The 288,358-nt window shown below is 45.6% G+C and overlaps 4 protein-coding genes and 2 long non-coding RNA genes across 12 annotated transcripts in view; 2 read left to right on the plus strand and 4 right to left on the minus strand.

Annotated features, from left to right (window-relative positions):
• Positions 1-419: 419 nt before the first annotated feature.
• Positions 420-71,089, plus strand: Ogg1 (8-oxoguanine DNA glycosylase). Of its 5 annotated transcripts, XM_055063603.2 has the most exons (10): positions 420-668; positions 1,082-1,471; positions 1,820-1,907; positions 4,285-4,476; positions 5,832-5,976; positions 6,367-6,416; positions 6,486-6,628; positions 64,786-64,896; positions 69,685-69,869; positions 70,815-71,089. In XM_055063603.2, exons 1-7 carry the CDS (start codon positions 589-591, stop codon positions 6,564-6,566), a joined length of 1,026 nt encoding a protein of 341 aa, XP_054919578.1. In that variant the 5' UTR covers positions 420-588; the 3' UTR covers positions 6,567-6,628; positions 64,786-64,896; positions 69,685-69,869; positions 70,815-71,089. The 5 variants fall into 5 exon arrangements, with proteins under 5 accessions (XP_054919578.1, XP_054919579.1, XP_050052047.1 ...); XM_055063604.2 differs by lacking the exon at positions 69,685-69,869; XM_050196090.3 differs by lacking the exons at positions 64,786-64,896; positions 69,685-69,869; positions 70,815-71,089 and adding an exon at positions 18,147-21,961.
• On the minus strand, positions 28,876-114,298 carry LOC126548015 (N(G),N(G)-dimethylarginine dimethylaminohydrolase 1). The gene is made up of 5 exons (XM_050196094.3): positions 114,011-114,298; positions 83,975-84,077; positions 83,543-83,736; positions 36,086-36,208; positions 28,876-34,308 (listed from the first exon to the last, which is right to left on the minus strand). The coding sequence occupies exons 1-5, from the start codon at positions 114,281-114,283 to the stop codon at positions 34,192-34,194; spliced, it is 810 nt and encodes a 269-aa protein (XP_050052051.1). The 5' UTR covers positions 114,284-114,298; the 3' UTR covers positions 28,876-34,191.
• Positions 114,299-114,496: 198 nt separating this feature from the next.
• On the plus strand, positions 114,497-139,078 carry Pfdn6 (prefoldin 6). The gene is made up of 4 exons (XM_050196101.2): positions 114,497-114,605; positions 117,240-117,310; positions 128,570-128,694; positions 138,896-139,078. The coding sequence occupies exons 1-4, from the start codon at positions 114,545-114,547 to the stop codon at positions 139,014-139,016; spliced, it is 378 nt and encodes a 125-aa protein (XP_050052058.1). The 5' UTR covers positions 114,497-114,544; the 3' UTR covers positions 139,017-139,078.
• A 12,834-nt stretch (positions 139,079-151,912) lies between these two features.
• Positions 151,913-165,902, minus strand: LOC129381081 (uncharacterized). The gene is made up of 2 exons (XR_008609308.2): positions 165,699-165,902; positions 151,913-152,508 (listed from the first exon to the last, which is right to left on the minus strand). It is a non-coding gene; the product is annotated as an uncharacterized lncRNA (long non-coding RNA).
• Positions 165,903-168,414: 2,512 nt separating this feature from the next.
• Positions 168,415-174,565, minus strand: LOC126548024 (uncharacterized). The gene is made up of 2 exons (XR_008609310.1): positions 172,819-174,565; positions 168,415-171,512 (listed from the first exon to the last, which is right to left on the minus strand). It is a non-coding gene; the product is annotated as an uncharacterized lncRNA (long non-coding RNA).
• Positions 174,566-208,579: 34,014 nt separating this feature from the next.
• The window catches only part of stumps (DBB domain-containing protein stumps), an 85,783-nt gene continuing 6,004 nt past the window's right edge, over positions 208,580-288,358 (minus strand). Inside the window, exons 1-15 of one of the 3 annotated variants that reach the window (XM_055063610.2) lie at positions 278,782-279,683; positions 252,214-252,413; positions 238,070-238,399; positions 235,833-235,971; positions 235,016-235,294; positions 232,918-233,108; positions 230,949-231,051; positions 223,861-224,049; positions 222,845-222,925; positions 221,688-221,833; positions 220,774-220,938; positions 218,241-218,313; positions 216,446-216,654; positions 212,060-212,162; positions 208,580-210,339 (exon numbers count right to left, since the gene is read on the minus strand). In XM_055063610.2, the coding sequence (XP_054919585.1) occupies positions 210,047-210,339; positions 212,060-212,162; positions 216,446-216,654; positions 218,241-218,313; positions 220,774-220,938; positions 221,688-221,833; positions 222,845-222,925; positions 223,861-224,049; positions 230,949-231,051; positions 232,918-233,108; positions 235,016-235,294; positions 235,833-235,971; positions 238,070-238,399; positions 252,214-252,413; positions 278,782-278,851 (2,571 nt within the window). In that variant the 5' untranslated portion in view covers positions 278,852-279,683 and the 3' untranslated portion in view covers positions 208,580-210,046. Of the gene's footprint in view, positions 210,340-212,059; positions 212,163-216,445; positions 216,655-218,240; positions 218,314-220,773; positions 220,939-221,687; positions 221,834-222,844; positions 222,926-223,860; positions 224,050-230,948; positions 231,052-232,917; positions 233,109-235,015; positions 235,295-235,832; positions 235,972-238,069; positions 238,400-252,213; positions 252,414-269,224; positions 270,488-278,781; positions 279,684-288,358 lie in introns of those variants that run through there. The other 2 variants (XM_055063608.2, XM_055063609.2) reach the window with 2 other exon arrangements.

The raw sequence follows: 288,358 nt of genomic DNA on the forward strand, positions 1-288,358 counted from the left end.
ATCGACGCACACTTGAACGTATGACTTTGCTACACAAGATTGTACACGGCCAAAGTTGCATTGATGCCCCGATTTCCTTCAGTCATCCCACTGGGCGTGCCACGCGCCGTTCACACCCACTTAATATTGTTCCTTTCCAGTCTTTTGTAAATTGTTTTAAGTATTCGTTTTTTCCAAGCACTGTTGAAATTTGGAACAACCTAGCTGGTTCCTTGCGGGAAAAACCCAATGAAGAGTTTTTGAAAGAATTGTCTAACCACATTTTGTAATTACGTTTCAAATTCATTGTATGTTGTTTTGATCTAATCTCTGGTGTATCCACTCCTGCTATGTCTCATGTATTGAGACAGCAGTATTTGTAAATAATAAATAAAACGCGCCACTTCTCGATGTCGCCTCAAGAATCACAATCGTCATCAGCTGGATATTCTCCCGCGCGTCTGCTCGCGCCATATTCCAAAGTGCCGGCGAGTGTGGCTTACATGTTCAAACACGTCTGACACGAACTTTTTACCTCGTGATCGAAGGCAAAAAATATCTATTTGTGCAAAAGCTAAGAGTGCACTAGAATTTACCTTAAACGTTAACATGGTGTCATCAGGAGTCATTAAGTGCAGCGCTCGACAACTCAATCTGGATGTGACACTGACGTGTGGGCAAGCTTTTAGGTAAGTTTTGAATCGAGCGTGCGTGCAGGTTCTGCATGCCGCTCCTGAAGCTGGCGCAACAGTACATTTGTCAAGGTTCTCACTGGTATTGTAGAAGTCGCGGGGCGCTTTTTTTGGTTGCTGGATGTACGTCGAACAAACTTTGTCGCGGCTGCGGCGCTTGTGCCGAGTCAGTCACGCCGTACTGTATAATAACTTTGGTACTGCGATTTCTAAAACTCCCCGTTCACATGTGCTGGGCTGCAGAAAAAAACGTCCCGCGGCTTCTGCAACACCAGTCAGAACCTTGCCCAGAACAGTATGATAGAAACAACAATGCTTATGGCCATTGTCTTACCGGCTAGAGTAAAAATGCAAACGAGCTCGTCACTTCGAAGAGGCGCTGATCGCTTTTTTTTTATTTTTACGTGCAGGTGGAAGAAGAATAACCACTCTGAATGGATTAGTACTTTTGCAGGCAGGGTATGGTGCCTGAGGCAGGATGACGACGGAAACATCCACTACCGGGTGCTCAATGTTGTTAACAATGGATTGTGCTCTCCAAATATTGATAATTCACCCGCAGTATCCCGCAGCAGAAAGCGGAAACGCTTGGAGAGTCTGTCATCAGGAGAAAATGAAGACCTCTTGAGAGACTACTTTCAGCTGGGAGTGGACTTAGAGAGCCTCTACACTGAATGGTGTCGTGTAGACCCTACCTTCAAGGCAACTGCGAACTACCTCCCAGGAATCAGAGTACTGCGACAAGAGCCCTTAGAGGCTCTGATGGCCTTCATTTGCTCATCCAACAATAACATCACTCGGTCAGTCCCAAATAATTTCTACATGTCATGCCTTCATCCAAATGCCTGTTTTTTCTGGATGCATTAATTTATTTATAACATCTACTCAAGTGCTCAGTAATTTTGCCCCTGTGCATATTGAAGACAAATACTTTCTAAATAATTTTTATTTTTAAGCAAGCAACAATAACCGTTTCTTTGTACAAGCTTGCAAAAGCATAACAGAGGAAAGTCTTCATGGTGGGCTGTAATAGCAAGCAGATTTCTGTGCTGTTGTCTGCTCTAACATTGTTGAAACTGCATTTTACCGTACACTTTTACGATAACTGTGACAGCAACAATTTCCTTTCTTCACTTCTTTTATTTCAGCATCAGCTCTATGGTTGAAAAGCTGTGCACCATGTATGGAACTAAGCTTCTTGAGGGCAAAGAAGGGTCCTTTTATGCCTTTCCTACGGTATGTAATTCTTGCAACACTTTATCAAAATGTATATATAGCCGATCACGATCTCTAATGGTCAAAACATATAGCTTATATGTCTTATAGTGCAAGGTGAAAACTAGGTTTCTTAATACACAACTTAGGTGGCTACACCTCTGAGTTAAAACTAAAAGTATACAAATTTATAAATGGACACTTTCTTGAATACGCCAGCGTCATCTGGGACCACTGCACAGCAGTCGATAAAAATAGTCTAGGAAAAAAAATTAAGGCAGGTCCTACGCATCATGGGATTCGATGTTTGTGAAGCATTTTCCAGGTGGATGCTATCCAGCATTGTTTGAGGATCTGTAAGGTGTCACCAGGTGGACCAATGTGTTTGTATAAGGCAAGTAGTTGTGTGTGTGTGTGATGCGAGAGTGTGTGCGACAACAGCAGCAAGACGTCGGTGCCAGTAACAACGATCATATGTGGGCTACGGCATGATATGTACTCTGGCTGTTCATGGCGAGTTTATGACATGCCGATTGTTGGGTTCTACATAAGTACTGGATAAGCGTAACTGAGAGAAACGCTGATTGTGACATCTGCAACTACAATCATATGTACAGGTGCGGCCACTGCTAGTGGTAACACAAGAGACCGTGGCAGCGCTCTACGGAGCGTTACCTCCAACGCCTCGTGAAGTCTTGGCAGATGACTTGCTATAGCAGATGACTCTCCAGGCTTTTTGCCAATTGCTTTAATTATGCCTTCACTGCAAGACTTCATGAGGGGCCAGTGGTGGGGCACTCCCACAGCGATGCCATGAGCTTCGTGAAGTTCCCACTAGCAGTGTTCCCACTAGCCTGTACCTATGTCTATGTAATGAGCAAAACAAAAATAAGGTGAAAGCTGGAGCTGGCTTTCACCATGTTCTTGTTGCTCATAGTCTTGAATTTCCATCTCCCGCCTTCCCCGTGTTTTTCCCATGCCTATGTTAAAACGACAATGGCAATTGTACTCGGGCAAAGAAACATTAAAACCTGTTCAACCTGGACCAATCCTGAAGGTGGTACAATGTCATGCAGCATCTGCGTAGTGTTACGAGGAAAGGACTGGGGAATCTGGGCCAGTCCCAATGGTGGCACAGTCTAACACAGTATCTCAAAGTGCTAGCTGCCACGAGGAAATTACGCAAGAAACTGGCACACGACGCACGTACCAAACATCTGAAAGAGCTAGTTGGCTTTGTGTACACTCGTATGCGATCACGGCCCAATGGCTAAAGCATTGGGCTGCTGTTCCAGAAGACAGATTCGATCCCATCATCAGTTGCACATTTCTATTTATGAGACAGGAACCTACCTACTTGCCTACCACAAAGTGCTGGAATGGGACAAAGAATGCTTCACATTAAATGTCAACAACCAGTTGCCCAGTTTACATTGCAAAATTAGGGTTAAGACCAGAAGAGCTTATAAAGGAAAGGTCAGAGCCTCTCATCATAAGTGCAACAAGAGCATGAAACTGAATTTTGCCTGCACAAATTGTTAGATACATATTTTTTTCTTTCCGAGGACACTAAATGATTGGAATTCCCTTTCTCAGAATTTGGTGTTGCTTGGTTCAGTGGAATAGTTTGTGTTTATTATTTCGATAGCCTTGATGCATTTTACTTTTTCCTTAACATGTGAAGTATTCTTGTATTCACTTATTTTATTTACATATTTTTGTAACAGTAGCTGTTCTTATATATATTTTTGCCCACTCCTGCTTTGACTCGTGGTTTGCAGTATCAAATAAATAAAATAAGTAGCAATCAATATTATAGCTGTGGGTCAGAATTGCATGCCCATACCTGAAAATGGAAACTTTTTGAAATAGCAAATTCAAGGTTTCAGCATACTCAAAGAATGACATCAGTTACACCGTGCATGTGCAGAACCCACACACAACTTAGGTTATTTTGTGTGCAGAGTAAATGTCTGAGACCTCCTTTGCATCTATCGTTTGCTAAAATCCCTTAGTGACACCCACAATAGCTTGCGCTTTTAACCTAATCTGTGTGTAGTGATGTACAGTACAGCCTAAACCTTGTGTGGAGGAAGGTCATGACAAAACTCAATTTTGCACGTATTTATATAATAGGTGTTAAAGTGTGAATACTTGCATGCAGTAATGCTCGATATTATCAACTATGAAAGCTTTATTGACCTTATTAAGCACAAAACATAATAAAAATAAAAACTTTATAGCTTCCTGGAAAATAGTCAGCCCTATGTCATGTATATAACCAAAAGCCCTACAAGGCACTGATGGTGATTTGTGACTTTGTGCAAGCAGAAGCAGTATACTTGCAATACACATTACTCATTGTGAAATGAAGCCGTGTTGTGGCATGTCCTTCAAGGCTGCGCAGATGGACCGAGGAGGGGTTGAGGCAGAGCTGAGGGCTGCTGGCTTTGGATACAGAGCAAAGTATGTGCATGGCACGGCCAAGGCACTTGCCACACGGGATCCTATGTGGTTGCAATCACTTAGGGGTGCCTCTTATGCTGAGGCGCACCGCCAACTCGTTGAACTTCCTGGTGTCGGTGCAAAGGTATGACTTCCAGTAATGATTATTTGGCTTTAGCCAACTTAATTTTCACACTTCCACTTCAGCTCAGTTCGTAAGTGACTGTAGCACTAGCACTAGAAAACATGCAGACACGTGCATGAACTAGACAAACATAGGCTCCTAATGAAAGGAAAAAGCCATGCTTGTACCAAATGTTCATTATAAGTACTATAAAAACCAAAGCAGCGGTAGATTTACTAGCACAAGTGTGTTAATGGCAAGTTGAGTGCAACCATTTGGGTGTTTAATAAGTTCATTAAAGGTGAGCAAATATCCAAAACTTTTGCATTTAATGAATTGAATATTCAATTTGTGTCCTCAAATCGAATGCTCCAAAGAGCCCTCAACATGAGAACAAACTGTACTTGTTCTGCTCCATACTGCCAAGCAAAACACTCATTGCCCTGACAAAGGTGTGTGCCCTTGTTGAAATGTTGGCTCCAGGCTGAGGCTTCCCTTGACCACCTACACTGCTGATCACTTCAAGCCTCTCTCTTCCTGTGACCCCTTTTTTCATTTGTAATGATTTTTTGCGCTTTCAATAAACCATGCTTCATAACGTGCAGTGCAATGACAGAAATTGCTCCAATAGCACTAGAGGTTGTTAGTGTAGTGCATGTGATAGAGGCATCCTGAAGGTGCGTGACCTTTTGTGGTTAGCTCTTGCTGTGGGTTGTCTTAGGAAGAACTCTGGAAGAATTACTCATCCTCCAATAAGCGCTGGCCAGTGCAGCAGCCCAGAGGACACCACAGCATTTACCTAGCTTTGATCAACACAGTGCACTGTTGTGGCGCCATGTGCTAGGTGCAATTCAACACTCTTTCCTGTCTCAGCAGAACCTTTTCAATACTAGCGGAGTTGAAACAGACAGCTGATCTCTATAATAATGACAGAACATCCTTTGTCCTTGGCTTGAGGTGAGACTAAGCGATGACTGATTTTACCATTTATTTCCTGCTGTAATGACAGAGAGCAAGTAGCATGAGAGCGAATTAGGATTGAAGTGTGCAGCCTGGGAACTGCCATGTTGTTATGCAATCACTGCAACTGGCGAGCGCCATCCCAATAAGCTCCACACATGCAAAGTCATGGTAGCAGCTATTGGTAGTGTGTAAGACAGTAATGCATGCTAAAGGTCTGTAATATGCGAATAGGTAATATGGCAATGAGGAGAGTGTTACTGGCACCGCCCGTTTAAATTCATTTCTGTGTAGGGAAGCAGTAATACGTTATACTCTTTTAATGTGGCATGAAGTGTGTGTGTGTCCTCAGAATATACTTTCTTTACGATGTAGCTTTGTTCTTTAAATGTTCATTATGTGTAACTGGGTGCCAGGTGGCTGACTGCGTGTGCCTAATGGCACTGGACAAGGCTGAGGCAGTGCCAATTGATGTGCATGTCTGGCGCATGGCAACTCGGCACTACCTGCCCCATCTTAGGTCCCTGAAGAATCTTTCAGCAGTTGCCTATAAAGAAATTGGTGAGTCTAGTTTGCATTTAATTGAAGGGAATATGTATTTAGTAATTTGTCGTCAAAAGTTGTGTTGACAAAGAATTGTGCATGAAGAAAGGGTCTCAGAAAATGTCTTGTGGGAAATTTTGGCTACCTTGCTGAGGTATGTTAGTCCAAGCTAACGAATTGAAGGCATTCAGAAGAGAAAGGGTAACCTTATTTGCAGCACCACAGTTTACTATGCTTTGCTTCATTGAGGTACTTTATCATGCTGTACTGTTCTGTGTGAATTGTATTATTTTATTGTTATGCCGTGTAATGACCAGTTCGGTTATTTTTTAAGATACTTAGCTGATAATGGTGCAACAGGTATAAAAAGGAATCTCTTTAAACAAGTTTTCTTGTTACCTGTTTTAGGTGACCACTTCAGGGAACGCTTTGGCCCCTATGCTGGCTGGGCACAGTCTGTAAGTGTTAATTGATGCCATTTGTCATTTGTTCAGCATTTTTAATGCTAATAATGACTTAATATGCAGGTGCTGTTCACCTCCGATTTGAAGAAGCACACCAAGTCCAGTCCATCAGAATCTGAAGATATAAAAGAGAGTGCCACTTAATAGATCAGACCAGCAGACAATATTTTCTTCCGTGATGTCATCCAGCATAGGTGTATGCATAGGTAAGCATAGTCCTCCATTTTTCAGTGTCCACAATTCTCCACTTGTGGATAGACACACTGTTGACTACAAGTGTTATTACTCCTTTCTGTAGTGATCAGTAAGTATGGAAACTACGAAGCTTTATAGCATAACTTACTAAGAACATCTAGTAGGAAAAAGAACCCTTGAAGACTGCTGTATTCCTAGTATAAGTGTAAACAAACTTTTGGTGCTGCTGTTGGCATGTTGGGGATGTGTTAACCCCCTTCAGACGCTGCATGCAGACAATTGTGCATGCCAAGGTTGCATCAAATAGAAAAGCTCTGATTAAAGTAATTATATTTAAAATGTGTTGCATACATGTTGAAACACCTCTGATTGGACCTATGCTGCAAATTTAAATTTATATGTATTTGTAAAGTGTTTTAGCAAAAAAAGGTAGACAGCTGGCTGTTTTATGTCAGTGTCTGTATGTCGTTATGTAGTGCATCCACTTCTTTCTTAATTTTTCACAATATCTCATATCAGGCATATTTTTCAAGTGCTGGAAATGTGCTTTCCAAGTATGCTAGACATGAATTGTTGATGTTCTCATATCTGATATTCCTGTTGAGAGTTCTGGCATAGAGTCCACATTCTGTGAGAAAACTCACTGAAGAATTTAAAAGTCTGATTCTTTCTGCTGCTGTGCATAGTTAATTCTGAATGGACAGAATTAATTGGCACCTGAAAGGGTTAGGAAGTCCCAGAAGTTATTTTTGTCAGACAAAAAGCAATGACTTAGACAGAGGGTATTTCTCAAATTAATGTTTTCACAGAGATTTCAGAAGAAATAATGCCATTTCACAAAATGTGGCAAATGCATTTGGGGAATAGATCTGCCTTGCACTAGACATTGCTGAACCGTAGTCCCAATTCGTTCCTGGACTAAACCACCAAGTAGAATGTGGTCTCCAGTGATGGTACGTAGTTGGCTTTGCCAATAATTGCGCCAAACTGCACCAAGAGGTGAAACCTGCTGCATCCTGCTACATTTGGGTAAAAGTCTCAACTTGCGCCAAACCTGCATCAAGACATCAATTTTGTGGTTTTTCAGAGAAAGAAATGACGGCAATGCTCGAAATTCATCATTCAGCCTCCCACGACTATGGTGCCATTTTGAGCTGTCATGAGAGCTGACAGGCGAGTGCTCTGTACTTTAAAAAAGATGAGGTCGTGATAATGCAGGGCCACAAAATCTCGAAAGGTCACTACACATACTGAACAGATGGCAATATTGGGTTAGGCTTATGGTGATGGCTAGCAGACTGGACACAGTCATAGAACAGCTGTGCCAATTGCACCAAATTGCGCCAAGAGTGTTCATTTGCACCATCTTGCTCTGAATGGCATTTTAGCGAGAAATTGCCTCAAGCGTGCACCAAATGAAGCATGAGGAGAGCCTCCTTCCGTCAGTGCTACCTCAGTAGTAAAACTAAAGCTAAAACAAAGCTCGTCATCATTATCCTGGAAGTCAACACGATCGAAAAGGAAGATTCCATGGTTGTAATTTAGTCTGCTTTCACATGTTTTACGGCACAGTTATGCAGGACAGATAGCGCACATTAGAAGCAAGTTGTGGACATCTTCACGGTAGCTTTGGTTTAGCTGCGCACATTCTAGGGCGTGAACTTGCTGATATGCTCTATATTTTGCAGAACATCTTAAAGACAATATCTCTCTTAGGTAGTTGCTCCCACTTTTCTGTATCAGCTATGTGTGTTTCCAGCCTCTTTTGTGGGCCATTCCCGTGGGTATGTGCAGTCTAAAAATCTGGGCCGTTGCCATGGAAATGTGCGGCTGAAAGTGTGGGCTGATGCCGAAGGCGAGTTTGAATCCCAGTGACGCTGTTGAGCAAAGTATCGTTTTTATTTGCCCTATAACGAGAGTGTAGCTGATGATGAGCTAGCGGCCCAACGACAGCACTCGCTGTGTTAGTGTGTGCATAGCAATTGAGGGACACAGCAGCAAAAACGTGGGCCGATTTCAAAGGTAGTGCAATCTAAAGATATGGCCACTTCTCGTGGGTATGTGCAGTCTGCAAATGAGTGCCGATCTCAACGATAGTGCAAGAAAAAAATTGACCACTCTTCCACTACTGTGAAGAGGGATGCAAGCGAAGCTTGGGATCCGCAGCTCTTCGTTGTCGTAACGCCTCAGCTTTGCGCACCCTCATGGCAAGGTTGGCACGTCGACAACGAGCCCTTTCTCGAGTGAGTTCACAAAGTGTGGCCCTCTCCCACTGCCGTTCCTTCAACGCAGCCTGCTCTTCGGCAGAACGAACCAAACGCAGCCTCTTCATCTGACTGCCGGGCATGAACTGGTGGGAAATGGCGGGCATGAGGCAAACAAACACACCCTTTCCCTCCTACGGAGGGAGGAGACACCTGTGATTGGCCCGTGCCTTGCACTGCATCTACTTATTCATGCATATAAAACCCCACTTTAAAGAGCGCATATGATGATGGTTAGTGTGGTGGTCTCGCAACCTTGAGGTTGGTGGTTCGAATCTGCAGCTGGACAAGCAATTTTTATTTTCACCCAGCTTGGGCTTTTCGTACAGCAACAGCAACACTGATGCTGACACGAATGAGGCAATGCAAGCTTCGCTTGAAAAAATGATTGGGCATTGCAACGCTACTGCTATATCACTCTCGCAATGGTTTATGCAATTGAGTGCTGTGCAGTGACTTCACCCCATTCTCACCCCCTACTGGCTCAGGGGGACATTATCTTTGATCGACTGACTTGTACCCTTCTTATTGCAAAATTGAATTCAGTACATTCGTTTATGCCACGAAGTATATTTTATTCCATTTATGTTGATGACGTGCACATGGGATATAAATCCTGTAACTTCGCCATCTGTGAGCGACAGGTTCAACTTGGCCTAAACAAGATGTCAAGATGGGCACAGGAAGATGGATTTAGGATAAATCTTTTAAAAATCTCCTGTGTTCTTTCTTCAAGAAATAGAGGCATGGTCGCAGACCATGCCTCTATTTGCATGGTCAACCCTTACCTGTAAGCAGACAAAACATTTTAGGCATCATTTTAGACACGAAGCTAATGTTTATTCCACACCTGAAGTACCTTAAGAACAAATGCCTAGAAAACACTGAACATTCTTAAAATCCTTTCAGACACAATGTGGGGTAGCGACAGGAAGTGCCTCATGAACCTTTACAAAAGCCTCATATGAACATGTTTTGATTACGGGGCTATTGTGTATCAATCGGCTATTTTTAATGCCTTGAAGGTGCTGGATCCTGTCCATCACCTAGGTGTTTGCCTGGCGACCGGTGCCTTCAGGACAAGTCCTGTAGAGAGTCTCAACGTTGAATCTAACGAGTGGTTGCTCCATCTTTGAAGGATGTACTACTCTAGTTTTATATATTTTCTGAAAGTGAACGCAAACCACTTGCATCCCTCTTACATAACCGTAAACGACAACACATCTGCAGTGCTGTTTAATAATCAACCTGCAGCTAGAGTACTATACTCTCTGCACGTAAGAAAACTTTGTGAGGAAGTGGGTGTCCCAATCCTTAAGCATAGCCTGATGGCCCCAGCGAAGCCATTACCGCCGTGGCAGTGGCAGCTTATAGAATGTGATAGTTAATTCGTAGAGGTGACAAGACGCTCCTGGGGCACATGTTCGGATGTATTTTCTAGAAATTCACTCAAAGTACTCATGCACAGAATTTTACACAGACACTTCTAAGTCACATGCCAGTGTGTTTTATGCAGCAAGTCGGTCCATCCTTCTCGAAATCCAATGTCCTGCACCTGGAAACAAGTATCTTTACGGGTGAAGCCTTTGCGCTATCTTCCATTGTGAAACATGAAAAAAAAAAAAGAACAATTATATTCACAGACTCTCTAAGGGTCGTAAAAGCCTTAATGTCACTGCGTAAGCACAGAAACCCGGTAGTTAGTGAGCTCTATTCCGATCTTTGCCCTATGTATATACAGTATCTCACCAGCATGTCACTATGCTGGGTGCTTGGCCATACAGGCATCAAGGGCAATATGCAAATTGCCACATCAGTTGCATCACAAGCTATTATTCCTACTGTAGCTGTCCCTGCCACAGATCTGTAGCTTTGGTTACGAAAGAAGCTGCGAAGCCACTGGCAAATTAACAATAAACTTCACATAATTAGGCCACAGTTAGGTTTTCAGGCCTCCACAACAAAGACGCGAGGAACTGAAGTCCTATTCTGTTGACTCATTGTAGGACACACGTATGGCACCCACAACTTTCTGCTGACTGGTAATGGACCTCTGACCTGTGGTAGATGTAGTGAGAGGCTGACTGCCCTCCACATCCTCTTAGGAGTGTCGAGAAGCAGAAGCTGAGAGAAAGAAACACTTTTGTCTAGCATACTGCCAGCACATCCCACTCCATCTGTGAATGTTTCTTGGAGCAGAACCGTTGTTTGACACCAAAGCAGTTCTAGGTTTCTTGAGTAATGTTGTATGACATGTTATTAGCTCAAGCAAAAAATTCATAGTGCATCCTCTCACGAGAAGATGCTGCTGCAATAGTAATGTTCTGTATAGCACGTGTCTCCAGGCCCTTAGGTTGCAAGGGCTCTGTCAAGGCAGTAGTGCTTCGTGCAAGCTTTTACCTCTGACATATTTAGTATATGTATTACCCACCTAGAATGTATTTTTCGTGTTCATAGTATTGTCTAACCTCGATATATCGAACACTCTCTATAATATCTTGAAAATCGCATGCATTTTTTATTCTTATTTCGAATGGGGTTGGCCGTAAAATGGATATATCGAACTCCGCCATCCCAGCCCACGTGCACTCTGCTGATAGGCGGCGAGCTTCGAAGATAGCGATGGTGTGATGGGCGTTCCTGACTGCACTACAGCAGCTCGCATCGAAATCACCGAGGGCACCATTTGAATGTAGCAGCGTACGCACGCGGCAGCTTGGCTAGTTCGACAACATCAACGCATTACATTTGCCGCACTGACTCCTCGGTGCCACGCTCTGTGTCTGCCGCACCTCGCGAGGAATGGCGGTTTACATCTACAAAGACACGTGACAGCGCGCCATAGAATAATGAATGCGCGCTCACCGGGCTCATTCATAGACGCCTTAGCAGACGCCACTTCATAATTTGTTATTGACAGTGTTTTAATATGCTTCGGTTGACGGACGTGGAGATCGCAGCGGAAGTAGCAGCCAAACTTGAAGATGCTGCCGAGGTTGCATGATCTCGCAAGCGTTGATGATGTCCCGCTCCCGACTTCAACTGAGGCCGTAGCTGCTTTGGCCCTTCTTTGCTGCTACTGCGGCGCAATAGAAGGCACTGGCCTATCGCTTGTGGATTGTTTAGATTATGTTGAGGACGTTGTGGTGAAGCATGTGGCTGCCAATAAGGAGCAGGCTACACTACTGCAGTACTTTCAGCCAAAGAAATAAATACTTTGTGGGAAGCTTCAAATGAGTATTTACTGCGCCACGATTTGGGCGTGGTTGGGGATCGTTATTCAGAGGAAATTTGTGTGGCTCACGAAGTCGGCACGGCCTAGGCCAATGGCACGTGGCGCAACCAAACGCGCGCTCCGAACAACGATCCCCGATTGCACCCTTGGTTCATTGATTGACTTGTACATGTTTTTGATTAATTTTTTTTACGTGATTTTATATATCAAGTTCTGGTTATCTTGAACTATTTCATGATCACCGTGCTGTTTGATATATCGAGGTTCGACTGTATACATCATTAGTCATTACCCTATTCTTATACACATACATTTTATGCGCTTTACAATGACTGTTTTAAGGCCCCTTTACAGCCACCTCGCATCTACCTCTCATTATTCACTGCTATACTGTCAACTCATTTAACACTAGCCTGGTCCTCTTCGGCCATAATTGGCCCTTGCGCTATGAAACACCAATTCATCATCATTGATTGATGTCAACTTGAGGTTGACTCACCTTCCAACTTCTTGTTCTTATTTGTTTTAAGTGCAACGAATGCGCTACGCTTGTTGCAAACTTAAATCCTACATAAGCATCTTTCAATCTCGTATACACACATGGAAAGCCATTTTCTTAAATATGAATGCAACTATAATTTCGTATTTTTTAACCAGAACACCTCAGTGATGCTTACAAAGTCGACTCCACTATATTTATTGACTATTTCAATTGAAATTGGGATTATTGTATACATTTGTAGAAGGGCCACACTTCTTTTTCGCAGTGAGGTGCGGCCCTTACATGGGACCAAACCTTTTGGTCATAATGTTGTCGGCGCAGCTGGCAACTACTGCACGCCCTGTATCCCCGAATGTACCATTGCATCAGAGGTCAACGTGCAGCTCTCACCATCTAGTAGGGGCACGCAGAAGTGCGTAGTGTGCGAAAATTCGCTGATGCACGTGTGCGGCATCAGGGCACTGAATGCGATTGTTTTTCCGATGGAAATTTTCTTTCCAAATTTCGGGCTGCCAAGTTAGGGGTGCAGCACTTACATGAGTCTATACCGTATATGTAGCTGGTATGTATAGGTATGTGGGACACTGTACCAAAAGTGCTTGTCACTGTACAAAATAAAATTTGTTTCCTGTGCCAAGATCTGCTTCAAAAGGCTGGCCCACCACTGCGAACACAATTGTGCAAAAAGGCACTGGATTGTGATGTCAGTGAAAATCACAGTTGTCGCTACTTGACGAATGCAGCTTACAATAGTCCTTAGTATAATTACCATTTGCACCTCAGTTGAAAGATACCATTTCTCATCGCAACCATCTAAATCACACTGATACCTCAGCTGTGAAGATGGTGTGCCTCAACACTACGTATTGCAAATGGTGATCCCAGCAGGAGGACACGTGTCCTGGCACGAACTGCATCACCGTTGACCTCGCAGAACGAAAGCTCTGGTGGAACAATTGGTCATGTACAAATGGTTGGTGGTACATGAAAATGTGCAAGCTTGTATGAAAGCTTCATGTGCTGACACCGTTGCACGTGAATCATCATTGAAAGAAAACTATAAATTTGATTAATTGTTGTCAGACCAGGGCAATTATTGTATCCGACATACAAGCCTAAGACAAAGGACATACATTCTGTATATAAACGTGTTTTTATTTCATGAAGGAATCCGTTTGTATTCTGTGCAAGATCCCCGCAACAATTGCAGTTTCGTTCAACTCTTGCAAATGATAAACGCTCGTGACTGTGTTGGATGAACTTGCACAAAGCTGCACGTAAACAAAGAAGGCTATGAGACTGTGGTGTTGGCGCGACATGCACTCACCAAACTAAGGGTGATTTTCTCAAGTGAGCACATCTATAACTGGCAACGTAGTCGAGTACTGTGATAATGAGCGAGTTTGGCACTAGCATGTGTATAAAAATCAAAGCACTGCTCACTGTGTTTGCAAACGGCTTCCATGGTGTCTGTCCACATCGGATTGAATCAAAACGAAACTATAGCAGCCCGCTCTCTCGCATGAGTACTTCATGGATGGGGCCCCGTGCATGCTGCAAAATAAGATTGGAATCGAAAGAACCTCCAAAGCTATGACTCAACGTTTCTCTCTTTTTTTTTTTTTTCCCAAATGATAAGCTGAGTTTCAGCAGGATCATAGGTGTGCTTTTGAGTTGCACTTTTACAATTTGCAGTGATCCCCAATCACAGGGCTTGGCTTGATTAAGAGGTGCACAACCAATTATCTTCAAATCAACAAATGTTTATGCCATGGGATAATGGGGATGGGAAAATACTGGGAGGCTAAATTATTCTTTTTGCTCTATCAGTGTTGCAGCTTGTGCACTCTGCGAATATGCATTCTAGAAGTGAATTTTTCATGTAAAAAAATGTAAAAATAAACCTTACTAGAAGATTACCCTACGAAGTCAAGGAAAAAGTAGTCTTTTAAATATTATTGAAATAGAGAAAAAGAGAAAATTTGTTACAATTACAGGTTCTGTAAGACGGAAGTCATAAACTTGAGGTTTAATTGCATTTTGTTTAAAGTGGTAAAGTTATGTACTCGAATATACTATATTTCTTGCTTTTTGTTTTCAGAACAAATGCATGTCAGTATTTGTTCAAAATAATGCTTGGAGCAGTACATGTAGTATGTTCTAGTTTAATATATTAAACAGAAGGCAGAATTCTTCAAGAATTCAACCTGCCAGAGTGCAATGCAAAGTACCCGTGTAGTTCTACTCCTGAGGAGAGCAGGAGGATACGGTATCAAATCTCGGCCATGGCAGCCAGATGCTAGCTGGTGCAGAACACAATCCCTCGTGTACTTATTGTCAAAATTATGCGGAGCCTTCCATCACCACAATCCTCATACTCCACGGAGTATGCCTCATCACTTATTTAGCCCTGCATTTTAAGAACTGCAAGGAACCATAAGTGTAGCTTATCGTTCCTTGCATACACCTATCGTACACCTAGCTTGTACTCAAAGCATGAACATCATCAGAAGGGTTCTTTTCCATAGTAAGAAAAATGGCTAGAAAATTCATGCAAGTGTGCACTCCCAGTATAAAAGTTTCTTCAGCTTGCTTCTTGTCTCTACACCACAACATTGAAGAAAGCCTCCTGGATAGACATACTAATGTGAATTGTTTAGAAAAAGTACACATACGGGAGGAGGCGTGGAATTGAAAAACTTAGCGCTCTCCGTGCAGAAGAGTGCCTAGAAAATTTATGCCAGCATGCGCTCCCAGTGCTGAAGCTTCTTTTTCAGCGTGCTTCTTGTCTCTGCACCACAACTAAAGTGTAGTGGTGCAACTATCGCCTCCAGAGCCAGTGAAAAAGAAGCCAGCTCACGTGCATGTAGTGCAAGAATAGAACACGCTAGCACGCTGGACCAGAGTGGCCGTGCTATCGGCTGCTCCTGAGATTTCACGGCACTATAACTGGCCAGCCTAAACAATGTGTGGCTACGGCAGCTACCTTTTCACACCACCTCCCACAAAAGCATTGTGGAAAGCCTCCTTGAGAAACACACTAATATGAATTGTGTAGAGAAAGTACAAATAAGGGAGGAGGTGTGGGGTGAATTTCGTGAAGAGGTGAATTTCATTTTCTGGGATATGCTTGACAAACATATACATGTGTGTGTGCATATACATATTCTTGTTAGAGAACATGGCTGTACTGGCAGAAAGAGCTAATTAAGATCTGTTTGAGTAGCAACCACTGAATTTGCTACAGTTCCAAGTCCACATCACCAACAAAGCTTAGAATTTGTCACACAACCTCGCATCATAATGTGCACGCTTAGCTTTTGGCTTCTCTGAAGTAGAGGCTACCTCTGACATTGTGAATCTGGGGCAAATTAACAAAGCAGGCATTGTTAATGCTGGTTGGCATAATTAAGACTTGGTTCAAAAAGTGTGACAGAAAAAGTCGAGTGGAAGCAATCTGAGGCATCTTAAGAGCCAGTGGAAAATTTAAATTGAGGAAACAGTGAACACAGTGAACAGCAAAATAACACAAAGTACACCAAATAAGTGTTAAATGTCACTTATTTTTCTGCTTTTCTCTTCTTCTGTCCCAAGAAATCAAAAGCACTGTTAAAGAGGCCCTGAAACACTTTTTCAACATTGTAAAAAAATGTTGCCGATCTGTTAACAAGGCTCCTATGAACATGCAAGCCAAATATTGCGCTGCATGCACCAGGGAACTTACAATCTTGTGTCAAAAGTAGTGGACAGTCGTTTGCTCTCGCATCCACAATGTCGTCATCGAAAGCAATTTGCCCAGCAACGCTATTTGGCTGATCTCGTGATCACGGGAACATTCTCAATACATAATAGCTAATTTTTAATTAAATAAATGAAAAATATATATGTCTGCGACCTCAAAAAGACAGAAAAATAATTTCATCTTTGTGCTGCACTTGGCCTCCAAGGTGGCCGCCACAGGGTGCCGCGACGGGCCCTTTCATCGCCGCGGCACTCAACTTTTGGCCGGGGCTTTGCTGTCTTGGCTTTTCTGCTGTGTAGCTTCCAGCATTCTAGCGGAGACGAAGTTGAGGGAGAAAGCTGGGTATTGGTGTGAAAACTCCACTTATAGTTGGAGGATTCAAAAAATTTTTTCGACACGAGATTTGTGGGATGACATACATTATAGTGAGGCCATTCTATGATTAATTAGAAAAGTGTTTCAGGCATAGGCTTTCTCACTATATTACCTAGAAGGAAATCTGGTGCTGCTGTGCTGTGATATGCATGCGAATGCCTGTGTATTGTGACTTCGGATTGGCATCATTCTCGAAGAGCCAGGACACCTTGAAGACATGCCTGGCAAGCACCGTTCCGTCTGTCACAATTATTCATTTTCTACTAAATCAGCACGTAAAAAGCTGTTTTAGCTTTATTATGACACAAAAATATGTTTTGTTTAATTATGAGAGCTTGTTATTGCATGTCCAATTATATGAAACATAAGAAGTTTCAGCGGGCCACTAAAGTTGGAGGACAGATAACAAGATTCGCGCTCGCTTTGGAACAGTTTGTCGTCTGTTCTTGCTTTTCTTCACTTGGTTATGCATTGTAGGTGAGTAAACTTCATTGGAAGATGCAATGTGGGTGAATAAAAACCTTTTATGAAGATATTATGAAGAACGCGTTATTTGTGTAGCCATATCACGTTTTAGACGAAGCCTTTTACAACACCAGCCAACACGAGCCTCGGAGATACATATGTTGTCATTCCCATGATGGCACAGCGTCCCTTAGGAAACTCCCATAGACAGTGGCGCCAGATTTCCCTCTAGGTGTTATAGTAAGAAACTGTATGGTTTCAGGGCCCCTTTAAACTCTGCCCGACTACTTGGCACAGTAACACATTTGCAGAAGCTCCACCCTTGTGGCTTTCCCTTCATTGCCACAGAAAGTCCGCAAGTATAGCTAGGCTTCCTAAGCACGTCTTGCTTCACTTACCACGAAGCTATGCTTTGAGTGGGCAGTTGTAAGTAGGCTCAACTGTATTTTCTTTTTCTCTGTTGCATTCAAAGAACAGCGACTTAAAATGGTAAACCAATGAAAACACTCATGTGACTTTTGATGGTCACACAAGCAAAAATATGCAGAACAGTTTAGCTGTGACTGGAAGATTCGCTAGCTTTGTAATCTGTGTATAAATTAGTGGGTTAATATGTACACACAGAAGTTCACATGAAAATGGAGTCTTGAAATGATCAACAGCGGTTGAACAAGAGATGTTGCTGGAGCCAACATTTTGATGCTTTGAACAAGCACATAGATTGTTTCTAGGTTCATTTAAACTATATGTGATGACACTGTAGATTGTGCATCAACTTCTGTGCCAACCTGGCATGTAGCTGCACACAGTGTAGCTTGTAAAACCGCATAAGTATGTTTGTATTTCTGTGTAATACACATTTCATTTTAACAAGTGCCTTTTATTCTTAGTACAATATCACCCTCCTTCTCCATTCCCCCTTCATGAAATTGTACTGCTTTTACAGGGAAACAAAGACAAGGAGGAAGTAGGCCCACACATGGAAAATAAATATTTTATTCCAAGCAAACGTAAAAAAAAAACATTTTTTTCTTCTCGTTTTCATTGACAGTCACTTCAAAGAGCAAATAGGAATATATTAATTTTCAATGTGCCCCAGTGAAATACATTGGCATTCCAGTTAATTGTGTGTTTCAATGCATAAAACAGCCTTTTCTTTAAAAAAGAAATGTAAGAGGGACAACAGTGCATTCTTACTGCAAGTTTGATGGCACGTATCTCGAAACTACCTGCCGTGGTGGCATAGTGGCTATGGCATTGCGCTACTAAGCCTAGGCGTGCGGGACTGAATCTTGGCCATGGCAGCTGCATTTTGATGGGGGTGAAATGCAAAAGCACCCGTGTGCTGTGCACAGGTGCACATTAAAGAGCCCCAGGTGGTCAGAATTAACCCGGGGTCCCCCACTATGGTGTGCCTCATAGTCAAATTGTGGTTTTGGCACGTAAAAGCCTAGAATCTTATTTTAATTTTTTTAATATCTCGAAACCGGTGCCATCCTCAGAATTCGTTCCAAGTCTGATAAGCCTTGCATACTTGCTAGCTACAATTTGTAGATTGAAATATGTGCCATAAAGTAACTAATAGTTAATCTGTGTAATTATGTTAATTACTCCGTTAAACATTTTTATTTCTCATAGAAGTAATGGCCACCTCATTGAGTAATGTAGATGATGGGTTAGAATTGTGCAATCTGCCACAGGCAACTTTTTCAAATGTGTAGCTAAAAAGAGACACCCTGTATACCGCTCTGAAATATACGACGGATTTGTCAGGAATTTTGCAAAACCCTTGTAAACTTGACAATTTCACATAGGCTGTAAATTTATATATTAAGTTGGCCCCCGCTTGAGATGCTCTAGGACATGCAGTTTACAGAACTGTTATAGCTATTTGTGGTGCAGAGTTGCGTATTTGCAATGTTCGTGCTTTTCGAAAAAATTGAGTTCTGGACATTTTTGCAATTAATTCGAGGTCCTAAATCAAAATTATGCTTCCTAGAGTTGATAAAGTTTAATTGTATCTCTCAAATGCAACAAATTTCATTTAAATCAGTCCAGCTATTGTCTTAAATGCATTTTGTATGTATCTGAATGGGGAAATCAGAGTTGGCCTGAAGCTAAAGCTTCCTCTTTAAGGAAACCTGCAATCTCCAATTCTCCAATAAGCAAGTCCACCCAGCAACTAGATAACTTTCAAGAAAATTTGAGCCAAATGTGAACACATGCAGAAAATAACCTACACTTTTGTTCAAAAAGCTGCAGCGGCTATCTGAAATTAAGTGCTCATAAGACATTACAGATGACAGCTTATTGGGCAGATGAGCTGGATACCTTCAATGGCCACAACCGATCAGTGGCAGCTTATGGACTGCAGGAGTCATGAAAAGTGGGCAAAAAACGAAAAATGAAAGCAAACTACAGCAACTCAAAGTGTGCAGCAGCATCAATACAAGACATGCTCAGGCAAGGGTTGTTGCCCGTCTGTTTTTCTATAGGCACAGCCAACTAATATACATGTGTCACTGTTTTGCACTTCAGCACATCCACACTGGGATGCGCAAACCTTTTTTTTTTTTTTTTAATTCTGCATTCAAAGTATTGTAGAGCTCTGGCATCACAAGCAACCACAAGATTCATTCCTTTCAAAGCCATAGTGGGGGGAAAATAAACTCCCTTTTCTCTTTACTTTTACTTTGTCTGCATTTTCCCAATACTCTTTGCTTTTCTTAACATGGAACCCTCTTCTCTTAAAGCAACCACTGTTTCACCATCTCTTTCCAACCGGTCCATGAGGAGGAGCACTATCCCTCTTGATTGTAACCTACCAGGAAATCGCACCTGTCCCGTTACCCGGTAGACGAGCCTGACGACGCCGACAGTAGTACCGCCAACGGCATTTTCTCTGTGTCTGCCTTCGCTAACATCGCCGATGAGCAGTACCGAGACCTACCGCTGCGAGCACTCATCGAGCGTCTGCGCTCTACACCTACCGACGCGTCCGTTCGCCGCTATGTTCTTCAGGGCGGCATTCTGTACCGAAGGAACTTCCTCCCTGACGGATCTGATCTTCTTCTTGTCGTGCCAAAACATCTACGACAGACTGTGCTCTTTGAGATGCATGACGCACCTACTGCAGGACATTTTGGCGTAACCCGCACGTACGACCGCGTCCGCCGCCGCTTCTATTGGCCTGGTCTCGCTCGCTCCGTCCGACGCTATGTTGCTGCCTGTGATACCTGCCAGCGTCGGAAAACACCTCAGGTGCTACCTGCCGGTCATCTCCAGCCGATCACTGTCCCTGTGGAACCGTTCTTTCGTGTTGGATTAGACCTCCTCGGTCCCTTTCCCACGTCATCCTCTGGGAACAAATGGGTAGCCGTCGCAACTGATTACGCCACCCGATACGCTATCACGCGGGCTCTCCCTACCAGTTGCGCCACTGACGTCGCGGACTTTCTCTTGCGTGACATTATCTTACTTCATGGCTCCCCGCAACAGCTGCTCACTGACCGTGGTCGTAACTTCCTCTCGAAAGTTATCGCCGACATTGTACGTTCCTGATCCACTCAGCACACGCTGACTACCTCATACCATCCTCAAACCAATGGCCTGACAGAGCGGTTAAACCGTACTCTTACCGATATGCTGTCCAAGTACGTTTCCAAGGACCACCACGACTGGGACATTGCCCTTCCTTACGTCACATTTGCTTATAATTCTTCCCGGCACGACACCGCCGGATTTTCTCCCTTTTATCTACTCTACGGTCGCGAACCGACCTTGCCCCTTGACACGGCACTTCCTCCTGCTTCGATCTCAACAAACGAGTATGCGCGCGATGCCATCGCCCTCGCCGACCATGCATGCCAGCTTGCCCGTGCTCGACTGACGGACTCTCAAACCACTCAGCAGCGTCAGTACAACGCCCGCCACCGTGACGTACAGTTTTCGCCTGGTGCGCTCGTGCTCTTGTGGTCGCCCTCTCGTCACGTCGGACTTTCACAAAAGCTCCTTTCGCGATACACAGGGCCGTACCGCGTGCTGCGCCAGGTGCTGCCTGTGACGTACGAAATTGCCCCTGTGAACTCAACCTCGTCATCTACTGTGGCATCTAGTGATGTCGTGCACGTCGGTAGGCTCAAGGCCTACTACACTGCTTCCGAGTCCGGCCTTTAGTCGCTCCGGGACGGCGCTTTTGTCGCCGGGGGTAGTGCTACGGAATAGTATTACCGATGACGAAGAGGCGAGCAGTAAGAAGACGACGACGACGACGATTGGAGGCTAGCGCGGGCTGTTGCCTCTTGGCCAAGTGCGGCGTATTACGTTGTAAATATACTTGTATATAGCTTTTCATCTGCGTCTTCTTACGTAACAATATTTAGACTAGGTAGGAGTACTTCCCCCTTACCCAACCCGATGTGTCCATACAACAGGAAAACACATTAGGAAAGTGTCAAACTGACATGTTTACTCACCCCCTACAATTAAATCTACTCTTCCCTACACAATACTACCCTGAGTGTAGGTTCTGTGGTAAATCGGGTACACTCTACCACATCCTATCCTACCATCCTATGTGATCAGAACCCCGACCTATCCCCCATCTCCAATACTTTCTGTGAGCAGTGGGATAGTGTGTTGTCCAGTGCACGCCTCGTTGACCGGCAGCCTGTGCCATATCCACCAATCGACTACCAGACTAGGAAGCCACCCCACAATTCATTTTCATTATTTTGCTCAATAAACGCCTTTCTCTCTCTCTCTCATTTCTGTCATGATTATTCAACAAGATGCCCTCTTCTCTAATCACTAGACCCGCTGTGGTCGCTCAGTGGTTGGGGTATTCTGCTGCTGCATGAGGCTGCGAGTTTGATTCCCAGCTGCCATGACTGCATTCTGATGAAGGCAGAATGCAATAATGTTTGTGTACCATGCTTTGAGTGCATGTTAAAGAACCCTAAGTGTTAAAATTCAGTCCACAGCCTTCCAATACAGACATGTTGGAACGCTCTCCTAGCCCCTGTGTTGCTTTGGGATGTCAAATCTTGTAAGTCAAATCAAATCATTCCTAATCACCAGAACATCCATACCTCTGAATTTCAGTCAAGATAAATTGGAACCCTGGAACATGGCACAGTGGTACAGTACCTATGCAATATGGCTTAATGTTCACCCAAATATAGATTCATTTCTGTGCCCCTTTAATTACTTAATTGAAAATGTTAGAAGCACTCTTTAAGAGCTTTTTTCATCACCTTCCATTTTTAAAAGTGATGTTGGTTTATTCTACTGATACACAGAAGGTGTGGTCAAGAATGTTTACGTATGCTGCAGTTCTGTCGTACATGCTACCTGTTCGATTCCACTACAGTAAGCTGAAGGTTCCATAATATGTGTAGTTTTGATTAGACTGCCAGCAGAAGCATAGAGCAATGAAAAAAAAATTATCTCGGCAAGCACATAAATTAGCTTATCAGTAAATATCAAGGGAGTACAGTATGGTGACATGCAACTGGGTAGAGCACGGCCCTTGCTGGAAAATATTGCACTTTCCGCAATAGCTAAGAAAAAAAAATGCAAGAGAAGGAAAGCTTACTCATCCTCTTTTTAACATAAAACACTCCTGAAAAATAAGTTCCCCAAAGCAAAGCCATTTTCTGTGCAAAGAATCTGGAACTTTGTGAAAAAGTGTGGACCCATTTAAATTATCAAAATTCAATGGGAATATACTGCATAAAATCTTCATGTGGCATAAAGCAGAGGGCATCTCAACAACATTTTTCTGAGTAAAGATTTTATTTGGCCTATGGTATCTGTGGAGGACTTTGGTCGCAATTCTTAGATTTCCCCTATTACCTTGTAAAGATAGCATCTGCAGGCAGTAACAGATCATGTTCTCAAGGTATTAATGCAAATGTGCCTCTAAAATTGATGTTAAAGGCCGGAAATAACATATTCCGATGTTATTTCCCTCCAGTTATAATTAATTTATACTTTTGCAGTTATAATTTGAGAAAACAATTGCATTTCATTTGTAGTTTTTCTTTTGTCTATGTATTATAGCTGGGTGCAGGAATCACCTTTACCTGGAACCCAAGTTAAACATTGCAGTAGTTACTTGAAGCTGCTCTTAGCTCTAAACACAAGCTGCTTTGAGTTCATTTACAACCATTGACATTCTTTCTGAATGATGGTGCCCAATTCCAAATGAATGTCAGTGTCACTTTTAATAAGGATTCCTCTCATTCTGCAAAGAAAAATTGCCAAGCACATGGGACCAAATGTATATGAGGTTTAAGGTATTTAATACAAGTTTAAATGAGGTACTATAATGTGCAGGGTGTTTTCCATTCCCTTTTCAGTAACCTGTTTATGGTATATGTAAAAGAAAGAACCTGCAAAAATATGTACTTCTGTACTGCAAACCACAAGAAATAGGCAAAATGCACATTTCAAGTGGTATACATAATTATTCTGACATTCATGAGAGTTTATATACTGCAGATGGGGAAGCACATCAATTGGGGTTGCATGAACACAAGAATAAGGTAACTGAAATATTGTCACTTGGCAATTCCTTGTACTCTACCTTTCAGTGCAACGAAAATTCTTGTGTAGGAGTCGCAATAAACCTGTAAGATTCTTGAAGTGAACTGGTCTTGCGAGGCATGACTTCAGAAAAAATGACAGAAAGGTGGATGCAAAATATTAATGACACGTACATAGCTCTGAATTAGGCCTACCTATTTGGACTGTCCACTCTCGTTGAAAAAAAAAAAAGTGTACAATCATTGGATTCTACCAGTGATAACATACGGGGCAGAAACTTAGAGGTTAACAAAGAAGCTATGGAGCAAGGACGATGCAAAGAGCGATGGAACAAAAAATCAACACAATATATGTTGTGTTAAGCTTGAGGACAGGGGCTACAGAAGTGTACTTTAAGTGCGGGGGCAGGAGTGAGGGCTCATTTCACCAACACAAACTTTTTTTGTTATTGCGAAACCAAGGCTTAATTGGAAGCAGGTTAGCCCTTAGGTCTGGGGGGGGGGGGGTGCAGTTCCCCCCTGCAACGAAACCTTCTATCTTCAGCCCCTGCCTTTCTTTTTTTTCTTGTTCACATGTTGGCTCAACAGAAATGTCATGCTACATAGAAGCTGGTTCTTCATTGTAACTTTCTTATGGTTCAGATTTGATCAGCAGTTCATAAATCCCTTCATCTGTCAAAGTATGGACAGACCTGCCATACTAGTTTGCCATGGCTGCTCTGCCGAGTCAGAGCGCTGAGGCATTTGCTCCGCCTGCTGTCAGAAATTTAACCTGGTTTAGATCACGTTTTTATTGATGCCACAACAGGTACGCAATGTTCTTTTTTGCTTGAGTTGCTTCTGGAGAGGCAGGGAGTGCAGTGAAAACGCAAAACGAGTATACTTGAGAATGGCAGGGGTTGTGCAAGGTTGGGCAGCTTAGTTAGGATTGGCAGTGTAAGGGTTAATTATTGAAAAATATCAATTGCAAAATGTTACAATGAAGAAGAATGAGAGTGCCCAGTCTAGGGTCACAACACTCGCTTTTAAGTTTCCATGGCAAGGTCAAACTTGATGACTAGCTTGACCATTGATGTTGTCAGGGGAAGGCCCAGTACTAGCCGATGTCACATGTCTGGGTGGCTTAAGGTGCCCAAACACTGCTACACAGCCGCATGGCTCCTCAGGCACTTTCACTGTATGTGGCATTATGTAGAAAGCCCCCTCGGCATCCCTGCATGTAGTGCGCGCATGAAGTAGACGGAGGGTGTCTACCAACCGGGAATTCGCGGGGATTTTGAAGTTTGGAAATACTCAGGAAATTTGTGCTCCAATCGGGCAAATTAGCTGTAATTTTATTGAAATGCAACGAAAGTCGCACTAATGCTGGCTCGAGTAACATAAAGGAATCGTAACGAATCGTCTTTTACGCCGTGCCATCGGTTGGAGGAGTTGCCAGTGTACAGTCAACGACCGATTTTCGGGACGCCCGATTTTTGGGACATATGCCTGATAATTCGAACGGCTTCGCGGCACTACCGCGTACCCCATAGAGTCAACCCTTCGCCGTCCATTTTCCGGACTTTTTCCCGTGACCGCTGGTCCGAAACGACATAATCAAAGCCACCACCGCCGCCACTTTGATTATCTCGCGCCTGGAACCGGCGCTCTCGCACGCAGATCCGCTAGCAACCCTAGCCACCACCAACGTTCTTAGATTCATTTCAGTACAAAAGCTGTGGCGCGCGGAGTGTCGCTCTTCTGGTACCTGTCGCGCGGTGACGCTCGTTACACTGTTTGCCCCCAACGTTTTTAGATTCCTTTGATGAAAGGAATCTAGAAACGTTGGCCACCACCGCGGCAACGCTAGGCCTAGCTGCTTCGACGTTCGCTATTAAGCTTCTTGCCATTAGGTGCCTTGTTTTTGCATTGAAAGAATTCGCCGCTGTCAGCAATGTCACCGACACCGCCTTTATAATCTTCGCGATTGACTTCGAAGCTCGAAAAGCACGGCGCGTTCCATAATGCCTCCCGAAAGTCAGCTTCGCCTCAATACAGTAATGTTACGCTGTGACTCATACGCGCAAGTATTGCGGTGAAACATGCCAAGTGTGGGAAGGGTCAATAATCTAGTAACGTTGGGAAGGGTGAATTGTCACGGGACACGGCATGTATTGCGTAATTATACACGCGTGCTTCCGCCATCTCTTGTCACAGTATGAGCACCGATATGCCTTAAAAGTGTACTGGCAGGCCTTCAGAGCTTTTTCGAACGTGCCTGTGGCGAATTGAGCCCTTAGGCCAGTAAAATACATGCATTCATTTTTTCGGACTGCGGGATTTTTGGACGTTTTCGCGGCCCCTAGGGAGTCCGAAAAATCGGACATTGACTGCACAACTCACCAAGAGGATGCATCAAATGGTCCGTTGGGCGAGCGCGCGGAGGAAGGAGGACGAGAACAGAAAGGACCGACGCATTGAGGAATGAACGGGGAAGGAAATGTGTCGCCGCTTCTTTAAAGAAGCTTGAACAAAAAAAAAAAAAAAAGTGTTGTCTTACGCCAAGATGCAGGTGTCTCTCATCCAAACCAAAATAAACTCTGTAAAGCAGTGAAACGCAACACTGAGGCGGTGTGCGCGGGCTGAAAGTATGTCAGGACAGTTGAGGTTGAGTTTCCAGCTGCTGAGAGAGAATCTCACTTGTGACAAAGTTAGGGCCTCATACCAATAAGCTTGCTATCAGTTAATAGAAATAGCTCATACTCGAAAATATTTGCTTCTGTATGCATCTCTTTTTATTTGTATTTGAAAATGTTCAACTCAATGTGCAATGGGCTTTACCATTTTTTTAAAATATATTTTATTCGTGGTGCATTTTTACTAACTCCTCCCTCCTACTTTCTTTTTGAATAAAATAAACACTACTCTTTACTATTCAAACTAGATTACGTCATATTATTTTTTAACATGCTCACTAGAGAGTGACAGCATCAGGCGACGTGGTGTCGGCCCGTTTTGACATAAAGCAAAGTTCTGTGTCACTCAGGGAATTTCGCAAAGGCACCTCGAGAAAACCTGGAAAACTCAGGGAATTTGGAAAAGTCAACTTGGTAGACACCGTGGAAGGGGACTTCCGTGCAACACCCAAATACAACTAGCTAGGGGCTTGTTTTAAATTTTCATAATTATTGGGTTATACCTTCAAGGCTGCAGAGAATTCAGAGCAGCATAGGCATGGAAAGAAATGCAGTAACTGTGTTTTCTTAAAAACTACTATAGAGGTTTGACAGTCCTTATACTTTCTGCATTATTCTTAGCTTTGATGCAAATCTGTGCAACCTTAAGACATGTGCTCACACGATACTTGTAAGGAATGATGTGCTAAACAAAAATATCTTAGCACTCATGAAAATTTTGTGATTGTAGTTCCTATGCAGCATTTTTTATATTAAAGGGCCTCTAAACCACCCTGAGCTTGAAGGCTAGCAAGTTGTTTCTCTCATGCCTTTGCTATCCTTCCCACAGACACTCTCTCCTCCTCGCTGCATACTTCTCTAGAAGATGCATAGACACTCTGTTAGTACCAAATGTCACGTTAGCGCTCTTTTCTTATTTGAAAACACCATAAACTTCTGTTTATAAGGACTCCGTGCTTTTCGACTACACACAACTGCTACTGCGAGCACAGTAAAAAAACGTCACACAAGATGGTATCAGTAGATTGTGCATGACAAACGAGACGATGAGGAAGAGCTGGTGTTCTACTGCATGTTAAAGGCGTGCTGGCAGAAGGATGGTAACTACTGTCCCTTGTATATGGACCAATTGACAGCTTATACTCTGTTGATATGAAGTCTCCTGATATCATGTGCGTTACTCTGTTGGCATTGCAACGTGTGAAGAAGAGATCAGAAAAGCTCAGAGAGGAGCATTTGATTGCTTTTTTAATTATCAGAGATGGTTTGGGGGTCTTCTAAGGCAAAAGCAGCAGGTGCAGTGTTTATGTCATGTTCAGACAAAAAAAAAAAAGAAAGTGTGTTGAACTTTGAGCTTTGGTTACTTCTCAGAGTCCTGGTAAAGTGGACACACCGAATGCACATTACCAAGAGTCACATGGCTGCAAAGTAATTTTTTCTATTGCGCTGCAATATGCAACACTATTTCAATTTTTTTTTATGAATGTGAAGTGTAATTTATCATTTGCATCTTCTCTTCATAGACTTCATCAAATCAGGCCAAATGGGAGAACCCTCGATTAATAATACTCTGAGCAAATGCCAGTGCTGTGTTGCATATACTATAGTGCAAGCGAATACACAACTGAGTACACCTCCAGGCTTATTTCGCACTTTAATGAGTCACACACATTATTTAACACTGTGACAAATTGCCAATAGCATTTTCATGCTATCGAACCAAAAGGCGAGGCTTGCTGCATTTAAAATTTGATGCATTTTAGTCTTTATTACATGAGTGTGGATGCTCAAGGTATTTCTCAGCTATGACAATATCTTATTGTAATTTCATACAGCCAAGAAAATCAATCTGAACAAACTCCAAAGCAAAGGACTACATTCTCTGCCAAACATATTTGTTCTGGTAGCATTTCAATTACCTGTTGCAATCATCTCAACATCTGCCATGTTGTACTGCTGTCATGCTGCCCATAGGCTGTGAAAGTTGTGGATATAGAACACCAGTGTTGACAAAAATTCCAAAAACAGTCAGGCAGTGTGAGGCCTCTTGATTTTTCTTTTCCTGGATCAGCATGTATCCACATACTATATACAGAACTGAACATCACAGAAAAAAGTATATATGCTTAAATCATTGACCTGAGAGTAGCATATGCATGTTTATGTGCATTTCAGATTAGCAGTAACAAATTACCAGACATGGTGGCTCACCAAGCTTGCTCCACCTCCCACAATAGTTATATTTATGCAATTGCTTATAAAGCTATGCAGAACTTTCAGGCACTTTTGCCTGTGAACAGATATATAAGCCAAATCTGACCAGTCATCCCAAGTGTAAGCTAGAGTACACTTTGCAGGGACATCATTCTCTAATGATTTTTATTGTGCTTTCCATTTGGTTGTGACACAGGCAACATGTCAGCCTCCAAGATGATTTATGCTCACCCATCTGTACTGAAAATAACATCATTTATTTTGGAAGCTGCTACCACTGCTTACATCAGAACGATATGATGAAAACAAGTGCACATTTTTTTTACAAAACCTACGCCCAGGAAACAAAAGCTGTATTATAGGCACATTTAGAGCATCCATGGCAAGCAGTGCATCCATTTAATTTTGACTGTTGCCAGACATCACAATAATATAATCCACATAACAAACAAGCTGCACACATATATGCATGGGCAGATGGTGAATACACAAAATGAATAAGCCTCAAATGTAAAAACAGGTAATGAGGACACTAAGACTTAGTAAAGTGGACCCTGTTTCAAAGTTATGTTAGTGTGACCCAACTTGGTCTGACTGATTTGGAGAGAATTACATTTTAAGATTATTTTTGGAGTAGTGTAAACTGTGTAGCTGCACAGAGTGTGTTAGCACTTTTTCTTTTTCATACTTAGGTGGCCACATGTTGCACTTCGTTCATAAGCTGCTTAGAAAATCAGGAATAGGAGTAGTATGTTAATAGGTGCTCCTGTTTTTTCTTTTGTTCCTGTTGTTCCTCTCTGCGTCTGTTTTTTTTTTTTTTTTGCACCAGTATTCTTTTTAACAATTGTGCACCAACCAGCCGTGCAAGAAGTTCTCAGTATGTTAACAGGCGACAAGTATTGTTTGCAGAACACTGCGCTACAACTTGCACAACAGTAATGATTATACCATTTATACATTATACTTTTCTTGAATCTATAATGATGCAAACTCTTATGTAGTACTTCAATGTCATACAATGTTTATGTCTACGGTCACATTTAAGTGAATGCTTTCAGCTTTTCTGCTTTTCACGCTGGTGGAAAAAGTTCTGTGGTACTGTAGACAGTAAACACTTGAGTTGCTACAAGGCCTTGTGCAGAAAAAGCTGCATTACAATAAGGAGCCACAGTTGTAAATCCTATGAACACATACATGACATTCTGTCAAGTAATGAAAAAATAAAAGGAAAGAATGTGCATTTGGAGCAGTGGAATTGCATAACATAGTAACACGAACACAACAAATATTGTAGTGACACACTAGAGGTAACATGAAAAACAGCTGCAAGAAAGCACTGCTTGACAATGCTAGCATTTCAATGTCAGCAAGACGTCTGACTAGCTGGACCACAGAACCATAAAGATTATAGGCCTCAGGTTTATAATCACAATAAAGCAAGGAACATTACTATCCACAACCTTTCCTTGAATAGAGAAACAAAAACAAACTAGTAGAGGGATTTACAAAGCAGAATGAGTGGAATGTACGTGTGGCAACTACAGCCAAAATGAACCAAGCAGTACAGCAACTACATTATTACACAGCAAACATCAACTATTAAATTCAACAAAATCACCTTACAAGAATCAAAGCAGATCATCTTTAAAACTATTTGAACACCATGGCATTGTTTGACAGCCCTGTACCAAACTTTGCTCTCTCCTTTGATATATTTTTCTTTTATAGAATTTTTGTGAATGGGGGTATCCTATTTGCTCTAATACTGTACACTTCTGTGCTAGCTACAGCACTGGACTCGTCACACTAATGGCAAATGAACTTGTCCTTGCGAGTCACTTGCTCTTGACTGAGTACATTGTTTCATATGCAATAATCATTTCTCATTAATATCTAGGCTCTGCAGCACAAATTCTTACATGTGGTGACTGCACAGATGCACAGTTCACTGATGTATATAATATGCTTTCTTAATACATATGTGAAAGCACTGTATGCAAGCTTGTTCTTTTTTTTTTCTTGAAACACAAATGTATAAACCTGTGATAACGACCATTGGAAACACTACAGTCCCAACCAGGCATACACCTATAACAGCTCTACTGCTGCTAACCAATATGCAATGCAACATCTTTACACAACAGCAAGTGACAAATCGTGACACACATGACAAAATAATTAACTGTGGCAGAAAAACTGAAAACCATCCAATAAGAACTACCATTTGTCTAGCAACAGATGTAATTCTCCTTTGTCATCTACTGCAGTTCCTACACAACTACAGTTAAACCTTGGTATAATGAACCCCAATTCAACAATATTTTTTTTTACTTTTCCAATCTTAGCTCCATCAAAGGCCATGCATCATTTATCATGACTTAATTAACTAATTTTGCATCACAGTTTCAACATAACAAAGACATCACGCATTGCGTTGCATGCACTAGGGGCCTTCATGTAACAAAAACAAAAGAAAGCTCAGATGAACTACTGTTTGCTGGCATCTTTACATCTACAGGTGCTGCCAGCAAGTATAGGCAAGCAGCTATCAAGCAAAATGCACCACTGTGTCATCTGCCATCCCAATACAATGCCCACACCCTGCATTCCATTCCAAGGCACTGCAGCACTTGCTCCAAGCTCTTCTGCCCTCTATGTTGCAGGGAAATCACGGAGGATGGAAAAGCTAGCAGAGAGCTTCACTTCACAATCCTGAGGCATAGTCATAAAAATTTAAAGGAGCCAATGCACTAAAATTCCTGCTGTACGGCACACAGAAAAAAAAAAAAGCTTTTCTTTTTTTCTTCTTTTTTTCACTGCACGCAGCAGTAAACATTCTGAACATACAAAATGATGACCAGAGTGTGTATTGCAAAATGTTTGCCCAGGTTTCTTGCGCTATTTTATTCAGACATGTTTACTGACACCGTTCTAGCCGGCTTATACGTTCTAGGATCCTATCTGTGTAGCATTTTGGACTACAAAAACATAAAAACTTCCTTTAACAATTTTTTTTTTACTTAACAAGGCCTTTGACAGGAAGTGCTGCTTGTTACATTTGGGTTAGACTATAACCACCCTAATAAACCATAGCAACTGTTAAGCGCATAAAAAAAATTCAGGTCAGTTAACATTACCTGATAAATAATGTCCACCATGAACCTTGACAAGTGCTTAAATCACTTTGCTAGCTGCTGCATTCTGAAGGACACACATTCCCACAGCATCTCAAGACATGCTTATCTGCATATCATACATAGGGCAAACCTAATGTTTGCAAAGCAAGTTAGCTAAGCAAAAAGAAATTTATATAAACAAAGCTTAAAAACAGTCACTGTGTCAAAATGGGCCTGTCTGGGATGGCTCTAATGAAGATAGCTGTGTATGCTACATACAGATATGACTGCATTCAGCACACTGCAACATAGTGCAATGCACACAATCCTACAGACCTTTTGCTGCTTTCTTGGCACTTAATTTGTAGTGATTGGGCATCCACAAGGCTGTGAACCCACACGCAGCACAGCAGTCCAAAACACAGTTTAGCTTTTACTTCCGCGTGGTGCTCTACAAGGCACTAGGCAGAGCAGAATGCAAGCACATAAAATCAGCATATTTTTGGCGCAGTGAGGATATTGGCAGCAAGATCATAGAAAAAGAAGCTAATTCCAGTTATTTACTACTAGTACAATTTTTTGGAGACCTGCTTAACTACACATTTCAGACAGTGCACTGTCAACACAAGGAATAGCAGCCATCCAAAATAGTATCAACTTTCATTTGAAACCTAAAACTGACTACAGAAATAAGGCAAGCATGCTGGAGAAGAAAAAAGCAGCCCATGACAACCAATTTAAGGTGAAATTGATGTACTTGTCTATGTTCACTGCACTAAAGAATGCTCCCTAGCTGGTTTAAAAATTTATTTGCGAACTTTTGAAATATTAAGCATTTCTAGCCCTTATGAGTGCCCACCAATGTACTCAAGGTTATTCCAAACTATAAATTGCTCAGTACTGCTACACACAGTCAGTGCAGCTATGCCAGTAATGCAATTTCCAGCAATTTGTTATGTGCAAAGTTTTTCGTCTCTTTCATGCACATAACACATGACACACCTCATAACTATTCATGTCAAAATGAATAAGCAGGAGTAAACTTCTTAACCAGTGCGCACAAATTATCATCACAATTTTACAAGCTCTTTCGCACCTCAAACTGTTGAATGCAATAATAAAAGCTTTCTTTTTTCACACATCTTTGTTTGTGCGTAGCTGCAATGCTTTTAACAATGGAACACAATGCTTGATGTACAATAAAACTTTCACAATGCATAATGATGGTACTTCCTTGTGCTTAGTATAAACAAGCTGCTGAAAGCATAGTGCTACGACAATGAATTATAATGATACATGAGCACACGTATAGCTTCCAAGGCACACATTTCGTAAGGGAATGCTTCTCAGTGCAGAACTTCCTTGCATTATGCAAGGCAACGGAAATCTACATCAGCATTAAATCAGCCTAACGCTATCTGTTGTCACCTGATATTAATGGACAATGAGTGAACAAAACTTAAGAAAGGCACAGGAAATCCACTCTGACATTCAGTAAGCGCAATGTTATTTGTTCTTGTAAGCTGATGGAATTAAGATTGATTTGAAAGAAGAAAATGTAAACACCAATTAATGAAAATAGCTATAGAAGCCAATGAGAATGTATGACTGATATCATTTTTCGTCTGGTGCTAGTACCCACACATTTGGACATTTGAACAGTTAAACATTTTTTGCAAACAATAATGAAAGCCATGGCACATTATCACAAATCAAGAAGTTTGCCTCAAGGCATAATAAGCAATCTTTTGTTTTAGTTTAACATAATTTTCAATGTGCACACAGTTGAGCATGAAGCAGTATAAAAATAATGCTCACTGAAGGGAAAAAAATGCCACATGTGACCATCAATAAGAGCTAAAACATCTGCAACCCACCAATGAGTTGGTTATAAGAGATAAACAATGCAGCAACCAATGTGATGTCTGTGTGGGCAAGTCTATGAGCCAAAATGAAACATCATGTGAAACATCATGAACACACAAGCAGAAATCATACTTCTGTGTACTTTGCTGCCCACAACGTAACTGCAATGTATTGATGCTTTAAGAAGAGTTGTTGAAGGCAAAAGCCAGAGCTTTAACCTAAAATAAAGGCTGGATGGGACTAAAAGACTGGCACTGTCATGCTCATTTATGGCTCTGCTCAATAAGCAACAAGCATGTGTGCACTTATGTAGGTAAAAAAAGTTGGGCTGCATGAGACCTCTATGCACCAATCAGTTGTTAGACAACAGATACTTTGACACGAAGCTTGACAAAATGCTTGGGGACAAACAAATATTCTTTCTTTCCAACACTACAGCAAGCTGTCATTTATCTTGTGCATTGGCAACACATGACCTGCACATAATACTTGTTTGAACAGTACCTAACCAGAGTCGGCAAAGTGGAATGGTGGGGCATGCAAATGCATAAAAGCTGGATGTGTTCCTGGCTTCAATGGTGCCTGCTCTTTCGCACCAAAAGGGCCAGGCTGGGAAGACCCGTGCTGCCTTTGCTCAGCTCCGTTACCGCAAGTGTGACACGGCCATAGTCAATCTTTTGGGCAAACTCCTGGCCAAAAGAAATCCATAAGTTGGTTTTGACAAAAGGTCATAACAGCTTTTACACACACACACACGAAAAAAAAAGCACAATCAAGAGTAAACTAAACTCCATGCTGCAAGCACATTGTTTTACTAGCTTTGAGCTAGTTTGAAGGGGATGCCAGCTTTGCGTTTTCCACTTAACCTGCCACACATTGGGTGCCCTGTGCTTGTATGCTTGGAGAATTAAATATGTTCCACCATGCGTCTATGCCTCAAGGCAGAACACAGCAAAGGTTGTCACATGCTTAAACAACATTGCATTTCATTAATTTATTGAGTATTACATATTTATGTTTGAGACACCAGACAAGTAACTGGAAATAATGAGGTGAAATATATGCATAAGATATCAAGGACAAAAATCTTAAATTTGGCATTTTGCCATCTTTTCACTTGGATAAAGATCAGTAGCAATCTTTTGAAAACAGTAAGAGCATGTAAGATAATCAATAGTGATAATTTAATTCACAAATATCACACACATTCATCTGAAAGGGATACTGCAACAAAATTTACCAAAAGCTGAGAGAACACTAGAATGACGTTCCTAGAATATGATTATATTTCCACACTGAGTGTTCATTTCCCTCATTATTTTGGTGGAAGACTCTATTCAAGGTAGGAGTGTAGCATCACTTGTGGATCAAGTAGATGGCATCTAGTTACCGTGCAGGCTAGTTTACTGCTGCTAGTTGCAGCTGCTGGCCCAATATTCTACAACCAGGACAAACAATGATGTGGCAGTTGTGCATCCATTAGTCTGGCATATGCCATTTGTGTGTATAGCTTTATTTATTGGCATAAATCCATGTCAGGTTGGCACTTAGTCAGATGGGCCTAAGGGTGTCTCAGCTATCATGCACGAAGCTTTCAAAGAAAAAAGATGGATCAATCTATGTGGATAAGACCAAGCAGAAGATGTTGTCTGGAGTCCAGTTGAGAAACTGCCAGTAATCCCATTATTTTTAAAAGTGATTACCTAACATTTTAATTGTTGTTCTAGTCAATATGTCAAATAAGGAGTTGTAGAGAATCATTAAAAAAAATATACAACAGGCTAATGGAGTGTGGGCAGCATGCTCACTAGGCAAGAACTCACAGATATAATATACATATCAAATTCCACCAGGTGCACCAATTAAAGAAAAAATAGCCAGAAAAGATGCTTTGCATTTATTTGCTTCTGAAAGTGATGGAGTTCCACTTTACATCAGAACAGTAGGTCTTACTTCAATTCATTAAATTCAGTGATAAATTTTACTGGAATATCCCTCAACCTCACAAATTATTCCATGTATGCAACACAATTACCAATTATTTTGTAGATCATCATTTTCACTTGGTTTTATTCCCAGCAACATTAGGCTTCTGATAGCCAACAGTTTAAAGAAGTTTTTTTATGCAGCTCTCTTTGTTACTGATGGCACACTCACAAAGTACCATTATAATTTGTCTTGCAACAATATGCGTTCAAGTACTGTGTGGGATAAGGCTGTCCCAACACTAGAATAAATCTTGAGGCACGCAGCTCCCACATAGCACTACATTATGCACCATGCTACATTTTTCACCAGCTGGTCCTGCATACCATACAGACCAGCTGCCAAAGTACATTCGCAAGCATCTGACTGCTATCTACTGCCTTTGAGCATACACAATTCATTCAATAAAGAATCGCAATGAAACATCAGAGTTATAAACAAATGCTAGGTGCATTGAACATCATGCAACTACATCCTTACCTGGTTTGCATTTGGGAACTCGTGCCTGTGCAGCAAACGCCCATTAATGTATAAACAGCCTGCTGCCCTCTCTTCAGGCAAAGTTACTGTCTGGTACTGGAATGTTGCTTCTCTTTCCACTTGCTGCATCAATAACCAGAGAAACAGTGGTATGTCAGCTAATTGCAAACAATGAACAATGCATCAAAAGACACACAGGCAACTCTGTGCAACAAGTTATTTACACATGCATGGTATTTCAATGCAAGAACCTAGCAGCCCCTGCAGTTGTGTGCAATAATGAATAGCCTACAACATCAAAATTAAAAACTGTACAAATATATTGTAACAATATTCTTGTAATTATTTTAATGCCATACCATAAAAACTTGCTGATGTGCTCCTGTTACATTTTCCCAGCTCTTATGTTTTGAAAAATTGGTCCCATTTAGTTCACATAGGATCATGTGTATTAGCTTCCAATTTGTTACGCTTTTCTTCCGAGTTGTTTCATCCAAAAATTCTTAAGGCACTTCGGCAACATGTCATCTTCTGTCTGTGGTGCTTACGTTGACCACCGCATGTCGCCACTGAAAACAGTCACTTCGCAGCACCTGCCAAGCAGTGCAATAGGACTGCCATCACTTTGTTTAGATTGTCACCAGTTGCGAATATCAACATAGCCCATAAAGTCGAATGTGAAGAGCAAGAAGACAAAGGAGCAATCGGTCACCCCACACTCACATTCACAGATGTTGTTGTGGCCTTCAATACCTTGCATGATTATTTCTACTATATATGCGGCTGCACGGAACCATAAAAGAGCTGAGTGCGCTTGAAAAATAGGCTCTTAATTAGCAGAGAGACTTGCCCTTGTTTTTTTGTCCACCTGCCCTGATCTTTACATGCTGCTTTTTCTTCTGCTCAATGCAGTGAAATGAATACATTACTTTAAGCTTGCGCAACACCCCTTTGTCTCTGCCAAGTTTCACACAATTCTGTTTCACCATTCTTGTGTAATGTGTGTAAAAAATGTATGTAATGCATATGTGTATGTCTAGAATGAATATGTAATGTAGAAAAAGTCCTGGAGGCATTTTTGTATCCACAGTATGTAATACAGAAAAGGTTTTAGTACATTTAAAATTCCACACACTGTACAGAAAAGGACCCCCCTTGTTCTATATATGCAGATTTATTACTACTACATTTCTGAAATAGTTCTCTTTCCTCACATTAATCACAGCAAACTTGCTCTAGTCTAGTTTCTTGTGCATACCTTTTAAAGAATGTCTACTGGTCAAGTCCTTGACATTAAAGCCTCCACCTTTAGATTATTATGCTGTGACAGTAATAACCCACCGTAGTTGCTTAGTGGTTAAGCACGAGGTCCCGGGAACAAATCCCAGCCACGGCGGCCACATTTCGATGGGGGCAAAATGCGAGAACACTTGTGTACTTAGATTTAGGTGCACGTTAAAGAACCCCAGGTGGTCCAAATTTCCAGTCAGTTATAAGTCACTGCAGCATGCCTCATAAGAAGATCATGGTTTTAGCATGTAAAACCCCATAATTGTTTTTTTTTTGTGTTTGTGACAATAATGCTATTAGAAGTGATTTTCTTTTTCTGATTAAGGGGGGCGCTGCTTTTGCCTCACAAGAAATGACAAAAAGAAAAGTAATATTTTCAGTTTCTATAAGTCTTTTTCTATCTGATTAGAAGTGCTATAAAAATTTTGGGACACTTAAGCTTCGCCTTTAAAAGTAGAACGCGATAGCATTCAAAGATCTCCGACTGCTTCTCACGCTTTCCGGCAACTGCAGCTTATGTAATCTTAATGTTTACCGGGCGAGCTTTCTTGCAGAAACATGGCCTCTTGCATGGACCAATCCCGGAAGTGTGCACAGCCGCGCCAAGAAAATTGCATCATTTTCAGGTTTCTGTTATTGTCTTGCACTGTTAATATATAAGTATGAGAAGATTTAACTAAAAGGCGTGCGTTGCCAGCGTTTTCTTTCAAGACATTTTTTTTGTGGACTGTCATTCTCAAAATTCTTTGTCAAACTTTGTCAAGAATGTAAGACAAGGTATGAGCAACTTTAGCGATAGAATGGTGTGGCAATATAACCCGCGTATACATATACCTAAATATATGCGGAAATTTTCGCACACGGTTCGCTGTCACCAGATTTTCTGCGCCACGAGGCCCTTAATGCTCTCGCGTTAAAAAATTTGTTGTGCCAGCCAAAGTAGCAAAAACTTTTTGTGTAAATCATGAAAAAATTGTGTTTTTCAAGCCACAATATATCCGAAACGGCGTAAGCGAGCACTGCCATCTCGGTCTCGTCATAAAGCGCATTTCGCCATCTGCAAATTTGCTGCTTTAGCTATCCCCTCCATACAGGAACAAGCGCATGAAAAGCGAATGATTGAAGGTCGTTGCAGAGTCTCCTTTAAAACTGATGGTAGCGCTAAAAGGGACGAACACATGGTGAAAAGACATGACGATGAGGGAATGCTAACGTCGTGTCGAGGGAACGTCGTGTCTTTTCACCGTGTGTTCATCCCTTCTAGTGCTGCCATCAGTTTTAAAGAATGCATCACCAACTAGCCCAGCACCAAGTTTTATTGCAGAATTTCCGATTGGCCACGCCTGCCATATAACTCCAGTGCACTTTGCCACTGGTCCGGTGCTCGCTCCATAGAGGTATGGACCATAGTAGAGGCGTAGTCTGCTCTTTGCACCTCATGAGCTTTCGACGTCTCAACCACCATGATCTCGACACTTGTCGACATCATGTCGGGCTTTTAGTTTATTTATTTATTTATTTACTAGTGGCACAAGCATCAGTGATACTGTTGTTTCTTGCACAGCACTTCCGGTTCACCTCCCGAGACGACCAGGGACGAAATTCAAAATAAATCGGGGAAAATAAAATATATAGTACAAGATTCATGGGTTTCATTATAGATATGATATCAGAGCATAAGTTTGGTTACAAGTTGAGTTACTGAAGTGTCTGGAATAATTAGAATTAGAAATTACTGATTACCGCACACCAAAGCACAGCATCGTAGACTTTAGAGACCCGCCACATGAGCACTACTTTGGCGAAATTCCTGGAAACCCTGAAGTTGAAAGCGGAAGTAATGGCGTCACTAATGATGTCACACAGAAGAAGGTGGCATGATATTTAATCAGCTAATTAATGGAAAACAGTTGCCTGGCACAGACTGAACATCTGCCTAGCAGAGGGGAGGTGACGTCACTCCTCCCTCTCTCGCTTCTCTCCCGGCGCTCACCTGCTCGCTTGCTTGCTCGCAACAGCTTCGCAAGCGCATCTCAGGCGTGTAAGGTGCGCTTCGTGCGCCACTTGCTAGGGGGCTACACCCTGCCAGGCGGCGCGCACTGTGCTTCCGCCTCGCCCTCCCTCGCCACTCACCCGCATATCGTGCCAGGGGAAGGACGTTCACTCGCTTCACCTAAAGAACACCAATGCTGAGGTGTGAGTGCCACTAAGAGACACCTAAGTCAAAGGTTAAGGTTGCCTACTATTTATTAATTATTTATCTTGGTCATGATTTCTTGAGCTACAGTGCAGACATTCTTGCTTTTTGGCTTTATTATTTCAATTTGCTCACACCCAAAGTGTGTGTATGGTGTGAAGGTGCCAAGAAAAATGAAAAGTGCGACAGGGGGTGACCAAGAATGTCACATTTTGCTATGCTCACAATATTGAACAAACCTTCCACTGCATTCCGTAAGCTCTTCAGCCCCTTACAAGGTTCAAAGGAGAAAAAGTTGTACAATACAATGTTCTCAAAATATGGTAGCTGGCGCAAACATTAAGCCGCAGAAGCACAGGGTAAACTTCCACATAAGTCCTGGCTTGCAAGGCATGTATGTTTCAGTTGCATTGCTGCCCATGTACCACTGCCTTTAAGATGTGCCGCTCCTCAGCCATTATCTAGGAGGGAAAAAATCAAAATGCTGCTGAAAGTCTTCATTTTGTCATATGGTCATTGCTACAAAAAGACGAAGATGTGCCATTGAATGCGACAGACATTATGTGAGTGATGCTAAAGGGTAAGCCTCCCCGCTCCACTAGAAACAGCCGTCAACAAGGCAGCATGCAAATACATTCTGGGACCTACTGTGCTCTTGTTGGATATTGTGCAACATTTAGTCTGCAACCTGACAACATTCTCTTCACAGAACAGCAGAGAAAAAATGGAAAGCAAAGCACTTCAGACTAGAGGCAAAACACATCCAGAAGCCCCTCATTCGATAGGACATGAATGACTACAACCCTGGAGCTTTTGGATAAAGTAAAATGTCAGATGCAACATTGAAAACTTTTTTCTCAAAACTGTTTTTCTTGCCTCCCACTCACCCTGTCTCGCTGATTTCTTCGCGACTGCTAGGTCTATTTCAATTCTTTTTTGTTTAGCTGTATGAAGTGCAGTTCAGTATGTGACATTCTTGCTTTTCCAGTGTGGCTTTTTCTGAATTAATGATTCGACTAGTTGTTCACAGTCTAGATGCCTATTGTATAATCACCTCATAAAAAATGAGAACTTAAAAAATTATGTAGTAAATAAAATATTCTAAAAATGACACGCCTTCAACCATTCATGTTGGAATGCACTGTGCTTAGACTGAATCTTCTATCACATTTTGTAAGTTGTTCAGGCTTGGGAAAAGCCCAAAGGGAGAAAGAATTTGTTAATAAAAAAGTTCTTGATATATAAATTTGAAATCACTATAACAACATCACAGAAACATTACCACTACCTCTGCAAATTTTCATCAATATCCATAAAGAAATAAGGAAGTTGATTTCAAAAACCACATCCCCCATTAAACATCAATGAGGCAAAAAGTGGTAAATATTCAAAGTAAGTTCGCATGATGAACTGAATATCATCTAATCAAACTTTTGAATAGTCTTTTCTAATGAAACAAGTCACATTAACTTGCGAATGATTGAAAATTTAATTTGAAACAAAAGCACTAAACCTGAGCTAAATCACAATAGAAGTGCACCAGAAAGCACATGCAGATAGCATGGTGTGCAGCTACACAGGTCCTTGCCATCATTTTGACTATTCAGTTCCAGGACAAATGTGTAGAATAAAAGAATGTGATGGCAATCACTTGGCTGTTAGTCCATTGAGAAGCTCCACCAAAATGTTATATTAAGAACTTGACACTTCAGAGCTGGTTTAGATGCTTCTTCAAGCACTGTGAAATGCTGAAAAAGCATTGCTGTGTTTCTATATCAGCCATGAGGAAGGATCCAGACCGGATATGAAACATTGAGTTCTTACTAAAGTTTGGTTGCAATTTGTCAGGTTTTTTGTTGCTGTTTACATTCTAAAGCACACTTCATTCGACAAAGGCAAGTACTCTGCCTGCAAGTGCACCAGTGCAAACTCATGTGCCCATGAAGTAGAAATTACGGGCGCACGAATACCCAAATAATACGAACTGAATGGTGAATTCTCGAATAATCCAAGTCCCAAATTGAGTGCCTGTTATTCGGTACACTGCTCTGTGCAGCCTCAATTAACACAGTGCATGCGCGGTCGTTGTGGGTAAGTACATGGTTCCTCAGGCTCGGCAGGACCAATCAAAACAACCGATATGCGACACAGAAAAGGGAAACGGTGACAAGAGCATCGCATTTACGGAGGGAGTGAAAGCTTGGAGTCGTGGAGCATGTGGGAATAGCGAGGCTGAGCAGCCATGCACTGGAAGCCATGCAGATCGTACTTGATACGCAGATTTAGCTCACTGTACTTACGCACACAAATTTTATTTAGACAATAAACACAATCAGCAACGGATTTTTTCGAGACTGAGGGGGCCACAGAAATATCAAAATACATTAGTCCGAAAAAACAAATTTCAGGAGAAAAAAATTATTTTCATTCTTTTTACAATGCCGGCAGTATTAAAAATTCATTTACAGACATTTCCTTAGTGTGAGCCCATGTAGCTCATACGTTGGCAGCTTTGCTTGCTTAGCATGAATTCAATTTGAAGCTTTCTTCCTACACGTGAGCTTATAATACTATTCTGTACATTAAGCGCACACACGATTGAATTTGGAAGGTGCATTCGGGGTATTTGTCGGCAGGCCACCTGCAGACCCGAACGCCGCTTGAACGGTCGGTCGGTCTGACCTATGTGCGTGCTCACAGGCCCAGTCAGGCCCCAGACCACGGAGTAAGATAAACCGCCATGTAAAGCATACGATAGGGGCAAATCGTGAAACACTGACGCCGGCCGTTTTGGTCATTTATTTGCTTTCTCCTTCCACTCCTCTTCCGTCGCATTTGCACATGCATTCCGCCGCTTCCACGACACAGATGTTGATGTTGATGTGATGTTAGTGTGGCTTCACCCATTAGAATGGGCGGGCGCAAGTGCTGTGCAATAGCCGTGATACCAAAAATTAAAACAATGAGATAACAGTGTCAGAAAAGAAAGAGAAAGAACAGAAAAAACATAGAGAAAGCCTAAATTGCCACTATCGACTGCACAGTCTAACTTAGTTCATGGACGGACGTCGTTGTGGGACAAAATGGTTCTATCTGTTGTATGTTCTCACCGAAGCTTGTGTAATCTAATTGAATGTGCGACGGGAATGGTGTAGCACTTTCTGGAAGACATGCGGGCGCCAGCGATTACTCTGGAACCTTCGATGGCCCATGCATAAAAGCCAACGCGCTTGACCAGCAGAACAGATTTTGCCGATCATCGACCGTGTTCGCCGCTATCGCTGTGCTTTGAGTGTAGCCTGGTTTTGTGGGCACGAATTCGCCCAATAAAAGTTAGTTTCGTCATTGAGAAATTGGCTGCTGTATTGTTTGTCACTCCTACGTGACATCTGGTGGAAGTGCGGGGTAGTGCGTTCATGTACCGAACGTCCCCGCAAAGCCGTGAGCCAAGCCCGAGCCACCAAGGCAACACCAATGTCACCAAGAACCAGCGAGCTAGCCGCAGGCTGCAAGGGCTGGCCCCGGAGCATGGACTTTTGCCTAAGACCAGGAAGTGCACGGCCACAACAGCAGCTACAATGACAGCCCCAGTGTCGCCAACAGCGATCGTGCTGCAGCAGCCCAGGGAGCCACCGACGTTCCGTGGTTCAACATTCAAGCAGCCAGAAAGCTGGCTGGAGACTTATCAGAGGGTCGCTACATTTAACAGTTGGGACAGCAATGAGAAGCAGCGCCATGTCTTTTTCTCATTGGAAGACGCCGCTAGGACGTGGTTCGAGAATTGAGAATCCACCTTAACATCGTGGGACCTGTTCCGGAGCGGCTTCCTGCAGACATTCGCAAACGTCATACGCAAAGAGCGAGCCCAGGCTCTACTAGAGACCCGAGTGCAGCTGCCCAATGAGACCATCGTGATCTTCACGGAGATGGCCAGTCTCTTCCGGCCTGCCGACCCAGAAATGTGAGGAGAAAAAAGTTCGCTTCTTGACGAGAGATGTCAAGCAAGAGGTCTTCGCCGGATTGATACGCAACCCACCCAAGACTATTGCTGGATTTGTCTCCGAAGCCACAACCATTGAGAAGACGCTTGATATGCGGACAAGGCAATATAACCGCCGAAACTACACCGATGCTCAAGTACTTGGCAGCGACGACATGCGAGAGACCATCAGAGCGGTCGTTCGCGAGGAACTGCAGAAGCTCTTTCCAAGGCCGTAGCCTCAAGTGGCCTCAATCGCCGACATCGTTAAAGAAGAGGTTCAGTGATGACTTGCGATTACTGAAGTGCAACCACCATCGTCACAGCTCCAGCCGGAAGCGATGACATACGCCGCCGTCAGATTTCCCTTCCGCGTCCGCCCCAGGACCTCGTGACGCCGCGATTCCGTCGCCAGACGCCGCCACCGCCGATAGCCCATCCACCTGTCGGCCAGCGAAACGTCCCGAGGAAGACAGACATTTGGCGCGCTCTCGACCACCGCCCGCTTTGCTACCATTGCGAAGAAGCTGGCCGTGTGTAACGCCGATGCCCATACTGCGACTTGGGACTACGAGGCCCTGCGAGGCTTCGCCGACAACGCGCCGTGTCCACAGCTTGGGGAGCGCCCCTCGTGACATCGCCGACTACCTCAGTTTCAGTTCATTATCATTTCAAGATACATAGTTGGTTGTTAATAGTATACAGGCGCCACTCAGTGGAGTTCTCGACAACCGTGCCGTTCGCCGTCACCAGGCCGCTACTTCTCACCTCACCGCAGCGCCGGACATACATTGGTCCAGCCCGGGACCAGTCCGCAAGTCCATATTCGGAAAACTAAAAGCAGCAACCGATGGATTTGGAACGATGGAACCGATGCGGTGGCGTAGAGGTAGAACACCCGCCTCGCGTGCAAGAGGTCCGTGGTTCGAATCCCGGTGCCGCGCAATTTTCCACCGGATTAAAAAAAAAAAAAAAAAAAATCCGCGTGTTGATAAAATTGCATAAACAGGCCTGGAGTGTGGCCTGATGCCGGTGACCAGAACCGGTAACACACTCCCTCACCAGAGCAGGATTGGCCACCCTGGTGCAGTACTTGGCCACAACCTCCTATATGAACACAACAATCAAACCCCGGCCCTCAGTCCCCAGCAGCTGCGAAGCAACTGACCACGGCGGCGGTCAGACCTGCGACGCTGCAGAGGGTGCTAAGAATCCCTGGCTCCGGACAGGCCGCCATTGGAATATGAACCTGGCAACGTTTAACGCAAGAACATTATCTAGTGAGGCGAGTCTAGCAGTGCTATTGGAAGAATTAGAGGGCAGTAAATGGGATATAATAGGGCTCAGTGAAGTTAGGAGGCCAAAAGAAGCATATACAGTGTTAAGGAGCGGGCACGTCCTGTGCTACCGGGGCTTAGCGGAGAGACGAGAACTAGGAGTCGGATTCCTGATTAATAAGAATATAGCTGGTAACATACAGGAATTCTATAGCATTAACGAGAGGGTGGCATGTCTTGTTGTGAAACTTAATAAGAGGTACAAAATGAAGGTTGTACAGGTCTACACCCCTACATCCAGTCATGATGACCAGGAAGTCGAAAGCTTCTACGAAGACGTGGAATCGGCGATGGGTAGAGTGAAAACAAAATACACTATACTGATGGGCGATTTCAATGCCAAGGTAGGCAAGAAGCATGCTGGAGACAAGGCAGTAGGGGAATATGGCATAGGCACTAGGAATAGCAGGGGGGAGGTATTAGTAGAGTTTGCAGAACAGAATAATATGAGGATAATGAATACGTTCTTCCGCAAGCGGAATAACCGAAAGTGGACATGGAGGAGACCGAACGGCGAGACTAGAAATGAAATAGATTTCATACTCTGCGCTAACCCTGGCATCATACAAGATGTGGACGTGCTCGGTAAGGTGCGCTGCAGTGACCACAGGATGGTAAGAACTCGAATTAGCCTAGACCTGAGGAGGGAACGGAGGAAACTGGTACATAAGAAGCCGATCAATGAGTTAGCGCTAAGAGGGAAAATAGAGGAATTCCAGATCAAGCTACAGAACAGGTATTCGGCCTTAAGCCACGAAAAGGATCTTAGTGTTGAAGCAATGAACGACAATCTTGTGGGCATCATTAAGGAGTGTGCAATAGAAGTCGGTGGTAACTCCGTTAGACAGGATACCAGTAAGCTATCGCAGGAGACGAAAGATCTGATCAAGAAACGCCAATGTATGAAAGCCTCTAACCCTACAGCTAGAATAGAACTGGCAGAACTTTCGAAGTTAATCAACAAGCGTAAGACAGCTGGCATAAGGAAGTATAACATGGATAGAATTGAACAAGCTCTCAGGAACGGAGGAAGCCTAAAAGCAGTGAAGAAGAAACTAGGAATTGGCAAGAATCAGATGTATGCGCTAAGAGACAAAGCCGGCAATATCATTACTAATATGGATGAGATAGTTCAAGTGGCTGAGGAGTTCTATAGAGATTTATACAGTACGAGTGGCACCCACGATGATAATGGAAGAGAGAATAATCTAGAGGAATTCGATATCCCAGCAATAACGCCGGAAGAAGTAAAGAAAGCCTTGGGAGCTATGCAAAGGGGGAAGGCAGCTGGGGAGGATCAGGTAACAGCAGATTTGCTGAAGGATGGTGGGCAGATTGTTCTAGAAAAACTGGCCAGCCTCTATACGCAATGCCTCAAGACCTCGAGCGTACCGGAATCTTGGAAGAACGCTAACATAATCCTAATCCATAAGAAAGGCGACGCCAAAGACTTGAAAAATTATAGACCGATCAGCTTACTGTCCGTTGCCTACAAAGTATTTACTAAGGTAATTGCAAATAGAATCCGGAACACCTTAGACTTCCGTCAACCAAAGGACCAGGCAGGATTCCGTAAAGGCTACTCAACAATAGATCATATTCACACTATCAATCAGGTGATAGAGAAATGTGCGGAATATAACCAACCATTATATATAGCTTTCATTGATTACGAGAAAGCGTTTGATTCAGTCGAAACCTCAGCAGTCATGGAGGCATTGCGTAATCAGGGTGTAGACGAGCCGTATGTAAAAATACTGAAAGATATCTATAGCGGCTCCACAGCCACTGTACTCCTCCATAAAGAAAGCAACAAAATCCCAATAAAGAAAGGCGTCAGGCAGGGAGATACGATCTCTCCAATGCTATTCACAGCGTGTTTACAGGAGGTATTCAGAGACCTGGATTGGGAAGAATTGGGGATAAGAGTAAATGGAGAATACCTTAGTAACTTGCGCTTCGCTGATGATATTGCCTTGCTTAGTAACTCAGGGGACCAACTGCAATGCATGCTCACTGATCTGGAGAGGCAGAGCAGAAGGGTGGGACTAAAAATGAATCTGCAGAAAACTAAAGTAATGTTTAACAGTCTCGGAAGGGAACAACAGTTTACGATAGGTAGCGAGGCACTGGAAGTGGTAAGAGAATACATCTACTTAGGACAGGTAGTGACTGCTGATCCAGATCATGAGAGTGAAATAATCAGAAGAATAAGAATGGGCTGGGGTGCGTTTGGCAGGCATTCGCAGATCATGAACAGCAGGTTGCCATTATCCCTCAAGAGAAAAGTGTATAACAGCTGTGTCTTACCAGTACTCACGTACGGGGCAGAAACCTGGAGGCTTACGAAAAGGGTTCTACTTAAATTGAGGACGACGCAACGAGCTATGGAAAGAAAAATGATAGGTGTAACGTTAAGGGATAAGAAAAGAGCAGATTGGGTGAGGGAACAAACGCGCGTTAATGACATCTTAGTTGAAATCAAGAAAAAGAAATGGGCATGGGCAGGACATGTAATGAGGAGGGAAGATAACCGATGGTCATTAAGGGTTACGGACTGGATTCCGAGGGAAGGGAAGCGTAGCAGGGGGCGACAGAAAGTTAGGTGGGCAGATGAGATTAGGAAGTTTGGAGGGTCAACATGGCCACAATTAGTACATGACCGGGGTAGTTGGAGAAGTATGGGAGAGGCCTTTGCCCTGCAGTGGGCGTAATCAGGCTGATGATGATGATGATGATGGATTTAGCTCGACAACGTATCAACGTGAGGACGCCATCCCGTCGAAGCCTGAAAGTTAAGAATACGCCGACGAAAGACGACCTGATGACGCGACGTTCCAGCTTCAGGTCAACACGACGCAGTCGTGATCCGACGCCAAGACCTAACTGCAAGAATGTGACATCACTGTAATCTAAAAGCCTGGACGAAAACACTCGAATGCCGACTGCCTATCACGCGCCCCCACTGACCCGCCGCCTCAAGACGACGAGGATTACGACGCCTTCCTTGGAATAATAAGCGTGGAAGATTTCGCTGAACAGCAACGAGCAGACCCATCGCTAAAAGGCCTCGTCGAGTATTTGGAAGGGAACACCGACGTTGTTCCTAGAGCATTTAAGCGATGATTATCTTCGTTTTCGCTTCTCACCAGTCTGCGCCAACTACCTCCTTATTCCCTCAGCACTGCGTCCAAATGTACTGCACGCCCTAAATGACGATTCAACCGCTGGGCACCTCGGATTGAAAATGCAAAATGAAAAAAAAAAAGAAAGAAAGAAGCCACGTGACAGCGGTTGCGCAGTGGTATCGTGTTGAACAACGTAGGCTCTCGTCAGATGACGGCGCCAATGCATGCTGCTGGCCGAGAGCTGCCGAGAAGATAACGAACGCCCTGCCGCTTTCCCGTCGCCAGTCACGATTCAGCCGACCTTGTTCACCGAACGCACGCTTAAAGGGACACTAAAGTTTACTATGAAGTTAAAGTGATAAAGCAATGCTCTAGAATGTATAAGGCGTCAATATAATCGCGAACAGAGCTTTAGTAACCGAGAAATTGAGGTAAATGCATGACACGATTTGAGACCCCCCAGATGCCCCCAGCGACATTCCGGTACTAGCCCGACGACGAAGGCACTCCTCATCATAATTTGTCACTAGTACTCAACTATTCGTATTAAAAAGAACATTTCATTAGGTTATATGACGGAAGAAAATGTTACTTGTCTACTTCTGTTCGATTCTAAGAAAAAATAACATTTTGACGTTACCCTTCAGTAGTATGGGTGGTCGAAAGGTTTCGCTTTCGCTCGACTCTGCGCCGCGCGCGCTTTGGAGTTTCAGTTGTTTCGTTATATATCGCGTCGTGCTGCGCTGGTTCTGCTGCACGGAGGAAGGAAACTAAGGAGAGGCCCTGACGTCACTCTTTGTGAAGCAAAAGTGAAGCCGGAATTTGGCGTTGCTCATGGCGATGCTCCGCCTTTTGGGCCACCCTCCTCTCTTGTTTACATCTTTCGCGAAACCACGCCGCGCTGCGCGTGGTGTCGCGCGCTCGCGCAACATCTGCCAGAGCACGGTGCAGGTAACACAGCGCAACAAGACACGGTGACTAACGCAAACCCGCCCACTCAGCGCCTTTGCCACGGCCCGAAACCTACCAGAGCAACACGTGTGAGCGCTCAAAACCATAACAACGCCGCCATTGTGGCCCAAAAGGCGTGGCCATACAACAAAAAATAAAATAAAAAAGCAGCAAAAAAATGAGAACCTACTACGTCATTTCCGCCACACTTTTCTCCTAGCGCGCGGAGGGGGTAGGGCCTCTCCTTAGTTTCCTTCCTCCGTGTTCTGCTGGCTCACGACACTTGCATTTGGAACAAGCAGCGAGAATGCCACGTCCATGTGATGTCGTGGGATGCGCGAACGGTCCGCGGAACTTGGCCAAGGGCAGTTGCTGCAGCGGTGAATCCAACGTCACTTATCACTGTGTGCCAACGAGTGAACCTCTCCGTTCGAAGTGGTTAAGTGACGTACCTCTGCCACGGCGCGTTGGCAAAGAGCTGAAAAATCACATAGTGCGCTCGCTGCACTTTCGTCCAGAGGATTACGAGTTCAACGCCGACTTACTGAAGTCGTGTGGAGTGCCTTTCAAAGCAATGCTTTCCCGTAGCGCTGTTCCGTCGGTCTTGCCTGCATTCTCCGAAGCGCAAGAACTGCAGGTCGATTCCGGGGCGGTGAGTGTGGCATTTGGTTTTCACGAAGGAAAAGCTACAAATGTGCGAATATGTACAGCCATGACATACAGCTGCCGTCGTAGTAGTACGCAACGACGCTGGCAGCGCGAGCCCTCAGCAGCAGGTCACGTTCATCAGTGCTTAAATCGCTGAAATCGAGCCCAGCATCGCGAGCCAATGTGTCGTTGTCAGGGTCGTCCATTGCAACGAGCGTCAAAGTTGGCGTCATAAAATAAAGCTTATCGTCGCGCGCTTTCCCTTCCGCTAGCCACCATAGTTCCGCTGTCACACTGCTCCGTCTGCGGGCGCCGTTTTCCTCATCGGCGGCGCAACGTCACTATGAGACCATGACGTCCCCACTCCTCGATCGGAGGGCGGGCGATTTGAACTGCGCTAGAGGTACGCGGACGCTTCAGAACGCATTTTTTCTTAAAATAAGTCTCTTCTTCGCATGAAACAAGCGTTTCGAGGTTTCTGGGATAGTATTTCAGCAGTCCACGTTGACTTAATATTAACCTTTAGTGTCCCTTTAAGAGCAGCACGATACCACTGCGCAACCGCTCCGTCACGTGGCTTTTTTTTTTTTTTTTCATATTTCGCGGGCTTTCTTTGCAACCCGGGAAAAAGGACTCACTGGATCGGTAGTTTCTGAAGGTGCTCTACAAATATGCATATCATACTTGGGGTTCTCGGCCAATCATTAAAAAGGTGGGTAATTAAATTTAATTAGTGAGTATGGGGAAAACAAAAAGATTGCCTGAGTTACTATAGGCCAGTGCGAATAGTATGCGTTCGGTTCAATTCGCTTCCGACGCGCCTTTCATTTTTAAAATCTTGGATCAAGTTACACAGGACATCCTGTATATACCGACGGTTCGACCTTACCTACCAGTTCAACTGCCGCATCCGTGATTCCAGCTAAGGAGGTTACAGTTAAGTTCAAATTGTCACACATGACTACATCTACGTCGGCAGAACTTGCAGCCCTCCATGCCGCGATGACTTACGTCACCTAAGAGCCGGCACAGAAATGGGTCATATTTTGTGACTCTAAGGCAGCTCTTCACAGTATCAAGTATGCCTTACATCACAGAACTTACGAGCAGATGATATCTGACATCAGGGAAGTACACCACCATGCTCTGGAAACAGGGCACAATATAATCTTTCAGTGGGTTCCTGCTCAATGTGGTATCGTCAGCAACGACTTCGCTGACAAGGCTACCCGGTCTGTCCATGAAGGCACCCAGACGCGTGCAATAGCTTTGGCGAAGACAGGCACTGCCAAGGAAATTCGCCTACTTGCATGTAAAAAGTCACAAGCTTTCTGGAATTCAAGTGCCTTCAACTGCCGGCTGCATAAGCTGGACCCCTTGCGACGGCTACAACTGCCATCTAGCATTTCCCGCGGCGAAACAACCTTGCTGTGCCGTTTGTGGCTGGGAGTGGCGTTCACGAACGCTTACTCCTATCATAGGAATGGCCGAGATCCCGATGTGCGACTCCTGTAGGTGCGAGGAAACCATCGAGCACCTACTGTGTACCTGTACTCGCTACGACGTACAATGACTCTCTCTCAGGACAATTTCAAACCGACTGGACTCGAGACCGTTCTCCGAGTCAAAAATACTCGGACCGTGGCTACACCCGTCATTGGCACAAAAGGCGACTCGTGCACTAGAATACTAATTTCATTTCTGAAAGTGTTCTTTGCCACCGGTCTGCCAATATGTGAGGGGGCCAGGGACCACTCAAGCTGCCAATAAGCAGCTCTTACCTTGGCCCTCTCCATTTGCTTGTAAATGAGCCCAAATAAAGCACCGGTTTAAGAGACCGCTTATAGTGTCCCTGTGGATCATCCCACGTGCACTCAGTGCTCACCCTCTCCCTCTTTTCCTATTTCTTTCACCCACCCCCAGTGTAGGGTAGCAAACTGGGCGCTCGTCTGCTGACCTTCATGTCTTTGCTCTCATTTCTCTCTCTCTCTGTTCGCGCAGGCAATGCAGAGCCCGTTTATTGTAATGCTCGATTTCATGTTCCATTGTTTTTATGACGCGACGCGCGCCGAGAGGCAGATCGCAGCGATAACAGCAACGCGGCGGCGTGCGATTAATGTCCGAGCCGATGACGAAGTGAAGAAAAAAAGAAAGGAATATTGATATGGAACGTTAGTGAAGGTGGCCCCAGTTCGTGGTTCTCTTGCACTCGCTACGTAGCAAGTGCTGGCAGTGCATTCCTGATGCGTGCATCGTGCAAGCTCCTGGTAGCACACGGCATGGCACTGGGCTTTGCCAACGCATTTACGCTTGCGACGCTACCTGTCGGCTGAGAATGAAAAAGAATGATATTAGTAAATTACTTCAAGAATTGTGCATCCGCACGTTTATACTTTAAAACTTGCAAAATAATATTTAATTGATATTTTACATTTATTGAGCAAGTAAAAAGACCGTGCAGTTCTTCGACTAGCGCGCAATATAACGCGCACTTCAGAGGCGGCACCTTCTTTCTATTGGTTGCGTCCTCCCTTCCTTCCACATCCGGCTTGGGAACAGCCCATATGGTGACGGAAACGGCGAGGTGAACTGTTCGCTTTCCGAAGCGTTATAAGATTCCGCCCCTAGTGCAGTTGCACGCGACCTCTGCGCCATCTACAAGTGAAACTGGAGCGGCCAGCGCTTTTCAGTGTTGACAGCAGCGCAGTGGAAGCAGTGGAAGAGACGCTGTTTACATTAGCCATGTCACTTTCGATCGCTTATCACGAGACAAGTCTGTCCGAGTTGTGACAATGTCGAAGTGCCCATGCTCCGCATATGACTGCACACGTTCGCGATCGATATCAGTTGCACGAAAATTGTGAGCTCGATCTCGTCAAAGCGCAGGGCATAACAGTCAGACGAGCGACGAAAAGTGAGCCACTATCGTTTGGAATGGCGTATGATTTTCATGCCTCTCTAGCGGCCGGTGTCCGAGATATCGAGGTGAAAAATGAAAACGTCATAGTGCCATCTGAACAGTGCACGGTGCCTATCCTTGTCGGCTCACCCTCGCAGGCTTTCTCTCACACTTACAGCATAGAGAAAGGGATTTCTTTCTTATGCATACGGCGCGCGGCCGCGATGTTATCGCACTTGGACTTTATACAGCAACGGCGACGCCGCCGGTCGAGATTCGCCTGGAATGTTCATATAATTACGATCGCTATAAAAAAAAAAATCAAACGAAGGTTTGTGTTTCGTTTCCAGTCTATGGCACGCTGCATGTGTAACACGCAGAAGCCAGCGCTCCGCGTAGCAACACTCGAGCAGTGAGGCTGAACGGTCGCACCGGCTAGCTGAGCGACGGACAGCCGTCAGGGGAGAGGAGGGCGAAAGGAGAGCGCGTCACGTCACTATCACTTTTGTTTGTGATTTACTTTCTGGTCGTCCGTAGGCATTGACGTTGACTGTATGCCTGACGTAATTGTGACGCGATTTGACACGGTCAATGGGAGGCATACGGAGTTCTCGCCTCCTGGTGTAGATCGGTTGCCTGCTGTATTCCGCCGCGTGCAGCCGCAGTTGTCTTTCGCATAGCCGTTAAGCAAGCCCAACCGCTTTGTTGCCTTAGCTGCGAGATTCTGTCTTGCCGGGTGCTCCGCTTACCGTCTGTTAAAGCCATGGCCACAGAAGACAGCCAAGTCGCAGGATGTTCTGCGGATGTCGAAATCACCGGCAATAATGAACAGGTGGGAGCGTCGCTTTTAGGCTTATCCTAAATGACGGTTCCTCTAGAACCTTACTTGTTGTTTTATAAGGGGACCTTGGCTTTCACGCTGCTGACGCGCGTCACTCTCCACACTCAATATTGCTGGCCTTCTTTCACGCAGTGCAGAGATTTGTTCCGAAGTATATAGCTGTTGACTGTTAACGGACCCTTGAAGCCGATATGAGACTCGTTAAAATGGACGTTTGGGCGAGTTGGTAAGCCATATTTGAAACAGAACAGCGCGGTTTTGACGGAGACAGCAGGGAGAACGACAGGGACGAGCGCTGACTTGCAACTGAAGTTTATTGCTTGGAACGAAGATATTCTTCGTTCCAAGCAATAAGCTTCAGTTGCAAGTCAGCGCTTCGTTCCAAGCAATAAACTTCAGTTGCAAGTCAGCGCTCGTCCGTGTCGTTCTCCCTGCTGTCCCCGTCAAAACCGCGATGTTCTGTTTAAAAAAATTCAGATATGAGACGGAACGCGTAGTTGCGATGCTGAGTTCAGTGTGGGTTAAGCCGCTGTCGCCTCGTATACCTTGCTGTGCTGATATTCCCACCGACTGCTTGATATACTTTTGTCAGTAAAAGTTTTTGACTATTTCGTTACTTATCAGCTGTAGTGCTTTTAAAGTCGCTTGCGTGTCATTTCCGAAGTCCTTTTTTTTACGGCAGGCAAGGGCGTAGCGCGCGCGGTGGTATTTGCCGCTCCGGTCGGCCGCGTCCCTCTGCACCACGCGTTCACTATACCGCTGCGGGAACTTTGCCCTATTGGTTGCTTAGTGGCTACGGTGTTGGGCTGCTAAGCACGATGTCGCGGGATCGAATGCTGGCCACGGCGGCCGCATTTCGATGGGGGCGAAATGCGAAAACACCCGTGTACTTAGATTTAAGTGCACGTGAAGAACCCCAGGTGGTCGAAATTTCCGGAGTCCCCCACTACGGCGTGCCTCATAATCAGAAAGTGGTTTTGGCACGTAAAACCCCATAATTTACTTTTTTTTAGATCTTGTGGGAGGGGGGCTGCCTGGAATAAAAAAAAAAAGGTGCAGTGTGTATACTGTCGAAAGCCAAAGCAACGTGGCCAAAGTCTAAGATCGCAGGCACGGTGGCCAAACTGCATACCTTCCGTGGTGGTGTAGAGGCTATGACGTTGCGCAGCTAGCACGAAGGTGCGGGATCAAATCGCGGCGGTCGGCATTTCGACAGGGCGAAATAACACCCGTGTACCATCCACTGCGGGTGCACGTTAAACAGCCCCATGCAAGTGGTAAAAATTAAGTAGTAGTCTCCCACTACGGCGCGCCTCATAATTGGATCTGGCTTTTGGCACGTGAAACCACAGAATCTAATTTGTTTGCCCATAGCCCCAAGAAAGGAAATAGGTGCTGGTTTCTACTACCCTCATGGGAGCGCGGCTCAGCTCGCTGCATCCTGACCTGTACAATCTAGCGCGATTGCAAGGTTATCGCGCGAGCGTCGACCCAAGAACAGCGCCACGGCCCAGAATCCTCTTTCGAGGAGAGGGAGATATCAGGCGAGCTTCCCTCACACGGAGAAAGGAAAATACTAGGAGGGAGTGTCAAGTGACAATTTTGAAGCCTATATAGTTATAAAAAAATTAGAGGAATGCGATGATGGGAAACAGGCCCTCACGTGATAGACAAGCGGGAGCTTTAGTCAGCTCGCTTTGGCTGCGTCTGCTGCGGGGGTTTTGGAATATGCGCACGTAGTCGGCGTTGCAAACGAACGCCGAGGTTGAGTGAAGGAAGTGTGTGAAGCAGTCGGGTCTGTGGTTTGTCGGTCAGGTAAAGCACTGAACCACTACGCGGCTCGCCGCTTAATCAAGCAGCAGACAGGCGCCAATGCAGCAGCGAACGATCGGGCGTCGGGATTATGCCCAACAACCCGCGACGACCACGTAACAGACGACTGGTCGCGTTTCGGGGCGATTTCAGGGAAGCGACGAAACCTTTCGCCCTGCAAACGTGTGATGGCAACCAAGCCGCCCTCCCGACGGCGATTCGTCGCGTTTGGGGCAATATTCTGGGAAACAATGTTGTGTATTTCGCCTCTGCGAACATGCGCAGGAGCTCAAGTGAGCGTCCAGGGTCCGCAGCGACTGCTTTTCCGTGTGAAAAAAATTCATCTTGTGCCTAACGATGGACTGGCGAGCCGGGGACCCCGACCATACTTGAGGCCGTGCCGGCCCACTGTTATGGCAGACGGTTCCAGTCGATGCTGCCGTTCTACAATGCCTTCTGCCTCTCAAAAGACCGGCGAGAAGTCAATAGGCACGTCTCCAACAATGTAAGGACGTCGCAACACACAATCTTACAAAACAGTGCACGTAAACCTCAAGGAAAGGTGACGACTTCGGCATTGTGTAGGGTAATGCTATTCATTTCCTTCACAACGAAAGACGCACAGCAGAACCTTTCACTAAGCAAACACGCGACAAATAACTATCCTGCGAAAGATCTTGTATCATCCTATATAGGTGCTAGACAGCGGAACAAAAATTAGCAATACGCACCGGAGTTTCCGGTACACAACAGCTGATTTGACGAAACAATAGACCACGCTCGGGCCGGCATATTCTGGACGTTTCGAGGTGAGAACGCCGACTAATTGCGGTGGTAAGTGCAAGTGATGCTTTGAAAATTATGTCGCTATGGGTCTGGCTCCCCAGTCCACCTCCACGTTTCAAGGCAACACATTTGAAGCGAAGAACGCGACGCCCGCGGTAGCAGGCACCCACGCGTTGTACTTCTTACGTGCCTCGAACCATAGAGTTTCTTACAAAATTACTAGAGGGAACTCTGGCGCTGCAGTCGTTGTCCTACCATGGGAATGATGGGAAGTACATGGATTTGTCTGATCTTCGTGCTTGTGGATTCAGACGTTCTTGTGGCTTTGTATATTACGCTATATAAATATTATTGTCGTATATTTCGGCGCAATCTATATTCTTCGAAGTGCAGAAGAGGCCGGGAACGCGTACAGTGTCTATTAATTGCAACGATTGAGCTTGTCCAGGTGGCCAAATCCAAACGCGCCAAGCGTCTCAAGGCACTGGCATGCCCGCGATAAATTCATAAGGGCGTTTCATTCGCTTGTCGATACGTGCGTCCGTGGCTTAATGGTTTCATTATCAGGCTTCTGTGCTAGAGTCCCTGTGTTCGAATCCTGCCGTCGGGCAATTTTAATGATGTTTATTTAATTATTCCGCAATATACTGTTGAAAATGACGAGTTAACAAAGTCACAATGCCGTTTGAAGCCAAAAGGACGAAGTTTAGGCAAATCCATGTACTTCCCATAATTCCCATGCTGGGACAACCGCTCCCATTGCAGCTCCCGTAGACACTAGCGCCAGAGTTCCCTCTAGTAATTCCTGTAGGAAACTCTGCCTCGAACGGCAGGCGCCACTAAGCCACTAATCGTTACCACGTACCAAACAAACACGAATGGTCCGGCAACAATGTGGGCCTATTCCTACCCAAAAGGCACCGCGCACAAGGCCCCGGCTAGGGTGCCTTCTAGCCACCCTACCCCGGCGAATGGGGGCGGCGGCTTCAGAGGAGGTTGGCTTGCCTAAAGCCCCTCAATTTTTCAGAAGTAGCGCCATTCTTAGATCTTTAAGCCACCCCGCTCACCCTGTCGCCCCAGCCTCCTCCGCTCCCCCATTGGTGAATATGTGTCACGTGGAAGCAGGCGCCGCGCTTTTGTATATTTTTTTCTTTCCACCGCGCGCCGACCGCCATTGTTGGGCCTGCGCGACGAAAGTACGGCAAGCGGACTGACAGAGTACGTTAGCGTAATAGAATGTGTAGGTCTGAGAACTTAATTGCGATGCCATGCTGCTGCGCCTTCGGTTGCTGCAACAGACACAGCGAGGGCAAAAAGCTTTTTGCTTTGCCGTCCGGCGGGCGCAACGCAAAAAGAAGTGTGGATTCGCAGGATCGGGCGGCCTGACTTCGAGGAAGTGGCGAAGAACGCACGGCTTAGTGAAGTAAGGGCCACGGCTACTCACAACCTCTTATTTTGAGCCTAGTTCACGCCTTCCGCTTCGAAAAAGTGTGTGTTCATGCTCTGCGTGATTTTTAGCGCGTTGTCTTGACTTCTTCTTTTTTTCGAATGTGCTCTCTTTGTTTCATGTAGTTTCGTCTTACGGTGAAATGCACGCATCTGCAGCTGGCCTGTGACATAAAAGAGACTTTATTCAGGGTGTGTTTTGAGCTCCACCAGAAGTTAGCACATTCTCGACGCCTTTGCAAGGCTCAATATGACTTACGATGCAGTCTTTTAGCTTCGAATGTACGCCCGCATGTATTGATTTGGTTTGTGGTGACTAACGTTTTTAACGTTCCGAAGCGACTAAAGCTAGGATGCAGGTCGTAGTGGATGGCTCCGGATAACTTTATCTAGCTCGCCTGGGGATGACTAACGTGCACTTTGATCGTAGAGTCGTACGTGGGCCGGTAAATTCCTCGTTGGCGTTTCATAATACTCGCGCGGCGCGCTAGCGCTGCTTTAGAAGTTGGCGCCTCGGCGTGATTGTATTTCTTCAATAAATTTTAATTACTAGTTGTAACACCTTGTCATTATTTCGTATTATTGACGGCGCCTCCAGGGCACCAAAGCGGCAACGGGAACACCAAAGCTAGAACCAGGGCTGGATGGGGCTCGCCGAAGCCTGTGCATGCCAAGGGGGTATAAGATCGCGGACAGCCAATTTTGTATGCGAACACTCCCTGCGACGCCTGCATTATTGTAATGTCACGTGCTCTTCAGAGGCCTCCGTTGGCCATTACATGTGCCCTCCTGGAGCAGTACTTGTAAAAAAAAAAAAACAATATATCGTCACGATTACCAAAGCACCCCGCAATGAAAAAAACGGCCCTGTTGCCAGGCATTGCTGACTGCACACAGCCGTTCCAGCTGTGTGCGGTCAGCAATCTCTCACGCGCCGGCCGAACAAAAGTATCCTGCAGGTACGTAAATGAACCTACGAAACCACGTACACATACTTTCACGCTGTCAACACCTGAAACTTTGGTAATTACACGCGTGTTTGAGTACACCGCGTGCTTGCGTCGTGTTTCAGCAACACGAACTCTCAACGTCGCGCGCTTTACGCCTTAAATACGCCTTGAATAATGGTCCTTTTCTCTATTTCTTCCGCAATTCCAACACGAAATTCTAAAGGCCAGTTACCGACTGACGAAGAAAGATCTTGATTGAGAAAACTGTTTCGCAGGGCTCGAACGAACTTTTCTGCGGATTTCCTCCCGTAGCGTGTTAGCCGTCGTCTGCTACGGCAGGCCCACCACCGGCGGCGCTACCGTCGAGGCCGCGCCGAGCGGAGGAGGAGGGAAGTGAATGGCGCTACTTTGGGCGATTGAGGGGCTTTATAGAAAAAGGCGCAGCAGCGCCACCGGCCGCGGCTACTGGCATTTGCTTCAACCGGCTGATTGCCTCTCCGTCTTGCTCGCGCCACTAGGACATTATTCTAATACACTATAGATTAAGAACTAGAGCAGTCGGTGCAGTGCTGCGGTCGTCTTGCTCAGTGGCATGTTGTTTCGCGTCGTCATGTTCAAATGTCTCTTCAGTTTACACGCCCGCTGTCGTTAGCCTGCGTAATGGCTCACATTGGGCGAGCAGAACGCAGGATTCGAAGCCTGCTTGAAGGCGAGGAAGTCCTAAACGCTGGTCATCTTGTGTGCTGGGGCATAAAAGCGTGCACGTCGACGTCAGTGACTGTTGAAGGCCTTTGCATACAAACTTCGCTGCTTCGAAGCAAACCACACGAGCTGTGGTTTCAGTTTTACCGCGACGGTGTTGAGAGAAGTGACCGTGCTTTCTAATTGCTATTCTATTAATATGACCTCTTTGAAGGGTACCATGAGCTTTTATACGGTGTGGTGCTCTCTGCAATTTGTTACTTAGACCGCTTGAATAAGCCGCCGTGTCGAGAAAAAAAAACCTTCCTGGTGTTGCGCGACCGAAGTCCTTTACATAGACGTCGTGAAAAGCAGCCCTAAAGCAGCGTTTTGTGTGCAAAAATTTGTCTAGTTAGCCTGTGTTCACAAAGCTGGATGTTGAACACGAAAAGTAAACAAAAAACCATATCTGACCGCTTTTGCAAGCTAATACGATGACCATTCACCCTTGTAATTTAGTTATTGCGCTTTATGCGTGCTGTGCAAGCTGCAGTCTTGCGGTAGTTTTACAGCCTGCGCGAGTCCTACCGCGTCTTGCCCATAGACAGATCAAGCGATACATAGCCGATATTTACCGGTCCGCGGCAATGCTCGCTTCATTCTTCCAGTTATCTTTATAAAATAATATACACGCAGATCAGCTGAGGGTTCGCTACGCGAACACTGCACATCAGTTTAACGTTTGTTGGACTAGGATTTGTTACCTTACGAGTGCAGTCATGCACGCCTGTGCACACGTTGCAGCCGCGCATCGAAGTGGCAGACGAGGTACGAATTCCAGGTCCCTCTACGCCTGCGTCACTTTGCTTCGGTGCACAAATGAGAAACTCATCTCTCTGTTCGAAAATGGTGGAATGTCAAGCCAGCGTTGCAGAGCACGAACGCATGAGCGAGAGCAAGAAATTTTGAAGCAGGTACAAGGCTTTACGGAGAATATTTGCGCTCTAACGTAGCCGCAAAGGCATGAGTGGCAAGAACGCAAGCATCAATCATCCTACAACACATTTGAGTTAACATTGCGCATTATTTCTTTCCCTGCACGTAATATAGTGTTATGCCTACGTCTTTATGGAGGTGCGTCTATCCGCGATTTCAAGTGTTCGGAATCGTCACTCATTTGTCGTATTCAAAAAAAAAAAAAAAGTCATCCGGCGTGAAGTGCGCACTGCAAACCTTCATCGCTTCTGTGACAGCTTTGCCGATCCGCATCTTAATAATCAATTTCTTCCTCATGGACGCAGCCGATGGGAATGAGTGAAGGCTCACATCACCTACCGCATAACTACCGCTCGGCACCCATTGCGGCACGCAGCAAATACGGTTACTTCTATGTTTGCTCATTCTGAGAATGTTAAGTGTCCTTCAGGATCCCATGGGAGCTTTGAACGCGTTAAAAAATCAACCAAAAGTGAAGGAAAAGCGTAGACAACACCAATACGCTACGCGAACGGGCGGCAGCCAGAGGCGAGTATAATCTTTCGATTCTTTCCGGCTGCCGCCGCACGACGGCGCCACCGTACGTGAAAGTTGCGAATTGCGTACGCAGCAGTCGTTGGGTAGAGGACTCGGAAACGTACAGATCCTTGCTCCCGCATGCCTACTGGCAGCCTCTGCCGCAGGCATGAACGCTAGTCCATCAGTTTGTTCAAGACGAGCCAGAATCGGAGCCAATGCCCGATTACCGCACCTGGCGAACTGCGCGTCCGTGCTAGCTTGTGCTGCCTTCTCGGCCTAGTAGCTTGCAGAGCCCGTCACGTACTACGCGGGGCACTCAACACAAAGGCGCAGATTTCACGTGCGTGCGTGAGACGCGACGGGGCTCCCTACGTTCGGCACAGGCGCATTTTGATCCCGCAAGATCTTCACATATACGTAGCGCTTCTACGTACGTGAAACTAAAACCATTTTTATAGCAGTCGAGAAATGCATTTGAAGTTGCAAATGCATTTGAATGTCATCGTGGCGCGCAGTTCAAATATCATTTTGGATGTTCACGTGGACGCCACTATTTCCGATTTTGGGGCCTACGACGCGCAAACGCGGCTCTTCTCAGCGAGCCGCAGTGCGCTATGCCAGCGGACTCGTTGCGGCAACCCGCGGCGGCCGCGGTATCTGCGCCACGTGGCAGACCACAGCTACGTGCAACTGCGGCGTTTGGTTGGTGCATGAACGGGCTAGAGTGCGCGCTCGCGCTCATATGCTCCTGGCTGGCTGTGCTACGTGGTGTGCACCGGCTCTGTTCTGTACCAGCTTGACCGACGGATAGTGGCTATATCTAACTTGATCATTCTGAAGCGCTATCAATAGAGTTTTAGAATAGGGGCCCCAAAGAGCTTCGCGGGTGTTAGCGTTGGGGCACGCAGGAGTGAAAGTTGCGAATAGGGCTTTGCGTTTGCAGATAGCGTCTTGCGCTGACAGCGCCACTACGGCGTCAAAGAAAAGCTACTAGAAATAATTAAATAAAATATACCATCTTATGATATGAATAGTAATTTTGACTTGCGTGTATTCGCGTTTAATTACAATTTAGAGGTTATTCTTCAAGCAGCAAACAATTAGTTGTGCTTAGTTTGGAGCAACAAAACCAACTTTACGTGCCTTCACCAGCCAAGCTTAGCCGTGTTAGGCCTACGAGCCATAAAATCCACGCTCGAATTCGGAATCAGCGGCGTCTAATGAATCAATCTTCATAACACACGCTAGTTGAGAGAAAGCGATAACTGCAGTCACTTCTCCTAGCTTGCGAACTTCACGCATTACCGCGAATCGAACCCAGTTTGGTGCTAGGTTAGAACCGTCGCTTCGATGGGTGCCGCCATGTTTGTTGACGCAAAGCTTTTGGGAACGCTATTTGAGCTCCCGCTAAATCGGCGAAATAGCGTTCCCAACGCAAGACCCAAACGCAGTTTGCGTCTCGCGCATGCGCAGTGGCTTCGACGCTATTTCTTTGGCGCCCCAAAACGTTTGGGGCCCCTATTCCAAAACTCTCTAATAGCTCACTACAAAATAGTCTGCCAAGATGTCTCACCAGGAGCAGCCAGGAGTGAGCGCGCGCTGGCAAATACGCGAGTGGTCTGACCTTAAAGGGACTGACAACCAATTTTTATGGTACCCGTATTTTTTTTTTTTTTTTTTTTTTAGCGCAACTGAAAGCTTATTTGTCTGAGTGTCTGATCATACAGTGGTAATGCGCAAAGCGCTGTGGAACACTTTCTCGCAGAATTTTCCGATCTGCTTTAGGTATGTAGTTGTACTCAAAAAACATGCTGGGAACAGTGATAGGTTACCGACATTGGTTGGAAGCAGACAAGTGCGGCTCTAGCTGTACGAAGGTAATATTTTGTTTATCAAGCCCATGTTATTGTGGTTCATGTTTTATGAAGCGTTAAATTATTTTTCCAAAAGTAGGTGGTGTCCGATTCTACGCCCCAGCGACGGCTCCCGCCAAGTAACGAACCGATCTCGAAGGCCGTGCTTTTGCTGGCTGAATGCGCCAGGCTTTTTTAGCCAAGTGGTAGGATATGCCAGTAGTATACGCCAGGAGCTAAAGCTTCCTCTTAAGAGGAAGCTTTAGCTTCCTCTTAAGCTTTAGCTTCCTCTAGCTTTAGCTTCCTCTCTTTAGCTTCCTAGAGGAAGCTAAAGCTTCCTCTAGGAAGCTTTAGCTTCCTCTAAAGCTTCCTCTTAAGAGGAAGCTTTAGCTCGGGCGCTCCTATCCAAATACATGTAAAAGGAGAACTCGTTTTTCTCGGCAGCCACTGCAACAAATTTGACGAGGTATGTTGCATTTAAAAGAAAAACTTAATATCTAGTGACTGTTGGTTTCGAATTTTTGAGTTAGGTTGTAAATTTTTGTTAAAATTGGCAAAAATCGAAAATAAAAAGAAACGAAACTATCAAGTTTACAACTCTGTAACTCAACAACTAAAAATGATACAATTCTGGGAAATGCATCTAATAGCACATCTAAAGCGAACAAAATTTATATGTAACACATGAATATAAAAAAAAATGTAGTAATATGGAAATACAGCTTTTGCAGAACCCTTGTAACCAACGTAAGATTCATGTAAGATGTAAAATGATATATCGAATTTGTCCGCTTTGAAAAATCTAATGGATGCCGTTTTCAGAATCGCGATATCTGTTCTTGATGCAGAGCTATGAACTTGTAAACTTCGTGCTTCTATTCTTTTTTTTTTCAAACGGTCGAATATTTAAAAATCTTTTTCACAAAATTCAAGCGCTAAATAGAAATTCCGCTTCCAACAGTCGCTAGAAATTAGGGTTCTCTCTCAAATACAACAAATTTCATTAAAATCAGTCCAGGGGTTCTCAGAAAAATGTTTTTGCATTTTACATGTATTTGAATAGGCCGCGTCGGAGTTTGGGCCGGAGCTAAAGCTTCCTCTTAAGGCACGGTCGACCGCGGTGCGCCGTGGGTTGACGTCTGCTACGATTTAGTCGAAGCGCCATTTGTTTCGGTTCCTAAGCTGAGCACTCCAGTTATGTTTTTGCGATTGAGTGAAGAGATCGCGTCCATGGCCGTGACGGCGGTGGTTTTATGGAAGGCACTTAAAACATGTCTTTTTGCCTCATAACACTGACAAAAAATCAACGCTCGAATAGAACTTGCACAGCGAGAGCGGCAGCAAACTAAATAAAATTAGGGTATTGAACCGAAACTGAACCTAAAATTAAATAAAAATAAAAATAGAGGTGCTTGGTTCAGGTTGGCCACCTTCTCTGAAACTTTTTACCCATGCACTACTTGCACTTATGGCTCAACCATGCCACCTGCATGCAAACGCAAACAAACTTGATGTCATTTTATAAGTAGCAGCACCATTATTATGTTGTCACCAACTCACCTCAGGAAGGCATACATGTTAGTAAATACTCTGAGCGTTTGAAATTGGTAACCGCCAAACAGTTCTCCGGAGGGCGGAGAAAATGAAGCGCTTCCTACCTGGACGGTTGTTCTCGATCACATTGGTATGTAAATTAAAGTGCTATACAAATCAAGAGTTGCTTCCGAGGCGTGCTTCCACACTGGTGTGCGTGTGTGTGTGTGCACGCGTGTGTGTAACTGTTGGGGGCCTGAAGAAGCATGCGTAACTTTTTTTTCTTTCTGTTTTAAATCTTTAGTGGAGCGCAGGACCGCTGTCTAGTTTTCGTACAGAATAAAGTTACGCTGCTTTCCTGCAATTAAATTCAGATTGTGCAAACGAACGCAAACTTGTTCAAACCTTGATTTTTCACTCTGGAGTTGAACAGAAACAAAGAACCGGAACGAAAAAAAGTTTCAGCTCTACCTTCTGAAGTTTAAAATAAAGTTCTACGAGCCGAAAAGCAGCAGACTAAAAGGCAGATAATGTCACCGGAGTGTCGTTTGCAGCACCGCCATTGGCCGTGTGCATGAAGCCATGTCAGACCGGAAATGTCAACCTACGCGATGTCATTCGTATATCAGTGCTATTTGATTAGCGCGGGGAATTCGGTAATGTCCAGTGGAATCGATCAAGGATTGTGCGCCCTGTACCTGAGTAGTAATGTTTTCGTCATTTTATTCCAGCGTCGGTAAATGAACAATCGACTCAAGCTAGCGCCGCAGTATTTTTCTTCCGCGGAGCGCATCATTGCATAGGTGTGCATCTATTTCGCGCAAGTCAACTGGTATGCTCTTGTCCTTTGGCAGCAAACGGAGCGACAAGCCCAACTGGTGGAAGAATCAAAGTTCATGTCTAAGTACCCGGGGAGAACAGTGCCCGGAGGAGCTCTGGTTTTCCAGAAACGACAGAAGAAAGGGGTGAGACTTGCAGCACAGTATCAGAAAGTCAGGCTGATGGGAGAAGTTCGCACATGAGTGAACTGCTGGAAGTATACGAACTGGCTCATACATTTTCACACGTAAAATGTCGCCAAATTGTCTTGTCGCTGCACTACGTACCCGCAGAGAGTTTGTAGAGCTGGCGTTAAAATAGCCACACAGCAGGAGAAAGAAAAAAACTAAGAAATGCATTCCGTTTGCTTTGCAGAGTTCATTGTGTGCTACTTTGTTTCATCCCGTCCTAAAATATGGTCAAATCTCAAGTAAAGGCTTTTCATATTTTGTAAATCGACAGAGGTGTGCAAACAAGCTGAATTACATTAAAGGGACACTAAAGGAAAATATTAAGTAAAGCTAAAGTGATTAGCGCTCGAGAATCTCTAAGGCATCAATATTATCGTGAACAGAACCTTAATAATCGAGAAATTGAGGTAAATGCAGGACATAATTAGCGACTCCCCCTGGATACTTGCCCGATGACGAAAACACTTCTCAGTTAAATTCTGTCACAAAACGAAATAACATGCTACTTGTCCTGTTCTATTTCATCTTTAGAAAAAATAATTCATTGAGATTACACTTGACAACGTCGAAAGGTGTCGTTTTCACTCGACTCTGCGCTGCCCACACTTTCGCGTTTCAGTAGTTTCACTATCGCGCAGTATTGCGCTGGTTTTGCTGGCTCTTGAAACTTGCACAAACTGAAAGCAGTAGAGAATTCAACTTCCATGTGATGTCGCGGGATGCCCGAACGGTCCACGAAATTTGACCAAAAAGCAGCTGCAACGGCGAATCTACTGCTGTCTTGGCTCGGTTTCTCCATGGCCACGCGTTTGCGCTTTGGGCAATAGACCATACCGCTGTCTGTCGTGCACCGTTTTACTGCCAGACGGTAGCAAAGGGCGGTGACGGTGTATACGGCGTCACCCCTCCCCCCGGTTGGGTGACTGGAAATATGAATTTCGAAAAAGGTATTAGGACCCTCCAGATGCAATTTTCTCGTAAACCTAGTATTCGCACAAAACAAGCGTTGCGAGGTTTCTGGAATGGTATTTAAACAGTCCACGTTGACTTAGTATTTGCCTTGCCTTTAGAGTCCCTTTAAGCCAAAGCTTCATGTTATATAGTGTCGGCAGATGTCTGGCACCAGATGCATCAGACGGTTTGTAAGTAACGTACGTAATGGCAAGCTCATTTTGCCAGCTTTTAGTGGCTGTCATTTGCTGAATGGGAAGATGTACTAAGATAAGATATGGAATGGAGTCTGTCTCAAGAAATGCATTGTAATTTTTCAAGGTCATGACTCGTAAGACAATCTCAATTAAGTGCCAAAGATGGAGTAATTGAAGGTCAGGTGAATACAAAGCTCGTGCAGAAGCTGAAACAATTAGCATGGGACAGCGTTTGAGTGTTTTTTAAGTGACAGTATGAAAACAGTCCATGCGGAAACAGTAAGAGAAGCAGAGCGAGCGAGAATAACGTCAGGTTGACTGTCTATTATAACAGATTACTCAAGGTTGAAAGAAATCAGAGTGCATCAATTTCATTTATAATGTCGTCTTTGGGGATAAGATGTCCAGCAGAGATAATTTAAAGGCCAACTGCAACGAAATTTTGAAGAGCGTAGAAAGGCTAGTTTTAGATAGTGTAGATAAAATTTTGCACGGAGGCTTCTCTTAGACTCAAATACGAGTGAATGCGTCACGTGAACATGTCAGACGACTGGTTTCGAACACAGTTCATTTATCGCAGCAGTCCGATTTGACCATGGACTGCCCAGTGAACCATGCTGGAGTGAGAGGTTAGGTACAGGCAGACAAACAATACCGCAAAGTGGGTGAAGTTCCCAAAGAATGCTACTCGCATATAAAAGACGCCGTACCGTTATCGGTCGCAGGCATTCTCGGCATTACATCTGGGACTGGGCATGCAGCACCCAGGGTGCGCTGAAAATCTCTGAAGACTGCGGTCTGGGATCCGCGTCATATCCGCTAACCACCAGGTGCACACATTGTCTGCTTAGGTGTTTATATTTAAGAGCTCTTGAGAAACACATGCAATTATCCGGACTGAAAAGGTTGCTGCAATAGTATACAGGGTGTCCAAGCTAACTTTAGCCAGAGTTTAAAAGATATGCCAATGCTTTCTAAGACGACGCGACTAAATGCATGTTGCTGACTATCATATGAAGTAAAACTAATTTTTTATTCTGCTTACCTGCATAATGAGTCAATATTAATTAACCAAGTTCTGAAACAACGAAGTTGGGCAAAACATTCCAATTAGAAAGTTGTAGAGCGGTTTACAAAACGTCTGATTAAACAGTTTGTAATTTCCTATGTTTTTTTTTCGATTACTGCAGATGTCCGCGAAAAAACAAACACATGTGACATGCCTGCTTGCACGCCGTGATTGCAGTGTTTCCAAACATTCCGCGTACAAATGAACATAGCATTCAACAGGGTGCGCTGCCGCGACAGGGCAACGACGTAGGCGTTGGCTGTGCGATTGACACCAGCAACCGTTATCGCTTTCACCGCGATAACGTTGCCCTGTCGCCTTTTAACTCTCTCCGTACTGCACCCATTGTGCATCGTTAGCCTGCTAACGATGATTTGAAACGCCACTTTCGAGAGCTTTCGTGCCACTCACGAACACACTGCGCTATCGGACGTGAAGAACTATATTTTTATTTTACAAGCAGTTTACTTTTTTTTCTGCCACGCGGTGATTTTTGAACGCGTTTTGAAGATTTCCAATCGTCAAAGCAGAAAGAAAAAATGGCCGCCCGCTATCGAATGCCTGAAATGCCGCTTTCGAGAACATCCGCGTCGCTCATGGACACACTTCACCATCGGACGTGAAGGAGAAGCTATATTTTTGTTTTCTAAAGCAGTTAGATTTTTTCCAAGAGGCGGTAATTTATGAACGTGCTCCGAAGTTTCGCGATCGTCAAAGTAGGAAGCAAAAATGGCTGCCTCCGGGAGCAGCGCTCGCGCACCGAATGATCGCAGATCTCGTGATTTCGCTGCGTCTGCGGCTCATTCTATCGATGGATCGAGCAGCAGTGAGTCTGAAGATGCTGCCTTTTCGTCGGACTTGGACTCTGAGAGGGACTACCGATGCAAACCAGCCCGGGACATCGGCGGCCACAGCCCGGCACGCCCAACTGTAGTGCTCGCAGTTAAAAATTTTTCGTTGAAGAGGTATTCCACCACAAAAATGTATTTTTTTCGGAGATAGTGCCTATTAGACGGCAATATATTTTGTGTCTCAATTTTTTTTACATAATTTTCCTAGTAGATACAAGCGTGTCTTTAGAAACTTTGTTCAGTGTTATCTCACAATCTTGATTCTGGCAATCTATATCTTTTTTTATGACATATATCTCGTTAATAAAACTTTTATGCGTGAAAAGTGCATTCATTCTGCTTTTTGTTTATTTATTACATAAAATATTCAGTGTAGTAGTTCCTTCAGAAAAGAATCTGGCGTAATCTACAAAAACACCTATTTTTCCCATGGTAAGGAAAGAGTAAGCGGCAGCACACTCGGCTACATGCTATGTTCGTTTGTACGCGGAACGTTTGGGAGCATTGCAATCATGGCGCGCAAGTGGGCATGTCACGTGGTGTTTTTCTTTTGTATTTTGCGGGCATCTGGCAGTAAGCGGAAAAAAACTAATACGTAATAGATCGAAAATTATAAACGGTATAATCGGACGTTTTGCAAACCGCTCTACAACTTTCTAAATGGAATGTTTTGCCTAACTTCGTTGCTTCAGGAGTTGGTTAATTAATTCAATAATTACGCAATTAAGCATAATACAAAAAATAGTGACTTACTACATACACTAGTCAGCAACATGCATTTGGTCGCATCGCCTTAGAGTGCATCGGCATATTTTTAAACTCTGGCTAAATTTACCTGGGACACCCTGTATACTACATATTTATATCTAATTTAGCCTAAGTGATATTTCGTTGCATTTGGCCATTAGTGGAAAGACACCTCACAACAGTAAATTGCTATGCGAAAGATCCATGTACCAAGTTACAACATATATACCTGATATATCATAATGCCGATTCATTGCCATAAATGATTAGCCAATTTAGCAAAATTAATTTTTTCATTAACTATATGCAAAAGTGTATATAATGTGGTTATTCCTCTTCAGATACAGCAGTAAAATTGTGGCTCTGAAAAAAATATTGCAGGTAAATTGAATGGATGAAACCGTGAAACCTCGCTAAGTGCACATGAAACACATTTGGGCAGGAACAATTTCAAACAGTACCTGCTCTGCACTTTAGTGGGAAATCTAAAGGGTTGCCACATTGCGAGTGAAACAATGGTGATAGACTATGAAATTGTATAGCCATACCTGCCTGGGCAGACCTAATTACCTTGCTTAACAGATTTTACAGTTCTTTAAATGCTAAAATCGGGACCGGTTCCTTTTCAGCTTGGCTACATGGTTTCTTCTAGGCTGGTATCTGCACATATTTGTGAAACAAAAAATATTGTCAACTAAACTGGTTTGGCAAATTACACCTCTGGAATACTGGAAATGTCATTCACCATGAGCGAAGTGTTTCTTAACCAGAAAGTATGCACATATGAAAAACAGGCTTTAAGTTCCCGTGCTAGCTCCTCGTAATGTAATGAGACTTGAGCAGTGCCTGCACAAGCACTAAATGGCTCAAAAAATGCAAAAAATAAAACCTGCGATATTGTTTTTTTTTTCTTATTACATGTGTGCAGCAAGTTTATTTCGACTCGGGAGACTACTACATGGCCAAGGAAAGAGGCCAGAAAGTGGTTCTGCGGGGGCTCCCCACCATTCCCCAAAACCTCACGGGAATGGTCATCACCAAAACAGAGTCACTGCTACCGCGCAAGCCTTCGCCGGTGCAAAGCAAGCTGGCCTCGGAGCCTTTTCCTAGAAGGTTCAAAGTGGGGGCTGCCCACTCTATACGGGGCTCTACGTGACATGTCATGAAACTCTCTTGCTGTTGCTGCCCCCAGAGGTTGGACACAACACTTGGGGGCACTCGGATGATATTTTTTGCTCGCAGCTGGAAGCAACAGGGGCCATTGAACCTAAACTGGTCAGATGCTTATGAGGACAACCGGTCCACTTTTTGCTTGCCTTGGTGAGACTGGACAAACCATTAAGACCAAGCCATTGATCTGGTGTTTCAAGTTCAAAAGTACATGCACTAGTGCCCGTTTCATTCATTTCAGTCAATTTTTTTCATGGCATATCATGCTTGGGCCTAATTCACAAATCTCTCATATAGTTGATCATAGTAATGTCTGTAAAAGTTGCAGTATGAGAGGCTCACCTCGTTCAACAGCTGGGGTGGGAGCAATATTGAGCAAGCTATTCTGGAAGAGGCAACTGTCTACCCTATGGCCATATGGGCCCATTGTGCAGCTTCAGTGTTGACAGACTTCATCAAAATTCATGCATCTTAAAGCTCTTCGGATGCCCGTCTTCAAATTAGGCCAATTTACACTTGCAACATTCAAACAGCATTTCTGTAGAGAGATTGAGGCACTCACACATTTAACTATTGTGATATATTGGTAAATAGTATACAGGTGCAATATATTACCAGTGCCAGTTGAACTGTAACTTTTCAGATGATCCTCCCTTGCCATTTGACCTCTAGCAAAGTAAAGTTTTTGACAGGGTGTTGCAAATGAGTTGCATTTTCTGCACGACAAGCTCAGGCATATGTCAGGATTTACTTTTTTAGCCACACTTACATAAAAAACATTCTTGCAGAAACACTTCATTGGTAAAACAGACTAAAAGCAGAACAAGACCAAATGCTGGGCTTTCCTGCAAGATGTGCAAATGATCATGTTGGCCTGCTTTCTTGCAGCAAAAGTGTCCGAAAGGAGCACTCTCCATGCAGTGGCACAGACTCACTTCTGGACAAAGAAGACAAGGAAGATGCAGTTCCTGTTGTGAACCCATAGTTTGCCTGGTGCCCCTAGTTCCTTTTTTCAGTCAGTTTTACATAGACTGTTTTGGCACCTTCTTAAATGCCATTTTTCCCATTGAATAGTTGTTGGACTTGCAGTTTGTAGGCCTGAACCTGCCCTTTATTTTTAATTAAAATAAAAATGAGCTTGGTGAGAGCTCAGTGACATTTTACCTATCAGTATCGCTGGCTGTTTTACACTGTGTTGCCGATCTACAATTGGGTTCCACTTACCAGTACATTAAAGCTATACTGACTGCATACACTACAAAAAAATATTGCAGGTAATTATCTAAAATATTTCAGCACGAGAAAAAAAGCCATAGTGAGCACGGATAGTCGCCAAGTCTAATCCCCGAGTGTTGTTTTTATAATTTTAACTTTTCTGGAGTAATATTAGTGGTAAGTATAAGCAAGCAAATATCATTTCTATGGAGCATTTATCACCTATGCATCACAATTGCATACCTTATAATGTGATCTTCCACAGAGCATATTTTCCTGTGATCCATGCCATTGGTGCAGTAAATAAACAATATCCAGATTATTTTTTTTTCCATATCAACGCCCATTTGCCATCTCTTCTTGAATCAACAACAGTGAACACACTGCAGAACGAACCACTGTTTTGATAAGCTGATGAAGAAACAATGCTGGGAATTACAAACACAATAAGTATGATCTCAGCTTTAATACCAATAAGAAATCAGCACATTAAACTTATGGCTGCCTTGCATACAGACTTTCCTGAAGAGAAAAAAAAAATATAGAGACAGAGGTACATGCATACTTGCAGCCACTGCACCATAATAGCTAACACAGGGGTCTTGTGGCTTTTACACCGATAAGCGAGCCTGTATGCCAAATCTGTGAAAGGGTGCAAGTCATTCTGCATCGCAACATAGTGTGACATAGTTTGATTGAAAAGTTCATGAATCCATATTTCTGGACTTCGCATATGCAGCAACTTGTGCATGTCCTGTTGTGTCAGTGTGGTGTGCAATTGTTACTGACATGCTAACTCTGAGTGTCTTGCATGGCAATGTAAGCAGGTATCCACCAGCAACGCTGTTTATATTGACAGAGCTTGAAGTTGATTTGACTGTCGCAATTTTAAACAGCGCAAGATGAGTACACATACACTACCTTATTAATTTTAACTTTCCTTTAGTGAAAGCTTGCTTCCCGATAGCCTTGGAATAAGAAACAAAGCACGGTGGGTAGACTACACAGCAAATGGTATTTTGTAGCAGACATGAAGATTATGTAACCTCGACAAGGATGTCAAAAAAATTTAATTCTGGGGTTTTATGTGCCAAAACCACAATGATTATGAGGCATGCTGTAGTGATTCACTTCGGATTAATTTTGACCACCTGGGGTTCCTAAACATGCACCCAATGCATGGTACACAAACTTTTTTGCAATTTCTCACACATTGTCTTATTAAGTGGTATTTTTGAAAACATCTGCAGGCTTGCCTTTATCGTTGGGGGGGGGGGGGGGGGGGGTGAGGAAAGGCCCACAGAAGACCTCAGTTGCCTTAAACTGTTATAGGTCATTTTTCAGCACACTGTGATGGTTGAAGTCGGGCATGAAATAGATGGTAACTGGCCCATGCCGTCGTCCAACTTATCCACGCTGATGACGTTGTTTAAAGGAGGGACTTGTTCTCATAGAGAACGAGGAATATGGGATTTATTTACAGTATCTACATGAGAATGTTACAGTTCATCAGTCTAACATGACTGAAAGAGGAATGCACACTGAGGAACTGCCAACGGCTCCTTAAATACACTCTGTCCTCCGTAGATCCCTCCCTAGGTGAGGGAAAACGGCAGTTCGCCGACCAATTCAGAGCGTCCAAAGTCATCGTAGCCAACCCGCCTTTGAGGGAGAGGGTTTACGCACTCACTTCCGCACAGCTTGCACTGACCACGCCGCGGTGAGTGGGTTCTGGCAGATACGGTGCCAGACCTGAGCAGGTGCCTTTTTATCCCAGAGTTGACCTTGCAGTCAGTGGCAGCCGCGTCTGTCCATTGACTGATGATTTCTAAGCTGCGTGAGACGGCACCCCAAAATACCTTCCAGGAGCTCCCCTGCTTCAAACAGACCTTGATGGTGGTGCTGTACACACTAACAATACTTGCTCCGCCGACTGCGTCTAGCCATCTCGGCGCCTAGCCATCTCGGCGCCGTCCCTCGGTTGACGCGGCGCATTCTTGTCTTCACAAAGCCAGTTGTTGCTGCAGCAGACATCCAGGCGCCGAATGGCTGGGGAAGCAGTGCATTGTCCTCCCTACAAAACGAGTCGCCACTGCAGCCATGGTGGCGCCGATGGGCTGCGGACTGACATCTGGTCGTCCTTTCAAAGCGAGTAGTCGCAGCAGACCGGGTGGCGCCTTTCCGTTCGTCGCTTCCCGGAAGATCGCCAGCCCCCGCCGGTGATACGTAACAACACTCTACTTTAGTAGTGACACCTCATCTATAGGTAAGTTAATTAAAAGTTAACTAATTAAAGGTAACTAACTTGTGTAAAATGAGAAACATCTACAGCATGAACAACCATTAACATGCATTGATTCCCATTTGTGTAATCTTGTCTGTGCTTAATTCTTCATGACATTTAGTTTCTATAGTGAAGCTTCTATAGGAGTCCATATGTTCAAAACATGAGGGTTCATTAGAGGTTCGCGGGATCTAGCAACATGTGTGCATGGAGGGAGGGGACACTTTCGGTGGAACAAATTAATTTTATGGGTCCGCCATTAGGCAAGTACTGATGTCCCACAACTCAATGAGAGTCTGCATTCAACCAGGCTTTGGCAATTGCCAACTCCACTTGATTGGCGCGTCGAGTTGAGGTTAACTTATGGGTGGGGAAAGAAGTGCAGCGAAACACCAGCCGCACGAGTGTGGTGTCGCTATAGCTAAAGCCCCTCCATACACATTTCTGCTGGCAGCAGTGCACGGGTAGAGGGGCTTTAGCTATCGCATCCTTGCACAGAACATTGTTTCTCTGCATACCGAAGGACGCTGAGCCCGTCGGCCATATGAAGGCAGCTACAATGGGCACTTGTCCTGTATTTGTAACTTGCTACACTTCTGGCCGAACACATTAACTTTCGTAATAACGTAAAACACAGTGGTCATTGTACACCACACCTTAAGAAAATTCATCATCATCATCATCCGCCTGGCTACACCCACTGCAGGGCAAAGGCCTCTCCCATACTTCTCCAACTACCCCGGTCATGTGCTAATTCTGGCCATGTTGTCCCTGCAAACTCCTTAATCTCATCCGCCCACCTAACTTTCTGCCGCCCCCTGCTACGCTTCCCGTCCCTTGGAATCCAGTCCGTAACCCTTAATGACCATCGGTTATCCTCCCTCCTCATTACATGTCTTGCTCATGCCCATTTCTTTTTCTTGATTTCAACTAAGATGTCACTAACATGCGTTTGTTCCCTCACCCAATCTGCTCTTTTCTTATCCCTTAACGTTACACCCATCATTCTTCTTTCCATAGCCCGTTGCGTCATCCTCAATTTAAGTAGAACCCTTTTCGTAAGCCTCCAGGTTACTGCCCCGTACGTGAGTACTGGTAAGACACAGCTGTTATACACTTTTCTTTTGAGGGATAATGGCAACCTGCTGTTCATGATCTGAGAATGCCTGCCAAACGCACCCCAGCCCATTCTTATTCTTCTGATTATTTCAGTCTCATGATCCGGATCCACGGTCACTACCTGCCCTAAGTAGATATATTCCCTTACCACTTCCAGTGCCTCGCTACCTATCTTAAACTGCTGTTCTCTTGCGAGACTGTTAAGAAAATTCACTAGGAAATAAATATTTTAAAAATAAGATAAAAACTGCTATGTTCTTAATTATAAGATACGCTGGGCTGCTAAGCATGAGGTCACGGGATAAAATCCCGGCCACGGCGGCCACATTTCGACGGGGGCAAAATGCGAAAACACCTGTGTACTTGGATTTAGGTGCACGTTAAAGAACTCCAGGTGGTCCAAATTTCCGGCGTGCCTCATAATCAGACCGTGGTTTTGACATTTAAAACCACATAATTTAACTCCTTATCAGTGTTTGCCATTTTCTCACCCATCTAGTCGCTCTTCAATCGCAACTCCCACGACTTCCCTTGTTGATGTCACTGACAATAGGTTCTGGCCCGGTTTTCACCCAAACTTTCGCGGCCCGTATGGACGGACCTAAGGTCGTGTCTGAGCGGAGCGGACTAAACATTGAGTTAAAACAAGACATACAAAGCACTCAAAGTATCTGAGATAAAATACTAAATACCAGGTAAAAATTTTACTCAGTAGAGTAAGATTCCAAAAGCATCTGAGTAGGAAATATTAAGAAAAAGTAAGTCCGAGACTCCCTAATGGAAATTATCGCAAATGTGCGCAGCTTACGGTTGTCGCTAAGACTAGCGCACTTCCATTTGTTGCGCGCCGCTTTAATAAGCTTCTTCAGTGCAATGCTCTATCTGCATGCTTTCCCTCTCTTGCTGCAGGGACGAGGAAGACAGCATTCAGGCACCCCCTACCTTTACACACAGCACAGCATAGCACATATCGCGTCACACCACTTGCCCATGCATTGCATCACCACCTGCTGCCTTCGTGACTGTCGCGCTGGCAGAGCCTAGGGCACAGGCCCCTTAACTATGGCATCTAGAAGGGGCAGTGTGATGGGTGGGAGTGAGGAACTGCACGAAATGGCAATGAAACATGGCGCCCTTCTTAAAGGGTACTGTATGTGCCGGGAGGTGCATACGTATAGGCCACTTTTTTCTTGGGACTGCCATATTGTGTAGGCAGTGGTGCCATCTATGGCCAGTCAGCATGCTGGCTTGAGTGAACTGTGGCTACTACTGCACCATAGCTGTATGCTATGGCACCAGCTCGGTGGCAGTTTCTGGCGGGTTTCTTCGTGCTCATGTGGTCTGTTTAGCATGAAATGGAGTCTTCTACGTGGGGAACACTTCTGTGAGGCATACTCAGGTGATTTAAGTCGGCATGGCTGGAGTTTCTGCTGGTGTTAAGGAGGACAGAGCACCAAGTTCAGTGGGTGCGCATTTGAGCCTACAATCTGCCTCAGACCCGCCGTGGTTGCTCAGTGGCTATGGTGTTGGGCTGCTGAGCACGAGGTCGCGGGATCGAATACTGGCCATGGCGGCCGCATTTCGATGGGGGCAAATTGCGAAAACACCCGTGTACTTAGATTTATCTGCACGTTAAAGAACCCCAGGTGGTCGAAATTTTCGGAGTCTTCCACTACGGTGTGCCTCATAATCAGAAAGTGGTTTTGGCACGTAAAAACCCAGAATTAAATTTTTTTACAATCGGCCTCAGAGATCAGTTAGGTATTGCCGAAAATTCGTTTCGCGAACATGACCTTACTTCTGTGTTCTCACAGTAACTCTAAGCTATGGTTTAGCAGCAATGAGTAGTTACAAAACACATGATTCTAACAGCATGGGTACCGTTCTGCTGCATGAGGTTTCCGTGCACGAATAAAATAGTCTTGGTTAATAACTGCATACAGTACAATGTGAATCACACTTGTCGGGTGGTCGAAAGACCAAATGCAGACTACGCAAGCTTATTGTTGTCTTATTGTTGCGTTATCCCACATTCTATGCTTCTGTTTTTCCGGACAAGAAAAAAATTTTTTTTTGTTAGTCCATTCATCCACAAAGCACTCTCCCATCTTACGGATATTGTGTCCTTACAAACTGCCGCTCAAATCTTTTTATGCGATCCCTTTTGGATATTATGCCTTAGATGGCAAAAAGGCAATGCTGATCGAAGCACAAAGCTTGTATGAATTGTGATGGTTTACCAACCGCAGTGCTTGCTGTGTTGAACAAGACCTTTGGCTTCATACAGGAGGCTAACATAGACATGGCAATTTGAAGTTTACTAGACTTTAAATGCATGAGAACAATGCCGGTGGCTGATGCAAATGTTTTATAACACTTGGCGCTTGGATGTTTTGGGGTTGCATTGGCTTGGCTGTGCATGAGCACTCTTATGTTTTAGTTCCCACGTCAAGTGATCAAACAGGGAGAAGATTTTCCAATTCACGCTGGCAACTCACAGATGCCGATTCTCTTCGTCGAGTGAAAACCGATACAATCAATATAGTTCACAACACATACATACACCGTGGCTGATGACGTGCATCACATTTTTGCACAGCCAAAGAAATTTCCAGATACTGTGGCTACTACTGCACCTGAAGGCTACACAGTGGTTGTTTGATGACCTCGTATAAACGGACATCACGTAAATTACGCTCGGAACTAGCTAAAACACCTCAAAATTGTTCCACAGCGCACGACCAGAAACACATTTAAGCAGTGCCGCACCAGCTCGCACAAGCCAGAGAGGAGGAAAGCCTCGCTGCACACCATTTCCACCTCGCCCAATGAAAAGGTCTACAGCTACAGCTGAATGCAGGCCACCTTTCCGCCTTTTCTTTGCGAGTTTAATTTTCGCATACATTGTGCACATGTTTTTATCCATTTGCCATGCCTTAAATGTGCAAAAAGAGCGAGAAGCGGTGACTGACGTCAGGAATGTCTGACACGCGGTGCGCCTTTCTTTTTCTTAGTCGCTGCACACATCAGATAGAGTAAAGCTGAGTAGTAAACAAAACACTGGTATTCCTGTTTTAGTTGAAGCCTACAGTGCAATCGCGTCATCCACAACTAAAGAATTACGTAACTGCAATCTTGCATTTGACAATCCTCTGTGGCAAAAATTGTTTTGCGCCACCCAGACCAACTGATGAGCGAAATATGCATATCATCTAATAAAAAAAAAGGGGGGGGGGGGGGAACAAGCTCAAGCTGTCTCAATCGGCCCTGAATAGCTCTCCCCAGGCAGCAAGAGTTATCATCCATAGATTATGTGATTAAGTGATAGCTGCGTGGTGCAGTGATTTCGTTTGACCTTTTCACAATTTTTTTTTTCTCGTGTTAACTGATCTGGTGTTCTGTTATAGTGCCCAATACATTTCATTTGTCATGCAGGTGTGTGATATATACAGCAAAACCTTCTCCGGAATGAACAGTGTCGGTGCATCCACACTGTTGGTTGCCTTCAGCGTACTCTTAATTTTTGCACGAACAGCAGCTGTGATATGGAATGTTGCAATTTAAAATTATGTTCTTTTAGGCGCCGAAACTAAGATCTAATTATGTCAGGCATACCGTACCGGGGGCTCCATATTAATTAGACCACATGGGCTTCTTTAATGTGCACGCAATGCACAAGCGCTTTTTGCATTCAGTCTCCACTGGAATGTGGTCGCTGTGCCGGGATCGAACCCACGACACAGAGCTCAGCAGTGCAACGCCGTAGCAAATACATAGGCTACTGTGGCGGGTAACATGGAATAATCTCTGAAAGTGAGCAGCACCAGTGTACACAAGTTTCTTTTTCACAATGTTTTCATTCCCTTCAGCATGATATTTCGGCGCATACAGAAACACTGAACGGCATCCTGTGTCAGGTGCGGCTGACTGATTGCACAGTATTTTCACAACTTTGCTATTGATTACATGGCAATAAGTGCTTTGTCGGTGAATGCTGGCTACATTGAAGAGATGCTTACAAATGACGGTCATGAGTCCTTTGTATCTCCATTTTATATTATGGGCCTACTTGTTCCATCGCAAAGTCACAAAGCATCCTTTGGAGCTCAAAAATGACACCTTTTTCTGCCGTGCACGATTTGTGCCAATTCTTCAGCCACATAAAAACACATGCCTGCTTTCGTAGGCATGGTGCTGCTACATCCTCCTTCTGCGAAGCTCGCACCACGAAATAATGCGTTTAGCAAATGGTGCACTTCTAGAATACTGTTAACACATTGCACGCTGGCTCAATGCATGTACGGCCACCATGCTGGGGACGCTATGCACTCCTGACGACGACAATACCCCGGAGAAGCCCTAGCGGCGGTCAAAATTTTGATCACATTTTGTGCGCTCCTCTCCCACGGTGCACATATGACACCTGCTGCACTGCCCTTTCTAGCCACCATACACTTAGCGACACCGCGACCCCAAATCGCTGCTAAATGTACTTTGGTACACTACGGACACTTATAGCATGTTCTTGTGCCCATATCTAACTCCCAGGTTGCACACTCCTCACCTAAAGCCTGTTTTCCGCTGTAATGAGTTTAATTTTGTCCTCGAAGATTCACGAGAGCACTTTCAAACGGGAAACTTTCATACTGCGTTCCTAATGACTTATGTCATATGTTAGGCCCTTTTTACCAATTGTTGGGCACGACTAAAGTGGTCATTTTGAGGCTGACTGAAAAACCACCTCCGTACTCATACTTCGCATTAAAAAGTACTTCGCTATATTAAAATTTTAATTCAATTCTAGGGTTTTACGTGCCAAAACTACCATAGTTATAAGGAATGCTGTGGTATGAGGAACTCCAGATTAATTCTGACCACCTGGGGTCCTTTAATGTGCACCTACGTGCCAAATGTGCACAAACATACTTGCATTTTGCCCCAATCGACATGCGGCTGCCTCGGCCGGAATTGAACCCGCTACCTCGAGCTCGCAACGCCATAGCCACCGGGCTACGGCTGTGGGTACTACAAAATGCACTGCACAAAATATCTGCGCTATCGCACTTCCTTATTTCGTGAAACAAAGCAAAGGGCCCAAATAGCAAAAATTTTCTTTTGCCTACGGAAAGAGCTGCGGAATTTGCGCTAGATAGCCTGCCCCTCTTGATTTTGAACATGCAACCAGGGTTGAAACAAGCTATGCAGAAGTGCTGAACGGCATGACAACGTGGTGCTTCAGAAAAACTTCGGAAAGGCAGGGGCACTTCGATTCGGTTCTCACTCTTACTCAACGTTAGGCGCGTATATAGTTATTGTGCAGCTGCATTTTGATTGCTGTCTGCCGGTGAGTTGTGGAAAGAAAGGTGGTTGTATGGTGCCGGACCTTGTTACTACATTTTATTCAGTGTGAAGCAAGTTATATTTGCGGACAAATTTCTGTGGCAATGAAGGGACAGCTACAAAGACAAAACGCATGCAAGTAAGAGTGCTCTTGAAAAAATAAGTCCTAAACTCTTGTGCGCTTTGGTTTATGATGGGGAAGAGAACACAATACAATGCTATTTAAAACAGCAAACTAAGACAAAATACACCACCAACTGTTAGATTTGACTTATTTTTCTATTTTTCTCTTCTGCGTTTGGGCAAATGCAAAGTTATTGCATGTGGAAGTTATATGTTGATTCAGTGTCTGCTCCAAGAAATCAAAAGCGCTGCCAAACACTGCCGTACTACTAATTGGCACGTTAACACAGTACACTAGCTGCACCCCTCTAACTTGCCCTTCATTACCAAAGAAAGTTAAAAAAAATATGGGGTATTACATACCAAAACCACAATCTGATTATGAGGCATGTCGTAGTGGGGGACTTCGGAAATTTCGACCACCTGGGGTTCTCTAACGTGCACCTAAATCTAAGTACACAGGTGTTTTCGCATTTCGTTTATAATCTTTTCATAAGTCTGTTTCGTGCCGACAGAAAACTCGGCCCAGCTGTGCATTGCTGAACTATGCAACCTCCTCGCATCACACATGTGCGTAGGGCGCAGTCTCGCCGTGGCATGCGTGCACTTCGCCTTCCCTCTCCCCAGCCGAGTAGAAGCAAGTGCTTGCTTAGCTGTGACATCACAGATATGCTAGAAAGCTCTGAGCAGCTGGTGCGCTGACAGACATGTCGCCTCTCTCGTCTAGTGAACATGCGTGCACAGCTACCACGGGGCGACCGAAGAAAGGCAAGACTCCCGAGGAAGAAGCAGCCTGCAAGGAAGCTCGGCGCGCGGCTCAGCAGGACTATGATCGATGAAGGAGAGCTGATCCTGCCCATCGCGCCGAGGCCGCCGCCGACAAACACCGTCGCCGAGCCGATGAGCCTGAGTAGCCGAGCCATGCAATAACATAGAAAAACTTAGCAAAACCTAACAACACTTAGTATGAACCTACGCGAGCCATGTATAACCTCGCAAAACTTAGCAAAACCTAGCAAAAGCCGGAACTAGCTCCACTGTGACCCAGCCTTGCACCATTAGTGCAAACTGCTCACATATTTTTCAAATCGGCTCATTATTAGCCGAGATAGAAATATTTTATTGTCGCGAATCCATGATTTCAGGAGGCGAGCTTCGCCGCAAATATACACGCTCTCTCGACTTGCCCCGTCTAGCCTGCGCAAGCGAAATTCCTTCCCTGCGTTCTCCCATACCAGACCTCAAGGATCGCGTGATGCATAAGTCATGGCCCCGCCTTCATTTTTTTTCTTCTCACTTTTCTGCGGCGCGGCGCACTTCCGCTGATGGCGTCGCATGCAAGCTGTTGCGATTGTCTCGTTTCGCGCAGCACACGATTTTGGGCGTTGTGCACACGGACGCCTGACTAGCGGTATAAGTCTGCGCTACAAGAACACTGAGGTAGACACAAGCGGTTCACAGAGCAAGATCCTGCGCTGGAATATGGTAGAAAATGACAGTTTCGTTTTCTGGTTGCGTGACTGCACGACGTGGGAACAAGCAGACGAAATGGAAGTGAATCTCTCTTACTGTGGTGCGAAGTAAAACAAAAACATGCAGACATTCGGTGTGTGTGTTTTCGTATTTCCCTAAGCTTTAATTCGTCTATCAAGGCAATATATTACACAAATAACAGATGTTGCCTTGAATAATTCTTGAAATCGCGTGCCACCACAAGCGACGTCGCAGAGCGAACATGTGTAGGTAGGCACACTAGCTGCATTAACACGTGTACGTCACCTTCCGGCTTGGAGCGCGGCGGCCGCGAGGAGAATGGAAAACTGCGTTCTATTTGAAATTTTGAAATTTCAGATCTTTCCGCGGTGCGTAGCGATGTAATACTTTGCAGACACGATCGTTATCACGCAATTTATGCACTCCGCTTGTCAGGTCAAGATGGCCAGACCTGGTGAGGGGCCCTTTAAGGGAAAGCCATACGTCACGTTCGCAGGAGCCAAGCTCGTCGCGACATGAACGATCGTGATAGAGCTGCACTATCCCTGTGGTCTACCCATTTTATCTACCACAATTGATGATCACTTTTACGAAATTGCATATATGAGCTATGGTAGATGTTCGATTTCTTCTGAACGAATCCCGTTGTATGTCTGAGATGTCACCTAGCACTGGATATTTTGTTACAAACAGCTTAGTGGAGCAATCTGTCAAAACACATGCAAAACAGCAGCCATGAACCATCATCTGGCGCGCGCTTTTGGCCATGCCTGAATGAGTTCAGAATACGAAGAAAGAAAGTTGTTTACCATGCGATTATAGCACTTAAAAAAGAAAAGCATGACAAATTTCAGAAGTAGTCGTCTGGATGTTGGTCATCGAAGAAAGCGACAAACTGTGCTGAAGCAGTGGCACTGCCATCGTCAACTTTGTTTATCTGCGGCTTCTCCATACAACCATGCAACGCGGCTTCTCCGCATTGCAGTGTTTGCCGCATTGCAGTGTTTGTCGTATCTTGCCACACAACGATAAACGTCGCCTGGCTCACCCGCATTTCCTTTCTGCAACGCTGCGAGCCTGGTACTTCCAAGTCATGAACGGCATGCGCGCTATCAGCATGACAGAGCATTCTCGACAGGAAAGTAGAGATCGCAGCGTTTTCAGGAAACGCAAGCAATACAGATGACGATTACTGTTGTGTGGCAAATAGACACCCCAAAGGGGTGTACATTTGTTTAACAGTGTGTCAAATTCACTCCAAAAGCAGTTGCACCCTTTGTGGTGTATATTTGCCACACAACGATAATCGTCATCTGTCTTGTCCGCATTTCCTTTTTTTAATGCTGCGAGCCCGGTACTTCGAAGTCGCGAATGTTATAAGCATGACAGAGCATTCTCGACAGGAAAGTAATGAGCGCAGCATTTTCAAGAAAGGAAATACAAGCAAGACAGATGACGATTATTGTTGTGTGGCAAATATACACCCCAAAGGGTGCAACTGTTCTTAGAGTGTTGTCTATCAGATCAGGTGAAACCACAGCTTCGCTGGCCAACCAGCTTCACAGCGTGGATTGGAGCCGCACGGTGATGGTTCTTCAAATGAGGGCTAACGATGTGACGCATTTGCAGCGAGTCAACTCCCGTTGAACAAATTAACGAGAGTACAAAATGCCACCTAACGATATTTAAATTCCAGTACTAAATACTGTTTAGCAAAATATTTGTGAACTACCAAATACTCGCAAAAGTATATAAAATACAATAAGGCATTGACTCAAGCTATTAAAGTTGGTATGACACCGGTCTGTTCACTGTGCTATACTGTCGCACAAAGGACAAATAAAAGAAACTGACACACATGTGCGCAATTATGAAGAGTGCTGAGACCAGAATAGTAAACCGAATGATGTCGTATCAACTTGTCCTAGTTGAAGCCTTATTGGGCATAAGTTTGCGCTAATTTGCTACCTGGCACTGCACAATACAAGAAATGATTTGTTGTTATGGTTGTCACCGCGGAATATACTATATCGAACAGTACCCTTTTCACAGCCTGTGCCTCCGGGCTGTCTGACAGGCAGATGACATCGGGGCCAGCCATGGACAAAAGGGCCTTGAGATGGTTTCGCTTGGGCAGTTTTACAGGTGTCACAGGATATTCGGGGAATGCAGCAGCCAGTGCCCGTGCTCCTGCCTCATTTGTCCAAGCTGATATACCCACAAAGAACTCACGACCTGCAATGCACACCCATGATCTACTGTATGTAGGGAAGCGAAGCTTTCAGGAAGGATATCTTTTATGGCATACAACACAGAATTAATGAGAAAAGCAAATATAAACTTCATTTACACTTAGGAATAGGTAATGTAAAAGTCACAAATTTAATTTGGAGGCAGAAACTGTGATGTTTAGTTCAATGTAATGCTTCTTCCCATATTTAAGAGAAATGTCTTACTGTGGCTGTGGGCATACCTGTGAAAAGCACGTTTCCACCTTGAATAATTGCCATTGGATCCCGGATTTCCATTACTGCAATGCCCAGTTCTTTCTTGATGGTAGCCCGTATTATGTCCAGCTGCAATGTAAAAAAAAAGCTTTCACTTATGTTTCATCAATTTGGTTTGCACTGGCGACTCTGCTGAAACACACACGAACGAGAAGGTTAACCGAGAAGCTTGATTAACTATTGGCTTCATATGGCTGAACCACACATCACAGACAGCCCCAGAAATGTATTTATTGACTGGTCGTGTAAAAAGAAAAAAAAAAGGGCAGCTCTAACGCACTTGGAATCTACATTACACGAAGCGTTCTTGAAACCTTTCAATTAAATGCTATGCAAAGAATCGTACAATGCGTGTAATTTTATTTCCAACTACGCGCAGAAATCACCCACATTCTCCCATCACATTTTTCTTTTGGCTTTGTGGCAACGCGCGTGCAACTGTTCGTGTTCTGCACAGTGTTTTACAGCATATCGAATATCTGCTTTGGCCGGCAAGATGCTCCATCTTGGCTTTGAGAATGCGCTTCAGTTCCATGACGCAGGTGCAAATGCCACACCTACTTTCACAGCGCAAGTTTTTGTGTGCTCAGCCTTTGGCACGCGACCATGGATTACAGCAGTATCCGGGATCGGCCCAGTCCACTCAGTGACAAACCAACCGAGCAGCCACGGAACACCTTAGGGAGGCAGGCAAAAACGTTTTGCTTTAAAAGTAAATAGTTATGGGTGCTACATGTACTATCGTCTTCTTTATGAATGGAAATACGTGAGTGCGTGACAAATAGTGAAATGTGAAAATAAGAGTGGTGCCATTCCTTTTATTGCCCACACTTCTCGCACTAAAGAGGATGGAAGACTGGGCGAGTTGGTATTGATTCATGGCAAATAAGCAACAGTGCACTGAAAACATCTTCGTTTTCAGTGTGCTGTTGCTTATTTGCCATGAATTTTCTTGCACGTTACCTTCTTTCTGCATTGACACAGCATGCGAGCGACGAAGAACGGAAGACCGTACTGATAGGGTGATCATGTCATGCTCCCCGTTTACAGCGATACAGTGCGTCCAAAGGAGTATAAAGAAAAACTGCTGGAGTGGAGGGAGTGCCCGTCAAGTGAAGCCGCGGCGGCATCATCTTGCGGGGGGCAAAAGCATGCTGGTCGCCGCAGCTTATGTATTTCGGGTCGTCGTATCTTGCCATGAGCGGTGCTGTGCGGATACCAAAATATGCTGCGCGCTCGGGTGTTTTTAGGAAAGGTGACGTACAAATCGTTGACATGTTAGCATTGTCCTCATTTAGATAAAGCTGCAGATCTGCACTGCCTTGCGCTAAAATAAAGGGAAATTTTATATTTCAGGCTAAAAGGAAACAGCCGCTACCAATGTTCCGAGACTCTCCATGCAATGAGCATGCTAAAGCACCGGCAACACTTGATGATAATGAAGATAATAATGAGTACTTATGTTTGTTGCATGTAATGCTATTTCTCATGCTACATTATTAGTTTTTAATTTTTCTTGTTCCGACAGCTTTCATGATTGCTGAATTTCTACATTAAAGAAGGTGAACAAACGCTAATTATTGCGCTAATTTTTCTTCTACTTGGCGGCAGCTGCATATTGATGCCGATAAAATGGGAAAATGCCCGAGTACTCGGATATCTATGATCCGGAGACCTCCAATATGGCTCGCCTCATAGCTCACAGTGCTGCATTTGAACTTTAAAATCCCTGAAGCAATTAAAAACCACCGGAAAGGTCGGCGAACAGCGCTGCGAAGGTCTTGGCAAGCCACTTCTTGCCCCTCCCCCCCCCACAGGATGGCCGGCGGCGGCTTCACCCGAGCCCATAGGCCAGTATAGGCAACTTCCACTCCAGCAGTTTTTCTTTAACCTCCTTGGTGCGTCCTTATCAAATTCTAATGAAACGGTTGCTGCTCCCAGGCGTGTCACAAGGCAGGCTAAGAATAAAAACATATGTTCGGTACAAAGGTGCAAGCAGAAGGAATGGCGTCCTTCTCTACTTTTATTTTTGCCTCTCGCCGCGGCGCCGCGATTGTGTGTTCCCTTTCATAAAAATTGCCACAGTACTTGAAAATAAATGTGCGGCCAGCAGATACTGCATGCAAACCATACTTGATAGCACCGTGCATCATGCCCCTACATAACATCATGCTTTAATATTTAAGCACTAACTTCATCATAAACATAATTATCTGTAGACAGGTAAAGCTACAAGGATTGTACAAGTGTAACACCTAAGGAGGAGGAGGAAAAACTTTATTTGCTCTAATTGCTTAGAAATTAGCGGTGGCAGAGGTGGTCGGCCGTCTTCATGGTCTTCTTCCCTATCTGCGCATGGTCGACGCCCCTATTCCAGGGCACCACTGAGGGTGGCTACTCGGTGAGCGTGCCTTACTAGTCCATGCTGGACTTTCGGGTCACGGCTGGAGAGCACCCTCTCCCACTGCTCCGCACTTGGGTCTTTTATTTGAAGGAATTGTTGATTGTGAACGCATCCCCATGTAATGTGATATAAGGTGGGCTTGGCGCCACACCAGGGGCAAATGTCTCTATACTGGGTGGGAAACATCTTGCTTAGTGTGTTTAGTTTTGGGTATGTTCTTGTTTGCAGCCTCCTCCAAGAGGTCGCTTCATGCTGATTTAAGCTGTTGTGGGGCGGAGGGTATTTGTAACAGTAAACATGAAGAAATTACTGCAGAACAGCGATTCAACAGGACTGAGTCTCATACTTCCTGCTAACTTTCAGTCACCTGTGAGGCTGTTTCCCACAACAGTGACCATATGTTAGTCAACATAGTGAGCTCCAGCAGTGATGACCGTGCTGCTAATCCTGTCAAGTACAAGAATCCTGGACACTGATTACTGCGGCAAAGCCGACCTTGGGGCCACGCGGTCGGCGTAACTCTAAGGGAGGCATTTTTTTTTATCAATTGCTGAGCAATGCCTCATTTTGCGCAAGTTGCACTTTAGGCACTCAATCCTGACAAAGATCTCGCACTATATGTCACGCCTAGTTCCGCTGGCTGGATTGTTTTCCTGTGACACTGTTGTAGACCCCTTTAAAACACGTGGGTGATTTTTAAAATGCTGATTGCAGCCAAGCGATAATTCATCAACAAATTGCACTTTAGTGGTATATACTCTACACACTCGTAAAATGGTTGCACTCTTTGGGGTGTATATTTGTCCCACAACGATAATCGTCTGTCTTGCTTGCGTTTCCATTCTTGAAAACTAGGCGCTTGCAACTTTCCTGTCAAGAATGCTATGTCACGCTGATAACGCGCAAGCCGTTCCTGACTTGGGAGTACCGGGCTTGCAGCGTTAAAGTAAATGCGGGCAAGACAGATGACGATTATCGTTGTGGGAAAAGTCGCGAACAGGTTGCGCATTATCAACGTGACACAGCATTCTCGACAGGAAAGTAGCGAGCGCTGAGTTTTCAAGAAACACAAGCAAAGCAGATGATGATGATTATTGTTGTGGGACAAGATAGGCTCCAAAGGGTGTAAACTTTTTTAAGAGTGCACTCTGGTGCACTCTGAAAAACGTTTCACGCTCAGAAAAACACTTTTATGTAGCACGTGTTGAGCAGGAGAAAGCTGCATCGGGTGTTTTTCATGTTGCTCTACAATTTTTTCATTGACACTTTTCACCTAATTATACTATTTGAGAAGTTAATTAAGACTAATTGCCTAATTAGCCTGAATGCAAAAAATAATCTGAATATCTCCAAGTGACGGCAAGCAACATTACCTTGGTTCTGTCCAGCTACGTGGCATTTGGATATTTTTAATGGTTGGCTCAAGTTGCGTGGGACACCCTGTATAGACGCTCTGAACCACCCCCGACGTGGCGTGCAAGACAGCAACAGCAGCAGCACAGGAAAGTCGAAAGAAGAGGCAAACAAAACTTGCCTTTAAAATCCTTCAAACGTTGTCGTTAGTCACATTGGAGGAAAGCTATTGGTCTTCCATCTTGCTCTTTTATTTTGAACAAAGGGTTCCAACTCCTAACATTTGCACAAAATTTTGCTTGCCTCGCAGTTCCAAGGTTCTTGGAGGTCCAGCTTGGATTAAAGTCGCAAGTGCTGGGAACAAATCATCTGGCATTTGGATTCATTTCTATGTCGCTTGGATTAAATTGTGTGGAGAAATAATTAAATCGACTGGCGCTTGGACTAAATAAATAACCCATCGTTTGGAATAATTGGAGTGGAAAAACCTGTAATTTGCATAAGCGAAACCAAGTGCCGCTGCAAAGTCTCCCTCAGTAGTGCATCTGTATATGCTTCACAGAGTTGCGCAAAGGCCTGCCATTTCATTCGAAGCGTTACGGTGAAGGCACTCGTATTACTATACTTGCGGGCAACTTTCTGTGGCTACACTCTTGCTCTAAAAAACTGTTGCACCCTTTGAGGTGTATATTTGCCACACAACGATAATCATTATCTGTCTTGCTTGCATTTCCTTTCATGAAAACACTGCGCTCGTTACTTCCTTGTCGAGAATGCACTGTCATGCTGATAATGCGCATGCTGTTCGTGACTTGGAAGTACCATAGAGAAAGGAACTAAACAAGAGGGGACACTCGGCGAAAACTGGCAACAGGAAACATGTCACGCCTAGTGTCAACTCCATCCGTTAGTTGATGTGAGCATCGGAAAAAAGAATGTGAAATGAACTTACAGGCAATGTTTTATTTTTTTTTATTCCCTGCTAAAACTGAAAAGTGTTGCGTATAAATGAACTTATACTTCGCGACCTATTCTTCTTGCGTTACCTAGTATCAAGATAGTGGCACGCCAGACGCACCATATGATGCGTCAAGCACCAGACGTGGCACCCTGCCACCGAAGCGAGCGAGGCAGGCTGCGCATGTGAACTTCGCCTGTTCGGCGACACGTCTCTTCTGGATGTAGCCCGTTTATGGGGCTCCCAGCGTTTTCTTGCGTTCCTTCTGTATTTCGACATGGCACCACTGCACTATTGGACTGCGACAGTCTGCGACGCATTTCAAGCAGATTTAGGCTTATGGCACGAAACCCAGACTATAGTGACACAGTTAGCAAAAAATTGCTCGGCCTTTCTGGCGCAGTTAATTTGAGTTAATGACTCATACTGAGAGATTTTGCGATGCTTTCTATGAGCCCCAACGTTATTGTAACTTCTTTCGGTAGTTTTTGGCCATGGTTTCCGCACCCGCCTTTGTGACTCAGCGAAAAGCAGCTCGACTGTGGTGACGACTTCGCATGTACTGAATCTTACAGGGACAAGTTCGTGACGCTTTCCCTGACCCCCAACATTATTGTATTTAGCTACTTTATGGGATACTTCTGAGGTACGCCTGCCGCGCCTGCCGTTGTGCCGCAGTTAGCGAAAAACAGTTTAGCTGTGTGCTGCAGTTTCGCGTTTACTGAATCTTACTGGGAGAAGATCGTGACGCATTTCCTGACCCCCAAAATTATTGTAATTAATTTCGTAACCTTTTGGAATACTTTCAAGGCATGCTGGTTACGCATGGAGTCGTGAAGCAGTTAGCAAAAAAGCAAGCCGGCTGTCATGACAGTTTGGCGTGTACTGAATTTTAGTGGAACAAGGGAACAAGAGTTCAAGATCACAAGTCAGCCTCTAGAGTCTGTGGAGGAGTACGTTTACCTAGGTCAACCAATCACGGGGAACCCTGACCATGAGAAGGAAATTCACTCAAGAATAAAAATGGGTTGGATCGTATACGGCAGACATCATGAGCTCCTGACTGGGAGCTTACCATTATCATTGAAAGGGAAAGTATACAATCGGTGCATTTTACCGGTGCTTACATACGGCGCAGAGACTTAGAGACTGACAAAGAAGCTTGAGAACAAGTTAAAGACCGTGCAAAGAGCGATGGAACGATGAATGCTAGGCATAACTTTAAGAGACAGAAAGAGAGTGGTTTGGATCAGAGAGCAAAGGGGTATAGACGATATTCTAATAGACATTAAGAGAAAAAAGATGGCGCTGGGCAGGTCATGTAGTGCGCAGACTAGATAACCGTTGGACCATCAGGGTGACAGAATGGGTACCAAGAGAAGGGAAGCGCAGTAGAGGACGGCTGAAGACTAGATGGTGCGACGAAATTAGGAAATTTGCGGGGGGTGCTAGTTGGAATCGGTTGGCACAGCACAGGGGTAATTGGAGATCGCAGGGAGAGGCCTTCGTCCTGCAGTCGACATGAATAGGCAGATGATGATAACTTTTAGTGGGGCAAGTTTGCGAAGTTTTTTTATGGCCCTGCAACAACATAACCTTCTTTCGGTAATTACGCTTATCGAAAACATGATGAGCGACTGCCAAGAGTAATAACACAGGAGTGTGTTGCTTGCGCCGGCAGGACGCACAAAAAATAACGCCAAGGAGCTCCAAAACCAAGAACTTGAAAATTTGGTCTTCTGAGCGACTGAAAAGAGGCTTTGCACCCACGAATTTGTCTCGAGTGCAACTAGAAGGCATTCTGCGAGCGTCTAGCGTGGTCTGGTTGAGAGCATGTGTAGTGGCCGCTTTTTGTATACGCAGCGTACTATCACGTCGGTTGAAGCCAAGTTCTTTTGGAAACACGCAGTCGCCCGTGTATTTGTGCTCTTAAAGGGCCCCTGAAACGGTTCGGACAAATTTTATAGACGCGTGGGGTACAGCTAAAGTTAATCATTAGCACCACAATTTGTGTGAAACGTATCAAATTAAGAGAGCTACGGAGGATTACAAGTTACCCTCCTCCATAGCCATGCACTGTCTCCTCAACTCGTTTGCCGAGTGATCGGGGCTAAGCTCCGCCTTCACTGGCTCTGCATCATGATGGCATGTCGTGTCGTCGACTTCCGGTTCTCTAGGAGCGAGCGCGCGAAGCCTCTCCAAACTCTCTGCGGGCTGCTTGGCAGTCGACCCCAAGCAAGAGCTATCGAAACAGCGTGCGCTGCGAGCATTCTGTCGCAGCGCCGAACATGTCTGGTATTCCGGTAACCACAGGCGAGCTGGGCATTTCGACGGAATGGTGGAGGCATAAACCCAAGCTCATGAAGGAACTTTAGTGTAGATGTACGTGAGCTGCCTGATCGGTCTCCACGGTCCAGCCACCTGTTGGCGCAGAGCTTAACCAGCCAAACAAAGAGCTAGTATTGCCCTAACCAAGTGTAAAACATTTTAAACATTTACAAAAACAACATTTAACGATTACACTCCTGCAAAAAATTTGCACCAGCAGCAAAGAATACATTTCGTTACTGCTACTGTGTGTAGTTGAGCTCTGTGCCACCAGATGGCTGCACCGTGCAGACCATTCATATTTGCGCTTTTGCTCATCCTGTGAAAAGACAGTCAAACGGCCAGGCCCTGTCCCCAGTGATGCCATGGCTGCTGATTTATCAGTAGATCTACTGATTTTTAAAGTTTTCTGCTGATTCAGTGATAAAGCGCTTGAATCTGCTGATTCAGTGATAAAGCGCTTGAATCTGCTGATTTTCTTGCTTTTCTACTGAAACGAAAGTGAAATCTGCAACTTTTTCAGTACAGAGGATGGATGGATGGATGGATGGTCACAGAGGTTACAGAGGTTATATTAATGTAATGCCACCTAGCGAGAGAAAAAACGTGGTTGGCTCCGAGGTTAACATACATTCTTGCGTTTCCAGACTCTCAAACGTGGCGCTACCTCTGTCTTTGAGCAAAGTGGGGAAAAGGCATAGAGTTTCTATGCTCTATGGGAAAAGGTGAGGCGATGAATTTGTGGAAGTGGCTGCACTACCGAATCCCACAACTATGAAACCACCATTATCATCATCATCATGACAACCTATCTTTATGTGCACTGCAGCACGGAGGCCTATGGAGGCCTCTCCCAGCGATCTCCAATTACCCCTGTCTGAAGATACTATACCATAAAAAAATTAAATTATAGGGTTTTACGTGCCAAAACCACTTTCTGATTATGAGGCACGCCGTAGTGGAGGACTCCGGAAATTTCGACCACCTGGGGATCTTTAACGTGCACCTAAATCTAAGTGCACGGGTGTTTTCGCATTTCGCCTCCATCGAAATGCGGCCGCCATGGCCAGGATTCGATCCCGCGACTTCGTGCTCAGCAGCCAAACACCATAGCCACTGAGCAACCACGGCGGGTCCTAACTACCATCTGACGCCTTTGAATAGGCCATCGGAGGGCTTCACTGTTTCTAAATTCGTGCTTAACAATGGCTCTCTAGATCCCGGGGTTTTTCAAAAGTATCGCTAAGAATCTCGGGGTCAATTTTTGTACTATTTCCTGGAAGTTACAAATACTTCAACAGAGTACTAATATAAGCGCTGAATTTGTGGGCTCATAAACTGAGTGCAAAAATTGAAATTAAAAATCTACTGATTTCTACTGATTATTCGCGAAAAAATCTATCTTTTAATGTGCCGTGGCAACACTGCCTGTCCCCTTGCGTTTGCGCTTACCCTAATACCGGACTCGCGAAATGCTACTGCGATAGTAATGTTCCGGTGTAAAGTGACGGCTGAAAACGCGCAAATCCTGGCGCCAACCGGATGGCGGCAGTCCGATGCAGCCAGTCCGCTCGTCTGCTGCCTTGCAGAGGGACACGATGTCGCAGCTTGACATATTGCCAGTCGCTACGTTTGCAGTCCGCAACGCAACAAAGTCTAATCATAGTGCTCGCGAAAAGACAGACTGACTGATTGCGGAGCTCACGTCAAAATAGAGCACATTGTAATACACGCAGACGACGCTTGTTGTGTGCCGGAAGTGCTCAAGTGTAGTGAGAAATTGTTCTTGTGTATTCTATTTCTTTTTATAGACCGTTTTTTCGTAGACGCCGCCATATTGTGAACGCAGTGGCGCCGCCTATGAGCAGCGCCATACTGGCTTGGGTGAAAGCGGTCTTTTGCATGGCAGGTATACGCTCCGCGGTAGGTTCTGGCGTTTGTTTTCGCGGTCGTGCGGTCTGTTTAGTACGATGCGCGTATTCTACGTGGTAAACGGTTCTGTGAGACGAGCTGAAGTGGTTTAAGGCGTCATGGCCGGAATTTCTGCTGGCGTTGAGGTGGACGGAACACGCAGCGCGATGTGTGCGCGCATATTTGAGCCTACAATCAGCCTCAGAGACCAATTGTGTATTTCTGAATGTTCCAATCACTAATGTGACCTATTGCAGTATTATCCTCTATTTCTAAGCTGAGATTTAGGAGCCATGAAACATACGCGACGATCGTAACAGCGTGGGTACCGTTCTGCTACGATAGGAGCTGTGATGTTATACTTTGACAAGCGTTCAAACTGTTCGCTGCAGGTTACATTGCGTGACTACTTGGTTCGATGGATGAGGTTTCCGCCCCTGAATAAAATAGTTTTGGCAAGTAATAGCAGCATACCTTACAGTCTGAATTAAGCTTTTCCAGCAAATGGACTGTTTAGGAACTGCGCGAGCGTCCTAAGCAGTGGTAGGTGCTGGATTACATATATCTTTGTTCTATATACCGCACGGTCCAAGCATACGGCATCAGCGGTTATATATTTATAAACGTTGTGCGGCATGACTATGCGAGGTCCTATTGCGGCGTTACCCCGTTTTCTCTTGCTTTTTCGAGAAAGATGATAACCGAATTTTTTTTTTCGGTTGTGTTCGTTCCGTTCTCTACGACGCACTCACACGTATTACGGAAATTTTGTCCTCAGAAATAGGCATCGCATTCTTTTTATGCGATCCCTCTCATATATTATGGCTGTATACAGGCCAAAAAGGCAATGCCGAAGCGCACAGCTTACATATGTATCGTGCTGGTTCACCAACCGCAGTGATCGCTGTGTTGAGCAGCGCCATCGGCCTCATGCAGGAAGGCTAGCGTAGACATATGGTAATTTGAAGCCTACTAGACTTGAAATGCGCGAGAACGATGCCGGTGCATCACAAATATTTGATAGTGCCTGCCGCTTAGATGTTTCGTGGTTGCCTTAGGTTGGTCGTGCACGAGCATGCGCTCTTATGCTTTGTTTTACTCCCTACGCCAAGCGATTCGATAGTGAGCAGATTTACCATTTCATGCTGCTAATACAGAGACACCGGTTTTCTTTGTTGAATTAAAATCGATATAAGCAAAATAGTAAACAACACATACACGCACCGCGACTGATAATGTGCGTACACCGCGGCTGATAAAACGCGTCACATTTTTGCGCCCCCAAGAGATATTTCCGCCTACTGTAGTTACCGATGCACCGAAAGGCTTCCCTGACGACCTTATATGAACGGACATGGCGTAAATTTCGCAAAGTACGATCTAAAATATTCCGAAATCGTTCCGCAGCACGCGACAGCAATACTTTCAAGCAGCGCCGCGCCGGATCGCCCAAGCCAGAGAGGAGGAAAGGCTCTCCGCGCACCCTATCCTCCCCGCCCGATTAAACGGTCTAGAGAAACAAATTAACTAACATTCCAAATATTACGAACATAATTTGTTCACCATAAAGGAGGAAAAATTATCGATGACTTGCCCTACGGAGCCCATTGGATAGCTCGCCCTAAAAGAGCGATTTATGTCACATGGGTAGGGGCGGCTGAAAATTCTGCCGAGCAGCGTGCTGCGATCGGCAGCAATGTACATTTTTAAAACCTTATAATAAATTACACGCTTTACGCAGAGCACCTGGATGCGTCAATTAATGGTCAGAAAGACCTAATCTAACGACTCAGTATGTTTGTACAAAGTCGTCAAAATCGTTTCAGGGTCCCTTTAAAGGGCAGGAAATAAGGCCCGGGAATGAAGAATGCTTGAAAATCAGCTTTCTTCATATTTTATGGCATTGTTTGGGAGGAGTCTATTTGCTACGAAATGTATGTAAAAGTGAATTTCTTTGTAATCCAACCCATTCACACCTTACGCACGTTTCGCCCCTACACGCATTATTCCTGTTAGGTCTGTATATCAATATGATACATGCTTGTAATTTACTCTTTTTCAGCTGATGGCGTCCGGTGGAGCTTTGTATGGAAACTACTGTTGCTTACCTCGGGCCACAACTTTGGATGAATGCACAAAAAGCCAGGAATGAGCACTTATATAGAGCAAAATAAACATTTCATAATTTCAGAAGACATCTTGAGTTTACTTTATTTAATTGCATGTGGCACAGATTGATTGGAGGTTTGTAAAGATCGTTCGCAATCATTTTTAGTAAATAAACAGACTCCGCGCAAAGGCCGCGCGTAATTCAGTAGTAGAAGCGAAAAAAAAAAAAAATTGTCGCGCCGATCAGCGGAGCCGGCGTGGCGTGTACCAGCTGGCGTTCAAGACGCACGCGCCCAGAACCGAAACCGGAAGGTGTTGATCCCATCCGCTTGGTGCGCTACAGTCAATTCGGCCGCTGGGCTCTTGGGAGTGTCCGCTCTTGTTGTATTTCTTTCTTTATGGAAGTCCAGGGGGAGTATCCTGTAAGGGTCCACCTAGTGGACTGTCCATTTTGTCCGCTGCTGATTGGATGCAGCTGTACGGGAGAGGAGGAGACGAGCGGCCCGAGCCAATCACCAGCGACCGAAATGGACAGTCCACTAGGTGGACTCTTACAGAATACCCCCCGGGCTTGCAGCGTTAAAGAAAGGAAATGCGGCCAAGACAGATGACGATTATTGTTCATTTGTCTCGTCCGCATTTTCTTTCTTTAACGCTGCGAGCACGGTACTTCCAAGTCACGAACGAAATGTGCATTATATCAGCATGACAGAGCATTCTCGACAGGAAAGTAGCGAGCGCAGCGTTTTCAAGGAGGAAACGCAGGCGAGACAGATGACGATTATCGTTGTGCGGCAAGGTACGACCCAAAGGGTGTACTGTCGTGAGCAATATGAGAGGGAACACGCGAACGTGTGGCAAATAGCCTCGAGCCCGACGTGGGATGATTCGCGGCGGCCACTGTCGGAAACAAAGTGGGAATAGCGCCGCGGTTCCACTAACTGTTTGCACTCCCGCCTCGCTACTGCTACGAAACGGCAGCTGATTGCGTGTCACCAGCCGCTAGCGATGATATGAGTTCATATGAGCGCGCGTAGCCACATCCAATGATCCGTCAGGCTACGTAACTCTGAGGGATCGGCCGTGACGCAGCCTGCCGTGATACACAGGATTTGCTCGCATTTAGGTAGTGTTGGATTAGCATTGATACGCCTGTGTTATCTTTTCTTTTGTGGAATGTGCTTATAAAGTAGACCACGGCTGTCCGTGCCTAGCAGTCATATGTGTTTCAGCGCCTAACGATGTCGCGAGTGCCTTTGCATAAGCGTGATGAAGTCGTCGAATTGTCAAAGAAAGGTTACACGCACCGCAATGTTGCTGCCTTGACAGGCTGCCAGTTGAAGACGGTCAACAGGATAGTCTAAGCATACTGAGATGAAGGAAGCATTAAGTGTGCGCCGCACAAGAGGCAACCCCGCGCCACGTCGATGTACCAATACGTACGAGAGAGAGAGAGAGTGAAGAGGAAAGGCAGGGAGGTCAACCAGATATGAGTCTCCGGTTCAATACGTACAAATTTTTGCTGCAGTCAATGAGAAGCCATTTCAAATTGCGAAGGACGTGCGCAGTACTCTTGACTTGGCAAATGTAAGTGACAGCACAGTACGGCAAAGGTTAAGGGAAGCCGCAGTCCGTAGTCGCATCGCCGCTCAGAAGCCTCTTCTCACAGCTGCCAACACAACTGCTCGCCTGAAGTTCGCTGTCAATCACCGCAGCATGGAAGATGGCGGATTGGAAATACGTAATCTTCTCCGTCGAATATACTTTCTCGGGCCGCTGGGACCAGCACAAATGAGTGTGGCGCATGGAGAACACACGCTTCTATCCGCAGAACAACAAGGAGGTGGCCGCAAGCGGACGCACGTCAGTAAACGTGTGGGCGGCTACTTCGCCAGACGGCCTAAGTTCCCTTGTAAGAATCTCCGGGAGAGTTACGAGTGCTGCTTATTGCACATTGCTGGAGCACGAGATGGTCACATATACATTGCATGGTCCACTGCCGGATGGGTACTATATATTGCAACAGGACTTGTCTCCTGTGCATACAGCAAAGGTCGTGACACGTCTTTTAGATGAATGAGGGGTAATGCGCCTTGATTGGTGCGGGAAGGGTGTGGACGTGAACATAATAGAGCATGTTTGGGCACGTATGAATGATAACATTTCCACGTTCTCCTTGGACTTGGCGACCGCTGATGAACTGCATGGGAAGCTATACAAGAAGAGTGGAAACGTCTTCAAGGTGACACAGCTTTCGTCGATGCTCTCTACGGGTTTCTACCAAAGAGAATGGAGGCCGTCATTAAAGCCGGCGGAACCATTACCCGTTATTAGCCCACCAAAGACGCAAGAAAAGGGCAAGCTATAGTAATGCTGATATATTGGGGTACTTTTTTATGTGCATTCAAAGTTTGTTACCGCGTCGCAAAAGCCCAATAAACACTTTTCAACCAACTGCTGCGTGCAAATCTCCGTTCACGAGAACCAGGATACAGCAAAATAGGTGTAAAAAAAAACAATACTGTTTTTTCCTGCGCGTGAACGCTATTACAGGCGCTATAGTATCAAGCCGGTATCACTGCCAGACGTTCCGTGCGTGTCATCGAGCAAGAGGGAGATAATTATTTGCCCAGGACTATAAGCAACACATTGCCACGCCCTGCATGCTATTGGCGGCGAGCTCGACCACTGGAAAAGCTAGCGCCACCGTCGGCGTGACGTGGCATGAGGGATCACGTGGACACAGCGGCCGCGTCGGCTGCTTCGGAAGCGCCGAAGCGAGCTGAAAACGAAAGTTTAAAGTCCCACCTGCGCCGCGGTTCTGTTTAAGTGGTGAGGCTTTACCGCCTTGGGTGTCTGCTTGACAACATTTGAAAGTACTATAATAGGTAGTGGCTGCCTTTGGAGGCGTGCAGCATGGTAGGCTACTGCTCGGTGCCGCAGTGCCGGACGCACGCAACGGAGCCCGGTGTCAGCCTTATTCACACGTAGCCACTGGGCAAGGAGCTGCGTGAAGCTTGGCTGGCGAAACTTATAACCGGCAGACAGCCATCGGCTACAACTCGGGTATGCAGCAAGCACAGACGCGAGGAACATTTCTGCTACGGCGCCGGGACTGCGCGATGTTCGGTGAGTAGCATAAATCGCGCACAGAGGCGCTCGCCCGCGCCCGCTGCCCGGCTAATGTCATGACGGTTTGGTCTATGAACTTGTTGATGCTAGATACTGGCAAGTTTACTGGAACGGAAACGGAGCGGTAAGACGCACGTTATAAAAAGGCACGGCATATGGTCATGTTTGTGTTATGTATTAATGCACTTGATTACGAAAATCAAGCAGAGGGAAATCGCACGCTGAGAAGACCGATAAACGTACAGTGCGACGCAACTTGAGAAATACTATTGAAATGTCCAAGAATTTAGAAGACAAAAAAAGACTGAATCGTCGCGACGGCACATCACAGTCGCCGTAGCTAGGCGTCGAAGTCTCTAAAACGGAATTATTTTTGAACAGTTCTGATAGCGTCCACGCAACAATGGTTGCTAGTGTACTGTCAAATGCTCATATGCTGCGGCCTAAAGCTCACGGCATGGTGCGAAAACGCGCTCACAGCGAAAGCAAAACATTGTGCGCGGACATGCATGCAGACGCGCAGTCGGTCGATGCGAACCCGTGCGATCGCTGGATTGAGGCTCCATTCTGTTATGCCCCATTTGGTTATACAGACAGCCCACTATAAGAACATATTTCACATAGTTTACTCTCAGCGTTTGCCTACCTTTCACGCAAGAAGCCAGTTCGGGATACTCCATCGCGGCGACCGCGCGCAGTGGCGTTCACGTACTGTACGTATTCGGTAAAGAGATAGCGACTGTAAACGATTCTGTGCTTTCAGTTTGCCCAAGATTATTATATCGACAGTCAAAAACTTCCCTCCTTTTGAGAGTACCTGCATAAATGTCCAGGAGGGCTGCCGCATGGTGTTTTTATTGAGCGCCGTAAGCGAAACCTATGAGGAGCGCGCCGCGTGATCCCTCATACTACGCAAGTGAGGCGCTTCCGACAGATGGCGACTCCGTAACTACTCGCTACTAATAACCACCTTATCATTGCTAGCGGCCGGTGAAAATCAGCTGCCGTTTCGTAGCAACGCTAGCGAGGCGGGAGTTCAAACAGTTAGCGGAAGAGCGCGCCCTTCGCCTCTGTTTTCGACAGCGCCATCCGCGTATCGCGCTAACTCGGTTTCGAGGCTATTTGCCACGCGTTCGCGTGTTCCTGCTCATATTGCTCACGATAGTACATTTGTTTAAGAGTGTATGAAGGGAAAGCTACGGGCGCGTGGCTGTTGCACATGTGTTACCACGCCAAGTAGTCCGGCAGCGTTTGACAGTGCTTTTGGTAGCTCGTAACAGACACTGAATCGACGCAGCTTCCACGTGCGACGGTTTCGCGTTTCCCCATACGCGGAAGGGAAAAGCCGCAAAGTACGTAAAACTTTACACTCAGTGGTGTACTCTGTCTTTTTTAACTGTTGCTAATAAGGTGTTTATGTTTTGTCTTCCCCAGCCTAAACTAACCTGGATTAAAACGCGGGAGTCTTTTCAGAAGCGCTCTCACTTGTGCGCGCTTTGCATCCGTAGCTTTCCCTTCATAGCCACAGAAAGTTGTCCGCGAGTATACTAACAACACCACCACCTAGATATTGCTAACCACAGGGGCTAAGTGGAAAGGAAAAAGGCACTCCTAGCGCGCGCAAGAACTACGCCGGTTTCTGGCAATGGGGAAAAACTTGCGCCGTGACGCAGCAGGTGCACTCTAAGAAGAGATTACACCCTTTGGCGTGCCCCTTCTGCCACACAACGATAATCGTCATCTGCCTTGATGCGTTTCCTTTCGTTATCGCTGCGAGCCCGGAACTTTCCGGTAACGAACGGCACGCGCGTTATCAGAAGGGGCACTCCAAAGGGTGTAAACTGTTCTATGCTGATAACGCGCGTGCCGTTCGTTACCGGAAAGTTCCGGGCTCGCAGCGATAACGAAAGGAAACGCATCAAGGCAGATGACGATTATTGTTGTGTGGCAGAAGGGGCACGCCAAAGGGTGTAATCTCTTCTTACACTCTTAGGCAAAGTTACACCCTATGGCTTGCCCCTTCTGCCACACAACAATAATCGTTATCTGCCTTGATGCGTTTCCTTTCTTTAACGCTGCGAGCCAGGGACTTTCCAGTAACGAACGGCACGCGCGTTATCAGAAGCGGCACTCCAAAGGGTGTAAACTGTTCTATGCTGATAACGCGCGTGCCGTTCGTTACTGGAAAGTACCGGGCTCGCAGCGTTAAAGAAAGGAAACGCATGAAGGCAGATAACGATTATTGTTGTGTGGCAGAAGGGGCAAGCCAAAGGGTGTAACTTTGCCTAAGAGTGTAGAGTGTGCTTCAAGCAATGACAGCTGACTCCCAAACGAACGCAGTGCGGCTGAACTTGATGTGCGCGCCTGTCAGTGGTGATGAATGGACGGCGCGCACTAACTATACTTTCACTTAAGCCCATCACACGTACGCTTGCAGACGCGCGCAAACTCGCGTTCGCGCGCCCACGCATGCGCAGACGGTGCAGCATGGCTCGAACGCGTCGAAACGCGGCGCGATCTCAGGGAACAGCTCCTCCACGGAGGAAGGAAACTAAGGAGAGGCCCTACCCCCTCCGCGCGCTAGGAGAAAAGTGTGGCGGAAATGACGTAGTAGGTTCTCATTTTTTTGCTGCTTTTTTATTTTTTCTGTTGTATGGCCACGCCTTTTGGGCCACAATGGCGGCGTTGTTATGGTTTATGAGCGCTCACACGTGTTGCTCTGGTAGGTTTCGGGCCGTGTTTCGGTCCGTGGCAAAGGCGCTGAGTGGGCGGGTTTGCGTTAGTCACCGTGTCTTGTTGCGCTGTGTTACCTGCACCGTGCTCTGCCAGATGTTGCGCGAGCGCGCGCGCTCCGCGCGCGACACCACGCGCAGCGCGGCGTGGTTTCGCGAAAGATGTAAACAAGAGAGGAGGGTGGCCCAAAAGGCGGAGCATCGCCATGAGCAACGCCAAATTCCGGCTTCACTTTTGCTTCACAAAGAGTGACGTCAGGGCCTCTCCTTAGTTTCCTTCCTCCGTGAGCTCCTCCCTCTTATCGCGCGAATGGGTTGCCTCGCGTCGGAGCCTGGCTACGCAGCTACGGCGCGGAACGTTCAACTCTTAGTGAAACAAATTTATATAATGCAAGAAAGTGCTTCTTCCTTACTTTTTGTGCTGATCTAACAGCTATAAAGATATAACAATTACGTTTATAGATATCGAAGCACTTTGAAACACTGTCGATAACAAAGTACGAAGTGGCGTCTGCCAAGTCACCTGTGAGTGAGCCCAGTGTGCGCGCTGTCGCGCGGACGCGAGCTTGCGCGCGTCTGCAAGCGTACGTGTGGTCTCGGCTTTATGCCTGAGCTGCGCACTCCGCTGTTCACGTTTCATTTGACGCTGACAGTATGGTTAATTTGAAAACGATAGCTGTCCCCTATGATGTAGCCAAACTCGGCGTGTTTGAACGTTGGATTGTGAACGCTACTAATTATAGCGAAGGTTTATTCCAAAGATTAATGTGGCGGGTATGTACATGCACGGTGGTTTTATAAGCGATAGCCCTACCCGCCGTGGTTGCTTATATAGTGGCTATGGTGTTGGGCTGCTCAGCACGAGGTTGCGGGATCGAATCCCGGCCACGGCGGCCGCATTTCGATGGGGGCGAAATGCGAAAAGACCCGTGTACTTAAATTTAGGTGCACGTTAAAGAATCCCAGGTGGTCCAAATTTCCGGAGTCCCCCACTACGGCGTGCCTCATAACCAGATCACGGATTTGGCACGTCAAACCCCACAATTCAATTTTTAAAAGCGATAGCCCTGTCGCCGCCCATCTAGGCAATTATACTGTTGTAGACGACAACGGACCGGTCCGTACGCCACGGCATGGAATAAAAATCTTTCCCGCTTCCAGTGCGATTCGTGCGCCCCGATGCGCGGCACCCCATCATGCTCAAGAGATGCTACAGATAAGTTATTGCGTGTCACTGAGAGTGAGCGTATATGCTGCTCTAGTTCAGACGATAAAGTGGGACCGCCGCTATAGCCGAAGCGGTGGAAAGTGCTTAGTAAGCATGCGCTACTGCTGCCGTAGTGGGAACGCGCCTTTGCCGATACCGATGGCACAGGAGCTGAAGCAAGTGGTATGCCGGCGTGGGTTCCGTCAGAGTGGCTTCTTCGTATCGAGTAGAACGACTGATATCGCTTTTCGACGACCTGATCACGCTCGACCAGTGGCGGCTGGTGCAGCGCGAAAAAAAAAAAAACATCCATATACGGGAACACTACCCCTAATTGTATACGTAAGCCCAGAGTCCACTCAAGTTCGTCTCGAAGATTTGAGATTTGGTTTATCGTAAATTTAAAAAAAAAATGTAATCCCGATAAATAAGTCACATAGTGTCGATTTCACCGTCAATCTGCATCAAATCGAGAGTCATGCCACATATTTAACATATAAAAAACGTTTCTATAAACGCACAGGAAGATTTGCATCACTTAGGATCAGTGCGTTGGATCTGACATAAAGTCTACCCTGTTGTTGTTATTCTTCTTACTATTATTATGATCATTATTGGAAGTAGTAATAGTAGTAGTAATAGTGATTCTTATCATTACCTTCGTTCTTACACGGAAGCGGTCAGTAGTTCTGGCTCAGCAAAAAAAAAAAAAAAAAAATATACACCAGAGGCGACATGGATGACGCGGAAGAAGCGAAACGGACGCAGCCTTTTAGACGGAAACACTATAGCGCCTAAACCGATAGCTGATAACTTCGCTCTTTATTGATTTAAAGGCTCCTATGGCGCCGCGGCTTCTGTTATAGATGACTGGCAGAACAGCAATGCAGTTTTGGGAGTGCAACGTTATTGCGTTACAAATGTTTATGGTTCCTTCATTGTTAGCAGATGGAACACGAAATCAGAGGGCGGCAGCGCAGCTATGTTGTAGAAGTCACATAGATATAACGCTCAGCGAGCGTGTTAATTACCGCTTACTACTTACATCAAGAGTAGCAAATGCGTTTTACAAACTCGAAAAGTAAATTCGCCGTCAGATCTCGCAGATCAGTGAGTTTATTCCTATGCATCAGGTTTCCGAAAACGCAAGGAGCTCTTGTCTCGGTCGTAGTACTTGTGGGGGCATTTACAAAGGTGAAAAATGCCACAGATATGTAGATCCTCTGCAAAACACCGTGAAACGCTTGCGGATGTGTGGCGCTGTTTAGTGTATCTAGACACTAATTATTATAGCGGATAGGTAGTTCGCAGCAAACGAAAAGAATGTGTCGGATAACTTTACATAAGCAAAGCACAACTGCGCTGAGAAAGAAAATCTTGCGTGTATATCTGAAAGTTTGGCTGAGCTGCGCTAGGCTGTTTTGCATCCATACTGTTGTTGACGCTAACAGAGGCGTCTCCTTCACTTCTAGATACAGGGCTAAGTACAGAGGGATGAACTGCGTGCCTTAGCTAATTGAATGACAATTTACCTGGATTTGACATAGCCTAGCCTTCCAGACCGTAAGAGCAGGTAAAGTTAGCCGAACCAGTTCAAACGGTCTATTGTGTAATTGCCAACGCGTGTAGCTGGTATTCTGACGGTTCATTATGAATTTTATTGGTGGGGTGGGGGTGGGCTTTTCATTCAAGCTGGTTGAATATTTTCACACCGGTACGCTGGTGTAAGCGACATCAGCCACGCCCGTTTTAAGTACCTAATCATTATGTGGTGTTCCCAGGCTGTGAGATGGCTGAAAAAGACACCACGAGAAACAAATGTTTGACTTGTATTAGTCGGAGTGAAACATCGGTAGTGTTTGTTAACTGATTTTAACTACCTGAATCTGCACAAGAGGACATGAGTGATGCCGTAGTCAAGGACACGGAGTAATTTTGATCATCTGGGGTCTCTTATAACGTTCATTACAACCTAGATATACGTTCCTGTAGTTTGTCTTAAAAAAGAACGACCGCAATAGCCGGGTTTCATCCCACGACCTCATACAAAACAGCAGACCATCACAGCATCGTCAATGCGTCGGGTTTCGCGAGTTTTAAATTGGTCGTGTACATCAGTCTATGTTCAGTTTCATCACGGTTTCACCAGTCCTTATAGCAAAGAGGCAAGGGTGCGTTGTATGGCGTGCCATGTGCATAAGGACATAAATGACTTCGGACTTCTACTGTAATATGACCTCGCGAAAAAAAAAAAAAAAAAAACGGAACTATTTCAGATTATTTAAACTAATGTGCCTTACCTGAAGCTCTTCAGTGAAGCTGGTCTTTGAATATCGAACAGTTAACGATGAAATTCTGCCTTTACTCCCGTCCTTACCAAGCCCTCAGAAAAGGTACTCGGTGTTGCTAGTTGCGAAACGCGGCATTCGCTCGCTAGCTGAAAGAGCCTAGGGCCACCAGGTCGCCAAACAACCCCCTCAGCGCAAAGAGCAGCGCTGCGGTTAACGAAATAACGCCCATGTAGGGTTTCCCTACTATTTTCTTAAAGGGGCTCTGAACGACTCTTTGTAGAAGTGGAGAATGGCATTTGAAGTGGAAATAGGCTATTTCAGAAATACTTTGCCGCATAAAGCACTTCAATGCGTTCAGCAGAAGCGGAGTTATTGGCAATCAAACACGGCCTCCGCTGTGCTCCCGTTCCTTCTGGAATGTCTTGCACTGCGAAGGCTACAGCGCAGTGGGGCGTGCCCACAACGCTCCGACTCCCAAGTGGCGCGCAGTTCAAATTTCATTATGGATGTTAACGTAGACGCCACGACTTCCGCCGTTGGTGCCTACGACGCGCTAAACATAAGCCAAACGCGGTTGTCCTCAGCAAGCCGCAGTGCGCTGAGCCAGTTAGAGCCAGTGGATTCGTGGCGATACACCGCGGCGGCCGCGGTACCTAGGCCATGTAGCCGACCGCAACTTGATGCCAGCTACCGGCCAATCTAAGCGAATGACGAAATAGTGCGTCTATAGAAGAGAGTGAGAACAGGGTTTTCTGTTGAAAAGCGAGCGTTTGAGAAAGGTGACTTCGCGATCCACTTGCGAGCTCCACGCACCGCGTACGACAGCAAAACTTAGCTGAGATGTTCGCAGCAGCGTATGCTACCCGTGGACTATGTTATTTCACCAAGCCCGGGGGGTGGTTCAGGGCCCCTTTAACAATGTATAACAATGACATGCGCCATGAACATGGCTATGATGGCTAACCATGACCATGAACTTCCAACTGGATTGGGTTGGATTTTTTTTTCCTTGCCAATGTGGTCAAACACTGCGCTGGGCGAGTATAGAAACAGAGCTCAGCAGCAATTTCCGGGAGATTTTACTGTCAACCCTACAACCGGAAGAAATAGTCGGGAGGCTTGGCAGGTATGATTTTGCGTCTCGTCTTCGTCATTGCTGTAACAATGTTTCGCGCTAACACTGCTTCCACGTAGGGATGTCGCGCGCACGGTAACCGCAGCGGTTAATGACACGCGATATCTGCTTTTGCTTCGAGCCATGCCTGAAGGCGTGCGTGGCACCTCCAAGACGAGCACATAGCTGGTAGAGTGGTACAAGACATTCACGAGGCACACTGCGCGCGCTTTGGCAATACTCAACTCAACATACAAATGCGTGAGAAGAGACTTTCGCACCAGTGTTCATCGTTCAGAAGCCTCAATGCCCGCACGTGCTTACATTACCAAAAGTACAGCGAGCGAACTATTAAATGATCGCTTCCCCCTTTACTACAGACTTCGATCGCAATCTATACGACCACAGATCACATACTGCAGTTATCTCACCAACAATAAACATCTAATGCAAAAGGGGAATTAATCGTACATGCTGCTATCAAGGTGACGATAACGCTGACCCGAAGAGAAACGGAAACAGCAAATAGAGACGTTTAGCGTGTCCGGTATTCGGGCAAGCGCGGGCGGTTTTCCGGTTTAGCGGGGGCGCCAACGTGAGCGGCCATATTGGTGGCGCCAGCTGGTGGCGCAAAGCTCAACCACACAAACACAGAGCTAATTACTATATTCTGCTTAGCTGCCGGCGTAAATTTTCGACAGTGGCGTAATCGTGTTAACAATTACGCCGCTGCCAAAAATTTGCACGGGTGGCGAAGCAGGATATGGTGAGTTACTGCAGTTTTAGCCATGCGTTTGTCTGGTTGAGCTCTACAACACCAGGCGGCTTCACCGCTCACGTTTACGCCCCGACCATCCGGTAATCCGCCCAAACCGCTCCCGTTTACCGGAATAGCGTACAAGCTAAAAGTCTCTAATTATCTTCCGTTAACGCTAACCTAAAACATGAATAAAAATGGCCACATGTGTGCGCAATTTTCTCGCAACCAGCATACCATGAGAAAAACTTCGCTCATTCCTACCACCATGGTTATGCTTTCTTCAATGTCCTATTTATTTGTTTTTTAATTGTGAAATTCGAAGGCAATTTGAGATGCACGTACGTGCGTGTGTGCGCGAATTCACACTGGGGACTTCACTCCGGACTCCTTCATTCCCGGCGAGTATACCATCGCTTTCCTTTTATATATTCTATACATGTTGCGGGCGTTTCCAATCACGGAGTGTACTTTGTTCAGGCAGGCGCTTTAATAAATGAGTGATGCACGCTTAAGCTTCATTTTGTTTCGTTCGTTTATAGTTTTCTGCCCCAGTATTAGTGTTACCAATGCCTTAAGCAGCAGGAATATTCTAACTAACGAACTTTTGTGCGCAGGCACCGGTAGCAGGAACGATAACTAGCTCGGAAAGTCTGAAGTCATCATGACACGTGTTATGCCGCGAGGCGACAAATCGTTTTGATAACATGCTTTAGTTTAGCGGTGTAAGCAGAAAATGCTGTTTTCTCACTCAGCGCGGTGAGTTGTCAGTTTATTCGCTCGCAAGAAATTTAGAAGCAACTGCAAACAGCACTCGTTCCAGATTTGGAGCATTCGGCCTGGCCACAGCGACGCTAGATTGCTTTGCGACACTGTGCACACAGCCAAATGTCATTACAACTGGTTCGATACGTTTCTAAGTCACGCCTTTACACTAATACAAGTGACACTGCTTAAAAGTAAATCCTCGCTAAATTTCGGAAACCTATCGGAAGAAAAGCAACTTGGTCCGATTGGGTGTTATTTACTTCTCACGTTTCACCGGGGCTTGACAATTCCTATACGGGCGGCGGGTGTCTGCTGTGTTCCCTAGCTCTAACGCTGCACACTGTGAGCTCGAACAAGCGCAACTTATCAGACGCAGACTACCTTATCAGACTATCAGTTAAATGTAAAGAAAAAGGTGCATCCCGACTCATTTATTTTTATCCGAAGACGCACTGACCAGGTAACTTAACAGTTTTTGGCCTCTTTCTATCAGGGCCCAATATCCGTGTTTACCTACTGAAAGCACGACAGACATTACTGCCTATATATTGTGGGATGATATGTGACATAATGCAACACGAGTCGCAGTGCGGAGTTGCCTACGAAGGTCAAAAATAGTCAAGTATAGTACTTGTGGCAGTGAAGCAGCGCCGCGAACAAATGTTTGCACCTTTCGTAGGCCCTCTACGCACAAACACTTCCCTTTCTTAGCCTCCGGCTCACTTGAAAGGCTGTTTGTCTTTAAAAATGACCGATGCGGCACAATAGAGGCAGGCCGGACGTTTGCAGGCACAATTGCGATTTCCGCGGTTTCGTCACGTCACTGAAATACTAGAGATCGATCAAAATAAGGCAATCGGCAGCAAGAACACTTCGACTTCGACGAAACACTTCGATTCTACGCCACAAATAATAAACTTGAGCCCAGCACCAAGAGAAACAGCCGCCGTGAACCTGGAATTACCACTGCTTCACCGCGCGGACAGTTGGCAACGGAGCGTAAACAAACTCGACCTCACTCCGCAATGCCGGCACGCCTAGGGACAAACGCATACAAAAAGCAAAGAAACTTCTCCGTGGTACCTAGGCAAAGCGATATCATAAGAAGCCAACAAACACTGACAGCAAGGACAACATGGGGAAATTACTTGTGCTTAATAAATAAAATAAAGAAAACGATAAATCAATGGAAATGAAAGTGGATGAAAAAACAACTTGCCGCAGGTGGGGAACGATCCCACCACCATACGTGAAATTACTTGAGCTTAACAAATGAAACAAAGAAACGATAAATTAATGTAAATGAAAGTGGATGAAAAAACAACTTGCCGCAGGTGGGGAACGATCCCACAACCATTTTTTTTATCCACTTTCATTTCCATTAATGGTTGTAGGATCCTTCCCCACCTACGGCGAGTCGTTTTTTCATCCAATTTCATTTCCATTAATGGTTGTGGGATCGTTGCCCACCTGCGGCAAGTTGTTTTTCCATCCACTTTCATTTCCATTAATTTATCGTTTCTTTATTTCATTTATTAAGCACAAGTAATTTCCCCTATGTTGTCCTTGGTGTCTGTGTTTGTTGGCTTCTTATATGACTAATAAAAATCAGGCCCCTCGGTTAACCCCCCTTTTCTTTTCGTCTAGGCTAAGTGAGGCATTCAAGGCGCAAAAGCCCCCAGATTTTCTCTCTGGCACCCGTTTTTACTCGCGCCTGCGAACAAACGGCTGGCGATCTCACCGCGCGAGCAACCAGCGTCGGAGCGTAAACTCGACCTACAGTGTACTAGGAAACTTCTATTTGTGACTAGAATACGGTTGCCTGTGGTTAAGTGGGCCGAGACGAGATAGAGTGTACGAGAATAGTCTCGTGAACTTGGAGGCCGTAGCCATCTTCGTTTACTTGGAGATTGTTGCCAGCACAAATAACGGATTCCGGGGTTGCCGATTACATGTTTGTTCGTTCAGCCTCGTTTTATTTTGACCTAGTTCATAAACATGAAACCTACTTTGTGTAATATCCTCATATCTTATTGCTATTGCTGTCTCAATAGTTTGCCTTTCGGATAAAACTGTTTTTCCTCTTTTATACATGATGGCTGTTTCACATGCTGCGACAATCATACGGATCCGACCAACACACCAACCTTATTCGACAACTCGGTGGAAATTATTAAAATACGAAATCGGCGCCGATCAGCCCCAGTGGAAGGACGCGCAGCACGGCGCGGCTTCCACGGTACCGTGGGAACTGCGAGCCGTACGTGTTCCCAACGAATCAGATGTCGCAGGCCCAAGTATCGTCGACTAGATGCGGCTACCGGACACCGATTTTATTCCCAACCTCAATATGATCAATGCCACAAGCACTGTCGGCGCGAGTTGACAGCAAGCTCCGGAGACTGAAAGCATCATTTATCGTCTATTTGCCAGAGGAAACATGGTGGGACAACGAAAACTTTCGCGCAGGTGACATCGGCTACTGACGACAGCCTCCCCCCCCCCCCCCTCCCTGTAAACTGCAAAGCATGTGATTTCTGCGTATGATTGTTCGCTATGTTCACGCCTATCGCAGCGCGTAAGCGAGAAGACTTCGTAGACCTAGAGGCGCTCGTGTTAACCAGCAGCCAAGCATGCTGCGATATAGAGCTTCCTGCGACCTCCATTTTTTTTTTGTTGCGTATCACCGCTCCGATTCAACTCACCTGGTGCCCCGACGGGAACAGCGCAAGAGTCTCTACACTGTCCAAGTCGTGGCCTAGACGCGCCAGCAATAAACAATGAGGGCGGCCGCGGGCTAGGTGATTGCACAGGTGCGCGGTGAGCAAATGGACATTGATCAGCTGTTTTTGGATTCGTGCTACTATCTAAGCTTGCAAAACTCCGATGCTGCACAGTGATGAAGACAACAGTGAAAGGCCCTGGACTTATTCGTACCACCTGGAGTTGTAGTCCAGAGTTCGACGAAAATTCCTGTCGTCAGGTAACATGGTGAATTTCTTTTTTTTTTTTTTTTGATGTTCACACTAGGGCAGACAAGAGCCGTTTTCTGGGCGGAAACCGCTCTTGCCTGCCCTATGTGAACAAGGAACCCGCACGGACTCTGAAGTACCTCTGTGTTTCTTCACCTTGACTTTATCAGTGACCAAAACTGCTTCTTTACGCGAGTTCCCTATTGCCCACGGAACCCGCGAATGCAAAGGCTTTTTTTTTTTTTTTGCATTCCACCGTTGCATCTGCATTCCACAGAGCACGGCCGCTGCAGCAGCTGGGATTCGACGCTACCGCCTCGTGTTCAGCAGAACGTCGAAGACACTCGCGTCGTTGAACTGGATTACGAGGGCGCGTATGCGTACTCCACTCAGGCACAGGTGCTGCTGACAACTCAAAAGACGAAAGCGACGCTAAACGCTAGACGCGAACAACTGGGGCACTCCCCTATAGGCTACTTCCATGTAGTCGGCGCCAAGTATCCGCTTCTTGCGCTACCGCGCAGCCCTACGAGCACTTGGACTCTTGAACGTGACTGGTGATGTTTCCGCCGAACGCAGCCTCCTCCCATATCCAGGGCCACAGGCCGTTTATCGACAAGCTGCCGCGTTGTCGACGGGCGCAACGAGCCCTGATGAGCGCGCAAGGCCGCACGGCGGATGCCATACCGCGGGCGCTCTCCCCGCGGCCCGCCGAACGGGGACCCCCCGCACGACCATCGGCAGGGACGAGCCGTCTTTTCGGCGGGGCCAGAGGGCTGTGCGACACTGCCTTTCGCTCTCGACCGCATGCGGCGAGGCAATCGGCCCCGCGGCGTAGCCAATTTCTGCAAGGTGGTGAAGCTTGCAGCTCATGGCATCTTCTCGGACACTTCAAAGTGGAGCGCACTATTTTAAAAGACGTTTCACTTCGTTTTCGCATAAATTTAGCCCCAAGGTAGCATTTCCTTATTTTTTGGCTCGTATCGTTCAATATGTCATATGGCATATTTGCTTGCCTGGTTTATCGGAAAGAAAGAAAGAAAGAAAGAAAGAAAAGTGACGTCGCATCACATCTCGCCTCCGGAGAAGTGAGCTGATGCAGAGACGTGGCCTAGCTTAAAGTTGCCTGATGGCAACGAAAATTTAGGATGCAAACAACAATATCAAACGTACCAAAGGAAAATGCAACCTTGCTGCGGTATTTGAGTGAAAGCAGCAGTATGCGCTAAATCGAAGGTTAGAACAAAAACGCAAGTCCCTACTTAATTAGTACTGTAGCCTTGAAGTAACGAGGTACTGCGACATTGAGTCCATGCATTCTGTATTCAATTCGACACATCCTGCATCATCGGAACAATTAACTTCGCAACTTGGATATAACCGTTACGTTTGACAAACTGCAATACGGGAATTCGGTAACACTGAAGAGGGCCAGCAAGTGCAGCATCTAACTGAAACCACAACTTGCAACTGCTAATCTCTTCCGAGCTTTTTTGCAGCCAAGCACGCAGCTGCCCAGTATTAAAACAACGCTGGTAATCCCGCCGCCCATATGTTTCTCGCAAATCGGATTCAAACACGGACACGGAAAACAGTGTAGGTATCCTCTTGTTCTTGCAGTGCTGAACTCGGGAAACGTATCGTGCCGTAGCAGCACCGATCACAGAAACCAATGCGTTTAATAAAGAATGTTCGTTTTCTTTCTTTTTGCCTGCTATGTCAATAGCGAAACCACAACTTTACGGGCGTCATGGTGCCATTCACGGTATTGGAATAAAATCGCCGCATTTTGGTCCAGAAATGATACGATGAATGTGCTGAAACCACACCCAAACTACGTACCGAGCCTTTTTTATGGTTCCAGATCAGCGCTCCGTCTACGTTAACTCCAGCCTCAGCCAATCGCTGTGGCGGCTCACATCTGACCGGTACATCTGGTTGCACGTGCCGAATTGGCAAAAGCTTTAAAGTGTTTGCCACTGGCCCGCCATCCTCGCTAATAATATGTCTGACATCACGATTCGCTGGTATCTGCTCTTACGAACAATGTCAGCACGTAAGAACATTTCCGGCCCAAACCAGATATTCACGAAAGTTATCTCACGTAAATGCGGTACGCGATTGGCCATCCCTGCGGCGATACTCTTGCTATCACGCCGATCGAGGGTGACCGAACGCCGGCCAATGAGCAAGCGTTCTTACGTCAAAGAAGTTTTATGAATAAGGACGCATATTCAGAAAACTTCTCTTACACAAATGCGTTTTGCGAATCGCTAGCGCTTGTACGCCGGCCAATATATAACGTGCGAGGCGAGAACGAGAGGACAGGTAGCCCGCTGACGAGTGATGAACAAGCATAGGTAAGACATTTTTGCGAAGCAATGGCCGCGTTCACAAAGGTTTCTCTCGTAAGAACATTTTGTCATACAATAATCACTGTCGCAACTCAATAGCGCCTTTTCTAAGAGTTCTGTGAACACGGTCCTATAGGAGCCGAGTTCACAAAACTCTCCGTTCGTAAGATTTTGTCGTCATGGGACAGCCGTCTTCGCCGATGTGTCCGCTACCACGACTGGTAGGCGCATGTTCTTGCGAACCGCTCTAACGTACGAACGTATTTGTGCCAGAAGGTTTAGCTTCCAGTCCAAGGGCTGAATGAACAAAGGCTTCTATCCGTAAGTTACTTGGGATCAGTCGGCCACATTCACTGATATTTTATTCACCAATAAACACAGGCACCTGTCCTTACAAAGCGTAGTGATTATGAAGCCGAATTCACACGATTTTTCGTTCGTAAAAATCTATTGTAATAGGCCGGCACCTGCAACACACTAGTGGTGCAGGCGTGGCAGAGTTTTTTTTCGTAAACGAGTCATTCGAGCGCACGAATTGTTTTGTGAATGCGAGCAATGCACCTCTATTTTCTACTTGTGACAACATGACAATTTTCGCTCAGTGCACTTACAATACTCAATGAATAAAAGACAATATCTCATTGTTCCTTATGCAGTAGTCTTTCGTAAAAATCTCGCCACAGGGCTGTGCGCTGTTCCGCGACAGCCTTTATTTGTGTGTGTGTGTGTGTGTGTCGCGCAATACTTTAGGCTGTTATGGCGCGTAAAACATTCGGCATCAAAATAGCTGTCGCACAGAGTTAAACACCGTGCACACAAGTTTGACTTTCAGGTTTTGTCTAAGCAGTCAACAATCCAGCGAGTAATCTGCATTCATCTACGACGTTTTACTGGCTGGTAGTCTGATTTAATTTCATTTTTCAGCGAGATATACATCAGGGCACTGTTTCTAGTTCTCTACTGGACAAAACAAATAATAAAGAAAGATAACTGTCCTGCTTTCTCTAACGCCTGTATGAAGCACCGTCAGGTCGCTGACAGACATTCAGCGATAACAGCCACGATAGCATCCCACGCCAGGAGAGATAAAGTGGCATTCCAACCTACGAAATAACACTAGCGCGAGCGTGCAACAGCCACCGGCGTAGCGTCGAAGTCTTCAAATAGCATGCAAGTACGCAACGGCCGTGACAGTACAGCTGCCGCGATAACATCACGACCTATAGCGTCAGCATATATGGAAAACAGGGAGTCGTGCAAGCGTGATTCGCCACACCCAAGTAAACACGATGGGAATGTAGATGCACGCGACTTTCGAGATGTATGAATGGGTGTGTCACCTGGATACATCATAAGCTCTCTCATTATCTAGAATAACAGCATCGCGTATCACTGTTGTCAATTTTACCGCAGTTTGCACTAAATAGCCAAGAAAAACATCATAATGAAGTTAATTATACGCGAGTGACTACAATCTAAACAGCATTAGCGCATGCATTCGGTGACATACAGCAGGAGCCAAGTGACGCGACAACTTTGAAGCACCACGGTAATCGGCACGCCTCATATTTAACAACTACTGCATGCATATACAATAATCCGGCTTTCTTACTTCCTTCTGGCGCTCTCCGTTAGCTGGCCTGCAGATTAAGGCAGCACCGTTGCAAATGATCGCCGTGTCATCAACGAATGCGCAGTCCGGTGTTGACTCGTCGGCCTGCAGTTCGATGACATCAAGATCAAGGCTACGAAGAGTTTTACAAAATTCTTCGTGTTCTTTTCTCGCCAATTCAACGTTTATGTCGCCTATAAGACCCGACGAACATTCCTTGATGCTGTTGGGAACTCGACAGACGACCGCATGCGTATACCGCCCGAACGCCATTTTGAAAGTGCTTGTGTTGGCAAAACAAAACTCGTCTAGTGGGACGCAAACTAGTTAAGAAAGATTGGTGTATTTTCTATAAAGAGATGCAAGTTATAAGCAAGAATATAAGTTGTACAATAGGTTAAACAAGGACTTATTTATAAATATGAGCAAGACGTAAACAATAATGCGTAAAACAGAAAATAGACCGCTAGTTGACTTGAGGCAGAAAAGAGAGAAAGGCCATCGCTATCAGCATCAATCATAGAGAGAGTCAAAATGGAAGCGCTTCACAAAGCTTTAGTGCAAGAAGTCGAAAAATACAAGGCTGTTCAGAAAGGTAAGCGCCTTTAGAACCCTTACTTTAGCTGGTTACCTGACCAAATACTGCAGTGTTAATTCATTTGCTTGTTAACTAAATTCGGCCTTCTGTAGTGTGTTGCTCGTTTACGGCTGTCTAGTCCCGCACACGCCTGCCTCAGCGTTGCACTGAAAGCAAAACGTGCCTAAAAATTGCAGAAGGCATAACTTTTTAAATGCGATTCCGAAATAAACTTTCCAGACTCAAGCATAACATGTTTGTTCTCGATCATATTCTCATGCCTTATAACCCGACGACAATTGTAGTTATTCCCCCTCTTGTCGGGGCGTGGTAGTCGACAGCTAACAAAAATAGCTCCTTAAGACAGGCAGATTTGAATTGTGTTGATCGTGCTGCCTGGAAAATAGTGCAATGCCCTGCATCCGAGGGCTGCATACTTGCGGACGGCTTTCTGGTTCATTAGATTTCACAGAGCACGCGCCCCAACCACCCACGCACTTGCGATATTTAATTGCCGGTCACGTGGGCTGTAGTTACGCTTTTAACTTGGCGATTTTGTTGCCTTGCGTTGTGAGAAGTGCTTTCCTGCCTGGAACTGCGCACGCTGAATTCAATTTACTGTAAAAGAATGTACGCAGTCACATGTCTTGCGTGGTTTCGTCGTGAAAAGTGAAATCATATTAGATGCACTTTGACTGCTTTGGTGAAGTCGGTGTGCCATTCGTTGGTATTACTCGCTGCGCCGGACGTAGAGGTGTGTGGAAAGTAGCCTCTAAGTATAATAGGCTGCATTATTTTTTCTTCTTTTTGGCACGTTAAAAACTTGCTCACAGGTTCACTACTCTCAGCAGATGGCTTGACTTGTGCTTCCTGCTTGGGGCAGTTATCTGTGTTACTGATCTTGTGAAGGACTTTTCCCATGCTTTGTGCATATATTGTAGAGAATGAATTTTTTTTCTGTCGTATTGTTGCCTAGTGACTCACAGATGTGAAAAGAAAGTGGACTAGTCTGCTAAAAATCATGTAAGCAGCTACACCTGCCATGGAGTTTAGCAGCAGAAAAAACTGCCAGCAGTAGTTCTGCTAAATAATTCTGCGTATTACATCAAAAACAGCTCCATTTTCTTGCAGGTATAAGGCATTGGGAAGGCACCTCACAAGAGTAGGCATAGCTCATTTAGATTCTATCTGGTATAAGTTTGTTTGCTTCGAGCCGCACCGTGTGCAACAGTTTTGTACAGTTTGCTACCCCATGTAAGAGAAGGGGGTTAAGAGTTGAAAGGGGAATCCCAAAGTGAAGTACCAGCAGTGCCAACACTTGGGGCTACCCATCATGCCTGCTATTGGTTACTGAGGCCAGTGAATTTCATAAATTGTAGCATGCCCCTGTTGCTCTGTAAGCCTGTATCACATAGCACTGTGGTCTATGAATCTTTGTCTCTAAAAATGTCTGCAGTCAAGTCATTTTAAAAGTCTGAAGAATGTCACGTTCCATGTCATAACAATGACTAAAAACATGGTATGTGTTCATTATACCATCCAGCAACAGCCTATAGACTAAGCAAAGGTTAGTTGGGCTAGTACATCACTCAAAAACACAGTTCATTCTCTGTAGTGTACTGACTGGGTTGTTTTTGCTTTTTAATTTGTATGTAGAAATTATGCATATCACAGTGCAGATGCAATGGCTGATGCATCTCTTTAATGTCCCACAAAATTTTGCAGCCTGTTTCAAATAGTTTTCCTTAATTATGGAAAACATTACCTAAATGTTCTGTAATAACTTCAAAACCTAGCGTAATGTCTTCTTTTGGGGAAGTTAGTAAATATTCTGACATCACTGCATGAAATTTTGGCCATAATTAAGCAAGTATTTGTTTCTTGCTACCTGTATCAGCAATGAAACGGGCTGGGATAAGGCAACTATTATAGTCCAATGTTCTTCCTTTTCGTGTTTCATCAGTGGTCCGAGTGGCACTCCACCTATGTCATCATTGAGATTGAGATGTTATCACCGAGTTAAGCGAAAGGAATGCTTACATTGAACTGGTGTAGAGTAGATTTTTTTGAATGGCCACATTTCATCAGTGGACAGAAAAGGCAGCAAAATAGTTTTGGTAGTGTTGCATGATATTCTCAAAGTGAGTACTGCCAACCTGCTCTCCCAATTTGTGGCACTCCATTAGAATTTTCATGATATGTAGCCTGTCATTTACACTAAATAAGTTGTAAAGTGTTTTTGTGAAGTACAACACTTCTTTTTTTTTTTAATTTAAGCAGTCTTGAAAAATCTTGATGGAACTGGTAGCTGATATTGCAAATGAAGAGAAAGCCATCCTTCATGTTAGAGATGGTTTGTTTGTTATGATTTGTGACATTGTTTATGCTCTAAATATTGTCACAGGACTGTGAGCAATTTGACGGAGACAAGGTTGGTAATTGTGTGGAAGAAAACGATGATTGTGAAGGTGGGCTATCTGGCCATCTTGGCTGTGTTGCATTTTAGTGGAGGTGCTAGAAGTTAATGTGCAAAAAAAAAAAAAAAAAAATTAGCCAGGGTAATATTCTTTATACTTCACGGGATATCATCAGTTCTGTGTATGTTCCGAGGGACGAAAATTTTCATATTTAATAGTAATCTATTATCTGCAGACTTCCAGAAGACATACAGCTTGCGGCAAAAGCTGGACTCCCAGTTGAATGAGAACACTGTTGTCAAAGAGGTAACGTTATTGCTTATTTCTCTGAATGGTGAATTTTCTGCAGGGCTTTCTTTTTATTGTAATTTATTATTTGTGTGCAAGTGGGTGCATGTGAAGCAACAGCATTCCACTCATTTGCTTTACGTTATACATTGTGTTGCTGTCTACTGCCTCATTTGCAGGTGGTGAGGATATTGTGCCAAGCTATGGCATCTTTTTACGCTGCTTTAGTGTGATTTCTTACTGAAATTGCATGAATGTTGCCTCACAGTACAACTTTAGAAATGAAAGAAAGTCGCAGCCAACCACAACAGCACAAGATGTGGAGCATTCCATGCCAAATTATAAGCCTGCTTGTCTTCCTTTAGTAGTAAATTCTTACAAGATTGAAAATCAAATATATAAGTTAGAGCAACTCGGAGAATGTTGGGTTGCTATGGGTACCTGCCATGAAGCACATTGACGTGTTAGCCAGGGTTACTTTGCATAACATGCACATGTGTCATTCATGGTGGATCTCTGAGTCAGACCACAAAGTGAACTGTCCAGGACAAGGCAATGCATACAAACGTGTACTGTTAGCTACTTAATTGACACAAATAGGCTCATGGCAAGAAAAGCATGCAAATCCAAGGTAAATCGAGAAGGAAAACAAATTAATTCTAGGGTATTACATTAAAAGCTATGATATGATTATAAAGCATGCTGTAGTGGGAGACTCCAGGTTAACTTTGGCCACCTGGGGTTCTTTAACACGCACCCACTGCACAGTAGGCTGGTGTTTTTATTTCGCCCCCATCGAAATGCAGTCCCTGCGGCCAGAATTTGATCCCACACTCTCTGGCTTGGCAGCACAGTGCCAAAGCCACAACGCCACAATAACCCGCCGTGGTTGCTCGGTGGCTATGGTGTTGGGCTGCTGAGCACGAGGTCGCGAGATCAAATCCCGGCCACGGCGGCCGCATTTCGATGGGGGCGAAATGCGAAAAGACCCGTGTACAAGAACCCCAGGTGGGCGAAACTTCCGGAGTCCTCCACTACGGCGTGCCTCATAATCAGAAAGTGGTTTTGGCACGTAAAATCCATAATTTTTTATGCCAGCATGGTGAGTGTAGGGGAGGAAAAAAGGAAAAAACAAAGAAATGTTACGTGACTCAAACTGATAACGGCGCTTCTCATTTGTTAAAAAAAAGGAAGAATTTAGTGTGAACAGCAGAATAAATTGTGTCATAAAGCTTTGCTCTAATTTTTGGGACACACCCACAGCCACGACGGTGCTCTTCTGTGCCTCCTCATCCTCTCTGTGTTCTATTGTATGTGCACTGGAAACAAATGCTAACCCACTACTTCAGCTGAATACTATATTGCTGCCAGACAAGCAGCATAGTGGTGTGGCACTTGGCATTCACTGGAAGTTACATTCACTGGAAGTTAAAGAAAAATGTGTGACAATGAGTCTTGGCAGGGATTGTACACTGGGAAACTGTGTAGCAGCACTTGTCAGTGGGTGCTGCCTCTACAGAAAAATTTTCCTGTCAGCAACTATACCTTTGTTGCTGGCATCTGATGATGTAAGTAAAAACACAGGTGTTAATGCCTGTATTTTTTTTGCTGATGAAAGAATATTAAATCGCATGTCAAAGTTCTTGTATGTGGGGTTAGGAAGTGCAACAATAGTTTCACAACATTTACTACCATAGGGTGACATTTGTAGGGTTATTTCAGAACACTGAAACACCATCTAGAACTAAAGAATAAACGATGATGATGAGGCATGCCATAGTGGCGGGCTCTGGATTAATTTTGGCCGCCTGGGGTTCTTTAACGTGTACTTAAATTTAAGTATACGCGAGCGTTTTCGCACTTCACCCCCATCAAAATGCGGCCGCCACTGCCAGTGTTGAATCGTGACCTCGAACTTAGCAGCACTGTGCCACAGCCACTGGTCTACCACGTCGCATGGTAACATGGAAGAAATCACCACCCAAGCACTCCATACAGATGGTTAACCAGCGAAGCTGAAACGTGTGGTGCCGGTGTTTATCACTGGGTTAATCCCGACCGTTCATTGAACGACGGCTTGGTAGGCTGCCGGATCCTCGATACAGAGTTGCTGCTTCCAATTGGCTGCACGAGCCTATTCTTGTGCCCAGGCTGCAGCATTGGCACAGTGTAGACGAGCTTGTTTTCGGTTCTCGCTGCATTGAAAGCTGCCTGCTTCTTAAGAGTACGTATGATGCGTGGCCTACCCATTTCAGAGCCGGAGAGAAACTGCTGCGCGCGTGCTTGGCTGTGACGGTGAACAACGGTGTCACCACTGGTGCAGCTAATCCAACACCACCTAGATAGCACAAGGCCTTTTCACTGCAATCCATGACGTCATGTTACCTGGCCTACTGCCACAGAATCTAATGGGGATGCTCCCGAGTAGGCAACAGTGATTTTGACTTCACCGCTTTCATCGCGCCAGCCTTGTCAATAGAAATTTCAGGCCAGGTAGCGTGATGTCATGGATCGGAGTAAACAGGCCTTGTGCTATCTATAGTCGGGTACAGAAGTGGTTCTTGAGGGGAAGGAGAAAAGGCTAGCGCTATTTTCTGCAACCCATGCGGGAGCACAGCTCAGCGCCAGCAGGGTGGAGGGGATGGGGTTAAAAGAGAGAGAGGGTAGGAGGGAGAAAGGTAGAGCGTCGTAGAGATGGAAGCGAAGTAGTGGCCGATCAGGAAGCCCGAGGTGGTGGGATGGCCGCTAGGCCATCCGTCTTTGTAGAAATGTCTTATAGTCTCGCCGAGAGCCCCGACGAGTCAAGGTACTCGACGACACTTAGGAAGGCTGGTAGCTGATTACGACAGGGGAAGAGGATATCTTCCTGTCGTGAACATGGGAGCCCCAGGCGGTGGAACTCTTGCAGAAGTCGACCGCGGTGCTGCAGGTGAGCAGGGCAGGCCAGCAGGAGGTGTTCCAGAGTTTCTGGTTCACCACAGGAGGCACAGGCTGGCGAGGTGGCTTTCCCAAGGCGGTGCCGGCGGGCTGCCGTCCAGTAGCAGCGAACTCGCAGTCGGAGCAGCAATGAGGCATCCCTTCGTAGGAGGCCGTGCTGTGGAAGAGGCCGTGGAGGCCGGCCCAGGGATACCCGTTTGTCTGGGTGGCAGGCGATGATGTGCCGGCGCAGCCTGTGCCTCAAGAAGTCTGCAGCCGTTACAGCAGGGCTGAGGGGGACGCTTGAGTGGTGGGTACTTTTTGCCAGAGTGTCCGCCTCTTCATTGCCCGGGATCCCCACGTGTGCCGGTAGCCAATGCAAAGATACTGAGCATCCTGCATCCTGAAGGGCCGTCAGTCTTGAAGAGAGTAGCGCTACCCCAAGGCTAGCCCTGTCAGGGTTCTGCAGGCAGAACATCGCCGCCTTGGAGTCGCAGAAGATGGCTGCCGAGGTCGCTGGTGGCTCCTCTGCAAGTAGGTCCACAGCAAGGTGGAGTCCTGCTAACTCTGCTGCGGTAGAACTTGCGTGCCCCGGGAGACGGCACAGCTTGCTCTTTCGTAGGGCCGGTGCAACGCAGGCTGCTGTGGATGAGCCAGTCTCCGGTATCACGGATCCATCGATGAAGATGTGAAGGTGGTCCCCAAGTCTCTCTTGAAGGAGAGAGGCTGCCGTCTGCTGTAGGGCACATGTTGGGGTACAACTTTAGAAAGAAGGGGCGTTTCCTCCTCCAAGGCGGATGCAGACAAGCCTCCACCAATGAGCGCGCACTCTAGATAGACGTCACGACCCGACGGCCGGTGACCCCGCCGATAAAGAAGAGGGCCGCCCGCACTTAGAACGGGGCCGAATCATGTCAGTCGTGTGCGTCTGCCCCTCGTCAGAGTGAATCCCCAAACTGTTTGTGGTGGTCTGTCATGCCGGAAATATTATTGCGAGCTTAAGATGCACCATTTGAGCCATGTGCATTCTGAACTGTGATCCGGCAACGAAAGATTGCAGCGAGCATCGCTGACACTGCGCTATGTGAACTGGTGAGAGTGCAGGCTTGAAAAAAAAGAAAAGGTAAACGTGAAATGGAACGAGAAAACAAGGCTATCACATTCTTGAAAATTAGTTTGTGGGAACACAGAACTAACAAAATATAAATGATATGCTATTTAAACCAAGACTTTATCTAAAACGATGAATGAAGCATTTTTGTATCTTTTGTGCCTCGATCGTCATCTTGCCCCAGGTTTGTAATGGTTTTGATAAATCCATTGTTTTTTTTTTAACCCTTCCAGGGTCTATTCTTTTTATTGCAGATTCCAATTCTTCTGAGGGACTTATTTCGAAAAAAATTTACTGTAATTTTTCTAGGGTGACCGTAAAGTGAGAAAAATATTTTGCGTTGTTATGTGTGCACTGTTTATTCATGAGTAACAGCAATAAAAAAAAGGAAATAAACTTATAACAATTAAAATTTTGATGCATTGTTATAGTTCAAGGCACACGAGAATATTTCACAAGTGTCAAATGTTCCTGCTCTTACACTAATATTTGCGTCCATAGCCTAATCGAACTGCGTAGGTGGGCGCACCCAAGAAAACTATGTGGTTCTGTGCCCATCAGAAAGGCAGAATGTGTGACATACTTCCGCTAATCTTCATCTTATCGCCAACGCGAATCTCCCCCCCCCCCCCCCCCCCCCAAAAAAAAGAAAGAAAACGCATGCACGGCGGCAACCTTCCTATGCTCGCCCCTGTGAGCACTAAACGAGCGAGAAACAGGTGGCTGCCCTTTGAGTGATTAGTAAAGAGATAGCCATCAGTTTTGCGAGCACAAGAAGCCGAAACCGCCCGTGGAACAAAACCCAAACCGCCGCCCGCTCGCCCACGCGCCACTGCACGAGCGGTAGTATATAGACGCGCCGGAGCAAACTAGCTCTAAAACAAACCATGCAACGAAAACCGAGAGAGAGAGGTGCAAAAAAAAAAAAAATTCCCTGTATTCCCACATAGTGGCAGCACATGCCAGGAAAGAAAAAAATAGGAAACTGGTGCGCTTTTTAAATGTACAGACAGCGCCGTAAATATACGGCATCGACCATTTTGGACTTGTTTGCGGCACCGTATATTTACGTCATTGACCCTTAAGGGTTAAATACTTGTTGGGCAAATTTAGTGACAATCCTGGTCACATTCCGATGGGGTGGAATGCAAAAATGCTCATGTACTTATATTTTCACACTAAAGCATGCTTTTTAATCAGATCATGGTTCTAACACTTAAAATTCCAGAGTGTGCGTGCGTGTGTGTGTGTGTGTATGTTTATAAATTTAGTGACACTTTGATGGTGTGCTGCTAGGCGGGAAAGGAAAGTGTAATTTGGAATTGATGCCTATGTTGATCAGTAAATCAGCTGACACATTATACATTTGTCATTTTAGGCAGCATTTAAAAATAAACACAAGCAATCGTCATGAGTGAAGACAAGACGGCATTGTATCCAACACCTGAGTGACAGGCTGCACATTTGGAAGTACAGAGAATCGCAGAGCATTCAATCTAAAAGATGCCTTTCATTGGCAGAGGGAAAATGGTGATTTCCCTAATCAGAGATGTTAACATTTTAAACACGAAAATTTTTGTTTTTAGAATTAGTGCCGACCTTGCATTAAGCATTTTTTTTTAAGAGCTGCTATCAAGTCTATACACTTCGACGAATGCAATCGCACGCAAGTGGTTCATCAGCGAGTGTCGCTAAACCTTTCTGTGTGACAGCCTGTGATTGATACAGTGAAGTGCCCTAACTTATAACATTAAACTTACCCATCTGACAGGTGTTATAAAGATTGTGACTTCAGTTCACGCACCTGAGTGGAAGCAGTCGTATAAGTTTCATGGAAGTTTCAGCCTCATTGAAAACACTGTGTCCAGTGCATTGTTTTCTGAGGGAAGAACAGCGTTGTGCAGATATCTCTTTGATGGACAACTACACATGACATCACAGTCAGGCTTTCTATTGCTGCCAGCTAGAAAAGATTGAAAGAATGTGCATATGAAAAATCTTAAGTACCTGCCCCCCCCCCCTTTCCCACTACGGCATGCCTCATAATCATATTGTAGATTTGGCACATAAAACCTCAGAATTAAAATAATTGACCATGTCAGTGAAAGCTAGCAGTGCACTGTCAAATTGACCCTTGCATCCTTTTTTATTCTGCGCTTCACTGCACTCTTGTCTTGTTGAGTACTCAGTGCACTGAACTTTTGACTGCACAGTCATGGTGCGTGTGTGCGTGTCAGTGATGTGCGGTACCGCATGGCGGCCACCTCCAATTTCTATGATGTATAAATATAAAGCCTCTTGATTAGCTCCTGAAACAGCACTGCATTTGGCACGCATTTTGAACTGGCTACAATAAAAGGCAACGTAATTATTTATTGCACGCTTGAGGAATTGACCCTCATAATTACTGTGGCGATATTCATTAAAAAACTTAAATTGGAAAAAAATTGTTTCAGTACTTCTTTAATTACATGTATTTTAGGGGTGCGTAATTATTGAAAAATCTCAAATAATGAATCAAATAATGTGCTATTTGATTTGGTCTTCAAATGAAGTAGTCAGTACGTATACGGATTTATATATTATATATATTATTATTATTATTGCTATTATTATTTTATTATAATTATAATAATAATTATTATTATATTGCTTAAGTGGATTGAATGTTTCTTGCAGAATAGAACACAGTACGTTTCTGTTAATGATCATGACTCTAAATCATGCAATGTAACATCCGGTGTTCCTCAGGGGTCAGTCCTAGGGCCTCTTCTTTTTCTAATTTATATTAATGACCTGCCTGATTCTGTTACTTCTGACATAAGGCTCTTTGCAAACGACTGCGTTCTGTACCGCGTAATTTCTAATGAGTCTGACTTCTCCGTTCTTCAATCTGACTTAAATAAAATTTCTTCTTGGTGTGATGCATGGCTTATGAAACTAAACATTAACAAATGTAAAGCAATGAGGGTGTCTCGAAAGATTAACCAGTCCATTTCTCAGGGCTATGATCTTAACGGTTGCCCTCTTCAGTTCGTCGATAGCTACAAGTATCTAGGCACCCATATCACTAATAATCTGTCATGGCAGAAGCATATTCACCATGTTATTAACAAAGCTAACAGTTCCCTTGGTTTTCTTAGGCGGAATTTCTGCCTCGCTCCCGTTCCGCTGAAACTACTATTATATATAAAACACTCATGCGTTCTAAACTCGAGTACGCTTCATCGATATGGGACCCGTACACTAGCTCGTTAACACAGTCCATAGAATCGGTTCAGAACCGCTCAGTTAGGTTTATCCTCTCTAACTACTATCGCTTAGCCAGCGTTTCTCTCGTGAAGCAAATGCTTGAACTACCTCTCCTTTCTACTAGACGTCGAATTTCCCACTTATGCCTGTTTCACAAAATATACTACACTAATAATGAGCTAAAAATGACACTTTTTTCACACCGAGCCATTTGTCATTCCGTATTGATCATCGAATGAAGGCTGGGGTGCCTCAGTGTAAAAGCAATGTATACCTCGAAGCCTTCATCCCGAAAACAAGTCAAGACTGGAATCGCCTTCCTGCATCCATCGTTACTATCACAGACCATGATGAACATATGTTCAAGTTGGCTGTCTGTGACCATGTGCTGCCTCATTAGCTATTTTTTTTTCTTTTTCTATTGCCACTCCTCTCTGTAATGCCTGTTTCATTTCAATAAATGAAATGAAATAACTATTACTAATGTTACTATTATATGTAGTCAGTATGTTAATACGGATATATTCCAAATAGTTGTCAAGTAGTTACAATCCTCATGTGTGCATGATCAAACATAAAATTTGAGTAAAAATGCAATAAATTTCGTCCCAGCAGCCATAGTTAATCAAAAACGTGAGAAGTTTCGTAGTGGAGCACACTATACTTTGCTCAAGGAGCCAGACGTTTCCTTCTAAACTGCAATTATCTGCGCTCTCCGAATGTCCTGGGCATGTGGAAAATGACTGGTATAATGTAGTGATGCCTTCTGCTCAATTCTATGCCGCTCTTATCACCACTGTTCATGGCTGGATGATCCTATTGATAATGCGGGTGGGGTGCCATTCTGACCACTGATGAAGTGCGGAAAGGAATGACATTGGCATAGAATCATTACATTATCCCAGCCTTGTGTGTTTGTTTTGAAGGCTTCAGTTGAATGTCTAATAGCAAACTCATCATAATATGCTGTGTTATGATAAAAACTCCCCTTTCCACTTATAGGACATGGGCTAACTGTTCAATAAACATCTATTCAATCCATGACAGAAACTTGCTAACATTGTGAATACTTTAGGGTATGACAATAATTTTATATTAATAGTGAAAGATGGCCATTTTTTTATTCAAGAAGTATTCATTGTTTGAATCGCTGCTGTAACTATTCCAAAAGTATCCAATTAAATCTCGAAAATTATTATTTACATAGCATATTTCCGTTTTCTCAAGGGCCCAGACAAGCAAGAGCTGCGTTGCCTTTGCCCAACCCTTGTGCCCATGTGTGAGTTGTGAGTGAGAAATCTGGGGACTTTTGCTTCTACGGAGGAGAGCACTCTCCACTCAATTTAACCCTAGTCGATGGCAACGTGCACTGTGCGAGATCCCCCGTTTAACTTTCATCCAAATGGGCCTGCAGGGGCCTATACAAAGTCTATAATGGTAAAGCATACAACCAATTCACAGTAACAGCGTTAACAGTGCACTGTGTCCCCCACCCCCGTTGCGCAGTGCGAGGTGGGTTTAGGTAGATTCCGCTTTAGCGCCGGCAGACCAGTGAATAATCACACATTGTTACTGCGAATTTGTTGTATGCTTAGCCATTACGGACTCTGTATCGGCCACTGTGACCCCATTTGGATGAAAATTAAACCACGGTTCTTGCTTATTGCCATTGGCTATAAACACAGTGAAGCATGGCCTCCAGGGAAAATGGTTTATTAATGCAAAATTTCACAATAAAGAAGAAAAATTTTTAGGCTTGTAGCGCCACTCAGAATGAGCAAAAAAGGAAGGTGGAAGGGGTAATGAATAGGAACGGAGCGCTTACCCTCGCTCAGTTCCTATTCATTACCACTTCCACCTTCCTTTTTTGCTCGTTCTGAGCTGCGCTACAAGCCTAAAAAAGTCATGACATACCAACTCACCCAAACTGCCACGCTTTTGAAGAAAGAAAAATATTGATTGAACCCACAACTTGAACCAAGGACCTCACAGTCATGATCTCAATGCTTTTAGGTGCACCATGAAAACACAAATGGAAAACGAGTCTATTAAGCATTATATTTATCACATAGCAGCTCAGCTAGGGACAAGCGGAGCAAAGTATGACCTTCACTATAGTACCTAGGTGCGGTCCCCAGATTTTTCTCTTGCAACTCACACATGCGCTCAAGGGTCAGGCAAACAAGGTGTGGCTGTCGCGTGTCTGGACCCTTAAGAAAACAGAAATGTGCTTCACGTATGCCTAGTATATTTTCCTTGCTTTTCTATTGGAAAAGAAGCATCACATCTGCATTGTTGCTTAGATAATGCAGAGACATTGACAGTATATTGGTGATTGGAGTATCTTTGTTTCATTTATTGTACGCATTGTACTTGTCATGTTGGGCCTTTTGTGGCACAGCACAGACACTTCAAAATCATATTAATGCTAAAGAAATAGCAGGAGCTGAGAAAGCACATTGTACATTAAGTTGTAGTTTTATTCGACACTCGATAATTACCACCAAGTTTAGAACAGTACATAGGAGCACTGAGAAAAATTGACATTTATTTACTTTGCCTGACAGGCCTACCAGGTAAACTCTATCGCACACAGCATGCAAAAAATAAAGGTGATATTGGGCACGGCCTTCTAGATTGGCATCCAGCTGTCTAATGTGCTTACCACTATGCACCAAAAAGTGAACAGGGGTCAAGCGCAATTTAAATCTAAGGGACTTGGAGTCTCACTTTTGCATGCAGAAAGAAGGTTTTTTGATAGCCGGCTGTGATTAGGGTGTTGTGCAGTTGAAGCTGTTCTGTACGTTGCGCATTTGCCTGTGTATATACTGGGTGTTTTAGCGAACATTTTCAAAAATCTTGAAAAGTTGCCTGAGACAGATATCACAATTCTAGTTCATGAGCTCTACTCGAAACGGCGGACAATACTTGCAAAAAAATTTAGATGCAAAATTGACTGATTAAGTTTTTAACTAATTACATTGTGGCCCATATTGCAATTTACAAATTGTAGCAGTGGAGTTCGCAAGGCAGATCCACTTGGAACGAGTTTTCAAGATGACACCAATTTCGAGATATAAATTCCCGAACTTTGCAGAGAAATGCATTGGTGTTCCAGTTAATTTCTTAAGAAAATGTCGTTTCATGCACTGAAACACACAAGTAACTGGAACGTCAATGCATTTCACCGCAAAGTTCGGGAATTTATATCTCAAAACTGGTGTCGTCCTGAAAATTCATTCCAAGTGGATCCACCTTGCGAAGTCCGCTGCAAGAATTTGTAAATTGCAATATTGCAAGCTAATTAGTGAATTCTTGTTAATTAGTCGATTTTGCTTTTCATTTTTTTGTGCAAGTAGTGTCCGCATTTCAAGTAGACCGGCTCATAAGCTATAATCGAGCTATCTGCCACAGGCAACTTTTCAAAAATTTTTAAGTGTTCGCTGAAACACCCTGTATATTGCATGTTATACAATAGAGAATAAACGGTCGAAAGTTGGCACTCGCTTTGTTCCCTTCCGTCCACATTTGCGCCAAAGCGATCATATTCATGGTCTACTCAGCAATATGAACCGACTAGCCCAGGAACATGTACTTCTGGACTTGTAGTGCATGTGTGATCTTGGAGGCAATGTTACCCATGACTCCTTTTTGTTGTCTGCCATGTGGCACCACAGGTACTTTCAGCAAGTGCTGATAGCAACAGAAAGTGATCATACATTGTGCAATAGCTAATCAAGTGGCAGTAATGTAGAAGCTTCGGTTTTAACTATGTTAAGGTTCTCCAGAAAATTTTCTGGAAAGAGCACTGCTTGAGCAACAATCTGATAGTGATGTGTGCATGAATGATAGAGCTGTTCATCCAGCACTGCAGTGCATTTGGGTAATGCTACTTTTTTATGTATGTGTACTCGTATAACTTGGGATAATTATGTTCATTTAGTACGAGGAAGCGCAGAATTGATACATTCTTCAACATTTCATTTTTTCCTATGCAGGAGCTGGCTCTTCTAGAAGCTGATGCAGGGGTTTACAAGTTAATTGGCCCTGTACTGATAAAGCAGGGGCTTGAAGACGCCAAACAAAATGTTGAAAAAAGACTGGATTACATCAGCACAGAACTGTTAGTGCAACAATTTTTCTTCCTTTACTACTTGGACGTGAACTAGGTACACGAACTATGAACTCTGCTATGTACCCCCTATCACGAGAAAGTGAAGGCCAGTTGCTCATTGCCAACAACAGCAAACTAACTTTTACTTTTTGTGGTAGGCTGTACATTTGTTTAATGGTAACAGTGTTCCGCATGCATGCAGGCTAGCCACTACTCGCTGTAGTGTCTTCACGGTATAGCCATAAGGTACAGATGAACTGCTATTAAATCTAACAGAAAGGGCAAGGAAATAATCAGTGAAAAGAGTTGTACTGAAAGGAGGTAATCCTGGCACGCTTATTTAAAATTGCAGCATTGTTGCATGCACTTAAGACAGTTGAGAGAGACAAAAGACAGTTTTTGGCACGGTGCCATTTTTGCATCCTGAATGCCCTGAACAGTGGGATTCTTCCATGAACACTGGCTCACCCAATATTGCATAATGCATCAAGTGCAAACAGAAACATGGAGTCCTGTTAAAAACTTCGTTTTCAACAACAGTATGCAGAAAGTAAGACACATTTCTGAAGCCTAAACCTCAAGAAATTACCGTAGAATGCATTGGTGGTGGAGCCATTAATTGGGGCCTCCACTTTTTTTTTTGTAGCTCAGATCATGAACAGCAGGAGGGTAAAAGGCCGTGTTAATAGAGAAGTTAGTATAATTTGGGGAGAAAATAATTTTTTAGTTATGTATGTGGTACACCTAATTTAACTCTTTTGTTACCATATAAACGTCACTCATTTCATTAGTTGTAGATTTTATCTGTTAAGAAATACTTGGCCAAATTTAAGCTACACAGTTTTGAGTAACAAAACTGTGTGCAGTGTGTACACGACCATTACAGTGGTTGGAGTGAGTGCTGGTAAGAGGTTAGGTAGTGCAGGTTGGGTAGTGGAGCATGCCACATGAATTCATAGGGCACACCCAAATACTGCATTGTAAAGGATGTTTCGCACACATAATGTCCACGTCCCACGTACATCCACATGCAATTACGTGATGTATGCTGGTGAAAACTGTCTAAGCATTTAAAACATGCCATTTTCTCATGTCATATGCTGGTCACCACTCATCAAACAAGGTACCTAGATAGAAGTATGGTGCCACAGGCATGAAAATAATCTTTTGACTAAGTATACAGTGCTATAAAAATGGAACAGTTAATGAAACACAAACATGCTTAGATATTATTGATTGGAAATAATCAGCTTTGTGACAACCTATCAGTGCAGTAGCAAATCCACCAATATGTGCAAATGTTCGAGGCAATAAAGTTTGCTCATTTCTATAACATCAACAATAAAAGTAAATTTCTGTCAGCATGGCATCCTGCCCTCATAAGCAAATTTGTCTGCAACACCAAGAGACACTAAGTGTCTTGTAATGCATAAAACAGCCCCTTATCTTTGCCAGACTTTTGAGCACACACACACACACAAGGAAAAATGGTTGTGTTGATTGACTTGTGAATAAATGGTATATTTCTACAGATGTCCATCAGTTTCACTCCTGGAAGTTGTCTTTCATAGCAGTGAAAATTTTGATGTCATCTTGAAAGCACCCACACCCCCAATTGAGCATTTTGCCAAGACCAGAAATGCTTCAACCATCACATACAATTCTTACATTTGTAAGCCATTTTATACAGACTCGTCTGAAAACTGTGGCAGTCAGTGAATCCCTTCATGTTCATTTGGGTGCGGCAGCACGAATATCCTGTCCTCATCAACGTGCTGAACAGGCATGCCTGCATTGGTACATCACTGCCGGCGAAAGGAATCAACGCAGCGGCAGCATGTCTGTACCTATGTAAGAATTATCCGCACCTACTAGCTCACACCCAAACTCTCCTAACCATGAGAGTGTAACGTTCAAATAGATTATGCATGTGTACCACATCTGGTTAACGGGGTCTTAGTGCGGCACGCCGACAAACGGTCTGCATGCTTTTGTGAAACTTCTTGATCAGAAATATCCAATAGAAACCTAATCGTCACCCACATTTGTACTCCGGATGTTCTAGTTTCTGCACGACCACACCACACAATCAGAAGTGCACGTGCATAACATACACAATGAATTAGATGACGATGTTTATGTGTGAGACTTATGATATCACTGGCCTGGAGACGCGTTGTTATGTAGATTTTCTTTTTACAAATTGTGCAGGCTTTCTTCTTTTCTTTTGGAAAAATGGATCGCACAGGATATAGGTTGCTGAAATCGGTTATGCCTGTTATGGGTTGTTTCACAACGTCCTCCACAACTTTGTATTGGCACCTTATGAAGTAAGCAAATATAATGTTTAATGATAGCGAATTCAACTTAAAGATGAGTTGCTCATGCACATCTGAAAATAAAATAAAATAAGAGAACTCTTGACAAGCGTTGCCAAAACCCTACTGACATAAGTGGCCACTGTTCGCGTAAAGCCCTCAGTTTTTTTTCTTGGCCACATTTAGTTGGCACATCCAATATGTTACTTCATAGTGGTTTCCGAAAAACCCATGTGGGGGTCCTCTTTGTCAGGTGGATGACCTGCACTCCTCCTTTCGGGCCTCCACAGAACATATGCTTTTTGGTTTGCCTCTATTTCAGTCATGTTGAGCTTTACCAAGCTGATCCAAAACGTGTATCTTCTGCTTCAAAATGGGCAATTCCTGCTGCAAACCGGCTCCAAAGTGCCAAATTTGCTGCTCCCAGAGCTGCTCCAAAACTCCCTTGGCCTCTTCCATTTCTGGTGGTGCAGAACCATAGTCGTCAGAGGGCGAGAACGTGAACTTGTAAAATCAAGAAAATTGAAAAGCAGTACGCAGCTAGCTCTGTGAAATTTTAGGTTACACTACCGAAAAAGAACCACACATCTTTCATTTCTTACACTGTTCAGTTTTGTCCACTTTTATATACATATTGGCCATTTTCTGCCTACTATTTCTTTATTGAATCTTGCGGTGCAATAGCTTTCCTAGCCAATGAACTAGAAGCATTTACAAATATGTTGGTCCTGTTTCATGGCCTTGCATAATATGGCAACGCAGTGTAAGTTACATGACCATTGGTGAAAATATTGCCGTCTCTTGGGGATTTTGCTTAGGAGTGCCGAGGTGCTAAAAGCAAGTGTAGTGTAGTTTTGTGTGAAGTGCTTTTACTATATTCTTAGGTTGTCACTGAGTATAAGTATTTTGCAAGTAAAGATGTCATCACTGGTTACTGTGTATCCCATTACTGAAAGTAATCTTCAGGCTTAAAGTGCAACTCCGGTGATTTTTTGACCATGTCAAGGTAATAGAATATTTAGGTTCCCGAGGCCCCCCGTCACGCGTCTGATAGAATTGTTTCGCAACCTGACTAAGCAGCCAAGCGAACCTCTTCGTGTGACGTCACGGGTGTCTCCACCGGGGAAGGCACGCAAGGCAGGCTGGTCTCGCTCGCTGGCAGCAAAGAGCAGGTGCTCGGCTGAATCGTGACCATGCCGGATCTTCAGGTGGCAATGTCAGCTGCACCAGCTTTTCAGAGCTGTCAAATATTGACAGGTATGATTCTGACCACCAATCGCCATTCGCACTCGACCCGCCATCACGAGAACCAGTGCCCATGCGCTACATATTGCGCTGAAACATGAAGACCAAGGGTAGCCCAAACCACTGATTTTATACGTGCTGCTATTTTAGGTGTTATACCCCTTCTCAAGGAAACGCTTCACATGCTCACTGTAAAATGTGGAGCACGACTTTCCACATTTGTATCTCACAAAAACGCCGCTGGCAGTCCAAAGCACCGAAAGGTGCAATTGTTTAGATCGGCAGGTAACAACCACTCGTCATTTGCTTGAGATATAATACTAGCCGCTCATTTTGACATCAAATAATGTCGGAACATGTCAAAACAGGCAGATTTCGTGCATGTAAGCACCGTTGCTTCACTCTGAATCGCGCTGATATGAGCGACCACGCACCTTCGAGAACAGCGAGCGGGAGACTAGTACGGGAGCGTTATGCTGCCTACTTATCATTCTTTGTACTCTCTTCATGCACACAATATGTTCTGTAAAGTGGACATAGATGAGGACTTTGCACATGTAATCGTTCATTTAGAGAATGCATAGTTTTCTCGCAGAAATGCCAATGCCAGTATCGACACCGTTGGCAGCTGAACGAGGCGGTTGTTTACGCTGCTGTATCGAAGGGGCCTACGCACGCTGCCCATTTGGTATACGAGGCAAACAGTGCACTTCGGAAGCTAAATAATGAGTCAGCATGACAATACGTATGTATACACTCATCTTCGTAGTCGCATTTAATTTATGGAATTGCCGGTGCGTGCGGCAGGCAGCTTTCTGTCGAAAACAGCAACGTACCAATGTCGATACTGCTCTGTGTCGTTTCTTCTTGCTTTTTGTGTATGCACTGTACGAAATGAGGAATGGTTTATTTCAAATCCGTATGTGCAAAACTGAGCCACAGAAGTCTTTTTCTTCATATTGATGGCTCAATTAGCTTCAGGTCAGTCGCTCAGGTCTGCTAGGAGCAGACGCATGAACTACGTGACTGTGTAAAGTAGGCTTAACGTCAGCTGAAGGCAATTGGCATCGGCTCAAACTGTGTGTGTGGATGGCGAGGGCTGAAGTTTGTGCAGCCAACAACACAACACCACTTGCCACCCCCTATCGCTTGCCTGTCCACAGGGACCGCAAATTCTCATGACAGCAACTTTTCATGCAAAGCACTAGCTCACAATCGTCGACTCCTCCACGCTCTCATCGTCGTTGTCTGCATGATCCCGGCATGCTCTGAGTCGAACTCCCCTGATGTCATACACAATGTTGCCTGTAACTGAGGAGCAGGTAAGGTAGGGTGTTCGAGGTAATTTATTAAATTTATTTGTAAAAAACCTGTGCAACTCTGAAACCTGATTTTTTGAGGACATGGAGTGTGCAGAGGAACGTACCCACCGAATTTCATCGGCATCCATTGACATAAAAAAATCGCCAGAGTTGCCCTTTAAGGGCTTCATAAACCAGTTTTAGAGTGCCACATGGCTCTGAAGTAAGTCTCCTGCAATGAAAAGTTGTTGTGATCACTCGGGGAAGCTCCAACTTAAGAAATGGTGCTGAGGGAAAGCGATCAAATGTGGTGGATGGAATCCACTATAGGCTTACAGTACCCCATCCTATTATACATTGAACTTCAAGTGAGTATTTCTACTGTTAGAAATAAGCATTTGAAGTATTAGGGTTCAGTATAAATTGGCTAGACTGCATTAAATGTTATTTTGGATGAAAGCGTTGCAGTAGTAATGGATATTTGAAAAATTGAATAAAAAATCAATATCTAGGTATTTGTGGGTCCGGAAATTAGTGCAGAAAGAAAAAGAAAAGAAACATCCAGAAATACTAATTTGCTTTTTCACTGAAATGCACTGACTAACAAGAATGTTAGGTAAACTAAGTTACGTATTGTGTCCATGGTTTCATCATGTGTAAGTTGGATAATACAAATACCTTGTTTTCACTAAGCATTGAAAAGCCTGTCTTCTGTGCCATGCCAAAGAGCAATCACTCCACAAGCGTGAACAGGTGTTCTTTGCTGATTACACAGGAAAAGTTTGTTGTGACTCCGTTTTTATCTTTTTGTAGCACAGCTACCGAGGTCTCTTTGGTTTGCATTTCTTTAGGCTTGCGAAATAATGATATTGAAGGCATAATATGTGCATAGCCCCTTCTCGTGCTTAAGCCTGTCTCTAATTCGGCTCTCAAAATGTAGGTAGGCGTGGCCTGGTACTGTGGCTGGCTCGAGAGCTTTATTACAATATTTATGGCATGTGTAATAAGATTACTCATGCTGATAACATTGATGCACTGGAAAAAAAAGATTTATAGGCATATGAACTATGTATAGGGTCTCTCCCATTGAATGTTAGACCATGCATAATGTCCTCTATACACGTTGGCAAATCCTTAAATAACTAAACCACTGCAAATGTAAGTGTGCATTTCACATTTTCATCATACGACCAAAACAATGCTTACATGGAAGCAGATGAAAAGTTCAAGGCCTTGGTGACAAAGCATGAGTGATGATCAGATGATCAAGTGTAGTCTAGAGCAGAGAGTGTTCACTGCTGCTACTATTAAAAGAACATGCAGATGAAGTGATAAGGTTTTGCTAGTCCAATCCACATTTGAGGCAATATGACTATAGCTGCAGCAGAAGCGTACTTCTCGTAACTCCCAATATGCTATACAGCAATAAATGCCGCTAGAACTTAAGCGGTATTCTAGCTATAATGTGGTTGGTATTGTTGAACAATATTGAAATCACTATTTGGTTGTCCATCAAAAAGCCATTGATCAAATAGGTTTCCTCTCGTGTGGTAAGAAAGGTTCTATGGTGTAATATTGGCCTGTATAGCTTATTGGTGGGATTTTGGTGATAATCATTACTATAGCACTGTGATTTTTAAAAATGAGTTAGGAAAGTTGCTTCAAAAATAGCATTCTAGAATGCACTATATTATTCAAAAGCTACATGTGAGCAGCCGAAATTGTCTGTGAATTGTCTCTGGTTTGGAGTGCCGTCGCCGAACATTCTGAAGACGCCAACCACAAAATTGGTTTCCAAGAAACCCAAATCCTTCAAACAAAGATGAACTCGCGAAAAAGGCTACTACTGCAGTCATGGCACATTCAGAATACGGGGCTTAACATAAACCGCGTGAAGGGCAACCTACCCTCTGTGTATATCCATGACCTTGGTGACATGATGAAAAGAAGGAAAAGACACCCAGCCAGGTAGATCCTTGCTCTAGGCCAGCAATACCAAAATGTCTGTGCTCCCCTGTGCTCCTTCCCCTTCCCAGCCGGCCAGCACCGCTGCAGCCATCTCCCCTTTGTGGCCCCCCCCCCCCCCCCCTTTCCTGTCTGTCAAGTGTCTCCCCTCCTTCCGTACTCTCCCCTCCTTTTTAATCAATCAATCAATCAAATCTTTATTTCCAACCACAGTTGTGGGTTCCTTAGGCAAAAAGCGGTAGTAACATCACTTGAAAATACCTAAAGGCCCACGTACATGACAGCGGTATTACGAAGGACCCTCTAAAAGCTGCACCCTCTCCCCCCCCCCTCCTGAAGAAGGAGCCGAATGGGCGCCGAAACGTTTGGCTAATAAAATTCACCTATTTGGTTGGAGTCAGTCTGAAAGTCCTAATCGATTTCCCAACCAGACAGGTAATTCTGTTGAAATGTTTAGCTTCTGTGAAGTGAATGATGTGTGAGCTCCGTGACAATGACGAAGCGGCGGTTGCCTTCGCAGTGTGTTCACAAAACGCTTCTGTTTTTAGAAACTCGATCTGAATGGGTCTTAATGCTCTGGGTTCTGCACGTCCACTAAATATATTCTAATTGTAAACAGTTACTAATGTTATTGTGTGATTTAGAATGGAGCAGGTGAATGATAAGCTATATTGACTATAGAAAGGCACGTATATAGGAGAGACTGGGCTTGTTTATGTGAGCCTGAACACACTTCTTCTTTAGTGATGGGTTTTGGACAAATCAGTGCAGTGAAAAGCCTTCAGTTAGGCCAAGGGGTGTAATCATAGTATTTGACCTGCATAAAGGTCGCAGAATTGTCATCACCATGTTAATGTAAGACCTTGTGTGTCTTGCAGGATTTTGTTATCTTTTCAGGAGCACCAAGAACTAGAAAGTTTTCACGGATAGCATAGGCAAAGTGTATCTGCATGCTAGGAAAATTGAATTGCTTGTATTCTTTTGAATCGTGCCGCATTTGGAGAGAGAGAGATTGACTTTATCATACAAATAGCTCATTGGTCCGAGCCACACAATCTGAGAGTAAACGCCAAATTTCAGCTGTCATTGTCCATTGTTATGTATGTAAATAGTAGGTAAAAGCCCACTACACATTACTGGTAAATTCACTGTTTATTCTTCACTCACACAGAGCTTTGCAGCAAGGTTTAGTGGAAATTTAGCCATTTCTTTGTCTCATTTTAGCAACAAGCTTCAAAAAATGATGGAACTGGCACCAGAATTCTGGTGGAAGGATGACTTTGTGCCAGAATTCTTGATACTTGCAGTTAGTCTTCATGTAGTTAATTTAGGTCCCACTGGGCACATAATATGCAGGCCTGCCCCATATTCTGCATATTTTACTGCAAGATTCAAAGGCATTAGTCTACTCCAAATGTGCCATTCCGCTCCAAACGTCCCTGGGTGTGCCAAGCTTCTCAAAGGCACCCATTTGAAAACGTGGAGGTAAATTTAGTGGCATATATCTTTATGTGGGCTGCCATAAGTTGTTCTAGGTATGCCTCTGAACTTTATTCTTCTTGCATGAAATGTGCTTATTTTCGGTGCTTTAATGTTTTATCATTTTATTTTAAGGAGATCCAGTCAAAGCATATACTATGATACATCATGTTGTAGCTTAATTGTCCATGTTTTGAGTAGAAGTAAAGCAGAATTAATATCAGAGTGCCTTTAACATCTTTATGCAAAATTTAAAATAAGCATGCATAAAGAATAATTAGTAATTTTACTGAAAAGTACTGAGGGTTAAAAAGTTGAAATATACATGTCAAGTGCTTTACTGTTGTTTTCAGCTTCCGTAAGTTAGCCTTTAAAAAAAATACGTTTTATTCTTATGATTGTTAGCTGAAGTTGGATGCCCATGCTTATGTGGTAAAGCAGTGGCTTTGTATATGTGAAAAACAGGTACACATCACTTCATGTGCTTGTAGCATTTGTTTCAACTCTATATAGCAAGCAACTGGTTCTTTCTTTCTTTCTTTTCCTCTTTCTTTTTGCATTCTTTCTTTGCATTGAAGCAATGACTGTCAGGATGGGAATAACCACTACCTTTCTTGCACTTGAAAATGCTTGGTCAGCTTCTTTTCATAAGCAAGCTGTCTTTATCATGCTCTTTGAACTGGTGCCAGAGCCTCCACATGCTATGCCCTGTATTTATAGTACTATAGACTAAGGCTATCTGCAGAGGCTGTGCTAAAGCAATAAGAGCCAGTAGCCACGCTTTTGTGGAAGTTTGGTCTGAAATCAACTATGCATGTTTCACTCTTGTGTGAACGGAAACTCCACATAATGGGAAACATTCCTCGTAACATGCTTTACATACATTGTTGAAGCACTAAGGAAGAAAAGCAGCCCACTACAAGAAAAAAAAAAGAAATTGTAATTAAATTACTGGAACATAATAGTCTGTACAATGCTCACTTCTGAACCAGTGTGGCTGTCAGAATGGAGAAACAAAGTAAACAGAAATTGTTCAACCTTTATCACAGCTGTAAATTAGATACTGTACAACCAACACAGTTAACATATATTTTGTATTGTTTGATTTGAGAAGTGCAACAAGCACAGGAGGCCAATTTGGATGATACATGCCTCTTGTGTTCTGTAGACTCCTCAATGTGATGAATTCACAGAGCAGGGGATGCATTCTGCAAGGATTACTTTAGTAATACTATCGCCTTCACATGATTTCTATCACCAATTTATGAGCAAGATGAGCAGTTAAAGCATATAGTGGCCATATCTCACAGTTGCATCCTTCATAAGGCAGTCGGAAAGATATCACACAGCATGGTCCATGTGTGTGAATTCTCTGTCAAAAGCATTGTTTTGCATCTTGAACATTTCTTATCTTGATACATTCTAGCAGCTACGTAATAACTGCATTCACTTCTAAAGGTTAATGCTTCTGTGACAGTCATTTGCTGCAATTTGGGGTTATGCAGAACCATGTCTGATTAGCCTTCTTATATCGAGAACTTGAGTTTGGAAATCAAGGTATCCAATTTCAGTGCATAGCCACTGTCAGTTTAATTTTAAACTTTGCATCTGCAAGTCTTGAACATGCAAGATGTCAGGATGTCATAGCCTGTGTGGTTGTTTACTAGTGTAAAGCTAGTAGCTCAATCATCAAAAATCTGCCTTCGTTTTACCAAAAACCAATTGTTAATGTGTACGTGGTTCAGTTTGATTTTTGGGCAACGTGTGCCAAATCAAGGCTATTTCACAGAACTGTTTGTGTTGTGTTCAGAATAGGGTGCCTTTTCCAACCATGAAAAACTTATACTCATAGATTTATATATGTTGAGTATTCAGCATACTTTCTTTCTTTTTTGAACCCAGGAAAAGGCATGATTCCCTGCTTCAGGAGTTAGAGAAGAAGCAAGATGCCCAGAGGGACACCATCCACAAGTTGGAACAACAAATCCAGCAATCCAAGGCAAAAGCACCTGGAAAGATGTGAATACCTCAAACATGTCTAAATTGTTCTGCTTATAAAACTAATACAAAGCTGGTTTCTCTAGAGTCTCTATCTCCTTCTTCCTTGTTCTTCTTCTGTTTTTTTTAATAAGACGGAAGCAAAAGACCAAAGGGCATAACAATGGCCTTTGTTTTGAGTGCTCTCTGGCATCCTCGGCCATGAAGAACTTTATTTGCAGGCTTTCTGCACATGTCCACAAATACATTTTCTACAATTTCTTACGACATGTAAGCATCTTTTCCAAAGTAATAAACAAAGGAAACTGCTGTCCAACAAAGATGAAAATACGGTTGATGTAATGGGATGGGAGCTTGCATGGCTCATTTCTGGCTTAGCAAGTTGCTTCCTGGTGTGAAGGGGCTTCCAATTGAGGCTCCCTCTATTTCCACCTCTCTCTTCATCAATGATACAATGCAGTGTTGGTGTTGTTAAGTTTTGTAGAACACTGCTCAGCAGCTGGGTGTTTTCTCGCATACTCTCCTGAGCCGTGCAAGCCAAGAGCACCTACCATGGAAATGGGTACAGGGACAAGTCAAAACAGCAAATAATGTGCACGAGATTTATTTTTCTAGTCACCCTTCTTGCTGGCCAGCTACACCAAACGTGCTCAACCCAGGGTGGGCATAAGCCCTCTGTTGCTCTTGTTCCTGATGTAAAGCCGAAGTGTGCTACTCGTTCGTGTGCATGGCTTTAATGCACTGAGCTACACTCACAGTCAGTGGTGTAAGGGGGCCGTGGGCCCCAGGTGCCAGTTGGGGGAGGGGGGGGTCATATCTGTGTGAAGAACCCACCCCCTTTCCGCCGGCTTGACTTGGTGTAAATGGTAAAGAATGCTCCGGTAACCAGCAGCCCCAGCTCATGTACCCAATGTGTAGTGCCGCAGAATTGTCTGCTGCAGCTTTATCAACATCCTACGTAATAATTGAACGAATGTACGGGCTAAAAAATTCAATTCGCTAAGTGGTCGCTAAACTACTCGCCTTAGCGCAACATTTCATGTGTGGTGCGCTCATGCTTATGCATCGCTAAACTACAGTCTAGTGATGTGGCTCTTGGGTCCTTCTTCCGTTCAGTCCACGCTATCTTAAAATAGGATATATTAAATAACTGTTTAATTAGGAATTATAGGGAAAATGTTGCAATTTGGGAATTGAGGACCTAAAGTCATATTAACTCAACAAAAACTTATCTGAACAAAATCGTCTTGGCAGCTAGAGCCTGCAGTACTTTGGCACTGCGGGCAGCATAGTATGGCAGTACCGAAGGAAATATGAAATAGTGCACCAGTGACATCAATCCCTCTATACTATCCATCGCGAGTGCAGACTAACAGTAGCGCAAGTTTTTGCTGGCATGGGTTTGATGGCGGCCTTCTCCTTTCTTTCCCTTTTTTTTTTTGACTGCAGCAATCGACACAAAGCGTGCTCTATTCCGTTCCCAATCTTGTGGTGGTACCGCAGCTCAGATAATCACATCACCTTTGCCAATAGCATCAAATAAAGAAAGGCTTTATGGATCAGAATGAAGAGAACTCGTAATTGTCATAGTATTGGTGCCTGAGCAGCAAGGAAGCAGGTGGCATTTTCTAATAGGGTGGGGAGATCAGCGTCACTGACATTTTTAAATTTTCGTTTGGGTTCAGGGCCACCGACAGCCAAAATACTGCACGCCGTAGTACCTACGATGATTTTTGTGAAGTTGTTGTTCGGCAACATATGACTGTTGGGCTTCAATTTTGCAAAGGCAATATTGCCTCTAGAGTCGCTAATTAAAACTTTAATAAAATAGTTTTATTACATGTCAGCCATATTTTCCAAGATGCCGCATCTCTATTGGCCGCCAAACCTTACAGTTTGACAGCAGATGTGCAAACGTGCTTATCGCAAGTTATCAGTAAAATAAAATCAATAAATAAAACATTGTGTCTAGCGGCTGCATTCGCGATCTCTGGGAACGAAAGTGAAGTGGGCGGGGACATGCGCAGTATCCAAGGCGGCTGTGCTGGTGCTGAAACATCAACACTCGCCCCCCTTCCCGGAAATGTCCGATAGCCTCGCCTTCCTGACTACAACCGGGGGAGGGGGGGGGGGGCAGAAGACCTATGGGCCCTGGGTACCAGATGGCCTAGCTACGCCACTGCTTGCAACAGACAGAATTTTCCCCTCATAACATTGTGGTTGGAAGCATTCCTTATAGTGCGGCTCGCTAGTGTTCTCTTGTAACAACATCTCATGCTTGTAGCTGAATGTCATGTACGACAAGACGACAGTCTTCATTCCACCCAGTAAGGTACTCCTGTGCTCACTCTAGTGGTAATCAGATCAGTACGTTGTTACATGAGAATGCTAAAGCCACTGCTGAGCATCACCAGTGAACACTGTCCTGCACTGCCACCTGCCGGCAAGGCTGTGTTATTTTTGCAATGCAGGTATGGATGTGCATAGCTGAGCTACATTGCTTTTTATTTTATTGTAAGTGATAAGACCAAGGGCCAAGGGATAATACTTGGATTTCCTTTTTTTTTTTTTTCCTTGATAAACTTTGAATTTGTGTAATGCGGGTGTCACACGGCGCACTTTTAATCGCGATCAAGCCCGATCTGGATTGAATTTGTAGTTGTGATTGGCTCCTTTGTGCAAGCTGCACGAGGGAGCCAATCACAGTCAAGAATTTCTATTTGTATTGGGCATGATCGCGATCAAGTGGTCATGTGACCCTAGCATAAGTGATCACCATATTTGACTAAGAAAAATGACATCATTGTGTGTCATGCGACACTAAAAGAGATTGAAAGTGTGGGAGCGAAAGACGGCAACAATAAGAATTGACATGGCATGCTCTTATTTTGTCATGAAAATGGTTCAGACCTGCAGCTGCTTGCTTCCAAGCATGTACAGTGTGTGCTTTCTATGCACTGTAACATCATAAGGACACCAATGTTAACACTGCTGTAGCCTCCCAGACTCATTCAGTCTGAAGGTCTCTTTCAGCCCTTTACTTTGTTCCAGCCTTCCATAACCTATCGTTTCAGGTTACAGACTTCCATAACCTATTGTTTCTTCCGAGTCGGGATGTTTTTGTTTCATCATGTAAGCCACCATTACCCAGTTCCTTCGTGCAGGACAATAGAGCATGTGCATAACAGCAAAAGAGGTGTGATTTCATGGTTATTCGTTTATGGTTAAATATCATGGATGTTGCATGTGATGTGCTTGACCCTCCCCTGCATCAGTCATCCATCATTGATCTATTATACATTTAAATGTGTGCCTAGAGTGCATTAGATTTTCTTTTGTAACCTCATTAGCATGCTTTCCATAAACACTGCAGTTTGTGGTTTGGTGGCAACTGTGGAGCATGGGACACCGAACCATGAACGCTTTGGCATTAAAAAGAGTCTGAAGCTTTGTCATAGTGGCTCCACATGAGCTGTACCACTCCAGCTACCTGGTAGCCCCAAACACATGACATAGCAACAGTTGTAAACAATGAGTGCGTGCATCGTCTAGCGGACAATGAAGAAAAAGTTAAGTTACGGGATACATTAGTCACCAAAATTCTTTGCTCATCTCTTATCACACTGTGGTGCTGTGGTGCCTTTCTACAAGGTTGAGCATGTGGTGTCTTGTAATTCACATTTTAATGCTGAGTAAGTCTTTTTGCTTGCTCTGTAAGGTCCACCATGGTGGTTAAGGGATGCCTTCATCGCTGAAACCTGCAGTGCATCTCTTTTTCCCTTGCTGACTCATGAAAGCAACGGTTTCACCAATTCCCACAGTTCGTGGGTTCCGCATAATTTTTCATTACTGTACCAGTTTGATTGATGCTGGCAACATAGTCTGTGTGAACAGATAAATTATGACATAGGGGTCCTATATAATAGCCAGCTTCTGAAGTTAGCAAATTAAAATTTTTCTTATGCTGCACTTTTCTCCAGGTCCTTTCTGGTTCTTCTTCAATAATATAGGAGGATGGTAGCGCTTTTCTTTATGTTTACACACTCGGGAATTAGACATTACCGTCTTCATTATGTAATACATCTCACTCACACGTGTGGAGCACTTTTGATCACATATGGCCCCATTGGCACCTTTGCGCTAGCTGCAGAAGGGAGCCAATCGAAGCTGAGAAATTCTGTCCCTTTCGGGCTCAGTTGCAACTGAAAATGCCCCATGTGACCAGCGTATAACAATATTTAATGCTCAATTCTATTAGCTACCGCTCACGACCAGCCAATCCCAATGATAACCTATAGTCTGCCTAACAATATTGAGGGCGAGGAGTTACAGAGTTGCCATCTGTTGGAAACACCTCCCTTGCGTAGTATGTTGGATCACGCGGCGCACTCCTCATAGGTTTCGCTTACGGCGCTCAATAAAAAGAACATGTGGCAGCCCTCCTGGGCATTTATGTCGGTACTCTCAATACGAAGGAAGTTTTTGACTGTCGATATAATAATCTTGGGCAAACTGAAAGCCCAGAATCATTTACAGACGCTATCTCTTTACCGAATACGTACAGTGAACGCCACTGCACGCAATTGCCACAATGGAGTCTCCCGAACCGGCTTCTTGCGTGAAAGGTAGGCAAACGCTGAGAGTAAACTATGTAAAATATGTTTTTATAGTGGGCTGTCTGTATAACCAAATGGGGCATAACAGAATGAAGCCTCAATGCACCGATCGCACGGGTTCGCGGCGACCAACTGCGCGTCTGCATGCATGTCCGCACACTATGTTTTGCTTTCACTGTGAGCGCGTTTTTGCACCATGCCGTGAGCTTTAGGCCGCAGCATATGAGCATTTGACCGTACACTAGCAACCATAGTTGCGTGGACGCTATCAGAACTGTTAAAAAATAATTTCGTTATAGAGACTTCGACGCCTACAGTGACTGATGTGCCGTCGTGACGATTCAATCTTTCTGTCTTCTAAATTCTTGGACATTTCAATATTATTTCTCAAGTTGCGTCACACTGTATGTTTATCGGTCTTCTTAGCGTGCGATTTCCCTCTGCTTCTTTTTCATAATCCAGTGTATTAATTCATAACACAAACATGACCAGGTCTCATGCCTTTTTTTAATGTGCGTCTTACCGTTCCCTTTCTGTTCCAGTGAACTTGCCAGTATCTAGCATCAACAAGTTCATAGACCAAACCGTCATGACATTAGCTGGGCAGCGGGTGCGGGCGAATGTCTTTGTGCGTGTTTTCTGCTACTCACCGAACATCACGCAGTCCCGGCGCCGTAGCAGAAATGTTCCTGGCGTCTGTGCTTGCTGCATACCCGAGTTGTAGCAGATGGCTGTCTGCCAGTTCTAAGTTTCGCCAGCCAAGCTTCATGCAGCTCCTTGCCCTGCAGCCACATGTGAATAAGGCTGACACCAGGCTCCGTTGCGTACGTCCGGCACTGCGGCACCGAGCAGTAGCCTACCATGCTGCACGCCTCCAAAGGCAGCCAGTACCTATTATAGTATTTTCAAATGTTGTCAAGCAGACACCCAAGGTGGTAAAGCCTCACCACTTAATCAGAACCGGAGCGCAGCTGGAACTTTAAACTTTCGTTTTCAGCTCGCTTCGGCGCTTCCGAAGCAGCCGACACGGTCGCTGTGTCCACGTGATCCCTCATGCCACGTGGAGGAGCTTGCCCCCAATATATTGGCAGTGCAACCAAGGCTACGAGCCTCAGCACACCATTTGGGGCTGCATGCTAAAACGTAGTTTTTATGCCGTCCTGCACTATTGGGCCCATTAGTTCGATCCCGATTGATGTTTGTATTTGCTTTAAATTTGTGTCATAATTCTTCGGCAGCTAAATATTTGAGAACATTCTGCGCAATTTTTTAATGATGTTCTCGGGTTCTCAACGCTTAGACTTAACGAAAAATGCTGCACCATTTGTACAGGGCCTCCATGATGTTGCAGCACGCATGTGCTGTAAGCAATGGGCACTGTCAGTTCTTGGAGGCTATAGATCTCGTATGTTTACTTGTACTTTGTATTATCTGTATATGGCACCATAACCTAAAGCTTCTACACACAAGAAACTCAAGGTGTGGAAACAGTACTAAATAACTACTACTCAAGATGCAGTAGCAGAAATAGCATGGAAGGTCAATGCATTTGACATCTACCATGGGGTACTCACTGATTAGAAAATGTAAAAATAATAATAATAATGAAAAGAAGAAACGGTAGCATGTATATCCAAAGAGTGAGCGCTACCAATAGCTGCACTGAAATGTATAGCAGATGGCAGTGACACGAGCACCCTATACTACCACAGCTCTCCCCAGACGTACGCCAGCACTGCTTTTATTGGTAAACTTATGGTAGATCTACTACAAAGGCTTTTTACGCCTTGTAACTTAGTAATATATTAGCCTAATGTACACACTCATTTACAGCTCCGTGGAGTGATTCGAGGTTGTGCTACAGATTTGTTGTCTGCTATCCGCTTAGTGTACAGGCAGTTATCGCTCTTTGACGACGTTTGTTGCTTCAACTTGAAGCTTTATCGGGTACTAGGACTGCCGGAAGCTGGGGAACTTGGATATTACATGCTGCCCTGCCCTTCCACCATGCATTCACCTAGTATCATTTGCAGCCCACTTTAAATGAGGTAACATATAACACCACCTTCAAGACAGCATACGTTGAATACCTTGTTCAAGATACGTCTTAAGTCGGGTAACCATTGAGCAGTGGGTACATTGTGTTTGCATTTTAATCAAAGAAAAAACCAAGCTGGGAAAAATATACCTCATCATTGATGATATGCTTGACAGGGACAAAAGTATGGTTATAGCATGTTCAGAGGACAGCAAGGAATCGGATACTAAAGCGCCTCGGAAGAGGACAATATATAGATTTTCAGTCGCTGTAAGTTGCAGTGCAAGCTACGAGTGTATTTTTACACGAGGCAGCATTTTCTGTCATTCATTGCAATAAACAGAACAATCGCACAGAAAACCAAGTTGTCTCATTGGGTGAAAGCAGCAAACCACTGTAGGTGTCAGTGGTGAGAGTCGACAACGCAACCGAGCTTCGCTTTAATAAAATGCTAGTGCTGCCATGGCAACTAAGTTTGTCATGAAAACTGCAAAGCAAATTATCTCATAATGTTAGCTGTGGTAAATAGAAAAGTATGTATGCGTTGCTGTCTGATGCGGCAAAGATTTACATAGCACTATCATGACTGACGACTGAAAAATTTGATGCAAGGTGTTATTGACTGGAAGCAAAGGTATCTTTTCAGCTACCTTGCATTGGATCGATTAAGACAAGGGTACAGTCTGTGTCGGGGGAGCAGTTTCATGCCACATTGCGTGTTTTCAAGAGCAAATGAAGCTTCACGATGGAGGAACACACTGCTTCCGCACGATTGCACTCCTGATTGGCTGATACCCGCTGTAGCCTCCCATGGCCAAAAATTCTGATACACTGGATTGTCACTACAGAGGTCCACATGTAGCTCTGCTGGCTTGGCAGTGAACAAGCGCTAGTATGTTTCCACTGTCACTCTCGTTAGCCATGGTTCTCTGTGCATTAGTTGAATGCTCAAACGGCAGCAGAACGACGATGAGAAGGCAGTCGGCAAACAAAAACTTATTCCACCTGTCAATGGCCGTAAACAATCACTTTGAGCGCACAGAAATGCTTCGCGCGAAGTGTCACAGTTTGTGGTTGCCACGCATCAGGCACACCGAGCTCAACCTCAACAGTGCTGATATCCACTTGCGCAGAGCCCAATTTGTGTCAGGTGAGCTTGAAAACCTTTTTTTTTTTGCTGATGGAAATGCTGAGACAAAGCACAAGAACAGAACAATTTGAATTCGTGGGTAGGCCATCTAAGCTGTAGGAGGAGACAAATCCAGATTGGGCACCAACACTTCTTCTGGGATACAGCATCTGTCGGGAACGCCCTGTGCATTACAATTGTGTGAAAAGACGACGTATGGAGAAAAATAAGTTTGAGGCTGATTTGGCGGCAGCAGCTACGAAGTCGATTGGCACTGCGAGCGGCAACGTAGTGGAAGGTCAGCCCCCACTGGAAACTGAATGCGAAAGCCACATGCATGGTAGAAAAGAAGCCTGGTTGGGAGCTGTTTTGCAAATTTTGTAAGCCCGAGACCTTGGTTTTGTTGAGTAGGAGCCCATATCGGAAAGTGTTGGATTTTGATGTGCAAGACTCCACATTCCAGTTTGCACCAAAGATAAAGAACAGTTTTCAGCCAACAAGGTGGCAAGCACAAGAAAATTAGCCACTGTACGCATCCATGTTGAAAGGGTTATTGGCCTAACCAGAAATAAGTTTGTCATTGTAAATTCTACTCTCTCCATTGATATGTTGCCTGTTGACCTGAAGACAATTTAACACTGCTGGATAAAATTGTCACCATCTGCTGTGCTCTCTCACATTTTTGCCCATCAATTATTGCAGAACAAAAAGGAAGCTATAGTGACAGCCTTCTGTTAAGGTTGTCGGGCAACTGTGTGTATAGTCAGAGATGTTGCTGAGGCACATTGTGGGGATCAATTGCATCCCTAAAGATGACCTTTTAACTCCACCTGGGCCATGAAGAATACAGTAATGAAAGGTTACAGATTAATTTTGCTACTAATTTTGCTACCTGAGGTTACCTAACAGACACATTAAATGCACTGGTGTTTTTGTATTCTTCCCCAGCGATATAGTCTCCATAGCCAGTCGCACCTATCACCTCATGCCCAGCAGCAGAATGCCATAGCCATTGCATGACCATAGTGGATATGCAACCAAAGTCAGTGGGCTGTGCATGGGAGCTCAATTCCCCATCAAAGCTTAGGTCGCTTATGTTAATGATGAATAACTGCACTGCATGAAGCTGACTGTGATTACGCTCTGAGTGGTATAGCCATATTTGAACACTTTAGATGTTAAATCCTTGATTATGTGCAATGTGCTCTGCTCCAGTGTCTGGAGTGGATGTGTGGTATCTACTTTGGACATGGCGCTGGAACAAAGAGTACCCATGAAAATGCACTCAGGGCTATTTAGAACTGACATTCCTGATGATTATGAGTGATGGCACAAGGATAACTCATTTTACAAGTCACTGTCACAGTACCTGCATAGCATTTAGAGGCTTGATTGCATTGAACACTTGACAGTTTTATATTAACTCACTTTGTGTGAAGGCTGCTTCATTACTTTTTGTAACTGCACTGCTTGAAGCTGACTGTGATTACACTCCGAGTGGCAGAGCCACTCGGAATGCATTCATTCACAGTAGCTCCACATGGCTGTTGATGTTTTGTATCTTCATATACAATGAAATACTATTTTTGCTTTTGCTAGTAGTTGCAATGGTACAAGTACAATCAGTGTTATTGCTTAAGCATGTCGCCTCTTGAGTAATAACTAGGCAGCCCCAGATTTTGTTTTAGTAATAATTTTACTGCTTATAGTTACAGAACGAATGTGTAGGCGCTAAAAAATGCTGTTTAAGATGCCTATAACAGGCACTAAAGTTGTCATTTGAGGCATATATAGGTGCCAAATAGACCCGCTGTGGTTGCTTAGTGACTATGGCGTTGCGCTACTAAGCATGAGGTCATGGGATCGAATCTCGGCCGCGGCGGCCACATTTTGATGGGGGCGAAATGTTAAAACACCTGTGTACTTAGATTTAGGTACATTTTACAGAACACCAGGTGGTCCGAATTTCTGGAGTCCCACACTATGGCATGCCTCATAATCGGATCGTGGTTTTGGCACGTGAAACCCCATAATTTTCTTTTTACGCGCCAAATACTATCCTTTAGGTATGTATAGGTTCAAATAACTTCTGCTGTGTGTCTAAGAATAAATTATGATTTTCTAACGAAAACCCACTAACCCCCTGTTTTATGAAATTGACTTTATAGTTTCTCAATAAACCGCAATGGGATGAGGCAAGCTGCATAAGTTACAAGATTTATCTGAAATTTAGTTTGACTAGATGCTGCGAGAAATGTTTTGAAAGCAGTAGCAAACAAGCGCCTTCAAGTTTCTGTTTTTTATTCTAAACGTTTTCTGGTTTCATGTTGTGCTTTTTTTCGCTGAGTGAGTTTTCTGCTTGTATGCAGAAAAGGAACGCTCAACATCCACTGAAGTTGGGGGCACGTATTTGTACTTCGAGACATTTAATGATCCAACACCCTCTGGAATTCCAGAATGTTCACCAATCAGAACCTTTGACAATTCATTCAGTACCAAAAACTATATTTCTTCTGAGACAGATTGAAGTTTTGAACTGTAGCTATCAGAAACAGGTCCGTTATGGATGGTGGTGAATCTTTCCAGAACGTCCAAAGTGAACCCCACATTCCGTGTCAGAGTTGCAGCCGAGCATTCAAGTTTCTCAATGATGCCAGCTAAAAATGTGAGTTGAGCGCACAAGTATGCTAAGTCACATTTAAGTGCTTTCTCAAATAGTGCAGTTTGAGTCCTTCTCAGCAATGCTCTCATCTCCTGCAAAGCTGTTAGTAACAGTCTTTACGCCAGCAAAATGTTTGTGGTAATAACGGCCTTCAGCCAAGTTTCCCAGTGGGTAATAAAATCATGAAGAAAAAACATTTGAAAATCAAATATAGGCAACAACATTGAAATAGGTATTTATAGGCACAATAAAAGTGCCACTAAAGTATTTCTAGAGCCATAGTTTATGCTTATATGTTAAATAGGCCCCATAATAATGTATGGAAAAAAATAGGCATTTTGCCTAAAGTTCCAGTCTCTACTTGTACATAATTGACTTGTTTTATGAATGAAGGCTAAACCCCATGAGCGCGATTTTGTGTGCGACAGCGACGAGCGATGGCTTCGAGCGACGGATCGGGCCGTCGCGTGAACAGATCGCTCTGTCTTGTCGCGCGATCGCTCGGTTCTGCAAATCTAGAATTCGTCGCTGGTCGCCCGAAAGTGCTATGAGCGACTAGCCAATAGCGCGAAGCCGGAACTGGATGTACATAACTCAAGTACTTCCGATTGTCGCACGGAACGAGCAAACGATTGAATTTTTATATATGCAAGGATAAGAACCTACTGCAAGACTTTCAGAAATACTTTATGCTGCTTTTTACAGTAAAACACATCAACTTAAGTTAATAAAGCACGCGTCACGTTAGTTTCGGCGCCTATATTGCTGCCCTCATACCAGCAACACTGGGGAGACGTCGCTGGAAGTCGTCGCTCGCATGGGGTACAACTTGTAGGCGACGAGCGAACCCGACAGCCATCTCCATCGCGTCGCTTGTCGCTGTCGCGTGCAAGATCGCTTGCATGGGGTTTATACTTGAATTGTAGCACACCAGACTAGGGTGTAGAAACATTGTGTCAAGATGCGTGCATTAAGGGTTGCAAATTTCTTTGTCAGTTCTAAGGGTTTCTACCAAAACAGTCAAATAAATTACCATATTAACTTGAATATGGATCAACCCCTATATACTAAACTTACAGAAAAATTTTTAAAAATAATTCAGATATAAATCTACCCATACCTTTTAAGAAAAACGAAAGAGTTTGACATAGCACTTTTATTTACCATAAGCTCGGCTAATAAATCTTGCTAGTCGATGCCACAAGCTACATCATCGTTGGAACTACCAGAGAAGTCCTCCTCATCGGATGCTTCTCAGGTACCCTCGGCACCATGAATACATATCCTTGGTGCTGTCGAGTGCATTGGATGTGCAGCTTTTTTTAAAGCCTGTGTGAATTATCTCCAGACTGGCTTTATAGCAGGCGCAACAGCAAATGTCCGTTAGCTACTTCCTTTCGCTAACTTTGTTGACGAGTATATGTCGAGATTCTTTGGTCACAAATACAGGTCAATAGCTCATTTTTGGGTAACATTTCCGAAAATAAAAAGGTCTACCTATATTCGAATGAGTACGATGAGTGAAAACATGCTGTTTGAATAGCAACTCTTCCTTTTGTTAAGCAGCCAAGCACTGCTCAGCCCCATTTTGCCTTCTTCTTTAATGTGAGATGTTTTATCAAATAGCTGTGCAGTAAATCATTTTGTCCAATTAGTGTTTTTACATTATGAACTTTTTCTGTCATCCAGAACATTATGTCGCAAAATAAACTGCATTGTTGAAAGCAACCAGGTAGTATCCGTGGTATGCAGACTGCTCAGCAGGAAATTCGCTTGTTACAGTGAATTGCCTTATCTTATGTTCACAGTAACCGTGAATGGTTTGCTTATACAAGTTTGCCTTTACATAGGCTCTTGGCAAGAAAGACAACACAAATCACACAAGTGTTTGTGCTGGTAAATCTGATGAGCACTGTGTCTTGCTATGTTATGCTACTTACCGTATATACTAGTGTAGTGTCGCACTTTTTTCTAGAATCTTGGCTGGATGCGGCTTTTACACGAATCAGGCCGATGACGGCCCGCTATAGGTTTTTACTGTTTTTGCAACTGTAGCAGAGGGTAAGAGAGGTGCAAATGACATAATGCTACAGTAAACGATCTCGGATGCCGGCCCATCGTCCCTGACCAGCATTGACCCAAACAGGGCTCCCTTCTATAGAGGCGAAATGGCACCGATCTGACTGGAAACACTGCTAACACAGCCGAGACAACGCGCCAGACAAAGAAATAATGGCACGACAGCGCTGGCCTAAGTGGTGCCGATGGGAAAGCCGCAATAGAACTAACTTTGCTTCCTAGCGGCACGTTTCGATTATTTTCCCGAAATTTTGCTGTCCAAAGTGGGGGTGTGGCCCTTACATGAGTATATGCAGTAATCACACCAGAGATTATTCGAGCAGAGTTTTGAAGCCTTAAAGATTGACACTGTCTGAGACTCTGGTGTACAGTGGAAAGATGAAGGAGACGACAGCAGTAATGAACAAGAGGCATTTATAAGTAAATAAAAAGAGAAATCACTAAAGATTACGAAACACAAATGAGCAGCTTCATGCAGAAGTCAAACTGAAAAAAAACAAGAATCCAGTTTACAATGACTGGTATTTAAAAATGATAACACGGTGAGCATGCTACAACATATGCAAATGAAAGGTTACAAGACATATATCTACAGCTACAAGCAAAAGTCAATCTGAACAACACCGTAAGTAACCAATTTACAATGACTAGCATTTAAAAATTATAACGTGGTGAGCATCCTATGGCATTTCATTGCTGATGGTGTGTGGTCCATGTAGCACAAGACGAGGCTAGTTGAGCACCTGCTGCTTCCTCATAGGCTTCTATAGCATACGATGGAGCTGCTGGTGACAAGCTTGGTCATCAAGCTCTGCTGTTGAGGACCACGGTGGACAGCCACAGCACTGAAGCTACGGGTTGGCAGGTGGAGGGCAAGCCAGTACAGTGCTGGTAGAAACTCTCTTTGGCACATGTCCATGGTGCCATCTTGTTTGTACCCCAGAGTACAGATGGAGGAACATCTTCACCTTTCAAAGACCACATCTGCATTGGCTGAATCATGTAAACAGTTTAACAGAAGAAGAATGGAACCAATTGTGTGCCCATTGCAAAGGCAGTATATATTTATTCTGCATTGTTCTGCTATCACATAAAGTATCTCCTAAAGACCTCCACTAGAATTGTTTTGACAAAGAACTCCCTTGCGATGGAAAACATGTTGCAGAACTCAGTGCACTGCCTTATTCACTCAACATAAAGCAGATATGGTGCCCAGACAATGAAATTGCAGTAATCCACATTTCATCTTTGCAGTTGCATTATACTGTCAAATACAATTAAGCATCTGGTGGCAGCGCTGAAATTGGTAGCATCATGAAGCAAGTAGGGGCACTTAAGTTCTGCCACTCACTCCCCACAACAGATGCATGAAACAAGGGTGCTTGGTGTTGCTCCAACAAATCGTTATGTGGTGCTTCGACGCCATCCAGACCTGTGACTCGTGAACTGTTCATGCTTAGAGCTCTCATAAGCTTGATAGGCCTCAAGGGCACTTTGCTCATTAATAATTCGCCACATAATGGCTGGTGTCTTGAGGCTTCGTTTGTCTGGGTAGCATATTAATTACTCTTAGAAAACACACACTGCGTCTGACTGCGCATGTGTAACATACCATTTTCATAACGGAAACAGTCACTGGCCTACCCTTGAAAAATTTTTTTGAACTTCATACCCGGGCCACTCTCGGCCTCAGTTTAACCAAAGCCTTCGACAATGTTCATCACAAAGACATACTAACCCAGCCAAACAAATTAGCAGTTGACTCCAGAGAATACAATTACATCAAAAACTTTTTACATCAAAGACAGGACAGCCACAATCACTGCTGGTGGGGTAACCTCGGAGAGCATTTCACTTGGGAATACAGGGACGCCCCAGAGCTCGGTCCTGTCTCCCTACCTCTTCAACATGGCCACGCTAGGATTGCCAAGCAAGCTATAGCCAAAATCCCTTAACTACAGCATAGCTTATATGCAGACGACGTAACACTCTGGGTAACCGGAGGGAGTGACAGAGAAATCCATGAAACTTTGCAAAGCGCGACGTAGTAGCCACTGAATATGTAACACCTAAAGGGTTTCTTGCTTTCTGCAAAAATCAGAGGTACTACTGTGTAGACCCACCTGCAGAGGGAGGAAACTGTCATCACCCCCTTAAATCACGCTCAGAGCTAACGGACAGGACATCCCAATAGTATCGAGTATCAGGATCCTTAGACTCAGAATACAGGCCAATAACACAACAACAAAGTGATAAAGGCACTAGACTCACAAGTGCATCAAATGACAAGACTCATTTCGCACATCGCCAACAGACACTATGGAATGAATGAAATTAATCTAAGGTTGGTACAGGCTTTTATCATAAGCAGAATAGTATATGTTATACCTCATTCTGCAACTAAAAAGCGATGAACGCACCAAAATTAACCTTATGATCAAGAGAGCCTACAAGCAGGCTCTACACCTCCGAATTATGACCACAGAGGAAAAGTTTGAGGCTCTAGGTATACGCAGTACTCTTGATGAGCTCATAGAAGCCCAAATAATTACCCATCTGGAGCGACTCTCCCAGTCTGCGACGGGGCAACACATTTTCCAATCACTCGGGATTAAGCATACAATTCGGACCAAAGCTGGACATTCCCACAGAGTTAAAAAAACACATACACGTCCCACCATTACCTAAGAACACCCACCCTCCGCACAACCAAGAGCGCAAGCAGGAAAGTGCCAAATCCTTACAAAAACACTTTGCAAAGGCGTGGCCTATGTAGACGCGGCTAAGTATCGTGATCGAAACGCCATGACAGCAGCTGTACTAGATCAACAAAATCAAACTATTGCTGCAAGCTCAGTCATTACGACCTCGCCGGAGGTTGGGGAGGAAGTTGAAATCGCCTTGCCGTACGTCTTCGCCACAGCCATATTCATAGTCAGCGACTCAAAGACAGCCATACGAAATTTCATGAAAGGGCACATTTCACGCAAATCCCTCAAAATTCTGGCCAAGGTACCCGAAACCAGGTACAGATGGACCCAACTTGTTTGGGCATTGGCGCACTCCTGTCTTCCGGGAAACGAAGCTGCTCCCAGTTGCTCACTGGCTGCTTACTCGCCATCCGCGGCCGCACGAAAAGCTCAATTGTGATAAGCAGTTTGAATCCTTCTGCCATTCAGGCAGGGGCCCGCCCGATGGCATCCTACAAGAAAATTCTGCTGCAAGGCAGGGGGCATTACCCCGCCGTTCACAAAAACTTAAGTGAAAAGCAATCGGTAACCTGGCGCCTCTTACTGACTCGCACTTTCCCAAACCCCTTGACGTACAGTCTCCTCTAAATTATGCGCAGGTGGAGCCAATCTTCACCGCTTCATGTGGGTGTGCCCCCTGGTAAGTACAAAAAAAAAAAAAAAAACGCACCAGCTCATTACTTCCCCTTCTCAACACCACCCTAGAGCAGTGCTAGACTACACTGCTCAGCTCAGAACCGAATTTCGAACTCCGGGACGTCCAGGTGGCCTAAGACGCTGCCAGAGCGCAAGGCCTGGCCGCCGCCTGAGGAAGAAGAGGACGGGCACTCCCTCTCCCCTCCTCCCTACTACTACTGCTACTTGGGGGGATGGGGGGGAGTGACACGCACTTGATCGCGGTGGGTGAGGGGCAAAATTAAATAGGTTGGGTAGGCCGCATACGAACAGAATTGGGGAGGGAGGGCTGATGATGATGATGATGTCTGCGGCCACATGCCTTTGAATCGGGAGATCGACGGGCAATACCGGATCGGGCCATACAATAAATGGTAAAAGAAAAAGGAACATATAAAATCTTCTAATGCGCCTCTGCCGGCACATCTACTGTCGCCTTTCCACCTTTCACACAACGCGGCCGCCGCGGCACCTCCCCGCGTCTACTCAACAATAGACCATATACAATAGACCAAAGGCTACACAACAATAGACCATATTCACACTATCAGTCAGGTGATAGAGAAATGTGCGCAATATAACCAACCCTTATATATAGCTTTCATTGATTTGAGCACGAGGTCGCGGGATCGAATCCCGGCCACGGCGGCCGCATTTCGATGGGGGCGAAATGCGAAAACACCCGTGTGCTTAGATTTAGGTGCACGTTAAAGAACCCCAGGTGGTCGAAATTTCCGGAGTCCTCCACTACGGCGTGCCTCATAATCAGAAAGTGGTTTTGGCACGTAAAACCCCATAATTTAGCTTTCATTGATTACGAGAAAGCGTTTGATTCAGTCGAAACCTCAGCAGTCGTGGAGGCATTGCGGAATCAGAGTGTAGACGAGCCGTATGTAAAAATACTGAAAGACACCTATAGCGGCTCCACAGCCACCGTAGTCCTCCATAACGAAAGCAACAAAATCCCAATAAAGGAGGGCGTCAGGCAGGGAGATACGATCTCTCCAATGCTATTCACAGCGTGTTTACAGGAGATATTCAGAGACCTGGATTGAGAAGAATTGGGGATAAGAGATACCTTAGTAATTTGAGATTCGCTGATGATATTGCCTTGCTTAGTAACTCACGGGACCAATTGTAATGCATGCTCACTGACCTGAAGAGGCAAAGCAGAAGGGTGGGTCTGAAAATTAATCTGCAGAAAACTAAAGTAATGTTTAGCAGTCTCAGAAGAGAACAGCAGTTTACGATAGCTAGCGAGGTACTGGAAGTGGTAAGGGAATATATCTACTTAGGACAGGTAGTGACCGCGGATCCGGATCATGAGACTGAAATAATTAGAAGAATAAGAATGGGCTGGGGTGCGGCGTTTGGCAGGCATTCTCAGATCATGAACAGCAGGTTGCCATTATTCCTCAAGAGAAAAGTTTATAACAGCTGTGTCTTACCAGTACTCACGTACGGGGCAGAAACCTGAATGGAGGCTTACGAAAAGGGTTCTACTTAAATTGAGGACGACCCAACGAGCTATGGAAAGAAGAATGATGGGTGTAACGTTAAGGGATAAGAAAATTGAGCAGATTGGGTGAGGGAACAAACGCGTGTTAATGACATCGAAGTTGAAATCAGACATGAAATGACATGTCATGTAAAGACATGTAATGAGGAGGGAAGATAACCGATGGTCATTAAGGGTTACGGACTGTATTCCAAGGGACGGGAAGCGAAGCAGGGGGCGGCAGAAAGTTAGGCGGGCGGATGAGATTAAGAAGTTTTCAGGGACAACATGGCCACAATTAGCACATGACCGGGATATTTGGAGAAGTATGGGAGAGGCCTTTGCCCTGCAGTGGGCGTAACCAGGCTGCTGCTGATGATGGTGATGATTTTCCTGAGAGCGCAGCAAATTACGCAAATTAGCAACTTGATTACTTTACCTTTTAATGAGACCATATTAAAACGTGCGCCAAGAGCATCGCGGTTGCTAACGTGAAAAATTTGACTCATCTCGTCATTAATACCTTTTGTGGCGGTCTCGCGGTACCATACACTGAGCGTGCGCACACCACCTCCGCTTTTGGTGACATACCGAATCTGCGTTTTCACGTGCGAAGCCGCGCTGCGCTTGACGCGGGTGTTTTGAACGGGTTACTGGTTTAAAAGTTAATGTAATTGAATATTTGTGGCGCTCTCGAGAAATCGAGGCTTAGTACCAAATTGGAGGGGGGGTGGTGTCGAGAGCTACCTAGAAAAAAAAAAAAAAAAGCGGTAAACATAGTTTCTGTGCCAGGCAAGGAGAAGCACTCTTCCTTCCTGGAGCCGTTTCGTGGACGTGCAGGCTCTTGACCCAGCCGCTTGTAAAATATAAATTGTGCAACTCAAGAGACTTAAATGCATTGCGAAAAAGAAGAGAAACGCGCCGGAATCAAATCGGGGAACTCGCACTCACGTTACCTAACTGCTTGTCCATAGTGAAACGATCTTAACTCACGAGTAGGTTTATATATGTGTACGTTTATGCCCGATTTTGCGACTGCGTCATGATAATTAACGGCTATTTCGCAACAACATTTTGGCCGTTTCGAGACGCACTGTTACACGCTAATTTCGCCAAAACCGGTTCTACGATCTTCAAACATCCTCAAGACATTCCAATTTACACCACAGTTCCTTTAATTGGGTTCTTTTTCTGCGTTGAAAAAATGGCTTATAACTTGGCCTACGATATATATATATATTAGTCATATCATAAGAAGCCAACAAACATTGACACCAAGGACAACATAGGTTCTTGTGTTGTCAATGTTTGTTGGCGTCTTATGATATGACTAATAAAAATCGGTCCCCTCGGTTAACCCCCTTCTTCTCGTGTGTGTGTGTGTGTGTGCGTGTGTGCGTGCGTGCGTGCGGATCTTGAATTAGCGATGAAGAAAGTGCAAACTCAGTATACTGTAGTGATGGGCGACTTCAATACAAAAGTGGCGGAAAAGCAGGCTAGTGAACAAGCAATTGGCAACTACGGCGTCGATTCTAGGAATGCTAGAGGGATGCTGGTAGAATTTGCAGAAAGGAATGGGCTTCGAATAATGAACACCTTTTTCAGGAAGCGCAGCAACAGAAAGTGGACCTGGAAACGCCCTAATGGTGAAACAAGAAATAAAATTGAATTCATACTTTCTGCCGATCCCAGCATAGTGCAGGATGTAGAATTGATAGGAAGGGTATAGCACTTGTCATAGGGCAAACCAAGGTGTATGCACTGAAAGATAAGCAGGATAATAGCATCAGGAATCTCGAAGATATAGTAAAAGAAGCGGAAGAATTCTATACTGACCTGTACAGTACACAGAGGAGTCAGGATACCTCCATTAGAAACAGTAATGAACAGGATGCAGGAACTCCTGCTATAACTAGCGATGAGGTCAAAAGGGCCTTGCGAGACATGAAACGAGGAAAAACGGCAGGAGAAGATGTAATAACAGTCGATTTAATCAAATATGGAGGAGACAGAATGCTTAGAAACCTGGCGGCTCCTTATACGAAGTGTCTATCGACAGCAAGGCTCCCAGAAACCATGGCAGAGTGTGTAAGCGCGACTGTGCGAGGACGTAGGAAGAGACAGATACACAGACACAGCGCTTCTGTGTCTGTGTATCTGTTTCTTTCTACATCCTCGTACAGTAGCGCTTATACACTCTACCATGGATTCTAACCAACTAGCCCGCCAACGTGTTTTAACCAGGTTCCAGAAAACTGGAAGAATGCAAACATTATACTGATCCACATAATGGGAGACGGTAAAGAAGTGAAATATTATACGGCCATTAGCTTAGTCCCACTATTAAATAAAATATTTAACAAAATAATCTCCAATAGAATAAGGGCACACTGGACTTTAGTCAACCAAGGGAACACGCTGGCTTCAGGAAGGGATACCCTACAATGGATCACATCCATGTCATTAATCAGATTATCGAGAAATCAGCAGAGTAGAATAAGCCTCTTTATATGGCTTTCATATATTACGAAAAGGCATTTGATTCAGTAGAGATACCAGCAGTCATAGAGGCATTACGTAATCAAGGAGTACAGAACGCTTATGTAAATACCTTGGAAAATATCTACAGAGGTTCTACAGCTACCTTAATTCTACACAAGAGAAGCGGGAAGATACCTATAAAGAAATGGGTCAGACAGGGAGACACAATCTCTCCAATGCTATTCACTGCGTGCTTGGGAGAAGCATTGGAAGAAGCAAACTGGGAAGGCTTAGGAGCAAATTTCAACGGTGAATATCTCAGCAACCGATGGCATTGTTCTATTAAGCAGCAATGCGGACGAGTTACAACAAGTGATTGAGGACCTTAACAGAGAAAGTGTACGAGTGGGTTGGAAAATTAATATGCGGAAGACAAATATAATGATGAATAGCCGGGCAAGGGAACATGAGTTCAAGATCGCTAGTCAGCCTCTAGAGTCTCTGAAGGAGTACGTTTACTTAGGTCAAATAATCACAGGGAACCCTGATCATGAGAAGAAAATTCATAGAAGAATAAAAATGGGTTGTATCGCATACGGCAGACATTGTCAGCTCCTGACCGGAAGCTTACCATTATCATTGAAAAGGAAGTTGTACAACCATTGCCTTTTACCAGTGCTGACATATGGGGCAGAGACTTGGAGACTGACAAACAAGCTTGAGAACAAGTTAAGGACCCCGCAAAGAGCGATGGAACGAAGACTGCTAGGCATAACGAATTAAGAGACAGAAAGAGAGCGGTTTGGATCAGAGAGCAAACAGGTATAGACGATATTCTAATTGACATCAAGAGAAAAAGAAAATGGAGCTGGGCAGGTCATGTAATGCACCGGTTAGATAACCGTTGGACCATTAGGGTTACAGAATGGGTACAAAGAGAAGGGAAACGGAGTCGAGGACGGCAGAAGTCTAGGTGGAGCGATGAAATTAGGAAATTCGCGGCGCTATAGTTGGAATCATTGGAGATCGCAGAAAGAGGCCGTCGTCTCCTGCAGTGGACATAAAACAGGCTGATGATATATATATATATATATATATATATATATATATATATATATATATATATATATATATATATATAATGCTTACGTACTTCAAACATTGCATACAACTTGTAACAACTACGTTTTAGGACGCAACAAGCGGTATACCGGTTATGCGCATGTTCAGTTACGGGATCGTTGTCTTTGTGCACGTTTTAGAAATTCTTGTCGCCAGCTGGTGGCACTAGGTGGGCTGCAGGGCTTAGTCTTCCTAGAGTTACTGTATATGCTACCACAGATGTGGTAGCATATACAGTAACTCTAAGTCTTCCTTCAGTGGAGGGGGGGGGAGCTCATGTAGGGCGGCGCGCAGTGCCAGGGTGCGGCAGACACACTCATATATATATATATATATATATATATATATATATATATATATATATATGTGTGTGTGTGTGTGTGTGTGTGTGTGTGCACGAGAAGGGACAATGAGGGTCTCGAATCTGCTAATCACGACCATAAAAAGCTGACGCACAATGAAGCCAAGCAAAGCTTAGATGAACTCAGCTGCTGTGGTTGGAACTGAAACCTAAAAAGGAACGAAGAAAGGGAGGTGAATGGGGACGAAGATATAACATCATGTTATCTGTTATCTGTAGTTATAGAAGAGCGTAAGTAGGCGTCTTGGGATCATCGAGAAGCCAAAAATTATCGATTACACGAAGAAGAGGTGCTCTCTAGAGGGAAAAAGTACCGAGAAAAGAAAAAAAAAAGGGGGGGGGGGGCTGGCGCGTGAGCTGGTGCAAAAGAAAATTAAATTCACAAGTGAACGTTGGATGCATAACATCCTCAAAAGAGACAAAGGTGCACCGAAAGGATCCTGGAATGATGTAATATTCAGAGCCCCAACTAAAGATTCACCAACGGCTATAAGGGATGAAGACGGTAACATCTTCGAAGGAGACGATGCGCTGCGGTACATCACAGACGTTATTAGGGATAACTTCGGTACGACAGAAAGCGTAGTTCGGATTTAAACAGATCCAGCAACAACAGATGAGCCTGATAGATAAAAATTTAGCACAGAAATCTTTTACTGGCAAAAAGCAGAAGAAAATGTCCCTAATAACACGCCCGCCGTACCCGATGAAATCCCAATACAGCTAAACAAATATCTGGGTGCAAAGAGCAAATCACTGGCGACGAATACCATAGAGCAAGTGATTAAAACGAAGACGATTCCGTTTGGATGGCGGAAAAGCAAGGTGAACTTCATCTACAAAGGCAAAGGTGATAAGGATAAGACAAGCTCGTACAGGCCAGTTACAGTAACGTCAGTGATATACTCTATGCAAGGTGTTCTTTCTTAGACCATATACATATATATTTTTTCTTTTAAGAAAGGCTACACGCGTAGAGAACGTGGCGCCTTTGCAAAGGAGTTCCTAGGCGATGTGGTCACATTTTGCCGCTGATTACGTGAGCTTCGGGATGATAAAAACTTAAAATTGACAGTCACTGGCGTAAGCCAAAGAAGGTAAAGGCGAAAGCGTGCGCGCTCAAGAGACATTCATTAAATTTCTTGACGTTCTCATTCGAATGCGTTGTTAGTTCTTATTACTTGTCTTCCCCCACCAAAGGTCGAGGGTTCGAGTACCTTAATTAACTTCGCCTTAACACCAAATGTCGTGGGTTCAACTCCGACATTAGCTCGAGGGTTCGACTCCCACCGAAGGTCGTGGTTTCGAGTGCCTGAATTAACTCTATCTTAATGAAATTGTGTAAGGGGGGGGGGGGGGGGCATGATGAGGGGCATCGCAGCCAGCTATGGAAGAAGACGACGACGAACGCGCGAGCAGTGGCACGCTCACATGACTTTTTGGCGAGCTCACTTGACTCTCTGTACCGCAAGCCGCGTTTTCAAGGCCACCGTTTGATGAGGCATTTAAGGCTTTCGCCTCAATAACACATTTTCATTAATTAACGTGTTTATTAGTGCCTTAGGGCCAGTTTCTTAAATAGCAAACTTGGAAGCAGTGGCATTTTAACATGACCTCACTTTTTTTTTGAAAACTTTAAAGTCGCTCGTAATTCAAAATAGGAGAGTGTTTAATTGGGCTCTTGAAACAACCTTGCGGGTCATCGCCCGTGCTTGCGTCGGCGGTTACGTAAATTTGTCGTCAGGAGATTGGAATAAAGACATAATGGAATAAATTTGCGTTATATATCACTCTTAAAAAATTTACACTCTTTGGGTCTTATCTTGTCCCACAACCATTATCGTCATCCATCTTGACCGCATTTCCTTTCTTTAACGCTGCGAGCCCGGTACTTCCAAGTCAGGAACGGCTTGCGCGTTATCAGCGTGATACAGCATTCTCGACAGGAGAGTAGCAAGCGCCGAATTTTCAAGAAAGGAAACGCAAGCAAGGCAGATGACGATTATTGTTGCGGGACAAATATTCCTGTAGCTCTCGATGTTCGTATACGTCGCTGTAGGCTAGATATGGAATGCATGTAATGTTGTAGTGCACGAAGCACAATTGAATTGCTAAGAATGTAATAAGGAAAGGAAACGGGCTGGTGAATTCACCCTTTCAGTTTGTCAGCTACAAGAAAAACCGGTTTAAACACAATAACAGCAAAGAATCTGTAATATGCGCTCTGCGTTCTGTTGATGCTTTCCATGCCCCTGTCTGCTTACTATAGATTTAAATGTAGAGGATTGCAGGCAGTTGCTTAATGCACGAAATTAGCGTTTTAAAAGTACTGTCACGACATTTTCAACTTTTCATCTGCATCTCACGTGGCGTTTTCTACACTTCAGTTCACAACATAACGGTTTGTTTTATAGATCCGCCTGTTATACGTTGATATTACCTACTTGTGATCTTGAACAGGCGTAGTTTGCAATATGACATCACTTTTTGTTGCGCAGTCACGAAGTTCTCAACCTGATCCTTCATTTCTTGAAATTTTACAATATTCCTAAAAAAAGAAAAGGAACACGCCTTGACAGCTCAAACTAAAATTTCGATTTCGTTGCTCACAAGAGTTAAAATGTTTCTCTTAATTGCAACAAATTTAATTCAAATCATTGTCCTGATCGCTTAATTCCATCGGAATGCGGCCGCGGATCGAGCCTGGGACCTCGTGCTGAGCAGCAGGAAGGACACAGAGGACCGACGACGGAGGACATCGATGAAAACGACGCATTGAACAATGCTTTGGAAACGTCTGTATTCATTGTTTGGAGAGATGGAATCTCTTTAGTGGAAGGCAGATATTTTTTTGTCGGCGTGTATATGACCGCTGACATGCGACTGTGTATAGGAAGGGGATTTGAATAATTCTACAGGGGTGCGTAAAAAGAAAAAGAAAACATAAAAGAAAATGTGCGAGTAAACATGATAATGATATTTACAGGTGAGACGATGGCGAAAAATTCAGGCCTTTCTATGTCATGAAGTGAGCCTTAGTAAAGCTTTCTGAGTAGGCCATTTTCTAAGAGCTATCGGAAGAATTAATCCAAGTCCCGCCGCTATTTTGAAAGGCAGGGCATAGGACCAGTGGCGTAGCGAGGAAATTATTTCGAGGGAGGTTGGTGGGCCGGGCGGGTGCTGTCGCATGTCGTTTCATGCCGAATATCGCTGGTATACATAAATTGTGGAGGGAGGTACGTATTTGGTGCGCCTCCCCTTGGTTAAACCCCTACATAGGACCTAAGATGCCACGTAACGTTAGCAGAGCGTGACAAATCATGTCCATTTGGCCCTTAAGACAATATCTCTCGTCGCGGTACATGTGGGTCATTCAAGTGATATGTTTAGAACGACAGAAAGTTTAGGTAGGGATTCAGGGTAGAAAAAAAAAAAAGAAAGGGCGTTTCGGTTGTGTGTGTCTGCACGCCTACATTTTTCTAAACGTGAAGTAATTTATGTTCCACTGCTTCTAATTATAAACTGCCACAGTTTTCGCAGTACGAATCGGTGGTAAGCCTCGCAACACAGATAACTGTTCGAACGCGTGAATGCTACGTTCAGGTGAAGCCGATGATATAATGTATCTTGCCGACGAGGAAGTAGCCCTGGAATTTTTTATCTTACTACGGGGTCCAGCGATTCGCAGGAAGCTGTCTTGGTAAAGCGGCAGGCTTCTGAGATGATCCCTCAGAAGCCTGCCCCAATGATAATTTGAAGTACCTCTAGAAAATAGTTTAGAGCATGGCAGCTTGGCCTTCGTGATCCCGTGCGTCGCTATTTCGGGCGCCAAGACTGTAGAGTCAACTGCGGTTTCTCCTCCCGTTTTGCAGGTACGGGGGAGAGGGGAGAGAGAGGGAGCGCATTCATGCACCCTATGTGCAGGCCTTCGTGCATCTCACTCTCCACGTTCGCGCGCAGTGACGTTGCGTGTGTTTTGGGCTAAGTTCTCCTCGGAGTGCTGCAGACCTTCGGACTGACTGAAAATGACATCACATGCTTTCCTAAGGTCTAATTGGCTGAAGATGATGTCACCTGCCTCCTAACATCGGATTGTAGGAAGATAACGTGACCGGGAACACGGAAGGGTTATAAGACGAGACGGTCACTTTGTTGAAAGAACAGCAGCTTGAACTCGAACGGAACTTCTTATCGCCATTTCTATGTTCTTATAAATAATGTAAAAACAAACGTTGTCTTTTAAAACGTCCTGGTTGTCGGGCCAATGCCTACTATCCTTACTCCACCACGGTGTATGAACTTCCCACGTCTACGAAACCCTGGTCGCAACACTGCGAATACAGTCATCGACTATGGGACCTCCTTCTGTATATTATTGTTCTTTATAACCTATAATCTATTATGAATAAATCAATTCAATTCAGTTCAATACAAGCACTGTCATTGCAGTATACCGAAAACTTGGCATCGGATATCACGGCCGCATTCTTCAAGTTTATTCACATTTGCACATCCAAAGCTTCGTTGCAGTTGGAAAGCGCTTTCGTTGCAGTTGGAAAGCACTTCATAAAAACATACATATCCGTTCCTGACCTGTTTGACTATCATGTGCGAGCCACAGCGCCATACCCAGTTGTACTAACATTTATTTGTGCTACGTTCCATCGGCTTTCATTACTTACCACCAACTACGCCCACACTTTTATAACGTTAGTGAACATTAGGCTCGAAAATGTGCGTCAAAGCCCTAAGTTAAACTATAATTTCCATAGCTTTAAGTTTTTCCTGGCATTCACATGAAGTTGTCAGCTGCTTGAAACTCAGGTAAGTCTCTTTCTTTATAAGTGTCATTTCACAAACAGCAAAATACACCTGTGTATCTTGGTGTACGCTATCATACCAACTACACATGCAATCGATACTGCAAATCTCATTACACCGTTCATTAGACACGTTTTACAATTGTTAGCACCAGTTTATGCAGGAAACTCAAGCTTCCACAGCGTACGTGCGTGCACATCAACAAAGTGATAGCTATATCGGTACTGTACAAAATATTTACTAAACGAATATGCCAGGTGGAAATGCGATTTGAAGCGGCGGGCGCCGGCAGCAAATCTGCTGAGTGCCCAAAACTTTAACAGCCTGAAGAAGAACAGCAATTACAAAAGCAAAAAAACACTTGAGGACGGTGCCTCGATGCGCTGGAACAAAGGCATGCAGAACGCCACGCCCAAGGAGGTTTTTAAAGAAAATCTTTTTAACCTCCTTGGCCACAACGGCCACGCCACCGCACCTGAAAGCAACTGAAAACCTCAGAACCATCGACGGGAAGTGATGTGTTCCCTGCAATCACGAGCTATTCAGTTTCATTACAAGGCTCGAACACTACGCAAATTTTCACTGTCAACTATTTTCACTTTTACCAGAGTCCTTTAACCTGCTTGCATCGTGTTCGGTAAGCTAAAATCGTAGGCTGGCAGCGGAGGGGCAACGGATATAAGCGAGGCGCCACCATAGCATTCGGTAAAACAGAGAGGTACCGCGTACAACGCCGAATCATGTCTCACTAAAACTTTTTAGGCCAAATATTCACTCGATTGCTGCACGGTTGCTGCACCATTGTTGGGCTAGGACTGCTCTCGCGCATAATGCGGTCAGTTATTCTTGAATGTGGCAGAACGCGACTACAGCGCCACTTTTTGTAATAAATGAAAGCACTTGAACAAACGTTGAATTCTAATAAAATGCACTAGGTCCAGGAGCGCTGGCATCGCTTAAAGGAAGTTGTTGCTCCATTTGGACGAATGCTCGCAGGTGACCTGGGTTACGACCGTTACGACTGAACACAGCTAAAAGCGATTAAAAAGCCACATTTTGTAACAAACGAAATAATTTGTCACGATAAAGATACAAGGTTATTTTTTATGAATGAATAAAGCGCTGACATTAATCTTTTGAGATTTTTACCATACTTGATCACCAGTTCGAGTTTGCGAAAAGACTCCTGGGAAATGAACGCGGCGCTAGGATAGTATTCGGGCCACTTGAGCTGCGACTACAGCGCCAAAAGAAATCCTAGTGAAGGAAATGATAACTAAAAATGTGTTCACTTTATACACTCAAGTTGTTCCGTTGTTACACTAGGAGCGTTCTTGCACTGAGTGTGATCAGTTAGTACTGGAAGTGCCTAATCTTCAGCGTGGCCGCCACTATTTCCAATAAATGACTGCACTTGTGAGAACGGGAACCCATTAGAATGCACTGGTGCTTAAGCGCTGCAATCGGTTTAGGTAAATAATTGCTCTGTTCTTCGGCAGAAGTGCAAGAGGCTCACTAGAGCTAATTTTACTACTTAAATAGATTGCACGCGCACCTATTTTACAACAAGCGTCATGAATGTACAATTATAAACCTCCTTACCTGTCACTGACTGTTTACTTTCCTGCACGTGGAAGAGTTGCGAAGACCGCGTAAGTAGAGTTGTATCAGAAGTAAGACGTTAGAATTATAAAATGTTCAAATCGAATACGCATATTCAATAAATACGCGTTTCGAATACAGAACCTTATACAGAACATATTTCCGCTTTTAAACGTTGAAAAGAAAACATGGAGAAAAAAATTTTGTCAATTTCTTTCCTAGAATATACATAATGCTACCTAGAGTACGTTTAACTGACCGGCTTGTAAATGAGGTAGCAGTGAAAGGTCACCACAGTTATCCTGACAACGGGCACCTGGATCGGCCAGCAGACCGCATGCATGGTCCATGGTAGCAAGGCCCGAACAAACGCAAGAACATTTTAAGACCATATATCCCGCCCCATAGTCAAATACTCCAGGAAATAAAACACCAAGTTGTCGTACCGAATACTTCATTCGGAAAAGAAGTATTCAATTCGTATTGAAACATTTAAGCAGTCGCACGCCCTTATTAAATCGTTATCGCTTTGCATACAGAACATATTAATGCTTTCATTGCTACTAAAATTATCTTTACCATCATGGTATCTTTATCCAAATCAGCCCTTGGGGTCCAACACAGGAGGACCTGTTTATGGCCCAGTATAGGTTCTAGCAGTAGAACGGTGCCAGTGCTTTGAGCATTACAGTGGAAAGATTTCAATTATGCGAAATTCTCTTAGCAAGCTACGATTTTATGGTAAAACATGCTCATAATTACCATAGTATAACGTATCTGTACCTCCCTGCATTATCGCGCACGTTAGAAATAACACATTCGACAGACACTACTACAAGTAGGCTTCCACGTTTCCAAACATGCGAAACAAGTTTCCTAATATCTTCAAAGAAAAGTGAAGCCGAAACATGCGAGTAAGCATTTATGGCCATCTACATCACAACGAAAGTTACGTTAGAAATAATAGAGCCCGCTACAAAATTACAAGCTACCCCAAACCCTGCACCATTATTCTGGCGTTACTTGTGTTACGTATCCTAAAAGAAAAAAAATACGGATTTGAGTAAAATACGTAAGTATAACGCATGAATGCCTTGTGCTCGATTCGATTCCGTTAGCCGTACAGGTGGAGCGCCGCTCGGACGATTTGCGAAGCACAAAAACAGTTCCGGCTCAAGACCCCACGCGTGCTCCTTAGAGCAGGGTACTATCGGAACACACTTAAAAGCGCGTCATATCACGCTGGCTTTTTGCGCATACACGCATGTGATGCTGTTTGTGCATGGGTCACGTTGCGTGTCATCTTTTCAGACCAAGACGGATGAAAACGCACAAAAGATTTTCAACGCCAATCATACATACATTTAATAATTGCTACAGCGCTAAAGACGAAGGGGAGACACGAAAGGGCAGGACTATGCGCTGTTTTGTCTCCCTCCTCCTTTTGCGCTGTAGCAATGATGGATCAATACTAACCCAATTCACCTTTCTCTATACCCAATTCACCTTCCTCTATACTTACCTACTCACCCTCCGTTTGCTGCAAATCGCAGTAGGTCCTCTTGTTGCAGAAGTCAGACATTGCACTGTTTGAGTGTAGAAATCTTTTATTGGTATTCTTAGACGTGTCATACACCCACTACTTACCATAGCGCTTACCTTTACTTCAGCTGGAAGAAAAATTGCTTGAGTATGTCCACTTTGACGACCGAATGTCTCCATTCTTCCCACTCACGCACGATGTCGTTAAATGCAGACGATTAAAATTAACGGAGTGCTCACTTTCAATTAACGCACATCTGGACCCACTGCTCGCAGGTCACTAGTTATTCAACCGCCGCGAATCAGCCACACAAATCTCTTCTGCACCTTCCACAGATGCCACTGCACCACAGCGGAACCTCCGCATGAACTACCGCACGCCCAGCTTGGTCTCCCCCACACACCACACCTACCGCAGATTTCACGGCAACTCGCTTTCACTTGCACTTTTCACAGCTGACCTGCACTAAGCTCAGCTCAAAAGCTGCACTTCACATCACGAGCGCACGTTGATTTCCATTCATGTTCACCATCACATCTTGTCGATTTGCATACGACGTATCGCCATATTATGCACAACAAACACACGCCAGCACCACAGCCGCACTTCTCATTGCACGTTTGATCAGTTTTGCGTTGATCTCATTTTATCACAGTGCACGTGTTGGATACGTATAACACGCATACTTGCAACATTTAAAACACAACGTGGACGCTGACGGAGCACACGCTTCATAGGCCTTAATAACGATGAACCTACCGCACACAGATGCACTCACTTATTGTAAGCCACTCACCACCGATGGTGCAAGCACGACTCAGGCGGACTTCTGCACGGATTGGATTGCACGGCACAAACCACGAACTGTGCAGCACAACACGACACGACTTGGCAAAAAGGCATCCTCAGTAAGGAGCTTCACGCCGCTGAGTGAAGCGACACCTCACGTCCACACACTTTTTACAAGAACTTGTATCACTTCAAGTAGGCCGACGCACAAATCGCACTTCGCCTAGCCTTGCACAAACCTTAAACAGGCAACAAAGCACGACAGCGTCGCTAACGACGAGCAAGGGCGCCTCCACCACTTCACTAATTACCTACAGTAGTAGAAGCTTCTTCCAAACTATCAGCAGTACTTCGGGACGATTGCACTACGCACTGCAATTTTCCCATCACTCCACTACACACAAAGTACGCACAGAATACGTCGAGGGCCGAACACTGGAATTCTTGTGCTCCAGCACGTGAAAAACAGCAGGTCGGAGCACACCACGCATTTCTCGTGAAACACAGGCACGCAATAGACAGCGTGGATTATCGTTTCACAGGCGACGTAAGCAGCACGATGCTTCCTCTTTACGTCCTTTGGCGTTCCACGTCGCAAACTTTTGTCACCGGCTACCATACCGACGAGCACAACTAATTCATCGCACCCACGCATCACACCGCATCACGCACACCCTCTCAAACACAGTTGCGCAACCACTTCACATCACAACGATTCACTTCACTTTGCTATTTGCCTGGAGGCATGCAGCAGAAATAAATTACCATACCGCTGCACACAATTAGCAAGGCTAGAACACTCGTTAATTCACATCACTGGAGTTTTGCGCCACGGCGACACTGATTCACCACACCGTCGCGCTCCCTTTCACAGCGCTTTCTCAACCACGTGACAGCGCGAAATCACCACACTGGTTCACATCACAGAGCTTTCTCACCACGTGACAGCTCGAAATCACCACACAGATTCACATTCACCTGACGTTTTATCTGAAGCCACTCGATACAGCTGACGCACCACACCGACGCACATCAATTCACAGCGCTTTCTTAGCCACGTGACAGCGCGAAATCACCACGCTGATTCACATCACCTGACTCCTTACCTGAAGCCACTCGATACGACTGACGCACCACACCCACGCACATCACAGTACTTTCTCAGCCACGTGACAGCGCGAAATCGCCACGCTGATTCACATCACCTGACTTTTTTACCTGACGCCACTCGATACAGCTGACGCACCACACCGACGCACATCACATAGCTTTCTCAATCACGTGACAGCGCGAAATCACCACATTCACATTCCCTGACGTTTTATCTAAAGCCACCCGACACAGCTGACGCACCACACCGACGCATATCACGGCGCTTTCTCGGTCACGTGACAGCGCAAAATCACAACACTGATTCACATCACCCGACTTTTTTACCTGAAGCCACTCGATACAGCTGACGCACCACACCCACGCACATCACAGCGCTTTCTCAGCCACGTGACGGCGCGAAATCACCACGCTGATTCACATCACCTGACTTCTTACCTGGAGCCACTCGATACAGCTGACGCACCACACCGACGCATATCACTTCACAGCGCTTTCTCAGCCACGTTACAGCGCAAAATCACAACACTGGTTCACATCACCTGACTTTTTTACCTGAAGCCACTAAACATCACCGATTCACCACACCAACGCACGTTACACCATGACGACTTCAGAGCTTTTCAAAGTCACCAGACACAGCTTACGACAGTCTCACTTCGCCTGGCCTTTCGCCAGAACTATGACGCACACTACACGATGCTTTTCTGGGAGCCACACAGCACATATACACTTCGCCGACGCTCCTACACAAACACCCTAACACCCTTATTTTTCGATGTTTAAAACGCGCACTCCCGTTGATCTATTATTTATGAAGCACCACTGCTAACACCGATTCCGCAAAGTTGCAGACCGACGGCCTTCACCAACAAAGTCAGCTGCTTGATACGCATCTTCTGTCCACTGCAGCGCTCGAGAGGTGTGGAGGCTTGCTCTTCGGGAAGGCTGCATTTTCTAAGTAGGTGGTCACCATCCGTCCGCCTACCGGTGATTAGGTCGAGAAATTCTAGCACGTTCATTTACTTTGGTAGTGCGAACGTAAGACCGGTTGAAAAGTCACGTCGGTGAATTTGACTCACTTCTTTTACACAAGCCGTGCATACTGAACTATCTAAACATTTAAGAGCACAGTAACAAAAATAATGTTTCGATTTTTCGGCACTCCGAAGACCCCCCCCTCACTCCCCAAAGCCCGCTTCAACACTTCTTAAACTTAGATCACCGACTGGCACGGTGGAGCACCTGAAACAAAGAAATAATGAAATTACCGTCACCGCATCCTGAATGCTCTTTTAGCATAATATTGACAGCTTAAACATTCTGAACTTGGCTTATATTATTGTTACAAGCATACGTCCAAAGTCACTTGATTCGCAATTTTAACTTCAAGTAATAAGAACCTCGAAAATAATTTGTCGAAATTTTAAATTTTGGCAAAAAACCCTCAAAATTCAACAATAAAAATGCTAAACATTCCATTGCCAGCAGTCATGAAAGGTTCTTTGTAATTTCTTCTTTTGGAACTGAATTTTTTGCTGAAGACCTAACCTGACCTCCACCACAAGCACGCCGAAGCACCATATTACCGTAATAGTCGCTCTTAGTAGCGATAAAAAGGCGCTAATGAGCCCGTGTGAAAGCGCTCACATACACAAAGCAGTAGAGACCAACAAATACGGCTGCGCGTTATCTAGATCCGCTTATCTCCAGCAGCACAATGGAAGCAGTGAATAGGACAATATGGTGTACGTGGCATCATGTGCATAAGACGGCGATGTTTTTTCCAGGTTCATATACGGGGATCATCGAACTAAATAACATAAATGACTTCGGCAGTATCCTAATCCAGTTTTTTTCTTTCTTTTTTTTTTTTTTTTTTTCTAGAAAGGAGCGGAAGTCACGTCAACGCCACTGACGGCATGGCGCCAATTACGCTTCTAAGCCTAACCACCCACTACACCAAGACGTCAGCCCTATTATTGCCAAGTCGAATGCATTTACCCACTCCAAAAGGGCCATCCGCCCCGCGTCTCTGTCAGCAACAAGCGCCGGGTTTCAACATATAGCACTAAACACGTACACGCAGTCGCGAACGCCCGACTAGAGGCGGTTAACCTCGGGCTATCATAACAATTACATGCCATTTTTTATGTTGAGCAGAACAAGTAGTTGCACCCTCCACATCCCCCCCCCCCCCCCCTTTTAAAATACAACCTACTTTCACATTTCATTCAAGCAACACGCACATTTGCTCCATATACCACAAAAATTTAAAAGAAAACTTGCATTGAGGCGCACAAAGTTGAATAACACTGCTTCTGCGAATTCCGTCCTTGTCAACCGAGAGGAGGCGACGCCATTTTGAACTCCTGTATGCACCGGGCAACAAACGAAATCCTACCGCACGACGGTAAAGCTTATTGGCAGGCGTTCATTCCCCACTCACTTATCACATCGTGGCGAGTCTGAAGTTCCAATGCAGACAAATTCTGCATGTCAAAGAAAAAGCAAGAACTACGGCAGCAGAAGCACTGACGAGTCAACTTACCAACGTCTCGGCATCCCGACGTCGCAGCGAATGGCGCAATGGCGCCGTTTGCAACGGCTTTCATACCTCGGATGTCCCCATACTCTACCCAAACTCCATAAAACTCCCTGTCCTGTTCAGATCTCCCTGGTTGTCCTAGCCTCCTCAGCTCAGGCGTCAAAGTGTAAACGATAGATAGCAGTCACTGTTTCTCAATAACGTAATTATGTTATCTAGATAAGGTCCCTTTTCTGCATTTAATGTAGTTATGCACGACAGGTTGGTGAGTATATATGAGACTCACTGCGCACAGTAGACTCACCCATTCTTCCCTATATCGTAGGTGCTGCCAGTGGTAGGGAACTTCGTAAAGGTATTTTTTAAATGTATTACGACCGTGCCAACCGAGATCGTGTTATTGTTACTGTGCACGTATTCGATTCATTTAGCTTTAGGCATAAACAACACTCTTTTACGAAAGCATCTTTGCGGTAGCAAAAATGCGGCAGATGTAGCCTAGGGCACTTTCCGTTCGTTTTCTTCCCCAGAAATGTTAAACGTTGATGCCTATGCGTGTTTTTAGGTTTTCTTTTCTTTTTTCGCTTTGTATCAACTAGAACTTCGAGGAGTAGATTACAAGCGGTTGTACTTTCACCTTATTCTTAATACTGCGTTGGTGAATATGTTTGAAGTGCATGTTTGAAGTGCGTCTTACTGAAAGACGGCACTGAGTAGGAAAACAGTGCGATCCAAGCTGCTGCGTCGATCCTGTGCATGTGCCCAGTGCAGTGGTGCGTACGCTTCCACGAACTACTGTGTGAGGGTAGAGTGGCGTAGTGGTGGAGGTGGGGGAAAGAGAGAGAACTAAGGTACAGTCACGGACGAGACACGGACGGGTTGGATGCGCTGTTAAGATGCACTGTGTAAAGGCTCAACCAGACGTACGCGTTCCAATGCGTCCGCACACGCCGCGCTGACTCGACGTCGCGTGGCGCCCGACGGAGGAAGAGGGCGCGCACCCAAACGATGCACGAGTTGCCGCGCGTAGCCGCGCGTCTCGTCGCGGCGGCGCAGTGTTGCTAGCTTGCCATGTTCAAGGCAGTCTAGCCTTCGCTTAACGGCCACGTTAAGCAATGTGTTACATATTAGACAGTTTTAGTTTAGCGTCAGCAACTATAGCGTACGCTATTCGCTATAATATAGCGTACGCTAAGCAGCGCACGTTTTCTACAATTTTAGTTGACCGGCGATATCTTCGAATCTCAGAGGCCATGTGCCGTTGTTGCGGCTATTTCGCGCCATTAGCGACAGGTGGCGCTGACATCTCGAATGTTTCTTTTGTTAGGCTTCGACTCGTTCGAAACGAGAAGCGATCTCGAAAACACCACGAGGTTATCCATAATACTCTGTCGTCGAAGCGGCCTGAGACTAAGCGAAAGCCGTTTACACAGTCATTTGCTACGAACGAAGTGCATTTTACAAAAGCAACGCCAAATTAAATTCGAAGCGGGCAGCCGGGACCGCCGCCATGTTTCCCGCAAGCTCCGCAAAGCCCGCAACAACGCTAGGGCACGGCGCTAGGGTGACCCGGGCTTGCCTGAACGTCGCGCGAAGAGTCGTTCCGGAAGTGACGTTGGCTTGCCGTGGTCATGTGAGGTGTGTCATGCTACTGACGCGAGCGGCAGCTTCCGGCGCGGGCGCAAAAATTCTAGCGGTTGTAGGTCTCCACGCCGCCGCGCGCCGACACGCGAAACAGCCTCCGCGCCTGACGCCGTACGCGACCAGGCGTGGTGCGGCGCGTGCGGGCGCATTGGAACGCGTACGTCTGGTTGAGCCTTAAGGCTCAACCAGACGTACGCGTTCCAATGCGTCCGCACACGCCGCGCTGACTCGACGTCGCGTGGCGCCCGACGGAGGAAGAGGGCGCGCACCCAAACGATGCACGAGTGGCCGCGCGTAGCCGCGCGTCTCGTCGCGGCGGCGCAGTGCTGCTAGCTTGCCATGTTCAAGGCAGTCTAGCCTTCGCTTAACGGCCACGTTAAGCAATGTGTTACATATTAGACAGTTTTGGTTTAGCGTAAGCAACTATAGCGTACGCTATACGCTATAATATAGCGTACGCTAAGCAGCGCACGTTTTCTACAATTTTAGTTGACCGGCGATATCTTCGAATCTCGGAGGCCATATGCCGTTGTTGCGGCTATTTCGCGCCATTAGCGACAGGTGGCGCTGACATCTCGAATGTTTGTTTCGTTAGGCTTCGACTCGTTCGAAACGAGAAGCGATCTCGAAAACACCACGAGGTTATCCATAATACTCTGTCGTCGAAGCGGCCTGAGACTAAGCGAAAGCCGTTTACACAGTCATTTGCTACGAACGAAGTGCATTTTACAAAAGCAACGCCAAATTCAATTCGAAGCGGGCAGCCGGGACCGCCGCCATGTTTCCCGCAAGCTCCGCAAACCCCGCAACAACGCTAGGGTGACCCGGGCTTGCCTGAACGTCGCGCGAAGAGTCGTTTCGGAAGTGACGTTGGCTTGCCGTGGTGATGTGAGGTGTGTCATGCTACTGACGCGAGCGGCAGCTTCCGGCGAGGGCGCAAAAATTCTAGCGGTTGTAGGTCTCCACGCCGCCGCGCGCCGACACGCGAAACAGCCTCCGCGCCTGACGCCGTACGCGCCCAGGCGTGGTGCGGCGCGTGCGGGCGCATTGGAACGCGTACGTCTGGTTGAGCCTTTAAGGATACACAAGGACGCGTCTCAGAGACGGTTGTGGCAATTTGAGCCCGTTGGAATTCCGTAAGGACGCCTGCGTCCAGCTCACACTTTTCCTCCCAGAGTCGGGAAGGAAAAGACAATGTCCAACACATCATCGAATGTAGAGCCCGCACTTCTCTCGTCCGTGACGGTCAGCATGGGCTGCTTGCATCGGTTGTACGTTCTCCCGTGACGCTCCCTTTTCTAAGAGTTCCTCGTCTCGTTTTCTGAGAAAGTCGTTAATCAGCAGCTTCTACATGACCACCATGCCGACTTCGGCCAACAAAGGGGCTGCATATTCTAGCCCCGTAACGTGAGTCAGTGACTAGTACAGTGGGGCCCCCAGCGCATAATCACAATAAAAACAAAAATTATGGGGCTTTACTAGCCAAAACCACTTTCTGATTATGAGGCATGCCGTAGTGGGGGACTCCGGAAATTTCGACCACCTGGGGTTCTTTAACGTGCACCTAAATCTAAGTACACGGGTGTTTTCGCATTTCGCCCCCATCGAAATGCGGCCGCCGTGGCCGGGATTCGATCCCGCGACCTCGTGCTCAGCAGCCTAACACCATAGCCACTGAGCAACCACGGCGGGTAATCACAATAGCAGCAACAAGCCCAGTCCTTTGCATCGCATTGACTTTTCGACAGTCATGGCCGAGAGTCAGCTACAAATATCCTGTTGGTATCATGGCTGAAGACGGGCGCTGGAAACACTCTGCGACTAGGTGCCTCTCTGCGTCAGAATTGTAGATTTGCGGAAAAGAGAGAGAGAGAGAGTAAACGTTCAATGATCTGAACCAGTAAGAAAGAATGCTTCTTTCTTCACCCAAGGCGGGTGGCCTCCTCAGTCCAGGAACAGCCATCAGAATTTGTTGCTTCCCTGGCCTGGTTCACTTGTGCTGGTCCTCCAAGTCCGGGGCCCCGAGCATGGCCGCCCACGATCCTTGACGGCCCTCTTATGTGCTTCTGTCTTCGGTTCTTCTTTTTCCGTCTTCATTTTCTTGATTGTTGGGTCCTGAAAGGTTAGGACACCCAGGCCTCACCATGTAGCGAAGGGTGTCCGGTGCCCCGCAGGACCTGCAAAGTTATGGGAATTGGGTTGGATGCATCTTATTTATTATAATACTGTGTACATAGGTATTTGTTTGGAGACGCCGCAGAGCGACTGTCTCTTCTTTGGTTAGATTGTGGTGCGGTGAGGGTTAATGAGGACTAATGAGAACATTTTACCTCTATAAAAGAATGCAAGGAAACAATACCATAAAAAAGAATTATCAAAGCAAAACACTAAAAATGGAAATAAATAAATGATACAGGTGTCTGAAAAGTGAAATTTCCGAATCGAATCGAATACGAATTCGAGAAAAATATTCTTCGAATATCGAGTATTTTCTCACTTCTAAACAAGGTGAAATGTAGTTTGTATGGAGTTCTGCTGGTAAAAAATGAGGCTTGTTTACGTTATTTGATAAAAACATGTAATGCCGTTCGCAACCGGAAGTGCAGTCAACTGAGGGGGAAACGACTGCTTTCAGTTATCTGGCGCAACAATGAATGAAGCAAATAGCACGTAGCCACATGCACGTAGTGTTGTTCTTTGATCGAGAGAAGTGTGATGCTGCAGCATCAAAGATTGTTTTAACCCTGTAACGCCCGTGCACTGTTCTACATCAATAAAAAAAAATTTAAAAAACGAGTACAACTTGCTCACGTTTATTTCTAGCCATCTACGTTTGTAAAAAGTTATTCGAGTAAAAGTTTAGTAATTCCTTTCCTGAGCTATCCGCAACTGAAACGTCGCCCCAGCGAATCAAAAACGTTACTTATAGGCTACGAGTCAAGTTTCCTCTTTACTTGGCACAGGGCACAAGTTCGCCCCAATAAAGCTCCTTTCAAGAGCCCTCGACTGCTATATCACCCATCAAGTACCGAGTTGCGCTGCGCTTGACAATATGCAAATATAAACTGCATATGCTTAACGCCTGATGTTCAGCGGAAGGTGCTACGGAAGCTGCGTCATGACAGTATCTGTGGTTGTACGCTATATTGTGGAACTTCTTGACTAAAAAAACGACTAAAGGGAACACATTGGGGGCCTACATGGGGGACTATATTGGGAAACTATTATGATTCACTTTTGTTGCCTAATGTAGTTTCCCAAAGTAGTCCCCCATGTAGTCCCCCTTTAGTGCTTTCGCAGTAGCCCCCGAAAGTGTTGCGGGCTCCCCTATTTTTGCAACATGCAATAGAGACAAGTCATGCGCGCGTTGTTTGATATACAAGTGGCGAGCCGTGACATCACGAACCGCTATGCGCGCCGTGCCACAGATGGAATCATTTAGACTTACTAACACAGAATCCTTTGCGGATTTCACCTCGAAAATCGAAAGTATGATTCAGTAACTTCTTCGTCGTCTTCTTCTTCTTCTTCTTCTTCTTATTATTATCTAGTCAGCGGTTTCTTTTTTTCCCCCAGTATTATCTGTCGTAGCAAAGAGCCAGTTGGCTGCTTTCTAGGTGTGCGTATCTTTCGTGTTGTATAAATTGGTCCCGTGTCCTGTTTGCCTGTAGCTAGCGTTGTTATTTTCTGTTTCAAAACAGGTACTGTTTATTATGCCGCCTGTCAAAATATACATACGTAGTGTTCATTGAATTGTAGTGCTGATGCCCTTCTGCATTGGTCTCGTAAGAGACTAGCGATATTGTGACTACCACTACTACTACTACTACTACTACTACCACTACTACTACTACTACTACTACTACTACTACTACTACTACTACTACTACTACTACTACTACTACTACTACTACTAATAATAATAATAATAATAATAATATAGCGAGAGTGAAGTTGCCGCGCTTTGTTTGGTCCTCTACAGTGGTGACGAAATCAAAACATAGTCCACTGTGCATCGTCCCCGTCTGAAGCCGGCGATACTTTCTGGTAATACATAATTCCTGCATTGCCGCAATAAATTTGGTAATGAATAACTTTTAGTGCGAAGCTTTCTTTGGAACTACTTCACGATTTGACGTGTCGTCGTCGTGGACGTCGTCGCTGGTTGTCTATGCGAGTAGAAGCTGTTGTTGCTCTATCCACAAGAACGGTTCGTGTCGCGTTGCCGCGCGTTCTCCACTAATGAGAGGGGATAGTTCAATCACGTGATGCAAAGCACGGTTCACTGCACAAACAGATGGCGTTGCCCCCCGCGCATCACGGATCTCGGATGGGACAAGCATATTAGCAGCGTCACAGTAGCGGCTGCGCGTAAACTGTTTCTCCTTCGAAGGCGCCTACCATTCGCACCGACACGCACGAAGTTCTTAACCTACCTAACATTCGTGCGCCCAATCTTTCAGTATGCTAACACTGTATGTTTTCCGCATACTGTCACTAATTTGGTCAAAATTGAACGGGTACAAAGGAAGGCCGTTAGGTTTATTCATAACAAGTACAAGTGAACCGACTCGCCCACTAACCTGGATATTGAATGGTGAACGGTGGTTGTCAGAAATACGTGAGAAAGAGAAGGCCGCACCTAGAATATTTTGGAACCACATAAAATTATTAGGCAGGAAGTAAACAACAATACAACAACGTATCCTAGACGAAGATCAAAACAAACTCAGAGGGGAAGCGGCATTAAATTACACCCGAAAAATAACAACCGAATTTTTCCAAGGCAATGACGAGGTTTTACTTGAAGAAAAAAAGAGCATGAAAGAGAACCAGATGGGAAAGGAGCTGGTGCTGACAAATTTCAACTGGAAGAAAACTGAAGAGAAAATTCCTAAGCGCACAGCCACAGGGCTAGACGAGGTTCCCGTTAGGCTGAATAATGAACTAGGACCAGAAAGTAAGGGAGCTCTGGTGAAAGCAGTGGAAAATACTTTAAAAGATAGAAGAATACCAGACAGTTGGCGACAAAGTAGAATGAACTTAATTTATAAAGGTTAGGGGGACACAGATAGAATTCACTCGTATAGACCGTTGACCATTACATCGGTAATATACAGGTTAGCAATGCAGGCAATCAAATTAAAGCTGCAAGCATGGGCAGAGAATAATGGCGTTTTGGGAGAACTTCAGAATGCCTTCAGAATAGGTAGGCGTGTTGATTATAACTTATTTGTTCTTACTGAGTGTATTGAAATATCAAGAGTAGAAAGCAGACCGTTATATGTGGCTTTTTTAGACATTACAGGAGCGTATGACAACGTAGACCGCAGCATTTTGTGGAATATTCTGGAAGGGGAAGGCTTAGGCGATGATTGTCTACAGCTTTTGAGAGAGATTTACCTAGAAAATACCGTTTGGGTTGAATGGGAAGGGATGAGGAGCGAAGAGAAAGTTCATATCAACAAAGGACTGAGTTAGGGGTGCCCTTTATTCCCACTGCTGCTTATGATGGTACAGGCGCCGACAAAAGTGGTATACTCCACGCAGATTGCTACTGCAACGGCGTCGCTCGGCATTTTGGCGAGCTGCAGCACGAAACATTGACACGAGTCATGCGACATGCTTGCAGATAATAAAGGGCACCCATTGGCTGTCTAGATCCCAGATGCTGCCTGTTGATGGCGTTGCGATGCAGTTTGCCGTTGCTCTGGCTCCCGCTGCGTGGAGTATACCACTTTTGTGGGCGCCTGTACATGGTGAGGAGAGGGCGCTGGAAGGAAGTAATATCGGGTTTAATCTCTCATACAAACAGGCGGGTACAGTAGAAGAGCAGCAGCTTCCAGGTTTATTTTATGAGGACAACAAGCAAAGTGATTTGCAATGAATGGCTAACATCTGTGAACAGGAAAGCTAGAATATAGGTTTGAAATTTAGCGTTAGAAAATCAGGTGTTATGGTATTCTATGAGAACAGTGAACAGGCAGTGGCAATGTAGAGCCAGGAAATACCTCGGGTAAAATAATATAAATATCTCGGTATATGGATAAACGAAGGCAATAGATATATGGAAACAGAGGAAAAACAATAACAGTAAAGGGGAAGAGAAATGCAGCCATAATGAAGCACAGAGCGCTATGGGGATACAATAGGTACGAGGTGCTCCGGGGCATGTGGGAAGGTGTAATGGTTCCAGGAGTTACTTTTAGAAATGTGGTTGTTTGCTTGAAATCAGGGGTACAATCAGGACTCGATGGCAACCAAAGGTCAGTGGGACGCCTCGCCCTGGGCGCTCACGGGAAGACTACAAATGAAGCTGTGCAGGGTGATATGGGCTGGACTAGTTTTGAAGTGAGGGAAGCTCGCAGTAAAATTGAGTGTGAAGAACGACTGAGGAATATGGAAGAAAGTAAATGGGCTGGGAGAGAGTCGAGGTATCTGTACAGGAAAAACATTGATTCACAGTGGAGGAAAAGAACTAGGAAGCTTACCAGCAAGTATGCGGCATGTAGGGTGGACAACACAGCAACAAAGAACGTCAAGCGGAAAGTCAGAGAGGCCGAAATAATCTCATGGGTGGCGGCAATGGAAAAGAATCCTGCCATGAGTAACCATACTTAAGAGGAAAAAAACGAAATCAGGAAAGAAACAATTTATGATAACTCAAAGGGAAGCTCATTACTTTTCGAAGCGAGATCGGGATGCCTTAGAACACGCACATAAAAGTGAGATATAAGAAGGAAGAAGAAGCATGTGCTTGCTGCGGTAAAACAAGGGAAACTATTGAGCATGTTTTATTAGAATGCGATGATATCTGCCTAGCGGTAGATTTAGGCACCAATGGACTCCTTGAAGCCCTTGGGTTCAGTGAGAGCAGGGGGAAAGTAAAGATGTCCGCAACAGATATTAGTAAGAGACGATTGGAAGATTGGTGGAAGAAAAGTAGGGAAACGACAAAAAACGGAGACGTACAAAAACAATGTTGACAACAGGGAGTCAGAAAATTTGGTTATGGGAATACGTCGTGCGTTTTCTTTCTCTTCTTTTTTACCTAGGTAGGACATTAGGCAGCATAATAGCAAGAGCTTGGTGGCGCAACCCACCTTCCCGTTCCAAAGAGGACGCTTATAACATCCATCCATCCATCCATCCATCCATCCATCCATCCATCCATCCATCCATCCACCCACCCACCCACCCATCCACCCATCCATCCATCCATCCATCCATCCATCCATCCATCCATCCATCCATCCATCCATCCATCCATCCATCTATCCATCCATCCATCCATCCATCCATCCATCCATCCATCCGTCCGTCCGTCCGTCCGTCCGTCCGTCCATCCATCCATCCATCCATCCATCCATCCATCCATCCATCCATCCATCCATCCATTCATACACGGTAGCGGAACTCTACAGAATGCGTCTGCAGACTGCAGTATCGTGGAAGTTTTGCCGCTGCGGAGGTACGCCTCGTCGTTCCCTTCGTGCGGATGCCCTCGCGTCGGTGGCGGGGCAGGTGTTTGCCGATGCGTCGCGTGCTCGCTCGCGACAATCGTTCCAAGCGCTTTCAGCTGACAGTTTCTGGCACTGTGCCAAGCAGTGGCGTAGCTAGGTCGTGTGGCACCCGGTGCCCATAGGTTTTCTGTCACCCCCCCCCCCCCCCGGGTGTAGCCGGCGGAAAGTCGTATATGACACCCCCCCCACTGGCCCCTTGCACGTATCTTACAGGAAAGAACTCGATCGGTGGTTTCTGAAGGCGCTCTACAAATCTGCGTATCATACTTGGGGTCCTCAGCTAATAATAAAGAATCTGGGTAATTAAACTTAATTAGTGGGTTATGGGGAAAACAAAAGAATTGTCTTAGTTACTATTGGCTATTGCGAATAGTGTACGTTCGAGTCAATTCGCTTCCGACGCGCGTTTAATTTTTAAATTCATGGCTCAAGTTATGTGGGACACCCTGTATATGCAAGACAAGACGGGACAAAGGTTCTTCCCATGAGTTACCAAGTAGCTTATACTCGCATGACGAAGCAATGCCACCTCCAAGGCACTGAGTGCTTTTAGACGAATGGTGAAAAACACAGCTAATTTCCCCGATGCTTTCCTTGGCTTTGCTGTCTCGTTGTTATAAAACAGCGCCAGGGACGCAGACAGAGAAAAGAAACAACAGGATGACGCGCTGTTGTTTCTTTTCTCCGTGTGCGTATCTGGCGCTGTTTTATAGTTATATTACCACACCAACTTGCCCAAATGTTCCTACTTTTGCTTTGTTGTCAGTTGGCTTCATATTGTTGCGACAAACAAAAATCAAACCCCTATATAGGTTCTCCTTCGTGTTTTGTCGCTATTCCAGGAAGTATGAAATTCACATACAGGTGTACATACATTCAGTCACAAGAGGTAATTTGTTTCGAAGATATCGTTGTCCCGCGAGTCAATAAAGAGAGGATAAAAACTATACCACCACCCAGAAAATGGGGCATGGGAACGCGAGCCAACAAAATCGAAGCACACAAAGGACAGAGGAGGGAGGAGGACACTGGAGGGGAGGAAGGAATGGGGAGATGGGATATCAGTGCCCAACCTGGAGCTTTTAACAGCCCTTAATAGGTTTTTTTTTTGGTGTCGGTGTTCATGTTATTCAATTCTTTTATTTGACATCGATAATATGATGCCATGAGCACAGACAAAAAACCACAATTATTGCGACTTGTGGGAGGTCTTCGCTCCCTGAATGACATTCATTTTCGGTATGCAAAGTGTTTTCAAGCATGAAATGCTTTTAGCTCCCGTTTTCGGCGACCTTCAAGTGACGTTGAGCCAAAAGCTAGAGCCGTTATCCAGGAACTCAAACGAGAATATCCGGGCAAGCTGCGAGAACAAAACGAGATCATCCGAGCAACCAGTCAAGACCGCATTACATACGCTAGTTACTTCCCAAACAAGTTACAAAAAATATTGCTTCCGAGTTCTTCCAAATGTTGGTTCACAATATCACTCAAGCTGTAACTTCTAGTACGCTGAAGGTTTATTTGTCATTTCTAATAGGGGCTACCTTCAAAAGGCAGATACAGGGCACTGTACACTTAAGTGTTATCTTTTGGCGCTGAGGCAAAGCTGCCTGTGCTCTTTTCAACTCCAGCGGTCCGTGAGGTCTGCGGCGCGACTCGCGCGCCGGCAGCGCCGGTAGCGTCCGGCGCACCACGGATGGCTGTTTGACCGAGACGAGACTTGCACTGAGGTTCTGTCTGTGACAGACAGCTATTGCGTCCGTATGGACCAGTGCACAACAGTGGCGTAGCCAGAAATTTTGTTCGGGGGGGGGGGGGGGGGGGGAGGGTGCTCACGATGCAGCTCGGCCTCCTCCTTTTAGAATTTGTCGAGGGATCAAATACATGAATAATAACTGCATTGCTATTGCCAAAGATGCTGCAACCAAATTTTTATACGCACTGTCAAGACAAGTGAAATACGTATTTTCTCATAAAAGAATATACTCGGATGTCCCAAAAATTGTGCCCGAAATAACTGATATCAATGCTTCCATGTTTTCGTCTATTTATTGAGTAAAGAAAACATCCCAAGAACTTCAGAACTATATCAGTTCGACACCAGCAAAGCAGTGCATGCCGCGTATATGAAAAATGTAAAGGCCGTGAAATGAACAAGTTGAGGACAAATATTTTAATGAAACTTTGTCCATTCAAGAACCTCGTTTACATTTTTGTACATATGCAACGGCCGGGCAAAAATCTAAGTGACGCTGTCCTTTGTTCCAATGTATTGCGCAGGAGCAGCTGTCACCGGTCATATATTGTAATTGCACCGAAATTGTAGTCGCAACAGAGAGCACATATAAAAAGCAGGAGTTTTGCAAAATATACGACGGCGAGTCAAATGAAAGTGAGCCAGTGCGAATATATGACAAACGGAGTACTTTATTGAAAAGTAGTTTCCATGAGCATTGAGACATTTGTCCCACTGACTAAAGAAAACCAAGAAAACCAATACGTATGTCTGACAGTGAAGAAAGGCAAGCTCACTTTCACATTAATTGGAGCCTACATATCGCCCTCAAGACGGTTGGACTGCGAGAGATTACGGCGAATCACGACAGCGACTCCGCAGCCTTTGGTGATTACTGGAGATTTTAATGCCCACCATCTCTGGGGAAGTTCTAAGATAAACTCGAGAGGCAGAAGATTAGTGTAATTTGCCTCCGAACAAGAACTGTGCTTGTTAAATGATGGAAGCACCACCTTTCTGCGTGGAACTGCCTACTGTGGCTGCCTGGACCTCACCTTTGTTTCACGCTGCTTCACTAGAAAGGTCAGGTTGTTTACGGATATTGAAACGCGGGGAAGTGACCACCTGCCCACTTATCTTAGTGTTCAAGGGTTGACGGACTCCAGGTTAGCCGGCGTCACACAATGTATCGACTGGCCAATGTTCAAGTGAATTGTCGAAGACGGCTGTCGTGATGACTTGTCCTCTAGCCTAGAGGACATCATAAAGGGTGTCCTAGAGGCTGCGAAACATTCGCTTCTGAGAACGTATACACGCACCGAATACGACATTGAGCTAGAGAAGCTTCGTGCAATTCGTCGTCGTGCAGAGCGAAGATACAGGCGCACGAAGTCTGTACATGACTTGAGGTTGGCCAGAAGAACTCAAAAGAAAATTCAGCGTCGCATGGACAAACTTGCATCGCAAAGATGGAAGTCATTCTGCGAATCTTTGGATCCCCGAAAACCTTTATCTCACATATGGAGAACTGTTCGTGGTCTCCGTGGAACCCCTCAGCAGCGCCACCCTTTTAAGTCTTTGGCCCTTCACCAACAATGCAGCGAGATTGAAGTAGCGGAAGCTTTCTGCAGGAGGATTGCTGGCGAAGCTAGTTCTGCTGGAACATCGACGCTCCACCACTCACCGACTTCACGCGACCCTCGCATGGATAGTCCTTTCTCCATGGACGAGCTCGAAGCTGCACTGGCCTTGTGCAAGCGTTCATCTTCACCAGGACCCGACGGTATAACCTACTGTGCCCTATGTAATCTTGGCAAAGAGGCTCGGAATGCGCTCCTGCTTTTGTTCAACAGCTCCTGGCAGACAGGTACGGTGCCCCAGGAATGGAAGACCAGTAGCCTAATTCCACTGCTCAAGCCTGGCACGTCCCCTGTAGACATTGCATCATACCGACCAATTGCGCTTGCCAGTTGCATCGGAAAACTAATGGAGAGGATGGTTCTAGCACGGCTAGAATGCTACCGCGAACATTACCAGGTTTATCCAGATGCGGTGGCCGGTTTCAGGCGTGGCCGTTCTTCCACAGACAACGTTATCGACTTGGTGACGTACGTCGTGCGCCAGAAGTCCTGCAAAAGATTATCTGCTGCCCTGTTTCTGGATGTTAAAGGAGGGTAAGATAACGTAACACACGAAGCGATTTTCAACGCGTTAGAGGCAGTAGGACTTGGCGGCAAAGTCTATTTCTGGATAAGTAGCTATCTACATAAGAGATCCTTTTTCGTACTTACCGAGGATGGCCCGACCTCCCAGCATTATAGTAACCGTGGGGTGCCTCAGGGTGGAGTAATCAGCCCAACGCTCTTCAGTCTAACACTCATTGGACTCGCCGACATCTTGCCAGGCACCGTTAGGTTCTCCATCTATGCCGACGACATTTGCATTTGGACGTCGGCTGTGACGCGACTGCAGCTTCGCGCGCGGCTTCAGAAGTCAGCCACTTTAACATCATCCTACCTTCGAGAACAAGGACCTCATATATCACACGAAAAGTGCGCAGTGGTGGCATTTACCAGGAAATCAATGTCTCCATACGTGATATCCGTCGACAGATAACTGATCTCGTACAGCACGAGTCACAGATTTCTGGGGGTGGTCATTGACAAAAATCTCTCCTGGACCCCTCATGTGAATTATGTGAAAAAACGCCTGGCAGGAATTTGCCATATGTTTAAGTTCCTTGCAGGAAAAACCTGGGGAGTGCCAATACACTCTATGCTGCAACTGTACAGGGTCCTCTTTATTGGATTCCTGCGGTACAGCCTACCGGTCATGTCCAACACCTGCAGAACTAACCTGAATATCATCCAGAACTAACCTGAATATCATCCAAAGCATCCAAGCCCAAGCCCTCAAGATATGTCTTGGTCTACCGCGGAGTGCGTCAACGACTGAAGTTGTTGCAGTCGCTCAAGATTCTACTATTAGAACGCACATTAGTATTAAAACAATGCGTGTGCACATAAGACACTCCCCCCGGACTCCTACCCACCACCTAGCAAGTCTCCCAGTAGATAAGCCCCACACGACATTCAGTGCGACTGTCTTCTCGCACCGTGCCTATTTCAGGTCAGGTTACACACCTGCGGCAAGGCCTTCCATACCTCCATGGTGTATGCGCCGTACTCAAGTGAACCTTACAATCCCAGGACTTCATAAAAAGTCGGACTTGCCATCATCAGCGCACAAGCAACTAACTTTACTTCTGTTGTACGAGAAATACAGCGACTGCACACACGTCTACACTGATGGATCGACTACATCAACCAGTTCCGGTGGCGCTGTAGTTATACCAGCAATGAGAATAACCAAGCGGTTTAAGACTTCCCATGTCACTACGTCTACAGCTGCAGAGCTCGCGGCTCTCCACGACGCGCTTCAAGTGATAAATGCTGAAAGTCCGAGAAAATGGGCAGTCTTTTGCTATTCAAGGCCGGCCTTGCAATGTGTGCAGTCGTTTCTCCGACATGGAACTCACGATCAGCTCACGTGCGAAATCGCGGAACTTGTCCATCACTTAAGAGAAGAAGGCCATGATATCTCTTTTCAGTGGATACCAGGTCATTGCGGTATCATTGGAAATGATGACGCCGATAAGGCAACTCGGACGTCAAACCAGGAAGACCGCTGCGTCCCAATTCCTCTCTCAAGGACCGACGCCGCCAGACAACTTGGCATTCTAGCACGCACGATCTCCTTAGCAGAGTGGGATACCGTACATACAAGGCGCACAAGACTGCACAGACTAAACCCGTCACTTCAACTCAGACCTCCAGCCGGTCTGCACCGACGTGAAGCGTCTCTTCTGTGTAGGTTATGGCTTGGAGTTGCCTTCACAAATGCCTACTCAGCACTAATTGGAATGGCTGATAGTCTTGCATGTGATGTTTGCGGATGCGAGGAGAACATTGAGCACTTATTGTGCCATTGTCCTCAATTTCAAGCACAAAGGCAATCTTTGTCCAACACATTGAGGAAATTAGATGATCGTCCTCTGAGTGAACAGACAATACTAGAGCACCGTCCCAACCGATCATCGGCTCAGAAGGCAGTGAAGGCACTTCTGTGGTTTCTCAGAACTTCTGGTTTGAGCGAGCGGCTTTAACTCAAGTGCTTTCCGTACACGTATCTACACCTTCTCTCTCCCTTCTCCCTCTTCCCCTTCTCCCATCCCCAGCGTAGGGTAGCCAACTGGTTAACATCCCTGCCTTCCTGTATTCCTCTCTCTCTCCATCTGACTAAAGAATCGCGGGATTCCCATCTCATAAAGCTCGTTGGGTTGCTGCTTCAAAAAGTTTGTAACTGACTCCTTCACGTCATCGTCGGACACGAATCTGGTTGCCTTGAGCTGTTCTCTTTTTTAAAATTCCCAAAATTGTGGAAGTCGCAAGGCGGCAGGTTTGGGCTGTATGGCGGATGTTGCAGCGTTTCCCAATTGAACTTTGCTGGTTTTGTGTTAACCACATCAACGACGTGGGGACGGGCATTCTCGTGGAGCAAGATGACCACATTCATCAATTTTCCACGTCGTTTGCTTTTGATTGCGACACAAAGCCGATCCGGCGTTTCACAATATCGGAAGCTATTGATAGTCTCTCCAGGTTTAGCAAATTTGATCAGTAATGGCTCCTGATGATCGAAAAAAAGTCAACAACACCTTTCCGGCGCAAATTTATTTTTATTTATTCAAAAGAACCTTACAGGCCCTATGGCAGGGCATAAAGTAAGGGGGGCATATTAAACAGTAAAGGTATAAAAAGTACAAATTTCCAACAGGATCAGTGCTGTAAAAAGATTACCGTGTTACACAATATTGAAGGCACTAGGAATACAAAGCAATATCTGAAGGCACACGAACACTTGTTACTATTAACACAGCAAAGGAATACCGTTTTATGAAAATGATATGGCAAAAATGCACGATAACATACACTAGATTGGTCACTCGTTAACGGTATTAAATGGGAAAAGCATGAGTAACTGAGAGCGGAATGTGTCGGGATTAGATATGGAGGCTATGTTATCAGGGAGGTCATTCCAGAGACGAATGGCACGTGGTAGTGGAGATGAATTAAATGCATTTGTTTTACCGTATATGCGCATGAAACTGAACTGATTATGTAATCTGCGTGAAAAAGAGTGGGGTACTTGTACTTGTAACCGGGTTCGTTTATTAGTGTAAATATATTTGTGGAATAAGCACAGAAGAGCGATGTTGCGGCGGATATCTAATGGCGGCAACAGTAGGTCTAGTTTAATTTGTGTAATGCTTGAGTTTATACTGTAGTTACGGGATATGAACCGGGCTGCTCTGTTTTGTATCATTTCAGTCATATTTATTAGGTAATATTGATGGGGGGACCAAATTGGGGAGGCTAGTTCTAACTGTGGCAAAATGAATGTTTGGAAAGCGAGTTTTCGAATGTTTGGCGGGGCATTTCGCAAGTTGCGTCGTAGATAGCCAAGAGAACGTGATGCTTTGGCGCATATAGAAGTGATGTGTGGGGCCCATGAGAGATTCTCTGTAAGAACAACACCAAGGTACTTATATGATGAAGTGTGGGAAAGCATAGTGTTATTAAGATGATAACATCTTAATAACACATCTTAATGACGGGCTTTGCTTTCTTAGGGGCTGGTGAATTCGAATGTTGGCACTGTAAGCATTGCCGTCGTGTTTCAGGCTCATAATAGTGGCACCAGGATTCGTCCCCGGTGGCCATTGCAGACAAGAAGACATCACCCTCATTGTGATACCGGATCATATGAGTCAAGGCAGCGCCGAACCTCTCCGTCTTCTAGCGGTGCTTCAAATTCTCGGGCATTCATTGCGCACACAAGAGCCGATAACCGAGATGTTCATGAATTATGGTGTGGACCGAAGCGTGACTGATGTTCACACGCTCTGCCAGTTCATTGATGCTTATCCTCCATTCTTGTCTAATCAGCTCATCAACCTTTGCAATTGTGTTCGGGGGGATTGCACGGTGATTTTGGCCCGGTCTTGGATCGTCTTTGCAACTTTCATGTCCTTCTTTGAACCGTTTGCTCAGACATACGGCGACTAATTCCTTTTTGGGAAACACCTTCAACTGTCAAAAACCTCACGACACCACGCTGTTCAACTCTTGGAGCGTCCATTATGTCCCGCAACCATGTTTAACGCAGTGTATGAGAGCACTAAAGAACATTTATCCTCACACCTGCCTGTCACTTTTGTAAATGAGAGGTGCCTGTGTGCTACGTGCATGCGTCGCAGATAATGAACCGAACCATTATTGCGCTGGGCGGGTTGGCTCACTTTCATTTGACTCGCCCTCGTACATTAGAAATGCGAAGATACAATGGAATATACAAATGTGAAGATACAGCTTGGAAAAAAAAGGGCAAAAGAGTGTCATGGAAATAAAGTTCACTGCACGTATACACAATACCTCGCAACAAGATATTTAAATATACGTATAAGTCTGCAATAAATCTACATATCTAAGCAAAATTCACTGTATATAATGCGTCAAACAAGGCAAATAAATATGTTGGGCGATCACAGGTTCACAGATCACAGGAGGATCACAGAAAATTGAAGAGGCTCAATATGTTCTCGCGAATAAAAGTCAAAGTAGAAAAATAAATAAGAATGTAGTTACTTTTGCTGGCTTTAGTGTCTTGACATGGATGCCTTGGCGCAGGTGAAAAAAATGTTGATATTCTTTTCTGTGACATGACGACACAAATGAACCCCCACTACGCTTCGTGTTATCGGACCTCGCTGAGTGCTTTGTCAACTTGTCTGATAGTGTGTTGCTTTGGTTTGTCTCGTTGTATGGTCTGATGCACGACTTTTTCTTAGAAAGTTAATGCACCTTTGGCATCAAATGTTTATAACAACATTAAACCCCAAAAGTTCCGGAATTGAAAATGTAAAGCACGACTTTGGAAATGTCAGTGCACCTTTCACATGAAAAGTTTATGAACACTTTAGACCAATAATGTTTCGGAATTGAAATCCATGCGCTCCGTAGATTACGCGGCCTCCGCGAGATACCGCAACGAGCTCGCTCGCCATCAAAACGCCCTTGAAACTGTGTGCTCGGAAGGGACTCCTTGCGTTATGTGACTTCCGGTGCATGCATGGGCGTTGCCGCGAAATCCAGCCCTAGTTTGAAATGTTCGCGCTGCAATGCCTTTTCGAGCGTGAAAAATACATTCTAGACAAAATCCACAATGATTTCCAATGCTGGGGGTTGTTTTGGCCGGCGATGCATGATATCACGAAAAACTTCGGGGAGGGGGGGGGGGGGGGGAAGCCGACCACGACTACGACACGACCACGAGATCCTGTAGTTCGCAAAGGGACACAACTACCAGAAGCAAACAACTGGAACTTATGCAACAACAAATACAGCAGCAAACGAAAATACAAATGCAGAAGTTCTTGGTAGAATTTCAGGAACTAAAGTGATACGTTCATGAAACCCTCACAAAATTAATCGAAGCGTAGAAATAAGCTTAACAAACCGTGATCCCAGGAGTCCGATGACAAAAGAAGTCTAACCTCGGACGCTGAAAGCACAACCACTGCCTCGTATCATGGCAGATATAGTGACCCAGAACACAAGAGAATCTCACACCATGGTCCTATAACTGTCGTTCCTTGCGCAACAAACACGCGACACTCACACTATACATACAATCGGCGCTGATTCCTCTTGACGTAATCTGCCTGTAAGAAGTGGGTACCAGGTCGCAAGGTGATTACGGGCTACAAATTGCACATAGAGGCAAACCACCCGAAGGTGGCGACACTCGTCTAGAAGGAATTGGTAGCGACACTCACAACGGTACCGCACGAAGACACTCCACACCACATCGTCACGATCTGGTGAACCAAGAAGGGACGACCGAAGCAGGTAATATGCAACGTACATAGTCCCACGCAAGACCGGAAACCGGACTTTGACCACATCTCCCATCATATGAACACCACACTTCAACCACACAACCGCCTACTTCAACGCATGACGCATGACATGGAGCTACGCTAAAGACAGACCCGAAGGTATGAGACTCCCAGAGGCGATACAGCGATATGACTACATACTCCTCACGACACCGGGCAGGCCGACCTGTATGGGAAACAGCGTAAACAGGGAAACCACACCCGACCTTACCACCACCAAGAATGCCACAAACATGTGCTGGAGCGTGTTGGACGATATTGTGGGCAGCGATTGTAATATATGGGGTGTTTCTTTAGCTGCATTAAATTTTGAAAACTTGCCTGTGCCAAATAGCACAGTTATAACCCCTGATCTAAATTATTCGATGAGGCGGTCATTACGTCTATGTGAAATCAAAGTGCCTAATGAATAATTAACATACTTACGCTTATTAACTGTGTAATTATTTACTTTATGACACATATTTCAATTTTCGAATTAATTTAATTATGGGGTTTTACGTGCCAAAGTTGGGGACTCCGGAAATTGGGACTCCGGAAATTTGGACCACCTGGGGCTCCTTAACGTGCACCTAAATCTAATCTAAGTAGACGGGTGTTTTCGCATTTAGCCCCCATCAAAATGCGGCCGCCGTGGCCGGGATTCGATCCCGTCACCTCGTGCTTAGCAGCCCAACCCTATAGCCACTAAGTAATGTACGGTGAGTTCGCAAGGCGTATCCACTTAGAACGAATTCTTAGGACTACACCATTTTCGAGGTATTAATTTTCAAAGTGTCCGGCGAAATGCATTGGCGTTCCACTTACTTTTTAAAAGAAAACGCCGATTAATGCATTGACGCAGAAAAGTAATTGGCACACCAATGCATTTCATCGGACATGTTGAAAATCTGTATCTCGAAACTCGTGCAGTTCTGAGGATTCGTTCCAAGTGGATACGCCTTGCGAACTCACGAGCTGCAATTCGTAGATTAAAATATATGCCGTAAAACTAGAAACTACAATGTAAATTAGCGTAACTATACTAATTATTCAATTAATCATTTTGATTTCTTGTAGAAGTAATAGCTGCCTCATCGAGTAATTTAGATCAAGGGCTAGAATTGTGCTATCTGCCACACACAATTAAATAGGTTGGTGCAGCTAAAAAGAAAAAGCACCCTGTATAGTGGAAGTAACCTACGAAACAGCTGAACTACGACGCCCGCTCGGAAAAGCCAAACTCACTAATTGGACTAAATACCCAGAGCAACAAAATGTTGGAAACGCGCCCAAACCAGATACCATAGCCGAATAGACTCCCTACATCAAGGGCCTCTATAAAAAAAAACACTAAAACATATCAGGCTGCGGCAGACACTCCCGCCATTGACAACCACTTGACGCACCTTTGGGAAGTCATCAGGGTCTCACCAAACGGTGGTGCTGACAGAAGCTAAAAAGAAAATTCAGAAGTCGAATAGCGGAAATCACAAAGGAAGCGAACGCAGACGCGAAATAACTCTACCACAACATTTGGCGCACATTCTATGACTCCTCAAGAGGCACATTAGGCATGAAAAAAACTTGAAACATCCTACGGAGTCTTTCTGGGCCCTCTACCACAAGAACCGAAACAAACGCTAATCTCCAACAGCGAGCACGGAAATTTCAAGGGGACCAGGATCAGTTAATACAAGCGCTGAAACAACAGTACACAGGAGAACGGAAGCGAGACGGAAATACAATACCAAGTCAAGAATACAAAGGAACATCCAACCACGAACCTGACGCACCCATCACCTTTGCGGAGGTGTATGCAGCTTGACAAAGCTTTAAAATGAATACAGCACCCGTATTGGACGGCATTACAAACGCCATGATACGGAACCTTAGCACTTACATTACAAGCCATCACGGACCATTTAAGTTTAGGAAATGACACCGAGTGGAAAGCTACCTACAGAATGGGCACTGGCACAGATCGTATACTGATATCCAAACCAGGAAAATGGAGAAGCCTTGATCAGCTACGATCAATCACACAAACACCCTGCTTGGGCAAACGTTTTGAAAAATCATACTCATTCGCCTCGAACATTACATAGTAGAACGAGGGCTCCTACTAACATCTATGTACGAATTTAGGCGAAGAATGTCTGTCTAGGACATGTTCTTATTGCTCAAAGAGGAAGTACTTAACACACTTTTAGGTAGCCTCAACAACTTACTCCTTGCGTTCGATATCAAAAAGGCCTTCGACAACATCGTGCACTCTAACATGCTAGATGGTCTGACAGCCATTGGGTGCGGGAGGGAACGCATATTCCACTATGCCTCTGCATTCCTTGGCAATCGCAAGGCACAGCTGGACATGGCCGGCACCAACTCACCACCACAACACCTCCCACGAAAAGGCACGCCCCATGGTTCCATTCTGTCCCCATTCCTCTTTGACGTTGGTCTCCAGAAACTAGTCCTACAACTGGACGATATATACCGAACCTATGCTGTGCGTTTTGCGCGGACAATATTACACTATGGGCAATCAAGGTCTCCTGTGGAGAACGGCAATAAGTACTGCAAACAGCCACAGACGAGATCCAAAGCTACTTTCAGGCAGCACGCATGACCTGCGCGCCAAATATATCGGAATACCTGAAAATAAGACCACCGCGTGCACCGGACATCAACAGGACCCCGATAGCATGAATCCTGGGCATGCACGTACAAGAAAATAACGTCGTAAAGACGGCAATAGACAAACTCAAACCGATCGTCAAGCTTACTACAACCCTTATAGCTAGAATCATCATCATCATCACAATCATTATCACCACCACCACCATCACCACCACCACAACCACAATCATCATCATCATCATCATCATCATCATCAGCCTGGTAACGCCCACCGCAGCGCAAAGGCCTCTCCCATACTTCTCCAACTACCCCGGTCATGTACTAATTGTGGCCATGTTGTCCCTGCAAACTTCTTAATCTCATCCGCCCACCTGACTTTCTGCGTTCCCCTGCTACGCTTCCTTTCCCTTGGAATCCAGTTCGTAACCCTTAATGACCATCGGTTATCTTCCCTCCTCATTACATGTCCTGCCCATGCCCATTTCTTTTTCTTCATCTCAACTGAGATGTCATTACCTCACGTTTGTTCCCTCACCCAACCTGCTCTTTTCTTATCCCTTAACGTTACACCCATCATTCTTCTTTCCATAGCTCGTTGCGTCGTCCTCAATTTAAGTAGAACCCTTTTCGTAAGCCTCCAGGTTTCTGTCCCATACGTGAGTGCTGATAAGAGACAGCTGTTATACACTTTTCTCTTGAGGGATAATGGCAACCTGCTGTTCATGAACTGAGAATGCCTGCCAAACGAACCCCAGCCCATTCTTATTCTTCTGATTATTTCAGTCTCATGAGCCGGATCTGCTGTCACTACCTGTCCTAAGTAGATATATTCCCTTACCACTTCCAGTGCCTCGCTACCTATCGTAAACTGCTGTTCTCTTCCGAGACTGTTAAACATTACTTTAGTTTTCTGTAGATTAATTTTTAGACCCACCCTTCTGCTTTGCCTCTCCAGGTCAGTGAGCATGCATTGCAATTGGTTCCCTGAGTTACTAAGCAAGGCAATATCATCAGCGAATCGCAAGTTACTAAGGTATTCTACATTAACTTTTATCCCCAATTCTTCCCAATCCAGGTCTCTGAATACCTTCTGTAAACACGCTGTGAATAGCATTGGAGAGATCGTATCTCCCTGCCTGACGCCTTTCTTTACTGGGATTTTGTTTCTTTCTTTATGGAGGACTACGGTGGCTGTGAAGCCGCTATAGGTATCTTTCAGTATTTTTACATGCGGCTCGTCTACACCCTGATTCCGTAATGCCCGCATAACTGCTGAGGTTTCGACTGAATCAACCGCTTTCTCGTAATCAATGAAAGCTATATATAAGGGTTGGTTATATACCACAGATTTCTCTATCACCTGATTGATAGTGTGAATATGGTCTATTGTTGAGTAGCCTTTACGGAATCCTGCCTGGTCCTTTGGTTGACAGAAGTCTAAGGTGTTCCTGATTCTATTTGCGATTACCTTAGTAAATACTTTGTAGGCAACGGACAGTAAGCTGATAGGTCTATAATTTTTCAAGTCTTTGACATCCCCTTTCTTATGGATTAGGATTATGTTAGCGTTCTTCCAAGATTCCGGTACACTCGAAGTCATGAGGCATTGCGTATAGAGGGTGACCAGTTTTTCTAGAACAATCTGCCCACCATCCTTCAACAAACCTGCTTTTACCTCATCCTCCCCAGCTGCCTTCCCCCTTTGCACAGCTCCCAAGGCTTTCTTTACTCCTTCTGGCGTTACTTGTGAGATTTCAAATTCCTCTAGACTATTCTCTCTTCCATTATCGTCGTGGGGGCCACTGGTACTGTACAAATCTCTATAGAACTCCTCAGCCACTTGAACTATCTCATCAATATTAGTAATGATATTGCCGGCTTTGTCTCTTAACGCATACATCTGATTCTTGTCTATTCCTATTCTTCACTGCTCTTAGGCTTCCTCCGTTCCTGAGAGCATGTTCAATTCTATCCATATTATACTTCCTTATGTCAGCTGTCTTACGCTTGTTGATTAACTTGGAAAGTTCTGCCAGTTCTATTCTAGCTGTCGGGTTAGATACTTTCATACATTTGCGTTTCTTGATCAGATCTTTCGTCTCCTGCGATAGCTTACTGGCATCCTGTCTAACGGAGTTACCATGGTAACTTATCTTATGGGCATCATTAAGGAGTGTGCAATAGAAGTCGGTGCACCGACTTCTATTGCACACTCCTTAATGATGCCCATAAGATTGTCGTTCATATCTTCAACACTAAGGTCCTCTTCCCGAGTTAAAGCCGAATACCTGTTCTGTAGCTTGATCCGGAATTTCTCTATTTCCCCTCTTACCCCTAATTCATTGATCGGCTTCTTATGTACCAGTTTCTTCCGTTCCCTATTAACGTTCCCTGGTGACGTTCTTCCGGGTGACGAGTGAGTACAGCCAATTGCTGGTGACAGGCGTTAACATCAACGTCTTTAGTTGAGTACAATGAAAGACATAATGTAAAAAGAAAAGTAACACATGAATGCCCACCTTCCACGACGTTCAAACTTTTGTACTTCTAAAACTGCCTGAACTTAAAACAATTTTCCAGGACTTAAGTTGCACGTTTCAAAGTTATTGTAACACACTTGGCATCTTTTAGGGGCGAACACGTTCACATATATCTGTGTTTGCGGTTTCGAGGTTCAGCTTAGGGTTGTACAAGATACTCAGGAAATTCATTTAAAAGAAGTTACTAAATACCACGTGAAAAAAAAAATTAGGTAGAGTATTAAATACCGAACTCGGAAATACATTGTGTGGTTGCTTAGTGGCTATGGTGTTTGGTCGCTAAGCACGAGGTCGCGGGATCGAATTCCGGCCACGGCAGGCGCATTTCAATAGGGGAGAGAGAGAGAGATAGCAAAGAGAGGAAAGGCAGGGAGGTCAACCAGACGAGCGTACGGTTTGCTACCCTACACCGGGGGAAGGGAAAGGGGGAACAGAAAGAGGAAAGCGGGATAGAGGGAACGCTGTCTGTGCACGCAGCAAAGTGCTTGGAAATCAGTCAAGTCAAAGCAAGTGCTCCGTCGATACGTTAGGCTGCCGTCAATCTTGGTGGCTCATAGCTGGTGATGCACGTTGAAGTCACCACTGAAGACCAAGGATCCGGTGGGCGCCAGCAGTACGTTGCAGTGCGTGGCAGTATGTTTTTTTAAAGCTAAACCCCAGCCGTTCTGACTTCCGTGCGAATATAATGATGCGGGTGAGCCATGGCGCTTACTCAAGTGTTGCAAGTACTGAATTGAGAGCATCCAGCACTTGCATTGCACTTCGCGCTGACGGAGTGTGCAGGTTATTTAAGAGCATTCGAAAGGTATTCATCAGAGACCGGAGCATCACAACCACTTGCCGGTCTTCTTCGGGCAATTTGTCAGGAACACGCGCTGTTCGCTCTACAGGCGTGCGCAGCTGTATCACTTGACGTGAATCCGGCTCTGGCTGTGGCATCAGCTGCGGCATCGCCTCTGGTTGTGGCATCGGCTGCGGTATTGCCTCGGGCTGTGGCATCTCCTCCGGCTGTGGCATCGGCTGTGGCATCAGCTGTTGCTTCGGTTGTGACTTCCGCTGTTGTTCTGGCTTTGGCTGTTGCTTTAGTAGTGAGGACCAAGTTATATTACCAAGTTAGGCCTTGTCAGATTTAGATTGAATTGCCCCAGGCCTAGGGGGCAGAGGACGAGGTGTTGTCGGATGGGGCGTACTTTTCACAGAGGCATCAGCGTTCTTTGAAGTCCGGCGGCGTCGGGAGCGTCGCTTTCTAACGGCCGCAACAGCTTCCCGACGAGACGAATGGTCTCTCGCCATCTGCTTCAAGATCGCCTTTTCCTTCTTAATTTTGGGGCAGTCCTTCGAGGAAGCATCATGGGACCCAATGCAATTGGTGCATTTCAGAACCGTGGCTGCACAAGAGTCTGCAGCGTGGGGCTCGCTGCAGCGTGAGCAAACTGTCCTGTTCTCGCACACGGCGCTCACGTGTCCCAGCCTCATACAATTGTGGCATTGCAGTGGCCTTGGGATGAATGGTCGCACAGGGTGTCTAAAGTGGCCGACCTTGACGTGCGAAGGGAGGGTCTCGCCCTTGAATACAATTTTCATATAGCGGGATGTGCCGAGGCGATACACATGTGTTATGGCGACGCCATCAACGGCAGGTTTCACTAGAATCGGCAAGTCGGCGCTGGAGATCGAGACGTCCACGTCGTAGATGACACCAGAAGTTGAACCACTGTTCTGGGGGATGTACGAGCGGAGCTTAACTCCACCTAGTTTTGTAACTTTAGTTAAATTTCTCAGCGCGGTCTCATGTGTGACGTCGATAGCCAACACATTTTTTCGTGTGTTTACTCTAACGTCTGCTATCTGATTTGGCGCCACCGCTTCAAGTTGCACCGATACGGACTTTCTGTTGAGTCGCCTCAGGTTGTCGGTAGCGAGTTCTGGTACAAATAGAATCGTACTGACTGCGGTATTCTGAGTTGGTCCTACCGTTGACGTGCTGGAAGACATGGATGCCCTGGTGATGGGTCTTCGTTTCGCTTTGCGGCTCTGCACAAGCTCGGAGGTGTCATCTGAGAAGTCCTCACTGCTGAGCGAGTAGACGCTGATGTCATCGCCGTCGGTGTCGCTCTGGAGGCCGGTCCGCTTCCTAGACGCAGCCGCCGCTGAAGTCGCCATTCCCGGCAGAGGCACGGGGACGTCAACTTGCATCCGCGCCACGATCCATGCCGGCTCTCCAAAGATGTACGCAGAAATAAGGAAAAAAGCAGCTGAGCTAGAGAAATAGCGTTCTGGCTCGCAGACACTTCGTCAATAGGGGAGAAATGCCAAAACACCCGTCACTTAGATTTAGGTGGACGTCATGGTTTTGGCACGTAAAACCCCATAATTTATATTTTTCAAATTCAGAAATGTATTTGAGATAGAGAAATACTCAAAAAAGTACTTCGTTACTTCTAAGATACTTAGCCGTAACTATATACCATTCACCATACGTATGTTTGAACCGTCAGCGATGGAAGCACGCTTTCTTTCTTGATAATTTTTAACTCAGTAAGCCCGCCGCCCCGAACAGTATATGTTCGACAGACGAAACGGGTGGGACCGGCCATCTGTGCACTGCGCGTCAGCCGCAACGAGCTCGTTACGCGCTGTTAAGAATGGCGAGCTGCAAGGAAAAATTGCCACCCAATTACGACTGGGGGACAAGGCGCGCATCCCCCACTCTCCGTCGCTGCAGCTAGACTGCGTTCGAAGAAGCGGGCTTTGTGCTGAAAACCGCCTCCATGCACGAGCCCCATCTCCGTTGTGACGAAACGGGTTCGACGGACGAACTATTGTGCCCGAGGTCCCCAGCGCGAACCTGATTTTGCTACGCATGAGCAAGCCGCAGCGGGACAACGAGCTACCCAGAATGTCTCCGAGCTTCCCGGAACGACTCCCCTCTGTCGTCGGCTCCAGTCCTTCGCACCTGTGTATTTGCGTGTGTGTAGGCGTAAACGATACTGCGGAACGACTCCCCTCTGTCGTCGGCTCCAGTCCTTCGCACCTGTGTGTTTGCGTGTGTGTGTGCGTAAACTGGTCTGCGGGGCGACGGCGAATTTACAATGAGTAAACGAACGCTCGCGTCACCTTGTCGCGGGAGGCGGCTAGTTTTGCGATGACGAAACGAACATTCGCTGCCTTGCATCGCCGGAGGACCGAGTGTTTAAAAACGGCTGTTGGGCGGAGGCTCGACACACTTCTCTCGTGCAGTCAGGTTGGACTGACACACTTTCTCTTGAGCAGTCATGTTGGACTGACACTCTTTTTCTTAAGCAGTCATGTTAGACTGATTTAAATTCTGTAAATAAACCCATTTTCCTCGTTCTCGATGAGAAGCAGTTCTTCCCTTCATCAACGTCCTCAGCGTGTTTAAGTTGGACGACGGCATGGGCCAGCTACCTTCGAATTCATGCCGGACTCCAATCTTGGCAACGGATCTCGAGCGATGGGATTGAGCCCCCAATCCTGACAACTGGCTGACAGCGGTGAGATGGACTTTGCGACATGGTGCTGTATCTGCGGTGAGTGCTTGATTCTTGCTTTGACTCTCTAGGCTTCATTTTGTGGTTGTTCTGTTTAGAACTGTAGGGAAGCTAGATTGTTGTGTGTTAGCTAGGTTGTGTTTTCCTAGCTAGATTTAGAGAGCAGAATCAAGGCAGTAATGCAGCAGTCATGGGGTTAAGGACACTGCTGAGAGACGAGTTGTTGATTGTTGGTGAGGAACTGGGCCTAGATGTACGCGAGGAAATGCTAAGATCAGAATTATTGCATATCATTTCCGAACAGGCCAGTGAGGAAGATATTGAAATGGGATTGGAACTTCTCAAAAAGAGAGAGAAACGGGAAAGAGAAAGAGCAGAACGGGAAAGAGAAAGAGAAGAACGGGAAAGAGAAAGAGAAGAACGCGAGTTAAGAAACATGCAACTTGAACTTGAAAACAAACGTTTGGAGTTGTCTCAAGGAAGTGAAGGCGCTCTGGGACGATCAAGTGAGGCAGAATCGTACCGCATGGACAGGCTATTAAAGCCATTTGAGGTCGGGAGCGACATAGGCTTGTTCCTAAGCAATTTTGAAAGGACTTGCGAAAAGATGAACTTCGGCCCGAATACATGGCCACAGCGGTTGCTGTCTATGTTGCCGTGTGAGGCGGCGGAAGTAATCGCCAGACTGAGTGCACAGGATGCATATGATTATGCAAAAGTTAAGGCTAGTCTCCTGAAGAAATACCGCCTTTCAGCCGAAGCTTTTCGGCAAAGGTTTAGGAGCACAGGCAAGAAAGATAGCGAGGGATATCCGGAGTTTGCATATAGCTTAAAGGCCAACCTAGTCGAGTGGCTTAAAAGCGCGGAAGCGTACGACAGCAGAGACATGATCATTGAATGCATGTGTCTAGAACAGTTTTACAAAACCATCCCCCAAGCTGTGAAACTGTGGGTGCAAGACAGAGGTAATGTAAACACTGTGGAAAGGGCGGCTGAATTAGCCGAAGAGTACGCAACCCGTAGAAAGTTGAACGCCGAGGGAAACTGGGACGGTCGAAATAGACCGCGGAAACCATTTCTGTTCAAAAAGGGTGCGCAGACTAGACGATCGGAGCCTGTAGACATGGCGGAAAAGCCCGCAGAAAAGAGCGAGGAGAAACTTAACGGAGAAACCGCACAAAAAGAACAGAAAAGAAAATTCGAATCTTTTAGACCAATGCGCTGTTACATATGCCACAAACTGGGACACATAGCTGTAAACTGCGAGAAGTCTAGCGTAGTTTTCTCCTACGTGGAGGAAAAAGATGAGAATATGGAACTTTTAAGTCCATATCTCCACGACCTGCAAGTTAATGGAAAACCATGCCGAGTGCTAACAGACAGTGCCGCCACGATGGACATTGTCCATCCGTCTTACGTGACGGTAGATGACTTCACCGGAGAAGTAGCATGGATAAAACAGGTTGTAGAAGAACACAGCGTGTGTCTGCCCATGGCCAAAGTCAAAATCAATGGACCATTCGGGGAGCTAGAGACTGAGGCTGCAGTTTCCAAATTTTTGTCACTGCAGTATCCTTACATCTTTTCGAATCGTTCGAATCAGTTACTGTGTGACAAAGGGCTCAAACTGGGAGAGGGCATAGTACAAGCATTGACCCGAGGCCAAGCTCGTAAGATCGCGGCGCTTTCGGCTGAAAATGCACAAGCTCCTCCAGCGGAAGCAGAAAAGGGGATAACTTCAATACCCGAATCCGAGCTAGGCCCGAGGGACAAAAGAACAGTTGAGGAGAGCCTGCCAGCTGACCAGCTCAATGAGAGCGTAACACTTGAGTGACAAAGTTCTAGCCTGCAGGAAGAGCAAGCTGACGCACTCACAAGCGAGACAGGGTCGTTATTATCACCGGCCTCAAAGAACTTTGATCAGCTCTTACGTGTGGATAAAGAGTCACTGGCAGCTGAGCAAAAGAATGATGAGAGCTTAGCTAAATTACATGACACAGCTAAAGAAGGCATTGCTAGGCGCAACGTGACGATACATGAGAGAGGAGGTTTGTTGTATCGGCACTACAGAGATCGAAAGGGTAGGATTTTAGATCAGTTAGTCGTACCTACTAAGTATAGGGAGGACCTTTTGAGTCTCTGTCATGGAAATGGGTGGTCCGGCCACCTAGGCATAAACAAATCAAAGGAAAGATTGCTTATGGAATACTACTGGCCTGGCTGTTTCAAAGACGTAGAAAACTTTGTAAGATTATGCGACGCCTGCCAGCGTTCTGGTAAACCAGGAGAGACATGGAAAGCTCCACTGAAGGTAGTGCCCTTAATAACAGAGCCTTTCAGACGACTTGTAATAGACACGGTAGGGCCTCTTCCAAAAACAAAATCGGGCTACAGGTACTTGTTTACCATGCTGTGTCCGGCTACCAAGTTTCCAGAAGCAATCCCTTTGAGAGAGCTCAGTTCCACCGAAGTAGTAGACGCGCTTTTAACAGTGTTTGCACGAGTTGGGTTTCCAGCCGAAATTCAGGCAGATCAAGGGTCAGTATTCACGAGCGCACTGACTTCCACATTCTTGCAAAAGTGCGGGGTAAAGTTAATACACAGTTCTGTCTACCACCCTCAGTCAAACAGTGTAGAGAGGTGGCATTCGGTGCTTAAGCGAGTTTTGCGTGCGCTCTGTTACGAGCATAAGGAGGACTGGGAGAACTGTCTGCCGGCAACTTTGTTTGCTTTGCGAACGGTTCCACATGAAGCGACAGGGTTCTCACCAGCAGAACTAGTGTATGGGAGGACACTCCGTTCTCCACTGAGAATGTTAAGAGAGATGTGGGAGGAAAGAGGGGAGAGTCCAACAGTGGTTGAATACGTGCTAAATTTACTAGAACGGCTAAGCGCAACCCAAGAACTAGTCGGAAAGAACATGGGAATAGCTCAAAAGAACGCCAAATTCTATTACGACAAGAATGCGAGGCTTCGTACGTTTAACGCCGGAGACCAGGTAATGATCCTCAAACCTTCAAGAAAGAACAAGCTTGAAGTTCACTGGGACGGGCCCGTTAAAGTGTTGCACAAACTTTCAGATACTAACTATGCTTTGAGAATGCCCGGTCGCAGGAAGGAAGTGAGGATATATCACTGTAATTTGATGAAGCCGTATGTAGAGCGGAGCGGAGTCGTTAACTATACCATCAAAGAGCTGGATGGCATTAGTACCAAGTTTAAGGAGTATAGGGCGACCTCCAACTCTGAAATCGGTCTAGAAGAAGTAGTCGAGCACTCGGTAAGCTCGCACGCTCTAAGACCCGAGCAGCTAGATGAGCTAAAAGAGGTGTTAGGGGAATATCTCGAAAGATTCAGCGATCGGCCGGGTAGAACCGAACTGATAACGCATGAAATTGAGCTGACATCAACCGAACCAGTAAGATCAAAGCCTTACAGGGTGTCTCCAAGACAGAGAGAGATTATGGAGGCAGAGATACAGCGCATGCTAGAGTTAGGAGTTATTGAGCCCGCTGAGAGTGACTACACGTCACCGCTAATACTGGTAGAAACCCCTAACAAGGACCCTCGTCCGTGTGTTGACTACAGGAAGTTAAATGCCATCACTAGGGATCAGCTGTACCCGATACCCAACATTGAGGAACGAATTGAAAGAGTTAGCGCTGCTAAATACATTTCAACTATAGATCTCGTGCGGGGGTACTGGCAAGTTCCCCTTTCAGAAAGTGCCAGCCGCTATGCCCCATTCATCTCGCCTGTAGGCACTTTTCGCCCTCTCGCACTCAGCTTCGGGCTGAAGAACGCGCCGTTTAGCTTCTCTAAGTTAATGGATATTGTCCTAAAAGACTTGCAGGAGTTCGCCTTGCCCTATCTTGATGATGTGGCGATTTGTTCGGACAGCTGGGAACAACACGTATCGCACCTCAAACAGGTGTTCTCACGGTTGAGGGAAGCCGGCTTGACGATGAAAGCGGAAAAGTGTAGGTTTGGTTGTTCGCAGGTTACTTATCTGGGCCATGTTGTCAGTCAGGGCATGAGACGGCCGGCGGAGCTGAAAATAGCTACGATTGGAGGATTTTCTCAGCCGCGCACGAAAACGGACCTTCGTTCATTTTTGGGACTTGTGGGGTACTATCAACGGTACATTCCGAATTACTCGCAAATGGCAAGTCCATTAACAGACGCCCTCCGAAAGGGAGCACCGAGTAACGTACACTGGGATAAGGACAAAGAGAACGCTTTCCAAAGTTTGAAAACGCTATTGGTTTCTCGCCCTGTGCTTCGCGCGCCAGACTACACAAAGGAATTCATAGTTCAATGCGACGCAAGCGACAGAGGTATGGGCGTGGTACTTAGTCAGGTCGGCGACGATAACGAGGAGCATCCTATCCTCTATGCCAGCCGTAAACTAAATGTAAGAGAGGAAGCCTACTGCGCTTCAAAGAAGGAATGTGCTTGTTTAGTTTGGGCCGCACAGAAGTTGTCGTGTTACTTGTACGGAGCGAAGTTCATCTTCGAGACCGACCACTGTCGTCTGACGTGGCTCAATCAAATGTCACACAAAAATGGCCGCTTGCTCCGATGGAGCCTCACTCTCCAAGAGTACAACTTCTCCGTTAGATATAAGAAGGGAAAGTTGCATAGCAATGCGGATGGTTTCAGCAGGCTAATTTGAATTCTGCGTTTGAGGGTCCCGCCTAAATTTTAGGGTTACTAGTGCTAATTTTATTAAGCGAAGAAGATCCCCTCTCATTTAGCAGGATTACATCCATGATTGCTGAATTCGTCAGCAGGAATTTGCTTCAGAAATTGGCATAGCGAAATGCAGCATTTTTTGTTTCTGCACTTCTGTTGTTTTTTTTTTTTTTTGAAGCCTAGCGAGTCTAAAGTGAGAGCCAATGCACGTCATCTCGGCGCAGAGCCGTGTTGTGGGGTTCATTTTGCAGTTGCCTGTCCTTGTTGGATGTTTTGGGGCGGTGACATCAATACACAAGTGGTCGCTGCGAGCCAAGACATCAATCCCCCCCCTGACCACCTGCCGTTCTCTTCCTGCCTAGCGGTTGTCAGCGCTAGACAGTCGAGATTTTTCGGGCCATGGAGGCGCTGTTAAGAATGGCGAGCTGCAAGGAAAAATTGCCACCCAATTACGACTGGGGGACAAGGCGCGCATCCCCCACTCTCCGTCGCTGCAGCTAGACTGCGTTCGAAGAAGCGGGCTTTGTGCTGAAAACCGCCTCCATCCACGAGCCCCATCTCCGTTGTGACGAAACGGGTTCGACGGACGAACTATTGTGCCCGAGGTCCCCAGCGCGAACCTGATTTTGCTACGCATGAGCAAGCCGCAGCGGGACAACGAGCTACCCAGAATGTCTCCGAGCTTCCCGGAACGACTCCCCTCTGTCGTCGGCTCCAGTCCTTCGCACCTGTGTGTTTGCGTGTGTGTAGGCGTAAACGATACTGCGGAACGACTCCCCTCTGTCGTCGGCTCCAGTCCTTCGCACCTGTGTGTTTGCGTGTGTGTGTGCGTAAACTGGTCTGCGGGGCGACGGCGAATTTACAATGAGTAAACGAACGCTCGCGTCACCTTGTCGCGGGAGGCGGCTAGTTTTGCGATGACGAAACGAACATTCGCTGCCTTGCATCGCCGGAGGACCGAGTGTTTAAAAACGGCTGTTGGGCGGAGGCTCGACACACTTCTCTCGTGCAGTCAGGTTGGACTGACACACTTTCTCTTGAGCAGTCATGTTGGACTGACACTCTTTTTCTTAAGCAGTCATGTTAGACTGATTTAAATTCTGTAAATAAACCCATTTTCCTCGTTCTCGATGAGAAGCAGTTCTTCCCTTCATCAACGTCCTCAGCGTGTTTAAGTTGGACGACGGCATGGGCCAGCTACCTTCGAATTCATGCCGGACTCCAATCTTGGCGACGGATCTCGAGCGATGGGATTGAGCCCCCAATCCTGACAGCGCCCATACCGCACCTGACAGTGACGAAGGGCGTATCTTGAACACTGAGCACAAGATACTCTGAAAAGTATTGAAGTCATAGAAAAAATACTGAGTTGCCAAATTATTTAAAGGAGAGTACACACCAAATTCTCCAGTGATGTTTTTTTTTTTTTACTATTGGGTAATACACAGCATCTATGGGACTATAATAGCGGTCAAAATATGCGCGATCGTGTCCCCATCAATGTAATATAAAACGATTTCCTTTCAATATTTCCGCCAGAAGGGGGTGGATAACCTTAGATGCCTAAATCACGAGTACCCGAGGTCACGGAGTTCACGTGAACCACCAAAGCGTTGACGACAACGAACTCATCCGTCGTCTGCTCAATTTTACACGTGCGCCCACGTTCGTCGACGCAGGAGTCAGACGGGAGCCGCACACTGGCGTCTCCCGGCCGTGTTTCGATAAACGCACGTGCAGTCACTCTGAACATTCGTCGCCACCAGAGTCGTTACGCCACACTATGTTGCTCTCAACAGCGACGGTTTCGTGATGGCTATCGCGACGAGTCAGGAGAAGGGAGCCTGCAGGTTTCATGACTTCGAAAATTTAGATAAATTACCTTTTAGCCGTCTGCTGTCAGTCATACTTCGTGAAAGCGTACTTCGTAAGCATGCAAAACTTATGCTGTAGTCAATTTACCCTCTCAATTTGGTGTCCACACTCCTTTGAAGGATACCAAGTTACTTTGGAAAGCATTTAGGATAGCGTATTTTGAGTAGAGTATTTAAATTGCGTACGAGCCTGGTTCAACTGTACTTAGTTGCGCGTTAAATAAACTAAACCTTTTTCGAGTTTAGAACGCACACAACCTAGAGGAAATACAGACTTCTATATGCGCCAAGTGAATTTGCGCGCATTTGTAGATACACTACTGCATATCCGTAGTGTAGCGAAAAACACAGAAGCAATGACTGGGTATTAATATATTTATTCAAGAGCTAGAGAAACTTCATCAGACATATTTATATTCTGCACTTGCATGAGACTTGACCACGCGCAGCTGTAAAAAATTGTAAATTGTGGTGCACAATGCCCATAAAGTCGCGCGACAAAACAAGAAAGACTATACGGCGCAGACAGCTAGTGTACACGTCACAATGAAAGCCAGCGTAAACGCGCACCAGCTGCTTACTTTATATATATATATATATATATGCTACAGCGCACGTTTTGTCTCGCTTACGCGTGTAAAGCACGCGGTGGATGCCAAAAGCGCGCGCGTGAAGCACTCACAGAGGCGGAGACAACAATGTTGCATTTGCAGCCGAGTTGCAAAAAAGGCACATAGCGCGCGGCATTTCGATTGCTATGGAGCATTGAGGCAGAGGTAACGCAACTCTAGCTTGCATAGCTACAAAAAACATATCGATTTGCAGCGCAGCTTCGTTAACTTCACACGAGGTTGCAGTTTTCTTTGGCAGGAGCTTGTTGCTTCCTGAACGGAAGACAGAACTAGATTTCAAGGAATATTCTTGCTGACTGTTTCCGTGGCAAAGTGTTTGGTTAATAGAGCCACTTGGCTACGCTCGAGCTGTTATAGGTGCTGACGCTACGTTCAGCCTTTTTCGGTATGCATACGGCAACTCGCACAAACTGTAACAGCCGCTAAAGAAGATTCGCTCGCTCCCAGCCCACGAACAAAGTGTGAGCAAAAAGTCGCATCCATCCCCAAATATGACTGTTGAGACAGACTACAAGTGCAAATCGAGGCCTGCTGGCCCAAATTAAAAATTTGAATAAGGTGAAAAAAAAAAAAAAAACATACACACGAAATGGACATCACAATAACTTACTTCCTCTCGCAGCCATTCAATCGCTTTAACAGCGCACACGATTCTCAGCGTTTTGGTTTCTCTGTGGACTAGATGTTTATCGAGGTATTACATCCCGGCAAAGCGGTAAGGAAGACCGCTGACAAGAAACATCTGAGGTAACATGCGCGTTGCACAGATTCAACAACAATGACGCTGGTACCAGGAAAATAACTGCGCCTTTCTGCCGACTGCTATGTGTACAGATGCATTTATCGTACTCAAACGGTAAAGCGAAGGCTGCGCAGCTGTGGTCAGATATCCGGCTAATTTCGTGGACACGTAGTACAAGTGGGTTACAATATATATATATATATATATATATATATATATATATATATATATATATATATATATATATATATATATATATTAGACAGACGTAACTAGAAAGAATACAACTGCAAGGTCACGTCATCGGTCGGCTCACACGCAATTATTAACAATAATAATGACAAATACTACTATGGGATAGACTGCTATCTAGTGTTTTGTAGCTTGCTTTCGAGTAAGTGCACATATGAATATTATGGAGTATAGTATTCACTATCTTCGCAGAAACGTACACGACGGATCAATGTGTCTGGTACATAAATTGATTTGGCACTTTCCCTGCGCAGAACGTAACAAGAGCAGTGATCCGATTTCAGACCGCAGTGCGACCTTATGCAAAGTGTTCAGTAGGAAAAGTTCGGGTTAAACCAACGATCGCAATTCCACCCAACTTCAAACAACCACGTATAAAAATAATTACACAGCCATTTTTTTTAATTGTAGCGGCGTTCTGGCTATATGGCACGCTGTCCAGTCGTTTCACTAAACACTGAAGGGGACTGTATCGAAAGGCAGGTAATCTGCGTGTGTACACAGCGAACAAGATTTAGTTTGTTCACTTAATAAGAGTACGCACACTTCTTTAGCTGGTTTGCTTTTAGGTACAGGCGGAGTCCAGCGCTGAAGGCAACAGGAACTCGGGAACAAAGACAAAGGTTGACGAGTGGGTATTTCCAGTTGACGTCAACGATCAGGTCGAGCATCAGACAAGCAGTCAACAGAATTGGACAGAATTGTGACAGTGCTGCCTATTAACAGGTGCGAAAATGGCACAAAGGTACGAGGGCAGAAAGCAAACTATAGCAAACAAGCCATGGCTTCCTTCTTTAAAAAAAAAGAAGAAAGATCAGCGATTGGCGGCGATCCAAAAAAAAAGAAAAAGAACACTGACTGACTCATACAATACGATCTCTTCCTCGAAGAGAGATCATGCCCTTTCGTGACGTATGCTTTAACACACGAACGGCGCCACTAATCCGAGACGCCGTGCATAACCGAGCTGCGTGATAGGGAAAGCACAGTGACTTCTGGGTACATCCACCTTTCTTGCAAGTGAATGGCTTTTAGGAAATAAAAAAAATTGTTGCGAGCCAATTGACAGGCTCGACTTTTTTCTCACCTTTTCTTTCTTTGAAGATTCTCATATTTATATGAATGAGTATCGTGAAGGTAAATTTCCTTTTTCACATACAAGTCCAAGCAAGGAACATGCACGAACTATCCAATCTGCTCAAAAGCTTGCCTAATCTGGTGAAACCGCCCGAAATGTGGCAGCAAACCACCGACAGCTAAACACTCAACGCCATGGCTCCTGCTCGTTTTCCAGCGTCACTGGCGACAGTAAAACACAGCATCGCAGATGTGGCGCAGAAGTTCCCGACATTCGTGATGCTCCCTCATTCAAGCTGCACATCTGAGCTGCAGCCTGCGTCCCCAGCGGTGGCTCGAGCGCGCTCCTGACCAGCAGGGCGCTCAGTCATCGGGCACGGGAGGTGCGGGTATGTCGGGAATGCTGAGCCGCACCTGCTGCTTGCTGGACGGGGTCGCGGGAAGGGGGGCGCCGCCTGCGCCCCACTTCGGGATGTCGTAGTAGTGCCGGCCGTCGTCGGGCTCCGGGGGGCAGGGAGGCGGCGCGACACGTCGCAGCGCGGCCATCGGGAAGTCGTAGTCGAGCAGCGGGTTGTGCCGATGGTCGATGACGGGCCGCGGCACTTGCGGAATGTCGTAGTACACGCCCGCCGATGGGTTCACCACTGCTGACTTGGCTGCGGGAAACCAAGACAGTTTGACTGAGCACGCGGGCGTTTTCAGGTCCGTTCACACCTGCCTGTCCTTTTAGCCTTAGCTAGGGTATGTGTAGATATATACATAGATATATCGAGAACCTCCCCATCCTGCACCCCCCTTCCCCGCCCCAAGAAAGAAAGAAAGTAAAATGAAATAAATAAGGGTATGGAGGAAGACGGGGAATGCCCGACTCATGCCCTCCATAGCCGAGTGGCGTGGATGAAGCCCACTGGTAAGCACGCTAACAACAAATTCAACGAACATGCATAAATGAAAACTTTGGTGATACTTAGATGGTTGCTTGATGACAATCCTGTTGTGCGTAGTGCCGATAATAATGCTGATATCAACTAACGCAAACTGTGCTATGCAGAACAGCACATCCGCCTCGCAAGACTTCTGGTTGCACGAGAATGAGGAAGTGGCTGCTGGGGTGTATAGCCAGGAATTTTTCGTCACTAGCTCCAAACATGCCCTTTTATGGGTATTTTTATTTTTGAAGGACGTTCCCCATCGTGTAACATGATTGCGCCGCGCCCGCTACCGACAAGTGGCGCTGGCAGTCGATGTACCACAAGCCTTAATGTCCAAAAAATCTTGGGCATTGGAAGGCAATCCCCTCGCGGTCACTGTAACCGTCTCACCCAAGGCGGACACCTGAACTGTACTGTGGTGGAGGGTAGTTGCAGTGCCATGACAATTTTGGGACATTGCGGAGTCACGTCGCTGACATCGGCAAGTTCCCTAAATGTTTGGCAACAAATGTGCGAATCGCGGGTGTTTGGTGGCAAAGCAAGAGGCGATGTGACAGGGCCAACAACGACAACTTGTTTGCATAAGATGTTGACCAAGTTGTACCGCAGTGCAACAGCACCTTAGGTTCATTGGACGAGCATTCATGATAAACAAGAATGCTGCTTTCCCTACAGAAGACGGGTAGGTTCCAGAAGCATGCAGTAAGTATAGTTTAACTAAACAGACATAATAATGATGAAGTACGAAATGCTGCTTATTCTGGTAGCATAACTTAGCATAACGCAAGCGCCCTCAAATGCCTAGCTCATGCTTTTGCTACGAAAAGAAGTGAGCGGATGTTTCTACCAAAGCTCTGCGAACAGAACTTGAATGTGAGCGGGCCATTAATTATAGAGAAGCGAGGAAAACAACTGGGGAGACAGAGTTAACGATAAGGAATGACACAATACGGTCACTGTAGTCTTGCATCGTTCCTTGTCGTTGAATGTCCGATAGCTCGCGATGTTATGCTAAAGCAGTCATGTAGTAATGCGGTACCCTAGCATGGGGAAGACTGATGATACTGATTGCCATGAGAACAGCATAACTTGTATAGGAGTGCAAACGGCGGTTCTTTATTAGCCGCTTGTGGCGTGGGAAATAACGAGCCTCTACGCCTTAATCTAAACGCCTCAAAGGTGCCAAGCTGAGTCTTGCGAGGTGTATGCACTGCTGGACAGCGAAACGAACCAGTTGCGGTCGTCCAAAGGGCAGCTCTTTGCCACTGTCTTAATAAGTGGAAAAAGTTGGATTCTCCCCGCTAAAGACTGGAGTAAACAGATCACATGCTATCACCAGTTATATTTAGGGATACGACAGTGTGCTGAGGAACTTGCTAATCGGCACTCAAAAGTGTGCAAGAGCCTCTCACAGTGTTCGTAATTTTTTAAACCGCGAACCTACCTGATGTGCTCATATTGCCATGCAGCGAGATGCTTGACGGTATGCTGTTCGCCCTGACTTCTGAGACGGTGGATGCTGCAACGTTTCCGGTCTGTGGGGAAGCCTGCAAGAAATTGGTCATTTGAGGAGATGGGAGGACACGCGAAACTCTGGAGTGGTTATTTCTTGTTTTTGAACTGCAAACATTGCTCAACAGATTCTATCAAGGTGTTGACGGTGAAGGTATTATTTTTTTATCAATACCCCAAAACAACCGCGAAATGTTTGGCGGAGTGCTTTTTTCTGCCTTCGTCGCGGCGGTTGTAATTTGGCGCTCAACTTTCAATAGGTCCTCATTGAAGTATTGCACGCGAAAGTATCGTGAAATGAAAAGCAATGAAGTTAGTTTAGACCGCCAAAAGTTCACAGTATGTTTCTTATCATGCCAGATGGGAAAATGTACGTGCAGTCTGGAAGTATACTTGGGATCTAATGCATTCATGAGTGCAAAAAAGTTCGAAATTGGGGAACATAAAACCTGCCCCTTTAATTTACAAAATAACACGGCCTATATATTACTTTGTTAATATTCATCAGCCATCAGGTAGTCAACGAGATAAATGTTTCTTGTGAATTGTTATCTGCCGCCCCCCACGTGCGCAGGTATGTGCCAGCGTACATTTCTCACAAGAAGCTTTCTGCGTGAAGCTTTTTGCTGAAACGACCATGTCAGCCAGAGCTTCTATGTATTCTGTGGGGATGCGCGACTCTCACGCGTCCCCTGATATGTTGTTTTCCCGCATAGCTCCCGTCTCCTGTAATCCGGCTTCGGCGCGTGGCTTGGTGCCAGCGGCGGTCTGTATGCGTGCAGGGTAGCACGAGAGATGGCGCGAGTGTTGCTTAGCTAGCGCCACCTAACGGCGGGGTTACTTGGGCACAAAAAGGAAAAGGAGGTTCTTTGGCTCGGGTTCGGCAAGCGGCGCGGACGTTCTGCGCGTGCACCGATCGATGCTTCTGTGAGACTGTATCGCGAAGCCTACCCTGCAATGGAGTAACACGATCTTTCGAACGCGCCACCGTTCGCGTGACTGTACGCGCGAACTACCAGGCATTGGTGTCCAGCATGGGGCGAACATATTCGATCGTTATCCGGTCGCGGTGAGTCGGACTTCCGCGATTTGTCGCGCGCCCATCGGCATGTTTTGTGGATAGCAACTCGGCTAGCAGGCATTAGTCTATGAAAGGTGTAATAAATGCCCTTGTGATTGTTTGCACTACTTTGTTGTCGTTCCTTAGACCGAAGAGCACGGGTGAGAACTCCACAATTCTCATTTGAGAGCTGACTGGCATGACATGTCCACTCTCAACGGCTGCTCTTCAAATGGCTTGCGAGCAGATATTTACTGTTTTTTTTCCTGTGGTTCTCAACGCTCGGTATCGACCTCTCTTCTGCTTTCAAACTGACAGGAGGCGATTCAGTAAAATCGCTCTAGAGACGGCATACAGTTTAACGCTAATTATCGCCTAAGCTTAGCAAAGGGAACATGTTGCAGTCAAGCTTCAGTGGACATTCGCTTTGTGAATAAAATACTAGATGTTTGTGACCCACTTCACATCTGGGCTCACTACCAAAGGTGTGCATTCTTGTCCTTTATGATTTGCCGCCGTTAAAATCTGACAGAGCACCAGGACGATTCGCAAGAAACAAATTCCAGAGTTCTACTAATCTTTACTAAATATTCCAGTTTCTGTAGTAAAGAGTTGTTGGAAGTCCAAAGCTTGTCCCGTGAACACCATTCATGTGCGGTGCATCTTTCGCGTCAGCGAATTATTGCAATGAATCAAAATAACTGCAGCCTACCCGCCCAAGTTCAATAACTACGCAGCCCTAGGGAGTGCTATAAAAAAGGTTGTTAGTTCACAGTGACCCGTTATCAGGCCCTTTTGGCCTTTTTGGCGGGCTTCGCGATCTGAAAGGTTAAATCACACGCAGGCACATTTAGGCAGAGATACGCGCGGCACTTGCGCTTAAGACGCACAGCGCCTGCAGCGCACAATAGCCAGCAGTAGCCCCGAGCGAGACTATAGGGCGAGCAACATCGCTTCTGGAAAATGCGCGCGCAGCAAGACCGGACACACACACTTTCTCCCTCTATCCGCCCACTGCTTCCTCGACTAACTACTACAAAATTTTGGACCGCGCAACAAGCCTACTTTGATATGGTGCAGATATTGAGGAGGGCCTTCGTGCAAATTTGACGTTTGAGATACGAGCGGAAGCGTCAAGAAAAGCTCGCAAAAAATAGTCGTTCTTGATATGGAAAGTGGGAAAAAAACGGCGCCATTACAGCTCGCCCGCAGTGACGCGTGACCTCCGAGATGAGGCGACACCCACGGCTGCGCAAGTTGCGCCGAAAAATCTCGGATGCAGCGTGCCGGGACTTACGTCGTAGCGACAACCACCAGGTGCACGCGTCGTCTGCTTAGGCGCTGTTTAAAGGCTGGTAACGAGAAAACTATGCAATTATCACCCTGCATGCATCTTTGCAAATATTGCTTTAGTGGTATATATTACTCATTTAAAACATATGTACCGAAAGTGAAATTTCGTTGAATTTGGCTTTAACATTTCTAAAAAATTATTGCGCCACAACGCTCCCTGGATGGCGCTTTACAACTTCTACTGTATAATCTTGCAAATATCTATGGACAGGTAGGCAACAATTTAGGTTTGAAATTTAGTGTTAGAAAATCAGGTGTTATGGTATTCAATGAAAACAGTGAACAGACAGTGGCCATACAGGGTCAGGAAATACCTCTGGTAACAGAATATAAATACCTTGGTATATGGATAAACGAAGGCAATAGATATACGGAAACACAGGTAAAAACACTAACAGTGAAGGGGAAGAGAAATGCAGCTATAATAAAGCACAGAGCGCTATGGGGATACAATAGGTACGAGGTCTTCCGAGGTATGTGGAAAGGTGTAATGGTTCCAAGCCTTACTTTTGGAAATGCGGTTGTTTGCTTTAAATAAGGGGTACAATCAGGACTCGATGTGAACCAAAGGTCAGTGGGTCGCCTCGCATTGGGCGCTCACGGGAAGACTACAAATCAAGCTGTGCAGGGTGATATGGGCTGGACTAGTTTTGAAGTGAGGGAAGCTCGCAGTAAAATTGAGTATGAAGAACGACTGAGGAATATGGAAGAAAGTAAATGGGCTGGGAGAGAGTCGAGGTATCTGTACAGGAAAAACATTGATTCACAGTGGAGGAAAAGAACTAGGAAGCTTACCAGCAAGTATGCGGCCTGTAGGGTGGGCAACACAGCAACAAAGAACGTCAAGCGGAAAGTCAGAGAGGCTGAAATGATCTCATGGGTGGTGGCAATGGAAAAGAATCCTGCCATGAGTAACTATACTTAAGAGGAAAAAAAACAAAATCAGGAAAGAAACAATTTATGATAACTCAAAGGGAAGCTCATTACTTTTCGAAGCGAGATTGGGATGCCTTAGAACACGCACATATAAAGTGACCTATAAGAAGGAAGAAGAAGCATGTGCTTGCTGCGGTAAAACAAGGGAAACTATTGAGCATGTTCTATTAGAATGTGAAGACGTCTACCTAGCGGTCAATTTAGGCACCACTGGCCTCCTTGAAGCCCTTGGGTTCAGCGAGAGCAGTGGAAAAGTAAACATGTCCGCAATAGGGATTAGTAAGAGGCGATTGGAGGATTGGTGCAATAAAAGTAGGGAAACGACAAAAAACGGAAACGTACAAAAGCACAGTTCGCAATAGGGGATCAGAAAATTTGGTTGTAGGAATTCATAGTGTTTTTTTCTTTTTTTCTTTTTAACATAGGTAGGACATTAGACAGTATAATAGCAAGAGCTTGGTGGCGCAACCCACTACCCCGTTCCAAAGGGGACGCTCATAACATCCATCCATCCATGTATATAACCAAAATTTCCAAAGGGGCCTGGTGAGATGCCCGCTAAGGTTCGGCCGCAAGTTGAAATACCCTGATAGGTATTTTGTTAGCGAGTCTTCTTTGTTTAAATAGCCGGTGAGAAATACCTTCGCTACTACGATATTTACATATTCCGTTCATTTCTTCTGTAAAGAAATTTATTTATTTTTGGTACTAGTATTTCTGGGTTAGCAGGCTGTTTACAAACCAAATTGTCGCAGTCTATAAACAATAACGACACCACCTGAAGCGGCACGTCAGGAACAGCGCGGGGCTTGGCATCTGCGGACGTTTCGTGTTCTGCCATGGGCTCTGGTGCGGCGTGATGGACACATTTGGCTGCTCTGAGCAGAAGGCCTTCCCGGGGAAACACGATTCCCTGTCCTCCAATAGGAGACTTAATTGACGAAGTGTGGACACGCGCGGCTTGCTCACCGGCGACTGGTGGTGTGGCGCGTTGTTCCGGTCGGCGCTGCCCGGCGCAAAGGCGTAGTACTGGTGCGTCGCCGCCTTGGGGTTGCGCGGCGCCGGCAGTCGCGGGGGCCGCGGCGGCGGCCGTCCTTCCTCGCACGAGTCCGAGTGCGCCCCGCTGTCGTACGCGCTCATGGAGCTCAGGGTGCTCAGTCGGTCGCTCGAAGTGGAGCCTGCGCAGAGAGAAGGGAATGAGCCGCGGGCCGGCTGCCTTCCGACAACACAATAGCAAACTGGGCGAGTTGCTCTGGGCTCACAGTCGGGAAAGCGCTCATGCTGTGTTCTTCACTTGTATCTGTCCCTCTCGCACTTTCCTAAACAGAAATCTTTCCTTTGATACGAAACAAGGGCTTATCTGAAACTACTGCAACTGCTACTATTACGACCTACTAATGATAATAATAACAATAAACTTTAATGTGAATAGTATAATGGCAAATTCGACTGCTCGTTTCAGAGCACTCCGGAAACATCGCAAATGCTGTGTAAGACAACTAAGGCTTACTCCGAGCATAAGCAGTTCCCAATGATGATAATGACGGCAGAATATCGCTACAAAGCAACATTGTTCCTGTAATACCGCTTCAAAGCTTGTGGGGACACTCGACTCTATTGCGCCCCTTGTGTCGTTTTCTGCACACGGCTCTCGCATCCCCTGTAATCCGGCTAAAAGCCGCCGGCGGTCGGTGTAGTTGTAGCAAAGTACGAGAGATGGCACGAGGTGTTGTGCTGCTAACGCCTCCTAACGGTGGGGTTTCTTGGGCGCAAAATGGCTCTTCCTTTTTGGCTTGGTGTCACGCCGTCACGCAGTGCGCGGACTTGTCGCGCGCCTGTCTGCTGGACCGTCTCGTGTGATGCTTCGGAGCGGAGCACCGGGATGGACGAACACGATCGTCCGAACGCGCCGCCGTTCGCGTGACTGTTGGCGCGAACGATTAAGAAAAAAATGCGAGTTTTACGTGCCAAAACGGCGATCTGATTATGAGGCACGCCGCAGTGGGAGACTGCGGATTAATTTTGACCAGCTGGGGTTCTTTAACATACACCCAAATCTAAGTACACGGGTGTTTTTGCTTTTCACCCTCATCGAAATACGGACGCCATGGCCTGGATTTGATCCCGCGACTTCGTGCTTAGCAGCGCAACACCAAAGCCACTAAGCAACCACGGCGGGTGCGCGAACAATGAGGTGTTCGTGTCTGGCATAAGGCGAACATATTCGCTCGATATCCTGTCGCGGTGAGTCGGACTTCCTCGATTCGTCACCGCCCATCGGCATGTTTTGTTGATTTTAAGTTGGCTGGCTAGATTGGTGTATAAAAGGCGCAATAAATGCCCTTTTGATTGTTTGCACTGCTGTTTTGTCGTTCCCTTGCCCCAAGGGCACGTTCGAGATAACGCAAGCTGTCTTTCAAGAGTCTCGTAAAGCTGCCAGAATGCTCTGAAACGCCAACTCGAACATGCCATAAGTGTATCGTTTCCCGTTCATTATGTGCAAGGTGCTATTGTCTTTCTGCTGCTGTATCTCTGTGTAGTAAAAGGGAAAAGGAGCAGCAGATGTCGGATAGATATGCTTATTGTACAGCACACTTTTGCATAAACGAAGAGTAGGTACTATATCTATTACTGGATACTACTACAGATAGTACCCATGTATAGTTTGGCTCGCAGCATACAATAACGTAAAAGAAGCAGGATTTATGGCGAACAAGGAAGAGTGCACTGAACTAATGGTTGAATATCTCGGTGCTTCACTTACTGCCACTGCTGGATGTTGAGACGGCACTAAGGGTGCTGACACGTCGACAGCCGTCAGTGGAGTCGTCTTGCTTCTGTAAGAAATGGAACGAAACGTCAAACATGAGCTAATGGAAGACAATGTGCGCCTGTAGCACGTGCCAGGATCTACTCCCGTGAACTGGTTCGAGAGCTCAGACAGAACCTGAACGTATACTGAGCGACGTTGCCGCTTCGGAATCGGTCATGACACTGCACATTATAGCTCATGCGACTGTTACGGCTTCTTTAGCATCTGGATTTTCTCAGAAGACTGGCCCTCGGCTTGCGGCAGCGTGCTTACTTGTCTATGACGAGTGTCGCAGTCAGGATCGGTGCTAAAACAACTTCTGTTTAGAATTTGAAAAATACACAGACACGATTAACGTAGCCCGAATCTAAGCAGCTCAATACAATGCGTACTGCACACGAAAAAAACTGTGAAAGCAGAAACTAAGGATAGTATCGATGTTATAACTTGCCCTGCAGTAATGAATAACCCGACACTATAAGTCATCAACCAAGGCATGATCTTGTAACTATCGGTGCGCAAGGATAAGTGTTATACTATAGCACGTAGCCAGCAGCACGGATTTAAAAAGTAACACATCGTTTAGATTAAATCAGAGACTTGTGACGCGCTGCCAACCCGTTGCTTTCGTATTCTTTTGCGGACGAAATCCCGCGCAACGGCATAACGGAATCGTCGTGTGGCAACGGCAGCTCTCCTTGCAACTGCACACGACGAGCCCAATAAATGCGAAGCGCATTTTTGTATCGGAACCAGCGGCCTCTTTGCGAGACACGCAAGTTTCTGCCGCCTTTCAATGGCTCGCATGAAGAAGACGCAAATCGATAAACATTGTTGCCCATCGCGTTGGATCAGTGGATGTAACGCGTTCTATACTGTGAGCACGAAGTATCGTGTTCGACTCCAGGCCGCGGCGGCAGCATAGCGAGAGGGTAGAATACAGGAGGTGGTTATAGTGCGCAGTGCTTCAGGTACACGTTAATGCGGTGAAAATCAACTCAGAGCTCCCCCCTCCCCACTGCGGCGTCTCTTGTAGGTGACAGAAAACCCCATATTAAGCACGTGGCTCATGCACTGAACGTCCGAAAGGTAATTGTGCAGTGAGAAAAATAAACATACCTATGACGACAATTGTGAATGATAGCGCAGTTTCAAGTGGGATACGATAGCGCAAGACCCGTAGTTCACCTGATAACGGCTGCGGGGTGCACCCAAAGGACGGGTGTACTCCAGCAGCCGTCCACCGAGTGGCTAACAATATGCAACGTCGTCTGCAGACACGTCCAGCAGGTGGACGTTTCTCATCGTCTCCTTGATCACTGCACTGCCTCAAGTAAAACTTCAAATTTTAGGACCCCCATTTCCACTGTACAGTTGCTTTTCGGATATTCAGTATATACAGGGTGTACCAGCTAATTTAAGCCTACGTAAACTATTTGTTTGCGTAGCTCTTACAGGAATTTGCTTCAAGGTTTTTTTTAAGCGCAGCTCGATAATATCTAGGACCGACTTCAATTTGCTAATTTGACATAGCCACCTATGATACATAATTAAATAACTAATTAACGTAATTTCTTTACGTACGCATATATATATATATATATATATATATATATATATATATATATATATATATATATATATATAGATATATATAACGAATTGCACCGCTTTCCTGCCGCGAGATAGCAGCCAACCGAGAACAAAAGGATAACAGCTCGCCAACAGCTCATACAGCTGTAGCTGCTGATATTTATAGCAGTTGGAAAGGCGGAAGTGCTGATTCATTTAGTTCTTTGTTGACGAATAGGAGTCACACACATGCAGCACTGGAGGATTTTGGGCGCCGTTATGTGATCCAGCTTTCGCATTAAAGCGACGCAAAAGAGGAGTATTAAATTGTAATCTGACAGAACGCTTCCGAAATAGCGCATGCGGCGTCATATCCGCTAAGTACCAAGTACACGCATCGTCTGGTTAGGCTGTTAACAAAAAACGACGCACTTGTTAGCCGAGTAGCTTTGTCAAGATTGCTTCAATAGTATGTAGTATAACTCATTGATAAGCAATATAGCGAAGGTGAAAATTTAATGAAAGAATAATAGTTCTTCAAACAGTTAATGAACAAGACTTCCGGATGGAAGCTGGAACGTCTTAATGTAAACCACACATTTTGTTTGGCACCCTACTTTTGTTTTCTCACGACAAGACTGTGGCGCGAACACAAACACACCAGAAGACCATTCACAGCTTGTTTTGCTATGCTTTGCTGCTTGGCGATCCTATTGTAAGAATGAACTCCTGTGCGCCAAATGCTTAGTGTCACTCAGGCGAAAAAAAAAAGAAAACAAGAAGGAGTTGCAGATATAAAACCTCGGAAAGAATGATATAATCCGGACTGATGAAGAGCTGCCACATCAGCAGGGCCGGCTGTGTTATATTTATAAGGGTAATTTTATAAAAAATGCATGGGAAGTTGACTTGCCATGTTAGGAAGTGTCGTGTGCTGGATGTCACGGCTCCGGCTTCCGCGCCTGTTTCCCTTGCCGGTGATAATTTGCCTGAGGTCACTGAGACTGAATGACTGCTTGGCTGCTTGCACTGCACGTTGCTTCTGCTTGTAAAGCTCACGAAGCGCCTGGAGATTGCTCTGTGGAAAAGGAAGTAAGAGATAGCTGAATCAATGGATGCGAAGTTGCACAGAGAAAAATGCAGACACGTTTGTGACAATAAAAGGCGAGGTAACGTGACACCGTGAGCCCGGGAGAGTACACATACTATACGATTGCGGAAAGCTGACTTTCCGGCTAACATTGTCCCAGTAGCTATGAAAGGTATGCGTTGAGTTGTATGTAAATGTCACGCAGCTTTCACGACTGCCCACGAACGACGTCGCCCGGACAGTTAAGAGCTCATTTTTGCTTTGAAATCGTTGTCCTGATGATGAATAAAGCCCCAGACACGCAAGCGCCTACTGCGTCTGTCGGAGGCGGACGGGCCCAGGGAGACGCTTCCGACGTGCGGAGGTGTGTCCACTTGAGGCGTTCACAGACGCGGAGGAAATAGTTTGCCGGCGAGAACCAATTGGAGATTGCGACTCCCAGGGTTACCGGAACTAGTTTTAACGCAGTTTGGTGCGAGGCCAGTCCGGCCGTGCGTGCTAGATACGATTCTAGGGACTTTCTCTAATGCAACACAGGCCGGTACCGCCGACGAACACACAGCAGCACGCGCTTTCTCTGGATGACTGCCGCCTTCCTAAGTCGGACGCGACGCGATGTGTGGAAGCAAAGGCGCGCCAGTAATTGGGACTTGAATCTTTGTTCACTTCTCGAAAAGGTCTATCTCCTAAATCAGCTGGAAAACGAATGGAACGCGAAGCTGGGTCTGCACACTTACATCATCAATGTTCTTGGCGTTTTCATTGTTCTTCTTCCAGTCATCAAACAGCTTCTCAATCTGCGAGAAGGGCACGCCCTTCTTGTACATTTCTATTATGCGAACTAGATCCTCCTGCGTATTTGAGAAGACCATGTCCGGTGTACCTGTATAAAATGAAACAGAACGTACCCAGTTTAAGGCATTTCTCAATAACTTGCTCGTGTCTATGCCAGAACCGTGGACTATACGCAAAATTCCGTAAGCAGGCTTTCCCACACACATTTCACTTGCCCTAAACCAAGACGGCCGTGTTCCCGCTAGTAGCACTGTCGATAAGACACGCGTTTTGAAAACTTTGACGCTGCGGTGAACGGAGTGCGCAGAAATGGCGTCACCAGTCAGCACTTTTAACTACGATTCTAACTCGAGGTCCGCCATCTTGGTTAGCTTAAACAAGGTGCGTGGAGAAGCGCACTTGCAGGTATGGCATATCGTCTATTCTAAGGCGACAACAAAGCACCAAACGTTCAAGTAAAATTCAGCCTGCAAGTCTGTAAATAATTCGAAATAATAGTTACCTAATATTATAACTTTGATAAAACTAAAATATTTTTGCTTGACTGGCATGGTTTACATAATTCAGAAAACACACATGACGGTCCTGTCAGCATCGAACCCGGTTTCATCATTACAGGCGCCTTCGCTGCTTCATGATTCTACTATCTTGATACATTTTGTTACGTTTTATTCTCAAGCACTCACAGAGTCTGTTAGACCACTTTGCACCAGGTCATGATCTCCCAACTTTGAATGAGTTCATTCATAACTTGACAATAATTAGTACCAAAAGTCATTCATATTTAGACCGTCGTTACGAGCTAGAAAGTTGCTTGTGGTATTGATGGAAAGTTACTTGCGGGAAGTTCACAAATCGTGGTTTTTGTCAACATGACCTAGGAGCGAAGAATGTGCCTGCAGAAATATATAGTTTAAGGAATGCAGCAGCATTAACCTTATAATTAAATACGTCCAAAGTGATCATAGTGTGCTTTATAAGTGAACATAACAGACAAGCATATCGTGGTGGTAGCAATGTGGTGGTAAGTGGTGGTAGCAACGTGAATAGCAGACATGCATTTATTTAGTCAATATACGATTAGCATAAAAGAAAATACCTTGGTCAGTTTGTCCACTTGTGGAACTCGTTTCCTTTTTTTCTTCGTCTGGATCACCTTGGTTTGTTGCCGAGCTTTGTCCTAATTACCACGACGAACGGAGAGAAAACCCTAAGTCAATGTGGCTAACCTACATTAATTCAATAAAACAGGGCTTCTTAAAATTTAATGCCCGATTGTGAAGCCAACCAACAGGACGCTTAATTTCATGGTGGCCTCACGTACGGCACGCATCTATAGGAAGATTCAGGGTGATCAATGCGAAATGTAGTTTACTTTTACCGCTAAATTATCTCGCAGGCGCACCTTTTTAATGATAACACGTTTGAGCGTTATGCACGAACAAAAAGAATTAACACAGCAAGCAATCACCTATCGCAGAAGCAACGTTAACTAGACAAGTTCCCCTACATCCCATTCAGGGCGAAAGCAAAAACCAGGAAAAGGCAGTGTAGTCCTCTTTATTTTATTCAGGTAAGACACAGCACCGAACGAGAAATGGTCACAAATCAATGCTTTCTCACATTTTCTTCGTGCCTCTATTTGTTACGGATTAGTTTCTTCCTTATATATTTTCAAATTGCTTCAATCTCGTTTGTTCATAAATATGTATGCGTAAAATTTTCGTTTGCATTTTGTTCATTTCTATTATCCATAAGCAAATGGCATATCATGGCACTTTATGAAAGCTGGATTTGTAAATCGGTTTGTATATTTTTTACCAATTTCTGTTAAATAAAGAAGAAAGCTTGCCTCATGAGTGATGCACGCTTTCTATTTGCTCCTCTTTTGCCAGCCTGCTCCTCGCTTTTCCTTTCCTGTCTAGTGCGTATATATATATATATATATATATATATATATATATATATATATATATATATATATATATGTCTTGAAAACAAATAACAATAATTGCTGCCTGTGTTCAGCTTTCCTCATAACCGAAAAATCATCTTCCCAAGTCCAAAAAAGAAATGAATCAATCAATCACTGTGCACTGGCAAGGGCGGTCGCACCTTTGGGCGGCGCCTCGACCTGCGGCAGCATGCTCAGGTACTCGGCCTCCTGGTCGTCGTCAGCGGACGGCGGCTCCGGGGCTGGTGGCGGAGGCAGTGGCGGCGCAAGTCCGTACGACGGGTTGCACACGGGGGCGCCCCGCGCGGCGCCGGGACTTGCGTAGTGGCCGCCGCCCACGGTCACGTTCTCTACGCGAGAAAGCGCCGCCGCGTTAGACATACATATTTTTTAGAGCTTTAGCTGGGCGGAAAATTTCTTCCCGTTTACGGATTAACGGGTTGCCAGAGGGTGTGCGTGGCAGCAGAAAAGCTGGTAGCGACACCTTGTGACGCTTTGTCCAACTACAATGCGTTCGAAATGTTTTAGAGCGCAGCCCTTAGGCGCCCGTTTATTCGGCGAGCGTCGGCGCCCCTGGTAACCGAGTGAACGAGCACAGCCAAAGATGAAAGAGCGAAGGCGGAGTGCAGCGGGGACGAAAGACGGCGATAGCGAAGAGAGCGCGAGAAGAAAAGCGTAGTGACGCAGCGACGATGGCTACGAGATGGCCCCTGAGTCGCGCACGTCGTATGTTCACCGATGCCGCCACCGATATCATATATGGAATTCTGGGGTTTTATGCGCCAAAACAACGATGTGATCATGAGGCACGCCGTAGTGGGAGACTCCAGGTAATTGTGACCCCCCAGAGGATCTTTAACGTGCCCCCAATGCACGGGAACCATGTAGGGAAACAAAGCGCTGCATGAGCGGAGGTCTGTCTGCGGCGGCTGCTGTGAATTGCGCCCACGCGTCACCCACGCGCTGCGTCTCGCGATCTCCCGATTAGCGAGGCAGTCATGCCACACTTCGCTCCGTTTGCAACGTGCAGTACGAGACAGATTGTCCGCGCCTGCCAATATATCGCAAAATGAAAACACGTATAGAGCTGCGCTTAAATTTCGCATTAGGGAGAATCGAAATCGTCGCTGAATTTTTGCGTTGTGCGAGTTTTTGTCGCTTTATTCTTTAGATTTGTCCTGTTGCTCTTCCTTCCCTCTTTCCTCCCCTCTGTCATATCTTCCATTTCTGTGTTGCTGTCAACTCCCTTCTGAAGAGTAGGCAGGCGTTGTGCTCCTTCCGGTGGCAGTTGCCAGCCTGCTCCTCGCTTTCTCTTCCCTGTTTATTGTATATATGTGTTCAAAACAAATAATAATAAAATAATAATAATTATAATAATTTTTGTCGACGGAAAAGGATAAAAATGACTGCACGTTAAGGATCATGTCCCTACCGACGCTGTACACCAGCAGTTAAGCAGTAAGGGATCGGTCACAGTAGTAGTAGCTTTTTATGCACTCTGCCTAAACTCTGCATCACAAGAAGTCGCTACCACCGTTGTCGCTGCCATACACCTCTCCGGTAAACCGGTATACCGCAAACGTCATTTCCGTTTACGGTCAAGCTAAAGCAAAAAAAAAAAAGACATATTGAAAAACTGCTAAATCTGCATCGAACGAGGCGGGCCGGTATAGGCACCACCAATCGCCACCCATTACTTGATCCAATAATTGGTTGCGCATTCATCTACGCGCATAAATTTACGGAGGGAAAGAAAAGGGAGACGAGACAAACCGCACATTTTGCACGTGCAGTCGAAATCGACATTACGGAAAGTATGGCGTTCAAAAAGTGGCCACCGTCTTCTGGCCCCTTCTTTTACTAACATCTCGGCACAATGGTTTTCACCATCAGCCTACATTCTCCGAGATTCCGAGATTCTCCGAGAAATACCTCGGCGTCATTATAACGTCAAATCTAGCTTGGAAGGCACATATCATTTCTATCATCTCGTCAGCTAACCGCATGCTTGGATGTCTGAAACGGAATTTTTCCTTAGCCCTGACACATGTTAAACTTCTTCTGTACAAATCGCTTATCAGCTCCAAATTAGAATATGCTAACTCAGTACGGGACCCTTTCACTAACTCTCTTATCGACGCCCTCGAAGCCGTACAGAACAGAGCAGCACCCCCCGTTTCATCTTCCGTAACTATGATCGTTTGTCCAGCGTCACAGAAATGAAAAACACATTGTCACTAACCCCTCTCTCGATTCGCAGGAAAATATCACGCCTGTGTCTGTTTTTTAAAATTTACCACATGAATTCCACCCTTAAAGATACATTACTCACGCCGCCAACATACGTTTCATCCCGCTTAGATCATCCATGCAAAGTTTGTGTTTCACAGTGCCGCATAACATCCTGCAGGAATTCATTTATTCCAAAAACATCGTTGGACTGGAACCAGCTACCACGGGATATTGCACTTTCGAAAGACTTTGATGAATTTAAGAAGAAATTATCAACACATTATTGCTTGCCATAGGTTTGGTTCCATTTCCTTTTTCCTCGTAATCATACGCATTCTTATGCATTTCCTCCAGATTTGCTGAGTTCATATTTGTGCTAATGGTGCCGTTTTGCGATTTGCAACTTTTTTTTGTGTGATTTAGCGTTTCTTTGTATTTGCATAATTTTGAACTCACTTCATGTTCCGGGTTGTCAATTATGTATTTGTTCCGGTATATATATATATATATATATATATATATATATATATATATATATATATATAGGGGTTTTCTTCAAAGTTCAGCACGCAGGACCCGACGTAACATACGCAGGAAAGAGACGACGAACTTTCTGGAACACTTCTTTTACTTAACGTTTTCGGCTGGTGGACCAGCCTTCGTCAGAGTACAGTAACGCATGTACAACACATACACAGCTTTAAAGGCACCGCATCACGAGCAGAGGGCGCGCTATCTGCACTGACTAGACCATACACTGCGCATCATAAATCATTATCATTGCGCATTATAAATGATTATCAATGACACGCATTTTGGAATATACAAAAAATTAAATGCACATGTGTTCACGATACAATACATATAAACATGACTCTCAAGTAAGTGCCAGCGATTACCATGATTATGTGTAGTGAAAGCAAAATGACTTATACATGCAGATACAAATGCGTGATGTTTAGCACATGACATCATAAGTGCAACCTCGAATTATCTAAAAATTGAGATGTTAAGCGTACAACTTTGAACAACAGCGATATATGTCAAAAAAGCCACATGTAAAGAAAGACAGAAAGAAAGCGCTGAAATCATGTGTGTACATTGTGTGGCAGGTGTATACTTGTGCTCAGTCTAAAGTTAGACAGGTTAGTTTTCCTTTGTTTTCATTTATTCCGGACGAGACAGTGTTAAATTTGTGGATCAGGTAAGATTCGCGAAGCTCGCGGTACGACGATGCAATGCGGAAGCATGCAGGTTCAACAGGATGCTTCGCGGCCTGTGTCATCGATCAAAAACAGTATTTTTCATCGACCACGGTTTTCAATGGTTATCCCCCCACCGAGTGCTTGCTGCCGATGGGCTACATCCCAGCTTCGAGGGCGTTAGCCTGATAGCAAGCCACATCCGTCATCTTTGCGCCAAGAGTCTTCTGGGTGCCTCGTCGTTCTGGTGCGAATACGCGTCAAAAGAGTCCACACAGCCACTTGCACGAACCCCGATGTCAAGGGACAGAGCTCCATCCCACGTTCCGCGCTGCAAGTCTCCAAATAACCCAGCCCCGAGTGACCAGTGACTACAAGACTCTTTTGGTAATTCAACTTTAAGTACTGTTTCTGTATCTTTTCTGAAGTGCCGGAAGGTGACTGAAAAACGCATTCGTGCGGAACTTCATGTGTCCACCCTTAGAGAGTATGTTAATACTTCAATAATCCCTAGGGGCCTTCGAATTCATGTAAACCCAGCTACCTCTGAACTATCGACCGTAAACAAGCATAAGTGGCAAGATGTACTGACTAATGCTTCACTCCAGCTAGTACGTATTATTTTAAATCACTATGAATCATCGGCAAGTTCACTTTTAAATGTAGAAAATACCTTGGTCGACCAACTTGCTCCGCATGAAGTACATTTGCTCAATGTTTACGAAGAAAGAAAGGTGAACGCGTTAAACAAAATAAAAAGTCGGAAACTGTTACAGGACAATGTCCCGGCGATAACATACTCTTCCAAACAAACCTGTTCGACAACTTCTGTAATACCAGTTGCTAAAACCTTGCCGGAGACAACCAACCCGGGCACTACCATAGTTAACCTTTCCCATGTTGCGCTTCTGCCTGCGGAAGAAAGGGTTCTTAAAAAAGGCCTCAATTTCTGTCCAGCCACCGGGGGCTTCGACGAATTCCAGTTAATGAAAGACATTGAAAACTTCTCCCGAAACTTAAGACTCAAAGAATATTTTCATGGCCGCGCTAGCAGCAAACAGGACCACCCAGCTATACCGTCCGCGGCACACTGGACGCCTGCCTCGCAACGGGACAAATGCCTAGACCTATATATGAAAGCTGTTTCTCGCGACGTGCTCGACACCTACAAGACACGCGCCCCATTCCAGAGAAATCTTTCCACTAGCGAATGCGATGCTCTTAGAAGCCTAAGCACACGCGATGATATTGTTATTAAACCGGCGGACAAGGGTGGCTCGGTCGTGATAATGACAAAAGAAAATTACAAAAAAGAAGTCGTAAGAGAGTTATCTGACGGTACATTTTATAAAGAACTTCCCTGTGATCCTACCGACGAATTCCTTTCCATCATTTAGGAGAACATAAAAGCATTGGTGAAGAAGCAGAAGATCGACGATAAAACAGCACGCTCCTTGATCCCACTTAGTCCAATAGCCGGACGCTTATACCTGCTGCCCAAGATACATAAACCAGGTAATCCAGGCCGTCCCATTGTATCCGGCATCAGAACAGTCACAGAATACATCTCTCGTTACGTCGACAGTCTAATCAAATTTATTCCAGCCACATTTTCTTCTTTCATTAAGGATACTAATGCCTTTCTTAATGACATAATAGATCTAACCGTTCCTGAAGGCTCGCTTCTGGTGACGATGAATGTCACTTCCCTCTACACGAATATTCCCAATAGGGATGGCATTCAGGCTGTCTTGAAATCCTATGAACACCTCCAGTGTAATAGCCCGATTGATAGGCACACCCCGCTATCAAATTCACACATCATTACTCACCGTCATCTGTAGACTTCCTTGACGTCACGATTACCATTGCCGATGGACGCCTAATCACAAAACTCTACAAAAAGCCAACTGATAATCATCAATTTCTTCATTTTGAAAGCAGCCACGTGCGTCATTGCAAGACTGCGATTCCATATAGCCAGGCACAGCGCTTTAAGCGCATATGTTCCGAAGAAGACGATTTTAATTCTTGTTGCCAGGAACTCAAAAAGGAACTTCTCAACCGTAAATATCCAGAGAAGATGATCGATGACGCGATACACCGAGCGGCAGGATTTGACCGGATGGACTTTCTTAAAGGCAGAAACAAACCTAGTGGCTCCCTGTCGGCTAATTTGATACTCACACATTCCGCATCTAACCCTAAGGTCTCAGGCATACTCCGCAAACACTATAACATTCTCACCCAAAGCGACAGGTTAAAAGCCATTTTTCCTGAGCCACCTCGTGTCGTGTATAGACGTTCGAAAAACATAGGTGACATACTAACGTCTTCAAAGATCGCCACTTCTAACCCGACCGGTTGCAGCCGCTGCAATAAACCACGTTGCAAAGTCTGCGCTCATATAACGCTTACATTGACTGTCACCAGCACAGCCAGCCAATTCATGTTCACTATTAAAGGCAGTTTTAACTGTGATTCATATAACGTAGTGTACTTGATCGAGTGCGGCACTTGCCACATGCAATACTTAGGCCAGACTGAAACACCTTTCAGGATCCGTTTTAACAACCACAGGTCGCATGCCAAATCCCAACCAAATCTACCACTCTCGAAACATGTAAACATGCCGGGCCACTCATTTAATAATCTCAAAGTAACAATACTCGAATCTGGATTCCGCACCAACCATGACCGCGAGCTTCGCGAATCTTACCTGATTCACAAATTTAACAGTCTCGTCCGGAATAAATGAAAACAAAGGAAAACTAACCTGTCTAACTTTAGACTGAGCACAAATATACACCTGCCACACAATGTACACACATGATTTCAGCGCTTTTTTTCTGTCTTTCTTTACATGTGGCTTTTTTGACATATTTCGCTGTTGTTCAAAGTTGTACGCTTAACATCTCAATTTTTAGATAATTCGAGGTTGCACTTATGATGCCATGTGCTAAACATCACGCATTTGTATCTGCATGTATAAGTCATTTTGCTTTCACTACACATAATCATGGTAACCGCTGGCACTTACTTGAGAGTCATGTTTATATGTATTGTATCGTGAACACATGTGCATTTAATTTTTTGTATATTCCAAAATGCGTGTCATTGATAATCATTTATAATGCGCAATGATAATGATTTATGATGCGCAGTGTATGGTCTAGTCAGTGCAGATAGCGCGCCCTCTGCTCGTGATACGGTGCCTTTAAAGCTGTGTATGTGTTGTACATGCGTTACTGTACTCTTACGAAGGCTGGTCCACCAGCCGAAACGTTAAGTAAAAGTAAAGTAAAAGAAAGTAAAGTAAAAACGTTAAGTAAAAGAAGTCTTCCAGAAAGTTCGTCGTCTCTTTCCTGCGTAAATATATATATATATATATATATATATATATATATATATATATATATATATATATATATGCGTCGTCTCCTTTCGTAACAAATTTATTGAAATGTGTGTACCACTCTCCTCAATAATGCCCTGTGGGCCATCATATTATCTGAAATAAATAAATAAATAAATAGAATGCTGTCAGCAAACAAAGGTAAGCGAACTTGATATCGTGATGCAATAAAAAGCAAGAACTATGTACAGAAAAGTGCGCGCAGAACCTCACGCGGCCCCACACCGGCTCATTTGCCGCCCTTTCCTTCAACCGGTTATCCAGCTTAAAGATTGGCCTCAACAAAAGCGTTCCTTCGCTAACTTCAAGTTTATAATCCATGAATCACCGAGTCGTAAAATAAAAAAAATTAAATAAAAAAGGTTTCCGCCTTTGGATTTTAATGCGACATCGTGCTTACCGTAGTGCATCCGAGGTGGACTGCCTCTGCCCGGGTTGGATTGTACTCGCGCTGGAGGGAGAACAGGAGCGTCCTCTTCCACCGCAGGTGTAGACGCTCTTGACTGCAGGTTTTTTTGTTTCATTTAACATTGACCCATGTTACACTTCCATAAGTCATAACGCGAAAGAACGAAATAGGAGGAGGAACACGTGTTGCACATGAACATGGTGCTCTTGGGTCTCAAAGTTGAGATGGCGAGACCTTTCAGAAAAAACAACAACGGCAGACGGTGGAACATCAGAGGTTGTCGCTACAAAGCTATTTGAAAAATCCAACCTGGGAAATTTATTTAGGTTAACAAAACAGACGCTTTTCTGGCTAATATCCCCCATATTCCCTCTTTTCTTATATGTCGCTCTTTCACGTCTATTTCTCTGCGCAGTCAATCTGTGAAACGATGTAACTTTTTTTACTAAAGAGCTTTCACACATTTTGACGCCTAAGCATTGCGTGTATTCTTATACTTAGCTAGGGAATCAGGTGGGGAGGTTGGAAGCATGAGCTTCCTGCTGCTGCATTCACTTCTGTATGGGCTAAAGCGGTAGGAGTGATAAAAAGTACTCGACAGAGAAATGCTAATTACTGACTGCGACAGCAAGTTTTTATCGTTGCACTTGAATTTATCTGACGGTTTTCTAACTACACGCGGGTTAGACTAAAGCGGACTTGACATACGCGGGCGCGGCAAAATTTCTGGTACTTTTAGAAGCTTTAACACGCCGTGTAGGGCTTGTAATGACATCACACAGGCGCCAGTGTATAATATATATATATATATATATATATATATATATATATATATATATATATATATATATATATATATATATATATGGTTAGGTGTGTGTGTGTGTGTGTGTACTCTTATGTCATTATTTCGTAAAATCAATGTCGTCAAACGGCAAGATCCGAAAAGTGAAGGTTACGCTAATCAGCTTTAATGAACTGACGAGAAATGTCCTCTTCAGTATGACATGGACCGGTTCTCGTCATATGGGCCAGTTCTCGTGCCATTTGATTGTGGAACGCTCTTCCTAATTACATCGTCACCGAATCTAATCCCGATAAATTCCGGCAGCTCATCAGTCCATATTCCACCGCCTAACTTCAATAAAGTGCATGATGCATTTTCTTCTGTTTTCCAGTTATGTGCTTTCTTGTTTATCAGCTCATTATTTCGCTTATTATTCTTGCATATTTTTAGAATTGTTTAGTATTTTTATTGGAGTGGCAGCATTTTTTTACATTGTTCATCGAAAGAACTGTATTGTTTGTCTTTTTTCTAATATGTACATTACCAACCCTGTTATTTTTGTACAATGCTTTAATGCTTGTATAAGATGTGTATACATTTTTCCACTGTCTATTAATAATCTATGTCTATTATGTTTTGTTATATGCCCAATATACTTTCTTAATCCTGCTGTAAAGCCCCCCTTACGCAATGCATCATTCGAGGTCTATAAGGGTAGCTTGAATAAATAAATAAATAAATAAATAAATAAATAAATAAATAAATAAATAAATAAATAAATAAATATCACCGAAGCTAAATGGCGTTGTGCTTGGTAGGCATTCGGGATTCGGTACGGCGATGCCCCGGTGACCACCGAGTTGTGAGGTCTACCCTTGTTGTGCGGAATAAGTGTTCACCTTGAGCGAGACAGCTCCGAGTGGAAGTTGTCTCCTACCCCTTAACAACAGATATATATTAAATTAAAAAAAGACACTGGCAGAGCGAGCTCAGAATGGGTAACATTTGCCATGCATACAATCGTGTGCCAAAACACACTGAACTGTCACATGCCATGATGTCGAGCCATCGATACGCTCCTCACGGTACGTTTTGCGCTGCACAAAGCCTTCAGCGGTGCCTTTAGAGACTACGACGCGACGTATGCAAGCACGCGGTTCCTTTTTAGCTTACTTGGAATTCGTTGATCGTGGTAGCAAGCCGATGGTGTCCCGCATTTGATGCCAGCTGAGCGGGTGAGTGACCTTTGCAATTCAGCATCTGACAGCAAGCACTGGCACCTGGGCACTGTAGGAGTGCCAAGCTGAGTTCGTGAAGTCCGTAGTGGGCAGCGAAGTGAAGCAGGGTTGGCAAGAGTTCTTCACCTGCACCAGGGCGCGAGTGAGCCACCGGGGGGTGAGTGAGCCACGTGCTGTGAGCTCCGACGAGGGAAACATCTACGTTCGAGGGCGTGTATAGAGTGTACGCTCAGCCGCCGCAAGGGCCGGTCGAGAAAGAAGAGAGATCATTAGAATCAGTGAGCCTACTTATCATCGACGGCTACGTTAAGTCATAGCCCTTTTCTTTTTCTTTTTTATTTATTTTATTTGTCCATACTGTGAGCCCTTTTCGGGCTGTTACAGGGTGGGAAATACTTTACAATCTTATAACAAAACAGTGGCATGCGCAAAAATAATTAATCAGTAATTATATACAAGACGTATATAAGTACAAGGCATGTATACGCTTACGATTAGTAAAACAACATTTACAAATTTATTTCAAAGGACACCACAGAGTCAACATTTTCAAAAACCTCGGAATTAAATTTGTTCCAGCCAACAATTGTTTTAACCAAAAGCCTTTGTGCTGCCCCTTGCTTCCAAATTCTTTATTGTGACGCACGTTTACGGATATGATTAATCAATTTTCGCTTAACTCTTACTGTCTGATTAAGCTTTAATGTCTTTAATCTACGCCTTATATTGTTAGGATCCATGGAGCCTCGTGAACGTAGCTCTTGTCAAATAATTTCAGATCGTTTATTACGCATCATTCATCTTATCAGATGGAAATCACATATATTGTGGTAAAAGGAAACAGCTAGATTTGGCGCTGTCCGTTGTTCCACTCGTAAAAAGACATGTGCCGCAACTTTAGCACGAACCTAATCCATCTTGTTCTGCCATTACATTAAATAGTGTTTTTCACACTAGGCCGACACGACACCGATGGCGTTCTGCCGACTGTCGCCGACAGCGTTTTTTCCTTCGTGTCGGCGCCTCTGTCCCACTGTACTGACGCCGGCAATCTGCCGACGGTCAGCGGAGAGCTCGGCGTCGGTACACTGTGACAGAGGCGCCGACACGAAGATACAAAACGCTGTCGCCGACAGTCGGCAGAACGCCATCGGTGTCGTGTTGGCCTAGTGTGAATGAGCCTTTACCAAAGCCTGATTTTCAGCGACAGCGTCAGCCTTCAGAGCGTGCCCCTTCTTACATATGGCCACCACGATGCCAGCGCATACGTCACCGCTGCTGCTCCTATAGCTAGAACAGACAGCAACACTGTGCATCTGTTAGTTTTGATTATGTAATATTTTTGGCCTGCTGCCACCTTATGAGTCCGGCTGCCGCACTTGCTAAAACGTATGGCAGGAGAAAGGGGGGGGGGGGGGGGGGGTTCTGACATAAACACAATCGAGCTTTTGCTTTAGCAAAAGCTAAATTCGGCAGTCTTCGCCAACCATTCATGAAGTACGCGTTTATCCCCTCACACACGCCTGTCTGCAACCTACGGTTGCTCAGCACTAATCGAGATCAGGTCAGCATGGCGATGCTCCAACGAAATCAAGAGAAGCAGGCTCAGCCAGCCGGCAACTGATAGCTCGACAAGTGGTGTAGACTGCGGGAAAAGGCCCACTTCGCTGGTAGGTCACACCTCGTGTTTTCTCGGAAGCACTGCTGTGATAAGCACGCTGCGCAGTCAGTGCTGCTTGTGTAGCGCTCAGATAGGCAATCCGATTATCGAGCGTGTGCGTGCCCATTCGTATGTCATGGCACCTCCTCAAATACGCGCTTAAATGTGTCGTGAAATTGCGCTTCCTATCCAAGCGTACAGCGTAGCACACAACTCTGGTAATAACCCACCGGACACGTGGCGCAAAACGACCACAAAAACAACATGTCAATTACTGTGTCACAAAAGCATACTTTAGAGACTAAACAACCAGTTTACTTCCGGAACACCGTGCGCAGCTGCACTCAAAAGACGAAGAAGGAGCGACACTGACTGCGCTTCTTTTCCGGGGCGACCTGCTGCTGCGGCCCGAGCAGGTGGAAGCCCCGCGCAGGCAGGTTGCGGTGCAGGTTGGTCGCCAGCGCCGTGTCCACGTCGTGCAGCGTGGCCAGGCCGAGCGTGAGGCTGAGCATCTCGTACGGCGACGTGGCCGACTGGAGCAGCACGTGCAGCTGCGACATCTGCGACTCGCACTTGAGCTGGCGCACGCCCAGCAGCGCGCCATCGCAGCGGAGCTGCACGTTGACCACTTTCGAGACCTGCAGGAAGGTCTCTGCGCCGAGGCGGCAGCCTGTCAGCATTGGAGCTTTGCCCTTTAATGTGTGACAATGCACTCTCCCATTCAGGGCGGATCGCATGCGAGGGCAGTTCGTGAAAAACTGGCACCGCCCAATCGCGATACGGAATAGATAGCGAATAAAGTCGACCAATGTCCAACAGTTCTTACGAACTAAAAGAGCTGTGTATTCGGTCCCAGCATTACCAACGGAGAGAGAGAGCGTGTGGAACAAGCTTGCAAATTGACTCATCCTTACCAATTTATTAAACTAAGGTTAGGTACGAACGCGACGGGAACTATCTTTATAATACAACTAACATGTTACCAGGTTCACAAAGCTTTTCATTCATGTAGGAATCGTTCGGCATTAGTCCACGACGGTTCTCACGAGTCATTCTCGCGCACGAAATACTTTACGAAATCTTTACAAACTTTAGCAACATGATTACAACTACGAAGGAGAAATGGTACATTTTCGAACCAACAGTACAGACATATACAATACTCGTTCGATATCAGTGTACAGGCTCACCTGGAACTGTAAACTGCAGAACGTAGGGATTCCTCCATTTTACGGGTAGCTCATGCATTCCCGAACTCTCGAATAGCACCTGGAACTTCTGAGTTTGTTCCACTGGCTCGTTCAGCATGGCAAATACCTTTGTGTTTCCCTGCATATGAACGACACCCTTTAGTTTCAGACCGCGTTCATAAATAAGCTTCTTCATATGGAAAATGACAACAGATTCTCGCTGCCGGAGCAGTGGCTATAGGCTCAGATGCGTTTATTCAACACAAAGGAAACGCAAATGCGAACAACTCTAGTTGCTGGCATGACGATGTGAAACATCGTTCCCCACGCGAGAACTTCCTCACTTTGGCATAAACTCCGCGCAGCGGGCTTTCTGAAGTTGATCACAGCTAAACGGCTATCTTCTGCTAATTTTCAGTCACCAACAACCTTGTTGCAATTTATACAATTTCAGACAAATCAGTAGCAAATATTGGACTTGTTGGCGAACGGGGATCAGATCTGGGATAATGAAACGATGCTATTCCTCTTATTTTCCTTTTCCCGCTCCGTAAGTGCCTGGTCCGAAAGGCGCTCCGCTTTCGCCATCCCCAGGATCGGATGATCTTGAGCGGTGGATTATAAGGTAAGAATAGAATCGCGCTAAAAGGAATCATTACATTATACTGGTTCAGCATCCACAAGAATTCGGCAATTAATTAGCATGCCGACAACATAATTATAACAGCAGTTAATGGTAATTATAACTACTGTAGGTGAGCTCCTATGTCAGCGTGAAAGAATGTCCGGGCATCAGGGAGAAACCACTTCGTCATTTTCACAAACAGTACACCCAAACAGTAATAAATGCTCGGATAAAGATGGTTCTTAACGATGTTCGTCGCTATTATTTAGTTGTGCAGATATTTCTTTGATGTCCTCGTTTACTGGGTATGAAGGCTAGGTTCGTACTGACCTATCCAGAAAGTCTTCCAATTCTGTAGAGGGAAAATAGCACACGAGCTCAATTAATAATGATTGTTCCCTCTATTAATGTGACGCTTATCGCTAGGACTACGCATGACCCTATCCAGTGCTTAGAATTACTTCCAGTCGACCAATGTTCTAAAGACTTGAATAATTGAATGACATGAAGGATGTGTCGTAAAGCTTACTCCCGGGTTCTAGCAGGTAGAAAATAGTATGTCTGAGCTTCAGTTACTCCTGCGGGCGCAGTATCTTTTTTTTTTGTTTGTTCATGAGCACCAGTTCCGGTCACTAGACCCGCAAGTGTACGCGAGCTAAAGATTAGTCTTATCCAAAGCGCCAAATAAAACTTGGCCGCTATTTGACCTCGATAAGAACTTAGCTGTCACGGGATCATGGTGGACTCACGCACCTGTGTTCTGTATATTTCTTCAGTGCCCATGTGCCATTTTTATTGCCAGATTGACAGTGAAGGGGGACACAGACGCGAAGACTCCTAATCGTGAATCAACTCGTAGAGATCGAAGTCCCCACGACTAACGAGACGCATTTGTTTGTCTTCAATTGCGTGGAAGTGGCTGCATCCTTTGACCTTTTCAATCGAAAGATCAAACACGCAGGTAACCCCTACGGCTCATACGAAGCCGAGGTGATCAGGCTTTTCCCGTCGTGTATACATACTCTGTGATGACCAAATTTCTACATGTGAGCCGCAAGGCATGCTGTCTCCGGATTATGATGTAGGTGCTAGCTCTCGCTTGACTCGGAGGATTCGCCGGCGCTGGCCGGCGGCGCCAAAGTCGGAAAAAAAAAGCGGAGCAAAAAGCCTTTTTGCACAATTCCTTCTGTGAACGGACACCATCCCTACAACGCAGCTACGACACGACAGCAATGCACGGTACTCAACTTGTGGCAAGCCCGAACACAAAGAGGAGCATAATTGAAGGAGTCGTTAAAGGAGTACAGAAAGCGTCGTAGCGCCTATATTCATCAAAACGTGCGTCAACCAAAATTAAAGTGACACCAGGTAAGTTCGTAAAGTATATCCTAGGTCGCGCTGCGCGAGAACACGAATATTGGCTAAACATAGAGCAGAATGCAGCATGCCACTCATAGCAGAGTGACATTACCGCAGGTAAAATGAATTCACGCGAGAAGAAAGTGCACAAAAATGCCGCCATTAGAGATGCACAGGAGGCTTTACAATAGTCGCAGGGAGAGCTAAGAGACTGCCTGCTCTGAGAAGAACGAGCCGCGGGTGCGAATCTCACCTGGTGCACTTTCCGCGGACAGAGGCGAAACTGGGGCGTTCCAGCACCCGCGCCCCGCCCCATGCTGTGATCGGCACGCTCCACAATTTCGCGGGCCGTCTCGACGAGCCGTATGACGAACTCGCGGTCCTGGTTGCGCGCCTCCAGCAGCGGCCATGACGAGAAATTGGGGAAAGCGGCGCGGAGTGAGGAACCCAGCTCGTGCGGCTCAACGCCGCACAGCATGGCCAAGCCCCGATCCGCTTCCAGCAATCGGCCCACTGAGAAGAGCTCGGCGCCACGCCGCTCCAGCAGCTCCAGCAGGTCCGGAGACACGATCAGCAGAGAGACCTGCAGTAGCCAGACAGCGGGATGAGTGCACGCAGATGGCGCGCCTTTTAACTATGCTTCTGCGCCGCTCGATTGACTCTGGGAAATCGTTAGGCACGCCATGTGACCACGTTTGATAGACTTGACTTCTTTATTATTTTTTTTACGGGCTTTACTCGTATCGCGCGAAATAGGAAAAGTGCCGCGTGATGACGCGCCTGCGCGCCGGGGCACCAGAGGTCCCAAAAGTGATCCGAAGGAACTGGCTCCGCTCACTGCCCGACTCGGCGACCGCCAGGTCATTGAGCAGGCAGCGATCGCCACGCGACACACAAGCAGCTCACGATCAGCGCAGGGCAACCTCAACAGTGACAGGTTGCCGCTCCTATGCATGACAACTGAAACTTGCAGTATGAAGATGCTGTGGAATTCACCACTGTCATTATGAGGGCTAAATAAATTAATATCCCAGATTTGGATGTTCTAGGACCAGCTGTCGAAAAAGACAGTCGACAAGTATTTGCACTCATCGTAGAAGCGCTTATTAAGGTCGCTATTCAAATGAAGCATGATTTTATCCTTTCTATACAGGATAAGAAAAAACTGCAAATTTAACTTTAAATTTGACTTCATGCTGTCGACAAGAAGGACGCCTTACTAAAGGCGAGATCGAAACCAAGCGGGATTTAGACAACACAGTAAAAGAGAAACCACCCGAAAACGCCGTCTGCAAGCCACTGCAAAGGTGCCAGCCGACTTCGATACTTTCCCAACATTTCGAGAAGTAAACAGAATGCTGCGTCGTCGTCATATCAAAATCACTTAGCGGAAATAGATTGTATCGCATGCATCGAAACCCCCTTTTTAGTATAGCCACTGCGACTCTATACCACTTTACTGTCACCGCCTCAGTCAGACATCAGCTGCTGATACTTCGCCCCGCGAGTGCGAAACTGCTGCTGGAAGATACAGCTGACACTTTCTTTTCGTTCTTCTTTGGCGCGTCCACTGAGGTACCAAAACTATGCTGCCGGCAAAGTGAACCGAAAAAAATTTGGGTAGATAGCAGAAGGCAGTAGGCAAACGGAAGAGAACGAATTAAGGAACAAGACTGGTGGTTTAGGGCCCGTATTCACCGAGAGATCTTAAATTAGAATTGCTTGTAAGAGAAAATTCCAGCCAATCCTGAAGCTTGGCATATTAGTGAAGGCGGACGGCCAATGAAAAAGAGCATGTCACGCGCTCCTCTTTTGTGACAGATGAGCGTGGCGATATTCTTACCCCATCCCCTCAATAAAGGCATTTTTTCTTTTTTACTACTACTACTACTACTGCTACGAGCAGAAATCCTTGTGAATTCGGCTCCAACTCAGTAAAGGCCGGGTCCTCAAATACTTTGTAACTCAGACGTCTTAAACAAGCGGATTGTACGTTTACGTGGCCATTAATGAAATCCCCCCACCCCCTCCCCAACTGTCTTCCCCATGCTGTCCAAACCTCACACAAGTGCCTTCCTATACAGAAACGCTCACGGTGCAGACCGCGGAGAGCAGTGTATCGTGAATGTGGCCTGGTGTTTAACTTCAAGTTGAGGCCCCTGCTGGAGTGCCCGCAATAAAACAGCCGAGCAGGGGCATACAAAGAGCAACATGCATAAAGCGTTAAATCCTGTCAGCCGCTTTTCAAATGAAAATAATTTTTAAAATCAGAGAGAGAGGGAGAGAGAGAGAGAGAGAGAGCGAGAGAGAGGATTGTTGAGACCAAAAGAAGAAAAGCAACGGGCCCAGATCTCTGGCATATACGTATATGCATATCTAGCAGCCAGACAACACGAGATCACCCGTGAGAAAGGACGCTAGAGTGTTTAATTCGGTTCTGTGGGAAAACAGCGACACGATTCCGTTCATGGCTAAGGAACTAAATAACCTCTGGCAATGATGTTCATTTAAGAGACTTCAACCTCGTCTCTCCTGCAGAAGAAAACTCTTCCGGACGGAGGGTTCGTCTAGTAGTATGGTCCCTAGCAGTAGACGTGGTTTATTATGCTGGTGTTCTCGTGTATTCAGTGACTCGAAGGCTGCACTGCAATCTCTGCTATCGGCCCTGCGGCGCGGACCACACGAACAACTGGTATTTGAGATTAGAGAACTCATTCATACCTTAACTGAGAGAGGACACCACGTGACATTTCAATGGCTTCCGAGTCACTGCGGAGTCATAGGGAACGAACACGCTGATAACGCTGCTCGGTCGGCTCTTCAAGGGGACGAAGAGGAGCCGATACCGTTATCAAGGACAGATGCCGCTCGAAAACTTCGTATGATCAGCCGTGACATCACGTTATCCTTGTGGAACGCTGGAAGTTTTCACGACTACCGACTCCACAATCTTGACTCCTCTCTACGCCTTTGTATTCCACCTGGACTCTGCCGTCGCGAAGCTACCCTGCTTTGTCGACTATGGCTAGGGGTGGCTTTCACCAAGTCTTTCGCTTACCGAATTGGATGGGCCGACGACGCCTCGTGTGAGGACTGTGGTGACGAGGAGACTTTTCAACACCTTCTTTGTGACTGTCCTCGATATAATTTACAGAGACAATCACTCGCAACCGCGATAGCGCGCTTTGACCAAAGACCTCTCACAGAGGAACTTATTTTAAAATACCGCCATCATAAGCCTTCGCAGCAGAGGGCGACGAGTGCACTGTTGCGGTTCTTGAGGGCGACAGAATTGGACAGGCGGCTGTAGCCTGAACAGGTGTTGACAGTGCTTCAAGTGTCACTGTGCTGTGAGATGACAGTATTCGGTGAGTGACCGATTGTGATTGTGTGTCTATGCTCCCTCCTTTCCTTATCTCTACTTTATTACCACTTTACCTCCCCCTCCCCTCTCTCCCCAGCGTAGGGTAGCCAACCGGATTTTTTTTTCTCTGGTTAATCCCTGCCTTTCCCCTTTCCTCTCTCTCTCTCTCTCTCTCTCTCTCGTGTAATGGATATTCGAGGAAAAAAAAGAATACACCACCTTGCCTCAGCTAATTATTTACACGATGCGTGACTCCAGCACCACAAAAATTCCCACCCGTGCCTTTTCTTTCGTCCCGTCAAACAATTGCGGCGCGTGAAACTGATGCAGTTCACCGAAACTCTCAAAGATGGCGCCGCCATCTCGGAATCCGGCAGTGCCAATTCTGGAACACGAGGCACGGCGTGAAAGGGGAGGCTGAAGTACGCTCGAGCTGCAGAAAACGAACTGCTCGTCGCGACTGGCGTTCGCTGTTACAAACTCGAAAGAAGAAGGTATGAGCCCTGCAACGAGCGATGGAACAGGAAATAATAGTGGCAACGTTAAGAGGCCGAAACACGGAGCCATAGGCGCCGACTCGGGGGGGCTCCGGGGCCCGAGCCCCCTCCAAGGTTTTACAGGGGGGGGGGGGGGGGGCGCTCAAACACATATCTAAAGTGTCATTACCAGAGCTTTGTCACCCACATCATTTGAGGTTTCTTTTGACTTGCCTCGACCCTTTCACTTGAAATTGTATTAGGGCTAATATCTTACAGCATCACTGTTGGCGCCGACGTGCGCGGCTTTTAATTCATACTTTCGCTTTACTTTTGCAAATCCTGACAATAGCAGTGCAAGCGCATTGAAAGCTCTAGCGGCGGCTGCTTCATCGTATTTTCTCACTTTAACATTGCTTTATGTTTCCACTGTAAACACTATGCACATACATAATATATTTAAATATACACACAGAAGAAAGTTTATTGTATTTTTGAAATAGATGGAGGTAGACAATTCAAAATGCTTTAAAGGTATGGATAGCCTATGCCTAGAGACTGAATATGTTGTTGTATGTTCCCCTCACTTCAAATTGCTTTGCAAGCTTTTTTGACCATGTAAAAAACCTATAGACTTCAGTGACCTCTTCGGCAGAGCCTTTTATCAACGGCTTGTGAAATGCACGTGAATGATGTGTACCTCAGTACTGGTTCTCTTTCCAGTAAGCAATGCTAACGACTCATGAAAAAAAAAATTCTAATAATGTACAACATTTATTAGGGATGGAAGCATCGTCACTTGCATATAAAGATCACAAATGTATACAGGGTGTCCCAACTAACTATCATGCACCAAAATTAAAAACAAGGCAATGCGTTACTCAAAGAAAACCTAGTGCATATTGTTTCCAGTACAGTGGAGTAGCTGCCAGTAATTTTTTCGTTACTGAGATTTAATTCGGTAATTGTAAGTAATTATCTAACTCGAGACGTACTATTCTAATTATCAAAGTGTCATTGAGGCGTTTGCAGGCACAGCCAAGGGACATCTAACTGTGGTATTTTCAGCGACGTACTAATTGCGTACTATTTTTTTTCCGACTGATGAATAAACTCCGCGAAATATGGAGAATACCACGTGACTGCGCTGTCACCCGTATCATAAAGCAGCGCCCGCGAACAGGCTCCATCTGAGTTATCCAGAACGAAATAAAGTAAATAAAGAAAAACATCATGATCGAGTTAGGGCCTTATCTGCAGCGTTCCGGCCGAAGTAATACGTCGCGCTTGGTGTTAGGTGTCAACTGGAAACAAGCTGGGATAGCTGTTCTCTTAACGTAGATAAAATGCACGGATGTGTGTTTTTTTTTTTTTTTTTTGCCACAAAGCCTATCACGACAATAGCGAATTGAAGTGCGTTTTGTTTCGTCCCAGTCGCCATGTCTTTCTCTAATGAGCAGAAGGTAAACAAGGTCCTTGCCTTGGGATCTGCAAGTGGCAACAAGAGGTAGGCCGCAAATATATATATATATATATATATATATATATATATATATATATATATATATGGAACTGTGGCGGGAGACCAAACGCATCGACTATCACCAGAAATTATGAAAACCTCAGTCGAACCGGCAGATTCAAAAATAGCTGCGGAGGACTCCATCTTTTGAGTCTTAGCCTACGCACGGATGTTGTAGCATTTATGACTTAAAATCCTCATGCTAGCGTGCGGGACGTGGCCGGCCTGGTACGAATTTCGAAGTCATTAGTTTGGAGGATTCTAATTGATGGCCTTTCACCCATACCGCCTTAACCAGCATCAATGCTTAGAAAATACGGACCTGTGGAATCGCCTAGATTTCTCGAATTGGGTCCTCACAAAAGCCGATGAGTCAACGGACTTTTTGAGCAACATCACGTGCACAGATGAAGCCAATATTTGCAGAAACGCCCAGGTAAATTTGCATAATGCACACTATTGGAGTGACTACAATGCACACTGGGTAAAGCGCAATCGGCACCAATACCAGTGGTCGTTCAATGTGGGGTGCGGAATTTACGCCGGTGCTGTAATCAGTCCCTTATTTGATCACACACTTAATGGACAGCGTTACGTGGACGAAATCTTTGAAGGAGCGGCGGATGAGTTCGAAGTCCCGCTGTTACGTCTTCCACTTCTGTGGTATCGGCAAGATGGGGCGCCAGCACACAGCAGCAGACGAGCACGAAAGTGGCTGGATGCGACTTTTTATGCGCAATAGATTGGAAGGCACGGGCCTTTAAATTGGCCGGCTAGGTCACCTGACCTCTCTCCACTCGATTTCTTCCTTTGATACTATGTGAAAGATCGTGCTTACATGATCGAGACGGACGTCAGATTAGTTCGAGGCAAGGATAACAGATGTTTGGCATCGAATTCCAGCGTCGGTCATCAAGAAAGCCACTGAAGATGTGATAAAGCGGGCTCAGTACTGCGTAGCTACAGAAGGAGACCTATTCGAACACGTCCTCTAGGCAGCAGCTGGTGCTCAATGGAGCGCACGAATTCATAGATAATAAGTTCACACTGAAATCTGATGTTCTTTTTTCTTTTTTTGTGCGGACATCCTGATTGCCAATTTAGCTCATTTAGAAGTGGTATATTTACTTTCTTGAACGCATCGGTTTTGCCTTTTCTCTGCACGTTGGTCGCTTCCCGTTCTGTTTATTTCGCTTTTATTTGTAGACACGAATCTGTTTTTGCAGCACGTATACACTTTCATGAAAAATAAAACGGTCACTTTAATTTGGCTTTGGTCTGAAGCAAGTTTCTGGCGCGAAGTATAGCTGCGCACGCGCTCTTTGGATGCGGTGCGAGCAAAGCCAAGATTTTGAAACATTCTATGCCTGTTACACTGCTTGTCGCATTTCGTGCGTCGTCAGAGCGGCGCTTTGGCCGCGTTATCATGGGGCTTCTGTTAACAATGTGATCAGTCGGCCTCGAGAGACGGATAATAAGTGTGACGTAGAAATTAGAGGAAGGAATATCTGCGAAGCCGCCGAACCTGCTGTTGGTGCTCCTTCCGTACCATTATCAATGTAATGCGCTTTGTCTTCGGGTTTGCGACATGCAGTGCAGTTGCTTTCAACCAGCTTATTTGAGGGCTCTGCTTTATGATGCAGGGTGGGAGCGCAGTCACGTGGTACTTTTCATATTTCATGAGGTTTCTTTGCCAGGCGGAAAAAAATTGTACGCAATTATTACGTCGCTGAAAACATCGCAGCTGGATGTCATTTGGGGATGCCTGTATACAAATGCCTCATTGAGGCTTTGATAATTACTACAGTACTTTTCAAGTTAGATAATTAATTGCTATTGCCGAATTAAATCTCAGTAACGATAGAATTACTGGCGGCTACTCTACTGTACTGGAAACAATATGCACTAGGTTTTCTTCGAGTAAAGCAACTGCTCTTTTTTAAGTCTTGGTGCATGATAGTTGGGGAACACTGTATAATTCACTCAGTAACCGAAATGAGGCCAAGCCGGATTCACTGGAAATCAAAATCAACGGCAGTCATACGCAGCAGAGCTTATACTCGGACTCACATAGAGAGAGAGAGAGAGAGAGAGAGAGGCTGAAATTTTGCTGGAAAGGCGAAGCAGTATTAGTGATAGCCAAGTATACGACAATCCGCCTCTTTCATTTTCCTGTGCTGCCCTCTGCCGCACGCCGCTGAAAATGTTTTGGAAGGGTCCCAGGGCTTTCGCCGGTTGATTTGTGTACCTGCGCCCACGTTGAGTGCGCGTCGGTTGTGCGTTTCGTGGATCGCGAATCATTATTAATGACTTCTTCGGGACAGCATGTCGTTCCTGAAGCCATGTAGCAGTCAATGACTACTGGGTGAGCTGGCCTGAGTGCGCTGTTCTGCAAACAGTGCGGCCGATAAAGGCACGCTGAGTTCCGTTTGGCGGCACGGCTGCCTTGGAATTTGTCACTGATTTCTGCACTTGGACATCACTTTTTGAATTCTTTTTACACATTATTTAGACGTTTCGCATATTCAAAAAGTCTTCGAGCGCAGCCTTCTGCGTCGGATTTATTAAAGCGATGCACTTGTTTACATCGACATCTACAGCCGCAGGTCGTTATCGTCAAATATTGTGGAAAAGGTCCATCGCTGATATGAAATAGTGTCAACATGTAGCAAATAACGCATATCTGCGCATATATGCCATGGTGTTACACCCTGAGACGAGTCAATATGAGCGGCCGAACCACTTAAACAACGACAACTGTGATCCAGATACATATATTACGGGCTGTTAATTAACTCATTCTCGCTTTTCTTTAACTCCATCATACTTGCAGCTTTAGCGTGCCATAGAGCATTATTAGAGAAAACTGTGCTCGCATAAGTGCTCCTTTGTAGGCCATGTTGTTCTGTCACGAAAACGCGCGGATGCCCTTGCTCACACGGCGTTGGTATAAATGAGCGAGGCGGTTGTTTATGCTGCTGTATACCGAATACACCGTCTCTTGTTCGCCGCTTGACGCAGAGGCAAACAGTGCATCTCTGAAATTGAGAAATGTGTCGGCAAAGCAACACGTACAGGCCCACCCATATACGTAGCGAATGCAACCGATAGCCTACAGGTACGGTGACGCACAGATGTTGGCACAGCGCTGTGTCGCCGCTTACCGCTTATTGTGTACGCGCCGTGCGAAGTGAAGTATAGCTGATCTCAAATCGCTAAGGCCAGAATTGAACTATAAAAGCAGTTTCGTTCGACCTAACTGCTTACATTTCAGTTCAGGTCCACCGGTAGCGAGTGCACGAACCCGACGGCGCCAGGTTAACCTTCGCTGAACAGGATCGACATTGGCTTTAACTTCGTGGGCATAGCTTGAGAGGGTAAGTTAAAGCTTGTGCATTTCAACTTGGTAGGCGTGCTTGACTCATTTTGAGCACGATTAATTATATATACATGCGAAGACGCTGTCGGTATGGTGTTGTCGGTTCGACGGCCGATCGCACCGGGTTAACGATGGTCGGCACGCTGATTTTGCCGGTGCCTTCGACAAGAAGGCTTGTCGCATTACAACTCGCGCTCGTCGGTTGCGTCATTGTCGACCTGGTATGATAAAAAGGTTTCAGTGACGCACAATAGTCGCTCAATCATAGGAGTTGGCGTCTTGTCGGTCTCGTATCGACCCAGCGTTGCCGCGCCTTACGAGTACGTGCAGTCAGGAACGCGCTGCCACCACCAGCAAGTGAGGACCGACGCTGCAAAAAGACTTCGTCAGCAACGTGATGTACTTAAGTGTCGCCCAAGTGTAACGCACGGGTTTTTCGTTAAATTTGCTAGCCATCAATGAAAGGCGGCAACTATGGCTCACGGTGCAGCCCGGACTACTCGGACGATGCCCTGGCCGCTTTCTCTTTTAATGTGGAGTTGCGGTCTTACGCTACGCACGTTTTCGGCACCGTGCCGACGTCGAGCTACCAGTAGAGTTTCAACGCGGTACACGGCACGAGTGTTTGCAGCAGCGCGCACCCGAGCGCTTATTTTTTCGGGGGACTTCCCAGCGCGCGGCCACGCGCGCGACCCTTCTAAAACGTTCGCGACTAATCCGCTAGGTCAGGGCGCATGCGCCGTAGCGCCATGAAAGAGGCGGATTACACGAAGGAAGATTACACCGCCTAGAGGACTCGGACTGTGAAATTGGACTGTTTCCTACTATGAGGTCTTGTATATAGTTATATAACGCCGTCACTTGAGCGATCAATTCTTCGAGGTCACACGAAGTTTCTTCAAGTGCAAGATATATATATATATATATATATATATATATATATATATATATATATATATATATATATATATATATATATATATATATATATATATATATATATATATATATATAAGGTTTGGAAAGCTGGTCGCGCCTCTGCCCCGTTCAGAAAAATGAAAACTATCCGCGTACGGACGGAGGTATGCATAAGAGAGCAAATGGGCGAGAATAAGATGAAGCGGAGTTGAATAAGATGAAGCGTAGAGCAGGTATCACTAGTTGCCTTTGAGAGCAACAAAATGGGCGGCGAATGCAAGGAAACGCTGTTGTGGATCACAGAACAGGGATAATTGGGGATCGACGGGAAAAGTCCTCGTCCTGCAGTGGACTAAAATAGTATGGCGAGTATCAAAAAATGAGAAGAAAGAACAACGCTGTTACTTAATGCAGAAAAAGAAACAGGAAACTAACCATTAGGTATTATGCTATGACGACGCGGACGGGGGCCGAGAACACGGTGTTAAATGAAAAGCCGCAGATGCAGAAACAATATACTGGATAGGAGCCATGTAACGGAAGCAGGCCGTGGAACTACACCAAGCAGCAAAAAATGAAATCCGAATGCCAAAGCATGATGCTAATTCAAGGGGGAGTGCTCCAATGTTCGAAGCAAGATTAGCGTGCCCTCTAAAAACATCTTTTTGCTGTTGTGGATCCTTCCAGCATCTTACAAACGAATCACCGTGTATTGACAGAAAGTATAACTCAATGGCGATAGAATGTAGTGCTTACTTGAAAAACAAACAAACAAACAAACAAACAAGCAAACAATAAATAAATAATTGTCATATCTTGCGCGCTCCCAATAGCAGCGTGCCGAGTGCCCAATTAGGTTTAGTCAGTCGGAACGCATGCATTCTCAATGTTCTCAGTAACGATCACATTCGCTCTGCCGTCAAATGGATAAATGGGTTCGCGAAAGTGCTTCCCCGACGCAGCGTTGTCGGGTAAGACGAGCAGTGAAGGTAATATATGCGCATAGCGAAACGCCTTCGACATCCACCAAGGAGGGCAGATCTAGGAATACTGCTCCGTGCCTCACTGCGCGCAAGCGTGGCAGCGCACGGGGCAAATGAAAACTGAGTCACGGAGCGCGTGGCGCCCCTCGGGCATTCCGTGGGCGCAGGTGGCCGTGAACGCGGCGACGCCCGCCACTGCTGTCATTCACACAGAGAGCCGACTCTCAAGATGCCCGCATTCCTCGGGCACCCACTCTCCCCTTGTAGCAGATAACCACCCGAATGCAAAATGTACTTTATCTTTTTCTTTTTCGCTCACAGCAAACAAACACTAACCGGGTTCCCTCGGGCAAGGGGCCAGAAAGCCACAATGGAATAAATTATTAAGCTGGACGCTTGAAGAGTTCTTTAAACACGCATACGTTACGGTTAATGACTCAGTTGGATGGGGATCACCGCGAAGGGTAAATAAATGAAAATAAGTTTGTACATATTCTATATTACACTACATGAAGCCAAGTCTTCATTTTTGATGATCTTTTTTAATTGATTGCAAACTGATCTTTTTCAATTGCAATGTAGAAACGCTGTGGAATAGAGAAATGATAGTGGCCGGAAAGACGACGTGTAGCCGTTGGGAGCCGAGCCCGCATCTTGCGCCCAATGCGTGCGCGATGCTCCGCCCAGTTGTGTTGCAGTGACGGCTTCTTCCACTTTACTGGAAATTCGCGTACGCGTACAAGATCTGTCCCTCAGCGTTAACCATCGTCATTGACGGCCACGGTGGACCGTGCACGGCGATACGGAACATCCTGTCAACCGCAGACGTGTCACATACACTACGTGAGCATAGGAGCGGCCCATTGGCCAGTAAACCACCGGTAAACGTTAGACGATTCTTAATTTATTGATCTCTTTTTAGTTGACCAGCGCGATTCTATTTTGCGGCGATGATTACGTGAAGGGCGCGCAAATAGCTACCCAGGAAAACCAGCTCACCACACCGAGCTGCTTACGCTACGCAAGAGGTATACCCTGCGCAGCTACAGCTACAGCTACAGGACTGACGAGGTTAGACGAGAATCTCAAGTTAACTGAAAATCTTGGCAATTTCGCTTGCGAGCTTTGCGCCCATGAGAGCATAAAAAAAGGGGAAAAATGGAGAAACGGAAAGGAAAGAAAGAAAGCACAATAAGCGTAATGCTCGATCTTTAGCAATCCTTTGTTTCTTTCTTATTTTTTTATTTACTGTGTAATTTGCTTATTTCCGAAACAGAGAGGCGCTGCGAAGAAACGTGCCTAACTTCTATGATCCTCGAATGGTTCACATAAAAGAGGTTATCGTTTAAGCACATGAACTTCACAAAGATAAGAAAGGAGTACAGCTACGATAGCAGGCGCGCGCCAGTTCCGCCTACAGATGGTCCCTCGGGACTGGGTGCGCCTCGTGAGCGCTCAGAGTCTACGGTGACCAGCGTTTCTGAAACTGTGGTCCGCCGACCGCAAGAGTACTTGACAAGGTTCAAGGGGGGTCTACGGCGACCGTTCTAGAAGTACCTCAGAACTGCACTTTTATCCAGTTCTCCAAGTTTATAAATGTTAAATTAAAAGCAAGTAGCAGGGTTGATGTTCAACCGGAGTTCAGATCTCGACCACTGCGTTCAATAAAACATGATGCGTGCACCCTGATTTCTTGCGTGCAGTAAGGTTTTCCTTGCATCTGTCATAGACTGCTAGACACACATTATCTAAAAAATAATGCTCGCAGCCTGAGATACAATAACATATTAGCAGTGACCCCAGATTGGACTCCACTGTATGAGTTTGTGTGTACGAGGGGGAGAGAGAAGAAAACGGTGCTAAAGAAGGCGCCCAAACTAATTTCCGCAACAGCTAGATGTGTGAGGACCACTGCTGTAGACCACCGACCAGCGCCCGAGCGGATTTCAACAGTTTTACTATACGAGTGATTGTGACTATACGAGATTGAACATGCGTCAGCGGGCGTGGGCAGACGGACTCTCCTTCCTCTTCCTTACCCTCTTTCAACCCCGTTTCCCAAGTGTAGGGTAGCCAACCGGGCGCGACCGCGGTTGACATACTTGACCACTTCTTTCTCTCTCTACTGCTCAGGCACGAGAAGGTATATGCCCCATATTTACAACGCTTTCATTCGCAAGTGCCCTTTGCCTATTGGCCGGCCGCCTTCGCTGATTTGTCCATCATCAGGAGTGGGTCAAATTTTCTCTTACGACCAATCCTAGCACAAGAGGCTTTTATGAATACGTACTATGGTCATAAAAAATGCCTGCACCTTTATGTTCGCAATAACATAATATAAAGGAAGGCTAGCCTTTTATTCATCGCGGTGGTCTCCCCGGTATAATTTTTCGCAGAGAAAAAATTCGTTGTCGAGGTTAAAAATGCACTGCGAAAACTTTCGGGAATAGAAAAAATGGCGGACGCAAGTCTCAGCATTAAATTGAACCGAGTGAGCTCCTCTGGCCAAATTCACCGTTTTCGGTTCGTAAGTGCTGCTTGCCATTGGCCGACCGTCTTCGGTATGTCCGAAATCGCGATTGCCTGGCATTAGGTCTAGCGAATAGTTTTAGCGTCAGAGTTTTTCTTTTAATGAATACCGGCCTTCGAAAATACACGAGGGAGACGTACTCAAATGCAAAACTGGAAGAAAAGTGCCTCGGGATCAACCCTCAAATACGCTCATCTGTACCGCAGCTAATTCATGCGTCAGAGCGACTCGCCACCTCAGCTTACTAGGGCTCACTAAATCCGTGAGCGGCGGGGCGTCATAGGGGTCAGTATAGACGTCGGCGAACCAGTCACCGAATTCACACAGAGACACACAGAAAAAAGTTCTTACGCCGAAATTGTTCGTAAGACTAGGTTCTTGCCAGTCTTGATGACTCATTAAAGAAGGCGGCCGGTAAGTGGCAAACAATTCTTATAAACAAAATTCTTCGTGAATTCAGCCCACGGTATACTTATAATCAAGAAGCACTTCGTACGTCATAACGGTTCGTAAGACACAGGCGCCCAGCAATGTTGATGAGAAGCATATTATATATGAAGGCGACCAGTCAATCATAAACACCTCTTATGGAAGAAAAACTTGGTGAATTCGGCCCCCAGAGCCATTCACCAAACGACATGCAATAACAAACAATTCTTACGAACGGAAAGCCTGTGAGTGCGGCTCCATAGAGGGCCCGAATTCACAATGTCGTTCGTAGGTCGCATCGGTTCCCAGGAACAGGCGCCGGCCAAATGTGATACGGGACATATTATTAGCGAATGCATAGCTGACCAATTAGAGATATTCAATGTTTTGAGAGTTCCAGACCATGGCCCGTATTCACAAAACGTTCTTACGCTAAAAGCGTTCGTGTCAGCCAATAGTGATGTAGGACATAATATAAGCCAAGGCAGTCAGCCAATGAAAAACAGAACTTAGGAACGAAAAGCTTCGTGAATTTGTCCCCTTTTATATACACAAGTACACGAAAGCCGCGTGTGGGTGGCCAGCACTTGTTCGCCGTTCGCTGGCCAGTTGCAATAACTACGCAGCGGGCCAGTCACGAGCAGCAGTAACATTCCTTATTCTGTGGCCGTAATCATACCGTTGGGGTACCACACTGAATCAGGTATCTGGCTGGCACCGCGGCTTCCAGTTCCAGAACACTGCACGCGTTTAATGAGCCACGCAGCTGTCGCAGTGAGCCCAACAGCACGCTTACCTTAGCAGCGCCCAAAGCCTTGGCCCTATCCTGAGGCAAGGGCAGAGAGATGGCGTCCAGCGCCTCCTGGGTGACGGTGAGCGCCTGTTGCCGGAAGCAGTCGGTCAGGTAGCTGCCCCACTCACGGCCGTCGCTGCAGAACAGCGTGCTCACGTCGGCCGCCATGCCCAGGCGCAGCTGCAGGGGGCCGTCTGCGGGCCCTGCGACGCACGCACACGACGCTATACAGACCGCAACGGCTTGGCAGAAAGAAACTGCTCAGAAGGACTGATAATTGGGCAGCTTGGTACACGTTCGTGGCTGCAACAACGCCATTTCTTAGTTCTTGTCTTTAGTCGCGCTGCTCCAGCCATGATGCCTTCTGCTGTAACTCACGCGGTCGACGGTTCGTGGCTAAGCTGCGGTCACTTTCTATGGGCGCGGAATGCAAAAGTGCCCGGGTCCCGATGTTTCAGCTCAGTAGAGAAAAAGAAAAGAAAAAGAAGAAAGAAAAAAGCCAAAAGAAAGTCAAAACTACTGCTCAGCGCAGATGCAGCTTCGGGCGCGAAAGTCCATTAGTAAATCGGCACTACAAAATGTAAAGTCTTCCCACGTGAGTGGCGGCCGGGAGAAGTAACTAAGTGCTTGAAAAAAATGTTATTTTCCTAAAAAAAAATTCTGCAGCGAGCACAGTGATCGCACCATCATTTTTTTCAGGCTAATGATGAAAGAATGAACCTACTTAAGCTTGTCCATTCTTTCATCATTAGCCGAATCACCTACGCTATCCCGTACTTAAAGACAACTAAAGCAGAGAGAGACAAGGTAGACATCCTCATCAGGAAAGGTGTCAAAACAGCCCTAGGTTTACCACCGTGCACATCAACCGAGACGATCCTAAACCTAGGAGTGTCAAACACCCTAGAGGAAATGTGCGAGGCGAAACTCACGGCACAATATGTCAGACTAACTGGAAGCAAAACGGGCAGATCCATCCTTAGGAAACAGGGCTACCAGAGCCCAGAATCGCGAGAGGGGATAACCGCCAGCCCCAAAGAAATTACCAACAGGTTAAGAATACCCCCCCAGCCACCCATCCCTAGAAACATGCACCCCATACACAACGAGGAACGCAGGAGAAGCACAGTCCAAAGACTCCAAAGCTCCCTCCTCCAAAAACAAGGGGTAGTGTACAACGATGCGGCAGAGTATCCAGAAGGGCCCTACGCTGCAGTAGTAGTGAGCCACAAAGGCGAGCTAATCTCGAGCTGTAGCGTGAGACACTCTTCACCAGAGGAAGCAGAGATGGCGGCGATCGCCCTGGCAATCACAAACACATCAACCAGAATAATTATCACCGATTATAAAACTGCAATCAAAGCCTATGCAAGGTGTCCAAAGAGGCCGGCAAAATTCTGCAGGCAGGCAAGAAGAATGTAACCAACGACCTAATTAGAATAATTTGGGCGCCCGCCCATAGTGGACTCACAGGGAACGAGATCGCCAACGAGGTCACCCGAGGACTCACACACCGGGCCCCAGCGCAGGCAGACTACTCCCTCTCCACAAAGCGAGACTTAACCACATACAGAGAAATTCTAGAACACTATAGAACGGGCAGGAGAACTCTCCCCCCCCCCCCCCACTCCCCCCATATATCTCTCAAAAAGAAGAAAGAAGTAATCTGGCGAAAACTGCAGACCGGTACCTTCCCAAACCCGTATATCCTACGCAAATGGCATCCTGAAGTGCACTCTCCCAAATGCAAAAACTGTGAAGGCATAGCGACCCTAAATCACATGCTCTGGGCTTGCCCAGAGCTAAATGGTCTACATGGGAACAAAGAGTCATGGGAATTTTCCATTCGTAGCCAGGAAGAATAAGCCCAAAAACAAGTCATCGGTCAAGCCCAGGTCGCCACCAGAAGCCCACTAATTCCGGCCGATGTCTAGGGGGGAGGTAGACGGTAAAAGGGGGAGCTGCATCTCACCCCGATCACCCATACTCCCTGACGGGTGCAAGTAAAGTGCTTTCTCTCTCTCTCTCTTCAGGCGACAGCAGCTTGGATAGAAAAAACGTAAGTGGGTGGGATTATCGGTTTCGCGTCCAAATTCATGGATTTCCTTTTTCTGCTTTATCAGTTGCGCTTAGCATACAGTGACCAAACATAGCGCCTTCTCAAGACGATGAGAAACAAACATCCTTGCAGCAAAGGCTATCTCCCCACTGTTGAACTTCAACATACACGACGCGCTTGAGAACATCAGTAGCAGGCTTTCCCACGTACAGTTTCCTTATCTCTGCCCATCAGACAACATGCATGACGTAGAATAATGGAAACACAAATACGGAGGCCAGCATGAGTGGGTAAGCGAGCTATATATTTGGCAATACATTTGCGTCTAAAGCGGGGGAAAGAACCATAGGCCTCATACCTACTACATCCGCATATCTCCCCATATTCTGCGGATTCTCTATATATGATTATTTGATAAGGGGGTAATAAGACATAATGGTTATTTCGATAAGGGCATGAGTTATGGGTTATAATTACAAATGAGTTCAAGAGGCCACACATGTGGGCATATGAACAGGAAATGTCACAGCTACCTTCCTCTAAACATCAATATTTGCAAGTCATAAAAACAGGGGAAAATGGTCTACAGAAGAGAAGGCTGTCTTATCGTTAATCGATACGAAACTTACAATTTGAAGTAAATAAGAAAGAACAGAAAAGGCCAATAGAAAATGGACTTTGGTAACGAGAATAAAACTGCACACTCAAATAAACAGAAGACTTAAACGCACTAGTTAGCGAATAATTAACGTAGGGTAAGGTTTCCATCGTATGTTGGCTACTGTGGTGCCTTATTACGTCAAGTGTTACACATAATTTCATTCAGTCTTTGCTAAAACGCCCGATAGCAGTATGTCATATTCCACAGTTGAATTTCCATAATGTGGTTTCTTCAAGAGTGGAATATGTATTTGACCAGATAGCAATACCGGTAAACCGCTTCCAGATGTGCTCTACCATAATAGCAAAAAGAAAAAAAAAATAGACGACCATATGCGAACTTAATTCCAGACTGTCAAGATTAATATCGACCCATACATAAGGGCAAAAACTTATAACAACCGCTTTTCCGATTTAGATATTGTTATAACTAGGTTCTGTTTTAGAAATCGCTTTTTAAATATCATCGTGTAACAGTTTAGTGTTGTGCGGAGGTCGGATACAAACGCTGTTAAAAGTACCGACGCTATCAATATAACATCACTAGTAATCCAAGCCGTGTTGTATAGCATTGCAAAGCTTCCGTGCTCTCTTAATGCTATAACGTCAGTCATATACAACTGCATTCGCATTCCGCAAACAGTTCAGCATTTTTTAACACGCCGGGAGCGTTGCTGTATTGCTGCGATTTTCACGTCCATTCAGCGCGCGTTAGGCTTTTTGTTTCTCCGTTTTCATAACGGTAACCTGCCTGCAGCATTACCCCGACACCGAAGGCAACGCAGACGGAAGAGCAATGATTTCTAAACTATGAATTCCGAAACCGAAGCCTGCGTCTCGTTCCACAGCTTCCGTCTTTGGCGTTTCTATCTGCGAGCAGCGTGCAGAGTAAGTGAGGAAACGCCACGTTGCGCATGCACAACAAAAGCGCTCACCACAAAACCGGGGATCAAGCACGTACCGCATCCGATCATGCTGCTGCGGCGCACAGTGAGCGATGCGGCGGTATATCGGCGAGGAGCGCGAACCGTTCGTCACGACCACATCTTAGCGTGCACTGTGGGCGGAATGAAAGCCCGAGCTGAGAGCATGCGCGGTTTCCAACGGCGCGGTTTCCGGTGCCTGGAGCGGGGCTCTTGGCACGGGATGTGATTGCGCCAGGGAACCCCAAGCATTGCGCCCCCGATGAGACACGGTTGGCACGATTCGCCTTCCTGCTCTCGGCCAGTGACAGTCGGCGCACCAGAGGTGCCGTGAAGATAACCACGGTTCCGCAAGCACGGAATTTTGCTACTCCCGAAGGCCCCCAGTTCGCAGAAACGTGGACTGTGCCTGCTGAGGCTACACAGTGCTCGCTTAGATCCTAGAGGACTACGTGTGCTACCGAGCTCGACAAGCCGCACAACGCAAGCGTCGATCCAGGAGAGGTGACTGATCTCAGTTCCTGCCATCGTTAAGAAGGCACACTTGTCACCGCTGGCCCTGAAGCGCAGTGGTCTGCATGCTTCTCCTAAAAAGTCCCATTTTGACCGCATATACATCTACACGGACGGTTTGACGGTTTCACAAATATTCTCACAATACCAGCTATTTCACCCGATTCCTCTAGGATTTTAAAATTTGATCCACTTTTTTTACCACCCATCGTACTCCACATCAAGCTCACCCTTCCAACCGCACTAAAGACACACACACACACACACACACACAAACACACACACACACACACTTCCACGTGTGCGTGCGTGCGTGTGTGTATGTATGTATGTATGTATGTATGTATGTATGTATGTATGTGTGTGTGTGTGCGTGTGTGTAAACGTGGCACACATTGCACAGGAGTTGGGTGCATCGCGAAGAAAAAGAGCACATTTTCGTGAACTCTAAAACATTCTTACTTGCAACATAATGTCGTATATTCGTCTGGCTGTGACGAAAATTAGATGGCACCGACCAAAAAAAGGAGAGATGGAATGACGTTTCGGCTCCCCCACTTCTATATACTTTTGGCTGTAAAACGTATATGCGACACGTTGTATCCCGTTGTCCGGAATGTCCTGGAGAAATACGGGCTGTCGATCCTGAACTCTACCAGAATGAGTAATGCCGAGATGAGCTCTTATTTCGACATGAAAAAAAAGAAAAAAAGAAACGTGAGAGATTGTTAGTCTTGAATCTATTTTTGTAACCACAGGTAAGATTTTTGCCAACACAATGCTCCGATAGGCGCCCCTACAGCTAGTTAAAGGGCGACATGGAATGTCTCATAGCGTCTGGTGTGCCATAGGGTCGCAAGACACAAACATCAAAGCCTGGAACCGTATCTTTGTGTGAATTGAAGAGTCAGAAATAACGGCACGCAAGGGCTATAATAAATTTATTCTAATTACTTATTCCAGCGGGCACAAGTGCTCGCAAGGATACCAAAAGCTTCAACCCCAACAGTGGCATACCTTCGCCGACAAAGTCTGACGATATCAGCAGGAAAAATGTGCGCCAGTTGCATTTATACGAAAACCCATGTCTTCCTACCCGGTGTGCATCAAGGGCCAGTCAGTTGCGTATAAGAAAACTCAGACATTATTAGGCCTTATTGTGGATCGTAATTTCACCTGGACTCCCCATGTCTTCTACCTGAAGGAAAAGCTCCCATCTTTCGAGAATTTGTTTACATTTGTAGCTGGAAAATCGTGGGGACCATCCATGTGCGCCATGTACTATGCACTATGCACTACTCCTACTCCTTGCACTATGCAGAGCGTACAAATCCAACTACTTCAGACATGTCCTCGCCTCCCGAGAATTTTTTTTTTTTGACAGCCGCAACGATTGTCATTGCACAGAAGCACCCGATCACCACTCGTTGAATTGATTTTTTTAAACTTGAACTTATTTTGAACAAGCATGTATGCATACATGTTTGAGGCATATGGGAGTAAAAGCAGCTTGACAAAGCTCCCATATCCCTTTTGTACTTGGCAGTGCCGGCGAATTAGACAACAGATTAGACAACTGATTCGACAACAGATAATTACAGTGACGTCAGAAAAAACAGCAAGAAGCAGTACAGTGCGATAACAAAAGTGATAATACAACAATACGAGGCATTTATTATTGGTACACTTTTAGCTCTGCTAAAACGGCACTCTCTCAAGCAATAATATATTGCATGAAAAAAAAAAAGTTCTCGTATGCTTTTAAAAGAAAAAAAAAAGAGGTGCCCATATTTTGTTGCGTGATTTTAAACTTATTAAAATATATCGTAACGCGTAGCTAAGTGTTTGAAATCCATAATTTGTGCGCGGGCGTGGAACGTGCCAGTGTTCATGGCATCGTGTTGGGTAATTTGCGGGATTTTCATGTAAGTTTGCGATGTCTCTAAGCAGCGTATTGTTTCACCTGAATTTTATAGGACTTACGAATGCCAAATTCATATTTTTTCTACTTCCATGATATGGTATGTTGAGAAACTAACGTGTGATGTAAAAGGTACGTTCATTACAGCTATCATCGCAGCTTTCTGCAATATTAGAGGTTTATTTTTACAAGTAATGGTAGTGCTTCCCCACACTAAATGGCAGGAGTTAATATGCGATGCGAAGAGAGCGTGATATATTAACATATTTGCTTTAATTGGTAATGTTCATTTAAATTTTCTTATTAGTACTACAACTCGAGCTAGTTTGGTGGTTATCACATCACCATGATTGTTCCAGAACATGAATTCATTAAAGTAAACACCTAGTGTTTTCACAGTAGTCACTATTACTAGTGTTTTCACCAAGGGTTAAGCTGAGGTCGGTCATAAAGTGCACATTTTTCGGTCTGAATATAACTGTTTTAGACTTGTCTGTGTTAATTGCCAAAGCATTTCTTCTGGATCACGCGTGAAGTTTTGCGAGTACATGATTTCCCCTACGTATTACATAATTTGGATTCGTTCCTGAAAGAAATATGTTTGTGCCATGAGCAAAAGAATATATATAATCAACCTCATTACCTATTTGCACCAAATCATGTATGTAGATATTAAACATTAAGGGCACCAGTAGGCTTCCCTGTGGGACCCCGTGGCTAATCAATTTCCGCGGCGAGCGAAAATTTCCTAGGTGAACCGATTTAGTACGATCAGTCAAGTAGCTGGAAAGTAGATTAAGCGTTACATCACGGATACCATATATTTAGTTTCTTGATAAGAGTTGTGTGATGTATCCGGTCGAAGGCTTTCGAGAAGTTTACAAATGCACCAAGGGTAAGTACTCTGCGTTCAACGTTATTTAATATTAATTTCTTCTGTTTAAGTAGCCCTATTTCTGTTGATAAGCTTTCTCTAATGCCGAACTGTTTAGTTCATATAACATTGTACTTTTGAAAAAAAAAAAAAAACCAGTTGAGGTGAATAAAAAATATCTCCTCCAGCCCTTTGAAAAAGATCAGATGGATCGACAATCGCCTGTAATTGCTGAGCCAGTTCTTCCGACCACTTTTATAAATAACAATTACTTTCGCTTTATCATCGTTGAGACGCTAAGAGTGCACATTCGACACTTTTCACGGCTACCATCTCGCTACTTAGCCGGTTTGCCAGCACGAAGACTACAGGCTACATTCTGTGGTACTCTGACGAGACATCATGACTTGATAACATTTGGCTTCAAGCCTGCGAAACGCCCTACATCGCCGCTGTGGTGTCTCCGGCAATCTTACATGCGCCTCTCAGTTCCTGGCATTGTCAAGAAGGCAGACTTGCCACCGCTAGCCCTGAAGTAGTTGTCTTCTTCTCCTAAAGTGTCCTATTTTGACTGCATACACATTTGCATGGACGGTCTCACCAATGCCAACAGCTCTACCGGAGCAGTAGTTGTTCAGTCGGACGCCGTTTCCTTGCGGTTTAAATATTCTCACAATACCACGTCGACAGCAGCAGAACTTGAAGCTCTTCAAGTTGCACTCAATTACGTGCTCCAGCAGCTATCTAATCGTTCGGCCATTTTCTGCGATACGAAAGCAGCCCTACAAGCTCGGCAGCTCACCCTACGTCTACACGAGCAGCTAGCGTGCAAAGTAAGGCACGCTCATCACCAAGTGCACGAGAAAGGACACGACGTTGTACTTCAATGGTAGCCGAGGCACTGCGCAATTCTCGGCAACGACAGGGCAGATGAATCGGCGCGCTCAGATCATCAAAACATCAGAGGGTGCATGTACTATACCTTCGGGAACGGGTGCTGCGTGGCAACTTAAATCACTTGCTCGCCACTTCACACTTCTACGATGCAATTAACCGACTTTCAGCAACTCTCGCTTGCACTCTCTCGACCCTAACTTGTGGCCCTTCGCCTGCCACCCGGACTCTCCTGTCGCGAAACAACTTAACTGTGTCGCATGTGCATGGTTGGGCGTTGCATTTACAAATGCCTATTCCTTCCTAATAGAAATGGCCAACAGTGTGGCGTGCAATTTGTGCAGGCGTGATGAAACACTACAGCACCTGCTGTGCCACTGCCCATCCTTTGACGCTCAACGATCTGCTCGCAGCCGAGTAAATAATAGAGCGCTCTCGGAGGAAGAGATGCTGGGACCACGCAGATCCGATGCATTCTTGCATCCACAAGGCCACAAAAGCCCTTCTGCCATTCTTGAAGGTGAGTGGACTGTATACGAACGCTTGTGACGGCGGACATTCCTCTGCGAATATGTTCACCAATGACTGACTCTTCTTTATTTTCTTTTTCTTTCTTTCTCATCTATTCTATTTGCTGTGTGAGTGTCCGACTTTCTCGAACGCGCGCGCGGCCCTCGCAAAAGTGTACCATACACACAAACATCCCTGTGCAACGGTGGACAATCTGCTGCACCCCTCGGGCTGCATCTCGAGCCAGAAGCACCTCTTCCGAGCGATTCTGGTGTTCGCCGAGGACATCGCCCTAGCTGATCGCCTCTAAGCCCCCTCCCCACGCTCACAGCGTTTCGACCGCTGCTGCTCCTTCCCTCTTTCTTTCACCACTCTTTCTATCCCTTCCCCCCTGTGCAGCGCGGTTGAGGTGTCCTCATCTGAGAGACAGTTACTGCGCTGCACTTTACCCCATTTCCTCCTTCCCAAACAAGAATCTCTCTCTTCCCATTTCTCCATTCTCAAGTGTAGGGTCGTTAACCGGGCACGTCCTTTGTTAACATCGCAACCACTCCTTCTTCGTCTCTCTCTGCCCCTCTATTACATAATATAATTTTAGCTGCACGGCTAATCGCATGCGTCATGAGTGGAAATTGGGGCGGGAGAATGCTGTAAGTTTTGGCACATTGCATTACCGTGCGCACTCATGTGCAGCACGTGCTCGGTTACACAACAACGCCGCCAATGCGTTTCAGCATGGTCTGTCGTTTTCAGTTCTGATCATATCCCATTGTCGTGGGAGAGGACCTGCGCAGCACTGCTTCTCTATATTTCCGGAAAGAGAGCCGCAAACCTCGGTTGACGTGATGCGCTTTTCTTTCCTGGCGAGAGTACTACGATACGCCATAAAGCTACACGGGACGCGCCGCGCTCTCACAAGTATCAGTACCGCACCGGGCGTGAAACGATGTTGCACAGCCACGCGAAGGAGTCACAACACGCCGAAGCTTAGCTCTCTTGGGAGAACGTAACGCACCTGAGCGTTGCTGCGCTGCTCCTGCCTGCAGTCCCCCGCTGCGCAGAACGCCGTGCAACATTCGACAGTCCAACGGGCGCCGCGGCCTTCCAGGCACGACAGGGACGAGCGTCGTATCCTGTTCTCGCGCGATCTCCCGTGTCGCCTTTCCTCAGTGCGTGTCGGTGGCCAGAAGTCGCACATTGCTATACGCTGTAACCAAAGGACTCCGGTCCTTTTGTTACAACGCGCACCTGCGAGCTCGGTCCAAGCCTCTTGAACGACCTGGCGACCACGCTTTAACCGCAGACGCCTGCCAAAAGTTCAGTCAACTATTTCAGCGAGATGAGATCTTTCACCAGGCCGAAACACGGTTTCAGCCGACGCAGCATGGCGCCCACGAAGTGAAACTTTTTTTAATTAGCTTCTCTCACAAAATGCCAATAGAACTTGGAGTAAAGCGCTCATTTTCCGGTTTTTCAAGCTCACCTTACGCATTTCAAGCTTTTGTGAAAGCCAAGAAAGCATCTGAAGTGCTTCCAAGTTAAAATAACCAAATGAACGGCGCAGGCAGCCAAAATATTCCTATAATGGAGGAGCATCAAATGTCACCGTGGACACCGGCGCTTGCGCGGTGCATTGGTGGAGCAAGCGTTGCGAGGAGGTTAAGAGTAGAGTCATTGCATATGCTACCAAAGGCTACCTTTGGTAGCATATGCAGTAACTCTAGTTAGCAGCAAAGGCAGCCGAAGTGAGCGCTCGGCGTTCCTCGAATAGCCGCTCTTTCTGCGGGAAACGCGTTCGCGCAAGGCTGCCGAGATCAAGGTCCCTGGCCGTGCGCACCACTCACGTCGGACCCAAAAATAGTACAGGCCGCCAACATCTGCTCCGAACGCGACAGGCTGCTGCACGATTCAGAAAAGGCAAGGCATTTTCCGCAGCGACGGTGCAACAGACCACGAACGTCTGCGTGCTAATAACTGCTCATCACGAGGAGTGAATCGACTTTAATCCTCGCGCATTAAATGAAGTCAGAAAGGCAGCGACAATGACTGGTGTCTAGCCACCCTCCGCATCCCGTTCGTGACGTAAAAATCGAAGTAGCCTATCGTTGCAGCACCGCTGGCCCCTGAATTCTTTGTTTTTCTTTTTTTAAATCCTTTTTTCTCTCTCATTTATCACATCCCTTTGCCCCTCCCCCAGTACAGGGTAGCCAACCGGAGTTAATCTCTGGTTAACCTCCCTGTCTTTCCTTCGCCTTTCTCTCTCTCTCTCTCTGGCCCCTGAAGCTGTCTTTGAAACAACGTGCGTACGGCCTGTATAACGTAAGGATTCCTTTCACTCGATTATATCTTTGTTTTGTCATCAACCGTTCATCTCGAAGATGACATTGGCGGAGTGCCGCTCAGACCACTGAACAAGCGTGAAATGGAATACCTGTAAGAAATAACGTGAAACAGACAATGAATAAACTGAAAATTTATTTGAATGGAAACCAAAGAGTTTCTGTCACTTAAACGACGAGCTTTTTTCTGTTAACCGTGAAAGACATAATTTTCCTTGATGTTAACAGAATTGGTCCCAATAGGGTAAATACAAATTTCTGTCATAAATAGCTTGAGCGCAGTAACTTTTGTTCGTTTCTTTATAATCCTGAATTAGTATATGCGTGCAGCTTCATCGCCCACGTACGTGTACACAGACAGATCTGATATGAGTCAGCGAAGCAGCCAGCAACAGAAAATTTCAGGAAAACTACAGAAAAAGTAAGCAATAGAAAACCGAAGAAAACAGAAAGCGTGTGTGACTAAAATTGCCCAACTCAGTTCTTTTTCTTACTTTTTTTTTCACTCAAATATTTTTACAATGTAGCATTGGAATAGACTCCTTACATCATCTAGGCCCAGAACTCTTGTTACCAAGAGTGACTGTGTGCAACTTATCTGCTTCCACAATGGTTTCAGCCGCAACATAACCTTCGTAACACTTTTTGTTCTTTAACGTTTACAGTTCGTTGCAGTTGAACACAGAGCCTCAAGATGTCGCTACTAAAGCCCTTGTTCGCTGTGCTCACCTGCTCTAACGTCGCAACTACCCGCCTCGATAGCTTAGTGACTATGGCTTTGCGCTGCTAAGCTCGAGGTCGCGGGTTCATTCGACCGCATTTTCATGGGGGTGAAATACAAAAACGATCGTGTGTATTTAGGTGCACACACAAAGAACCCCAAGTTGCCAAAATTAATCCGGAGTCATCCACATAGTCGATTAGATCGCGGTTTTGGTATATAAAACACAAGAATTTCATTTTTATTTTAACTAACGTGACATCTGACGTAAGTAGAAACATCCAGTTACGATGATTTTGCTTATTGAAATAATTATTCCTGCGTTCTTTAGCAAGCTGAACTACCTCACGCGCGACAGGAAGCACAGAGATGTGCAAGACAGCCACCACATTTACACGGTCAAAAGTCACCAGAGTTTTTGTCGGCGAGAAAATGTAACTAACGGCTATAAAATATATGAACAGCAGCCTTGTTGCCGCTATCTGCGACAATCAGGTTTTGTGTTATTTGCTTTGTGACTGGTGGCGTCAACAGCTAATACGCCGTCACTGTCGGACAGTGAGGGCGGCAGGAAAAAAATAAACAGGCTGGTTTGAAATGCGGACCTATTTTTTAGGGCTTCTCGCTGCTTGCTCTTGCTTAAAGTACCACGTGGAAACAAGCGACAAGATACGGATAAATGTATTATTCCCTGCTACCGGTAAGAAATCGATAGTTTGCTCATCAATGCGATCCTCATATGACTTACGCTTTCAGAACAGTTTCAAAAAAAAAAAAAAAAAGACGATCCCACGCACTGTGGGAATCTGTAAGTGAAGCTTTCTATGCTGTTTGTTTTGATTAACGATGATTAGAGGTGATGTTGACTGTGAATGTGTAATTTTTTCAGCGTTTAGTCCTATACGAGAGTGGTGAGTTGACGTTAAACGATACATCGCGTGCACCAATGCTGTTTGTTTGTGTAGTACACAAAACGCACTGGGACACGTGTTTGCTTGAGGCGTTCTTGTGCGCCATTGTTCATAATCTCTGAGCATGTTGAGCATTACCATTGCGTCAAATGGCACATCACATCGTGGCAGAAGGGTTAAACTTTAAATGCATTATGGGGCTGTACGTGTCAAAACCACGATCGGATTATGAGGCCCTCCCTAGTGGCGGACCCCGGATTAATTTTGACACCTTGGCGTTCTTTAACATGCGCCAAAATTTAGGTGCGCTAGTTTTTTTGTTTTTCGCTGCCGTTGAATGCGGCTGCCAATGTCGCGATTGAACCCGCAACCTCGAGCAATGCCATATCGATCAAGCTACCGCACCATGCACAGAAGTGTTGATTTGACGTGAAACCGCTTCCGCAGTGTCGCCTGAACCCTGCGGTGTTTTAATGCGGCTTTCAGTGCGCACGCACTGCGTCAGTTGCCCACTTGACATATTTGCATGGCGTTTATTTTTACGAAATAGCAGAAGCGTACCTTACCGTACCTTCAGTTTGCCCGCAACCGCTGTTTCCTTCCCTTCTCACGTCATCATTTCCCTCTCCCGCTCTCTTTCCCTGTATGGGAGCTGCGTGAGTGGCAAGGCTTGTTCACTTGTTTCGCGAGTGCGTCAGTTCTACCCATTCCCTGCCTCCTTTCCCCTTTCGCTCTGCAGTTCTATCCACGTCCCCTCTGGACTTGCACGTTATAGAAAGGTAAGTGCTGCAGTTTCTGCAATGCTTTCGAGGGGGTTCATGGATAATTACAGCTGTCAAGAGGCTAATGTGGCGATACCAGGGAGCTCCAGAGGGCATTACATGCCACGCGATGGACAGATTCAAACGAGTTTCTCGAGTCGAATTTCCTGTCTTCCACGCTCTTGCCATGTATTTACACGCTCTGAACAACCCCCGACACGGCGTGCAAGGAAACAGCAGCAGCAGCGCAAAAGTCGAAGGAAGAGGCAAAAAAAAAAAAAAAAAAGAGCTTCGGTTTAGAAGTTTCCCGTTAAAAACGCGCGCCAAACGTAGCGTGGCCTCGTGGCGTAGGTAGCAATAAAGCCCCTCCATCCACGCGCCACCGAAGCTTTCCGAACCTGGTCGGGGGTGGCGCGTAGATGGAGGGGCTTTAGGTAGCAACGCTTGCGTATGGTGTTTTTTTCCTCCATGGTCGAGCACGGCTCCTTCACATGTCCCGAAGATGGGAGGTGGTGGTCACGTGTTACTGCAAACCACTGAAGCACGCGTCGGTCAGCCACCTCCGAAAGGTGGGCGCGCGACGCGACGGCCATTCTCCTTCACTGAGAGCGCTTTCTGGCATTCGACACAGGATGAACGCCGTCCCCTGCTGTCGCTTTTCGCGGAATGTGGCGGGCCGTTCTCTTCCCACGTTTTTGGAGAGTGTACTTGCGACCACTGCAAAGCGGGATCGCTCTATCCACCCTACCGGGATGACTGACCGACCCGCGCGACAATGATACCACGTGACAAGCACCTGCGTTTTTCGTGACGAGTGCAGGAGCCCCATCCAACACTCCCGAAGCCGCGCTACGTCTTCTGGATGCGCCTTTGAATGCGCGTTTTGAATTCGCTGTATCGAAAGATAGTGTAATTTATGATTTGTTGCGTGTTTCAGGAATCGCAGCCTCATATCGCGAACATAGAGTCGCTATCTGTTTGATAAATAAATAAATAAATAAATAAATAAATAAATAAATAAATAAATAAATAAATCAGACCGAAAGTTTTGTAGTTGTCGTCAGTTGTTTTTTCATCTCTCTTAGTTTTTTAATGTCGCTCTTAGGGGTACAGACTTGAGCTGAAACAACAGGCTTATGCCCGCGGCGATAGTTTCAGAGCTTCCCCAAAATTAAATTTTCAGTGACTCGTGAATGGCTCCGGTCACCGAGAGCGTCGTATGCCACGACGCCATGCAGACAAGTCGTGATGTACAACAGAACCGTCCGCTGAGCGGTCACGTGCACGCGCACACCGAGCCTCTTTGACGCCCATTGAAGCGTGTTGTGCCGACCGCCAGCGTAATAAAGGAGCCCTAAACGTGTAAGGAGGTCGCCAGCAAAGATTCCCGCCAACCATACGGCCAATAGAGTCAGCCACGAATGGACCGAACGAGCAGCAAACGGTGCCAGGGCTGCCGAAAAAGTAGCGCGGAATCTGCCGCGATTGGCACCAATTGGCCACCGCTGCGACTCGCTGTCGCCCGGGCCGCGGACGTTCTGGCCTCGCGAGGAGCTGCGACGTTTTCTCAACTTCCTAATCCAGGAGGTTAAGCCACGCGGTCAGATCGGCTGCGACGGCACCGCTAACTTCAACGTCGACGAAACTTGAGCATCTATTGCTGCACCTGACACGGTATAAAGGGCGTGCAGTCAGCCCGCACTTTCGCAGCCTCGCGCGCACCGCCCCGACAGGTGCACGAACCCTCGTAAAATAATGCATTTTTCTGATTGTTCGACATAGGATTGCATGCCAAGCTCATTAGTGCAACCAATGAGCTTGGCCTGAGGGTAATATTTCAACTCAACATTCGAGTCAGCCCAAATGAAACGACTTGGGAGGTTGCGTGTGCCTCCATAAGAGCGCGTTCACTGAAAACTCCACCTCGCGAGAGCACGGACACAATCGTTCGCGCCTGCTTAGGCGCACTTTAGGTTGCCTGAATATCATAGAACAAATGCACCATAGTCAGTCAAGTATGACACAGCTCCGATCTTGTTTATTGTTTATGCAGCGTGAGTAGGGCATCGTCACACAAACACCCATTTTACGAGTATTCCCTATGCTGAAATTCTATACATCATGCCACTTGGCAAATATATATATATATATATATGGCGACCTCAGTGGCATGCGTCACAACCCGTTTCAATGGGGATGCTCACTTTGCAAGTTGCTTTTCTTCACTTACGATTTGTTTCCTTAACATTTTTATTTGTCTCTTCTGTTGTCGTATACCACAACCTGATCATTTTTCTATCCCCCACATGATTTTTCTATCCCCCACTTCTGCCATCAAATGAGGCTATTATATTTTTTTTTGTACCTCGCTGACTAATTTACTCAATCCTTCACGAAATATTTGGCGTTATCATTTTTGAGAGCCTGATCAAACCTAGAGCCACCCAAGCTGTACCTAGGCCTGAGATGAGATGATGAATTACAGAGAATGCGTGGTAAAGGAGGTAAGGAACGACACTGACACGAGCCACAGATAGTGAACCAACCTCCCTCTCTGGGAGACAAGAACTTGCGAAAGCTTTTCAAAAACTGGACAATCAGCCGCTTTCTGTGCAAGTGCTGCTGGAACACCGCCCCCATCGCCCGTCGGCCCATAAAGCGGTGAAGGCGCTTTTGTGTTTCTTAAGGACGACGGGTTTGTGCGACCATCTGTGACTTTTAATGCATTTTCTGTAAGACCACACGCGTCAGCGAACTCGCCGCGATTTCCTTCTTTCCTTCCCTCCTCTCTCTCCCTGTGATCCTTGTTTTCCCCTTTCCCATTCCCCCGGTGTAGGGTAGCCAACCGGACGTTATTCTGGTTAACCTCCCAGCCTTCTACTTTTCTCTTCCCTCTCAGCGATAAATTACTGTCGTGAATTTCCAGACTAGCCTGAAAAAATATTGGATCATGAGTGTCACATTATACGTGCAGACTTCGTGCAAGGGCTCCCACTTAACTACAGTGGCGGTCAAACATACGATTTTGATGGAGTTTGTGCGCCGCTGATTGACAACCTTTGAAAGACACAGTACTTCACACCACAATTCCATAAAGAACTTCCAATAAGCAAAGCACCCTCACTGTAGTGTTCTTGACTGCACAAAAGACAGCATAGGTCAGCAAGATACACAGAATTCACTCGCACTCACTCCCAAAATGCATTTTTTTGCTTAGGGATCGCTCGGACTCACACTGACCAAATTTTATTGAGTCGGGCTCACTCGGACTCAGACTCACCAAAATTCTATTCAGCCAGACTCACTGAAACTCACTCACGGGTCTATCTAACTGAGCCGGAATTAATCGACTCATGAGTGAGTTTCCGTATTTGGCATCAAAGTATCATCAGTTAACAGAAAGGCTCCTGAAAATGACGTGCAGGGATATATTTGAACTTTGCAGACAGCGCGGTCTCTTCTGGAACAGAACGGAGGGAAATAATGCGCGATTTTTTTCCTCCCTACGGTTACAGATAGGCGACCAGAAATGAGCGGGTCGCGGGAGTACACTTGGTGAGCCTGAAAAATGGCTTTACCAAGGCTGCCTGTCCGACTCCTGAGCGCCCATCGCAATAGTCAGCCTCATACAGCCAGCCTACATACGCCAGCACCATTCGAAGTTCACACTGGACAAATGTACGTGATACCCCACGGTTGAAGAGTGACCAAGTTCCCCACGCGCTATCAAGTCTTATCTGACGCTTAGTGCACATCCGCAAGTTCTTTGCGACACTGCGCGAGCATGCAAGCGTATGGCAGCAATCGGGGCGTTGCAGTCAGCCTCCTCCTGCGCGTGTCAGCAATTTGAAATAGCTTCGCCAGCTTTGTTTTGGCGCGGTTACTGCGCCGAAGCCTAGTTCTCGAAAGCAAACGTTTTTGCACAGACCTTTTCGGAGACAGGCGGCCCATCCTTTGAACTGCGACCAGGTCATTCTACGAGGCTCCCGCATGGCGATGCTGAATGCGGCCCCCGTGGAGCACGCACATGCCAGGCGAGTCGGCGACAGGACGCGCTCGTGTGGCGTCGCACGGCTTCTCGGGCGCCACGTGCGCGCAGTTGGAGTGTCGCGGCTATCGAGAGGACGGTGCCCGAGACTCCAGCTGGTCACTGGCAAGACTCCGAGAGACAGCACGCGAGCTTGGCTGGAGGCGAGAAACGTTCGTCGCGGCGCCACCGAGATTCGAAAGGGCTGCTGCTTTCTCTCTCTTCGAGGCCTCCCGTCCTCCCCGCGCAGGCGAACCCCTCTGAATGGGGCAGAGGGAGAGGAGGAGGCTGTCTTCCAGATGCGCCGCTTCATTGCGAGCACCGGAAGCGGCGAGGAGGGGGCGTTCGGAAGTGGTCCCATATCCGCTGCCGCCGAGAGCCCCAGACCGAGCCCCCCAACCTCCCCCTCTTTTCGCGGCCCCCTCTGGGCGAACGCCTCTGCTCAGCCTTCCCCCCTCCCAGGAGGCTCTTTCGCGCGGCGGACACCGCCCCTGGGCTTCGGCAGCGCATCCGAGCCTGCGCAAGGAAGCGGGACCGTGTCGCGCGGGGCCTGCTCGTTGTTGACACCGGGGCGGAGGGCCGTCGTCCGGCACGCAGAAGCGCGCGCGGGCGCCCGGAGAAGAAGCGAGGCCGGAGAAGTTCAAGAACGACGAAGAGAGAAAAAAGATAATGTAAAAAAAGGGAGAAGAAGCCCCTCCCTTGTTAAATAAAGGAACACAACAGTGAACGAAAAACGGATACGGAGCCAGGGATGCCGCTGGAGACGTGCTGTCGCGCTCTCTCTTAGATGACTCTTTTTTTTTTTTTATTCTCGTACGGTAGTTCAATGAAAAGCAGAAGTGGAGTACTACGAAGACCGGGAGCGGTTTAAAGAAAAGCCGCCCATTCTGCAACGGAAAGAAACAAAGTCGTACGAGAAAGGAACGCAAACGACAAATGCGGAGCTATTTCTCGCAAAACTGTCTATACAGGTGTAAACAGATCGCCACAGTTTACGCGGCAAATTTTTATTTACCCGACCCCGGTGGCTAGTGTAGCGCAGAACGGATTGCCCTTAGCGTGGAGAGGCAACACAGGTGGCCAGGGCAGCCGTTACTGTAGATGCATTGGGTTACATCAGTGTTGTGTTTACACGGCGCCATGACTGCACCTCAATAGCTTTGTCAGTGAGATTGCAAAATAAAGAGTAGGAAAGGTCTGCCCCGAGTGAGTTCATTGCAGTGCATCCATCTCTATAGTTCCGACAGAAAAAGAGGGTTTTTATTTCAGCTTATAATGTGAAAGTTAATTTACAACGGCACATATATCGCTTTTGCGCCTTTAATTCATTGAATGCATTGTGAACTGTTCTGACGTCTTACTTGTTCCGTTAGCAAAAGCTCAATGTACGTCGTGGAATTAGCGCACAGTCTATGGCGATGTTGCGAGCTTCGGATGCTCGGAAGGAAGTGTTCGGGAAAGGTTAACCAGATAAGAGAGAAGCCGGAGCCCGATTTTAGCACATTCTACACAGATGCGCTCTCGGCAGAGGTCGACTCCCCTTTGGCGGCCCAATTTTCGAGCGTTCATCTTTATCCTTTTATGCGCACTTCCACACCATATCAGGTACGTAAATTCTACCGATGAATTCGGTGAGTTGAAACTGAGTCACTGACATGGATAGTCGTGCGCACGGAGTGTCGTTTATATACATAACACACACACACACACACACACACACACACACACACACACACACACACACACACACACACACACACATATATATATATATATATATATATATATATATATATATATATATATATATATATATATATATATATATATATATATTTATATATATTTATATATATATATATATATATAATGGGCAGTGGATAGGATACCTGGAGAATGAGGACACTCTCCATTGATTTGGGCGAGACTTTGCGATAATCAACGTGTCCAATGTGTCGACACATAATTGAAAAAAAATTAGTACAATTAAGGGCAAGAGTCTTACACGGGTGCCACACGGCGCACTTTCGATCGCGATCGAGCCAGGTTAGCTAAGCTAATCATGTCATGCCGGCACCCATATACGTCAGTCGATGTCATTTTGTATGTCACATGGAGACCACAGAACTCAGAGTATTACCTCACAAACTCGCTTGCGTATAACTGCATTAGCAACCATGAGATCAATTCGCTTCTTGAGAAGTCGCTTTGCATCAAAGTCCACGCACTGATGCTCTGCAGATTTGACGTTGCACGTGGTTGGCTGGAGCACCAAGCGCGTTGAGTGTTAGCTGTTCTGGTTGCTATTGTATTAGCTGGAGCAAATAGTTTAGCTGGCTTGGTTGGGTCTACAGTTCCGTCTGTCACATATATCTTTTTTTTTTTTTTTTTTTTTTACAATTGAGCCTTTCCACTTTGAATAGGCTTCACCGCATAACAAATTGTACTGTGGCGAATCTAACTTATGCAGTGATGCTTCTGGTGCAAAGACTGCTCGTGCTTCTGAGTCTAGTGAACATGTAGTTAGGACTTTCTTATTCGCGCAGGCAATCATGTTAATAAAACGATACAGTTCTTCTCGTGTTTAAAACCGATTTGTGCAATTTAAAAAGCCGAACTATGTACTGTGTTTGTGTAATGGCTGCAACGATTAAATGATGATTAAATATGTCAAACAAAATTATATTTAAGTTGTGACAGAAGCAGGCTGTTGTCGTGTATCTCCCATGCACAGACAAGCAGTAATGGTGACTGGGATGTAGCTATACACTTGCCAAAAATAAAGCAGAGCTCTAATTAGGAAAAAAAGAAGTATAGCCAGAATGCACATCAATATCGTAGAAATGCTCTCGGCCAGACTTTTCGATAAGTGTCGAGCATGTCAAGATTACCTTAAAGCAAGCAGAGCAATAGCATTTGACTTTTGCGGTGAGAACTAATATAATTATGCGGTCTGTAGTTCTTAGATACTATATGTAACAAGAAAATTCCATCAATCTAGAAATGGTAACTGAAGTAGTTTCAATGTTGTTCTGCATAACCAGGCGATTCTTGCACAAAAATACTAACATAACAGAATAATTAGAAGCAGCAGGTTCCTAATGTTACTCGGCTGCGAATTATTAATTTGTATCGTCATATATCAGTAAGAACATGTAGGCGCAATAACGGGAAATCAAGAAGGACTGCGGAAACGTAGGCATGGTTCAGACACACTGATTTAAAACACGGAACACCGCATACACTTTATCGCTTCATTAACATGGTAAACAGCTCGAATAAGAATGTCCTAACGAGATGTTCACTGGACTCGGTAGCATGAGCAGGCTTTGCACCAGCAGCACCACTGCACGATAAGAAACGTCTGTCTGTACACTACGAACATTTGTATCCACTGTTTAGGAGTACGCACACACAAAAAGGGGCTACCGTAGCGACGATAAAGTCATATGGAACACACAGAACACTACGTCTTCGATTAAATGAAAAACGAAGTTGAATGATGCCGACGAAGCTTCTAATACGCGTCGACCGAGTTGCCGCGATAGTTCGACGTAAGATTGTCGTCAAATCCGGTAGTTTCTTTTTCTTTGTTTTTACTTTATTTTCCTCCCCGCTCCACATCCTCTCTCGACCTCAAGTGTGCGCCGAAAACCGTCTCCCGCTGAAAGCGGTGGTAGGTGAGCGCGATAGCGATTATACGCCGGCATTAGTGGGAGGCAGACGACAAGTGTGGCCGTGCTGTAACAAAGTATAGTTTTGTTTACCAAGTCCATGTTCCTGCGATTCATACTTTTCGAATTGTTAAATGATTTCTGCCATAACAGCTACGTGTTTTCGTGGTTTCCTGCCCAACTGCTTTGGTGTTTAACCAGTCAAAAGGAAACCAATCGGATCGAAACGAAACGACGCATTCACACGTGATACGGAGTTCAGCGTGCTGCCGTAGCCACGCATGCGTTTTTTATTTCCGAGGCAGAGAATGATGCGCGAGTGTCTAATAACATACCAACTGCAATTTTAAGCAATAATTATGCTGAACTTAATAACAGTCGACTTACGTACAGTAAGCTCCTAGAATACATCCTAAGTACCAAGATTTCCCCGACAGGTGTCGCCACTAACTGGTTTTTGAGACTTTCTTTGCCAATTTAAAATTATAATTCCTACTTAAAACACGAACAGCGTGCTGGAATCTATCACTATAAATCATGTTCATTCCATTTCCATCAACGTGTCAACACATATTCCGGTCAGTTGTCAGTTTATTTAATCATATTCGGCCTAGGGAGACACCCCAAGCCCAGAATCCAAATAATGTTTAACACGACTTCATAATCTTGTGACCAAAAACCAGCTCTCCAAGCACCTGAAGCAGCCTTTTAGGCGTTGAAAGAGCGAAAATAGACGCTACAAATGCTGCAAGAAATGGCGATAATTTTAAGCCGAAACGTGCGCAACCTATATGTGAACGAACGTGTTGACAGAATGTTGATTTCTGTTGTGAAAAATGTGGCGAGATTGCATGAGGCGGTTGGTGCAAACAGCTGGTAACATGGTAACATGGCGGCTATTTGCTTACGTCCCAAAGCGCTGAATGAAAGACGAGCAGTGAAAATATTCTTAATAGGTACGTACACGGTCGTCCACTTCCAATTTGAACACGGCTCCGGGCAGCCGGCGAAGCCGGCGCTCCGCGGAGCGCCGCTCGTGGGCGCCGGGGTAACTAACGCGCCGGCGTACTGGCAGCCACAGGTCTGGCCTCAGCCGCGTCGTCTAGTGTGTGCTGGCGCGCTGTAGCAGACGACGCGGCTAGCCACGCTTGTGGCTGCCAGTGCGCCGGCGCGTTAGTTACCCCGGCGCCCACGAGCGGCGCTCCGCGGAGCGCCGGCCTCGCCGGCCGCCCGGAGCCGTGTTCAAATTGGAAGTGGACGACCGTGTACATGCTGTTTTGGCTCCAGTAACCAAAATAAGTCTAACTCTTAGGTACTAACCTCCAAAATCAGCATTTATGGGAATTATAAAGCCGTAGTTAAACCATTAATTGTACCTTAATTAATGCTTGTATGTACGTAAGAAAAAAATGGGGAGGTTGTAGAAAAAATAGTAAACGTCTACAGTCTGGTTTCTGATAAAGAGCGATGGTGAGCAAAGTTGCGTACAAAACCTTTGAAGACAGGCTGTCTGTGTCAACGAGATTTATCTTGGGGCGCACAAGAGACAAAGTGCCAGGGCGGCCGTGAAACAACGAGCTATACAAGCTCGCTTGGCCAAAACGCATCAGCTTTCTTTCTTTCGGCTCAGAGGCCAAAAGTACTGACACCTTTCCCCCCTTTGTCGTTTAATATTTGTTTTGATGAGCTCTCTCTCCCTTCCCCCTTCCGCTAGATGTTCCGTCAATACTTTTCATCTGGTCATGAAACTTCTCCGAAAGTCTCATATAGGAACAGAAGGTGGCACTAGAGGCGCTGGCGTAAGTAGAAGAGGCAGGCAGTAGAAGAAAAGCTAGCCAACATAGAAGTGAAGCTGAGGGCCACCACTCCGCAAAGCAATGGTGAACGCCTCGATGCGAGCACCGCGAACGGTGCTGGCTCCGAAGTGAGAACAGCTAAGCAAGCCGAAACCACCATGCCGGAAAGCAGTAGCGGAAACGTCACTGGAAGTCACGAAGGGGTTACCACTGACGTGCCGCCCGCGGAAGAAGACGACAAGGCAAAGGGCAAGAATAGGACAGGGGGGGAGGGCATCGCGGCCTCAGGTGGAGGTTTCGGCGGCGAGGAGGAGGAAAATCGTCGAGTTGTCATTGTTGGGGTTTCCAACATGCGTAAAGTAAAACCGGCGATAACAGAAGGGTTGGTGCAGGCGAACGAGTCCAGGTTAGCTTACGTATGGAAAGGTAGCGAGCGACAGCAGAGATAAAAATAAGGAATTGATTGATTGCATTAGAAGTGATATTAACGAGTTCAAGAAATCGGGCCAGCTAGATGAAATCAGTGGGAGAAATGAACGCGCACATGGGTGATTTAGACGGATAGATTGATTACAACGGTTCTTCAGTGCTGGATCTGTGTGATGATTCGGACCTTATAGCAGTAAACAGGCAGAATAAGTGTCATGGACAGGTAACGCGGCAATGCGGAAACAGGCAGTCATGTACCGACTACGCCTTAGTCTCAGAAATGGTCTACGAACAACTAGACCAAATGATAACAGACGAACATGGAAAAAACAGCCTGAGTAGCGATCATAGGCATTTTAACGTTTGAGAGAGATATTAACGCAAAACACGAACTAATAGCATCAGCATATCTAAAAATTGATGAAGAGCAAATAGAAGAGATCGCAAAAAAAAAAACATAGAAAAGAAAATGGAGAATTTCCTACGGCAGTCTGGGAATATAAGGAACTGGTAGATTATTATTATTATTTGTTTTGAACACATATACACATATACACAGGTATCAGGAAAGGGAAAGCGAGGAGCAGGCTGGCAACTGCCACCGGAAGGGGCACAACGCCTGCCTACTCTTCTGAAGGGAGGTGACAGCAACACAGAAATGGAAGATAGGAAGGAGGGGAGGAAAAATGCTATGCAGCAGGAAATAAGACAGACACGGCAAAAAAATTGTTGGATTTGAAAGAGGAAACCACGTAAGTGGTGGAACAAGGAAATAAAGTAAGCTATAGAAGAGTGTAAGCAGGCGTCTAGGGATCATCGAGAAGCAAAAAAGTTAGGATTACACGAAGAAGAGGTGTTCTTCAGATGGAACAAATACCGAGAAAAAAGTGGCCAGTGAGCTCGTGCAAGAGAAAATTAAATGCGCAAGTGAACGTTGGGTGCACAACATTCGCAAAAGAGACAAAGGCACCTCAAAAAGATTCTGGAACCATATAAGAGTATTCGGAGCTACAACTAAATATTCACAAACGGCTGTAAGGGATGAAGATAGTAACATCTACGAAGGAGACATTGCGCTGCGGTACATTACAGAGGTTATTAGGGATAACATTGGCACGAAAGAAAGCGTAGTTCAGACTGAAACCAATCCAGCAACAACAGAGAAGCCTGAGAGATCAAAATTTAGCATAGAAAACTTTCACTGGAAAAAAGCAGAAGATGATGTCCCTAATAACACGCCCGCCGTACCCGATGAAATCCCAATGCAGCTAAACAAATAGCTGGGTGCAAAGAGCAAATCACTGGTGACTAATGCCGTACAGCAAGCGATTAGAATGAAGAAAATTCCAGTTGGATGGCGTGAAAGCAAGACGGACCTCGTATACAAAGGCAAAAGTGATAAGGATAAGACGAGCTCGTACAGGCCAGTTACAGTAACGTCGGTGATATATAGAATGGCAATGCAAGCCATAAACGTGAAACTGTCGAAGTGGGTGGAGAAAAATGATGTAACGGGGGAACTGCAGAATGGGTTCAGGCCAGGCAGACGCTTAAACGATAATATGTCTGCATTAACTCAGTGCGTAGAGATCTCAGTAGCTCAGAATACACTTTTATCGACAATTTTACTAGATACTAAAGGAGTCTATGACAACTTAGACAGGGAATTGTTATGGCATATTCTTAAGCACGAAGGCATAGAGGACGATTTCTTGGAGCTGCTGAGGGAGATATATAGAGACAACCGAGTACAAGTTGTATAGGAAGGTCGAAAAGGTAATGAATTGGTGGGAATTCACCAATGACTGAAGCAAGGATGTCCTCTGTTTCCATTGTTGTCCAGACTTTATGTTAAGGGCATAGAAAGACAGCTGGAAAACTCCTGGTATGCGGACGACATAGTGCTACTAGCGGACTATAAAATAGATTTACAGATACTTGCGAATATCTGTGACAACGCAACGACAAATCTAGGCCTCAAATTTAGCACAGAGAAATGGGGAATCATGATGTTCAACGAAGAGACGAGTAGTTACGTGGTGTCAATTCAACAGCAAGTCATACCCACAGTCGAGCAATCGAAGTACCTCGGAAGTACCTCGAAATCTGGAAATGAAACAAGGCGCCGCAGTTGTTCCGAAATTGTTCGCGCTTGAGCTTCTGGACGCTGTACAGAAACATGGCAGCAATGCGCACCTTGTCAATATTCGCACGCCGGCAGTCGGCCCCTGCGCAACAGCGCGCGTATGCAAGAGAACAGCGTTCGTTCGGCGGCCGTTCCAGTCCGCCTTCGACTTTCGCCAGCGCCGCGGTGCGTCAACGGCGGGCGCTAGGGGAAGCTCTCCAGTAGCATTACGCGGAATAAAGTTTCCCGACCAGATGAAAAGCATTGAAGGACCCTGCCCTGCATCCACCCACGGCACAAGAACGATGCGAAAGCCTCAACTTGCCCGCCATTAAACATGCGCAGGCAGGACTTAAACAGATGCATTTCACACACTAAGAAAATTCTCAAAACGCTCGGACCACGAAATAGAGAAATTCACGTGTACTTTGTGCGATCAGGTTCCTCTACCGTGCCTGTACGCGGGACTTGAAGTTCTTCTTCGACAGCCCAGAAGCGATATACGTGCAGGTAGACGTTTCGTTTTTACCAGTACTACATGTTTCGTTGTAACGTGTCAACACTGTTTATGGACCACTGTTATTATGAATAACCCGCCGCGGCAGCCCAGTAGCTATGGCAGTGCACTGCTGAACTCGAGGGTTCGATAACGGCCGCTGGGGATGGAATGCAAAACCCTCGTGTACCGTGCACTGGGTGCACGTTAAAGAACCCCAGGTGGTCAGAATTAATCCGGAGCCCCTAGACTAATAACTAGATAATGGCGAAGGCACGTGAAACCGCACAATCGCTTTTTTCTTGTTATAAAAATGAGATGACGGGCACCGAAAAAAAAAAATAGAAAGAAAAACCGGCCCGGGGGAGGCGTTGAAAAACAGCCGAACTTATACACAAGGTAAGAAGACATCGAGGGCAAAATCTTGAATTGGACTAAGCGCAGCCATGGTAACATGGTCATCGTCCAGTGTTGTTTCTTGTTCAGAGGCTGCATAATTAAGCGTCAAAACGAGAGAACCTGAAATATTAGGCGTATTCGGAGCTCCAATGCACGGGCTTGTTTTGACAGACGCAAGCAGTGCGCGAAGTTCTCGAGGCAATGTCACAATCACGAGCAATCTGGCGTCGCAACTTACGCGCGTGCCACTGCGTTCGTGCCACGACGCGGCAAGCAAGAGCGGACCGCGCGCATGTGGCCCGCAGCGTTTGCCGCCGTCTTCACCGCACCTCCCTTTGATGCCAGCTACCCCATAGTTAAACCCCGGAACGGGAAAGCCAAGCAGCACCTAAAGCGCACACGCTGTGACGTCGCGTGCAAACGCAAACAAATCTATGGTGATGTGCGTGCACGAGAGAGACAGCGGCCATTGCGAAAGTTGAGGGCGCGCGTCGAAATCTGCACATGCTCGAGGGGGGTGGGGAGGGTGACCAGCGTACCGTGGGTCGGCGCATGGTGAGCTCCGCTTTCCGCCGAGTCTGCCGGGTGCGTCAGCGGCGTGGGTGCCATGTTGCGAGCCGACTCACTCGCCGATCATGCCTTCTCCACGTATAGGCGACGCGGGGTGGCGAGTCGTGCGCACTCGGCCGTCTGTAGACTATGGGAGCCTCGCTAGCGGGCATCGGACTAATGGGCACGCGCGGTGGCGCTAGCTCAAAACCGCGGGCTGCGCACTCCGGTCCCTCGAACGTATTTTTAGCTCCAGAGCCGCGCGAAGGAAGGGAACAAAAAAAAAGCAAGAAAGCGAGACAAAAAAAAAAAAAAAAAAAGAAGTTTGGGAAAGCGGGAGACGTAAACAAAGGTAGCACGTGCTGCGGCAACACCGAGGCAGAACTTCGGGGAGGGACGCCAAGCGAGCAACTTGTAAGCAATTCCTACGGATAGCTGGACTTGGCGGCTGACGAAGGCGACTTCGTCGGACGCGTAAGCGAAGTGTGCCAGCGGAGTGCTTGGCGCCTTTTTCACTGTCAAGTTCAGGTCGGCTGCATTTGTGCGCTGTTGCCGAGGCATCTTGCAAAGTTCAGCAGTACAGTGTCGTCTCTCCGTCCGAGGTGAAATACATCATAAGAATGACACCAGTGGACACGTTCGCCCGGATACAAGTGAGTGAGTGACAGCTGTTTACGCTCAAGACGAGCTTTGCAGGCGTCAGCCTTGTCTCTGCGGCCGCACATTGACCCCCTCCGTTTTGTAATACGGAAACTAGAGGCAGAACATGCTGAGTTTAAAGAGAGCTCACGAAGCTTTTATGCGCAGAGTAAAATACTTAAACCTTAAAATTGTGGTGTTTACCATCCAAAAACTGCTCAGTCGGTGATGGCCGAGGGACGCCGTAGTGGAGGGATATGGATTAATTTTTCACCACCTGGAGTTCTTTAACGCGAACCCAAAGCACGGCACACGAGCGTTTTTGCATTCCGCCTTCATTAGAATGCGGGCGGAAATCGAGCTGGCAACCTTGTGACCTGCAGCTCAATCGCGTAGCCATGCACTGAGCCACAGAAGCGGGTGATCCTTAACCTAAAAACAAGCACCAAAAGAAGTGCTGACAAAATATTTCGAAATTGAAATTTACCTGCACACGCGGACACGCTCGGCGAAGTATTAATAGCGAGCAATGTTTAAAACATGCGGCCCGATGGCTTCTAACCACACGACAACATAGACACCAAGGTGCTTTTGTTTACGTTCAGCGAATGCGCGCTGAAGCATGGGACGCAGAATAACTGGCGTTAGCCCCTTCTTTCCCACCCCGTAATACCGGAACAATACATTTGCTCCCTCATCCCACAGGCCTAAATGTAAACATTTATGCTGGATCTGCCATGTCACTTTGAACGTGGATTTCTTCATACAATTTCGATTCTTTAGGGCTAAGTGTAGAATTTCTGAGAAAGAACTTCAGTGAAGCGGAAGGGGTGTGTGTCTATGTATTTTCAGGGTGGGGGAAAGGAGGGTGGGGTGGAGAACTGGGTTGGAGATACAAGCCATGGCTTCGCGAACATAAGCGCCTTTGTAGGTCTATTCGATTCAACCAAGTTTCTCTAGAGTCACTATAGAAAAACAAGTTTCAGAGCACCGCATTGCTTTTCTCTGCGCTGCCTGCCCTCCCGATGGCTCGCGCCAAACAAGTGGCTTGTCACCGGCATAGCAAGCGCCGGTCCGCAGACGCTGCAGTGCATGCTGTGGGGACGCGAATGCCGTTTTCGTTGTTTTGTCGGCGAGCTTACTCGACCATTGGATGCAACTACCGTTGTTTAGGCCTCCCTGTCTTCATGCCTGGCAGCTGCAGTCACCTGACTGAAACGGCTGTGGGCTGTGGGCAAAATTGCCGTAGGGCGCGCGCTCGGAAAGGCGTGCTTGGATTCGCAACTACTTCAGAATACTGTCGAGCGTCGTCTTCATGCGTGCTAAGGAATCTCAAGAAAAGGGCTGCATGACAGCGGTAGCGAAGCTGTGAAATGTGGTAGACGCAGCAATAGGCTAATTGATAAAGCCAAACCACTGGACGGTTTGACCCCTTCAGTCACGGCGTACACGTTTGTGGACGCGACTTATTTTTGTCATTACTGTGCAGTAATTGCAAGCAATAGACAACGAACATTAAACTTTCTGTAAATTGAACATTCTGCTTTCCTAAAGTGCACCCATTTCACTTCTGAGTGAAATGTATCGCTTCAGACGACCGCTTTGGTGAAGGCACAACCGTATTTGACGGGACGTTTGGAGTGGGACGTTTCGGTAGTTATTACGAAATATTTGCCCCGCTTTTTGTAATGCTGGCACTCAATAATTAACCTGCGCATACAATTCGAGTGGGTGACTCAATAGTCCTATTGATGGACAATGTTGAGTTGCTCCATGGCACAAGTAAGCTGGCGAGTCGCTGTCCGAACTTGGTGACTATTTGCCCAACGTTCTATGTATCAAGAGCTTGACAAACAACGCGCTAGTGAAAACGAATGAATATAAAACGTTAATTTGCCACTACATCTAAATTGGCCTATAACCACGTGAAGACATGACTGCCGCATGTTCATCTTAAGCTCTAGCCATGATCGAGCACTGGTAATAAATTTGTTGCCACCCGCCGCGGTGGCTTAGCGGCTATGCTGTCGCCCTTCTAAGCACAAGGTCGTGGGTTCTAATCCGGGCCGCGGTAGCCGCATTTCGATTTCGGCGAAATGCAAAAAACGCCCGTGTCCCGTGCATTGGGGGCATGTGAAATATCCTCTGGTGGTCGAAATTAATCCGGAGTCCCCTACTACGGCGTGCCTCATAATCAAGTCATAATCATAATCAATTCCCTTTACCCCTTTCCCCAGCACAGGGTAGCCAGCCGGTACTTACACTGGCTAACCTCCCTGTCTTTCCTCCTCTTTGTCTCTCCTCTCCTCCTACTGATGGTTCACTTGGCGCGTTTGCAATCTTCGAAAACTGCGAGCCACCCGGACGGACGAAATTGCCAAAGAAATTAAATATAGCGATTAGGCGAGCTTGTTGGCACGATGACATAGCATTGCAAAGAGCGCGCGAGAAAAAAAAAAGAAAAGAAGTGGCGATAAACCACAGAGGCGTCAGCGGTGGCTTGGAAGCCCATGGAAACCGCCGCTCCTCGTCATTGCGGGGCATCTTTGCGCTACTCTGAAAACTTGGTTTTCTACTGACTAGAGAAGCTTAGGAGTCACTAGATACTTACTCTAAGTTTCTCCACCGTTGAGCTATCACCACAAGCGGGATGACTCGTACTATAAGGAGACACCATATGCAATAAAGTGTGCTTCCTTCCTCCTGCACTTTCAGCAGATATTCCCGGTGCGCTGCACCTATAGGCCCTCGATTCCCCGAGGTACAGCGGCGCTTCCTTGCACCCACGTTCTCGAATGCACGGAGTGCAAGCTGAGGTGCAATAAGTGCACTACACCAGTGAACTTTGCAGCGAGTGGGTGCAGGCCGGCGCATCACAACCTGCACCACCTGCACATTTTCGTTTGTGGCGCCGTGCACCTTTTCTGAATCAAACAAAGCTTTAATATGCATATTCATGGTTCCATCGTGGACGCGTGCCGTGCGTGTCAGCGGCCGACGTCACGGCGTTCTCGGAAACCGAAACTGGTCACACAAAACGACGATGCAATTATTTGTTCGTCGTGCGCAGGAAGAGGGCAGATTTAATGCCGTGATTGCCTGGTCAATAGCTACTGATCGAAGGAGAAAAAAACAAGTAGAAGATAAGTTTTTGTGTCAGTACTCCTTTAAAAGTGATGAAAAAACAAACAAAAGGGCTTCCGCAATACTGCTTGGAGGAAGCTGCCAACTATGGACAAAATATAGCCATTCCCGGAGCCCGGTTCGTTGAGAGTATGGGATACCTATATATATTTTTTTTTTATTCATAGTTACCGAGGAAAATGCGCTCGTCGCATTTAGGGACAGCATTACTTGGCGATCAACATATTAAGATGAAGTTGACCATATAAATGCTTTACAACGAAGTCTTCTAAGTGGTCACAAGTTTTCTTCTCGCAAGATCAAGTAAAATATCCTTCAGTTTAACCCATGTGCCGAGCATTTGCAAGTGGCGGCTGAATGAAAGGGAGCCATGCCTGACCTGAACTAGCTGCGTTGCTACGTCGACGCTAAAAAGACTGTATTAGAAATTCAATAACGTTCGGTTATGACTACGATATATATTTCACCCAGAAAAACGGCTCCTTTGCCTTCACTGGTTTAATCAGAAGCTAGATTGCAAGATACAACTACCACATCCGTAAAGCTAACTTGGTGCCTGCCACTAAGGGGAAATCGGTTTCGATAGTTGGACGATTCGCAGGTTTATTCACCGTCCTGATCGCATTGGGAATCGACTCCGGCGAGTTAGTGCCTGTTGACTAGCATTTAACTCGAAGCAAACGTCGCGCTAGAATACGATTCTCGAAACAAAAAAACTAAAAGCGAGGGCATTAGCCACCTTCCCGTCGATGTGATCGGTACGCGCCCCCATAGATCGCCGAAGGCGCGCGTGCAAATCCCTCGTTCCGCGCTCTACACAAATAATAACGGCCAGGCACCCACCCACCCGCAGAAAAACAAGCGCCCGCAAACAGGCACTCCCGACTACGTTGTAGCCTTGCACACACGCCCCGGCACCGAAGGAAACGCATCGTTTCTCTTTTTCCTGCGCACGCGACCAGCCAAAGGAAACGAGAGAGAGTGATGGCCGGGGGTGTCGCGGGGCGCGATCGACTCGGCCGATCTGCTCCGCCTGCAGATGAGCGTCGCGGCGGAAACCCGGGGCGTTTCCCCCGCCTCGAGTTGTTGGCCCAGCCAGCGATGCACTTATCAGACGCCCACATCGACGCAGGCAAGACGAGGGCCAGGTCAAAACACGAACTGTATCGGGCTGTCTTCCTTTAATTTTTCTTTTTATTACTACTGTTGTTATTTGTCTCGCCGTCACGCGCGCGCGAGCGAGCGGTCGTGCAAAACGCAGGATCGACAATCGACCACGTGGTCAGCCACATATTGGGCAGCGGGGCTGCTTTTGGGCAACGATCTGCTCCCGACCCCTGCCACCTGTATCATCCCGCTGGCTCGCGCTTTTACGCAACTGCACAGCTGCACCGATGCCTTCCACGCCAGTGCCCCTTGCCGGAGGCCCAGACAAGTGCTTAAGGGGCCACTAAAGGTTAATATTAAGTCAACGTGGACTGTTGAAATACCATCCCAGAAACCTCGAAACGCTTGTTTCGTGCGAAGAAGAGACTTATTTTAAGAGAAAATGCGTTCTGAAGCGTCCGCGTAGCTCTAGCACAGTTCAAATCACCCGCCCCCCCGATCGAGGAGCATTGACGTCATGGTCTCATAGTGACGTTGCGCCGTCGGTGAGTAAAACGGCTCCCGCAGACGGCGCTACCGCTTTTCTGCGCAAAATAAAAACGCGCGGCCAGAAACAGAGCCATGACAGAGCCGACAGCAGCGCGAAAGCGGAACTATGGTGGCTATAGCGGAAGGGAAAGCGCGCGACGATAAGCTTGTTCTTCATTTTATGACGCCAACTTCGACGCTCGTTGCAATGGACGACCCTGACAACGACACATTGGCTCGCGATGCTGGGGTCGTTGGCTCGCGATTTAAGCACTGATGAACGTGACCTGCTGCTGAGGGCTCGCGCTGCCGGCGTCGTTGCTATTACGCCGGCGGCCTGCTTTGAAAGGCACTCCACGCGACTTCACTAAGTCGGCGTTGAACTCGTAATCCTCTGGACGAAAGTGCAGCGAGCACACTATGTGATTTTTCGGCTCTTTGCCAGCGCGCTGTGGCAGAGGTACGGCACTTAACCATTTCGAACGGAGAGGTTCACTCGTTGGCACACAGTGATAAGTAACGTTGGATTCGCCGCTGCAACTGCCCTTGGCTAAGTTCCGCGGACCGTTTGCGCGTCCCACGACATCACATGGACGTGGCATTCTCGCTGCTTGTTCCAAATGCAAGTTTCGCGAGCCAGCAGGACCACCGCAGCACGACGCGATAAAGAAACAACTGAAACTCCAAAGCACGCGCAGAGTCGAGCGAAAACGAAACCTTTCGATCACCCGTACTACTCAAGGGTAACGTGAAAATTTTATTTTTTCTTAGAATCGAATAGAAGTAGGCAAGTAGCATTTTCTTCCGTCTTATAATCTAATGAAATGATCTTTTTAATACGAGTTTTTGAGTACTAGCGACATAAATTATGAGGAGTGCTTTCGTCATCGGGCTAGTACCGGAATGTCGCTGGGGGGTCTCAAATCGTGTCATGCATTTACCTCAATTTCTCGGTTACTAAAGCTCTGTTCGCGATAATATTGACGCCTTAGACGTTCTAGAGCACTGCTTTATCACTTTAACTTGACTTTCTAGTAACCTTTAGTGTCCCTTTAAAGCGTTGCTGCCACCCAGTTAGACCAGTCCGTGCAGCTCGCTCGCGTTCAGCAGCCAGCGTAACATTTAGTGAAAGCAACGTGGACACGCTTTTTGCGTTCAGTGTCACATTACTACGTTGACGACAGTGCTGGAGAAGGAAGGCGGAAAACATCGCGAATAAGCGAAGATTAAAGTAGAAAAAAAAAAAACGAAAACACAACGCGCTGTGTCGCAGTTTTTTTCTGCCTGTCCTTGTCTGCTTGCGCTGACTTCCACGTTAGAAATTAATATCAACCAACTCTCCCACATCGCTAGAAAGAAGCAAAATTGTTACAAGAAACACACAAAAAATAAAGCTCAACGTCATCGCTCGTGATAAAACAAGGTAATGGCCAGCGGAATGTTGTGCCCGCAAACCGAATTACGCGTATAAGGACAGTTCAAACATTAAGATACGAGAACATGACGTGCCTTCTGAATTTTTTTTAAATATATAATAATGCTTCAAAGAAAAACACTTTTATCACGCTGTCTCCCCTCCCTCTCTTCCATTTCTTCCTCACCCCGACGTCTTATTAATCAAATAACCGAAGAAAAAAACTTCCGCTTACAAATAAAAATGCAGGTACTTTCTTACATATGAACGCAGTCAGACGGCTACGCATGAGGCAAACCTGTTTTACGATAGTGACGTTCCCGAGTTATGTTTACTTGTGCTCTGCGAACGTGTTCTCGCGTTGAATTCGCGACCTAAATCAACGCATTTAAGCATGCAGCGTTCCTAGGCCGGCACTCACACACAGCTCTTGCAACAGCATTATCCGTAAGAGCAAATGCTGGCCAATCTTGATGCCGGGTATATGACAGCTAGTCGACTTCCGTAAGTTCGACCTCGCTTAATTTGAAAGCAATGAAAGGTCCCGGCGAGAAGCTATACATTGCTATGAAAGTAAAACTCGTTTAGTGCCGAACTCGAAAGCGCGCTGCTTAGGTTCATTCGATCCCCACCAACCCGCAATGGCACCCCTCAGGCGTGAAGCGTTCACTACAAGCTTGAAAACGCAAGAAATTCAGCAGACGATGCTACTGAATCCATAGGCGTGAAGCTGTTTTATGTAAATTTATCTTTATCTTTTAGTGGCCGACGCTCTTTCCACACGCGTGAAGCAATCCCTCGCCACTTAATTTGTGTCGTGTCACGCTGAGTGTGTTTTATCGCAGCCCTTCACCTCATACTGATCCAGTGACGCTTCAAGAGCAAGAAACAGAACGATGTTACAGACTATTTGAAGCAATAAAAAGATGAATTAGTTCATTTTTCTGCCACTTGTTAATTCATTTTGCTGCCGTGTGTTAATTCGACCAAATCTTGCGGTTCCGCAAGGGTCGAATTAACGGTAGCCGACTGTATTAGCGAAGGTCGATGGTCAATGTCCAGCAGCGCTTACGAACAAAAACATCGGTCAATTCGTGGATTCGGCCCCATGGAACCATATTCACAAAAATCTCTTACGCTAGATTTGTTCGTGAGAGCAAATTTCAATAAATCCGGATGCTGAACATATTATTTACAAAGGAGGCTAACCAATAGCATAAATCTCTTACGAACGAAAAGCTTTGCGAATTCGGCCCCTGATGCACCACGCGGATTTGTCAGTGGGATACACGATGGAACCCTCCTTAGAGTCTGAACTTGAGCTTGAGTTCGTATACGCCTTCGCGTTTGAATAATAGGGCAAGAGTGAGTGAGTCAGCAAAGCTTTATTGAAAATAAATAAAATAGGCACGAGCTACTGAGACATGAAAAAGCGGACAGGCCGCAGCGTTTTGTCCTGTGCGCTATTTCATGCTTTTTCAACTGCGCAACTAGAACATAGGCAAAGTCCGACCGCTAAAGGGTGACGCGCTAACCATCCCTATCAATAAAACACGTCCCGTATAAACACGCGCATTGTGTACAACATGCCGTGACAATCATTTCAGGCAAAAATGCGGGCGCACCGCACCGCAGGGAAGCCATAAGTAATAATAATAACAATAAAAAAGAAAGAAAGAATATATAGCTTCCTCTACAAGGATAAGGATGCTGAGGCGAGCAAAAGAAAACGGCCAAAGAGGAACGAGCATGTGCAGCTCCGCGGAGCTCCGCGTTACACCTGCATGCAATCGGGTGCTGAGGACAGTCGATTTCGGCAACTGCAGCAGTGCCTGCGTTGCTTTGTGGGCCTGGCTGCAACGATGCTCCCATTATCTTGGTCTTCTACTGTGGTATAGATGCAGCCGGTTTGATACACTCCGAAGAAGATCCCGCGCTTAACGCCGTAACGAGGACAAAAACGAAGTAGACCCTACAGAAGCGAGCCAATGACTGCGCTAAATAACTCCGACGTCATGTCCTCTTTGGCATGACCTCGCAACCTCAGTCATGCGATCAATCGCACATTGTTTACTAGGGGGTGCACCAATAGTGGTTTTTGAGACCGAATCGAATAAAAATCAAGCAGTGCCGGAATCGAATCGAATACTTTTCGAGTAGTTTTCGAATAATGAACCGCTGTGTTCCCAATTATTCTAAAGCGATGTTCACATCCTAGTATTCATAACGCAAGCAAGTTTCAGTCATTACATTGCACGTTATGAAGCGTTATTTGTTAGAATCACACATACAGCATTAACAACAACTAAGCAGGATTGTTCGTATGCACAGAACTCTTCGGAAAGTGCGAATGATCACTGTGTATGTAGCCTGCAATGTATGGCTTCCTGAGCGAAGTGACCTGCTCCACTGCGCACGTTCTCATGTTTTATTCCTGTCTACCTTGCACGCGGGGATGCAATGTTATGTTTAATTCTGCACAGTTGACTTTTGGAACCATTCGGAAAGCGTTCGAAAGATATTCGTATTTACAAATGCATGGTGACTATTCGATTCGGTATTCGAATCAAATAGGACAATATTCAATTTCTTATTCAAAGCTTCGAATATTCTCACACCCTTATACTCTTTACAGAAGCAATACTCAAGCTTGGCCTTCGCTTGAACACCACTGTGGCATTGTTCAGTAACTGTTGCCACTTTGGCCCTCTGCAAGTAAGCTTTCGTAACAGCCG

This window comes from Dermacentor andersoni, chromosome 1 (assembly GCF_023375885.2).
Source record: "Dermacentor andersoni chromosome 1, qqDerAnde1_hic_scaffold, whole genome shotgun sequence".
Classification (NCBI taxonomy): Eukaryota; Metazoa; Arthropoda; class Arachnida; order Ixodida; family Ixodidae; genus Dermacentor; species Dermacentor andersoni.

Bases quoted from the DNA above. Each gene is read 5' to 3' on its own strand.
- Ogg1 (XM_055063603.2), top strand. From the start codon at position 589: ATGGTGTCATCAGGAGTCATTAAGTGCAGCGCTCGACAACTCAATCTG. The intron at 1,908-4,284 runs GTATGTAATTCT...ATGTCCTTCAAG, and splicing joins CCTTTTATGCCTTTCCTACG to GCTGCGCAGATGGACCGAGG. The intron at 4,477-5,831 runs GTATGACTTCCA...ACTGGGTGCCAG, and splicing joins TTCCTGGTGTCGGTGCAAAG to GTGGCTGACTGCGTGTGCCT.
- LOC126548015 (XM_050196094.3), bottom strand. From the start codon at position 114,283: ATGGCGTTCGGGCGGTATACGCATGCGGTCGTCTGTCGAGTTCCCAAC. The intron at 83,737-83,974 runs GTATGCCCACAG...TGTGCATTGCAG, and splicing joins TGGAAACGTGCTTTTCACAG to GTCGTGAGTTCTTTGTGGGT. The intron at 34,309-36,085 runs GTAAGGATGTAG...TCTTTTGGCCAG, and splicing joins AGTTCCCAAATGCAAACCAG to GAGTTTGCCCAAAAGATTGA.
- Pfdn6 (XM_050196101.2), top strand. From the start codon at position 114,545: ATGGAAGCGCTTCACAAAGCTTTAGTGCAAGAAGTCGAAAAATACAAG. The intron at 114,606-117,239 runs GTAAGCGCCTTT...TATTATCTGCAG, and splicing joins ATACAAGGCTGTTCAGAAAG to ACTTCCAGAAGACATACAGC. The intron at 117,311-128,569 runs GTAACGTTATTG...TTTCCTATGCAG, and splicing joins AGAACACTGTTGTCAAAGAG to GAGCTGGCTCTTCTAGAAGC.